This window comes from Rattus rattus, chromosome 8, assembly GCF_011064425.1.
Source record: "Rattus rattus isolate New Zealand chromosome 8, Rrattus_CSIRO_v1, whole genome shotgun sequence".
NCBI lineage: Eukaryota > Metazoa > Chordata > Mammalia > Rodentia > Muridae > Rattus > Rattus rattus.
The window spans coordinates 39,193,801-39,433,664 of NC_046161.1; the positions used below are offsets into that span (position 1 = coordinate 39,193,801).

Sequence of the window (239,864 nt, forward strand, 5' to 3'; positions counted from 1 at the left end):
GGGTCCCAGGGTCCTTGGCTCCTGTTTCAGCCACCATCCACAGTCACATCAATGTCTGGAACCTTCTAGGACAGCAAGATCTTGACCTATCTGTATAGCCTCTCTCTAGCTGTGTGATTCCCCAAGTGTCTGGGTTCCTTCTGCAGGACATTGGAAGTATGGACGCGGACAGAGAGCATCTACCACAGCCTGACCAAGGGTGTAGGGGCAGTCATGTTTGGACTGTGAGTCAGGAACAAGAATCCAGGGCTCCTCATCCTCTCCCTAGCTGCTCTGCTCTATTGAGACCCCCTCAGCTGACACACCTACCTCCATCTGTCCAGGGAGTTCCAACACTCTTCTCCCGTTGTAAGACCTAAAGTTAACTTGTAAGCCCAAGGACCAGGTAACTTCCTGGAATGCTGGGAGCTGTAGTTCTTAATCACAACACCATATGGGAAGATACAGTGGCCATCGGGGTTTGTCCTTAAGAAGCCCTACAATCCTGTCTCATTACCGTTTGCTGGGAATTCCAGAGGGCGGTCCTGGTCAGTATTTAATTAAAGCTTACTTCAAATTTGTCTCAAAATTGTGGAAATGGTTTTTCTTTTGTGAATCTCAGGATTAACACCTCCCTCTAACCAGGCGCCCTGAATTAAGGGCCCATGGGTGCATGGGTCCAGATAAGATGTCTGAGGGCCCACCTTGGGGAGAATAAGCCCCTCTCTGTTCAGGGTGGGCACGTTGGATACTCAGCTTCTGGCTGGGGTAGGGTCTAAGACTTAATTTAGCTAGTTTCCCCCAGACCTGGGAGGTGGCTTTGAGCTGGCCTAGAATTGGATCTAAACAAATTCATTTACTCATAGAAGTCAGCAGTGGACGATGTCATCTGTCAGGGACATCCCTGTCCAGGGCCTTCTTCCTCAGGGGAGGCTGTATCAATCTCCGAGCAGCACATTCAGGGCGGTGGCGGCCCCCAGTGGACACTATTGGGCATTGCAGAGGCTGGAGCTGCAGGCCAGCTCAGCTCTCCATGGCCCCTGGGATGGTGGTGAGCCTAGAGGCAGTGCCCAACCTACAATCCATCTTTTGTATGTGTGTGTTAGTGCGTGCGTGCATGTGTGAGCACGTGTGTGTGTGTATGTGTATGTGTGTATGTGTGTGTGTGCATGTGTGTGTGAATGTGTGTGTGTGAATGTGTGTGTGCATGTGCGTGTGTGTGTGCGTGTGTGTGTGAATGTATGTGTGTGAATGTGTGTGTGCGTGTGTGTGCGTGTGTGTGTGTGTGTGTGTACATGTGTGTGAATGTGTGTGTGCATGTGCGTGTGTGCGTGTGTGCGTGTACATGTGTGTGAATGTGTGTGTGCATGTGCGTGTGTGCGTGCGTGTGTATATTGATTATAAACAATGGTGGTTTCATTATGACATTATCAAACATGATTTAATATAGTTTTATCATATCTACCTCTGTTCCCTTACTCTGTACACCTTCTATAGCCCTTTGATCCCCTTCCTTTTCCAAACTAGTCTCTCTCTTCCTTCCCTGTCTCCATTTTGGATGGCCGAATGAGTTTCATTAAGGTTGCTCCGATAGGAGGTCATTTACAGGAGCATGGGCACTTTACCAGGGCTACACTACTGTCTCACTCCCCCGGCAACCATTCACTGCTATAAACCCTCGGGGAAGTCTGGAGCCTGCGTGTCCCTCCTCCATGTCAGGATGACGACAGGCCCATTCTTGTCCAGGTCGTGCGCTGTGAGTTCAAGAGTCCAGCAGCGACATCGTAGCTGGAAGATAACATTTGACAATAGTTCACCCCACCATCTGCCCTTACATTCTGCTCTCTCTTCCCAGCTGCTCCTCAAGCTTTAGCGCACTGGTGACACAGATGTCCCACTTAGGCTGAGTGCTCTCGGGATAAATAAATGGTCATTTATTCCCCCACTTTAACCATTCCGAGTCTGTAGTTAGCATAAGCTTCTCTAGGCTGACTGGTGGCACTCATCTCTAATCCCATCACCTGGGTGGCAGAGACAGGTAGAGCTCTTGAGTTTAAAGCTAGCCTAGTCTACACAGCAAGCTTCAGGCCAGCCAAACAAACAGAAGCTTTTCTGACAGAGCACATCGAGAGACAAGCATAGTTATTTCAAGGGCAATTTTTTGACCATATCATGTCCATTTAGCGAAGCAACTCTAACTCCTGAACCAGGGCCTATCACTTCCCTGGCCCAGGGATTTTTTTTTCTTCTTTTTTTCGGAGCTGGGGACCGAACCCAGGGCCTTGCTCTTGCTAGGCAAGTGCTCTACCACTGAGCTAAATCCCCAACCCCTAGCCCAGGGATTTGGACCAGGTTTAAGTGTCAGACATGAATTCCTTCCTGGGTCATAGGCCTCAGGTCTAATCAGAAAGCCATTGGTTGGTTACCCTATGGCATATTAGCCACTATTTTACCAGTGGGTATATCTGACTTGGCTGATGTAGCACTCAAAGTCCACAGCCGAGTTATACCACACGCAATCTACATAGCACCTTCCCAAACTATGAAGTCTGGCCAGCAAGGAGAAAGTTCCCAGACCAATTTGTTGAGGGGAGGAGAGCCCACTCTTATACAGTCATTCCCATTGCCCTCAGTATGACATCATAACAATGTTTGATATTGGAGTGCTCGGCCCACCACAGGTGGCACCATTCCCTGGGCTGGTGATTCTGAACAATGTAAGAAAGCTTAGGGTGAAACTGTGAGCTAGCCAGCAAGCCTCTTCTACATAGTGACTTTAAGGCCAGCCTAAGCCACGTAAGACTCAGTCTCAAAAAGCAAAATACCACTACAATAACAATAACAACAACAACAACAATAAAAATCAAAGGTGGAAGATGATTTAAGCAATGAGCATTCGGGGCTGGAGAGATGGCTCAGTGGTTAAGAGCACTAATTGCTCTTCCAGAGGTCCTGAGTTCAATTCCCAGCAACCACATGGTGGTTCACAACCATCTGTAATGGGATCCGATGCCCTCTTCTGGTGTGTCTGAAGACAGTGACAGTGTATTCACATATATGTATAATATATAGACAAAAAAAGAAAGAATGCACTAGAGGATTGCTCAGGGCACTGGAGGTGAGCTCTTGGAAGAGACTAGAATACCAGTCTCAGTGCTGCTCTGATGCCGGGCTTAAGATGTAAGCACTTTATTCCATCCATGCTCCTGCCAGCACGTCACCGTCACCAGAGGCCCCAAGTAATAGGATCACTCAATCTTGAACCCTCACCATTGGACCCAATGAATAGGTCAGTCCAGAACCACAAACCAAACATAAACCTTTTCTCTTTATAAGTTAATTAATTACCTCAAGGATTTCATTAGAGTAATTCGAAATGATTAATATAATACTGTTATATTCTACTATTAATCTAGTTGATATCTAATATACAAACCCTGTCTGAGTCATGCTTGCCAACGGTATCTTGTGCTCCCAGGCATCAAGTACTCATGGCCTGGAGACTACTTATACAGGTATGGGTAATTATTTATATGATGTCACTGTATTACATCCAATAATGTCTCTTTCAACTAATGACCCTTACAGCGTGCTATTAAGAAACCACAATAAAGTTTCCTGCTAGACTTTCCTCAGGGCGAACGCAGACCAAAAACAAATGAAACAGAATTCTGCTCAGAGTCCACTAGGTGGCTCTCTCTTCCAGCCCTCCAGGGCCTGCTTCCCACCCCGACCCCAACCCACCCCCACCCCTCTCCTGGGAACTTTCTCTTTTCTGCCTTCAGTTCTTGCTGACTAACAAGGTTCATGCTCACAGTCCCTGAAGTACCATACATTACGTCCCCTATAAACAGGAAATGAAATAGTCAAAACCCCAAATCAGTAGAGATCTTAAAATAGATGACGATAAGTTCGTTCCACCGAGCAAAGCTTCCAGTAGCGCTCTGGGGTAGCACCCTTGCTGGTCAAGTGTTGGTTATGTGTGGAATTAAAGGTCCGTTGAGTGCCCAGTGTGGTGACAAAGTGCTGGCCTAAACTCACATCTGCTTGCCTCTCCTTCCAGAGTGCCAGGATCCAATACACGGATCATGAAGTGTTTATACCAGCACACTCGGCTACAGGAAGTGTTTATAAGAACAGCTAAGAACTGGTTTGCAGCCTGAAGCCTCTGCCTCAGCTTCGTTGGTCCTTCCGTTCAGTTTTCTTCTTTCCTTTTCTTTGAGACAAGGTCTCCTGTAGCCTTTGTTTGTTTGTTTGTTTGTTTTTCGGAGATGGGGACCGAACCCAGGGCCTTGCGCTTGCTAGGTAAGCGCTCTACCACTGAGCTAAATCCCCAACCCCTGTTTGTTTGTTTGTTTGTTTGTTCTTTTTTTTTCTCCTGTAGCCTTTAACAAGCATGTGTGGGTTTGGAGAAGGAGAGAGCCACGCTCCAAACCCAAAGCCAGCTTTAATTTTTAATTAAAGTTTAATTGAATTGGGTCCACGTAGAGAACATTTGCCAGTTACGTCTGTAGAGGGCAGCAGAGACAAGCTGGAGGTGGGTGACACCAGTCTGCCAATTTACCTTTTTCTTAGGACGCGTTCTCTTGATCCAGCCTCTTTCCTCTGATGTTACACTTGTCCAGTGGTCGGTCTCCAGATTCCTTGGTTGGATGCTCTTATTCTCCTGGAAAGATAAAAACAAAACCCTGACCCAACCCTAACTCCGGAGATTTCCTTTTTAAACAAGTTATATCTTTCCTAGGGCAAAATGGTTTGTTGTTGTTTGTAAACCATGAGTTAGCCAAATGCTGGAACCACTTGTTGGTCCCCACAGTTTAATAGGCACCATTTTGGGGGGAGTGGTGAGCAGTTTAGGGATGGGGATTATTGTAAAATAAATATTAATATTCTGTATATAATAACTAATGCTGGAAATTAACTGCAGTTACTCTTTAACCAGCCCTCTTCCAAATAAAAGCCACACAGAGACCTTTAAAACTTATAATAAGCTTTAAAATGCTGGAGCTCGGCGGGTATCGACCCTCTGAGCTATTTTGTCTGCTTCCGTGCCACGTGTTCAGTTTATGCTCCTTCTACTTGATCAGGTCAGCCCCTCATGACAGTCCATACTACCCCATGGAAACTTCCTTCTTCCTCTTCTCCTAGCCCTCTCTCTTGTCCTTACCTGAGACCCCAAGACTGGGGACGGAAGCTCCGCCCACCTCTCTTCTGCCCAGCAACAGGCTGCGTCAGCAACTTTTATGAACCAATCAGGGCTAATTGGGGGTAGGGGCAAGATTTGAACAACAAAAGCTGATGTACAGAGAATTCCCTTCTCTTGGGGCAACCAGATCTTGGGGCATAGAATTTAGCATTTGAATATATAGCAGCACCAGACCAACCCCCAACAGATCATAGACAACTGAAGTATTTCCTCACTGTGGGAAGGCACAGACCCCTTTGCTCCCACATCCCGGTCGTGAAGGAATTCAGATAGGTACCAGGCAACCGTATTACCCATCCTTCCATAGCTAAGTCTGTGAAGGACTCTCCCTTTGAATAGTCTAATCCATCATTGTAAGGGGCATCCTTCTGACCATAAGGTGGTCGGCAATGACTGAGTATAAAGTTATTTACTCCTTGTAAAATGTCCAGATTTGTTTCTCAGAGAGAATATTTATTCTCCATATGTGGAAAGCGTTTGCAACAGAAGCCGTCAGGCAAATATTGATGGACTCCCTTTTGTTTTATGAAGAATACCTAGTCGCCAATAAATATGACTTCCACAATTAGGGTATTATCTGGATCAATATTGGTTAAGGCTGCATGCACTAATCTGAGCTTATTAGCTCTTTGTTCCTGTGCCCGTTGGAAATTAGCTGCCTTTCTAGAACCCTCTAGAGAGTTGTTTCTTTTTTTTAATAATTATCTGTAATTATGATATGTGCTTTTTCTAGTGTGCAAAAATGCCCATTAGGAGCTGAATCTGAGTTTTGTCCCTGGGTGGTGGGATCAAAGGCATGGGTCACCACCAACATGTTCACCGTAACTCTGGGAAACCACTGATTTACAGAGTTCCACCTCTCTCTCTGCTGGGATTAAAGGCATCAGCTACCATCTCCCTGCTCAAATATTTTATCTTAGATCCAAATCGCTGCAATTCCTAGAGAGTTAGAAAACAAGTTTGAACTACAGCTTTGCAGTTTGAATTTACTTAAAATGTTCTAATTCTTGGGCTGGGGAGATAGCTCACTGGTTAAGAGCACTGACTGCTCTTCCAGAGGTCCTGAGTTCAATTCCCAGCAACAAAATGGTGGCTCACAACCATTGGTAAAGGGATTTGTGGTCCTCTTCTGGTGTGTCTGAAATTCTATCGCAATGATTGTACAGGCACGTGACTATGTGAAAATTCACATAATGAAGACACACATTCACCAATGCATACATTACAGCTAAACTCCAAGTCCTTCTACTTCCTCAAATGACTCTTCTTCTTCTTCTCCTCATACTAATAGTAAGATTAAATGCCACATGTATAGCTAGGAAGGCACATTCTATCAGTTTTATCTGAGCTTTATTTGTGCCTCCCCCTCCCTACCTGGGTTTATTTTTCTGTAGTAATGGAATAACCAAAAATTAGAAAATCTTTGTCTAGGGTATAGACTAGTTTGATTCTGGGAAAAAACAAAAGACATAACTTCTAAAATGCAGTTTTTAGTAAAGTGTGGGATCTGATATGCACTATATGTAACAGGTGATTTCTATTCCTGATTACTTGTAGTTTAATAAATAGAAAGATAATTCTGAGACATCCAGAATAAGATCAGTGGTTTCTGTTAAGGCTTAGGTAAAAATGTTAAGGCCTAGGTAACAGTTACCTTGCTAGCCTGCTATTATAAGGAAACTTTCTTTTTTTTTTTTAAAGCTTTATTTATTATATGTAAATACACTGTAGCTGTTCAGACACACCAGAAGACAGCATTGGATCCTATTACAGATGGTTGTGAGCCACCATGTGGTTGCTGGGATTTGAACTCAAGACCTCTGGAAGAGCAGTCAGTGCTCTTAACCACTGAGCCATCTCTCCAGCCCATAAGGAAACTTTCTTTTCTTTTCTTTTTCTTTTTTTCGGAACTGGGGACCAAACCCAGGACCTTGTGCTTGCTAGGCAAGCGCTCTACCACTGAGCTAAATCCCCAACCCCATAAGGAAACTTTCTTAATGTTTCTGCTGTTACTAGGAAACTTTCTAATGCCAAGATTGATTACATATTCTGTTATGTTCTGTGCCCTTGGAAACTAATCACAAAAAAAGTCAATAGAACTGTTTTGTATAGTTACCCACAATAAGCTTGGACCCGAACCAATCACCTAACAGCACTTCCTGCACCTGTGTATAAGCTTTTATGGTATAAGCCACCCCTGAGATGGACCCCAACATAAGAGAGACACCTGCACCAATATAAGGAATTACTTGGAATAAGAATTCCATTTTGAGTAGTGGTCCAATAAAGTTTAAGTTCCCAAGATCTCCCTGGAAACTGACATCCTACTTGGCAGCAAGAGACATGTACATGGGTGCCTGACATCCTAGTTGATGAGTTAAAACATGAATGTTAGACAAAGTCCTGTCCTTTTGACAAGTTAGAACATGAATATTAGACAAGGCAAGTCACCTGCCACAGTTGATCACCCGAACCAATGGGAACAGGATATGATACAACAAAGACATGTTCCTAAGGAAGTCCTCCATTCTTAAATCCTGATTGGTAAAATAACTTGGCACAGACGTTTGTGAATTTTGGACTTAAAAACTCTTGTAGGATCTTAACTCAGGGTTATGGTTCAGTTCCTGAATCTGTACCGTGGCCTTGGTTGGCCAGTCCTGGGGCATGTGCTCAATAAACTATCCCTGTCTGACTGTCCGTGTCGGTGTCCATGTGGTTTGTGAGACAATCCTTGGACCCCAGCAGTTTCAATATGTAAGTCAACTCTTTCTGCATATTGAGAGTCAGTAACTATACTAAGAGGTTCAGGAAAATCTATTAATACCATAGGAATGGCACACAGCTCTGATTTTTTTTAACTAAATTATCAGGACTCTGAGTTACCATGCTTATTTTTCCTGACTTATAACCTGCCTTTCCTGATTTATTTGCATCAGTGTAGAATGTAGGGGCTCCAGAAATTAGCGTCACTTTTACCATATGAGGGAGAATCCAATTAGTTCTTTTTATAAACTGAAATCTCTTGCTTTGGGGATATTTGTTGTTAATCCCTCCCCGCCAAAAAATACTGCAAGCTCTTTGCCAGTGTTCATTTTCTTTCCATAATGAGGCAATTTCAGCATTGATAAAAGGCACCACAAGGGTTGGGGATTTAGCTCAGTGGTAGAGCGCTTGTCTAGCAGGCGCAAGGCCCTGGGTTCTGTCCCCAGCTCGAAAAAAAAAAAAAAAAAAAAGAGCAAGGGCTGGAGGGATGGCTCAGTGGTTAAGAGCATTGACTGCTCTTCCAGAGGTCCTGAGTTCAATTCCCAGCAACCACATGGTGGCTCACAACCATCTGTAATGGGATCCAATGCCCTCTTCCGGTGTGTCTGAAGACAGCGACAGTGTACTCATACAAATACAATAAATAAATCTGGGGTTGGGGATTTAGCTCAGTGGTAGAGCGCTTGCCTAGGAAGCGCAAGGCCCTAGGTTTGGTCCCCAGCTCCGAAAAAAAGAACCAAAAAAATAAATAAATAAATAAATAAATCTTATAAAAAAAAAAAAAAGGCACCACAATCTCAGCTGGATCTATCCCAACTAGTTGACAAAGTCTTATTTTTCCTTTCAGAGTCAATTTACAAACATAGGACTTTAATTTTTTAACTCTGTTTGTGTGACTAAAAATATCCATCCTGGGCTGGAGAGATGGCTCAGTGGTTAAGAGCACTGACTGCTATTCCAGAGGTACTGAGTTCAATTCCCAGCAATCACATGGTGGCTCACAACCATCTGTAATGGGATCCGATGCCCTCTTCTGGTGTGTCTGAAGACAGTGACAGTGTACTCACATACATAAAGTAAATAAATTTTAAAAAAAAAATCCATCCTAAGATATCTTCTCTCTGTGTAAGAATAGGGAGAATGAGTAGAGGACAAAATAACTAAAATACAATCCAGCTTTGGATCCAGTCAGTCCACATGTGCATCCTGTAATCTCTTTTCCACCAGAGTCAATTCTCTCTCAGCTTAAGCTGATAATTTTCTTGGACTATTTAAATCCTTATCACCTTGTAAGGTTTGAAATAAATTACTTAGCTCTTAAGTAGTTAATCCAATTATGGACCATAGCCAGTTAATAGCTCCTGGCAATTTTTTTAAAAATCATTAAGAGTTTGTAATTGATCTTTCCTGATTTGTACTTTCTGAACTTTACTTCTGTAAACCTATCTTATTTTCAGAATCTCCTCTTTGTATTTTTTCAGGAGCATTTGTAATCCCCAGTAAGGCGAAAATTGTCTCTACTTCATCAAACATTTTTTCCTAAGGTATCTGCATCTGGATCAGCCAGTAAGCTATCATCCATAGGTAAATTTTAGATTGAGGAAACTGTTTACAAATTATTTCTAATGGCTGTTGTACAAAATATTGGCACAAGTAGGGCTGTTTTATATTCTTGAGGCAAGGGGTTGGGGATTTAGCTCAGTGGTAGAGTGCTTGCCTAGCATGCGCAAGGCCCTGGGTTCGGTCCCCAGCTCCGAAAAAAAGAAAAAAGAAAAAAAGGAGAAGAAAAAGAAAAAAAATATTCTTGAGGCAAGACTTTCCAATAATACCTCTTTACTGGACAACTAGTATTATAAGTAGGTACTGAGAAATCAACCCTTTCCCTACAATGCTCATGCAAAGGAATTGTGGGAAAAAAACCAATCTTTTAAAATCAATTAATGTCATTAGCCATAACTTAGGTAACAAAGAAGGCAATGAAATTCCAGGCTGTAACGAGCCCATTGGCCGAGTCATCTTATTTATAGCTCTTAAATCCCATTAATGTTGGGGTCCAGGAGTCACCCCCAAGCCCCACGAACACAAATCACAGCCAGAGAGGATGGTTTATTGAATGTACACAGTAATACTGATTGATTAGGGCTACAGTTCAGAATTTGGAGGCTGAGCCACAATGACAAACATCTTACTCTGTCATTTTATAAAGGCTAAAACCACAAAAAGCACAGTGAGCTCAAATTTAGGTGCAGGACATGGTGCCCAGTGGTCAGGTTAGACATAACTGTTCATATTGACCTTTAATTTGATGAGTCCTATGTAAAGCTTTGTGGAATTTCCTAGGATTAACAACCTCAGAACATAACAGAACATAACAGAGTAGGTGGTCAGCATGGCCCTGCTCTGAGTCAAGTTCTTTTTCTGTGTCAGTGACTGGCAGGTGTATCATAGCAACAATATGAAACAGCTGGAGCAGCTATGGAACAAAATGGCTACAGATATGCTGGGGGAAGGGCAGATCTCAACATGTCCCCTCTTTGAGTAGCTTCAGTGAGTCAAATCATTGACTCAAATTTTTCTCTGAGGCCCGGGTCCTGTGGATATTGTCTGATGACCCATTGCGTGTCCAGGTCCTGATGCTTTCAGGGGACAAACTTCAGATGACAGTAATGAGTCCAGGATTGGATTCCACCTATTTTCATGGCCATCATGAAGTGGGGTCCTTTTCAATGTAGGCCATGGGTGTTTCTTTTTGACTTAGCCTTTCAGCCTGTTAGGTAGGACAATGGCTGTCATATTTTTCTTCTGTAACTGCTTCCAGCTGACATTAGGAAGTTGTAATGGGGGCCCAGGAAGGCTGAAATGCTAAGTCAAAGGCTGGGTAATGGGGCATTTATCAGATGCATCTGATTAGCTGACCCAGCTGACAGACAGAGAGCAATCACATTGGCTGGACTGGTTAACATCAGCTTCCAGTCAGAGTTCAGTGTTCCACAGGTGATCCCTGGACGGAGTTGTCAGCCAGGTGAAAATCAGCTGAGACAAATGTAGACTGAGGGCAGAAGTTAAAATTGTCTAGTAATTGGGGAAGGTAAGCAATCCCAAGACCAACGGGGAAAATCCCATTTTCAAGTGCAGGAGTAAGTACTTGTCTGGAGACCATTTGATCTGGGGCAGGTGGATCCAAATCTTATGATTTTTTTTTTTCTTTTTGATTCCTTGAAGCTTATGTGAACTTTAGTTTACATAACTACACACATCAGGATTTACCATTGTACTGAAATCCATATTTTAGGGAAAGTAGTTAACAGGTGTCTGTAAGACAACAGGGGTAGACCCATGCCTTTTTGAGACCTAGCAAAAGCTGTAGGTTTGGGTTAAAAGGCACAGAACATTCTTTCCTTAGTCCGGAGGATTGGATACACAGATTGAACAGAGGTGTTTTTAGCATGAGAAGTTCCCTTAAGTTTGTATTCAGAAGACAACTAAAGGGAGTTTAAAATCTTGAGCTTGTGACTGAATCATAAGCAGCCAGTGCTCTATAGCTTATAAAAACTCCAATAATCAATGTTAAAATTCTGAAATTTGGACTGGAGAGATGGCTCAGCGGTTAAGAGCACTGACTCTTCCAGAGGTCCTGAGTTCCTAGCAACCACATGGTGGCTCACAACCATCTGTAATGGGATCTGATGCCCTCTTCTGGTGTGTCTGAAGACAGCTACAGTGTGCTCACATTAATAAACCTTTAAAAAAAATTCTGAAATTTGAAATCTTGGTGTAATAATAGCAATGAAGGATATATAAAATCATTTTCTTGTACCTCTACAACTTGCATTTATTTACTTTAAAAACACCTTCTTAGACCCTCAATCTTAAACACCTTCTTGACTCCTCAACATTTTTTTTTTTTTTTTTTTTGGAGCTGGGGACCGACCCCAGGGCCTTTCGCTTTCTAGGCAAGCCCTCTACCACTGAGCTAAATCCCCAACCCCGACTCCTCAACATTTTAACTTACATTTACTCACGCTTACATGTGCTAAGGCTGAGCTATACCACAACTAGAAACAGGTTTTTCAAATACCCTGCTACAGCTGCCAGCCCAGCCCTAGAGGAAAGGACACCCCAATCCCTGAGCTCAGAAGTCACAGCTGCCAGTAAACTCTTCCTGGGCCTGTGCCCTCCTCCCTGTGACTGTTTAGACCATAGACCTGAACGGACTATATTGTGTCCTTGCTGCAGCCTCCCAAGAGCTCTGTGGCTCTGTCCAACACCCCTTCCCTCCTCACCCCTCCCCTGCCAACGCTCAGAGGCACAAGCTTCTGAAAGCCTAAGCTGATGCTTCAGGCCACTGCTTTCGTTGGTTCTTTTTAGGGAACTGAATTCCTCTGTGTCTTGGTAAAACCTTTCCATCCATCCATCTATCCATCTATCCACCTATCCATCTATTCATCTATCCATCTATCCATCTATCCACCTATCCATCTATCCATCTATCCACCTATCCATTTGTCCACCTATCCATCTATCCATCCATCCATCTATCCATCTATCTAATCTATCTATCTATCTATCTATCTATCTATCTATCTATCTATCTATAGATCGATCTATCTATCAATCATCTATCCATCTATCTTATCTATTTGTCTGCCATCTATCTATCTTATCTATCTATCTATCTCTCTATCTATCTAGTTTTATGTGTATTGGTACTTGCCTGCATGTATATCTGTGTGAGGGAGTCAGATCCCCTGGAACTGGAGTTACAAACAGTTGTGAGCTGCCATGTAGGTGCTGGGAATTGAACCAGGGTTCTCTGGAAAAGCAGCTAATATTCTTAACCTCTGAGTTATTTCTCCAGCTCCTTGGCAAAACCTTTTCACTGACTGGTGACAACACACCTCTCCGGCTTGTCACACAACCACCTCTGCACCAAGTCTCCATATGGCACATGTGATGGAATGGCCTCCTGACTGTATTCCTGAAGATTCAGTGCAGATATCATCTTATGGCGGGGCTTCCTGACCCATTCCCTGAGAGACTGTCTTGTGTCCTTACAGGGTCTCCTGTAGATAACAGCGAGTTTGACATTACAATGGAGAAGACTTGAGTCATTCTGTTTAAAATGAGAAAAGAAACTGTCTCTTCTAGCATTAGTGACTTGGTTTCTAACTCCTACTTGGGTGACTTCCATTGTGGTCCTGGCCCTTCGGTGTCCACCCGTATGACTCTGAGGAAAGTCCCTGAGCGTGTAACAAGTTAGAATTGAGAAATAGAAGAAAATGGCTGACGGGGTAGTGGCCATTGTGGCTGGAGGGCTGAAGTGGTGAGCACTTCCACGAGAAGCTGAAACACACATCCCACCTCAGTGGCCACACCTCACAGCCTGGACTTTGGCTGACCTGGGTAGGCAAGTGAAGCAGGCCATGCTCAGCAAGCCAGAGGTGACAGGGCTCACTCAGTTCCAGACACCGTGTCCAGGATGACCTGGGAGCTGCACCTGCTGCTTCTGCTGGGGCTGGGACTTAGCTCCCAGGAGGCCCTGCCACCACCCTGTGAGAGGTAGGGGTATGGAGAAGCTGGGTGTAGGGAGGAAGACAAGGGTGGAAGGCTGGGATGAGAGCTCAGCCTCTGAGGGCCAGCCTCTCAGAGGATCAAGAAGGAAGAAGCCAAGCTTGTGGGGTAGGAGGATTAAAACCAGACACCAAACTCACTGTGGTGGAGCAAGAACCTATATCTGACTCCAGAGCTGTTGGCCAAGGCCCACCCTCCGTGCTGCTGGCCAGAGCTCACCAGCCAAGCTGCTCCTTGGACCAAGCAGGGCTATTCTCTTCACTGTTCCAGCAAACTTTGCCTAACCTGGGGTGAGGGGAGTCTAGATCCTGTCAAGAGCTTATGGGATTCAGCCTACCCTGCTGCTCTTTTTGTGTCCCAGGGCAAGCCAATCCTTTCTCCTGAGCATCAGCTTCTATCAGCAAATACAAAGATGGGGTGCCACGGTGCCTCCTAGATATGGAGCTGTCATTCTCTCCTCCACATGACCTTGTGGAGCCCTCCCTCTCCACATCACCAGCTATTGCAAGAAGGGTAAAAAAACAGGGCCTAGGATCGTGAAGAGCAAAGAGAAGGGGAACTGAGTAAGCAAGGAGTAAGCAGAAGGGGGAGTCTCAGAGGAGGCAACGGGCCAATAGAATGTGGAAGGAGCCATCTTTGAACAGAGGGGAGGCAGAGAGTCTGCAGGGCAAAGGCTCTGAGGTGTCCTCCAAGGGTCACAAAGTCCCACGTGCCCTGGACAGAAGTAGAACGAGGCTATGAGGTGGAGATGGCTTTAAGGAAAGGGAGACCAAGACCTCTGTTGACAGGACGGGGTGGGGAGGCAGGGCTGGGGTGTCGATAGGGATGCATTTTGAAGACTGAGCTGTGAATATTCATTGATGCCCAGTTGTGCAGTGTGAAGGAAGGATCTAGAACGATCACCAGGACTTGTTTGTTCAGCAGTAGGCAGGACTTAGCAGCTCTTCGATTTTGTGTCCTGTTGGGCCATTTGCACGGTGCTAGCATGAGCGCTGCTGCTTGGTCTACTTGGACAGTCACATGTGTGCTTGCGGATGAAAGCCACTGAAGGTACAGGTGTATAGGGCAGAGCCCAGGAAAGAAGAAACTCAACCTTCCAGCAATCTTCTCGCAGAGGACGTGCACGCAAAGTAGCAACAACCAGGAAGCACCCCTGAGTCCTCACGTTGAGTTTCTTGTGAACCCTTCACAGCGAGCCCTGTAGGTTTCCAAAGATTAAACTGATATTGTGTGGCCTGATGTCCCCATCGTAAATGACAGCCTAAGCTAGGCAGCGAGCTCCAAGTCCTACGTAAACACTCATCAGGTGCATATTCTGATGTCTTAGCCTGTCCTCTCGGGTGGCTCTGGGACTCTGGCGACGAGGAGGTGGGAACATGGCCCCCTGGGCATCGGTACTTTTCTGCCGAGTAATGAAGACTCTGAATGGCCTTCCTCTTAGGTTCCTGGCAAGTTATCTCTCAGCCCTTGGGATTTCTCGTGGGATAAGATTGCCTTTGTTGCTTAGCATGGGCCTTCATGGCTTATGAAGATAAGGTGGTTTGTGACATTGTCCCCAGAGGCTTCTAGCATGACTCAGGATGGGGGCAGGCACTCCAGAAACACAAGAAGGTGTTTAGGAACTTGGACCTTTGGGCCACAAGATATCATTTGACCTTCAGGAAAAGGAAGGTTCTTGCACATTGCATTCCATCACATGACCAGTGACTCGGCTGACTGGGCTCTTTGTAATGAGACCCTGACCAAAACTCTAAACTCCAATCACTGGTGAAGCTTTCTGGTTGGAGACACAGCAGTGGGTTGGTTCCCCAGTAAGAAACATCACCGTGATCAGGAGTCTCCCTACTCTACCCATGTGTGTCTATATTTGGCTCATCCTTATTTGCTCTCCATGAGAAAAATACAATCAGTTGGGCTTAGTGGCACATGGCTTTAATGCCTCATGAGGCAGAGGGAGACCAATCTCTGAGTCTGAGACCAGGCTGGTCTACAGAGCAAATTCTAGGACAGCCAACCTGTCATGAGAAGCAAAAACAAGAGAAAAATACAGCCATGGTAGTGATTTCCTGGGTTCTGGGTTCTAGCAAATTATGGAATCTGAGGGGATAGTGGGAACCCCTATGTTTATACACAGTTAATCAGAATTGCAGGTGGAATGAGGACCCCGCCCCCCTAAACTCATGGTTGTTCTCTTCATTATGGAAGGGCTATTCCCTTAACCTGTGTGTGGAATCTGCGTGTCTCCAGGTGGCTTGTCCCAGAGTTAAATTGCAGAGAGTTTAGTGTGTGTTTTAGGAGGATGGCATTAACCCCTGAGGGGACTATTTAGACAAAGGAAGGACAACAGATCAGGTGATAAGGAAGTTTTCATTCCTGGGTGACCACAGGTCTCCCGGGTAACCACTTTGGTACTAAGAACACTTGTGCGAGTCTGGGCACACACACACCTTTAATCCCAGCACTCAGGAGGCAGAGGCAGGAGGATCTCTGTCAGTTCCAGGCCAGCCTGGTCTACAAAGAGAGTTCAAGGACAGCTAGAGCTACACAGAGAGGCCCATTCTGGACAACAGCAACAACAACAACAAAAACCCAAACCAACAAGAAACCAAACAAACAGAATGGTTCTGCTGTGGTAAGTTGATGGTGGGCTTTCGAGATGACAAATCTAATTCCTAGGGAACCGACTCCCTGATACTCAAGGCAAGGGACCTCAGTAAGGAACAGGCAGGTGCTGGAGAGACGGCTCGGTGTTTAAGAATACATGCCTCTTCTGGAGGATAGGAGTTCGGTTCCCAGCACCCACACCTAGCAGCTCACATCTGACTATAATAACCTCAGCCCCAAGCGGTCCAACATCCAACACCCTCTCTGTGTCCTTGGGTAGCTTCACTCAGACACTCCCATATGAACATGAACTCCCTCTCTCGCACATGCTCGCTCTCTCTCGCTCTCTCTCTCTCTCTCTAAAAAAAAAAAAAAAAAAAAAGCTTTAAAAATATATACAAGTGGGACATGAGGGTGTAGCTTGTTTGTAGAATCCCTCCCCTAGCATGAGTAAAGTCCTAGGTTTGATCCTAGCTCTGCATAAGCAAGGCCTGGTGGCTCCTACTTCTAGTCCCAGCACTTGGGAGGTGGAGGCAGGAGAATTACAAATTCAGTGAGCCTGTAGGTGGTCCTCAGCTACATAGCAAGTTGGAGGCTACCTTGAGCTATGTGAGACCCTGTGTCAAAAACTAAACTATTAACCGAGGAGATGGCTCCGTTGGTCTCAGTGGGGAGTCCAGGCTAATTCCTGCCTCTCCATCCTCCTCCCTCACCCACCGGAGTATGGGATTATAGGCACACCCACAGGTACTGTTTACCATCTGTAGCAGCAGCCTTTGAACACCTTCCCCCCTCCCCCATAATTGCTGGTACTTTGAACTAGAGAATTACAAGCTGGCGAGGTAATCAGTAGCTATTAGATATTGGTTGAAATTTCCCCTAAAAGTAAAGGCCGTGAAATATTGTTGACACATGAAAGACTAGGGCGTTCTGGTCAATGCTGAAATAAAGCTCTCAGAAAGAGGCCTGTGCCCCGCGGACGCTCTCAAGGAGCCCACAGTGTGTTTTATGAGTGTCTATTCCAAGGTGAACATGTAGCATGCTTGTTTTGCTTGAAGGAAACATGAAACCAACTCCTTGGGCTGAATGAAGACTCTGCCACTGAGTTAGGGTTTCACCAATTCTTGAGTCTGGGCTAACGGCGTGGATCATAATGGTCTGGCAGAAAGATAATGGAAAATCGTTGCCTTTAAGGTTCTGAGGCTGTAGTTCCCTTGGTAGAATACGTGCCTAGCACTGTCTAAACGGAGCAGCGTGGTCCATTCCTACAATCCCAGCATGCAGTGGGTAGGAGCGGGAGGACTAGTTCAGGGCCGCTCTAGAATAAGACCCTGAATGAGGACAGAGGAGGAGGAGCAGGCATTTGTCCCGTGCAGCAGGGAACAGTAAGAGAGAAAGACGTGAAGAGCTGCCTCTCACACCTTCGCTCCGGTGTGCCAGCATTCAGTCAGCTTACAGGACTGTCTGTAAGTACAGACCTCTGCTTCTCTGGTGGCTTAGAGACCTGATGTGGGAGAGACCAGCCTGACCCGCCAGGTCTTCCTGTGGGGGAGGGGACATTACAGATGCTGTTTTCTTGTCACCTGAGCTTGCTCTCTCTTCCCTGATGCCAAGGTGCCAGGGTGGCTCCCAAGCAAGGAAAGGAAGCTGTGCCTTATCAAGAAGAAATCCCATGAGGTTTGCAACCAGCTACTCCGAACTGTGAACAGCCCAGAGACCCTCAGCTTTATAACTGGCATTAGAGTGAGGGTGGTTTTATTAGATAATTTGCATCACAGTTATTCTGGCTTGGACCCAGGTTTGTTTTTAATTAATTCACTCTGGGTTTTTGTTTGTTTGTTTTGATACAGTGCCTCTCTATGCAACCCTAGCTGTCCAGGAAGTCACCACGCTGGCCTCAAACTCACCACAATCCTCCCAAGCACTAGGATTAAAAGATATTTGCCAGGACTGGAGGGGTGGCTCAGTGGTTATGAGTACTGGCTGCTATTCCAGAGGGCCTAAATTCAATTCCCAGCAAGACATGGTGGCTCATAACCATCTGTCAATGACATCTGGTGCCCTCTTCTGGCCTGCAGGCATACATTTAGGCAGAATGCTGTACACATAATAAATAAACAAATCTTTTAAAAAAAAATGGAAGAAGACGACATTCGCCGGCATGCCTGGGCCACACTTGCATTTATTTTAGGCTTAGCAGTGTTTTGCCTGCACATTAAATATGTCACATGCATGCATTGCCCATGGAGGCCAGAAGAGGGCAGCAGATACCGTGAAACCGCAGTCAGAGATGGTTGAGAGCCACCACGTGGGCACTTGGAACAGAACCCAGGTCCTCTGCAAGAACAGCAAATGCTCTTAACTGATCAGCCGACTCTCCAGCCCAGCTGACCAAGGCTCTTCTAACAGCGGCATCCCACACCTGAACATTTCCACTCATCATAGAACTTACATAAAAGCCACAGTGCTGCACAGTTGGTGTATGGCAGTATTTGAAGGCATTGATAAAGACTAGTGATGGATTTAAAGAAATGATCACTCTTACTTAATAACCTCTATGGGCGTGTTTTGCCGTAACTTGATCCATCTCCTTGGTCCGTCATTGTGCCGTAGACAAGCGTGGTAGGACTACTGAGTTCAGAAAGGACTACAGTTCTCAGGCCAATCCGTTCTGTTGGCACTGTCCAGAGGATACCCTTGCTCAAGCTCCCAGCACCAGCATCTTCAAATGAGCCATTACACTAAGTAGTTAAAGCTTACCAGTGGTGCCCGCACGCCCCACATCACGGTGGTGTCCGGCTTCCTCACAGAAGAGTCTGCTAAAATTACAGAGAAATGTTCTGTGCCTTATCTATTACCAAATATGGTGTGCAGACATCGCTGCCTGGTGAGAGGGAGGGAGGGGCTTTGATTGTTTTCTGGGTTCCATGTGTTGGTTAGGAACAAAGTCGGTCACCCGGTCTCAGTTCAAAAGCTCGGACCGAAGAGGGTCCCCATAGTACATCGTTGTGTTGCAGAACTCAGATCTTCTTCTTCTTCTTTTTCTTTCTTTCTTTCTTTTTTTTTTCTTTTTTTCCGGAGCTGGGGACCGAACCCAGGGCCTTTTGCTTGCTAGGCAAGCGCTCTACCACTGAGCTAAATCCCCAAGCCCTCAGGTCTTCTTAAAGGGATGACTCGAGTGGTCTTCAGCAGAGCACCTAACCATCCTTCCTGGTGTCCCAAGGGGTGTGTCTTCTGACCATTGCACCGAGGGAAGCCAGAGTGGATCAGTACCCATTGTAAGCCTGCAGGAAATATGGCAGAAGGTGGGAGATTATCCCTTAAGCCCTGGCAGCTGGGGTGGAGGGTGTTGCCCATAACTACTTTGGCCTCAATATGCACTAAATAATCAGGAGGCCCTCCCCGGGCTGGGCCCTGGCATTATCTGGCAGTATTCATCGACTTGACCTGCCCTTCCTCTTCCCTTTTCCAACCTTTGTTCCCCTCCTGGGAGAGATCTGCTTGCTCTAATTAATAAATCTTTATCTCTGAGTGCTTCTCCTCATTAAAAGTAAGTTCCGGCTGAGCTCCGTGTGGTGTGTTTGTAAAACTCACCACTCAGGAGGCTGCTAGATCTAGGGGATCTAGAGTTTAAAACCAGCCTGAGCTTACCCAAATTAACAAACCATGGCAAAAAAAAAAAAAAAAAAGGACAGAACAAAACAAAGGCAGAGGCCAGGAGGTCTTTGTGAGTTCAAGGCCAGCCTAGTTTACACAGTGAGACCCCATCTTAGAAGTAAACAGGGGTTGGGGATTTAGCTCAGTGGTAGAGCACTTACCTAGGAACCGCAAGGCCCTGGGTTCGGTCCCCAGCTCCGAAAAAAAAAAAAAAAAAAAAAAAAGAAGTAAACAAGCAACGTAATGAATGAGGAACTACAGAGGTGGCTCCTCAGGTAAGAGCCCTTCCAGAGAACCTGGGTTCAGTTCCCACTATGTCCACTTAATGTGATGCCACTTGGACCCCTGGTGGCCTCTGAGACTGTATTCTTTCCCACAACCTTCCCTCTTCTTTCTTTCCTTTTTTAATTAAAAAGTGTATGGTATTTGATCTGCACGTACATCTGTCTACTACTTGTATGCCTAGGACCCACAGAGGCCAGAAGAGGCATTGGGTAACTAGAACAGGGCTTACAGACCGTTGTGAGCAGCCTTGTGGGCACTGGCCATTGAACTTAGGTCCTCTGGAGCAGCAAGCGGTCTTAATCCTCACTGTTTCTCCAGCCTGTGCTTTATTCTTTTGAAGGAAGTGAGCCCGCTAATCTTGCTTGTTTGTTTCTTGAATTTGATGTACCCTTAAGACAGCCTTGGCCTGAGATTCTTTTTTTTTTTTTTTTTTTTTTTTTTTTTTTTGGTTCTTTTTTTGGAGCTGGGGACCAAACCCAGGGCCTTGCGCTTCCTAGGCAAGCGCTCTACCACTGAGCTAAATCCCCAACCCCTCCTTTTCTTTTTTTGAGACAGGGGCTCCTCTGTAGCTGTGGCTATCCTGGAACTCGATATATTCCAGGCTGGTCTCTAACTCACAGGGATCTGACTGCCCCCAACGCCGGAGTCCTGATAGTTTAAGGTCATGTTCTACCACACCCAGCTTGGGAAGCCTTACTAAGACATTTCCAAAGGCAGGCTTAGAGGTGGTGCATGGCTTTAATCCCAGGACTCTGGGGACAGAGAGAAGTGGATCTCTGAGTTAGAGGTTAGCCTGGTTTACATATCGAGTTCCAGGATAGCCAGGGCTACATGATAGAGATATCCTATATCATCGTCATCATTATCATCATCATCATCACCACCACCACCACCACCACCACCACCACCACCAACAACAACAACAACAACAACTACTACTACTTCTGATCACCACCATTCGGACTGTCTCTACAGCCAGATCTACTGCCATGGGGAGCTCCTGCGCCAAGTTCAGATGGCCCAGCTCTACCAAGATGACAAGCAGTTTGTGGATATGTCACTGGCCACATCTCCAGGTAAAGCCACCTTGGCTTGTCCTCAGTCTTCTACCAGGCAGGTGAGGGACGAAGCATAGGCTTCCCTGACCAGGGTGAGTCTCACTGTACCCACTGACCCTCAATGTCACCTGCTCTCCAGACGAGGTCCTGCAGAAGTTCAGTGAGCTGGCTGTGGCCCACAACCACAGCATCCCTAGGGAAGAGCTTCAGAAATTTGTCCAGAGTTACTTCCGGCCCGTGGGGCAGGAGCTGCAGCCCTGGACACCTGATGACTGGAAGGACAGGTACTGCTCTGGAGGGAAGACAGGACAGGACCCCCATGTGGGGCTGCCCCCATGAACCCTGAGGGACCGTCTCTCGTAGCCCTCAGTTCCTGCAGAAGATCTCAGATGCGAGGCTGCGTGTCTGGGCCGAGGAGCTACACAAGATCTGGAAAAAGCTGGGAAAGAAGGTAGCAGTGGCCCAGGCCTGCTTTATGGCCCAGATGACTGCTGCAGGGATGGATGGGACAGAACCCCGCTTGTTGGCACCACAGTGCCCAGGAGCACAGATATTTCCTAAGAACACACCTCTGAGCTCTAAACAAAAGCCTTCTAGGATGCTCTTCTGACTTCAGAAGGGAAGATCTGCTTCGAACCCCTCACATCCGCCCATGCTAACCAAGCTTGTCCTGCTGCCCCAGGGCTAGCCAGTGCTGCCTCCTGCAGCCAAGAGGGCGTAGCAGGGGAGTATGTCCTGTGCCTCTCTCCCTTCCTGAGCTTCTGTGCCAGGCTCAGTCCCAGGGACAGTCACTTTGGCTGCATGTGGCTAGCCTGTGTTCAGCCCAGTGCTGAGGAACTCTCTTCCTGCCTGGCAATCTTCCCAAAGGCTGCCCGGGACCAGCCACTCCAGTAGGCACATGCCTGATCCCCATCCCGCTGCTGCTTGCTTACAATGATTGAGGAAGGCTAAGCTCCCCACTAACACACTTAGAACTGGCAGGAACAGGTTGCAGAAGGACTCAAGGGAAGGGCCCCATGCCAGTCCTCACTGCTCCCAATCTCAACTGCTCCTGGGGGGAAGGCAGTGGGTTTCATCATCCTGGGGAGGGGACCCGGGAGAGTGTGCTCCACCTTCTGAGTTTGGTTTCAAGTGGCATGGGGGGCAGGGAGGGTGGTTGGAGGGATTAAGGGAGACCTCAAATATAGCGTTAGCCTCATCCGGTCACAACAATGGATATTGCCTGTGCCTAATGCCATGCCAAGTGGCCAGAGCTTCAGCACACCACCAGGGACCCCAGAGGCTGGCATGTGGAGAGGGAGGATTCTAAGACTCCCAGAATCTGGCCTTGACTACGTAGCGAAACAAAAGGAATGAGAGATGTAGCCTCCCTAGAGGGTCGTCAGGCCCTCTGCCCCCATCCTTTGCAACCTCCACCCTCATGGCTGATGCTATAGGGCCGTCTCCCCTGATTCCAGATGAAAGCAGAAGTCCTCAGCCACCCCGAGAGGTCCTCCCTGATCTATTCAGAGCACCCCTTCATTGTGCCCGGAGGGCGCTTTGTCGAATTCTACTACTGGTGAGTGCCCAAGTACAGAAGTCTAAAGGGCTCATGGAGGTTGGCAGAGTGTGGCGAACCCAGGGCCAGCACCCTCCAACATGGGAGTACGGGGCAGAGGGTGCGAGCTGGCTGATGAGTGCTGGCTCCTTCTCAGGGACTCATACTGGGTGATGGAAGGCTTGCTTCTCTCTGAGATGGCCTCAACGGTGAAGGGTATGCTGCAGAACTTTCTGGATCTGGTGAAGACGTAAGAAGGGATCTTGGGTCGGGAGCTGGGCTTGCCTTAGCCTTGCTGTTGGGCCAGGAGGTATCTAAGCAGAGTCCCTCTTGGCAGCTACGGACATATCCCCAATGGCGGACGCGTGTATTACCTGCAACGCAGCCACCCCCCACTCCTGACTCTCATGATGGAGCGATACGTGGCCCACACCAACGATGTCGCCTTCCTTCGGTGGGTGCCCTGCTAGTGCTGGGGGCGTCCCAGGGCCCAGGGTAATGGCTTCTTCATACCTGAGCTGAGGTGTTGCCTGCTCCAACCCAGGGAGAACATTGGGACTCTAGCCTTGGAACTGGATTTCTGGACTGTGAACAGGACTGTCTCCGTGGGCTCAGGAGGGCAAAGCTATATCTTGAATCGTTACTATGTCCCTTATGGGGGACCCAGGTGAGAAACTGGCCTGCTGCTGTCAGCTCACTCTGCTATGAGCATCACTGCAACCTCGAGCTGGAGGGGCGGCTTTGCTTATTAGACGGGGACCCTGCGAGCCTTAGGCCCTCTCGTGCTGTGCGTGTCGAGGTGGCAGGGTAGCTGGGTCAAGATGACCTAGATTTCTGGTTGGCAGAGGGGCTCAGCACCTCCTCATGTGAGGCTGTTTGTCCTTCTCTTGGCTAGGCCAGAGTCCTACAGCAAAGATGCGGAATTGGCAAAAACGGTGCCAGAAGGTAAGCAGGAGGGGGAAGGACTGCCGGGTGGGCACCACATGTGGGGCAACATGAAGACATCTAAAGCCAGGGACCCAAGGGCAGTCAGTGCTCAGTGCTCTGCCTGGCGAGAAGGGGAGGGGGCGTTGAGCCTCTGCAAGTGTCCGGCTTTGATCTGTGGCTGCTTGGTCCTGTAGTACTGTTCTGTCCTCACAGGGGACCGAGAGACTCTGTGGGCTGAGCTCAAGGCTGGGGCTGAGTCTGGCTGGGACTTCTCTTCACGATGGCTTGTTGGAGGCCCAGACCCTGGTTTGCTTAGCAGCATCCGAACCAGCAAAATGGTACCTGCTGACCTGAACGCGTTCCTGTGCCAAGCAGAGGAACTGATGAGTAACTTCTACTCCAGACTCGGTGAGCATCCCCTGACAGGAGCCAGGCCAGTGTGGGCTCCTGCACCAGCCTTGGCCATGGAACTGGGAGTAGGTCTCCTCAGACAGTTCAAGCCTTCACTCCTATGGAGGGAGGGAGGGAGGGAGGGAGAGAGAGAGAGAGAGAGAACCTCACACTTATGTCCACATTGCTGTCCTTCTGTTCTGTGAAGATTTCTAGGGCCTGTGAGGGGCACCTTGGTGCATACATCAGATCTCTCTCCATTCCCCAAAGTTCTCCTTAGAGCAAGAGTCCTCAGAATGATGGACCTGGGAGACAGACTAGCAAGTCCCAGGGAGGAGGGCAGGGCTATTAGTTCAAGGAGTCATGAATTCTAGTGGGTGCTTAGGAAACATGATCCTTCCATGATCCTTCGGATTCTTAGCCTGTATGGGCACCACATGTGGGGCACCGTAAAGACATCTAAAGCCAGGGGCCCAAGGGCAGTCAGTGCCCAGGGCTCTGCCTGGTGAGTCTAAAGGCAGTACCACACAGGGAATGACACTGAGGCCATAAGGTACAGGAACCTGCGGGCCCAGCGCTTGGCCGCCATGGAGGCCATCCTGTGGGACGAGCAGAAGGGTGCCTGGTTCGACTACGACTTGGAAAAAAGGAAGAAGAACCTGGAGTTTTATCCCTCCAACCTCACCCCACTCTGGGCTGGCTGCTTCTCACACCCTAGTGTGGCTGACAGGGCTCTGAAGTACTTGGAGGTGAGGGGACAGTGGGTGAGCCTGGCATCCTGGAGGCAGGACCCTCCCTTCCCTGCAAGTCTCACTGAGGCCACTGGGAGTGGCTGTGAGCAGGGTGAGAAGGGTCAGATCTGGGGCCCAGCGGCCTTGGCTCCTGCCTCAGCCATCATCCAGTCACATCAATGTCTGGAACCTTCTAGGACAACAAGATCTTGACCTACCAGTATGGGATCCCAACCTCTCTTCGTAACACAGGCCAGCAGTGGGACTTCCCCAATGCCTGGGCCCCACTGCAGGACCTGGTCATCAGAGGTATGAAAGGGGTCAGTTGATATACCCATTCTACTTGTCTGGGCTGCCCACCCTCCTCTCCTTCACTCTAACCCCAGGCCCTGGATGAAGAGCATGTTTCCACAGGTCCAGGAAGGAAATCTGAGGGCATAGATTTCCTTCCTGCCTTGGGGAACATAAGGCCAAATCTTCTTTTCTGTAAGGATGCGGTCTCTGAATACTCAGGCTTTATCTGGGGTGGGGTCTAGGTTTGGCCAAGTCACCTTCCCCCCGGACTCAGGAGGTGGCTTTCCAGCTGGCCCAGAATTGGATCAAAACCAACTTCAAAGTCTACTCCCAAAAGTCAGCCATGTATGAGAAGGTGAGCTGACTGGAGTATGAGTCTGTCATTGGGTTCTCAGTCCATGGTTGAAGTAGGGACTGTCAGGCTTTGCCATGTCTGAGATAGAACAAGCCAGTACCGTGTGACCCCTGGTGGCCATTCTTGGGCACTGCAGGGGTCTGAGCAGCAGCTTGGTGCTTCCTTCAGTGGCTGTTTGTTACTCTGTAGCTAGAGTGGTCTGGCTTCGGGTAGTAGCCACCTCTATAACTCATGTGTTTTGTCCCTAGTATGACATCAGCAATGGTGGACATCCAGGTGGAGGAGGGGAGTATGAAGTTCAGGTGAGCAAGCTAGGGTGAGCTGATTCAGTTACAGGCAACTCCTGGGATCTGCTGAACATATCCGTGCCCTTTCGGTCTGAGAGGCCCAGCAAGTGGGCCTATGGGAGAGATTCTGAATGGTAATACTGGTGCCAGAAACCCCAGGAAGAGGGGGTCCCCCAAACTTGAGGGCCTCAGTGATCTGGCCCTACTGTCCTGGCCTCTCTCTCTCTCTCAGGAAGGATTTGGCTGGACAAACGGATTGGCCCTGATGCTTCTGGACCGCTATGGTGACCAGCTGACTTCTGGGACCCAGTTAGCTTCCCTGGGACCCCACTGCCTAGTGACTGCCCTTCTTCTCAGTCTTCTGCTGCAGTGACAAGGACAAGAATGGACTCACTGCCTGTGCTTTCTCCACTAGCCCCAGCTCATGGTTCATTAAACCCCTGCTTCCCCCCTGCGCTCCCCCCTGCCCCCGCACCCCCCTCCCCCCCCCCCCTGCTCACAGTGTACTGAGCCAAGAAGTGACCAAGAGGTCAAGACTGTAATTTTCACTAGGGAAGAAACTGAATCCCATCGGGTACCACATACAGCCGACTTCCACACTCTCACGTACATAGTCAAAATGCTTTTATTGTTCTGCTGAAATGCTTACAAATACTGCAAAACACCCAGCCAGGCCCAGCAACCAAGGGCCCAGTGCTGGGGAGGGCAGGGAAGGTGGCTTAGTGTTAAGGCGCAAGGCTGAGGCCAGCCAACTGGAGGCTTGATCCTCCGTCCTTCTTTCCCGTCACCTTTGGGAAACTGAAGGGAGGTTACCACAGCTCAGGGCCTCTGCTTCTGCCCGCCCTGCCCCCAACTCAGGCTTCTTTCCAGACACTCTGAGCTACCACCCTCGTTCCTTATTGGGAACTAGTCCTGTCAGAATGGGAGGGCAGACCTCTTAGCTTCCTCTCCCCTCAGTGATGCTGCTCTCTGGTCTTGGATCTCTGGACATCATCCCTTCTGGCTCTAAGCAAGGCACAGTAAAAGGGAGAGGGCTGGGCTGGGGGCTGGAGACACACTGCAGCCGGGAGGAACTCTATCTCCTCCTACCATGTGACAGGCCCCCAGGCCTGGGTTGGAGAGATGGTGGCATGTACCCTCATGTGGCCCACAGCCGAAGCAGTGGGCAGAGCCACAGAGTGGCCATGGCAATTAGTATGTAACCATGGTGAGGAAGCAGTCACCATGGAGACAAGGATGATGGGCTTGTAACATGATGACGGGGCTGGACCTCGAGAATGATACTTGAGGTCTCTGGTCCTTGAGCTAAGTAGTGAAAAGTGGGAGGTGGGAGGAGAAAGAGGCAGACCGGGGGCAGGAAGTGCAGGCCTGAGCCGCTCCCCTGTTCTACACGTGGCTCTGCTCAGGACCCCCCAGACCCCTGCAGAGGGGATGAGATGAGAAAGGGGATCTTTGGCAGATTCTGGTACCATAATTTGTCCTTTACAGAGAGAAAGCAAGCTGGGCTAAGTGGGTACCAGGACAGAGCTGAGAGTCACAGCTCAGCCATGCCTCTTCAGCCTGCCGGACCCAGGAGGGAATCCTGCACTTCTGGACTCCCAGGAGGCGACAAGGCCTCTCCCTCTTCCTTTCCTCTCTGCTGGCTCTTTAGGGACCGGAGCCTGATTCCCAAGCACCAAACTCCTCATAGAACAATTTCGTTTTCTTGCACAAAAGCCCTGGGGTACTCAACTACATCCTGACCCTTTGCGGCCCGTGCCCAGTGTGCCGCTGTCTCCAGGGACAAGCAGAGCAGCAAGTGGCAGGGCATGGCATCCTGGGGCTGACCTGGGGGACCCAGGAGGTGCCTGGTAGTTAGTTCATGAATTGAGTGTAGCCCTCAGCTCCCGTGACGATGACATCCATCCAGATGCGCATGGCCTCTGCAGATGGGGCCACCATGTAGTACAGCCGGTCATGGGTCTTCACACAGAAGGTGAGGGCCGGATTCGGACTCTGGAAGGCAAGACAGGAAGTGCTAAGATGGGACTCCATGCCTAGAACATTTTGTTCACCTGCCTGGTCTGACTTTCTCCTCAAAGTCTTCAGGAAGTCCGGTTTTTAAGGCTGAGTCTCAAACAGGCCAAACCCCAGTCCCCAAGGGCCCCTATGTTTGCATTCTAACACACGGCCGTACTAAGTTCTCTAAACTCTCATGTCGAATGACTCCAACAGAGGCATACCATTCAGTTCCAAAGTTAATACAAGAGACTCTGTCACATGGGTTGTCCCAATGAGAACCAGATTCTCCTTGAAGCCAAGAAGGGACAGGAGAAGGCTTTAAGTAGGATGGTGGCCCAGACCAGAGGGGCAGAGGTCAGGGTTAGATGAGGTCTGAAGGCTGGCAAGAGAGGGCAACTTGCATAAGACTAGCTGGCTCAGCGTCCAAGGTCTCCTTTTTTTTTTTTTTTTTTTTTTTGGTTTTTTTTTTCGGAGTGGGGGACCGAACCCAGGGCCTTGCACTTCCTAGGCAAGCGCTCTACCACTGAGCTAAATCCCCAACCCCCAAGGTCTCCTTTTATCAATTCCCCCCCCCGATCTAGTGCCTGCCCTTCCCTCCACCTGCCCCTGTAGCTCCCATCTGTACTATCCATGCCCTCGGGGCTACACCAGCTGCCCTGGCCAGAGAGGAAGGCAACAAGTGGGCTTCAATCCACAGAGCTCCTTGTCCCTCTACTCGCTGGCCTGGAACAAGTTAGAGGGGTGGAGGGAGTCAGAGGTGAGGGGCCGAAGGGCACGGGGACTGTTAATATGAGCAGTTCTGGTTATGTGGGGTTGGGGGTACCTCAGTCACCATGGTGAAGTGGAAAAACCTTTTCTGGGAGGGAGAGAGGAAGAGAGGAGGAGACAACTGGTAAAGAGAGAGAGCAGGAAGCGGAGCAGAGCCTGGGTGGGGGACAGGCTCGAAGCCTCTGTGCCCAGAGCAACACCACGACACCCCTGCCTGCTGGCTATTCCTGCAGCCACACTCTGGTCCTCCCTGCCTCACCTTGGCTGCGCTGCGCAGGTGGTCATAGTACACTTCCTCGATGGCCTGGAAGTAGATGACCCCCTTCAGCTTCGTCTCGTGTTTGTCTGCAAAGGAAGGAGGGCTGGGCTGAGCGGGACACAGCACCAAGTGTCCTGAGCCTGAGCTCACATCCCCAGCTGGGGAATGACTCATGGTCTTGGCCTCTAGGAGTCCGAAACAGAGCCTAAAGGGGGACCCTAAAGGCAGGGATGACGTGAATCAGAACTCTGTTGAGATGCCGTCTACCATACGACCAAGTTGCTAGGACTATGGCGGCTAGAAGCAAACCTGGTGAAGCTCGTATGGATAACCTGACCACATCGATTAGAATAGGCGCCTGGCATCCTAGCACTTTGCAGAGGCTGAGGCAGGATGGTTTTGAGCTCCCGGCTAGCCTAACTGACATAATACATATCTCTAAATTAATTACACTTTAACATAAACACAAGTAATAAATAGATCGGAAAGACTGTGATCTCAGCGCTCAGGAGGCAGAGGCAGGTGAGACTGAGGCTAGCCTGGTCTACCTAGTAAGTTCCAGGCCAGACAGAACTACCTAATACAACCCTGTGTCAAGAAACAAGCAAACGACATGCTCAGGCATGAGGATCTGAGTGCAGGTTGAGTGCAGGCTGCAGTCGTCTTCAGGCCTGGGGCACACCTGTTACCCAGGGCTGTGACAGAGAGATGGGAAGTGCTGGCTTACCAGCAGCCAATCCAGCCCCGGGTTCAATGAGAGACGCTATCTCAAGGGAATACGGTAGGGAGTGATACCCTCCTACGCCTCTTCAGTGTGCGTGGATGGGTGTGCACATCCTCACACATCTGCATATATACCACATACAAATTCTACATCACCTTACATAAGAGCAGCAACGTAATGATCCACCACGTAGTACATACACTCTTACTGACTCACCTCCACTTGAGGGACGGTTAGTGTGCTAACAGAGAGCTGTGGCGACTATCGTAAATCTGTTATTTTATGAAGTCACACACACACACACACACACACACATGCACACACATAGACACAATTATCCCTTTAAATTATTTTGTAGTTAAAAACAAAATACAAACATGACGTTTCACACCTGCAATCCCAGAACTTGGGATGTAGAGGCGGGAAGATCAGAAGTTCAAGGGTTATTATTGCTATAGCAAATTCAAAGCCAACCTGGGCTACGGGAGAGTCTCTGTCAGAAAGGAAAACCTGAGCTCAGTGGTAGAGCACGAAGCTGTAGGTCTGACACACCCCCAGGGGGCGGGGCTGAGGAGGATGGAAGTACACTGGGCCTTACTGGGTTCTTCAGGCCATTCTGTTCCCTTCATGTGAACAGCATGGAGCATACATACAGCATACAACACTCATGGAGCACACACACAGCATACAACACTCACGGAGCATACAACATTCATGGAGCACACATACAGCATACAACACTCACGGAGCATACAACATTCAAGGTCAGGGGAGGGGAGGGGAAAAGGGGAACCACGGGAGCAGAGGTGACCACTGGGTGTGGAGGAAGGGAAGCAGGTGACTGCAAACGCTGATCAAACGGTACAACTGCCACCCTCAGCCACCTGCCTGAGTCCTCCAGGAGACAGATGCCAATCGCTGAATTCAGACGTGACAGCTATTAGCAACCTCTTCCTATGGGTCCTTCCCCACACCCCAGGTTATTTCAGGCCCAATTCCCTGCTCTCTCCTCCTAGAGTTCCTGCCTCAGCCTGCAGCCCTGCCGCTCACCTGACCAGGAATTGAGGGATAAGCTTTGAAGGCTGCAGTGCACAACCTTCTCTGATGGTTCCTCTTTGGGGAACCAGCTGTCTCCGTGTCTTGGCACCAACACACCCTCCCCCACCTTTGTCTCAGTCTCCTCCACACTGAATTAGGTGGAGTCTCTCGAGCTTCTCACTGTCCCCTTAGGAACCCCACTCTTCATACCCCAGGACTATCTCCTCCTGTCCATACGCACGGCAAACTCCTCGCCAACCTTCAGAACCCCCTGCAGACCATCACGACAGACATCACGAATCTCAGCACAGAGCTCACAACACTGAACCTGGGTCTCTGTTATCCACACCTATATCCTCCTCCAATGTCAACAGCTATGTGCCGGGCACACAGCAGGTACTCGATCGTGGCGGGATGACCGAGTCTGAGGAACCCAGAAAGGAATCAGACGCTCTCGTGCTAGAAAGCTACAACACGGTGAGGAGGTTCAGGCACACAGCCTAGTCACTCGCCAGCGTGGCTTGGAGCTCAGGAGTACTCTGCCACGTCTGAGGGAGGGGAGAGGTGTGAAAAGCAAGAGCCCATTCAGAGCATCCAGCAGAGTCTGGCACAGAACTCAGCATCTGTCACTACAGCATTACTCTCCGGGCTGATGTCACACAGCAAGATAGGGATGACTGCTGGAGTGTTGAGGAGGGTGGGAGCCGTTCCAAGCAAGGCGAGCGCCTGAAGGGTTTACCAGTGCTAATCTAATGTGATTCCTTGTTGCAGAAAGGAGGAGGTTGTGGGTCCAGCAGGCAGGCCACACCCAGGACCTGGTGTAGCTCTAAATCCATCTCAACGTTTCCTCCTGGCCGTCCTCCAGTCATATTGCGCCCCGCCCCTCCGCCCCCTTTTTTTCCCTGAAATAGTAACAGGGAAACAGTAACCTGCCCACACTCTGTCCCGCCCACCTATCCTTGGTCTTGTGCAATCTGGCTTCAGCCTGCTTGCATGGTGGAAAACCTTCTCTCCACAAATCTCAGACCCGGTGTCAAATGACCTTTGGTGAATAAGGTTCCTTCTTGGCCTTCTGGTAATATCTATCATTGCTGGTGACACCTTGGGCTTACAAATATCTGTTCCCTTGGCTGGCTTCCTTCTGTTTCCGCTGCCCGTCTAAACGTGGTCTCCTTTGTTTCACAGACTTGAACCAAGATCGCATTTGCCAAGTGCCAGCCCAGCACCTGGCACACAGAGCCAGCTTCCTACTTCCTGCCCTTCTGCCTCTGCTGGCTTCTCTTCCTGCCTCTTCTCCACAAGTGGCTGCCCCTCCCCTCTGCTCTGCCTGTGTTGCTGTGAGACCACGGGCAAACGCTTTCTGAGGCTTGTTTTTCTCATACATAAAGCAGGTGTAAATATAGTGCCTTTGGAAAAATGAGATGAGCTGTTGCAACCATACAAGGAGTCTGATGAACAGGACCTGAATTTGCCGTGACTTATGCCAAGGGTCTGCCTCACAGCCTAACGTCTCAGCCCCAATGAAACGTGTCTGAGGTGGAGCTCTGCTTCTCAGGCCAACAACTTCCCTCTATTGTCTCAGCCTAGCTACACTCAGGCTTCTCCACATTCAGGACCCACGGTGACCGGGGAAGGCTTCTTAAACAGGTGTAGCTGAGAGGGGCAAGCAAGGCCCTGGGCCTGGGCATTCACCCCTTTCCCGCCTCCTGGTAGGTAGGACTGCTTTCCCCAGCTTTGCTGGTGGTGGGGCTGAGTGACTGGTAGGCAGGTGTGGCCCACATTACTTCCCAGCGAGGCTCTCAGTGTTAAGGCAAAGCTCCTCAAAACTCTCTTGGCTCTGCCAGTATGCCCAGTAACGTTCTAGAAAGGCACGCTGTGCTGCAAAGACAACCGGCCCACAATGCACAGCGAATTCATGCTGTGCATATGGAGGACGGCTGCTCACTGTGCAGCTGAGTCTCTGCTGACTAGAGGGCCGCAGAGAAGCTCATACTCTAATGGGACAGTTCGAAGGTATTCCGGGACAGGAGTCTATGCCAGGGACTGTGTGAGGAAAAGGGAGAGCATGGTGAGTAAGGTTCCTGGTTCCTAGAGTGTCCCGAGAGTCCTTGGAACTGCTGAAGTGATCTGAGTATTCCTCTGTCAGCAAACTCACTCACTGTATTTACTTCAACACCCTGCTTGGCATCTAACTTCCTGACTGTATGCAGCAAGGGAGTCATTGTCACTGGAGCCTAAAATAGGGACTGGAGTTTATTAGATGCTCAACACCACCACATAATGAAGGAAGGAAGGAAGGAAGGAAGGAAGGAAGGAAGGAAGGAAGGAAGGAAGGAAGGAAGGAAGGACAAACGTGAAGCAGGTATACTCTGTACATTTTCAGGGATGGGAAGTCAAGGCCCATTAGATCCTCTGACCCTCTACTTGGAAGCTCGGCCTCCTTCTAGCAGACCAGACAGCCCAACCATTGAAGTCCAGGGGCCCCCTCCCTGACTGGCCCAAGGGCAGTTTGTGGGAACTCACCCACGTAGTAGGAAAGGGTGCGCTTCAGCCGGTCAAAGACAAACCAGCGCTTCTTCCACGATTTAATCTTGCCACCCATCTTGATTAAGTAGCCACGGCAGACCTGGTGGGGAGCAACAGCGAAGAAGTATGCCAACATGGAGCCCAAGCCTTCCTCTCCAAACAGCTCCTTTAGTCTTCGTTGGCCATCGCCTGTGTCTGCATTTCCAGAGGCTAGCCCCAGCTAGCCTTCAAGGTACTGGGACAGTGCTGACAACGCGGGGACAGACTGAGGCCAAATCCCAAGGCCCCCAGAGGTGCTTCTGAATGTGATCTGACTATGAGTAAAGTCCCTCCTCTCCCTTGGCCACGTAGGTCTGGTACCTTGCTGCTAAGCACCACATGTAGGCAGGTGTCCACCCCATGGCCTGACGACTCTATGTGGGTCTTCAAATCAAAGTCCTCCTTCCGGTTGGGAAGATAACGTGTCAGAGGTCGAGCCTGGGGGGAAAGTGCAGGGACAGCAGAGTTATTTCTCTTTTCTCCTCCTTCCCTTGTTCTTGTTCAGTCCTGACCCTCCCACGACTTCACATCATCCCGCTCTTGGCTCCTGCGGTGTTCACTGGTTTCACAGGACTGGTGACCAGAGTGGAGACCCAGCACTCCTGACTCTCCTAGGCCCAGGCAAGATGCTGTCATCTCCTGACTCAGTTCTTCCACTTATAACCATGACACAGCCATTGTTGTCTTCTTGTTTCCCCTGACGGAACTGACAAGAGGCCACATAGGAACAGGTTCCGAGAAAAAATGAGACCCCCGGAAGAGACCTGCACTAAGGGGTGGGATCCAGCTCAGCGGGCGAGCACCTCCCAGGCCCTCTCAAGGCCTTGTATCAAAAGACCAGAGCTGGCAGGATGGTTCAGTGGGTACAGAAGCCTGCTGCCAAGCCGGATGACCTGAACTTGATTCCTATGACCCATATGATAGGAGACCATCTGACAAGTCCTCTGACCTCTTGCCAACCCCGTCCCCTCATATACACTAAACACATAATATAATTAATAGAGATAGGGGTCAGGGGAACCTCTTCTTAGAGATCTGCTCAGTGACTATTGGTCATACTCTTCTAGAAGTTTCCTGCTATAAACTACACAAATGCTAAGGTCCACTCCGCCTCTGGTACTAATGAGAATTCTCCATTAACTGAAAGTAGTTTTCTACTCTTGCTTTCCAAGAAAGACCTTAAAATGTCACATACTCTTGCAATGTCACAAATTACTTAAACACAAAATGTACACCTTGCCAAGAGGTGCAAAGACGGCTTGACGCTGCTCCCTCTCATACCAGGCCCTAGTCTCAACGGTGGAGGCCGGAGAAGGGAGTCTGGGGGGTGTCAGAAGCTGGGACAGCCAAGAGAACCAGGCCTCTCTGATAAAGATCAGACCACGGAGGTAAAACTCTAGAGGGATTTTTTAAAGTTTATTTTGTCTGCATTAGTGTGCACCTGCTGTACGTGTGTATAGCACACTGGGGTGTGCCCACAGAGGCCAGAAGGGGCACTAGGATCCCCCAGAGCTAGAGCTACAGATGGTTGTGAGCCACTGTATGATTTTCTGGGAACCAAATTTAGGTCCTCCACAAAAATAGTCAATGTGTTTAACAGCCGAGCCATTTCTCCAGCACCACTGGTACTGTCTTTTCTTTCTATCTGTGTTCTTGTTTTCTGAGGCAGGGTCTCACCATGTAGCTCTGGCTGTCCTGTAACTCACTGTGCAAACCAGGATGGCTTTGAACTCATAGCGATCCACCTGTCTCTGTTTACAGAGTGCTAGGATTAAAGGCATTTACCACCCTGCCTAGGTTCTGGTGACTATTATTTATCAAAGGCTAGTATGAGGTCCTGTCCCTTATGGTTTGTGTTGTAGCAGAAAATGAGAGAACAGGAGATCCTGGAAGACCTCAGCCTGGGAAGGACTATGGAGACCTAAAAGAAGTGGCCTGGCTGAGTTCTAGTTCTCAATCAGGGACCAGGCGCACGGGTGGATGTCCTTGGCCAGCTCCCTTTCTCAGACCCTCTGCTCATCCCCCAGGTAAGGCCTGTGTTTGAACAATGAGAGATTTCTCCTCAAGGAGAAGCCAGTGTCTCTCAGTGATATAAACCAAATGTTCAAGTGAGGCTGTCCACAGGAGATGGAGACCAAGGCCCAAGGGTCCTATGCGGTGAAGAGGGCTGGGACCCAGAGCAGCGCCACATGCAGGATGGGCAGTTGGTTCAAGGTACAGCATAGGCTCCCAAAGTCCGACAAGACCATGGCCTCTCCAAAGCAGCCATCTGGGATTGTAGCAATCGGCTTCTGCCAGTTCTAAAATTGTGTCCAAAGTCCCATGTCTCTATCTCCATATATACGTTTTTGTAGCGTTTGTCTAGATGTGATTTTCTTTAGACCATATATTATGATTCCATATGATTATGAGAGGTAGAGGCAGTCTGCAACAACTTCACACCCTACCCACCTCAAAAACACACACACACACACACACACACACACACACACACACACACACACACACACGCACACACACGCACACAAACACAGTCATGCATGCACACACTTCAACAAACCCCAGTGGGTCTATTTTTTTTTTGTGTGTGTGTGGCCAATGAGTCCCAAGTAGAATTCTGTCTGTGCTAAGCCACCGCCATCTTTTCTGGAGAACAGGCTCCACAGGGCAGCAGAGGGGCTTGGGACATCCCGCCTCCTTCATATCCCTCACCATCAAGCCAAGCACGGCCACATCTCACTCACCTGGGAGAACTGCTTCTCCCTCAGCTTGACTTCTTTCTCCACCAGCTGCTGCCTGCGGGCGCTCTCACTCTGCAGCCTCCGCTCCACTTGCTCCCGCCTCCGACGTTCCTCCTCCAGGGCCTGCCTCCGTAGCTCCATCTCCCGCTCCTGACCGTAAAGCCAGGGCTCAGTGCTCTCGAGCCTGGCCCGAGCTGCAGGGGCACCAACCCTGGACAATGGCCTGGCTGAGCAAGCCTAAGTCCTCAAAGGCTTGTCACCCTCTCCTGGGCTCTGTCACCAGTCTATGGGCTGCAACCCCACAAGCTCCCTTACACTTTCTCAGCCTCAGCTACTTCATTAGAAAAATGGGCTTCAACATGTCTGCTCTGGGAGATGGGTACAAGATCAAAGAATCCAGATATACCATCAGATCCCAGCACAAAAATAGCACGCAATAAAGTGGGTCTTGAACAACTTTCTTTTAGTGAGATAAGGTCTTATGTAGCTCTGGCTGACCTAAAACTATGTAGACCAGGCTGGCCTTGTACTCAAGAGATCTGCCCATCTCTCCCTCCCAAGTGCTGGAATTAACAGTGGACACTCCATCAAACACAGTTGTAACTTGAGAAGAAATTACTGTATTTCATTTATGTGTGTGTGTGTGTGTGTGTGTGTGTGTGTGTGTGTCCACCGAAGAGGCTGTCAGATCCCCTGGGACCTGGAGTTAATTGTGACACGGGTGCTAGGATGCTAACTGGGGTCTTCAGAAAGAGGAGCAAGGCCTCCTAACTGCTGAGCCGTCTCTCCAGCCCCAGGCCCTTATGACTTTATCTGAATTCCTAGAACAGGCACCATTTTGTCACCATTTTTGACAGCTGGTACGCACAGTCCTTTCCCAATCACTGACTTAATAAGGCTCTTTAGAACTCCGCATGTAACATTTACTGTTGAATTTCAAACTTAATGGGCAAACAATCACAGGGATTAATGCCACAACTGAACCTTGTGTGTCTTAATAGGGGCCTCGGCATTCGTTTGCTACAGCTTAAAACTTCGCACAGCGATGCCTGGGTTCTACTTACTGCTTCTCAAGCAGGAGACTGCCAGGGGTTTTACTGTTGTTTGGTTGTTAGTTTTGGTTTTGACGTAGAGTTTCTGTGTAGCCCTGGCCAGCCTCGGACTCACATGAGATCTGCCTACCTCTGCCTTCCAGCTGCTAGGATCAAAGGCCTCTGCAATCATACTTGGCAGATACAGATCTTTCTTTTCTAAAGGCATTGCTTGATCAGAAGTTTGAGGCCAGTGAGACCACTATTTCAGGAAGGAAGGGAGGGAGAGAAATGCAGGCTAGGACAGCTTTTACAAAACCCTTCTTTAACTTGCCACCCAGGCACTGATTTCCTCTGGCAGGCTGTGCCCAGGATAAACCTAGATCCCTTTGTTTAGCCCCGCCTACCCCCTGAAGTCCCCAGCCAACACCTCTCCCTTGGCTTAGATACCTTTTATCTATCTATTTTTTGTCTTCTACCTCAACTCTGACTTTCTGTTTTCCTAACTGTTCGGAAGGACAACGTCCCCCTACTTAGATTCCCACAAGGTCCACAGAGTGGGGCACAGAACTGGAGATCCCCTACAGAGACCTGTGGTTAAACAAGGCGACAACTGCCTTATGTTCCACAGGGTTGGGACGCTGCAACCTGCCCAAGCTTCCCAGGATGCATTTGAGAAATGCAAACTTTTCACTGCATAACTAATGCAAGTGGAAGGGCTCGGGGTAGAATATGGGCACGGGAAGGCGGAGGGCAGCTCCGTGCTCACCACCTGCTGCCTCCTGGCTCCAGTCAGCCTCACCCTGGACTCCATGAGCCGGCTCTTCTCCGCGTGAGCTTCCTTTAGCATCTTCTCCATTTCCTCTATCTTGCCCATGTCCAGACCACTAGCGCTAGGAGGGGAAGGGGAAGAGAGAGCGCGTCAGTCAGGTGGGCTCAGGTGTACCGGGCAGAAGCCGAGGGCTGGAGGTAGGAGGCACCTGGACATGTTGTCAGGGGAACAGGCGGAGTTGCCCCCTGTAGAGATGCTGGTCTCCATGCTGTCCGAACTCTCCAGGCTCAGGGTGTCGTAAGCGTGCTCGCCTTCCTCTCCACGCTCCCTGCCTGCTGGCAGGTGGTGCAGGATGGAATGGTGCATGAGTGTGGGGAAGCCAGAGGGGCCTGCTGGAAAGGGGGCTGCACCATGCAAGGCATCCCACTGGCACTGAGCCTCTGCCGCTGCTTTCTGCTTCAGCTCAGCCAGCCGTCGCCGTTGCTCCTCGATCACTTGGTGCCCTGCAGGAGGGGCGGCAGGAGTCACAGCGGGCTCCCAACTCACCAGGGAAGGGAACACTGGAGCATCACAGACAAGAGAGAGGGGGGCGAGCAGGAAGAGGCTAACACAGAGCAGCCCCTGCCCCCACAGCTTCCACATAGTTCCCACAGCTCCAGACCGTGGCCGTACCAACTGTGCAGTTGTGCGGGCCAGTGTCTGCAGTCAGACTTCAGGCCTCTTTCTGCATCCTGAGCACACACAGGGCACCAGAACTGCCCTAGCCGTGCCCAGGCAGCATGCCAGTCAGCTGTTGCAGCTCTCGGCTGAGGTCTGTACAGATGAGCAGGGCACATGCACCCACCATGTCTCCTGGGGAAGGAGGAAGGGAGCTGGTGGGAACCCTTGAACAGTGCAGAAGCGAATACAGCCCGAGCAGGAGGGATGGCAAGAAGACTGGGAGCACGGCTGAGGGCAACAGGGGAGGTGAGCTGGAGGTGAAGCCAGCCAGGTACCGCAGCCCAGCGAGGCCCAGGGCTATGCTGGCAGACAGCAGAGCCTGGGCAGAACACATCATGCTAATGTCAGGGCAGGGGCTGTCTGGCCAAAGCAAGGTCCTGAACCAGTGCTCTACCTGCTGGGTCTTCGGGTGGGAGGGGCTCGGCAGGAGGTAACTCGACTGGTGTGGGGAGCCCAGGGGAGAGGGTGCAGGAGAGAGACACAGAGGGGATAAGAGGAGAGAGAGGCATAGACATGGGCTTTCAAAACAACTGAAACACACAGCCACAGGACTCCTGTCTGAAGAGCCGGTGTTTCAGGAAACTGCTACTTGAGGTCAACATCACATCCACCCCTCTGTTTCCAAAGTCTACCCTACTTGGTCAACCAAAACTCTTCCCCTTATTGGATGGGTCCTCTAAGATGTCATAGGCCCTCAGACCCTTCATCCCATTCTGGGGTCTTCTGAAAAGCCCCAGGCAGATCTTTATGAGATCTAATCCTTTCTGCCCAGACCCCAGTGACAGAAAAGACATCCTGTGAGAGGGCCGAGCACACGTGAGGTGACAAAGGATCTGCCCGGGGAACGGAGGCAGGGACAAGCTGGCATTACGGCCACTTACCCTTTTGCTGTAGGGCCAGCTGGCGCTTGGTCTCAATGTCCTGCAGCGTGGCTGCCAGGTTGCGAGGGAGACTACTGGTGCCATTCTGGGCGAGCAGGGCACTCTGGGAGGGGATGTAAAAGCGCTGGTATTGGGGCTCAGCAGGCCCCAACCCCGCTCTTAGCCTCTGCCCAGCATGGTCGTCTCCATCCCCACCATCACCCACATCCCCAGACCTTTGGGGAAGGACTACGGCCCAGGGTAGCCACGCTGAGCTGTGAAGAAGAGGATGAGGAGCCTGAGGAGGAGGGGAGAGGGCCACTACGGGTCCTGGGCAGGGGGCTGGCCATGTCACCATCCATCTTGGAGCGGTAAACCTGGAGGAGAAAGATACTGCCTGGTGATTCTCCAGCTTCCCCACTGACTGCCACATCCCAGCACCGAACCCAGCTGTGATCCAAGGTACTGCCCTGGCACAGGGCCTGTGACCTTCTGTCTCTAGTCAACAGTAGGACTGAGCCTCCCGACCAAGTACTAGTGGCAGATGCTACTGGCCACTACCAAGCCTCCTTTCCAGGCCTTTGCTCCATGAGCCAGACTCCAGCCCAACCCTGGACCTGTAAACTGACCCATGCAAGAAGTGTCATCTGGGCTGAGCTGTGCAGGACGCTAAGTGAAGGCCAGGCTCCTACTCCTAGGTCTGCCATTAGCAGGCTGTGTGGCCTTGAGCCACACACCTCCCTACCCTGTACCTGGGCTTTCTCATCTGTAAAGCAAAGGGCAGAGCTAAAGCAGTGACTGCCAAACTCCCTCTCAGCGCCGACACACGGTGAATCTGCTCTTTGGAGTCAGGAGCTCCAAGACTTCAGTGCTTCTGCCTGAGCGGCGTGGGTAAAAGCACCCTCTGTGGTTTTTTGCCCCCCTCTGTGTCTTAGCCTTTGATCTATATACTGAGCGGTAACACCATCTACCTCAAAGTTCTGTGGAGGGGGTTCAACCCATCAGAACTTATCCAAGCCTCCATCCAGCAGAGGTGCCACATGTGTTCATGGATCAAAATCTTCCCAGAGAGACCACAGGATGTCAGCACACAGCCTCAGAGGTACAGTTCCTTCACTGAAGGCTGAATTTTGAAGGCCACATGATAGGCGCTATGGGATGTCAATCAAGCAAATTTGGAGGGAGAGTCTCACAGTCGGCACATTTGCTGGACTCGGGGATCATGGGTAACTCTCCAGGGTTGTCATTTGAGAGAACTTGTACTTTCTCCTCTGCCTCCAAGTTACTCTGGGAAGACCAGGAGAACAAAGTACCAAAAAAGCTTCCCCAGGTCACACCAGTCCTACTTGGAACAGATCCAAGGGCCTGTCAAGTCCCGGGTCTGAGTAGGCAACTCTGGAGAAAACTCCCTTCCATTGGTCAATCACTCCTGATCCCCTTGGACCTACGTGCTGCCCACAGTACTAGAATAGCAATATGGCTGCCCAAGAAAAGACCCTTGTTGTCCTCTCTGGGCCCCAAGGATCCTCCTTGCTCTGCCGAGCTGACCCCATGACCCCATTGTGCTGGAAGAATTGGCAGGAGTAGGAACAGGAGCTGAAGAAGTAGGGGTAAGGGTTACCTGCAGCTGACGAGAAGCTTTGGCAGGCAGAGGCGGGGGAGAGGAGCGAGGGGAGGCTGCAGCAAGGCCAGTCCCCAGCCCGGCCATCAACTCCTGGTACCACTGCTCTAAGTCTACAGCAGGGAGCAGCAGCTTCTCCATCTGGAGGGTCAGGGGGAAGGCAAGGAGGGAGAGGAAGGGCCAAGACAAGGAGGGGAGAGATTGGAAGAGGAGGAAGAAGGCAAGGAAGGGGAGGAAGGTAAAGGGAGGCCATATTGGGGAAATGGGAAGGAACGTTTGAAGGAGGGAGGAGGAGAGTATAAGGAGAAGGAAGAGAAAAACAGTGAGACGACTGGGCAGATCGTGCTGAGAGCAAAGAGAAACAGTCAGGGTGTGAGCTCCAGCGCACAGACTTGTGCTACGTCAGCAGCCGGGCAGCCAGCACCTGCAGGCATCAGGCACAGCCCTAGGCCCTCAACTGGCTTAGAATACGGGGGTCGGTCAGTGAGCAGGGCAACACACAGTCACAGCAGCCGTGGCACGGGGGTGGGAAGGACACACAGACCACCAACCTTAGACGAAGGCGTGATGGAAGCGAAGGAAGAGGGCAGCGTGGGAGGAAGACAGGTGATGGGAACGAGGTCCTGGGAGGCAGAAGCCCAGGAAGGCAGGCTTGGCGAAGGGCTTGGGGGCATAGGTGGGGCGCCCCAAATCACTTTTAGCTGCTCAAGAGTCACGTACTTGAGAGAAGGGCAGCCACAGGAGGGAATACAAGAGATTAATGGGAGTAGAACCCAAGAGATGGCCCTGACCGTGGGGGAGGGGAAGGGTAGGAGCACAGAGGGAGACCAGCCCTGGGAGAGAGCCAGCATCCTCTCAGCAAGATTCTCTCCCTGAAGATCAGGAGGCAGGGCCTGCCCCTCCCAGGCCATTAGGTGTTGAGAGCTCCCAAGGTCCCACGGAAGAAAGTGAATTGTGTTCAACCCTCAATGCCAAGTGAAGACCCTGTCTGCCCCTGGCCCCCACCCAGACTGAGAAGCAATGGAGGCCCTTGGGCATAGGTGGGTACGGTCTGTGGCTGGTACCTTGCTGTCAGGCAGGGACTGGGGGAGCCTGCCGGGGCAGGTAGCAGAAGCATAGGGGCCCAAGCAAGAGCACAGCTGGAGAGCCTCAGCCAGGCTCACATACTCCTAGGAGCCCAAGATGGGGACAGAAGAAATGAGTAGTTTCAACTGAGTAGTCAATACCCCACACTCCATGCCAAGCTAGACTTATCACTTCACGTTGCTGCAGAGGCCAGGATGAGCAGGGTGCTCAGTAGGGCTTGAAAGGGGCAGGCAGAACTGACAGTGGACAGCTCCACTCCACCTCAGCCTTGGAGGCTAGCATGGCATCTATCTGTGCATTGGCCCTGGGCTGAGGAAGCTCAGAGATGGCCTTCCAAAAGCACAGGGAAAAGCAGGACCCAGATCCTAGAACCCCATCTGCCTCTGTTGCACTGGGCATCCCCAGTTGGGCACACACATGCAGCACTAAGCGCTACTCCCACAGCAGTACTCAGATAGGGGAAAGGTCATCAGAAGGGAGCGGACATACCACTCCAGCCTGAACAAGACAAGCTTGGAGAAACAGGCCTGGCCTTAGCAGAGAGCAACTTCTGTGCCGGCATAAAAGTGGGCCCACTGTTCAGGGTAAGTATGTGGAAAGATGTCAGCCCACTTCACTGGAGGTTGGAACACAGGGACTATGACTCTCCATCACCTGTCCTGAGATTATCTGGGTGCTGGTCATCCTCATCTCCTTCACCAAAGGAAAAGTCCCTAGGCTGCCTATCCAAGGTGTCCAATCTAGCCCCAGAGTCACACGACCTTCTGGGGTCAAAGAAAAGGGAGATGGGCCAGAGAGTTCAGTGTGCTATGACCAGTCGAGAACGGCATGCAGATTACATGCAAATTAATAATATTATTTTGCATGGGCTGCCTAAGCCATGGATGACAGGGTGGCGCGCACGTGCCATACTCTCAAACTGCCAGCCAAAGAATGTGCCACATGCCCTTCAGCCCTCCCCGGGGAGAGCTAGCGGTAGGCAGACAGGCAGCAGGCAAAGCAGAGCAAGTCAGCTGGGGTTACCTCTTGTGCTTTGGGGCAGAGCTGAGTGGAAGCAGGAGGGGTTAAGGGAACAGAGGAGGCCCCAGCCTCGGAAGACCTTGGGGACTGGCCCAGAGCTTTGGTCTCCAGCCCTATCTCTGAGGCCTCAAGGATGAGTAGGTGACCCTACAAGAGGACACACGGTGAGAGGGAGTCTCATCCCTAACGCTCAACTCAACCACCCTATCCCAGACCTAAATTGCTTGGGCAGCAAGACAGAAGACAGGGGAAATAAAAGTCAGGAAACCAGGCACGACCTGACTGGACTTCCCACACCAGATGTAAAGGTCTGGGAAAGAACGATTCAACTCAAGGCGCACTTCCAAGCTGAAAGGCTAGCTTCAGACAGACCATCAGGAGCTCCAGGGTAAGTACTACATCAGGAGCCTCAGACCCCGGTATCCTAGGTAGGCTCCACCTAGTCCCGCACCTTCCTAAATTCTGAGCTCTCCCCCACAGGGCTCCTGGGCTTCTCAGCCACAAGGTGAGGTCCCAAAGCTAAGTAAGAGGCTGGTGACTGCTGAGGGCCTAAGGTCAGCCTCCGGGGCCATCTGCTTCAAATCTCTTCAGTTCAGGAGGTGCCCAGGAACTTCACCCAGAACTCAACCACCTAAGAAGAAGGTGGCACACCAAACCCTGGAGCCTTTCAGGATCCCCCCCTGAGCCTAAAGCTGGGGCTAACCCAGCCACATTACCTCTTTGAGGGTTGAGGTGGTCTTCGGAAAAGGCCTGCCACCCGTGAGTGAATGATATCTCCTCTCAAGCACAGTCAGCTTCTCCTTCTCCTGGAGCCCAGAATAGCAGGGATCAGAGACATGAGTCAGAGACACAGGAGGGAGGAACTCTGTGAGGACCCACACCTAATTCTTGTGCTGCAAACCCACCCCAACCCCCAGCACCTCAGGACCCCGTTACTACCTTTTGCAGTAGCTGCAGGACAGCATTCTTTTCCCGGGCCAGACGCTCTGACTCCTGTACTGCTTGGGCCCGGATCTGCCCAGCCTGACTGTCCAGTACAGCTAGGCGCTCCTGGGGAAACGGGATGCAATCAGACCCTGGAGGGACATAACTCAGCCCACAGCCTGACTGATTATCCTGTCCAGAGACCCAGGAAGCTGTGAAGGCAACTGCCACATTCTTCTGCTTGGCCTCAACTCATCCCAGGAGAATTCTGGCTAAGGAAGTCAATTTCTTCTCTTGTTTCTCCCTCCCTCTCCCAGCCAGTGGCCCTTGTATCTTGGCATGATGAAACCAATCCCCTGGTCTCTATTCCCTCACCCCAGAGCCAGTGGCATCAAAACCTGGTGACACTGAAGTTAGCCCTCCACCCATCCCCCACGGTCACTGCTGGAATCTACTTCCTGCCCCATTTACCATCTCCCTCACAATCTCTAGACTCATTCCACATTTCCGTGTCTTCCAAAAAACAACCTCCGAACTCTTGTCTGCTTACCTGAATTTCCTAATCACCCTGACAAGAACTCCATTATTACTTGAGTAATTTTGTTTGCTTGATTTTGGTTTTTCGGTCTTGCTATATCACCCAAACTGGCTTTAAAGTCACACTACAGTCCAGGCTTGCTTTAACACACTCTGCAGTCCAGGCTGGACTTAGCGGACTTTGAAGTGTAGGCAAGTCTTGAACTCACAGCAATCCTCTTGCCTCAGCCTCTTGAGTTCTGAACCATCATGCTAGTTTTCCTTTGGTTTTGAGACCAGGTCAACCAGGACTCATGCACCCCGGGCTGGGCTTAGCTCCTGGGCTCAGAACTCTTCTTGCCTCAGTCACCAGAGAAGCTGGGACGTATCCTTAGGGACAACACTGACTCTTCAGTAACTTTAAGAAAAACCTCAACGAGCTGGGAATGGAAAGATGGCTCAGGGGGTTCACTGATTGGTCTTTTGGAAGACTAGGGTTCATTCCCAGCACCCACATAGCAGCTTACAACTGCCTGTGAATTCCAGTCCCAGGGGACCCAATACGCTCATGGTGGTGTAGACACACATGCAGACGGAACACCCATTCAGATAAAACAAACAAGGTCGGGGAAGGGGGGAAGCAAACAAAACAAAACAAAAAAAAAATTGCAAGGCCGATCACCCCTTACCTCAGAGTCCTCACGAATTCCTTCCCCAGCATTTAAGGGCTCTGAGAACTGTGCCCTGCCTGCTTGTCCCTCCACACACCGAGCTCCACCATGCTCTACTCTAAACTGAACCACTGTAGACTTCTTAGTCTATCACCCTGTGAGGATGAAGGCCATCCCAGTCTCTCCCACTATTCCAAGGCTCCTCCTCCAAGGTCAGGCTGAAAGCCACCTCCCCTCCAAGGCCTTCCTTGGTTGCGATTCTATTTCCTTGCTCCTGCCTATGCATTCACATTAGTCGATGTCCATCTACTTCGTCATACTGTGATCTGGGACTGTGTCTCCAAATCAGCCCCCGCCCTCTCTGTAAGATCAGGGGCAGGGCAGTGTCATTTCTGTCTCCAGAACCCCAAGAGGGCTTAGTACAGTACCTGGCTCAACAACCAAGTGCTAAAAGAAGACAAAAATGTTTTGAGAGGAAAAGATGAGAGCTAGGCAAAACATGTTGACTTAATCTCAGGAGGTCTTCAACTATCACTTAGGAGCAGCACATGGAAGGGGGAGGCACGAAGAAGGGAGCTGTCCTAAACTTGGGAGTCAGCCCATGTTAAAAAAAAAACAAAAACAAAAAAACACCAAAACCCAGAAACAGTCGATAGGAATCCTCACAGCAACAGCCGAAGCTTACTTGGCACATAGGACTGGAAGTGCTGCTAAGTGTCTCATCTGTTACTTCATCTAACCTTATGCACCTGTTTTAGAGGGGAACCCTGTCCTGTTTAGAAGCTAAGATTTACTGGGTAGCGGTGGTAGACTTAGGACTAGAACCGGATCTGTAGGACGGCTTTCTCAACCGCAGTGGACAGACACTCCAGGAAGACAGACAGACCTTGAGGGGACTTCTGCAGATACAAGGGCTGGACAAAGCTCACCAGGAAAGAATGTCACACACACACACACACACACACACACACACACACACACACACAGACTGACACAGATACACAGACACACTCACACACGAGTCCCCGGACCCCCCATGACCTCCAGGGAACCGGCTGATGTGGGGCTACTGGCTGCATCCTCTCCAAGGGAAGAGGAAGAATAGTGAAGAAATGCTAACCCAGACTGCATGGGGCACGGCAGAAACGCCTTGGGCTTTGAAGCCTAGTGAGGCCTAACGGGCTTGGGTTCCCACCCTGACTCTGAAGCTTCTATGATAGAAGGCTCTGGGCAAACAGGCAGTTTCTGAGTCCTAGCTACTCACCTGTAAAGCCAGGCAATACCCTAAGACCAGCACAAGAAAACTCAAGGAATGGTCCTAGTAGGGCACTGCCACATGTGCCTGGGAAGGGGTAGTTTCTTCCTTTCCAAGGCCGTCTTCTATCAGGCAATGAGTGCATCTGAAACTCTATTTACTTACTTTTTTTTTTTTTTTTTTTTTTTGGAGCTGGGAACCGAACCCAGGGCCTTGCGCTTCCTAGGCAAGCACTCTACCACTGAGCTAAATCCCCAACCCCTCTATTTACTTACTTTACATGTATTTGTGTGCGTGAGGGTGTGTCCATGTGCCAGGCATACAGCCAGGGGACATCAGAAAAGGTGTTGGATCCCTGGAACTGGGGTTAGAGATGCTTGTGAACCACTAAGAGGTGATGGTGACCGAATGTGGATCCTTTGGGAAAGCTCACTACTGAGCCATCTCTCCGGTCCCCAAGGGTACTTTTTTTTTTCAATCGCACAACAGGGAGGGAAAAACAAGGGATCTGGATTTGTGACACTCAGTGACTCCCTTTTGCTGAATTCCAGGCTGGCCATCAAGTCCCCAAGTTCCATTTGAATCCCACTCCCCAGACTTCCGCTGTCCTTACCTTGCCCACCCACTCTAGCCAGGAAACACACATAGAATCTGGTATCACCTAAGCCACGCCCCTAACTCGTTCCTGCTTTTTCTAACACTGCCCCATCCTAGGTCACTGTCTCTGCCTGGAGTGGCTGTGATTACAACTTTAGCAAATCAGAGCTGGCCAGGGACGAAGCTCCACCTACTCTCTTTGCATAGTCTGAGTCCTTGCTGAGCCCAGGCCACCATCATACTCTATTCTGCCTTTCCACATTAATTTTACACCCATCCTATAGTTCTCATTTTTACTGACAGTCACTAAGTAACAGAGACACAAAAAGGTGTCTTTTGTGTCGGTCACTGAGTGTGACTCAACCCCAGGTCACTAGCCTCCATCCTGCACCGGGGCTATACAGGAGCGAGCAGTGCGCACCTTCCTCTTGCTCACGCTGCGCAGCAACTCAGCCTTGCTGCGAAGCAGCCCTTGGCCGGCCAGCTCCCGCTCCTCCTCCACGCGACTCTCCCGCTCCAGCTGCTGGAACTCCAGGTCCTCAAAGAGCTTTGTCTCAGTCTCTAGAGCGTCTGCCTCCTTCAACGACAGTGACATCGGGTTTGGGTGGGGGATGTTCTCAAAGCCACTCTGGGCCAGGAAAGCCAGGCCACAGAGCCCTGAGTTATGGGGGGGCTGGACCCGGGGAAATTGGGAAAGGAACCGGCCCCACCGCCCAACTCCCTCTACTATTTTGGCTGAGCCCTTTTCACAGGACATCGCGGTCTGGAGCGCTGATCCCCACCCAACCTTGCCGGTCCCCTTCCAAGCCACTGCACCGACACTGTTGTCCGGCAAGTACTGCAGGGGCCAGGCGGTCCTGTCCCACCGCTCTCCTATCTTCCGGGCGGTGGCCCACGGGGGCCGGGGGAGGGGGCTGGTGGAACTGACCCTTCTCAGCTGCTCCTGTAACTGTTCCCGCACTGACTCGGGGCAGTTATCGAGCTGCGTCTGGAGCTCGGCGTAGAGCGCCTGGCGGGCCTCCAGGTGCCTCCGTCCCGCGGCCAGCTCCGCCCTCTCCTGGTCGGCGGGAGGGGAGGGAGGCACAGGGGAGAGAGAACACACACTCCTCAACTCCGGCCCGGCGCGGGGGGCAGGGGCGAGCACAGGGGTACACCGGGAGTGGGGGGCAAGCAGCGAGACCGAAGAGAGCGGGAGAAGAAGCAGGGCACGTGGGGGACGAGAGGCAAGAAGCAGAGGTTTAAGATGGGACTCAGGCAGGGGACGGTGTAACAAAGGCAGAGGTGTGGGGGCAGGGTGGAAATGTTGGTCCCTTAAGAAATGTTTTGGAAGGTCCTAAGACAGGACCTTCCGCTTCCGCTCCAAACTAAAGTCAAAGCTGATGCAACCAGGCAAGTGCCGAACCTCGAGTTCCATCACTGTCCCGAGACCAAAATTTAACCCTGGGGAAAATGGGGGTGGTGGGAAGGATTAAGTCCAGGATTTGGGAGTAAACGAGGAGCTAAAGTTGTTAGAGTTACAACGGTGCAGCAAGGGGACCCCTGCCCAACCCCCATGGCCTCCCTCCCCTCCTGCCCAGGGTGGGGGGTGGGGTGCCAGCAAAGCAGGCTGAACTTCAGTAGGGATGAGGGTTGCAATTAGTTCGGCCCGTTGCCGTGGTAACAGGAGCCCCAGGAGTGGATACAAGGAGGAGGTGGATGGCTCTGTCTGGGGCGAGATGACACCTCTGAGGGCGGAAAAGGGGACGAGGGAGGAGTTGGTGAGTCACCCCTCCGAAGGACAGGCAGAGGAGAAACTGTGATTACTGATTCCAAAGCCAGAGTGGGGCCATGGGCTGGAAGTTGGGCGGGAAAGTCAAGAGAACCTTCCCAACACCACCATCAACATCAGCACCAACACCACTACCACGTTCACCATCACGCCTCAAATACCTGGACCGGAGGGAAGGCAAAGTCCAGGTGTGTGAGCAATCTCAGCTAGGTGAGGCTAGCCAAGCTGCTTGTGCTTGTGCTACCCTAAGGAATCTCCCCTATGCTGCACCCAGTTCACCTCCCCATTCTGGAGGGTACTGATCAAGCAGTCCTCAAGTCTAGACACTACTGCCTTTAAATTATCCCGTGTTCCAGGTGGCCTCCAGGAGTAGAGGGAGGGAAAGGAACATCTGAATTCAGGGAAGCAAGAATGGGTAGCCAGCCACTCAGAAAAGCCCTGTCCAAGCCTGTGCCCACATCTGGACCTCCTTATCACTCAGCTCCTGAGGGATAGGCAGGAGGGACAAACAGCTCACAGGGACCTCCAACCCCTGCCCTTCAGTAAGCACCCAACATTCTGGAGGCAAAGCCCAGACCTTTCCAGTAGGAGGTGCTGCTTGGGCAGAGCAGCTCTTTGATCATACACACCACGCACGCGCGCGCGCGCGCGCACACACACACACACACACACGCCCTCTTATACTCCTCCTGTCAGTGTTCCACTAAGCAAAATTCCGCTGTGCCTTCCTGCCAGCTCCCTTCTGATAACGGGGACCCATATCAAGAAAAGGAGGCAAATTAGGAGGGAGAGGCCAGGGGCGCAAAGGCACCCATGGAGTTAGTAAAGCTGGCGTAACTCAGCCCTGCCTGGGCAGCCTGGCAGTTAGGGGCATGCGAAGAGCCCAGGACAGTGATTAGAGGGGACGTTAGTGCAGGCCTGGTCGGCAAGCATAGGGTTAATCTGGCACAGAATCTGGGAGTGTGGTTTTGGGGGCCAGAGCCAAAGCTCCATTAAAAAAAGGGGGGGGGGACAAATTTATAAGATCCTCAAAATTGAGAAGAGGAAGATAACTCTCAAAAATAATTCAAAAGGGAAAATTAAACTTCTCAGAAAAATACTGTCAAATCCAGAAATAGATGAACCCTCTCCACTTCAGAGCTTTTGGCACGCCGTTGGGCATCTTGGACATGGCTGGCACAACCCCTGTGGGACGGAGCAGCCCCTGGAGACTGGCACTCAATCTGAAAGGGGGCAGGGGCAGGGCTGGGACCATCTGGGATGGGAGGTTGCAGAGCCTGATGATGGGAAACAGAGGCCTGTGGACCATCTCCCAAAGACCACATCCTAAGTACCTGAGGCATGCTTGAGGGAGGTTTCCCCAGGGTAGGCTCCAAACCCGAGCCATGCCCCCCCCCAGCAGCACCTAGTCCTTCAGGTTGTGCTCACTGCCCAAGAAAGGGCTTTGGCACTTCCTAGAAGAACCACACAGGCTCCAGAATGGCAGGCACCCAGGCAACCAGAGGTAGCACAGAGATCTAGACCCCAAACACCAGCCCAGCCCCTCGCAGTACCACCAGAGCTTGTATCTTCCACAGAGAACAAGGCCCCGTCCCTAGAGGGCTACAGAGACCACTCAGTATGCAGGACAGATGCTGGGGGACGAACATCCCCAGGGAAGGCATTTCTCTTTCTCTTCTGGGCCATTCATTGGTAGTCAGCTATGGGTTACCTTGTCCCTCTCCTTCTGGATGCCTGTCTCCAAGGCCACCAACTTCTCCTGCAGCTGGTCCATAGCTCTTTGTTCCTTCTGCAGCAATGCTCGCTCCGCCTCCCTCTCCCCCTGCAGCAGTGCTCTCTCCATTTCAGCCTAGACACAGACATCGGGATCTTCAAGTCAGGGAACTAAGGGTGGGGCCCCATCCCAGGGCCGCACTTCTCCCAGTCAGGTCACCTCTCGGGCTGCCTCCTGCAGCTGCTGTTCCAGCTCCTTCACTCGGACCTTCAGCTGCTCTACGCGCCCCAGAACCTGAGCCCGCTCCTCTTCCACAGCCAGCACCTCTCCTTGGAGCTTCGTGCTAGGAGCATCTTCGTGCTGCAGGGGAGGAGAGCACCATGGGAGAAGTCTAGAACCTTCCAGGATCGGACTAAGAGGGCGGATCACACGCTTCTCAGAAGCACTTGGAAGGCCACTTTCCTTCCAGTCAGGGAGCTCAGCTATAGGGAAAGGATTTGCCAGAGTGCCAGGCTTGGGTGGGGCCCAGAGGAAAAACAGGTCATAAAGCACATTTATAGCTTGGGAAAGTCATGGTCACCTCCTTTCCCTCCTTACACACACAGTTCTTCACTTCTGGTCTCACCCAAGCCTTGATCTCTTCACTACCGCCACACTGGCCCCGCCCCGGCCCCCTCACCTCCTGCTGGGTGCTCTCTGTGCTGCTGCACTCCTCTTTGAGATTCTCTTCATCAGAGCGCTCCATGCTCTCCCACAGGCGCTGGGAGGCACCTCCAGACTCCTCGCCACTCCTTCCAGACACTACTATGGCTCCTGCCAAGCCTCTTGAGGGCCTCCTGCCTGCCAAAGCCAGTGCTGCCGTGGCCTCTCCTATACTGGGCAGTTCCCCAGTCTCAGGTCCCCCGTCAGCTCGGCTGTACTCAGCACACAGGTTCAGGATGGTCTCCAGGCGCTGGCGTTCCTAGGGACAGTGAACGGGGCGGAATATGAGGAAGTCTGAGACCAGGTGTGGCTTAAGCCAGGGCGTGTTGAGCCCTAGAAACTCTAGGCTCAGCACCATGAGGATGACCCCAACCTTAAGAACTGTGGGGGACCAGGGAGTGGTACACAGCACTCTGGAGGCCGAGACCGGCAGATCTCAGAATCTGAGGCCAGCCTGGTCTAGAGTGAGACTCAGGCCACCCAGCCAAAGACTACACAGTGAGAACCCCTCTTAAAAGAAATATCTATAGGAGGCAGAGGGAAAGCAGGTTCCTCAAAAGTAGGCAAGAGAACGTGGCCATATGTCACCTGTCCATTGGCCAGCCCCTCCCATCTCCCTGTTTACTCTCCCTAGGATGAGGCTTCTTCATAGTCACACAGAGACACCCAAACACACGGGAACATGCAGCATAAGCAGCCGGAAGACCGTGATGAAGCCAGGAGGTGGTGGTGCCGCACACCTTTAATATCCCAGGAGATAGAGGTAGGGGGATTCACTGTGAGTTCAAGGCCAGCCTGGTCTACAGAGAGAGTTCCAGGACAGCCAAGGCTAGACGGGAAAACCAAAGTGACCGTAGTGAGACACAGCCATCGAGCGCTCATCTTAACACAGGTACATATACAGGTTCCGGCACAAGGGCACACTGAGACATTAGTTCTGTCACACAGGCACACGCAGACACTCCATATGCCCTGGGAGGTGCATCAGCATTAACAGACACACACTAAGACACCAGCCCCGACATGCATACACACAGAGATAAACACAGTCTGTATACGGCTGGGTGGGCACCTGCAGACAGCCAGGGCTGGAAGGTAGACCATGGGCCACAGGACCTGACAGTCCAGACAGACAGAAAAGGCAGAGAGGACACAGTCTTTCCAGTCCCACCTCAGCTCCAAGTCACTCAGGCTTCCACCCTTTGCTCCTTAAGGCAACGTAAGCTGGCCACCTGCGATCAAGGACTCTTGTGGCCTGCCATTCTATTTCTCACTATAAATCCTGACGCAGACATGGTCACCTCTCGGGTGCCTAGGACGTGAGGGAACTATGGCAGTCACGTTCCTGATCCCTAACCTGCTCATCCATTAGTAACACCCGAGCCTTGGCTTGCAAGCCCAGAGCCTTACAGTGCATTCTGGGGTCTCTGACCCCAAGTTTCTCTCACCATATTTGGCCTCACCTTCCCATCCCACAACACTTACCCAGCTTCCTTCCTGCTGCTTGCCCAGTTCTGTGGCAAAAAAATCCAGGAACCAAGCCTCAGCACCCAGGAGGTTGGGCCAATGCCTCACCTCCGCCCTAGGACCCAGATAAGCAGCCTGGCTGAGGTGGGAGGGGCAGGGTGCGGGCGGCCTCTGACTTAAAGTGGCAGGTGGGGCAGGTTGGGGCTGGCGGTGAGGTGTGTACCTGTGTGTGGGGATGGGGGTGGGGAGGCTGTACCCAGCACCTGACGATGCCAGGCACATCGGCCCTCCTGGGATGAGGAGCCCGGGTCACCAAAGCACAACAGGTGTAACAAAGGAAGACCAGGAGTCCTGACTCCCACGCCCTCACCCCAAGCTGACCAGTCTCTTCCCAGATTCTTCAGACAAACCTCAAACCAATTCCAGGGTACCTGTGTCTCAAAATACCCCGGGCTTCTGCTCTTGATGGGAGGAAGGGAAAATCCACGTTCTCGTGTGTGGGCTTTGAGCATGTACACAGCAGCCAATGCCCCTGGAGCTCCCTATGCTATTTGGGGGAATCCCAGCCCCCTCCCAGCTCAGATGCCACCACGACAACAGCTGCCCAGAGCCACACCCAGACTCGGCAGCACCCACATTTATGCACGCAGACACATACAATCACGGAGGCAGACCAGGGGGGCTGCCCACCCTGCTCTTCCCTTTTCCTTGGCACCACACTCTTAGAGGAGCCCTCTGAGCCACATAAGTGATTCACGCCCATTTGGAGATGCCAAAGAGAAGCAAGAAAGGGGGCCCAGAGTTGTCCTTAAGGGTAAGTCCGAGGTAAAGGTGTTTGCTGTGCGAACCTGATGACCTGAGTCTGATCCCTGAAACCCACGCAAGGGGAAAGAATAGGATGGCTCCATAAAAATTGTCCTCTGGTCTCCACACACTGATCACGGCATAGGCCTCCATCAACATACATGCACGCATGAGACACACACACACACACACACACACACACACACACACATGCACGATACACACACTCACACACGCGTGTGTGCATACACACTCTCAGGCACATGCACGCACACTCACACTCACTCACACTCAGGAAATAAAAGCTTTAATAGAAGGATGCCCCTAGCCCCAGCCCCTAGCCCCAGCCCAGGCAGTGATGCAGTCTCTACCCGGGAGGCAGTCAGAAGATCATGAACTCAAGCTCAACCTGGGCCACACAGCAAGCTCGCAGCCACACTGGGTTAGACAACCAAAAAAAAGAAAAAGAGGAGCAGGAGAGAAAAATAATTCTAGGGCTGGAGATACAGCTCGATGCTGGAGTGCTGTCCTGACATGCCAAAGGTCCTAGGTTCAAGGCCTGGCACCATAAAAATAAAAGGCCAAATAAATTAATGATCCTGTCTGAGTCTCAGCCTCAAAACTTGCTTTTCAAATGTAGGGATCCAAGATGTCGCCGTGAGCGTGGTGTGCTGTCCTGAAACACTGCGCTCGGGTAAAAACTATGAACCTAACTCACACAGCAAAACAAATGATCTGCCATAGAATAAATGCAAAGTTAGCAAGAACTGAAAACCAAGACTTGGGCTGGAGAGATGGCTCAGTGGTTAAGAGCACCGACTGCTCTTCCGGAGGTCCTGAGTTCAATTCTCAGCAACCACATGGTGGCTCACAACCATCTGTAATGGGATCTGATGCCCTCTTCTGGTGTGTCTGATGACAACTACAATGTACTCATATATAGTAAAGAAAGAAAGAAAGAAAGAAAACCAAGACATAGGGCTTGGAAGACAGCTCTGCTGGCAAAGCTCTCTAGGACCTGAGTTCGGTCCTTTGGCGAATCTAGTGCTGGGGGAGGCAGAGACAGAAGATCCCTGGGACTTGTTCAGCTAAACCAGTGTGTCTCAGGTTCAACGAGAGACTGTCTCAAAAGATGAAACCGAAGAGAAACCGAGGAAGCCACTATCCACTCATCTCTGGCCTCTGGTACCACTATCCACTCATCTCTGGCCTGCACAACAGACACATAGACACACACCTGCACATGCATGCACACACACATACAAAACTAAGTAAAAATGTAGAAAGCCTTAGCGTTCAAAGATGGTTCCTTCCCCTTCAGGGAACCAGGACCGTGAGATACAGGGCACTTAACCTGATGGCTCATCCCGAAGCAGCCCAGGCCCTGTACATGGCTCCTCCTGGTCTGCCAGCTGGCCTGCCTACACCCTGGCAGAGGCGCTGCCTTGGGCAGCGGCAGCCTCCCTGGCATTGGCTCACCAGCCTCTCCATCTCCTGCTCCCGGAGCCGCTCTTGGCGCTGCCGCCTGTGGTACTCCAGGAGATCGTCCTCATTGTCGCTGATCTCCGTGATGCTATTTTTCCTCTCCCTTGGGATGGGCACCCGCAAGTCCCCACTGGAAAGCTTCCTTTGAGCATGGGGGCTCTGGCGAGGTGAAGCTCCAGTAAGAGAGCCCAGACTGTAGGCTGGGCTTAGCCTGCCACTGAAGCTGCCCTTGCGAGGTGCCAGGGACTCCCCGAGTGTGGGCGAAGGACTCCGAGTCCTGCGGCCCCGTGCTCCTAGTGTCAGGGAGAAGTCCTCAGGTGAAGTCCCATGGGCTGCCCAGCGCCGGGGCCGGGGGCTCTCTGCCACTTCCCTGCTTAGTTTGGGATCTGGGGCAGTCCGGGCTGGCAGTGGGGACAGAGCCCTTCGAGATAGAGATGGACTCAACGGGGGCAGTTCCCGCATACTGTCCAGGCCCCGCCGGCCCAAGCGGGGACTCTCCGGTGGCTGGAGGGTACGAGTTGCTGACCCATCTGAAAATGTTCTGCCTACAAGCTGTCGAGAGGGGCTGGTTGTTAGTACCCGCTCTGTGCCTGGGGGCTCACGGAAAGGACTGGGAGGGCGGTCCTGGAGTGTGCCGATCTTGTTTCGGGGAGCAGGCACTGGAGACTGGAACTTAGGGCTGCCAGGAATACTGGTGGGTTGGCTGCGGGCACCGGAAGATGGATATTCACTCAGGCTGATAGCCACCACAGGCAGCTGCCCACCTAGCCTGGGACTCTCAGTGGTTCTGCGGGCCTCAGCCAAGACTGTAGCTGCAGGACTGTCAGTCAGAAGACCTCGGAGACCAGGGCTGGGAGGTCTCTCATGACCCCCTTTCCTGCCCAGCCGGGGACTCTCAGAGGAGCGAGAACCACTTGGGCGGGACTGTGGGGGTTGCAGAGCCAAATGGTAGCTGGAGGAACGGGCAGGCACCAGCGGGGGCACAGAAGGTCCTGGCTCCTGCCCACTGGGGGAGTGGCTAGCACAGCTTCCACTGCTGGCTGGTGAGGACAGTGGAGAGAAGGCCGGAGAGGTGTTCTCATAGCTGGAGCCCACAGACATGGCTCCTGGGCTGGTTGGAGGGGACAACAGGTAGCGTCCACCATTAGCCACTGGCGACAACGGGGATGTGGCTGCAGGCTTCTTGCCTGCAGCTCCGGGCTCCTCTAGCACCAACGAGTCCATGATTTCCTGCAGGTCCTTTTCAATGGAGCTCACCAGGGAACTGTGGCTGGCACAGGCTGCAGGTGCCCGGGTTGCGGGCTGTGCTGTGTGGTTCCCATTGACCAAGCTCTCTGATTCAGCTGAGGGGAAAGGCAAAGAAGACTCAAGGTCTGGTTTTCAGTTCTAGGAAGCCACACATGTGCACAAGCAAGAGCACCACCCAACCTCATCCTAGGGGCAGTGGGGCCGTGAGGGCTTTGGAGAAGGAGCCAGGAGATCGGAGTTCTGGTACCAACCCATTCTGCCACCGACCTGTTCTGCGGCTTAAGCCAAACTCTCTTGCCCAGAGTTCCCCTCCTATAAAGAGAAATGATAGGCAAGGCCTTCCTGGCTCTAACTCTGAATGACTCAGGACAGAGTCAGCAACAGTACCAGGTATTTAATTCTCTACGTCTAATTATTTCTAACTCGCTCCAACAATATGATCCTCCTCGCCTTGGTTTGGCCAACTTTCTGTGCCTCTCTTTTAGGAAGAGCAAGTACGCACGCTACAAAAGAGATGTGGACCTACTGTGGAGCTGGCCAGAAGTTCCAAGGCTTCTTAGTCTAAGAGGACACCAGGGCCTCTCAGTATAACAGTCAGGGGCTGGTGGGAGAGGGGCGTCCAGGGCTGGATGGGTGGTGAATGTAGTACCGGCTTATCCGATCCAATACACAAGAAGGATCTGCTAATGGCTTGTGCCTGGAAGCCTAGCTGGGGAGCCTCGAGGCACAGTTCAGTGTCTGCAATTATTCCATTAAGCCACACCAGCAAGAGCTGGCTTTTGCCTGGCCCTAGCCCTTGCCAACCATCCGGGAGTCCAGAACCCTCAGAACCAAACAGCCAAAAGAGTGACATGACCCAGACTGGGTTGGGGACAAAGTGAGTTCCCAGGGGACTGGAAGTCATAGATATGGCAAAGGAAGAAAAGAATGGGTTTGCAAGGCTGTGTTTTGGTCCTAGTCAGTGACCACTTGCCTTTCTTGAAGTCACCAGACTATGGGGGTCATGAATAACCATCCCATCAAGTGAACCTGACATACATGCTCACCCGCCAGAGAGCCAGCACTGGCCCTCTAGTCCCACAGCCATCGGAACGCCATGGCAGAGCCTCGGATGGCACACACAACTAGCTAGCTTCCCCATCTGCCCCCTTCCCCCTGGGCAGCCTACTGAGGGACCTGTGTTGATTCCTAGAACAATCGCCAATTCTCTTCTAGGGATCAATAATTCACACACAGGCTGCAGCTGGCTGCAGCTGCTCTCTGAGTCATCGGTCAGCGTGGCATGGCCTGAGAGTTGAGGAGTGCCTCTGGACATGATCACCAGCAGGTGGGACTCCCACCCCAGAAGCTACCAAGGGTTCATCATAATACACAGACCCCCCTCGAGTGAGGCACCCCTGAGATGACACGGTCCCATACAACGAGTGACATCTTCCGAGGCAGCAGGAGTTCCAGGCTAACAGAACCTTGTATGTGCCCTCGGGGCACATGACTTCCCAGTTTGAGCCAAGTAGCCATGCCTTGGACCGTTTCCAGTGGCCCTATGGCCTAGCATTCTCTACCAGCCCATGGCAGGTGGCAGTGAGCCCAGACCATCAGTAATGTCCTGCTCTAACACTCCAAGGGTGGTTGGAACAGGCAAGGACACATGTCCAAGGGGTGCCACTTACCCAGCCACCTGCCCCAGCTGGCTACTTACCAGAGCCAGGACTGTAGGTGGACCCTGGGGCCCGGCCCCCTGCTGGAATCATACTCTTCATCCACTTGGCTTCGGCTGGGTGGTTAAAGCGCAGGAAGGTGGACTGACCCAGACACAACATGCAGCCTGCAGAGAAAGCACTCACTTAGAAAGTGCAGGCAGGGACGAACAGTATCCACACAAGGCTCCTCTGGCCTGCTTCTCTTTGCAATGGAGTCCTGACATGGGTTCCACGGCACATGTCAGAATAGGAGAGATCACTAGCAGGTTAAGTTCCCCAAATGGAGTCCTCCTAGCTCTGAAATCTTCAGGTGGTGCCACTACGCCTCCAAGCTAGTTCTCTCACGAAAAACAGGACACTTAACACTACTAGATCTCCCAGGGTTAATAAGACTGCATATGTGAAAGTACTCCTGAAGTGGGAAAAATTCTTCAGAAAAAAAGAACGCTCGGGGCTAAAGTGATGATGGCTAGTGGGTGAGAAGACTTGCTGCTCTTGCAGAAGACTGGAACTTGGTTCCCAGGACCTACAAGATGGCTCGAAACCATCTGTACCTACAGTTCTGAGGCTGCCTGCTAATTTCTGCGTGCATCAGGCACTCGTGTGGTACCCTTATATACAGGCAAAACACTCATAAAACAAGCAAGCAAACAAAACACATAAAATACATACATTTTAAAAAGGAAAAATGAACATCCAACACAAATGTGTACCGGTGATTCGCCGAATTGCCTCTTGGGTAAAAGTGTTAGTTTTAGAGGTAGTTTAGAGGCAGCATCTTTCAGAGTCACACACACACACAAACACACACACACACACACACACACACACTGTAAGATACGGGGACAAGTAAAATGCCACAGATCAGTCAGGTGCACAAGTGGGGTTCAGCATGTACTCTGACCCCTTCCTATGGTAAGACTTCAGGAGGGCTACCATGCTCTCTGAGCATCTAGGGAGCAAAGCATCCCCCAGCTGTATTTTGCTCTCCGGTAGACTCTAGCCAGTTCTCTGTGACTGGGCCGAGCTTCAGCCAAGCACATTCCCAGGCAAGAGATACAAGCCCAGTCCTGCCCAGGAAGTACGAGTGCATAGAAAGAGGTGGGTATGTGGGAGCCAGAAAATGTAGCCAGGGGCTTGGGAGTGTGCACTGCAGCAGGTGTGCCCACAGGCGCCTAAGCCTGGCTGGCAGAGTTCCTCCTGGCCATGCCAGGTGTTCCAGGTTCCTACTGAAGATGCTCTGCTGAAAGGAGCCAGAGCCCCCCAGGGCTCTCTGCTACACAGCCTTCCAATTCGTCCATGCTCCTGGCCCCGACCTCTTGGCTACCCAATGTGCTGCTACATGGTGCCCCATGCTTCATGCCAGTCTGGGGTAAGACTGGCAGGAAGTCTACATTCCAGGACGTTGAGGCAGTTTCAGCCCAGGGAGGTTGCAAGGGCAAGGGGCATCCCAGGCCAAACAAGGGGGTACTCTGACAGGACCTCTACTGAGCTCAGAGGTCTGATCCTGGGACCCTAGACACTGAGAGGAGAGGCTGACACTCTAAGAAGCCCACCCATAGCAAAAAAAAAACTGTAGCGGTCGAAGCCACCCACTACTTTGGCACACCCACAGCCCTCCCAGGCAGACGGCACCAACAGTTCTAAAGGCTGATGGGTAGTTGAGAGTAACAGGGAAGGCCCTTTCCTGCCAAGCCACCAATCAGAGGAGCTAATCCCATAGTAATCATAACTAGGATAAATAATAGTCACCAGAGCCATCCACCTAATTACAACCACAGCTGTTCCAGAGAAAGCCAGTCACCCCCTCCCCTTTCGGACAAATATTTAATAGCCTAATTAATGATGAATTTGAGGGGTCTAGACAGATTCACTCAACTCTAGGGTGACAGGGGGCAAGGGCTGTGGCTCTCTGCACAGTCTAAGCTGGGCAGCAGGTGGGGAGGCTGGGTGGGATCCATCCAAGAAGTGCTGTCCAAGGAGGCTTTGGGTATCTAGGGACCCTCTTCCCTGGCACCTACAGCCTAGATACACTGCCCTGCCCTTCCCCCCTTCACACCCAGGGGGTGTGGCCATGTTGCTCTGGGCTATAAATAGTGGTGCCAGGCACTGGCGCTGTATTAATAGAGTGGGCAGGAGGGCAGCCGAACAGAGAGCAGACCAGCTCTGGCCCAAATTAACTTACTATTTGTACTCAGGGGCCCCAGGCGTTGCTCCGACTCTGGCACCTACTGCCCCCAAAGACCTGGCCAGCCCGTCTATGTTAGGAAGCCCCTACTCTGTTCACTCTGACCCCCCACGGAATCAATCCAGCCAGAGTCATAGTCCCCGCCTTGTCCTCTCTGCCCAGGAGGACTCAGGGTCCAGCTGTGTACAGGTGGGTGGAGGAACTGCACATCTGGAGGGAAAACACTGGGCAAAGGAGCGGGTGGATCCTGTTTGTGAGGGATGCAGAAGGGAAACACCCCACGCAGACTCACACACAGACACTCAGAAACCACACAGGCTCACGGCCATATGGGCAGACATGCTGCACACTCACGGAGACAGTCACTGCCCTCCTGGCCACACAAATAGAATGGACTGGCCAAAAGGAAGCTGGGTGAGGGGAGAATGTGAGAAAGAATCTAGGCTCTTCTCATCAGATTCCTGCTGGTGATAGCACAGGCTCCCTCAACCTATGCAGGACCCCTCTACAGGCTCCGGAGGCGGGTCCCAAGGAGCAGACTCCCCAAAGGTGGGGAAGATGGGGTCTGCACAGCCATTTAATAACTCAGACCACCACTCACAGACGTTCTGAGTACACAAATCATCAGATTAACAGCCTCAGGCTCCCACTGGGGGACGAGGACCCCATTCCTCTCGCTGCGCCCACCCGTCCTAGAACGCCCCTCCCAGCTGGAGCGTCTACGCCCGGTTGCCGGGAGCAGTGGCTGACCTGGCTGAGGACTCACCGCTGAACCCAGACCTCCGGACTGTTCTCTTCTACTAGCCCGGGCCCTGCAGGTCGCCCGCCCGCCCTGGGCCTTTGAGGGGGCGGGACGACCTCCCGCGCCGCCGGCTCCTGGCGCGGTTGCGAGCAGCCAGGGAGCGAGCAGCCGCCAATGCCCGGGGAGGGGCGGGCCGGCGACCAGTGGCGGGGGAAGGGAGCCAGAGAGGGAGGGACAAAGGCGAGGAGGAGGGGAAGAGGAAGTGATGGAGGAGAGGAGTGTGGAGCTGGATGGAGAGGGCGGGGTGGGAGGGAGGATGCCACCAGGCGGCGGGATGAAGAACCCGCGCTCGGGGCTGGAGGGATAGTGGGGCTGGCAGGAGAGGCTCCCAGGGAGATGACGTTAAAAGTTAAGGTGAGAGGTAAACAGAAGCCAGAAGATGGAGAACCAGAGGTCGGAGTGATACCAGGTTCTGTCTTACCTAAAGTTCTCTAGAGTAGGAAGCCAATGACTGAAGCCCATGGCTAGGGGCCAGTGTCATCTAAGGGCAGTCACACCTTCTGACCCAGTGGCCTTGGATTCTTATCCACTGAATGAGGAGGATGGCCTCAGTGACAGCAGAGGACATTCTATGACTCCATACATGATGGAGAAAACGTGGGATTCACCATGGGATCCAGCTAGGGTCACTAGGTTCAGCTATGACCCTCAGTCCAAAACTGTGACAAGGTCACCCTGGGCTGGGAGCTCAGGCCAAGGCAGTGTTCTGTGCAATGCAAGCAACACTGATCTCAGCTCCTGTCACCACCCTGACTGCCTTTTTCTTCCAGTCCCCACCCACCAGAGCTCACCGGCATTGACCCAGGCTGTATCAAGGCGCTGACCTCTCCTCCAGGTCAGCCCTTTCCCTTAGCCATAATCTCAAGTTATGGTAGCTGCAGCAAAAGGCTGTCCCTTATTAAGACCCTTTCTAGGGCTGGAAGGATGGCTAGGTGATTGGAGGCATGCGGAGGACCTGGGTTCAATGGACAGCACTCACACGGTCCTTTAGAACTGTTAACTCCAGTTCCACGGGGAGTCCACCCTCCTCTCTGGGCACTGTGTGGGCTTCTAGGCACACATGTGGTGTACAGACATAATTTTAAGCAAAACACCCCCTACACATAAAATTGTGTGTGTGTGTGTGTGTGTGTGTGTGTGTGTTTAAAGACCATTGCTATCTTGAGCGTTAGCTGGGGCCACAAAGAATTGCTTTTAACCTAGAGACCTGGCCCTGGACACCAGACCTCACATATAAACCACACACACACAGTCTCAAGCACACTGTTCCCAGCAGCCCCTGGGGGAACAGTCTGACTGTCATCTCTAATACAAAGCAACACTGCCCAGTCACAATGACACCACCTCAGCCAGGCGCACACTGATCCAGAGAAGCCCCCACATTATACACGCTCCATCACACAGAGTTATTGTCACATTTTCAAGTCCCCAGCCTTCAGCCCCCTCCTACTTACACACTTATTTGAGCAGAGCTAGTCTTCCAATCAGCCCCTGGGGGGAACTCTGAAATAAAAAGCCAGCTTCCTTAAAGAAATAAGAAGGGATTTTTTTTTCCATTCTCGCTGAATAGGTCACTGCTTCGCCCACTCGCTGGCATACTATACACGCCCACGTGCAAACATACACAAACACACACTCGCATGCACACAGGAAACCTATTTCCCTTCTGAAGAAAAAAGGAAGACCCATATAGGGTCAAATATAAAACAAGGGGAGGTGTTAAAAAGCCAAGACTCCCCAGGAAGAGTGATTCACCAGTCTGGAAAGTGTGACGGCCAGCTGGACAGACGCAGGCAGACGGGGAGAATACTGCCAGTGAGGAGCGGTGCAGGAGGCTGACACAAGGAAGCTGGGAGCTCCCTGCCTTCATTCCTCCTCTCCTTTCCTTGAGTTTCCCTAGTAAAGATCGTTATCAGTCCTAACAGAGAAAGCTCGGAGGCTTCCTGCCCAGTTCACAGAAGAAATAACATAGCCGGAGGGGAGGGGAAAGCCTGGTGTCCTGGATCTCGGGGGTGGCAGCTGGCACCCCAGGGATTCTGGCTATATGGCAGCTCCTTCCCACCAATGGGGGCTTCAGAAGTGAAGGACACTTAGGCAGCAGCATGTGGTAGGAGTTGATGGGGGACCTCCTGTCTAGACAGCCCAGGCCCTGAGCTGTGCGGCTCTCTCTCGGGAGTCTCTCTTCCTTAGTCCCCTCCCAGATCTTTCATGTGGTTTGGTACTGCGGTCCCAGGGTGGAGCAGCCTAGACCCCAGATTGAGATGCAGCCGCCCCGTTTATTTCCTTGGTCCCTGTCCCAGCTCCACCCTTTGTTCTGTAGAGAAGAGGGCAGCATGGGATGTGCCAAGATGCCTGGGTACAGGGGAGGCTCCCTCACATGTTCACTCCTCTGGGCTAAAGGTTGGCATCTGTGCTCTGGCCTCCTCTCCCTCCCCTAGCCCAAGCATACTCCTGACTGTAAGAGCCTGTCACTGCCACGAAGACTGTCATCATTCCAAGTTGCCTATGGCAGGGTATAGTGCCCAGAACGATGCTACTGATACCTGGCCCAGTCAAAGAAGGATCTTTGTTATCCCTCTCAAAGAGGATTTCCAATACAAGGCCAGAATAGACAATAAGACAAGAAAAATGTGCGTGCATGTTGCCCCTAAGGCCTGTGCTGCTTCACCACTGAGCTCCCCTTACAGCCCTATGTGAGCCTTCTGTACACACAGCATGCCACAGAGCTCTCATGCACACACAGGAATACACGCATAGACATTGTTGATGCCATCAGTAGATCTGAGTTTACCCACCACACATTTGAATCCACAGGTCTGTAAACAACAAGGAAAGGCACAAATAAACACCCAAACACACAGGCCCAGAGACACAAACATATCCGGAGACACATAAACACAGTCCGGTCACACAGACACACAGAGATAGCACATCACCCCCACACCACCCAGTATCCAAGGAAACGCACTCCTAAGAATGTCCGGACTGGGGCCAGGCAGGGCTGGGCTTGGTGCCTTGCTCCAGAGATGAGACAAGGAAACTCTCAGCTCCTGGAACCCAAGAGGGGGTGGGGGTTAGGAAGAACACCCATTCCTTTGTGCCTCCGCCTACCCTGCCAAGCTTCTGAAACAGGCGAGCCCAGACAAGAAGGCTGGGTGGAGGGTGGGATGGCGAAGGGAGTTTAGGGTCAGCAGAGTGTAGGAGGGCACATACTTGGCAAGATGGGCTTCTGGATCTGGAAATTGGACCACAGGAAATGTGTAAGTACTCTGCTGTGGCCTCAGACCCTCCCTCTTCTCAAGAGCTAAATGATGCCCTGGGAAACTGGACCACAGAGTTGATGCGTCTGGGCCTTTCCCTATCTGTAGAGGCCAAGAATGCTTTTACCCCCGAGAAATGATGGGACTGGGGAGATGAGGTAGGGACTGGGAGGTCTTGGAATTTGCCCAGCCTCTTTCTTTGCTGCTCTGTGACTCACTGAATCCTGGAGCAGATGCACTGTCTGACCCTAAACAGGACTGCCAGGGACCAGACAGCATCCCAGCCAAAGCCCTAGTTTGTGGGGACTCCCCTCATCCAGAGTCAGAGACCCCGAACTCCAGGAGCAGGAGGGTCTGCCCTTAGCTGCTGTGGGACCTCCCTGAAACATAGTAGCTCTGCTACACCCCAAGAGCACAAGAGAGGAGTTGTTCCTATGCCAGAGGTTAGGGAGTGTGGCTTAAGACCTGAGAGACAGTGGGGTGAGTGGGATCTCCCCTGCAATCCGGCTAGTGGGCTCACCGTGAGAGCCAGGCTCAGCTCAAACCTTCTATCCTATGTGAACCTGACTCCCAGAGAGTCACACCTGGCTGGATCCTCTCTTCTCAGTCCGATAATAAAAAGACCCACAAATAAACTAAGGATGCTTAGTGCCTGTTTCCAAGGTGAATACATCGAGCCCATTCAAAGTACCACCTAGCCAGCCCTTACCTGCCTGGTAACCATGGTAATTATGGGACTTTACACACCTGGGCCTCCCTTACCCAACAGAGCAGCCTGGTGTCTTAGGAAACAGGGGCAGCTAAACCCATGACCCTACCCTATATGCAGCAGGACAGGCATGCCCTCCGGGGACTTCATTCTCTAAGGCGACTCAACACGACGCCCTCCAGACATCACTGAACGCCTCAGCTCCTTTCTCTCTGTTGTTCCATGCTCTCCCCCTACAAACACTAAAAGCCATACTATACCCAGGACCCTCTGAAACTGAAGCCTCTTCTTCTCTATGTGATTGTGAAGAAAGAGTGTGGGGGTGGGGAGGTCTGGGAAAGTCTGGATACTGGAGGTGGGAGTGGGGCATTTTTAAGATGCTCTGACACCATCGACAAGGAACCTGAGGATGGCCAACCATCTCACTGACCTAGGAACCACCACGTCAGGCCTCCCCTGCACCTAACACGCACAGGCTATGAGACAGACAGACAGACAGACAGACAGACAGACAGACAGGCGCACGCGCAAACACACACACACACACACACACACACGCACGCACGCACGCACACACACACATCTTACCACCTTACCCTGAGTGAGCCGGGTGGGCTGCCGAACAGGGAGCCCATCAATAGTGCAGGCATTGCCACAAGGGTACAGGGTGAGAGTGCCCCTCAGATTCTCGATGTAGCAGTGTTCTGGAGCAAGGCCTGGACCTTGCAGTGAGATGTCCCTGGCTGCTGAACCAATCACTGTCCTCCCTGGAGACAGGAGACAAACTGAGTCAGAATGATCACCCAGGCTAAGAAGGTAAGGAGATGGAGAGAGGGGCCACTGTGGAAGTATATGCCTATCTCTTACTTATGCTGAGACCCTGCCCAGGTCTGGCTACCTTGAAGGTCAGCCAGTAAGGGGTAGAAACTCCTCTCAAGCAAGCAGAGAAAACTGTGTCTGAGTGGGATCCAGAGAGAGGCCACAGAACTCAAGACACCTTGGCAGCAGAGAGGGATCTCCCTCTGTCCCCCTAACTGCCTTCCTGTAGGCCCTCTTCTCTCTCCTACCCAATCCCTTCCTCTCTCTCCAGCGCAGCCTCTCCCCTCCATCCCTCCCCGGTAGAGCCCCTGGGACTGGCATTTGGAGAATGTGGGGAATGCAGTGTCACCCAGGCAACAGGTGCAGCCAGGAAGGCAGAAGCCATGCCAAGGCCTCGGGTTAGGATATATACCCATCTTTTCAAGTTCTACATAGTTCAGTTCCCCATGCCAGCCCTCATCCTGGAGCAGGAGCGGGGACTGGTGGGGGAGTGGGGCTGGCTCTTGATCCCACAGGCTGGTAAGAGCAGTGTGCTTTTTTCTTCCCCTCAGCTGTCCCCCTTGATTCTAAACTAATATTTATTTATTTACTCCAAACTGATCTTTAGTCAGTTCATCTGCCGAAAAGGGCAGGCGGTCGGGGAGGCAGGCACGAGGCGAGGCAAGCACTGCATAAGGCAGAAGGGCCCCCACAGGCACAGCCTTGAGGGCAGGAACCTTGTCCTGCCAGCCCTCAGCTTACCTTCCTCCAGCGGCAGTAGAGTGATTGCTGTGCTGAGCCTGCCGCTGCCCAGGCTCACCAGATGAGGTTTGTCTGTCTGCACCTTCAGTCCTTGACCCGTCTCAATCAGATCCAACGGCCCTTTCTGCAGGTAATGTGGACAGACGACAGACAGGAGGTAAGACTTTCAGACTCCAGGCCAGCACCCCACAGGCCCAGTCACACCAACAGCCCTTGGCCTTCGCCAAAGACTCTGCCGCCTGGAAGGCTCAGCATAAAAGAGCAATTACTACACTAAATTCCAACTACACCTGAACCTGGGCCCCTAGCTCATCCCACTGGATTTGTCTCCGGGGCTAGGCTCAAGTATCCTGTACCCCTTTTGTTTATGAAAACAGGAACAAGGAGGGAGTGCCATATCTACTAAGAGGAGCCCCCCCCCCCAACCAGCTCCTGGCTGGCTTGTAATGGCTACCCACCTGGCTGTGCTTCCTAAACTGAACTACAAGGGAGCAAGACGGCCTGAACTAGGAGGGTGATCCTGCTGGAGCATCTGGAAACCGATTTCAGACTTTCACAGAGGAGTTTCGGGCTGAACCAGTTAACCTGACTCAGACTGTGACTGAGCTGGTAACAGGCTTGTGACTAGGGACGGGCAACTGGCAGAATGCTGCTCCTACTCTCATCCTTGGACTTGAACAGCTGGCGAGTAAGAGAGCTAAACCCGCGGCTGGAGAGATGACTCAGTGGTGTGAGACAGTGTTCTGCTCTTGTGAGGGACCCAGGTTCAATTCCCAGCACCCACATCAGAAGGCTACCACTCCCTAGAACTCAAACCCCAGGGTTCTCTGAATCTGACCTCCTTGGGCACCTGCACTTCACATACATGTAAGCACATAAGCACATAGATTAACATAATTTAAAATGAAAATAAAACTCAGAAAGGAAAAGTTCTGAACCACCCTCACCAGGAGCCTTCTTACCCTGTGGTCCTGGTCCCACTCACCTGCACCACAGCCTGGGTCTTGCATCCAGGGCCTAGCTGGTTCCTATTAAGAGTAGCCATGGTCCTAGGGCTCCAGAGCTCCTGGGAACAATAAATACAGGTAAGTGGGAAGAGCCGATGAAGGAAAGAGGTAGGTGCTGTGGTGGGGCTCCCAGGGCAAACCCAGTGCAAGCTGCAACTGTCTCCATTACACATGTGGTGAAAAGGTGGGGAGAAGCTGAGGAGCTTGGGCAGGGGAGCAGGGGTGACCTGTCCATCCTCTCACTTAGCAGCACAAGATGCATCCCCCTGTCTTCCTCTCCTTCCCTACACCCCTAGCCATCTGGAGCCTTAAACGGAGCGGGCAGGGCTTACCAAGAGAAGCAGGAAGCCCCTCCAAGGACACAGATATCCAGAGACCAGGCAGGTGGGTGCAAGGGCTGATGTAACTGAACCCCTCCCCCAACCTTTCCTTTTTCCTCCTCTCCCTTTGTCTCTTTCCCCAAGGGTCTCAATAGGAAATGTTTTCTTAAAGGAGACAGAGAGGGGGAAACCCAGCCATTCCTGTCATGCCTGCTTGTCTCAGCTCCTGTAACTTTTTCTTTCCTTGAAAGCTACCTCACCTAATATAATGAGCTGTAAAACTTCTGTGCTTTGGAGTACGGAACTCTGCCGCTCTTCCGTGGTGCTGGAAGAACCAGAAGTTGATTCCTGAACCCGAACTTGCATCTCTGCCTATCTAGTATACCTGTTAGTTATATTTTTAACGGGTGCGAAGACCAAGCAGTTTACTAGGTCACACCCCATGGGGTACAACTCGCTCTGAAAATGGCAGCTATTACAAGCCGCGTAACCCTGATGTCTAAGCCACCGACCAGCACTACTCCCCACCCCTCGTTCTTAGGCTTGTGTGTTTTGGTCTCTGACCTTTGTGTAGGAACATGTTACCAACTCGTCAGGGTCCCTTCCCACTTTCTCTTCCAGCTGTCACACAAGTGACTCTCAAAGGAAGTAGAATGAGAGCCTGGATTCCAAGGACTGTCCCCTCCTGACCTCCAGGCCCTCCCTCAGCCATGGAGTTACTAAATGTATCTTTCCCACATCCACTTTTCTTCCTGGCTTGCCTGCCCATCATCCCTGTCACCCTTCCCACCCAAGTTGGCAGAAAAGAGGCAGGAACAGTGAGTGCCTGGGACCCACTCTGGACTGCCTGGGACCCACTCTGGACTGCCTGGGGGACCCACTCTGGACTGCCTGGGACCCACTCTGGACTGCCTGGGACCCACTCTGGACTGCCTGGGACCCACTCTGGACTGCCTGGGACCCACTCTGGACTGCCTGGGACCCACTCTGGACTGCCTGGGACCCACTCTGGACTGCCTGGGACCCACTCTGGACTGCCTGGGACCCACTCTGGACTGCCTGGGACCCACTCTGGACTGCCTGGGACCCACTCTGGACTGCCTGGGACCCACTCTGGACTGCCTGGGACCCACTCTGGACTGCCTGGAAAGAGGGAAGACTTAGGTCACTCACCCTCACCGGCCCCTCTCCAAAAGCACTAGCCACGAGAATGCTCCTAGAGACAGAGCTGTCTGCCTTTCCTTCTTTTAAGATTTATTTATTTTTATGTACACTGGTGTTCTGCCGGCATGGTCTGTGTGAGGGCACCAGATCCCCCGGAACTGGAGTTACAGACAGTTGTGAACCGCTGCCATGTGGGTGTTGGGAATTAAACCCAGGTCTCTTAGCCACTGAACCATCTCTCCAGCCCTGAGGTCTTTCTTATGCACAGGGAAGTCTCGCAGTATTTTTTTTTTTTTTTTTTAGGGAGGAAAGGCAAGGGAGTGGGTAGAATTAGGGGAATTATGTAAAAAAACCAGGAAAGAAATCAAAAACTATAAAGGTTCTTGGGTAGGAAGACTTTTAGATGAGGGTGCAAGACCCCTAAAATTTACCCTGACTTCATTAGCTGTATGATCTCATACAATGTATTTTACACACACACACACACACACACACACACACACACACTCGCACACGCATGCATGCACGCACACACATGTGCGCTTGTGCTTTTTCTGTTTTTGTTTTAGGCAAGATCTAGTATATCCCAGGCTGGCTGTAAAATGAAAAATGAAGGTGTGGTGGTCCATGCTTTTAATCCCAGCATGCAGGAGACAGAGGCAGGTGGATCTCTTGAGTCTGAGACCAGCTTGGTCCACACAGCAAATTCCAGGCCAGCTAAAGTTTCATTCCAGGGAGAATTTGTATAAGGGAGGTGGGAGGTGGTGGAGGAGACCTTGACTTTCTTTCTAATCTTCCTGATATACCTTGGGTGTATGACATCATGCCCTTTTTTATGTGGTACTAGGGATAGAATCCAGGGCTTTTGTTTTTGCTGTTTTTAGGCCACTCTACAACCACAGGACCCTAGGGTGGTTTTTGTTGTTTGTTTGTTGAGACAGAGTTTCAGTCTGTAGCTAATGCTGGTCTAGAACTTATACAGCCCAGGCTGGTCTGGAACTCCTGTTTTACCCTCCCGAATGCTGGGTTTACACAGGTCAAGTAAGCCACCATGCCCAGATTGGACAAGTCATTAAACTCACATTGTCAAGTCAATCTTCTATAAGAGCACAATAATAATAATAATTAAAGAAAAATTAGCCAGAACAGGGCTTGTCTAGAATAGTGCTTGTCCGAGGCTAGGCAGAGAACAGAAATAGACTGAATAGACACAAGATTTTTGAGCTGTGTGTAACAGAAATGTTCTTTTTTGGGGGGCTGTCATGTATGCACACATTTGCAGAGGCCAGTCAGGGTTATCTCATTAAACCTGAACGAGGCTGTTGGCCATCAAACCCCAGCAATCCTCTCGCCTCTTTCCCACCCCCCAGCTCTGGAAATATAGACACGGATGCTGGGGATTTGAACTCAGTTCCTCATGCTTGAGTAGTATCCATTTTTTATCTGCTAAGCCGTCTTCCCAGCCTGCAACAGGAATGTTCTATAATTAAGTTTCAATGGTAGCTACCCAGCTTTGTAAATGTTCTAAAAGTGACTGCATACTTAATTTGGGTTGATTTTATAATATACAGATTAATCCTTGAGAATCTGTGAAGAGAGACTGGGATTTAGAGAAATCACTCTTTGTCAAGACCACTTGCTGCTCTTTCAAAAGATCAGAATTCTGTTCCCAGTATCCACAGTGGCTCAGTCATTTGTTAAACCCTGTTTCAGGGATTTCTCAGCCTCTTCTGGACTTGGGCTCCAGACACAAACAGGGTGCACAAACATACATGCAAAGCAAAACACCACACACACGAAATACAAATTTAAAAAAATTAAATTAAAGTTTATCTGACGATCCTGGCGGGATACTAAATCACACTCCATGAGCCACAAAGCAATCTAAAAATAGCAGCTATGATTAGCCGTGGAAGGCACATGGGTCTCTGCCTCAGTTTCCCCATCTGCCATGCTGAAGTGTTTGTCACCGTCACTTGCGAAGCCCTTACTTATTTACAGTGAATAAATTCAAGTGGAGACAAAGACTGTGAAGGAACTAGGTTAGTGAGGAAATAAGAGTGACTCGAGGAGAGGGGAGACAGGAATAAGGAGGTGAAATGAGAGGCAGAGATAAGGAGAGAGGTGTAGAGAGAAGATAAGAAACCGCACAGCAATTGGAAGGTGCGAGGCTACGGCCTCAGCTCAGAAACCTAACCCAGAGCAGAGGAAAAGGACACCAAACCAACCTGACCTGGGCTCAGACGGTGCTTTGATAGAGGAAGCTCACGGTGGCCTAGGTGCCCTCTTCTCTGACCCCAATCCCATGTCCCTTGGAGGAGAAGCAGTGCTGTCCCCCACCCCCACCCCCAACCACTGGCTGGCTTGGCTTGCTATGGTCCCAGCGAGCTGCTACCTATATCCAAGGCTTTAATTACCTACTCGGCTATGCCCAGATGCCGGGGGGGGGGGGGGAAGCAAGCCCTCTGACACCCAGATGCAGATACCCAAGCACTTCCTAGCCAGCTAGGTGGTTCGGGGCCTGGCTGTGACTGTATTATCAACTTAGGGAAAGATGCCCTGGAGTACAAAGACCGAGACTTACACAGTTAGCCTTAGCCCCAAACCCAATGCTCCAACAGCAGACAACACCTGTCTTCGGGTCTTAGCACCTGAATAAAAGTGAAGGGAGTCCTGGGAAGAGCCAACCAGCCCTGGCACCAGCAAGCACTGAAGAAAGTCCCTGGGATCCCAACGGGCCCAAGTTTAAAGGTCCAAAGCCAGCCGTGGAGTTAAAAGTCAGGGCCCCCTCCCTCACCTGGGTCTCGCGAGACCAGCTGGTGGTTCTGCAGGGGGAATGCATAGCTGTAGGCTAAGGCCTTTCTGGTCACAATGACTTTCGTCTTCCCTGCTCACATCCGCCCTCGAGGAAGGGCCACCACCGGCAGAGGAAGGAGTCGGGACGGGAAGGAAACTGAGGCTGGGCGGGCAGAATGCCCAGGAGAGGCAGGGCGAGTATCCAAGGGCCGGGCGTGCAGAGAAGAAATTAGAAATAAGAAAAATAGGCAGAGAGAAAAGGAGGTCTGTAGAAAGGACGAGGCACAGGGGTAATAGAGTGTGAAATACCAAAAGCTGGCTAGGAGAGCCGGGTGTGGTGGTACAAGCCAGTAAACCCAATTCCCTGTGCTCCGGATGTGGTGACAGGATATCAGGCACTCAAGGCCAGCCTCGGCCTGGGTTTCCAGAGACCTTGTCTCAAAAAATAACAGCAGTGCTGGTGATGAGACAGTGAGCTAGAAGACTAGACTGTAGGAGAGGCCAGGGGATCCTCAGAAGCGTGCGCGGTGGTGATGGTTGTGGGGGGGGGGCACGACTTGGGATACAGTCCCCAAATATGAGAGGAAGAACCAGGCGCTTCAGAGCACCTCGGAGAGGGGGACCGAAGGGCAGCTAGGAAAAGAATCCCCAGAAGCGGGAGAAGAGTCTTGGGACAGTCCGGGGACAGAGAAAATAAGAACTGGGAAGAGTAGCTGGGGTGGAAGAGTTGTTGGGGTGGAGGAGTATTGGAGAGCGACGCTGAAAAGTGCATTTCTTGGAAACCCGCAGGGTTCTTGATCTCCGCACACCAGGGGCTTGGCCCTCCCCAGGCCACCGGGTGGGACAAGGCAGCAGTGTTGGGCCGCCTGCTGTGGCTGCCCCTCCCGTCCGGCCCCGGGGACAAGCGGCCTTTCTTCAGCAAGGCGGAGAGAAGAAGTCGCTTGTTTGCACGGCAGGGAAAGGGGGCGGCCTTGCAGCTGCAGGAAGGGGGCTGGCATGTGGAGGGAGGTGCATGCCTGCGGGGAGGTTGCGTGAGAGGAGCAGCCTTCCCGGGGGACCCGTCCCAGCGCGTGGAGTGCGTGGTGTGAAGCGTACTAAGTGTGTGAAGTCGAGGCACATGTGAAGGATTCACGTGTGCACCAGTGGTGTGACACTGGACTGTCCGTGTGACGTGTCCTGCGGGTGCGCGGAGGTGAGGCGTGGGATGCTGTGCGTGGGAGCTGTGCCGGACACCCGTGTTAGTGGCCGGTTTTGTTTGTGTGACCGCTGTGGGGTGAGCCCCAAGTGCGATGAGTCAGTCTCCGGGAGCCTCCGGGACCGCTGAGCTAACGGGCCCAGAATGCAGCCCCACCCCGGCTCACTGGGTCCCCCGCCGAGCCGTGCGGTCGTGGGCCAAGTCCCCGCTGGGCTGGCCTGGGCGGAAGCGTCCGCGGCGCCTGGGCAACCCTGCGCCCCGCGGCCCCACCCAGCCGCCTGCCCGCGCTTCCCCATCCCGGGGGAGCCGGATGACGAGGCTCGGCCTCTGTTGGGGAACTCCGCGCTGTATTTGGATCCAGACCGCGGAGGCGGAGCGAGAGCCTACGGCTCAGTCATCCCAGGTCGCCCGAAACCCTCCAAGATAACAGGGGTCCTGGAAGAGTGCCCAGGAGACCCTAGACGTGGAAACCCCAGGACTCCTCCCTGACTCTCTCGCGCCTGAGAGTTTGACTCCACATCTGTTTAAGTCCATCTAGGCAGCTGGAACTAGGACAAGAGCAGGGACGCCTAGGGGATCCCCCTTCCTGTGGTCCTGCTGATGTGGAGAGGAGCCATGTGGGGTGCTGTAGACAAGGTCCAGCGCGCGTACCCACCCGGAGACTGCGAGTGTGGGATACTGGCCGTCGGGGTGCCCACAGGAGACTCGAGATCCCGCAAGGCTCGGGAAGGGGGGGGGTCCCTCCGCATAATACCAGGGCCCCCTCTGGTGGTGGCGCTGGCAACGACTCAGGAGGGCAAAAGCAAGCGGTCCGCCGAGGGTGGCCCACAAAGCCCCTTCCGCTAACGCACTCACCTGGCATGGCCCCTTTTTTCCGCACCTTTCTACCCAGCTCTCTGGGCCAGACTACTCTCGTCTGGTCCCGGGGACCTTCCCTTCTGTAGACCCGGCCAAACGGCGAATGGAACCCCAAGGCATAGTGGGAGGGGCACGCTTACCTTGTGGGGAGTTGGAGGGATACCGGCCCCTTTGCCCAAGTGGGCCGCGGCAGCCTCAGGCTGGCGAGGACACAGTTGCTTTTCCCCTGGAGCCAGCTGAGTAGGAGGAGAGGGAGACTGTCCCGCCCCCCTTCCCTGAGTCTCCGCCCCCATCCCGTCCTGTCCGCCTGGCCAGCTAGAGAAGACGCCCTTGTGGTGCTGGAGCCCAAGGCCCCCACCCAGCCTTTCCCACAGCAGCACCTCCCCCGCTTGCACAGCGCCCGCTTTGTTCATCTGTACAGCTGGGCTTTCCACCACCACCACCACCACCACCAGGGCCACCACCATGCATACTCTCCTCCCGCCCTCTCCTTCCGACCCTCCTAGACCACCCTCCACTCTGGGCCTCGAAGCACTTCTTTATTTACCCTGCCCTACCCAAGATGCTTGACTCCCAATGAGCCCTAGCACAGTCCTACCACAGATGCTCAAGTTTCTTTTCAGAACATCTACTGAGGGCACCCAGCTCAGCCCCTACCCTTTGCTAGTCCAAGCCCCCACCATAGAGAGCTGTCGGTCGAGTTAATAATTGCACATCAGGCTTCAGAAAGGCCTGTTAAAAGTGTGGTGTAAGCCAGATGGTGGTGGCTTTTATCCCAGCATTCGGGAGGCAGAGGCAGGTGGATCTCCTCTGTGAGTTCGAGACGGGCTGGCCTCGGAATAAGTTCAAGGACAGCCAGGGCTACACAGAGAAACCCTGTCTCGAAAAACAAAAACAAAAGCAAGTGTACTGCAAACCTCAAGACCCAGGAAAGCCGAATGGAGTTCGCCCGCCCTCTTGTTTCTGTCCATTCACCTCCAATACAGACTTGTTGGGTTACAGCTGGAGCTGGAGGCAGAGTAGAGAGACAGGTTGGCTGAAGAGTGAGAGTTTGAGGAAGAAGAAAAGAGGGGGGCGGTCTATAAACCCAGCCTGGCAAAGTCACTCAGCAATTCAACCCCCACCCCGAAATCCAAGCTGACAGTGGAGCCGCACCTTGCAAAGCCTGCTTTTGCCCCAGGAGACCGCTGGGAGGCCTCACGGGAGCTGAACTCGACTAGACTGGGCCTCTTTAACCTGCACTAAAGGATTGGCAGACGTTCTTCCTCAGTGAAGCAAAGAGCCGGAAGCCCCCAAGTCCGGCCTAAATTCCAGATGGGATGGGTTAGGAAAAAATTTAAAATGAAAGTCCTCTTTGGAATGGACAAGCTCTGTTCTGTTCCAATGGCTTTTGTTCTGTGACCTCCTCAGTCTTTCCCAGGAGTGGCAGGAGACTGCACTGCAGGAATTTGGTCACTCATTGACAGAACTAGCATTAGTAGGGGGCACCCACTGCTGGCAATTAAACCGGAGACAGCCGAGCAGTGGACAAGAGGGAGGAGGAAAAAGGGTCCCACCTGCCACCTACTGTAGCCAATAGAGGTGCAACATACTCAGTGGTCACCAGAAAACCCAAGCTTTTTGCAGTCTCTTTCCACCTCTCTAAATATCATTGGAGGCTCAAGTGGCCAACCTTCCTGTGGCACTTATCAATCGCAACAGTGATTTTCATGCTGTCCTCGTATGTTCCTGAGCAAAAAGAGAAAACAATCCAAAATCATCTTGTTCTGTATGTGAAGAAGACCTAGCATTTGGAGAAGGGGCTCAGATTAGGGTATCTCAAACTCTCTCATCTTTTTCTTAACCTCCAGCTGCTGTTTATTGACTTGGTCAGGAGAACTGTCATACAATAATTAAACCTGCCAGAAGCAGATGATGCTGAGGCAGGGGGTTTAAAAAAGCAGCTAATTTTTCTCAGTGTCTCGCTGTCCAGCTGACCCTATGATCAAGGCTCTAAGAAATTTGTCCTATCTCCTGCTGTGTCCAGTCTCTGTGTTCCCACAGTTAGAGCACTCAGGGGACTAAAGACCTCCTGCCCCCACTCCTCCACCCTCATCCCACTGCACATCTGGAGCCCATCAAGAAGCTCAGGGCTCTCTCACAGTTATGCAAGAGGTCGAGCAGCTGGGAGCTCTGCGCAGAGCTGAAAAGGGGGAGGAAGAGAAGACAGCAGAGAACAACTTTCCAAGCATGCTTCAGACTTTCCGAAATGGAAGCAGGGGGAGAGGGCAGAGGCTGGGTGTGGAAGGAAGGGTGAGTTCTTCAAAGCCTTCTGCACTTAGCTGTGGCTGTCAAGAGTGGGTTTCCACACTCCTCCTGTCTTTTTGCCTTGGCGCATTTCCCATTCTGTCCCTCTTCTCAAATTGTGCTCCCTCTGACTCCAGAAGAGGGTGAACGTAACTCATTTGGCCAGAGGCCTCTGTAGTCTAACCCCTCTCCCAGAAAGGATCCCTCTTGTTGGGTAATAGTTTCCTCAAGATTGAAACATTTCTTCCTGCAGGGAAGTTCCTTAAGGAAGGTAAACAACTCAAAATAGCTTTAGGAAGTCCCTGAAACTGACCAGATTCTCTAGGCCCCTCCCTGCCACAGTAAGGAATAAAAGATAAGCAAGAGTGCTTCTCAGACAAGCTGAGCTTCAAACAAGACAGACCACAACAGCTGCCTGGAAGAGGTTTAAACCAATTGAATCATTTGGGAAAGTCGCTCTCCAGGCTGTTGAGCCGCTTGTAGGCTCTGTATTGTGCTGAGTTCTCCACTCTGTGAGCTCTCATGCTGGGGGTGGTGGTGATGCACCTATCTTTGAGTCATTTCTACTCCTTTAAGTAACCTATCACCCCATAAGTAACTACAATAAAAATAAAGTAACCCTAGTGAAATTCATTGGTTTACTAAGTTGGACTTTAGTGGTATACTGGTTGGCCCAGAGAGAGGCATAATTAGGAGGTGTGGTCTTGTTGGAGTAGGTGTGGCCTTGCTGGAAATGTGTCATTGTGAGGGTGGGCTTAGAGACCCTCCTCCTAGCAGCCTGGAAGTCCGTTTTGTCCTGACTGCCTTTGGATCAAGATGTATAACTCTTAGCTCTTTCTCCAGCATCATGTCTGCCTGGATGCTGCTGTGCTTTCTGCCATCGTGATAATGGACTGAACCTCTGAATATGTGAGCCAATCCCAGATAAATGTCCCTTTTAAGAGTTGCTTGGAGGGGTTGGGGATTTAGCTCAGTAGTAGAGCACTTGCCTAGCAAGCTCGAGGCCCTGGGTTCAGTCCCCAGCTCCGTAGGGGGGGGGGAAGAGGAGCTTGGGAGCTGGAGAGATGGCTCAGCGGTTAAGAGCACTCACTGCTCTTCCAGAGGTCCTGAGTTCAATTCCCAGCAACCACATGGTGGCTCACAACCATCTGTAATGAGATCTGATGCCCTCTCCTGGTGTGTCTGAAGACGGCTACAGAATACTCACATACATAAAATGGACAAATAAATCTTAAAAAAAAAAAAAAAAACTTAAAAAAAAAAAAAAGAGTTGCTTGGTCACAGTGTCTCTTCACAGCCACGGAACCTAAGACAGGTGGTATCTTTACTTTGGTTTGTTGTGGAGTAAGTAGACCTGTGTTGTGTCTTCCTAGGAAGTGACATACACCTCTGTGACCCCTTTAGGTCCTAAATACTACCATTGGTGTAGGCATGTAGGTGTGGTGTAGGTATGGTGGCATCAGTGATGCCAGCTACCACCTCGCTCCATCAAATTTGGTGGAAAGAGTGCTCAAACTTTACCTTAACAGAGGTAAAGCCACTATTTTATCAGTTGGAAAATGGGCACAATCCACATTTGTATGCAAACCTAATGCAATCAAGCGGTGTGAGAAATTTGGCCACGACTGCAGATGGGCTCTTCTGTGGCTCAGGACCTGACTGTGAGCAGGAGAACAAGCACTAAGGACTGGAGAGCGCAGCACATGTAGAGTGCATGCTGTTTGGTATGCAAGGTGTTGAATCTGATACCCAGCACTGCATGTACACTTAATTGGGAAATAAAAGCAGTTGTTTCTCTTTTTTTAAAAAGATTTATTTATTTTATGATACGAGTACACTGTAGCTGTCTTCATTCACACCAGATCCCGTTACAGATGGTTGTGAGCTACCACGTGGTTGCTGGGATTTGAACCCAGGACCTCTGGAAGAGCAGTCAGTGCTCTTAACCACTGAGTCATCGCTCCAGCTCCCCAGTTGTTTCTCTTGATGCCTTAGATTTGCAGGCCCACTCTTTCAGATAGTTCCTGTTCTGGTTTGTTAATAAACCTGATCAAACAGGGTTTAACCCAGATGTTTCCCAGAACTGGATTAAGATGTTTAGGAGCGGGGTTGGGGATTTAGCTCAGTGGTAGAGCGCTTGCCTAGGAAGCACAAGGATATGGGTTCGGTCCCCAGCTCCGAAAAAAAGAAAAAAAAAAAAAAAAAAGATGTTTAGGAGCTATGAGGCGTTTTCAACTATTTGACATTGTAACACAACTTGTCATCTATGAAGATCAAACTCAAGAATCAGGTAAATGGGTCTGGAGAGATGGGTCAGTGGTTAAGAGCACTGACTGCTCTTCCGGAGGTCCTGGGTTCAATTCCCAGCAACCACATGGTGGCTCACAACCATCTGTAATGAGATCTGATGCCCTCTTCTGGTGTCTGAGGACAACTACAGTGTGCTTATATACATCTTTTTTTTTTTTTTTTTTTTTTTTTTTTTTTTTTTCCGGAGCTGGGGACCGAACCCAGCTCTACCACTGAGCTAAATCCCCATCCCCTTATATACATCTTATATATGTAAAATAGAACTACGTAAATGAGTTAAAAGGGTATACTTGGGGGCTGTAGAGTTGGCTCAGTGGTTAAGACCACTGGCAGATGTTCTGGAGGACCTGGGTTTGACTCCCAGCATGTGGTTCACAATGGTCTCCAACTTTAGTCTCAAGGAATACAATGCCCTCCTCTGGCCTCTGCAAGTACCAGGACTCAAGTGGTGTACATACACACATGTAGGCAAAATACTCATACACTTACAATAATTTTTTTTTTTTTGGTTCTTTTTTTCGGAGCTGGGGACTGAACCCAGGGCCTTGCGCTTCCTAGGCAAGCGCTCTACCGCTGAGCTAAATCCCCAACCCCATAAAATAATTTTTAAAATTAAAGATGAGCTGGAGAGATGGCTCAACAGTTAAGAGCACTGACTGCCCTTCCAGAGGTCCTGGGTTCAATTCCCAGCAACCACATGGTGGCTCACAACCATCTGTAATGGGATCTGATGCCCTCTTCTGGTGTGTCTGAAGATAGGGACAGTGTATCCACATACATGATATACTTTAAAAAAGTATAAGACAAAAATTGTTTTTTATTATTTATTTTTTATTTATTTTTTTGAGACAGGGTTTTTCTGTATAGCCCTGGATGTCCTGGAACTTTCTTTGCAGATCTGACTAACCTTGAACCCACAAAGATACGCCTGCCTCTGGGATTAGAAGGATGCGCCACCAAACCTAATGACTGTAGCCCCTAGATGGAGGGCTTTTTCTTGTTTGTTTTTCAGGATGGAATTTCTCTGAGTTGCCCTGGCTGTCCTGAAAATCACTCTTCAGACCAGGCTGGCTTTGAACTTGGACATCTGCCTACCTCTACCTCCAGAGTGCTGCAATGAAAGCCATGAACCACCACTGAGCGGCCACCATAACCCAGGTTTTACAAGGGTGCTGGGATCAGGTTCTAATGTTGCATGGAAAGCACTTAGCCAACCGAGCTATCTGCAGTCCCCACTTCCTTTTAATTTCCATTTTATATTACTTTACTTAGATGGGGTTGGGTTGTATTTAGAACTCATGTAGAGTAGGCTGGACTCAAACTCATGGAGATGCACCTGTCTCTGCCTCCCAAGTGCTGAGACAAAAGGTAAGTATTACCACGTTCGACAAGGAGCCGTTTGAAGGAATAAGCAAATTTCTAAAGTGTCCTCCATACCCTCCTGGTTCATTTACTCATCACTGTCTGACAAGGGGAAGATTCCACCTGGCAAAAGCTTTAAGAAGCCTTAGTCCTACTAAAAACTATGCTGTCAGGATTGAGTGTATGTACTCAAATACACACAACAGGGGTACAATACCTGGGAAATGGGACAAGGCAATGAATACACTAGGATAGATTATTTTCTTTTAAAAAACCATATCATTAATCTTTAACTTTAGATCCTATTACAGTATCATGAATCACCAAGCAGACCTCAGTCAAAGTCCAGTAAACATCTCATTTTATAATACTCTTTTATTTGATTAAAGAATTTGCCTTCGTTGTGTACATTGGAATGTTATATTCCCTATGTATTTTACAGGGTTACAAAATGTCTCTCATTTTAAATATTACCCCAAAAGTAATTTCAGAAAAAAAGTCTTTGTGAAATTAAACTTGACTTTAAAAATCATAGGGACAAACAACTCTGAAATACAACTGGATTAATAAGATTTCTTGTCTACTTTACTACATGACAGACTTCTTATCCCAGTCCCCTTCCTCAGAAAACCTCATGTGAAAACCAAGCTAGCGATAAGGATTCTTCCCTGATGCAGTTTAGGGGAAAGGGAAAGGCTAGGAACTTCTTTGGCCAGCGTCCGAGCCACAGCCCTCTGCGGCTGCTCTGCTTCATGGATAGAATACTCTTGCCAGGGAAGGCCAGGTGTTTAGGGTGAGCGCTCTCTGCTCTGCAGCCACCTGAGAGAGTGGAGGCCATCTACTGTCATTTACTGCTTCCCACTGCTACTGCCTGCAGCCTTGCAGCAACTGGTCATCCGCTGATCATCCTCCCTACCCAGTGCAGTGCTTGGGGGGACTGGCTGATTCAGCCTCCATAGAAAAGGTAAAGGATCAAAATGAGCCGAGAAACTCCTACAATTATTACATGATGTCACCAAAAAGGCTGAGAAGAAAAAGGTTTTCAGAAACAAGGACGGAGAGGCAGGTGGGAAATGTCAGGTTAGATGGGGTATATTTGAGTAGCCCCTCACTGCACACCAATATAATCCCCTGCCTCTCAAAATGCTACCAAATGGTGGTGAGGATGGGGCCTTTTCATTCGGGCTAATGAGAAATGGCACAGACTCACTAGACTCAGTTCTGCTGGAAAGACTGATGAAGGGAAGAGCATCTGGGAAGGGGAAGGAGGTGGACACAAGGAATCCAAGTGGACTACGACACCCTGAGTGACAATGCTTCAACTCAATTGTCCCACAGCATGTAGAGAACTTTAAGTTTGGGTAGCATTAGCAGCAGACATGATTACATGTGGAAATGGATGTAGCCATCTTACTAGGCATCTTGAAAAGGTGTGTCCATATAAAAGCTGCTTCTCAGCGAGCTACCTTTAATATCGATAGGAATGGGATTCACAGTACTGCCTGCAACTGGAAGGGCACGGCTTACAAGGGAACAACTTCATAAAGAAATGGAGCAATGGATGGATATGGGAGAGAAAATAAGATAACCTTGTGTTTCAACTTTTAGACTCCACATCCCTCAAGCAGTTCACTGGCATTGTCTAATGTCAAGAATGGGTTAGATAACCTTCTTCTCAGAGTGCTGAAGACAATACCCACAGACAGGTGACCCCAGTGCGTGACTAAGTGCACTGAAAGAAAACAGAAAGCAAAGGAGTGTAAAAGACTCAAATCTATAGAGAAAATTTTGTAAAACAAAGTATGACATATACCTGTATTTAGGGCTTAAAATAAAGGGAGACTTAGGTGAAGGCAGAAGAGCTATTTACTGGGGCATTCCCTGGAGAGATGGCTTCCTGCTGGCCAGTAAGATCTGCCAAAGAAATCAGCAGCCTTTCCCTTTATGTCAGCGTCATGTCTTTGTCAAAATGTCTCTGTGACACCACAACACTGGGTGTGAGTTGAGGGTCCTTGCGCGCAGAGAACGTGCACTGTATCAGAAAAAAGGGGGGGAAGGGATCTCCAATGGCTTGTAAATTTGGAAAAACTCTTCAGCCACTTTTGGCTTCTTCTTTATTAATCTGAAATCCTTCCTTTTCAGCTTTCTCTTCTTGGTACTACAGGATTTCATATTTGTCCACTAAGAAAGTGGTCTCTGTGGAAAACCTAACAGGGCTGTTTCCATCTACCTGGGTCACTTTGGTAACCTAGGAAAACAAAGAGAGGGGAGGGCGAGAGGAAAACAACAGTTAGTCTCTGATATGTTAACTACATTTTCATTACAGATTTTATCACATTCTCTAAAATCAGGATCAAAAGTACCTTGGAAACACCAAAATGTACTCAGAGCTCATACTTGTTCCTTGTGGCATCATCTAATCTGTACTCTAGAGAAAACTGATTGCTACAGTAAGACAGACAGCAGCTGCCACAGGTAAAAGCCAGGATGAGTGGCAAGACTCAGCCTGCCCTATAAAATCCAGGAAAGCCAGACATTCTATAAGGATGATCAATTAACATTCTGGTCCTAAATAAGTCTGCTACCTCTCCTGCATTACTTATTAAATTCATCTCAGTCTCCTGTCCAAAACCATACTATGTTGCAAGACCTTCTTCTTTTTCTACAGTTTATGTGTATGGGTGTATGGGTGTTTTGCATTCATGTTTGTGCATCATTTTGTGTCTGGTGACAGCAAAAGCCAAAAGTAGGCATTGGATCAGCTAGGAGTGGAGTCACAGACACAGGAATCACACGTGGGCTGTCATAGAAGTACTAGAAGTCAAACCTGGTCCTCTGGAAGAGCAGCCAGTGCTCTTAACCACTGAACCATCTCTCCAGTCCCAGGATAGTGTTTCCTTCTTTTTTGTTTGTTTGCTTTTGTTTTTTGAGATAGGGTTTCTCCAAGGCTGTCCTAGAACTTGCTCTGTAGAGCAGGCTGGCCTCACACTCATAGAAATTGGCCTGCCTTTGCCTCCCAAGTGCTGGGATTAAAGGTGTGAGCAACTATGCCAGGCTCAGATCACATTTTTAAACAGAGCTTGAGGTATGCTAACTATTCACTGAGCCATCTTTCCAATTCTATGCAGCAATTTTGTGTCTAAAAAAACCCCCGAGGGCCAAGAGTATAACCCAATGGTAAAGCATTTGCCTAGCCTGCTGGGGCTCTGGGTTGGATTTTCTGCACTATTAAATACATAAAGTATTTTGATTTCCTGGATAAATGGTAAAGCGACAGCAAGGCAATGGATATGCAAATAGACTTTAAGATACATGAGGTTAGGGCTGGAGAGATGACTCAGTGGTTAAGAGCACTGATTGCTCTTCCAGAGGTCCTGAGTTCAAATCCCAGCAACACATGGTGGCTCACAACCATCTGTAATGGGATCTGACACCCTCTCCTGGTGTGTCTGAAGACAGCGACAGTGTACTTATATATAATAAATAAATCTTTAAGAAGATACATGAAGGGGCTGGGGATTTAGCTCAGTGGGAGAGCGCTTGCCTAGGAAGAGCAAGGCCCTGGGTTCAATCACCAGCTCCGAAAAAAAAAAAAAAAAAAAAAAAAAAAGAAGATACATGAGGTTAGAAGGCACTTAGTGTACATGAATCATGTACAATCAGTAAGTACTCTTATATGAAACATTTTATTTATCTAAACTTTATCCATAGAAGGAATCAGAGCAGCAGATGACTCAGTAGGTATGTGTGCTCACTCTGCTGCTGAGAAGAAAAGAGCTGACTCCACGAACCTGTCTTGACCTACACAAACGTGCTGGCACACACATGGTCCCACATATACACACAAAATAAATTTTTCCTTTCTAGATTTATTTTACTTTATGTGTGTGTATTTCTGTGCCTGGTGCCTGCAGAGGTCAGAAGAGAGCATTGGATCCACTGGACCTGGAGTTCTGGATGGCTGTAAACAACCATGTTGATGTTGGGACCCAAGCCAGGGCTCTCTACAAAGAACAGTAAGTGCTCTTTATCTACTGAACTTTCTGGTCCTTACAAACAGAAGATTAAAAATACAAAACAAAACAAAACAAAACAAAACAAAACAAAAAAGCCCAGAACTCTATGACTATGTCTCAGGAGGGACACCTGGTCTATATAGCAAGTTCTAGGCCAGCCAGGGCTACATAAGCAAACCCTGTTATAAAAAGGAGAAAAAAAAAAGACAAGTATGATGAGTCAGACTGGAGTCTGCAGAAGACTCTGGCTTTGATTTCTGCTTTAACATGAAGCTGTGCTACCTATCAGGCACTTGTCCTGCCTTTCCCATATCTGCCTTCTGTTATAACAGAGTACCTGTATGTTGCAGTAATTCTTTTTGGAGATGAAAGAAACTTGAACAGGGAAGAAGTCATTGGGCTGCCCAGGAATGCTGAACTCCAGGCTGCCACTCTTATTTTTGGCATCAATCACTGGCAGGCACCACTCCAAGGTATTTCTCCGACTGTCGTGTCGATATTCCCCATCGATCTCACCGATCACAGGTGCACCAACACCCGATCTGTCATGAGAAACATTCAGTCATTATAGATGTCTAGAGCTTAGAGAACTCCAATAAGGAAAACCAACCTCAAATCTGATTACATATTTCAAATTCTGCCTTAAATTTTCCAGAAATTAAGCTGCTGGGCAACTTCAAGAATAAAAGTCGTAACACCTTGACTAAGGATATCACTTAACTCTCTTTGTAGAGAAAGACAAATAGAACAGGCATTTAGGATATGGCTCTGGGAGCTGACTAGACCTAGGAGCTAGCGGGGAACTCAGAGTGAAGATAGCTATAAAAATATTTTCATTGTAAAAATCACTAATGGTTTGCTAGTTTAAAGTCATTTTTAAAACTTATAATTTAGGGTTGGGATTTGGCTCAGTGGTAGAGCGCTTGCCTAGGAAGCACAAGGCCCTGGGTTCGGTCCCCAGCTCTGAAAAAAAGAAGAAAAAAAAACAAAAAACAAAAAAAAAAAAACATAATTTATTGGTGTTTTGACTGTATATGTTAGTATGAGGGTGTTGTACTCCTTGAAACAGGAGTTACAAATAGTTATGAGCTGCCATGTGGTTGCTGGGAATTGAACCTGGTCCTCTGGAAGAACAGTCAGTGCGTTAACCACTGCGCCATCTCTCCAGCCCCCTGTTAAGAACTTTTTAACCATGAAACTCTTTAATAAATAACAATGAGAAATAAAGCAGTTTGGAACTGGGGAGACTTTATGCACCAAAAATAGAGGTAAACTCGTCTTTGAGAAGATTTGTTTCCAAAAAGAGTTCATAAGTTTCACACCTTACTGAAGCCAATGCTAGTGAGCTGATCTGATTATAATGTAGTGGATTTATTTGGTAAGTGAAAAGTGAAAGCATGACTACAAGGTGTGGGCAAAACAGACTGGAAAAAGAGGTGCACGGTTGTCTTTGGTCACAGAAGATCAGGGCTAGTTAGGATGTACTTTGCACTCCCACGAATGGCTGACAAGCAGTGTCACCTACTCCCACAGATTCTAAATTTACTCTCTTTTAGTTCACCAGTGACACTGAATGCTTACATTAGGGGCAGGGTAAATGAGGAAAACAAAGACTACTTTAAGGGCAGCAAAAAATTTTAACTCTTTCCTGTCAATTTTTCAGTGCTTGCCCCTTCTCCCTCCCCAGTTCTGACTGACTTTTAATCTGCTGTAGACACTGGGGTAGAATGTTTTTCAAAGATCTCTTCAGGTCACTGCAAAGTTGAACGAAGACACAGGAAACCACCACAGCCATAATTATAGAGTAGAGAGAAAAACCTAAAAACCATGGCATTCCAAAAATAGTCTAGTAAAATAAATCTCAACAAAGTCCACCATCAGCAGTGTCTAAGTCTCACCACTGTTCAAGGTAGCTATTTATTCTTCTGAAGGAACAACTGACTTGTAAAGACAGTCACCCTATTATTTCACTTTTTTCAAATTAGGGTCTTTTTATATATCACAGGCTTGAAATCAGAACTCTTCCGGAACTGTAGGTGTACTGGTTAATCCTATTAATGGGAATACTGGCATGGTGGTTTGAATAAATAATGGCCCCTCTAAGCCCATAGGGAGTGGCACTATTATGAGGTGTGGCCTTGTTGGAGGAGGTGTCACTGGGAAGATGGGCTTTGAGGTTTCAGGAGCTCAAGCCAGGCCAAGTGGCTTACTGTTCCTGCTGCCTGAGGATCTGAACGTAGAACTCTTAGTTACCTCTCCAGCACCATATCTGCTTGCTTACCGCTATACTTCCTGCCATGACAATAATGTACTGAACCTCTGAACTTGTAAGCCAGCTCCAATCAAATGCTTTCCTTTATAGAGGGCTAGAGAGATGGTTCAGAGGTTAAGAGCACTGACTGTTCTTCCAGAGGTCCTGAGTTCAATTCCCAGCAACCATATGGTGGTTCACAACCATCTATAATAAGATTTTGTGCCCTCTTCTAGCCTGGCATACATGCGGACGGAATGCTGTATACATAATAAACTTTTTAAAAATGCTTTTCTAAAAGTTGCCATGGTCATGGTATCTCTTAAGAGTAATAAGACAATGGGTAATATATTTTAAAAAGCAGAAATAAGGTCAGGCGGTGGTAGACCATGCCTTTAATCCCAGCATTTGGAAGGTAGAGGTAAATGGATCTCTATGAGTTTAAGGACAGCCTAGGCTACAGAGAGAGTTCCAGGACAGTCAAGGCTACACAGAGAAATCCTGTCTTTAAAAAAAAAAAAAAAAAAAAGAGAAAGGGAAAAAAGAAAAATGAAATGAAAAAAACCCCAGAAATATGCATGATTAAACTAGACTTGACCAAGATAAATCCCACAGTAATCAACAGATTAAATATTATTTTGTTGCAATAAAAGCTGAGGCACTTAACAATATGAATACTCTGTGGCTCACAATCGGCAACGGCAAAGCTGATGGTGAGGGTAAAGGTGAGGTAATGACAGTGTGCACTCTACTGGAGACATACATGATATTTCCTGAGGACCTTGAGACTATGCCAATGAAATACACGAGACATCACTGGAAAGAGAACGTGTGTGACAGGACAGGATCTCACTCCATAGCCTAGGCTTACCTGGAATTCAAACTCAGAGGATCCTTCTGCTTTGGTTACTCAAGTGCTGGCATTAGTGTGAAAGCTAGCACACCCAGCTTGGCATATGTTTCTCTTGCCTGTGCTGACAGGTTCCCAGGTATATACATGTCAACACTTACTGCACTGCATGCTTCATGTCACCCAGAGCTGAAAGCTTCCAGAACACTTAGTGAACCAATGTGGGCATACTGTATCCAAAACACTCCCACTTTCAGTGACAGAGAAGGGAAAATGTAGGCTGGCAGACTAAGCTTCTCTGAAATGTGCAAGAAGTGGAGTGTGACTGGAAATGGGTTCCTTTTCCTGGCTTTGGAGCCTACCTCAAGAAAACAGCTCTAGCACTACAATTAATTTGTCTTGGTTTCAAAGTAAATCCCACCCCTTTCAAAATGTACAGCTCACTTCAACATGGTGTTGAAGCCTTTAACCACCACATTAAGAGACAGGAAGGTGGATCTCAGAATTCAGACTTCATAGTAAGACTCTGTCTCAAAAAATTCATCCTAGTCACACCGAACAAAGTATATAGCTCCATGCACTCTGACAAATGCATGCTATCTGTGAGGTCTACCAACTCAAGTCATAGGACACTTTCACCACCCGGCCCCTTTCCCATACGTATTTTACTTTCTACCTCTTGATTTCTGTTAAAAGCAATTACCCTTTTAGAAAGCCCTATTTGTCTGCCTTCCTTTACAGTAGTCACGATCTCCACCCCACCTCCTTTCTCCCTCAAATCAGGGTCACACAAACCTCAAGATCAAAGCTCTGACACTCTTGTCTCTACCTTTCAAGGGCTAGGATTATAGGCCTGTGCCACCATACCAGACTTTACAACTGGTCGTTAACTTTTTTTTTTTTTTTTGGATCTTTTTTTCGGAGCTGGGGACCGAACCCAGGACCTTGTGCTTCCTAGGCAAGCGCTCTACCACTGAGCTAAATCCCCAACCCCCGTTAACTTATTTTTTAATCAACTAATTGTCTTTGTTTTTTGAAACTGGGTTTGTATAGCCCTGGAGCTTGTTCTGTAGACCACGCTGCCCTGGAAATCAAGAGCTCCTCTGCCTCCAAAGTGATGCCCAACTAGTTATTTATGAAGAAGCAGAATCAGTTAGGCCTAGTGCTTCAGACCTATAATCCCAGCTACTCTTGAGATTAAGAAAGAACACTCTGGGCCACTTTGTGAAACTCTGTCTCAAAACTGATAAAAAGAGGACTGGGAATATAGCTCAGTGGTAGAGCTCTTGCTGTGTTTAAGCCTCTAGATTTAAGCAGTATAACCACAGTGGGGAAGAAAATGAGCAAACATTTCAGAATGGATACTCAGTGAGGTACTGCCACCAAAATTCATCCCCAAACCCAGAATCAGCTCTACAAATCAACACAAGGATAATAAGGATTAAGAGAATTTCACTTACGGGAGTGGGATGGTGATGACCACATCATTGAGCTCTAAATTATCTTCCTGTAGTTCATATTCTATGTTGACATCACAGCCGTTTCCACTTTCAGAAGGCCAGCAATTAACTGAGAAAAAAAAAACAAGGCCATCACACCTCGGCTTTAGAAAAAGAGTAGAACTGTTTCTTGGCCTTGGGCTAAGATCAAGAGTATGGAAGAATAGAAAATGTTAAAATGGCAAATACAGCTGATCAACAACTGCAGATCTATAGCATCCTATGTACACCATACACTGGTGGCTCAAAGCCATCTGTGTTTTCAGCTCCAGGGGATCCGATGACTTCTTCTGGCCCTTACACCTATTCATAGGCAACATACACTCACTCAAAGACACATACACATAAATCTATTAAAACATTTAAATGGTTAATTCAAATATACAAAATATAGCATCAGTTCCACACTGCCAAAAAGAACTTGCTATGTCAATGAAGATAAGAGAAAACCCCTCACAGATACCTACTTGTCAAAGGAATAAAAGATTCCTCTGTTGTTTGTAGTCTCCACTTTAGCACCCCTACATCGCTGTTGACTGGAAATGACTTCTCTGGGTTTTTCAAGCCAATGAGAGACTCTGCAGTAAAAAGTTTTTTATCCACATTTGGATGGGTCTGGAACGAGAAGAGAAGGAAGCCTGAAGTTCAGAGTGACAAGTGAAGGAAGGGGCCAGCAAGATGGCTCAATAGGGAAAGGCTCTTGCTTCCTAGCAATAACCTGCGCTCAGTCTCTGGGACCTACAAAGAGGAAAAGAGAACCAACGCTTGAAAGTTATCCTCTGTCCTCTACTCATATGACATGGCACATGCATGCCCACACAGACACACACACACACACACATGGACACACACACATACACACATTCACACATAAGCACACAACACAGACACATGCAGAATAAATGAGTGAATATACTAAAAATAAAAATAAAGAGGCAGCTGAAAATGTAGCTTGGTTGGCAAAACACGTGCCTAGCGTATAAGGGGCTCTGGATTCAATTGCTTACACTCCTAGCACTCTCAAGTTGGGGGCAGGAGGAGCAGACAGTTCCACAGTGAGTCTGAGGCCAGCCTGACCTATGTGAGATCTTGTCTCAACGATTGCACATGCAAAAAGAAAGAAAAAAAGAAAAAAAGAAAAAAGAAGGAGGAGGAATAACAGGAAATAAATCCTTCTAGGCTTACAATGGTGAATAAATAGGATTCCTAATAAACTATAATTTTTAAAAAAAATTTGTGAGAAGAGTTTCCTTCTATAAAGACAAGATTTTAGACCATCTTTACAAAAGGCCAAGGCTATATAGTTGAGCCTAGCTGGAGCAAGAGCCTGTATTAAATTTGAAAGTACTGCAAAAATCTAATAGAAAATCCAGAGCAGAGACTATGCGGGTACTCAGCATGAAAAGCCCCTACATACCTGCAGCTGCACCCCTTTCTTATCTTCATTTTCTACATGAAGACGAATCCGGCCAAACTTGTCATCTGAGATCCTAAGCATGATCATGCCATGTAACTCCATATTCTGTAATCCTCCATCTCTCCCACAGGTCAGTGTGATCTTTTCTTCAATCTTCATATGCACACTATAAAGCAGACGTAAGTCAGTATGTCAGGAGAGTGGTAAGTAGGCTGGGGACGGAGTTAAGTTGGTAGTGTTTGTCTAGCATCATGAACCGAGTGATCCCCAGCGCCACATAAAACCAGGTATGATGGTACTGCTTTGGTACATGTACTTGAGCCAGGGTTGGGAAGAGAATCAGGAGTTCAGGCCACCTCTGGGTCACAGTGAGCTGAAGGTCATTCTGAGCACAAGAGACCCTATCCTTAAAAAGAACGAGAGCTCAGCTGACAGAACACTACCACTCATGCAGAAGACCCAGGTTTGGTTCCCAGCACCTCACATGGAGCAGCTTACAATCACCTGTAACTCTAGCTGCAGCCAAAGCCCTCTTCTGGAGTCCTTATGTACCTGCGCTCATGAGCTTATAACACTACCCTTCCCAAACACAAATTTATACATAATTTAGAAGATTAAAAATAAAATTTAAAAAGAAAGAAAAGAAACCAGAACTCAATGCTATTTTGGAGTTTAATAGTGATTAGCCTCAATTAAAGCTTTATACTCTTTTGGGGCCTACAAGATGGCTCAGTAGGTAAAAGCACAAAGCTTAATGATCTGAGTTCAATTTTTGAAACCCACAATGTTACAAAAGAACCAAATGCTGCCCGACTTCCATACCTATACTGTGGCATAAGTACACGTACACGTACACTCACACACACAAACAGATCAATTCATTGGGTGTTTTGTCTGTCTGTCTGTCTATCTGTACATACATATGTATGTGCACTACTAAGTGCATGTCTGATGCCTGAGGCAGTCAGAAGAGAGCAACAGATGCCCTGGAACTGGAATTAGGGATGGTTATAAACTCATCACTTAGCACTGGGAATCCAACCCGGATCCTCCACAAGAGCCACAAATGCTCCTAACTGGAGAGCCATTTCTTCAGCCCAACAAACAAGTTTGTTAAAAAACTTTATACTTTGTGGAGTTCATGGATTGTCACATGGCTGGCCATGGTGTTTACAGAGACTCTTTCCAGAATTTATCTTAAAAATAAATTCTTGTCTTCCAGGGACGGTGCTTAGAGGCACTTAGGAGGGTCCAGTATTTGACGTATGGTCGCAGGCTTTCCTACAATACAGCCTCTAACAAAACTAGGCTGTCTCAAACCCCTGGCAACACCTTTACACCAAGGCTGGGAAAGCACCTAAATCCGCATGTGGCATGTGCCCAGGCAGACTGCAAGGGGTTCGTGCTGTGAGACCCAAAGTCCTTATGAGATTGTCTAAGAGAAAGAAGCACGTCAGCAGGGCCTATGGTGGCTCCATGTGTGCCCAGTGTGTCCATGACAGGATCAAGAGGGCTTTCCTTATTGAGGAGCAGAAAACCGTTGTGAAAGTGTTGAAGGCACAAGCACAGAGTCAGAAAGCAAAACAAACGTAATTTTTTTAAGTAATAAAAATCAAGACTTGGTCTATGGAAAAAAGAAAAATTCTTAGGACTGGAGAGATGGCACTGACTATTCTTACAGAGGTCTTGAGTTCAATTCCTGGCAACTACATGGTGGCTCACAACCATCTGTAAAGAGATCTGATGCCCTCTTCTGGTGTGTCTGAAGACAGTAACAATGTACTTATATATAATAAATAAATAAATCTTTAACAACTACAAAAAGACGACTGTTAAAGATACAACTCACTTTGCTTGCAGGGCATAGGGAAATTAGTGGAACTGACCTGAAAACTTTTCTGTTGGCCAGCTTTCAGTACCATGCAGGCCACTAGGGAGAAAAGATAAATGGCCTTATCAAGTACTAGACCCTGAATGCTGTACTTCTGACCTGTCAGGTAAGATATGCCCAACAGTGCAACAGTGGTGTGTAGGTTATAGGAGGATAACAAACTGCTTTCTGGTTTGATCTGAGGCCTACATTTCACGAGGGAATTCATGCACAATACTGTAAACCTAGTCAAAGTCCATGGTTTGGGATGTCATAGGTCTTAGTTCTGGAAAACACACTACTGTTATTTTGCTAAATGGATATATCATTATACTCCTTCCTAATGCTTATGTTCGTACACAGATTAGTGTTGCCAACCTTGGCTAGAGAAGCCTCTCTCTGCAGTTGGCAACAATGCAGACTCCTAACTCCTCAAAGTGCTGAGAACAGCTTGTTGCATGCCCAGCCCTAAATCAGTCTTTGTCAGTGCTTTCTTCTCCAGGCTCAGGGAAGCTCACAGAAGAAGGGGTGCAACAGGGTTAAGAGCTAAAGGATAGGGAAGAGCACCATGAACTGCTGTCTTCTGGACATGACATGGCTGCTGTATTCACAAACTCATTGCAGCTATGGTTCTGGGGACAAGATCAAGTAACAAGATCATTAAACATTATATAACAAGCAACACTTATTGGATCCGGTGGCTTATAAAAAGAAAAGGAAAAAAAGGAAAAAATAAATAATCCCATTTGTTTCATTATCTGTACAATCATAGGCGTTCTTTAAGTATCATCTATACACACACATACTGACTTTTTTTCTCCTTTGAACTATTAAGAGGCAGGTTATGAACACCATAGCCCTTCTTCCCCTAAGTGCTTGCTTAGAATGCTTAAGAGTATTCTCTTATATAGCCATATTAATGCAATCATCAACTTCATGAATTTATACTGACTTATAACAGTACAGGATCCTATTCAGGGCAAAACAATGCATTTAGATGTCACATTGCTATGATTTCAAGTAAGTAAATCCTTGGGTTTTCTTTCTTTTTTTTTGGAGGGTAGGAGTTTTGTTTTGTTTTGTTTTGTTTTTTTTTTTGAGACAGGGTTTCTCTGTGTAGCCTTGGTTGTCCTGGAACTCACTCTGTAGACCAGATACAACTGCCTCTGCCTTCTGAGTGCTGGGGTTAAAGACCTGCACCAGTACCACCTGACTAGAGTTTTCTTCTTTTATGCCTCTAGGAATTGAACCCAGAGCCTTACCCAGGTTAGGCAAGTACTATGTTAGATTGCCCTGGTGCAGTTTGTATTTTGATGCTAATTCTGTTTCCTCAAGAGGGGCAGCCCTGACAAGGAGTGGATCACAGACTCAGGTGTTTTCATGTGAACCTTTCCCCCATTTTAACTGGTCAAATAAAGGCTAGAGCCTGTGATTGGGCAGTGTTAAAAAGAAAGTGGGGCTGGAGGTTTTAGAAAGGGAGAGAGAGGAAGGAGGAAAGATGAAGGAGATAGAGGAAGATGAAGAAGTGGAGGTGGAAGGAGGATAGAGCAGAACCACATGGCCTGGGGGAGCCACATGTAACAAGGCATCTCATAGCTGGGGACTGGAGTAGTGTAGTGGTATATCTCCCCAATCTCTACGTACAGATTACAAACATTACAACTGAGTTGTGTGTTCTTTGCATAGGCTTACTGAGGTTGGAGATTTATCACAACAAAGCACTATTTACTATTTACCCGTGATGGAAAAATGCAACTGGAAATCATGTCTAATTGTGGTGGTTTGAATGAGAATGGCCTTCAAAGTCCATTGACTATTTGGTTTTGGAATGTTTGGTTCTCAGCTGGTGGAATGTTTAGAAAGAATTCAGAGGTATAGCCTTGTTGGAGGTGTGACCTTTGTTGGAGGAGGTGTGTCACTGGGAGTTGGCTTTGAGGTTTCAGAAGCCCACTCTTTCTCTTTGCCTGCTGTCTAAGGACCAGACAACTCTCAACCACTGCTCTAGCAACCATGCCTGCCTGCCACAATGCTCCTGTCTATGATGATGATCATGTACTAACTTCATACTGTAAGAGATCTCACAATTAAATGCTTTTTTGTCTTGATCATGGTGGTTTCTTTTTAACAGCAATAGAACATAACTAAAATATCAGTATTATGTCTGCTTTGTATAAAGATTTTTAAGAAATAAGCCACAGGATTTTACTCCCTTCTATACTACAGATTATCCTATCCCCTCGGAAAAATGTCCAAAAAGTAGTAAATATTGGTTGTTTCTACCATATGAAACTTACATAGTTGAGAAGACTTCTATTCATTTTAAAAATAATTTTACTATTGAAATTAGAAAATATAACAATAAAAATTAATGCTACTGCTATGGTCAATTAGTAAGTATAATCTATACATATTCTGTAATAGAAATATATGCCTATATGCACGTGTGCCTATTGCCTGGTACACCACATGGTGCCTGCAGACACCAGAGAAGAGGGCACTGGATTCTCCAGATGGCTGTGATTTACCATGAGGGTGCTGGGAAACTTGGGTCCTCTAGAAGAGCAGTCAGTCAGTGCTCTTAACTGCTAAGCCATCTATCTTCCCAGCTCTAGAATTACTTTGAAGCTATGTAAACTACAGTGGCTACAAAAATATTTTGGGCTTTTTTTTTTTTTTTTTTTTTGCCAGCCTCTTAGTTCCTTCCAAAAACAAAGACACTAGACTCAAAAACACAAAAGTATGAATCTTAGTAATGTAGGACCCCACTTTATTTTTTATAAGAGTTCACTCTATGCTTGAGGTAACTTAATCACTTAGAAAAATCTTAAATTCTCATTTTTATGTGATGTTTATAAGTCTGAAGTCTCCACTGATCAAGAACACATTCTGCTCTCACAGAAGACCTGAGTTTAGCTCCCTGTACCCATGTGGAGTAAGCGCACAACAGCTTTTAACTCCAGTGCCAGGGGAATCCAATGCCCTCTTTCTGGCTTCTGTGGGCACCTGCACTTACACATGCACAAGACCCATAGTATCAACACATAAGTTAAAGAATAAATAAATAATCAATCTTTTTTTTTTAAGGCACGGGGGCTGGAGAGATGGCTCAGAGGTTAAGAGTACTGGCTGTTCTTCCGAAGGACCTGGGTTCAATTCCCAGCACTCATATGGTAGTTCACGACTGTCTGTAACTCCACTTCCAGGGGATCTGATGCCCTCACACAAACATACAATGCACTTAAAATACAAATAAAAAAAATTCTTTTAAAAAAAGGCCTGAAGCCTCAGCTTTTCTCAAAACAACCAAAATAGCACAAGTAATTTAATGAGCGATTTATCCAAGTGTAACTGTTCATTTCTAACAAAACAGAACACACATAAAACAGAACAGTCCACTTTTATGCACACCTGATAGTGGTATCCTCCCAGACTCATCTTTCAGTTGACCTCCAAACTACCAATAATTGTAGGTCTGGGATCAAGGGCAAGAAATTTGCATCTTGATTATATGAACTTGGTTAACCTATTGCTTAAAAATGCCACCGACCAATGTTTCAGCCTTGAGATAAAAGACAAATTAAATTATATTGGATTCAAATACATAAAATTTAGCATGTTAATTTGCTTTGAAGACCTTCACAAATTTTTATTTTATTTTTTTTCCTCCATCGTTATTAACTTGGGTATTTCTTATTTACATTTCAATTGTTATTCACTTTCCCGTTTCCAGGCCAACATCCCCTTTACCCCTCCCCCTTTCACAAATTTTAAAGATTGACTTTCCTTTATAGTTTTAATTAGAAAAAGACAGAATAAAATATGGGTTAACGTAGCTCTAGCCCTATGAGGGTTTTTTCTTTGACCTAGGCTTTCATATAACTGAGGCTGACCTTGAACTCCAGATCTTCCAGTCTCCAACTCACAAATGCTGGGATGTTCCACCAGGCCCTGCTCAAGGGACAAGCTACACAACAGGCATAAAGCTACTTTTCCTAAATTAGCCAATAAAGGGCAAGTTTTAAACTTCACAGGAAATAGATGCTCAAGTCTCCATTGATATTTAAAGTGGGGAAAAAACATATTATAAGTTAATATTTGGAATATGTGCTAAATAAAATTTTAATTCAGTAACAGTTAAAAGGCAGAAAAACATGGAGCTAGAATGTATGTAGCTCAGAGGTAAACAGCGTGCTCAGCATATGAAAGGTTCTGGGTTAGATCCCCAGCACAAAAATAAATAAGCAAGAACTGATAGAATTTAAAGACAACCTTAAGGGCTGGAGAGATAAGTGCATACACTGCTCTTTGAGAGATACCCATACAGGTAGCTCAAAACCACTTCCAGATATACATGTGACTCCACTCTACAACCCCTACCACTCCCAGATATACATGAACTAAAAATAATAAAAACACCCAGGTGTGGTAGCACATAACTTTAATTCCAGCATTTGAGAGGCAGAGGCAGGAGGATCTCTTGTGAATTTGAGGCCAGCCTGATATACACAGTTGAGTTCCAGGTGAGCCTGGGCTACACAGTGAAATCCTGTCTTAAAGAAAAACAGAACAACAACAATCTTTTTTAAAAGATGGTATTGTTTGTTCTTGAAGAAGTCACTGCTTACCTTTCCATATTAATGGGTGGAGCATGCACTTTGGCTGCTTCCGAGGTGCGCTTCCCCATATTAGAAGACATAATAGTTTCGCCTTCAGATTTCAGTTTGTCCACAAAGTTATCTACTTCCTTTCCTTTAGCTCCGAGTTTCAAAGCCTTGCTGGGGCCTGAAGGTCTAATTGGAAAAATTTAAAAAATACAAAATAAATATATGGTAAAAATACAAAAAGCCACAAACATTAATTAGTAGCCTCCTACCAACAAAGTTTTCTCTGAAGGAATGTGAAGATCTTAGGAGAAAACCTTTTTCATAGTGTTGGTGGACAACTACAACACTGATAGTGTAATATGAACTTGCATAAATTGATAAATACTATTAATACATAAGTATCAAGTACACAAATATGAAAGCTATAATTTTATAGTCATAAATGGTCTGATGAAAACACAGCATCTTCCATTTAGATAAATGTGACTATGCACAAAAAGCAAATTTTGCATATACTTTCAGCAGCCACAGATTCTTCTGAAACATTAAGAATATTCTGCGGTTAGTGAGATGGCTCAGAGGTCAAGAGCACTTGTTTGGTTCCAGGTTTGGTTCCCAGCACCAACATCAGGTGGCTCAGAATCATCTCTAATTCCAGTTTTGAATGTACTCTCCTGACCTCTATGGGATTCTAAGAGCATCTGCAGCTCTTTTTTTTTTTTTTAAAGATTTATTTATTTATTATATATAAGTACACTGTAGCTGTCTTCAGATACACCAGAAGAGGGCATCAGATCTCTTTACAGATGGTTGTGAGCCACCATGTGGTTGCTGGGAATTGAACTCAGGACCTCTGGAAGAGTAGTTGGGTGCTCTTAACCGCTGAGCCATCTCTCCAGCCCGCATCTGCAGCTCTTAAAGAGGACTTGTGTCCAGTTCCAGTACCCATGAGGTTGCTTACATATGTGTATTACTATGGTTCAAGGTGATCTGACACATTCCTCTGGCCTCTCAGATATCAGGCACAAATACACACACACACGGGCAGAGCAGTTCTACCCATAAAATAATAAATATTTAAAAAGAAAAATTCATATTCCTCAAACAAATCTCCCCCACTTCACCAATTAAGATAGCTGTCATAAGAAATGAAGAAATCATGGCATAATTTGTAGAACTCTCTTATAAAAGGAAAAATAACACAGATATCTCCTTTATTCCTATCTTTTATATATCCAAATTTAATATCACAGCTTACATCATTAAGTCCCTCATTATTTACTGCTAGCTTAGAAACCATGTGTCTCTCCCATGAAGCACACACATAGAGAACCTCCTTCTGCATCCTAGGGTGCTGGTAATGCATTAGACAATACCTGGCTGGTGCGGGTGCCACTTTTGGTTTATCAGTTTCAATGATAGTCTCTGTGATCATGGCTGCTGTGCTGCCTCCAGACACTGCAGAACTACCAAATCCCCCAAATCCTGGTGCTTTCTTTCCCTGTCTCTCCGCATCTCTCCGGGCCTGTTGTAATTCCTTTGCTTTACGCCGCATCTCAGCTTTAGCTTCACGTTCTTGAGTCTGTGGAGAGAGACATAATTGTTTGTAGCTTTCTGTACAGTCTACATTAGCCAAGTAAAACCAGGAAAGTCAGATTAATGAAAGCTAACAGAAAGACACTCGAATTGGCAGTCACTTACCTCTCTGACTGCTCTGAATACTTTCTCCTCATGAGAGTCCATTTCTGTGAAAGTTCTGATCTGTGCCAGGTTAACATTCTCCCGGTATCCCAGGGCAACAATTTCATCAAAAGCAAAAATCAAATCAAAACAGTGCTCAGATATTTCATTTTCTTCTAAGGCTCGGCAATATTCAGGGATCTAATTACAGACAGTAATAGACAACAGAGATTAGGAATTTCATAGCAGCTATGTTTCTAAGTCTTATCTTTTAAATATGAATTTCAAAAACAATGGATTTTAGCACTTGGGAGATGGAAGCTCAGTCACCTTTGGCTACATAGCAAGGTTAAGGCCAGCCTGGGTTATATGAAATCTTGTCTCAAAAAGATCCCAACTAATAAAACAATGGGGTTGGAGAGGTGGCTCAGTGGCTAACAACATAGACTGTTTTTCTAGAGGACTTGGGTTTAATTCCCACCACACCCACATACAACGGTGGGGGTCCAAACAAATATCAGAAACACAGACATACTAAATTTGTTAAGAACTGAGATTGAAAGAACAAGTCTGCACTCTCTTTGGGAATACTTCTAGCCTAGGAAGGAACCGAGCAAGTGTCTGCTGAATGAAGAGCTGGAGGGGATTAGGTGTAGCTCAGCAACAGAGCGCTTGCACAGAATGCGTAAGGCACTGCAAAACAAATTTTAAAAAAAGTAAGCAAGTAAGCAGGTAAGTATTAAAAAAATGAATTGCATGGGTAAGTTTTGAGATGTCTATGAGGGTTCACAAACTGATCATATCAACTATTTTAGAGTCAAACCTACTCTTGAGGGCTGGAGAGGTGACTCAGTAGTTAAGAGCACTGACTGTTCTTCCAGAGGTCCTGAGTTCAAATCCCAGTAACCACATGGTGGCTCACAACCATCTGTAATGAGATCTGATGCTCTCTTTTGGTGTCTGAAGACAGCTACAGTGTACTTATATATAACAAAATAAATATTTAAAAACAAAACAAAACAAAAACCCTACTCTCCATAAAAAACATAACAGTGTAATCCAGTATTATAGGTCTCTTACCACCCTTGAGAAGAGCCGTAGAGTCTCCAAATCTTCTAAGATATTGCTGTTTTTTGTAGTGATCAATACCATGTACAGTTTCTCCATAGGTTGGTAGACATATCTTACACTTTCTGTTTCAACAAAAGTATGTTGTTTTCCAGTGTTCATGAGTTTTGGGAAAGCTGCTAATAACCCCTCAATCCGAGTTCGGGTCATCTCCACAAACTGTCGAGAAACAATTGCCTTTCCCGCTTTCGTGCAGACCGCTGCCGCCAACAGCACCTGCCAGGAACGTAGACATAAATAAGTACTCCTTACTAATTTCTTACATTTGTTTCCTTAGCATCTCAGGAGAGCTTCCATACAATAGCACACTCAGTGACATTACATTGTCTTTCATACTATACTTCATTGTTAAGGTAGAAGGAAATAAAGCAATTACTCCATAATATACCATATATCTACATCTATCTATCTATCTATCTATCTATCTATCTATCTATCTATCTATCTATCTATCTATCTATGTGTGTGTGTTAAAAAAAACCTTTTGCCTAGAATATGCAAAGAGTGAGGTTCTACCACTAGAACTACACAAGCACGCAATGGAGTTATTTTTTCCAAAGTGTATACTTAAATTATTATTTATATTGGTTGATTGTGAGACCCTGTGGGAGTGCCCACGTGTGTGGAAGCCAGAGGTCAACTTGAGGGAGTTCTCTTCTACTATGGCGTCAAGAATTGAACTCAGGTTGTCAGGCAGGTGCAAGTATCTTCAGCAGCTGAGCCCCCAGCAACCTGTATACACACATTACCATCAATTAGTCCATTAGGACTCAGAGCTGGGTTGCACTCTGCTTTGACACAGCCATAGACAACAGAGCAAGCATCTTCTTTAAAAGGGGACAGAGGTTTCTATGTCAAAACATAAATCTGATGAGGCAGATAAAAAGGTTTTTAAGAGTTCTACCAGAGTATGGCAGCACTAGACTAATTCTACCACTCAGGATGCTAAGGCAGGAGGAGTATTAGAGCTTAGGGTGTGTGTGTGTGTGTGTGTGTGTGTGTGTGTGTGTGTGTGTGTGTGTGTGTCTGTGTGAGTGTACCTATCTCAAAAAAGAAAACAAGTAGAAAATAAGAAGCCCTCAGCTTCCTTTTTACTTTACTATAGTAGTTCAATAAGTCTGAGTAGATCTACCCTTTGATCAGCCTTGCCACCCAACTCACTCTTCTAGACACGCAAACGAGCTGTGAAGTGGAAACACTCAACTTTCTGATATCTTCCATTTATTTAACAAAACAAATGCAGGAGGAGGAAGAGGAGGAAGAGGGAGAAGGGGAGGAGGAGGAGGAATATCTTCAAATAACGAGAGTAGTAGAAAACTAAACAGCATGGTTTCGTTTCCTTTCTTTCTTTCCCTCCCTCCCTCCCCCTCCCTCCCTCCCCTCCCTCCCTCCCTCCCTCCCTCCCCTCCTTTCTTTCTTTCTTTCTTTTCTTTCTTTCTTTCTTTCTTTCTTTCTTTCTTTCTTTCTTTCTTTCTTTCTTTTTTTTTTGGAGAAAGGGTTTCTCTGTATAGCCCCAGCTGTCCTAGAACTCTAGACCATGCAGGCCTCAAATTCAGCAATCTTTCTACCTCCATCTCCCAAGTGTTAGGATTACTGGTTTAGGCAGTGGTCTAACAGCCTCTTCAGTATAGAGATCCAAATGTTCATAAGCACAAGCAACAACAACAAAAGACCGACACATCTGGCAAGACTCACTGTTAGAATGGAATCTCTTAAACAAACCCTACTTGTTAAATGTCTCAATTATATGGAAACCCGTCCATTACAGATGAAGAGCTTGAAAAATAAGTCAGTCAATTTGAATAAATATCCGCACAGTGGTGACACTCCCCTCTCCCAGTACTGGAGACTGAACCCAGGGCCTCTAGCATAATAGGCAGCATGTTATATAGCCCCAGCATTTTGTCTTTTCATCTTATTTTATGTTATTACAGGGTCTTTCTAAATTGCACAGGCTGCCTTCAAACCTATATGTTGTTTCTGCCTCAGCTTCCAAAGCAGTTGGATTACAGATGTGAATCCACTCAGTTTGAATGTTTTGTAACAGTACAAGAGGCCACAGCATCCAAAGAGAACACATGGTCCCAGCACCTGGGAGGTAAAGGAAGGAATAGAAACTCAAGGTCATCCTAAAGCTGGGCGTTAGTAGTATACATCTTTAATCCCAGCACTGGGGAGGCAGAAGCTGGTCGATATCTGTGAGTTTAAGGACAGCATTATCTATAGAGTGAGTTCTGACAGTCAGGGCTACACTGGGTAGGTAGGGGATAGAAGGGGAGAGGAAGGATGGATGGGATGGGAGGAGAGGGGAGAAGTTAGCTAGTTTAGAGTATCTGGGAGAGAATTACCACCATACTTGTTTTTAAGCAGCAGAATAAAACAATTCAAATAATCCAGGGGTGGTGATGCACATTTTTAGTCCCAGCACTCAGGAGACAAAGGCAGGTAGATAGATCTCTGAGTTCAAGGCTAGTCTGGTCCATATATCAGGTTCCAGGACAGCAGGGACTACCTAGATTCTGTCTATAACAAAGTGAAACAACCACACTGGTCTTAAAAATTTATATTGTAAAGTGTTTCATCTATACCCAGCACAAATTAGTTCCCTCTACCAAACAGATCTGTATTTTTTTTCTGATTTACTTTAAGTGAATATTGCACTTTTCTCATATGATCTCAAGTTCCACTTCCCAAATAAGAACCAAGTTTAGAAATGGCTAGATTTAAAGGAAATAAATTCTATCAACTCTATACTGAACATCCTTTATCCAGGGCTATGTACACGGTGCATCACCACTACATCTTCAGCCTTTGGTTCTGTTGTTCTGCTTTGCTTTTTTTGTGAGAGTTCTCCTTAAGTAGTTGAGATTGGCCTGTAACTTTCCATTCTCCTGCCTGTTCCCTGAATGCTGAGATCACCTTTATGTGCCACAATGTCAGGGCTACATGACTTATATGCCTATTATCACACTAGATGCTCTCTGATTATAAAGAAATAGAATTGGGTCTGGAGAGATGGCTCAGTGGTTAAGAGCACTAGCTACTATTCCAGACCACCAGGGTTTCATTCCTAGTATCCACATGGTAGTTCACAGCTCTCTGTAACTCCACATCTAGGTTTCCAATAACCCTCTTCTGGCTTTTCCTTCTTCTCACCTTTACAGGCACTAGTCATGCACATGATATAAACATACATGCAGTCAAAAGATCCATATGCATAACATAAATTTAAAAAGAAAAAAATTGACATTTTGTTTAAAAGCTGCCTAATTAGTAGATAAGACAAAAAAATAAGATATTGTAATATCTTATTTTAGAAACCTAAGAGAGTGGACAAAGGAGAAAAGATTACCTCTGAGAAAAGAAATAACATTTGATTAATCCAGGGACTGAATACATAAAGATAAAACAGCAGGGTATGGTAATGCCTGCCTTTAATTCCAGCACTCGGGAGGCAGAGACTGGTGGCTCAGTTTGAGGCCAGTCTGGTCTACACAGTGAGTTCCAGAACAGCCAGCGGTTATGTAGAGACCCTGTCCCAAAACAAACAACAACAACCAAAAAAAAAAAAAAAAAAAAAAAAATCAGGATAAAAATAATATCTCAAGTAGGAAAACTCTGAGACTCTATTTAGTCATTTCATTAACCAGATATAAGCAAATAAGATTCCCAAAGCAGGATCAAAGTTCCCTATACTAAATGTAGATAAACTTTAAAACACCTAGGACATAAGTCACAAGGTCCATATGCAACCTCCAGTCACTAATATAGCTAGAAAGATCATCTCTGAACAAGGATAAATTTATCCTCTGCAAAATTAATACTCATCTTCTTAAATGCCTCAACATAGTAATGCTTCCTTTCATATTCACATTCAATGAAGTTTAGCAACTACTAAAATAGAGAGTACGGGGTTGGGGATTTAGCTCAGTGGTAGAGCGCTTGCCTAGCAAGTGCAAGGCCCTGGGTTCGGTCCCCAGCTCCAAAAAAAAAAAGAAAAAAAAAAGTATATTGAAAGGTAAATTCTCCTACCATAACTTTCATTAGAGTCTCACTATGTAGCCCTGGCTGGGCAGAAACTCACTATGTAGACCAGGTAAACTCGTGGAGATCTGCCTAATAGAATTATAGGGATGCTACCATGACTAACAACAGTTCATCAGTTAAGAACACTTTCTGCTCTTGCAGAGAACCTGGGTTTGATCCCTAGCACTCACATAGAAATGTACAACCAAGTGTAACTCCAGATGCCCTTTCTGCCCTCCTTTCAGGTACCAGGCATGCATCTAATGCACATATATACACATTGGCAACACATAATAGTTTTTAAGAGTTAATTTTTAAAAATGAGTAACTATGACTCTCAAAAGTTTTTTTTGCCAGATAGTGCTGGCACATGCCTTTAATCCCAGCACTTGGGAAGCATAGGTAGGCAGATTTCTCTTGAGACCAGTTCAAGGCCAGCCTAGTCTACAGAGTGAATTCCAGGACAGCTAGGACTATTATACAGAGAAATCCTGTCTTAAAAAAAATTTTTTTATGTATTTTTTTCTATGTATTTTTTTTTCTTTTCTTTTTTTTCGGAACTGGGGACCGAACCCAGGGCCTTCTGAGCTAAATCCCCAACCCCTTTTCTATGTATTTTTATGTGAGTATATTGTAGCTGTCTTCAGACACACCAGAAGGCGGCATCTGATCCCATTACAGATATTCTGTGAGTCACTATGTGGTTGCTGGGAATTAAACTCAGGACCTCTAGAAGTGCAATCAGTCCTCTTAACCACTGTGCCACATCTCCAGCCCTTGAAATTTTATATTCTTTGAAGAAAACAGGTTCAGATCCCAGCACCCACTTGGCAGGCAGCTCACAACCATTTCTAACTCCAGTTCGACGTTACTCCCATATTCTCTTCTGGCTTCTGCAAGCACCAGGCACATATGTCATGGTACATATATATACATCCAGGCAAAACACTAATACACAGAAAATAAATCTTTAAAAAAGGACTGGAGAGTTTGCCTTGCTCTACTAAAGAAACAAATGTTATTTTAAAAGAGGGGGTGGGAGGGAGCAGGCTGGGAAAACGGCTAGCTCTCGATAAACATGAGGACCTGGATCTGAACCCTATCACCTACATAAAAAGCCAGACATGCAGTCATGGCTGCAAGTGCCTATAACCTCAGTATTGGAGGTCAGAGACAGGTAACTCCCGAGAGCTCACTGGCCAGCCAGCATAGCTCAAAAAGCAAGCTTCTGGTTCAATGTAGCAGAGAGCCAGAGAAGATGCCCAAACCTACACCACACGCCCACACCCCTGAACCCCACCACACACAATCCGTAAAGGTATTTGCCATCATAGTAAGTCTATTTACTATCTTCTTAATAAACAACAATGTTCTGTAGATAAGCAAATCTTAGAAATGGGTGGTATCACAGGACTGATTATCAAGCTTATTCAAACATAAGATTAGTTTTAAAAATGCTTGACAAATGTTAAGAAAATTAAGATTACAGAAAACTAAAGAAAAAGGACAAATCAGAAGACGCTTTTTAGCTAGTATGGCCAAGTCTGTCAGGAAACCAAGACAAGATGATGTGAGTTCCAGGCCCACCTGGACGAAATAGAGATCTTCTGGTTAAAGAAAAGGAGGTGATATTTTCTCTTGGATATTTTGCATTGACAATTCAGTAAAACCAAAGAAAATTTATTTTTCAAAACAATGTTTATGGACCTGTAACTTACTCTGAAATATATGTTAAAAAAGATAGATAGGGGCTGGAGAGATGGCTCAGTGGTTAAGAGCACTGACTGCTCTCCCAGAGGTCTGAGTTTAATTCCCAGCAACCACATGGTGGCTCACAACCATCTGTAATGGGATCTGGTGCCCTCTTCTGGTGTGTCTGAAGACAGTTACTGTGAACTCATAAATTGAATAAATCTTAAAAAAAAAAAAAAAAGATAGATAGGAATGGATGATTAGGTATGTGATAAAATAAAATAATTATAGTGAAATGTTAAGAGAAACTAGTTGGTAGTTACAGGACTGTTCCCTATAGGGTTGTTTGAAATTTTTTATCATTTTTTTTTTCTTTTCTTTTTTTTCAGAGCTGGGGGACCGAACCCAGGGCCTTGTGCTTGCTAGGCAAGTGCTCTACCACTGAGCTAAATCCCCAATCCTTGAAATTTTTTAAATATTGGAATATCTTGTATTAAAATGTTGAGGAAAAACTACTAGAAAATTTGATGCAACTTTATCCTACTTGATATAACTCTATGGTACAGTGATATTTCTGTAATTAAATAGGGCCCAAACACAGGCAGAAGTAATACCAAGCAAGTCTTTGACTTGACAGAGTAGAATATACTGAGATAATTGTTCTCCACAACACAGAAGTCTGTGGGTATCTGGATCATGATAATTCAGATATAGGACACAGCTATATGACTATGTATTCACATCAAAAGGACAAGCAAAAATATATGTATGCACAAATACAAAAGTATACCACATATGCACACACACATGTGTACGTATACACACATTACCATGGAACATCTAGAGCTTTACTGTTTCTCAATTATCCTTCATTTTGTTTTGAGATAGGGTTTCTGTGTAGCCCTGGCTATCCTGGAATTCAATCTGTAGACCAAGGTGGCCTTGAACTCAAATATCTGCCTGCCACTGCCTCTCTAGTGCTGGGATTAAATACATCTACCACCATGTCTGGCACATTCCTCAATTATCAACCAATTTAAAATATTAAAAGTTCCAAGAACATTCTAACAAGCAAGATTTTGGTGAAGATTATCTGAATTTTTGTTTCCATAAGGTTCTAATGCTAATATTAAAATTACACACTCTAAACTATGAACACTCCCTAAAATGTAAGAGTAGTGTACACACCTTTAATTCCAGTGATAGGAAGGCAGAGGTTAGCCTGGTCAATATAGTGAGTTTCAGGACAGCCAGGTCAGCACAGTGAGAAACCTTTTCTCTAGAAACTAAAATAATGGGGGCTGGAGAGATGGCTCAGCAGTTAAGAGTATTTCTTGTTCTTGCATAGGACCTAGAATCACTGCACCACTGGGAGGCTGACAAGTGTCCATAACTCCAGTTCTAGGGGGTCCAATATCATCTTCAGGTGTTGTACAGACACACAAGTAGGCAAAACAATTCATATACATGAAAAATCTTAAAATAGAAAAGAAAAAATCCATACAACCATAACAACAACAACAAAATCAACCTGTGGATTTGGGGCTCAGAGTTGGTATATGAAGTTTTGGAAATTTTATGTCTAATACCAAATTTTGGGAGGCAAATCTACTTGATGTAATTTATACACCTGGGGCTGGAAAAGAAACTTTCAGTGGTTTAAACACCAAACATGAATCTCTCCTCTAATCAAGTTTTTCTCAAAAGAGTTGTTGGTAGAACTTACTAGGACAAGTACCAAATGAGTCACGTTACTTACGTATGCTTTCAAAGCACCTTAAAAAAATTCAAGAGATAAATTACTAGATCGACGGAAAACGGAGAATCTCTTCTTTTTCACGAATATTCAGATTTTAGTTGATAAAGGAGGATCTGGTAGAGTCAATTCTGCTTTCTCCCATTCTCACCTACAATAATTTCCCTATTTGTTCCTCTCTGTAACAGACGAGTACATAAAGAAAAAGGCTCCGATGGCACCTAGCGAGTCCCCAAGCACAGCCCACCTCTCCTACTCCACACAACACCTGTGATTACAATATGCCGTACTCATGTCACTCCACCTAAACAGTAGGTTCCTTAAAGACAGAACCCCTGTGTTGTCGCTCGGTTTCTCTCTGTTCTATGTACACTCTGCACCAGCTCTCTGCCAAAGACACATGTACGCGTTACCCTAGTACAGGCTAGCTACAGGGACACCGGGGTCCTACAAACGGGCGTCTGAAGCTACTATTTCCGTAATGCCTCTACTTCCCCCTTTCAATTAAGAAAAACAAGAAGAAAAGAGCTTTGAGATGACGTGGTGACAGGAGGACGAGAAGCTGCGGACAGGCCCAGTCTTGCGGACCCGGGGCTGGCAAGGAACCGGCGGGATGTGAGGGCGGAAGGCCCACGCGACAACCACCACCCTGGGTAGGTCAGAGTGGCTGGAGGACGTGGCGGCGCTGCCGGCGGAGACTGGGTGGGCGCGGCAGCTCGCTCTGGTACTCCGGGAGGCCGCGCCAAGCCCGGGCCGACAGCGGGGCTCCGGGCGCGGCTACTACGGTCCCGGCTCAGCGGGCGAGGACATGGCGAACGAACCCGGCTCGGCGCTTACCATGGTGAGGCCGCAGGTGGGGCGCGCCGCGCTCTGGCTCTGGAAGAGCTCGGGCTACCGCCCAGAGAAGCGGAGCTCTGGCCGCTCCGGACCTGCTGCCCCTGACAGGAGCCTCCTCCGCTTCGCCTCTTGCCAAGATGGCGGCCCCAAGCCACGTCTCCAACCGGAAACGGCGCGGGTCAAAGGGCGGGGGGCGGGGCCGACAGGCGCTCCTGGGTGCCAGTAAACTCAGTCCTCCGTTAGCCAAGGATTTGCTGGGAGTTTGGGTAGAATTGTGGCGCATCGTCCTTCTGTCCTTTCTTTTTCTTCGCCTGCGTTTATTTGTTGCTTTTTCTTAAAGTTCATAAAACCACTCAATGGAATATGTAAAATAATCTGTGAACATGAGGAACTAGTATCTAGAATAATTAACGTCTAGAACTCTGTAATAAAACCGGCATGGTGTCCCTTCACCTGTAATCCCAGGTAAGTAGGAGGTTGAAGAAGAAGATCAAAAATTGTCCAGCCGGGCACAAACCTTTAATCCCAGCACTCGGGAGTCAGAGGCAGTCCGATCTCTATAAATTTGAAGCCAACCTGGGCTACGGAGCAAGTGCGGGAGAGCCACAGCTACACAGAGAAACCCTGTCTTGAAAAACAATGCAATAGTAAGATAAATAGATAGATAGATAGATAGGGAATAAAATACTGACACATGGTACAACATGGATTAAAAAAAAAAAAAGCGGGTTGGGGATTTTAGCTCAGTGGTAGAGCGCTTGCCTAGGAAGCGCAAGGCCCTGGGTTAGGTCCCAGCTCAGATAAAAAGAACCAAAAGAAAAAAAAAAAAAAAGCCAGATGCAAAGGACACTATTTGTATGCAAAATCCAAACCAGGGCTATCCATGAAAATAGCAGATAAGTGATTTATTGGAGTCTTTGAAGACTAGAAAGTGACTGCTAGTTCATGAGAAACTTATGTTTGAAGTTGAGTGTTATGGAATTACCCAGAGGTAAATATCCTAAAAGCCACTGAACTGTATGTTTATCTTAAATATATGATTAATTTATTTTTAAATCGTGTGTGTGTGTGTGTGTGTATATGTGTGTGTTCAGGTATGTGCCTATGCATGCAGGTGCACCTGATATGGGTGCTGGGAATCGAACTGGGGTCCTCTGAAAAAGCAACAAATTCTGCTGAGCCACCTCTCCAGTCCTGAACTATATACTTCAAAAGGGTGGGTTTTTTTGTTTTGTTTTAGGGCCCTGGCTTAGCAGTTAAAATCCTATATTGCTCTTGCAGAACACCAATCTTGCAGATTTGGTTTTCCCCTGCTTCAAAAATGAAAGAAGAGAAATGTATGTTCACAAGTATCCTTGGTAAGGAGAGCCTTAGAGGCCATATAAGGTAAGTTAAAACAAACCAGGAATCAGACCTGTGCTTAAGGCCTGAGTCATTAGTTAAGTCACTGCATGTCTCTAAGTCTCAGTTATTATTCTTTAAAGAATAATTTATTTTATGTATATGAGCACACTGTAGCTGTCTTCAGAGACACCAGAAGAGGGCATCGGATCCCATTACAGATGGTTGTGAGCCACGATGTGGTTGCTGGGATTTGAACTCAGGACCTCTGGAAGAGTAGCCAGTGCTCTTAACCATTGAGCACCTCACCAGCCCCCAGTTATCATTCTTTAAACTGGTGGTAACACATACTTCATAAGTTTATGAAGTTAGATAATATAAAATAAATTAGACTGGGGCTGGGGGTTGGGGATTTAGCTCAGTGGTAGAGTGCTTGCCTAGCAAGCGCAAGGCCCTGGGTTCGGTCCCCAGCTCTGGAAAAAAAAAGAAAAAAGAAAAAAAAAATTAGACTGGGACTGGAGTGATGGCTCAGCGGTTAAAAACACTGACTGCTCGGGGTTGGGGATTTAGCTCAGTGGTAGAGTGCTTGCCTAGCAAGCGCAAGGGCCTGGGTTCGGTCCCCAGCTCCGAAAAAAAGAAAAGGGAAAAAGAAAAAAAAAAAACAAAAAACAAAAAACACTGACTGCTCTTTCAGAAGTCCTGAGTTCGATTCCCAGCTCACAACCATCTGTAATTGGATCTGATGCCCTCTTCTGGTGTGTCTGAAAATAGCTACAATGTACTCATAAATGAAATAAATCGATAAATCTTAAAAACTAATTAGACAGGTGTTTTGTAAGCCCAGGCACCAGTGAGAACGGACCAAAGAGTTTCAGGGCAGCTCCAGTATATTCCAGAGTCAAGCCTGAGCTCCAGGCATGCCTGAAGATGCCCCCTTCTCTGACATCCTGAGTGTCTGTCCACACATTGCATGCATGGTGCCCACACATCAGATACTATTGTTCATGCAACTTCCCGAGTTTCCGAGACCATTTAACCTAGCTTGAATGCACAATGACTGCTCTGTTTTTAATGACACAGAACATTTGAGCATTGTATTTCTCGCATCCCTTCTTGTGAGCACTAGGCTTTTTCCAATCTTAGATTTTTTGCTTTGAAATTTTGCTTTTGTATGGACACTCAGCAGAAAAGTACTTCTTGCCAGTTATCTATTAACACAAACCTTTGATTTGTAGTTTTAAGGATTAACCCTCAAAGTTCTCTTCATAACTGCCTTGACGTTTGGGGTTCTGTTCTGTTAATTTTCTTTTGCTTTTTTGTGTTTTTTGTTTGTTTTTACTTTTGCATTTAAGACCATTAAATTTGATTTTGTTTTGCTCAAAAAAAACCAAAAAAAACAAAAAAAAAACAAAAAAAAAAACTAATTAGACTATATAAGCTAAGTGTTCCACCTCAGTAATTGCTCAACAATATATACTTGTTATTATGGACATCACAGAAATAAAACAAAAAAACAAATAAAACAAAAAAAAAGCAATTGCACTAAAAACATATTTTTAAGACACCTTCTTCTTGATTATGAGGGTTCCAGGCTTGTAGATAGGATATAAACATACATGCAGGTAAAACGCCCATACATGTAAAAGTAAATACATATTTCTAGAGGTTTATTTATTCTATGTATGTGAGTAAACTTTCGCTGTCTTCAGACAGGTCAGAAGAGGTCATCAGATCTCCATTACAGATGGTTGTGAGCCACCATGGGGTTGCTGGGAATTGAACTTAGGACCTCTGGAAGAGCGGATTCTTAACTGCTGGGCCATCTCTCCAGCCTTATATTTTTTTTAAGAATTAGAAAAACACTCACTAACAGAAAATAAAAGTAAATATTTAAAAATTTTAAAGAAGAAAGAATGGGCTGGAGAGACAGCTCAGTGATTAAGAGCATTGGCTGCTCTCCCAGAGCACCTAGGTTCAATTTCCTTCCAACATCCACATGGCAGCTCACATCTGTCTGTGACTCCTGTCCCAGGGAGTCTGACTCCCTCATGTAGACATATATGCAAGCAGAACACCAATGTACATAAAATAAAAATAAAATTAAGAAAAAGAAGAATTATGTTCTGGTGTTCTGTTGCATAGAAAAGTTGACTATTAAAAACATAATACAGTTTAGTATATATTTATTTTAAAAAAATCTAGAAGGAAAAACCCTGATTTTTTTTTCCCCACAACGTAATGAGAACTGTTGGTGGCACACATGTGGAACAGCAGCACTTGAGAGGCAGAAACAGGCTGCTATGAGTTTGAGGCCAAGTCCATATAGTGAGATGTATGTGTGTCAAGTAAGAAAAAAAAAAAAGTGAGGGGCTGGAGGGATGACTCAGCAGTCAGCAGTTAAGCGCACTGACTGCTCTTCCAGAGGTCCTGAGTTCAGTTCCCAGCAACCACAAGGTGGCTCACAACCATCTGTAAAGGAATCTGATGCCCTCTTCTGGTGTCTGAAGATGTACATGCACAGAGCACTCATACATTGTTTAAGGGGGAAAAAAGTTGAGGATCTAGAAATGCTAGGGTTTGAATACTTCGTAATGTACATATGTATAGAAACAACACAAAATGCCCCATAAATCTGTGCAATTTTTAGGTATCAATTTTTTTTAAGTTTTTTTTTTTTTTAATTTATTTCATATATGTGGGTACACGGTTGCTGTCTTCAGACACACCAGAAGAGGGCATGAGATTCCATTGCAGATGGTTGTGAGCCACCATGTGGTTGCTGGGAATTGAACTCAGGAAGAGCAGTTGGTGCTCTTAACCGTTGAGCCATCTTTCCAGCCTTCGATTTTCTTTTTTAAAAGAAGTATGTCTTAGTCTCTCATTTTTCTTTTGCAAGAGTTGGGATTACAGCTCTGAACATTGTTTTCTTTTGTGTGTGTGTGGTGGGGGCGGGGAGGTTTGGGGCCCCAGACAGGGTTTCTCTGTGTATAGCCATGGCTTTCCTGAAACTCGGATTGTAGATGAGACTGGCCTAGAACTCAGAGATCCATCTGCCTCTCCCTCCTCTGTGCTGGGATCAAAGGCGTTCGACACCAGGCCTGGCTGCACTGTGCTTCTTTTTTTTTAAAGATTTATTCATTTATTATATATAAGTACACTGTAGCTGTCTTCAGACACACCAGAAGAGGGCATCGGATCCCATTACAGACGGTTGTGAGCCACCATGTGGTTGCTGGGAATTGAACTCAGGACCTCTGGAAGAGCAGTCGGGTGCTCTTAACCATTGAGCCATCTCTCCAGCCCTCACTGTGCTTCTTTTTAAGGTAGCTTTTGTGGTGAATTTCTCTGACTCATGTACATTTCTCTAACCTTGATTGCCAAAATTAATTACACCAGTAGTTTTATTTATTCATTATGTTTTCCTCAATCACTTATTCCTTGATTTGTCCAATGGGTATTCTGTTATCCTGAGTTTCATCAGTACTCAATCCAGAACCCTGTGCATGCTGTGTAAGTGCTGTACCACAGAGGTACACCTCCTCGCCCTTACCAGTGAGAGCTTCTTGTTATTGCTTTATTATTTTAAAAACTATTTTATGTGTATGAGTGTTTGGCCTGCATATATGCAAGTGTCTGTGCCCTTGGAGGCCAGAAGAAGGCATTTAGATCTTCCTGGGTCTGGAAGTGCTGGGACTAGAACCTGGGTCCTCTGGAAGAGCAGTCAGTGCTTTTAACCACTGAGCCATCACAAAATTTGATTAAAAAAACAAAAATAAAAACACTTTATTTCATGAAGGAAAAGTGCATATGCTGTGTGTGTGTGTGTGTGTATACGTGAGTTGGTTCTTTCCGCTTCTACATGGATTCTGATGTTTGAATTGTGTTCGTCAGGTCATCCTGTGCCTTCCGATAGCAGGTACCTTTACCTGCCAAGCCAAACCATCTCATCAGCCCTTATTGTGATCTTTAGTCCAGAGGCTGTGTCTAATTTTACTATTTGATCCTATTTTACTTTTTGAGAAAGAGGGTCTCACATGACCCAGACTGGTCTTGTACTCCTGATTCTCCTGCTTCCACCCTTCCAAGAGTTGGGATTATAGACCTGCACACCATGCCTGGCTTCCAGTGAAGATTTTCAAAGTACTATTTATGCAATCTACTGGTACTAGGAAGAATTTTAACAGACTCCATAAAGTTGCCCTCTGGCCTGTACACACACATAGGGCATATGTGCTTTCCTACATGAAATAATGTGGTTTTATTTTCTTCAGTTTTTTGTTGTTTTGAAACTGGACCCCAGTAGCCCAGGCTGGCCTCAAATTTACAAAGTTACTGACCTAGAACTTCTAATCCTCCTGCCTCCACCTCCAAAGAGCTAGGAATTACAGTTATGCACCAACTTGCCTGGCACATAGTTTTCTTTAGCAAGTAAAAATACAGGACATAGTTAAATCCTAATCTCAGATGAAGAAAAAGTATGCTCGTGTGACATCGTTCACCATGAGGAAAAGGGCTATCGTGTCATAGAGATGCTACGAAAGGGCTTTTAAACATGATTAGACTTTTCCCCGAAGAGTGTCTAAATTGTGGTTAGGCCCATCTAGGAGAAACTGCCAAATGAGCCTTGTCTTTGAGATGACAGTTTCCAGTTGGAGAAAAGAAATCCACTAGCCTGGTCTCCCACCTTTGGCCACTAGATGTCACAACCGACTCAGCTGCGGAAACCATAGACAAGCACGCGGCTTGGCCGCCTAGTGCGCCCGGCCGCTCTATCCCAGCGCCGCGTCTCTGCTTCCGCCACCACCGGCGAAGGGAGTAGGGGGCGGGGCCGTAGGTCTCGCGATCATTCCTCTTGGCTCTCGCTTTGTTTTGTTTTATTTATCTTTTTGCCTAACGACTGACAACTGGCGGCTTGCTGAGCTTAGGGATCCTTGAAGTGGCCGGGCCTGAGAGTGAGACCCCAGTCCTAGGCTGGGGTTCTTTCCAAATAGAGGAAACGGATCCCGAAGGGCTACAGGTAACTGATGCTCCTGCAAGCGCACTCCCGACTGCCGTTCTTTGCTTTCTGCGCCCCACCAACTGCCCTAGATCCTCGACTCTCCCGAGAACCCAGTGGGATCCTATCGTCAAAACGGGTGGAAGTAGAGGTGATAGATACTTTAGGGATTAGTGGATGGGACCGAGACCGAATATACCTTCTCTGAGGACCATCCTTCCCCTTCTTGGGTCAGACGTGATCCTCGGGCTGAACTGTTTATACTCTAGAATTTCAACAGCCTTGTCCCATCTCTATACCCTCCACCCTGTGACAGAAGCCTTAACGCTGTGGGAAAACTGAGCAAACCTGACACGGCCGCAGTCTACCTCTGCATACTCTGCTTCCCTCGACTGCATCTTATGTGTAGTTTTGGGTTGCTGCTGGAAAGGGTTGGATATCATTTTCTTCCGCACCTCTCTCGGCACTCAGCCAAGTGCTGGCTAAAAAAGAGTTGAAGCTGATTATCGGTTTACTCTTGGGTCAGAAAACTTTCCTTTGGGGAAACTTGGGTGGGGGGTGAATGCATTTCTGCGTGGAGTGCTGGATGCCTATCCCATGGTAGGAGCTATGTAATCGTATCATCTTCTGCTTAGACCAAAATTGTTGAGAACCAGACATATGATGAGCGTCTAGAGATTAACGACTCGGAAGAGGTTGCCAGTATTAGCACTCCAACCCCAGGACATCAAGGTAAGAGAAGCTGAAAGACAAAAAGGGAAGTGGCTTTCAAAACAGTGGCGCGGATAGGATTCGGGTTGTATTCAGCAAGCTCTTAAGATTATGTCAGCAAGTATTAACCTCTTGCGTTAGCTTGCGGCTAATTTTGTTTCTCACTAGTTGAGGGAGAAATCAGTTCATCAGACTTTGGGATCTTCTTTGAGTGCAAACTTATCCCCTATCACTGTTAACTTCATGTTACTGCTCTGTATAGATTCTGGCACAGGTTGACTGTGTTTTGTTTTTTGATTATTTTTTAAATGTTTTTGTGTTTGAATGTTATTTGCCTGCATGTTTTCTCTGTGAACCACTTGCCTGCCTGGTGCCCTCAGAGTCCAGAAGAGGATGTCAGATCTCCTTGAACTGGGGTTACAAATGGGTTACGAGCTGCTACGTGGTTGCTGAGGATTGAACCCTGGGACCTCTGGAGGATCAACCAGTGCTTTTAATCATTGAGCCATTGCACCAGCCTAGCTCACTGGTTTTGTTTTTAACAATTCATTAAAAAGCTTACTTGTGGACTGGATTGATGGTTCAATGATTAAGAGCACTGACTGCTCTTCCAGAGGTCCTGAGTTCAATTCCCAGCAACCACATGATGGCTCACAACCATCTGTAATGAGGTCTGATGCCCTGTGAAGACGGCTACAGTGTACTTATATAATAAATATAAATAAATCTTTTTAAAAAAATAAAGCTTACTTGCCCTTTACCTGCCACCCAACCATGATTGCAACAGTTCTATCAAAAGGCTTAACACCATTTATTTATCACCTAACCTTTTTTCATTTTGCTTTTGTTTTTCGAGACAGGTGTAGTCCTGGTTGCCCTGTAATTCACTCTGGACAAGGCTGGTCTCCAACTCATATCTGCCTGCCCCTGCCTCCCCATTACTGAGAATAAAGTCGTCTGTCAGTGCTCCCAGCTCAACTAACACTTTTGAATGCTTGCTATGTGCCATGTTAGCACTGGGTGATACAACGGCGAACAAAAGACACATCCCTGCCGGCCTGACACTTGTAATCTTAGAAGAAAGATGCCGGTGGATAAATAGTCATCATGACAGTGTCACGTGTGCAGTAATGAACGCAAATGGTTACTGCTGCGAAACATAAAACTGGTGGGTGGGGATGGACTGGTGGCCAGGGAAGACTCTAGAGAAAAGACAAGTGCATGGGGAGAGGGGAGTGTGTTGGGGTCTGATCAGAAGAGAGGTGAGAGGCATAACAGACAATGCAGAACTCCAGAGGCTGTGGCTACCACATGTAGAATGTATTGGAGAGTGCACAGGTGACAGTGAGGCAGTGAGTGGAGTACTGTGGCAGTGGCTGGGTTGCGATGGTAATGGTTTGGACTGCAGCATGAGTAGAGACACGACACAGATACAATACAGCTTACAGAATCATTAAGGCTTGCTCATGCATTAGATTTCAGTCCTGAGTTGAGGATCACACTCATTTTTGTTTACTGTGGTCAGATATACATGGTATAGAATGCTAGGTTAGCCACCTCAAGTGTAAAGTTAAATGGCTTTGGGTACACTTAGGTTTCGTGGTGACTGTCACCACTATCTTAGTTATTTTTCTATTGCTGTGATAAGACACCATGGCCAAGGCAACTTAGAGAAGAAAGTTTATTGGGGCTTACAGTTTCAGGGGATTAGAGCCTATGATGGTGAGAAAAGTCATGGCAGCAGGAGTGGCTGAGAGTTTGTTTCTTTAGACACAACCATGAGGCATAGAGAGCTAAACGGGAATGGCATAGGCTTTTGAAACCTCCAAGCCCATCTCCAGTGACATCATCTGCATAGGACCACACTTCCTTCCTAATCTCTGTCTATCAAACAGCTCTATCACCTGCTGACCAAACATTCAAACATACGAGCCTCTGGGGGCTGTTCTCATTGAAGACTCTACTAGACCAGCCTCGTCATTAAATAGTGACAGCTGCCAGGCATGGTGGCCCATGACTTTAGTTCCAGCCCTTGGGAGACAGAGGCAGGTGGATCTCAATGAATTTGAAGCCAACCTGATCTATGTAGTAAGGTCCAGGACAGACAGGGCTACATAGTGAGACCCCGCTTCAGAAACAAACAAAAGATTTCTTGATTCCTTTCTCCCTCCCAGTCCCTGCTAACCACTAATTTGCTCCTATGAAGTTGCCTATTAGTGGTGTTTCCTAGGTAAAATCATAATGACCTTTTGTGGCTGGCTCATATCATATATACATGTTTCAAGGTTTGCTTATGCTATAACATGTATCAATTTTTCAATTTCGTGGCTAATAATAGGCTATAGTATGGATACACAATGAGAGGTTTTAAAACCTCTCATCTAATAGACACTGGTGCTGTTTTTGCCTGTGGCAATCAAGAACAATGCTGCCATGTCTGATGGTGTACAGTGTCTGTCTGGATTCTCACTTTTAGTACTTTTGAATACATACTTTATTTCCCAAAATTACAGAATGCTTCATGACTCTCCATGTCATCCTTGCACAGGCTGTGTTAATCTCTGCGTTATTCCAGATTTTAGTGTATGTGCTGTGGAAGCGAGCACATTGAGTAATAGTGAGCCACTAGGTTTTCTTTACTCCAACATAGGGTTTTATTTGCTTATTTGAAAATGGGGTTTTATCCTGTGGCGCCTGAACTAACTGGAACTCACCATGTAGCTCAGGCTGGCCTTGAATTTGCGGTACTCTCCTTGCCTCAGTTTCCTGAGTGCTGTCCAGGGACTTAGTGAATTTATGCTCTTGTCAGCTGTGGACTTGTTTCATCTGGGTAATTTAATAAGTCAAAAATGTTTAGTTTGCATCTAACGTTTTCACACGGTAGGCAGGCGCTCTACCACTGAGCTAAATCCCCAACCCTGGCTCATGCTGGCTAATCTTAACATCTGGTTATGCTTTCGATTTCAGAATGTTGTTATTCCTACACATTCTCTTTGCTCTTATGCCCTGATTCAAATCCAGATTCACAGCCAGCTGCTATTTGCCAGGCTCTAAGCCACTTTCTTCCAGGTAGGCTTTGTCACTCAGTCCTGTCCCTGACCCCTTTTAGAGGAGGAAATGCTGACACTCAGAGAGGGTAAGTCACCTCATGCAGGTGATGGAGTTGACCCCAAGCCCTCTGCCCATTAGCCCAGCAGCTGTTCCTTCTCTATTCACACATGCCATTTTACCCCTGATTCAATTCTATCTCTGTTCATAGTTGCGCTAATAGGTAAGTGTAGTATCTAGTCTGGATACTACAGAGGAGTGTTTATAACAACTTCTTGATTGACATAGCTATGACGAGAATTCCATATCCTAGCTTTCCTCTAATGTTTTATTTACTTTATTTTGAGACAGGGTCTTACCATGTAGCCCTAGTCTTGAGTTCACAGGTCCGTCTGCCTCTGCCTCCCTAGTGCTAGGACTAAAACATGCCAACACACCCAGCTTGCTTTGTATGTGTGTGGCGTGTGTGGTAAAAATCATCTGTAACCTCGTGTTTTTCCACCTGTCCACTTTGTTCCCAGAAATAACAACTTTGAGATTTCTATATAAAGAAATGCTTGGGCCAGTGACTTTAGCTCTGTCCCTGACTAGCTCATATCTTAATTACCTGTTTATTTTATTCTAAGTCATGCCATATGACTGGTTATCTGATCCTCAGTTTCATACAACTGCCTTGTGTTTCTGGGGTAAAATCTTCTGCACCTGACTATTTTCCCAGAATTCCTCTATCTCTGCCAGATGTCTCCCCTTCTAATCTTGCCTCAGTTCATTGGCTAAGGCTTCAAAAATAAAAATTGACAGGTAAATGTCTACACATTGCACAAAAGATTTCCAAAAATTTCCTTCACATGTGTGTCTCTGTGAGTTTGAGGCCAACCTGGACTACACAGTGAATTCCAAGATAGCCAGGGCTATACAGGGAAACCCTGGGGGGGGGTGGAAGGAAAACCAAAAACAAATATGTAAATTAAATTTAAAAAATGTAAACTTTTGGTTTTTTTACACAATAATTTAAACATTAACTAATGAAAAAATTCTTCCTCTAAGGCCCTCCTTTTTCTGCCGCTCTTCCCAGCAAGGTGATGGCTGATAACAGCAGTGATGAGTACGAGGAGGACAACAAGGTGCGTGCGCTGGGCCCTTGCTTCCCTTGGGATTCGGGCTCTGGTGTGGTCAGTGTGAGATGGCCCTGAGTCCGTCTAGTGCCTGAGGACCGCTGAGCTCCTGAGGGAACTCAAGAGTAGAGTCCTGGGCTGGAGAGATGGCTCAGCGGTTAAGAGCACCCGACTATTGTTCCAGAGGTCCTGAGTTCAATTCCCAGCAACCACATGGTGGCTCACAACCATCTGTAAAGAGATCTGATGCCCTCTTCTGGTGTGTCTGAAGACAGCGACAGTGTACTTATATATAATAAATGAATAAATCTTTAAAAAAAAAAAGAGTAGAGTCCTGAGATGTCGGCTCGTCAGGAATGAAGCTCAGGAATGAAGCCCGCTGTGATAATCTGCTGTCAGGTGCTAGCTAGCATGTCACCTAGTGTCTCACATTTCCTGGGGCGCCCATCCTGACACACGGTCTTTACAGCTGGCTTTCGTGAGGAGCGCCATCTAAGATGCGGCACTGGGTTTAGACTTTATTGGTTATAAGAATCAGCTAGGATATTATATTGCTCTTTAAATTAAGATTCCTTGGGCTAAGAGCACTGATTGCTCTTCTGGGTTCAATTCCCAGCCCATAAATGGCAGCTCACATGGAAACTCTGGTTGCAAGGAATCTAATGCTGTCTCTGGCCTCTCTGGGCACCAGACACCAAGGCTGTGCACTGACACACATGCAGGCAAAACACCCATACACATACAATAAAATAGTAAAAATCAAAATATAGATTCTTAATTCCCTCCCAGAGTCTCAAAGGTCCTGTCTCAGAACTTAGTTTTGATAAGCAGGAAATTTGGAAAAATTCATATACTAAGCAAGTTTTTAGAATTATTAGCCTAGGCATGGTTTTATACCCAGCACTTGTGATACCAATATTTTATGACACCAGTGTCTTTCTTTTTGTTTTCTATATGTATATGTGTATTTTCAAAACAGGATTTCTTTGTGTAGTAACCCTGGCTGTCCTGGAACTCACTTTGTGGACCAAGTTGCCTTGAATTCACAGACATCCACCTGCCTCTGCCTCCCAAGTGCTGGGGTTAAAGGTGAGTACCACCACCGCCTAGCTCAACAGCCAATATTTTGTTTTTGAGACAGGTCTCTGTAAAACCCGAGCAGACCAACTCACTATGTAGACAAGACTAGCCTCAAACTAACTTGGAGAAATCTATTCCATCTGCCTCTGCCTCCTGAGTGCTAAGATTAAAGTCATGTACCACCGTGCCAGTCTGACAGTCAGAATTTGCCTTTTGCCAATGCTGTCTGGGCTGGATGGCTCAGTATGTAAGGTGCTCACCACCAAGTTTGATACCTGAATTGGATCTTTGTGACTCACATCCTAGAAGTAGAGTTGCAGCAAGCTGTTTTCTGTCTTCCATGCATACACTGTGGCATGTGCATACCTTCTCCACATATATAAATAAATAAAAATATGATTAAAATCTGCTTCCTATGTGAGCAAGGTAAGTCCTTATCAGTTATACCAGTATACCAATAAAGTGTACGAAATAAATTCTACATTTGTTATTTAGAAATAGCATAGATATTAGAAGTCATAATATACTTTTATCTAATATTAGAGGAAAACCAGGTGACCAAAACCAGGTCTTTGGCGTGAGGTCGGGAGAGCTCATGTCACTAAGACTGGCTTTAAATTCCTAATCTTCCTACCTCATCCTCCAGAGTTCAGGGATTACTGGTATGGGCTGCCATTTTATGTGGCAGTTGGAATTGAACCCAGGGCTTCATCCATGGAAGCCCTCAGAAACAGATCTTTTATTTGCACTTGTTTTTTTTTTTTATTTTTTTTATTTTGGTTTTGATTTGTTTTTTTTAAATAGATTTATTTATTTTATGTGTATGAGTATACACACTGTCACTGTCTTCAGACACACCAGAAGAGGGCTTCAGTTTCCATTATAGATGGTTGTAAACTTCCATGTGCTTGCTGGGAATTGAATTCTGGACCTCTGGAAGAACAGCCAGTGCTCTTAACTGCTAAGCTATCCCTCTAGCCCCTGAAAGCTACTTTAAAAGGAGGCCAGTTGACCATCTGTCAGGTCCTAAGGGAGGGCACACTACAGGCTACGACCACAGAGGCAAAGCTATAGACCTTGTTTCAACTGTCTCTGTAAGTGCAGACACAGCCAGGCCTTCTCTCACAAACCTGAGAGGATAGAATGGAGCATGGCCAGCCAGAAACTCAAACTTAGGCTATAATGTGAAGAACAAAGGGGCCTCTTATTCTGAATTAGAATGTATAGTCACTATGCTTAATTCACAGAGAAGGGGACTGTGGACAAACCAGACACACCATGAAGGGGGCATCACAAAGCAAACATGATTGATTATGGACTATATTCTGCTGATATTTTTCAGCCCCTTACTTTGATCATTCTTGCAAATTAGATACTAGGTTTCTCTGCGGTCTTTCAGTACTATGAGCCTATAAAGTTTGTCTTCCCAGCTTCATCTTTCCTTACTCCCCAAATAATCTTGAGTTGTTACCCTTTTCCAAAATTTATTTAATATTTAATTTTTAAAATTATGTGTGTGTATCTTTGCATGTGAGAGCAGGTGCCCATGGAGGCCAGAAGAGATCCGACCCCCTGGAGCTGGAGTCTAGGAGGGGAGCCTGTCAGCTGCCTTAGGAGGCTTTGAGGAGCCAGATTCCAGTCCTCTGCAAGAGCAGCTTGTGCTCTCAGCCACTGCGCTATCTCCCCAGCCCTCTATGACTTATTTTATCCTTACTTATATATAGATGGGGCCTGTGGCTATGTGAATGTGAGTGCAGGTGCCCTCCGAGTCCAGAGGACCCCTGGAATTGGAGGGCCAGGCAGTTGGGAGTCTCTGGACTTGGAAGCTGCGAATGGATATTGGTTGCTCCTAACTGAGGAGCCATTTCTCAGCCCCACCACCCTTTTCTACATTTTAGAGAGTGAGGCTTCTGTAACTGCTTCCCCTCCCCTTCCCTGCCCAGGAGAAGAAGAAGCCCTCACAGCTGACCCCTCAGCAAGGCTTCAGTGAGAATGATGACGACGATGACGATGACTCCTCTGAGACCGACTCTGATGACGATGACGATGACGAGGAGCATGGAGCACCCCTGGAAGGGTAGGAAGGACCCTGTGCCAAGGGGACGTCCTTCAGGATGGCACTAGAAGGGACGTATCTGAGTAGATCATAGCATCCTTTGATGCCCTCTACTTAGGATTTTCCTCCTCTCTCAGGAGTCCAGCACTAGTTTTCATTTTTCTCTGGCTCCACTGCCTGTCTGTCCTGCGATGTCATTTAAACTATCTGAAACATTTGTGGGCTCAGCAAACACGCTGGGTTAACCTAAAACCTAAGCATCGCTCCTGCCTTTCAGGGAGCCCCAGTGTGGGAAAGATGAAGTGTACTTGCACACATGCCAAAGCATTTCTATGTAGTGGGGAAACCGCGTGCATACAAGCATTTCCGTTTTAGGCTGAGGTCCTTCCTGGACAGGAGAGAGGAGCTTCAGGCCTCACATTGAGGCAGGGTTCTTGGGTGACGCTAAGAAAACAACAGTAACAACAACAACAACAGCAACAAAAACCACATCTTACTCTGTTGCAGCCCCATTGTCACAGTGAGTCCTAATTCACTCCTATAGGTTATAATCAACATGTGTTCTGAAGACCATCCATTTACAGTGGGGGATAGAGCTCAGTGGTAGTGATGATGGACATGGTGACACAGACCTGTAATCCCAACATTCAGGAGGCTGAAACCTGAGTGTTACAGGCCTGTGGCCAGCATGAGCTGAATACGACCCTGTCTCAAAAAAACCCAAGGCTTGGGTCAGATGGCTTAAAGGGTGAAGGCATCTGCCTCACGTCTGAGGGACCCATGTGGTGGAAGGAGAGAACCAGTTCCCTCAAGTTGTCTCTGACCTGTGTACGCATATCTATTCTCTCATACACTGAGTGTTCCTCACCTCCCTGTGCATGCACTGTTATGTGCACTTACACACACGTGTACATACATGACATTCATTTACCACACATGCGCACAGACATACTCAAAGGTTTTTAAAAGTTGTGGAGCCTGGAGAGATGGTTCAGCAGTTAAGAGCACTGGTTGTTCTTACCGAAGACCTGGGTTCAATTCCCAGCACCCATCTGTCTGCTCACAATTGTCTGTCACTCCAATCCCAGGGGATCTGACACATTCTTCGGGCTTCCTTGGGTACAAGGTACAGATGTAATGCAGAGTCATACTTGTAGGCAAAACACCCATACACATTTTTAAAATAAGCATGGGTTTCCTGCAACTTTCTCCTTTTGTGTGAGAGATATTTCACAGCCAACTACAATCAGTGTCGAAACTGCCTTGTAGGCCACCAGAACATAGGATGTAGCAGGGGAAAGGTAGGCTTGAGGTCATATCCCTATTGGTCAAATCACACACAGGCTGGCCAGGCCTGCTGCCTATGCTCCCCAAGGGCCACTCTGATCTGCATGCCTCCTTCCCAGGGCCTATGATCCTGCAGACTATGAGCATCTGCCAGTCTCGGCTGAGATCAAGGAGCTCTTTGAGTACATTAGCCGGTAAGCATGAGAGCCGTCTGAACACACCTCGCCTGCCTTGCGTGAGCCTTTGCACTCTCTAGTCTGAAGCAGCACCAAGCTCCTTTGGGGCTTTTTAACCCAGTCAAGTGACATTTTCTGACTGCTTCCTTCTTCCCTCAACTGTCCCTTGCAGGTACACACCTCAGTTGATTGATCTGGACCACAAACTGAAACCTTTCATTCCTGATTTTATCCCAGCTGTTGGGGATATTGATGCATTTTTAAAGGTACAGATGGTGCATCCTAAAAACGAGTCCCCTGGGGTTTGTCCCAGCTCCTCTATTCTGAAAGTTCCTCTAGTTTCTCTGACTGCCTTAGTAGTGCTCATTGCATTGGAGTTCTTAACCTTGCCGCCTCCTCCAGATTCCACTCACTGTGTTAGGTGATACAGTATTCTGTGTTTCTCTCCTAACAAACCATGAATTTGTGTGCTCCATATGTCATGTGAGCTCATCCTCAATAGCACTTAGTCTAGTAGAATAGTCACGCATGCTTTTCACTGTTAGCGTCCTACTGGAAATTCCCTACTGGAAATAATTGCCAGCAGCTGACAGGACACAGAGCCATGGCTGTGCTGTGGCTCTCACATTCCCTCTCACTGATCCTAACCTTCTCTGAACCAGGTGCCGCGTCCTGATGGAAAGCCTGACCACCTGGGCCTCTTGGTGTTAGATGAACCGTCTACCAAGCAGTCGGACCCTACCGTGCTTTCCCTGTGGTTAACAGAGAATTCCAAGCAGCATAACATTACGGTGAGCCGCTGCTCCAGAGCAGGGCCTCGATCCGAGGCTCCACTGCTCTGTTCAGTTGATCATTGCCTGTTAAAGGGGGTGTGGCTTCAGACCAGCCCGGGTTTTTAGTGATGGCTTTATTGAGATGCAGTTTACATACTGTGTATATAGGTGTTTTTGCTTGCATGCCTGTGCATCTCAGGGATGCAGCACCCATGGGAGCCAAAAGGGAGCTGCCATGATGGTGCTAGGAACCTGGGTCCTCTAAAAGAGCAGCCAGTGCTCTTAACCTCTAAGCCATCTCTCCAGGCACGAGTCACCCTTTTAAATTAGAGAATTCACCGGCTTTTGGTACACTCATGGAGCTGTGTGCTTACCTCTACAGTTAGTATGGTAGCCAGAGTCAAAGCCATACTTTTCCATGCTAGGTCGATTCCCTAGCGCTGAGCTGAGCCTTCATCACAACTTACAAAGCCTCATCACTCCAGAAAGAAGCCCTAGAGATGGTGTCCTCTCCTCAGCGACCTTCATTCCCCCTCATAACTAAGTGATAATCTATTTCTGTACAAACCACAGTGCATTTGGCCCCATCAGTTGTTCCCACTTTTGTTAATGATGTCACTAGAGCATTCAAGTCCAAGTCAGTGTGGCGTCTGTGTCATTTCTCTTGGATGTGTGTGGAGGGGAGGATCCCATTGCCATTCAGTACTCTGGTCAGCATTTTGAAGAACTGCCAAAATGTTTTTTGAATTGGTAGCAGTTCCCCAGCAATGAGTGAGAATATAAACTTCTCTTAAATCCTTGCCTACACTGTGACTGGCCTTTTAAATTCTGGGCATCTAGAACAGATAGGAAATGGCATTTCACTGTGGTTGGCCTCCCAGTTACCATGCACATCCTTCCCAGGCCTACACCAGGTTTTTATGTTTTCTTTCTTTTTGAGACAAGATCTCAGATAGCTCAGGTTAGCCTTAAACTCTTGATCTTCCTGCTTCTACCTCCTAAGTGCTGGGATTGTAGGTGGCAGGTGCATATCACTATGCCCAGTTAACACCTCCCTCCCTCCTTCCTTCCTTCCTTCCCTCCTTTCTTTCCTTCCTTCCTTCCCTCCTTTCCTTCTTTTTCTTTTCTTTTTTCTAGCTTTTTGAGATAAGGTCTGTCTATGTAGCCTTGGTTTCCCTGGAACTCACTATATACCAGGGTGACCTCACACTCACTGACTCCACCTACCTCTGCCTTCAAAGTGCTGGGAAAGTCCAGCAAACAGCACTTTTCCGGTTAGTTGTTTTAAATTACTGTCCTGGTATGTTTTCTGTTGCCATGACAAACATCATGACCAAAATAACTTGGGGAGGAAAGGGTTTGTTTGACTTGCACATCCCACATCACTGAAGTCCATTTCCTGAAGGAAGGCAGGTCAGGAATTGAAGCAGAACCATGGAGGAGTGCTGCCTGCTGGCTCCTCTTCCTGTCTTATCCTTGGACACCAAGACCACCTGCTAAGGGCTGGCACAGCCCACAGTGGACTAGGGCTTCAATCATCAACCCAGAAAATGCCCCACAAACCTGCCCACAGGGCAGTTTAATGAGGCCAGTTCCTCAGCTGCAGCCCCCTCTTCCCAGATGACGTCAGCTGTGTCAACCTGACATAAAACAGTAACCCACACACACAAACCCCGAACAACCAACAGTTATTATGGGTTGATTTGCATTTCATTGTAATGTGTCTAATCATGGTTCTCCTTATTTTTCTAGCAACATATGAAAGTAAAGAGCCTAGAGGATGCAGAAAAGAATCCCAAAGCCATTGACACCTGGATTGAGAGCATCTCTGAGTTACACCGTTCCAAGCCCCCTGCGACTGTGCACTACACCAGGTGACAATAACTACAGGTCACTATGTAGTCTTGGCTGACCTCCTGCTTCTCTGCCTCCTGCATGACAATACCTGGCAGAGACATGGCTTCACCACTGTAATTTATAGTAAGTGTCACCATTTGTGACCCTTTGCTCCTGAGGAAAGGTCAAAATCTGGGGATAAACTGGATCAACCCAAGGTCCTTAAAAAAAATGAACATTTACACTGTACTTCATGTAAAGTAGGAAAGTTGGCAGCCGCTGGCAGATGGCAGGGGCAAACATGAGAGTTCTCTGCTTCAAACCATGCCTGGTAAACTTAGTTTCCGGTCAGGGTGTTCCTGAAACCCTGGTGCTCTGGACTGAGTGCCTGGTTTAGAGGTGGCTAATGTCATTGTTCCATGATTGCACTTCATATTCTCCTCTCCGCTTTTAGGCCCATGCCCGACATTGACACTCTGATGCAGGAGTGGTCCCCTGAGTTTGAAGAGCTCCTGGGAAAGGTGAGGGAAGGAGTGGGAGGAAATATGGCACTGTCCAGGCCCAGTGTTCCTCTCTTCCTGTGTTTTCACTCTGACCTTTAATGGAACTGGAACCCGTGATAGCTATATGTGTATCAGAAAGCTTGGTCACTTTGCCAACTGAACATCCTTACGTAACCAGCACATTAGATTGGTAAACAGCACACTGCCAGCCTTCCAGAAATCTTCTCTCCCCTCCCAAAGTCACCATTGTCCTGTTTTTATAATTTCTCTAAATCTAAACAGCTCTTCCCCCTGCCCATCCCCAGTAGTGGAGATTGAACCTAGGACCTCACACATGGTAGGCAAGTGCTCTACCACTGAGCTGGTCAGAGTTTCAGCCCTCGAAGCACACTCTGTGTCCTCCTCTTCTCTGCGTGATGGGAGATTCATCTACCTTGTTCTATGTCTTGTTTATCCATTTTCATAAATGGACTGTATACCATCCTTTAATTTGTGTGTAGGTGACATGATCTGCGATGAACATTTGTGTAGTTTCCAGTTCTCATGTATTTCAATAATGCTCCCGGGACGTGGTATGGAGCAGGCATGTTTGATAAGCATGTACACCCGTGTCACTGGGATGTGGTACGGAGCAGGCATGTTGATAAGCATGTACACCCGTGTCACTGCTTTAGATGCTACTTTGTCTAGAGGTGATGTTTATTTTCATCTAAGAAATTGATGTCTCAGTTTTTATTGCCAAGATATTTAAATTTTACCCATTCATCTATCTATTATTTTTGTCTGCCCGTCTATCTATCTTTTTGTCCAACAACCATCTATTTCCTGGAGAGCAGTCCAAGGGCTTCCTGCATATTAGGCAGGTGCTTTACCAGCTGAGCTTCCCTCCATAGTGAGAGAAAAGTGTTGAGACCATTGTTTGTTTTTGTTTCAGAGAGAAGCTCTCACTGAGTATCCTAAACTAGAACTCTCTGTATAGCCCAAGTTGGCCTCCAACTCATGGCAATCCTCCTGCTTCAGCCTCTGAGTGCTGGGATTACAGGTTGAGCCTCCACACCCAAGCAAACCCAGAATTTTCCTCCTCCTTTTCGGTACCATTCAAACCGACAGCTTCCATCATGGCCTGTCCACACGTTCTTACCTGCTGACCCTTCCCCAGGCCCCCCTCACTGCCTCCCTGTTTGTAGCCTGTGCCCCAGGGAACTCCCTTGCACTTTCATATGGTGGCTACTGCCATCTCTCCCACTCTCCCCTAAGTCTCCTTTCCCACTTCTTACCCCACAGGCAGACATGAACAGCTGGAGACCGCATGTGCTGATCGTATTGCTGTTTGTCCCTCTGGTTTTGTGTGAATTTAATTCCATCTTCATGGCTAAGTGAAATTCTGCTGTCTATAGGTGTCCATTTCATTATCCATTCGTCTGTTGATGGACATGTAGACCGTGTCCTTTCCTTGCTCTGTGAGGAGACATGGATGAGTGAGTCTGCAGCAGACATGCATCCTTTGTGCATGTGCCCAGGAGGGGCAGGGCTGAGTCATGTTCGGACATTCTAGTTGTAGGTTTCTGAGGAGTGTTCATGTAGATTCCCAGTGTGGCAGTTAGCAGTTTACGTTCTCAGCCGTGAATAAGGTTCCTCTTTCCCTCATCCCTGCCAGTGGTTGTTGTCATCTGTTTCCTTGAACACTAGCCGCTTGGACTTGTGTGAGATAGAAGCAAAGTAGTTTTCCTTTGCTTTCTTTAGCCATTGAGGAGATGAATTTGGGCTGATTTTTGTGCAGAGTGAGAAGTGTGGACCTAATGTCACTACAAGTGGATTTGGTTTTGTCAGTACTAGTCACTTCACAGGTTCCTTGCCTGTGTGCACTTCCTGTACCTTTTGGTCTACACTGTTTTATTGGCATACTGTGCTAGTGTTGTTACTGTGGCTCTGTGGTATAGTTTGAGGTAAGGTAATGTGACACCTCTGACTGTGCTCTTTTCCTTAGGACTACCTTGACTACTTTGACTCTCTGGTCTTTATATTCTCATATGAACTTTAGAAATGTCTGTCCTGGTTGTGTGAAGAATGCTACTGGAATTTTGATGGGGATTGCATTGCATCTGTATACTATGTCCAGTAGTGTGGCCATTTCCACAGTATTAATTGTAATTGTGGGGCGAGTGCAGACACGCCATGGTGTACATATGGAGGTCAAAGGAAACTTTGTGGGCTGGAGAGATGGCTCAGCGGTTGAGAGCACTGACTGCTCTTCCAGAGGTCCTGAGTTCAATTCCCAGCAACCACATGGTGGCTCACAACCATCTGTAATGGGATCTGATGCCCTCTTCTGGTGTGTCTGCAGACAGTACAGTTACTTATATGCATAAAATAAATAAATAAACCTTTAAAAAAAAAAAAAAAAAAAGGAAACTTTGTGGAGTTGGTCTCTCCTTCCACCTCTGGGATTGAACTCAGGCTATAAGACTTGCAAGACAGATGTTTTACTCACTGGTAGCAGTATATATTTTTAATGGTTAAGCCATCTTTCCAGTCCCTTTGTTTGTTTGTTTGTTTGTTTGTTTGTTTGTTTGTGACAGACTCTCAATGTAGCCCCAGATGGTCTGAAACTTACTATGTAGACCAGGCTATCCTGGAACTCATAGAGATCTATCTAACCTGAGTGCTGGGATTCAAGGGCCTATATTGAGCCTTTTGACGGTGGATCATCCTATGTTCCCACCAGGTGAGTCTGCCCACTGTCGAGATCGATTGCAGCCTGGCTGAGTACATTGACATGATCTGTGGTAAGCTTCTCCCCCATCCTCTCCAGCCCTGCCTCTGGCAGCTGTGTTCTAGGCCTTTGGAAGGGTTTCCTGCTCCGTGCACTGTAGTGTCTTGATTTACAGTCTTCACTGGAAGCCAGCTGTGCTCTTTACAGCCTCTAGGGTGGCATTGGGACTGAGCATCAAACCCCCAAATAACATGTCCCACTTGGGAGGGGACTGGCATCCTAAACGGAGGGGCCCCAGTGTCAGAGCGTGTTGGTTCCCATCCCTGCACACGCTTGTGTGTTACAGCCATCCTGGACATTCCTTTCTACAAGAGCCGGATTCAGTCCCTCCACCTGCTCTTTTCCCTCTACTCAGAATTCAAGAATTCCCAGGTGAGACAAGCAGCGGCTTCCCCGAAGCTGTCCAGGGCCCTGCTGGGGTTGTTCTCATCTGGGCACTGTTACCCTTCCCTTCCCATGATTAAGTGAGCAGCAGAGAAGGCTGGGGTGGGGAAGTGAGGGAAGAAGATGGAGCTCAGTGAGGATCCGCTCAGTCAAGCAGCTTTGCTTTGAAGGAGAAGGGCACATGGCTGTTTCTTTCAAAGGTGAAACTAATGTATGAATTTGGAAGCAAACCTAGGAGAAAGATGAAATGGTTGTTTTGTTTTGAGACATGTCTCACTCTGGCCCAGATTGACCTCGAACTCATGGTGTAGCCCAAGCTAGCTTTAGATTCACAGTGATCCTTCTGCCTCAACCTCTCAACTGCTGTGGTGACAAGCCTGTGCCAACATGCTCAGTTTAGCTTAAAGGGGTTTTAAAGTGGTCGTCTCTGTTAAAATGAGCACTCAGCATATTGCAAACATGTTCTCTCTCCTTTCTTGCAGCATTTTAAAGCTCTTGCTGAAGGCAAGAAAACATTCACTCCTCCCTCCAACTCTGCCTCCCAGGCTGGAGATGCGGAGACACTGAGTTTCATCTGAGCCTCCTCTTGGGGATGTGCTTCAAAGTCAGGTGAACATGGTCTCTGTTGGCAGCTTAACATCTCCCTGCTCCACAGTTGGGCCCTGGCCACACCAGTCCTGCTGCCTTGTCTTTGAGAGCAGGGCACACCTGGGCTACACCTGCCTCCCTTTGCCTTTCCCGAGGAAGGATGTGTCCACACTGCTGTGGGCAGCTGAGTTGGAAGAACTGGGACTCTGAGAGCCTCAGAACTTCCAGAGACACACAGACTGTTCTGTCAGGTTATGATGGAATATATATTGGTTTTCACCCATGGCTCCTGGCTCATTACTCTCCCATTGCCCTGATGATTTCTAGAGTGAGTAGGATTGGTTGGGGCCTCACATCAAGCCTGCCTCTGCCTCTGAGAAGCATGTCCTTCTGTCTCTGACCATCTGCCCTCCTTTGACCTCCCTTTCTCCCCAAATAGCCCACAACCCCGAATCTCTTCCCCAAGGCAATCATGGACATCTGCTCTTAACAGTCTTACATTCTTTTACTTGTGTTGGAGTTGTGAGACATCATCTCATGTAGCCCAGCTTGGTTTTGAACTGTCTGTGAAGGCTGGTCTTGAAGACCTGGTCTTCAGGCCTCCACCTCTACCTCCCAGGCACTAGGCCTACCGGCGTATTCAGCCAAACCCTTCTTATTCTTAAAGCCTTCGACCTACTTGGATAGTAGACCAAGACCCTCATTTAGATGGGGGCTTGCTCCTTACTAGCAAGGAAGCAATACTGAGTAGTTTCCAGGCCTCCCTGAGCTTCCCACCCAATCCATGGCATTAGGTCAGAGCACTTTTGCCTAGTCACATGCCAGCATAGTGGTTCAGGTTTCAACTGTTCCTTGTGTGATGTCTCCATGGAAACTTAAAAGGTCAGATAGTCAGATGCAGAGAGGTTCCCAAAGATGTCATGCATCTTCTTACCCACTTTGTGAATTTTAAAATAACCTTATTTTAGACTGGGTCTCTGTACAGCCCAGACTGGTCTGCAATTCACTGTGAAGCTCAGGCTAGCATGAGCTCATTATCCTCTTCCTTTGCCTCCTGGATGCTGGGGTTACACCACCAGCCTGAGCCTCCATGCCCACTCTTCTCCTCTTCACCTGCATCCTTTGAACATCTTTTCTGAGAAATTGGGAAAAGTGTTTCTCCGGTTCCGTGATATGTTGAATCTGAGGAGCAGGTTGTGGGAACTCCTAACTTGCATGGCTGTGGTAGTGTTTGGAGGCGCTGCGTAAGTGGGGTAGAAGTGCAGGACAGATTCAGGAAATATTTCGGAGTGTTATCAACAGGTCTCCAGCCAGGAAACCTGAAACCATTTTAGGTTTTTGGTTTTTTTAAGATTTATATATGAGTGCACTGTCTTCAGACACACCAGAAGAGGGCATCAGATCCCATTACCAATGGTTGTGAGCCACCATGTGAACTCAGGACCTCTGGAAGAGCAGCCAGTGCTCTTAACCACTAAGCCATCTCTCCAGCCCCATTCTAGATGTTTTTAACAAAGGACATTAACACAACAGTATACAAAAGTATGGGGAAGGAGCTGGCAAGATGGCATAGCAGGCAAAGGTGCTTACCACACAGCCTGACCACCTGAGTCCAGTCCCTGGAACTCACGTTGGGGAAGGAGAGAACCACCAACACTTGTCTTCTGTAAACCACATGCACTTGCATGAACGCACGCACGCACGTATGCACGCACACGCATGCACACATGCACACACTGGTGTATGGCAGTTTAAAGGTTAGTATCTAGGAGGTGGCTGTGGCCCAGTGCTGAGAGCAAAAGAGGGTTGCAGAGCCTCACCCCCCACTGCAGGGACTTCGATCAAGGTTGTGGCTTCCTCTCCCACCTCCTCACCTCCCATGACAGACAAATGCAGGCTGAGAATTGGAATCCAGCAGCACGAGAATGAGGGATTTTCCTTTGTCTATGTGGAAGTTCTGACCCTGCCCTTGGAATTTTTATGGGGACCTCACTGAACAGGCTTAATTGACTCCAGGACAAATATGGAGAAATAAGACCAGCCCCAAAGAGTGTGCTCTATCACTAAGATGCTGGGGAGGGAAACCCAGCAAGATTTTTGATCCTTCAGTATTCCCTCCTCTCCGAGAGACATGCTAATAGACGTAGAACCAAGAATGAGATATTTTGGGCTTAAACAACCGAATGAGTAATGGAACCATGTACTAACCAGGAGAAAGTGGGGCCACAGTGGATTGGAGGAAAGGCTCCACTGTCAGCCAGACCAACACACACAGACTCATGTCTTCAAACTCAAACCAGCGGTGATCACATCAGCCCTGAGGCTGTGTTGCTGCCTCATTCTGACACTAGGCCAGGGGCTCTGCTTTCTTACCATTAGTGTTAGAATTTGCCTCATGAGGAGTGGAAGGATGCTGTGATAGCTCAGATGCTCCATTAGGTTTCCAGGGAGCAGCTACAGCTTACAGCTTAGCTACAGCTCTTATGGCCATTAATGGTCCACATTAGACTAACATCCTGCTGCTCCTGGTGGGTAACCAGGTGCTTGCTGTGTAATTGAAAACTCATCCAAGGACTGAAGAGATGGCTCAGAGATTAAGAGCACTGACTGCTCTTCTGGAGGAGCTGAGTTCAATTCCCAGCAACCACATGGTGGCTCACAACCATCTGTAAAGAGATCTGATGCCCTCTTCTGGTGTGTCTGAAGACAGCGACAGTGTACCCACATACATGAAATAAATAATCTTTAAAAACGAAAGAAAACTCAGTTAATACAGAGAAGACTGGCTACACAAGGATGTTGTGACATGGAAATTCCTGAAGAGATCCATAAATTTTTTTTCTGTATTGGACATTATCCCTTGCTACTTTGTGGCTAAATCTGCGGAAAAAGTCCAAAAAAAAAAAAAAAAAAAAGAAAGAAAAGAAAAAAAGGCTACCGTTTATGCACTGGCAGAGCACATGTGGCAACCAGGCCCCATAGAGGAAGTGGGGTTCATTTTAAAAGACACTTGGAAAACACAGGGCGGTAGTACATGGCTAAATCCCAGCACTTGAGAAGTGGAGGCAGGAGGATCAGAAGATCACATTGTCTCTGTCCAATACTGAATTCAAGGCTAGCCTAGACTACATGAGTCTCAAAAAGCAAACACAAGTAAAACTTGAAGAAATGAACAAACACTTTTTTGGTCAAAGGAATTTACTGTGTGTGCAGCACAGTACTCACCGGTAACACGAGAAAAATTACCAAACAAGATATGAAGAAAGGAAAATAGACTCCATACTCTGCTGCTTGCCATTTTCATGTTGCTTTTTTAAAAGTATTCTTAGCTCTTTAGAGCTGTGTGGGCTCCTGCTCCCTCTGTTCCCCTAAAGCTTCTGGTGCTGTTGGGTTCTATACCCACTGTGATCATCCCCAGAAGAATAGGATGGGGCAGCCAGGTTTGGTCAGGAATGTGGCTGCATGGTGGGAAGAGACATGCAGAGAGGAAACCACCAACCCTGAGTGCTCAGAACACTCACAGTGAATTGCTGAAGGCCAAACATGGGGAACCCAAGAAGGCCCTGGGCCCTCCTCGCTCCTGGAGAATGTGCTTAATATGAGGACACTGTACAAAATGATACATTGCCACATGCTGTCTTGGGAGCCAGCCCTCCTGTCACCTCTTCTTGTTCATCTTGTGCTAACACCAAAGGCTGGCACCCATGGGCCCCAGCCAATGGAGGTCTAATACTCAGTGAAGAAGGTCTAGGGTATGACCTATGATGACCAAGAGGAAGTGGGGACAGAAGGGTAGAAAGATATGTTGCAGCAAAAGGGACGAATTTGTGCTTGGCCAGGTCCCTGGGTGAGGGGCTGGTTCCTGAGCAAAGGGCAATTTGGTTCTATACAATAGCAGGGGCTATGTTTTCCCTGAGGGAACAAGGCTGCATAGCAAAGGAAGGCTGTCATCTGAGTTGTGCGGGGACCCTCCTGTCCCCTGCATAGGCATCTCTCTGCACACAAGGTGCAATGGATACTGGCATGGGACGTATAATAAATAGGCCCGTCTTTTAGGTGTCGGGTGACATCTAAAAACACCTGGCCAGAGTTCCGTCTGCCTGGACCAGGTTATCACATGCAGGGCCCCAAACTGAGTGAGTGCAAGGGGCTTAGTTCTGACCCGTGGCCTTGCCAAGGGTACCCATGCCTTGCAGGTTAGAGTGCAATGACATACACATGCATGACCCACAGGTATCCTTGCCAGGCAGGCCAGATGGCAGTGACATGGTTTCTTCATGGTCACAACAGGGCCAGGCAGAGGGAAGCTTGAAGAAGATGCTGGGGTGGTCACTCTGGGGAGTCCACAGGCCACCTGGGCCGTCTGCCTCACTCTCAAGCTCAGAGCCAAATCTCATCACTGCTTACGCTGGACACACGGTAGATGTAGCCCAACATTGGGAGACGGATGAAGCCTGTGGGTCAGAGATGCCAGGGGATTAGCAACCCTCATTCTCTGGAGCTTGGGGAAGCCCTTTCTGCTGCCAGCATTCAGGAGCACGGGGATGGAGAGAGGAGGTGGAGGGAACAAGAGGTCTCTGCTCAGTACCTCGGCTGGTGAGGAGGCCACCAGGCTCTGCTTCTAGAAGCTCTGGACGGCTGCTATGCTGAGCCATTGGCCGCTCTGTTGCTTTCCCTGCGGGTGTCAAAGGGAGTGGTGCACAGGACAAGGTTTTGCCTAATGGGACATGTCCCCCAAGAAACAGGGTGTCTCTGGGCCCGGCGTACCTCTGAGATCCGGAGTGAGGTCATTGAGCTGAAGGTTGGATGGGAGGGACATGTTCTCCCGGGGCAGGCGCACATTATTCAGTTTCAGGTTATTGGAGTCACTACAGGATGGACAAAAGCTAAGATAGACCCTGGTACCAGCAGATATGTAGCCTGCTTTGAGGCTCAATCCAGGCAACCTAGAAATCCCAGGTTGCCAACTGCCCTTTACTTTAAAATCCAGTGGCTTGTATTTTAGATTAGCCCATCTGCCCAGCCCCAGGAAGTGTTACCTAGATATCAGAGAAGGACGCCGGGAGGGGCCTGAGGACAAAGAAACCATGTCACAGAGTCAGTGTGACCTCCCATCCTGGGCTCTGCCCCCTGCCCTTTCAGACTGACTCAAGACCCCTGAGCCAAGAGTCTATCAAATGCCCATTCCTGGCCCTGGGACCAGAGATCCCTTTCTGGTGCCTCCTCCTGCAAGGCATGCAGCATCCATCTCTGCCTCCTGCAAGGCATGCAGTCTCACCCACAGTCTCCCCCTGCAAGTGCTCTGCCCACTCTGCCTGCTGCTCACCCTCCGACTTCACTGTTCCTCTTCCCCACCCCTGGCCTCCACTGCCTCTGGCCCTACCTTTTGTTTTCTTCTCTTTCCTGCAGACCAGGCAGGCCACCAAGGTACTGAACCCCACTAGAGTGCCCAAGGCAAGTCCTCCAGCCACAACGATGCCCAGCAGTGGCACTTCTATCCGTGTGGCCAGGAGCCCTGAAGATTGTCCACTTGTTAGTTTCCACACGAGCAGCACCCCACCCTGACATGCCACAAATCCAACTACTCTCATTCACGGGATCTACCCACAGGGCAACAAGCCTTCCCTTCCCATTCCAGGACCCCCGCGCCTACCTGAGGGTTTGTCACACTGGTTGCTCACCTGGAGCTGGAAGTGAGGCGCTGGTGACACCCACATCGTTGGTGGCCACCACCGAGAGGTTGTGTGCCAGGCTTCGGAGCTGCAGCTGCACAGTGTGGTTGGTGAGCCAGGGATAGTTCTGGGCATCCAGCACCAGGAAGTCAGAGGCATTGACAGTCACTGGCCCATCCTGGTCAATCCATGTGACATTGGCAGGTGGGTTGGCCCGTACCAGGGCAAACAGGACAACCAGAAGGCCTGGGCCCTGAGCTTCCTGGTACTTGGCTCCAACCTGGGCAATCTCTGGTTTGACTAGAGCAGAGCAAAGAATAGTCTGCTTTCATTACAGCCTCCTACGCTGACCCTTTCTTCCCACATATGGATGGGAGCAAGGGCCTGGACCTCTCCTCAGAAAGAACATCAAGGAACAGACAGCAGGGTCTGCTGGTACAGTATCAATTCACAGTGAGGAAGTGTAGACAGCCATGGGCTGGTGAGATGGCTCAGCAGTTAAGAACACTGGCTGCTCCTGAGTTCAATTCCTGAATTAAACTGACTGGTCCTGAGTTCAATTCCCAGCCACCACATGGTGGCTCATGACCATCTATAAAGAGTTCTGATGCCCTCTTCTGGCAGGCAGGTGTACATGCAGACGGAGCACACCTACATTCAAAAAATAAATAAAAATACAAAATATAAGTTTAAAAACAAGACTTTGCTGGGCAGTGGTGGTGCACACCTTTAATCCCAGCACTCAAGAGGCACAGGCATGAGGACCACTGTGAGTTCAAGGTCTACAAAGCTTCCGGGTCTACAAAAGTTCCAGGACAGCCAGGGCAGTTAATAGAGAAACCCTGTCTTGAAAAACCAGAAAAAGAAAAAGAAAAAAGAATAGTCACAGGATGTGGCTCAGTGGAAGCAGAGGCAGGGGGATTTCCAGTTTGGGGCCACTCTTAGATACGTAATAAGGCTGTCTTAAAATTTAAAAACCTGGGCTGGGGATATAGCTCATAGCTCAGATGGTAGAGTGCTTGCCTATCATGTGCAAGGTCCTGGGTTTGGTCCTCATATGGCATAACCCTATGATCTCTGCATTAGGGAGGTAGAAGCAAGAAGATTAGAAGTTCAAAGTAACCTTTAAAAAAAATTTCTTTATTTCATGTATGAGTACATTGTAGCTGTCTTCAGACACACCAGAAGAAGGCATCAGATCTCATTACAGATGAGTGTGAACCACCATGTGGTTGCTGGGAATTGAACTCAGGACCTCTGGAGGAGCAGTCAGTGCTCTTAACCACGGAGCCATCTCTCCAGCCCTCAAAGTCACCCTTGAAAAAAGTCTGAAAGGGTCTAGATTTGTATCCTGGACCTAGTTCTTAATTGTGTATGACACTGGGCAGACTGCTTAACCTGTTTGCGTCTCAGTTTCTCATTTGTAAAGTAGGGATGAAAATGGAAATTCCCTCATAAAGTGTTTATGAGTGTCCTGTCAAAGTTAAATGTGTCACACATACGAGTAACCTCAGCACTCAGGAGGCTGAGGCAGGAGATTCACAAGTTTGAGGCCAACCTAGGTGATGTAGTAAGACTGTCTCAAAACAGAAGATATAAAACCCAAAAAAAGTTCTGCTTGGGGTCCAGGAATGCCTCTCCTCTGCCCACCTCAGGGATACTTACATTGCACATTGAGAATGACAGAGGCATTGGCTGGCCGGCCACTCCCTGGGTCCTGCAGGGAGCAGTTAAGCTCATGTTGGGAGCGCTGGGCAGTGACAGTGAAAGTGCTGGTACCTCCAGAGAAGGCGTCCCCGCCCACACTCAGGAGTCGCGAGGTGGTAGCCTCCTGTAGCTGTCCATCCAGGTACCAGGCTAATCGGGGAGTGGCAGAACCCCCTGCAACCCGACAGGTGAAAGCATGGTGCTCATTCTCCCTAAGTGCTCTCTCAGCCCAGGTCTGACCATCAATTTGTGGCGCCAGCTCTCCTTGACCTGGAACACAGCAGGCAGCCTCTGGGAGGGGCTTGGAGAGACCAGGGTGAGGTCCAGTTACAGAAAGGCAGCAGGCCAAGAGACAGGGCAGCTGGTTTCTCCCACCAGGACTTATGGTAGGGAAATGGGGATAGGAGAACCCAGCCCTGGAGCCTGGAGTAGGGATTTTGAGAGGAGATGCAAGCAAGGAGGGCAAAGAAGGGCTCTGGACCCTTAAATGTTTAGTCAAAGGATGAACAGGGGTGTACCTGAACTTAAGAGGGCAGGCAGGAGCAGCAGAGTATGCCGGAGCGTAGCTTGGCTTAGAGGCAACTCCATGGTGATCAGGGACTGGCCTCCAGGCTGCTGAGAGAAGGGTACCAACCATGTAGGCCTAGCAATTCCTGCAGTAATTTACCGTGCACTGATGTAGACTGGTCCACAGTGGCCAGGACACGGGCACAAATAGGCACAATCAGAAAGACCCAAAGGAAGAGACCTATGGGCACACTACGACACTGTGTGGGCACAGAGGCCAGCACTGACAGTAGATGACCACAGGCAGGCAGCAGGCAGGCAGGCAGGCAGGCAGGCAGGCAGACAGACAAGACAGACAGACAAGACAGACAGACAGACAGAAGACAGACAAACAGGCGCGAGCGCGGGCCGTTCCCTTTCCCCTTCCCCCCAGAGGATCGTCCTTCTCTTGACCCGGTTCACTTCTTGCTGGCCTTGGCTCTCCCTCCCATATCTCGCCGTGCACCCCTTTTCCAATCTCAGCTGTTCAACATGGAATTGGGCCTAGCAAGAGAGCGTCGCGGACCCGGGGGTCATTGGAGCATCCAGCTTTCGAGGCAGCTCACCTGGCTCCCTCCTGGAGCAGAGCCCCAGCAATTGCTCAAGTCGCTGAGCGCCGCAGTACGCTGCAAGGGCGGGGCCCGCGCCAGGCAGGACCAATCGCTGGCCGAACAAGCGCAGGTATCCGCTCCAGCCCCGCCCTGTCCCTCCCACGCTACGGTCCCTACTGTGAGACTGGTAAGTAAGCAGGCGGACACAGAGCAGATGCAGTCAGAGAGTCCCGCAAGTTTTATTGGGTTCTGGTTGGGTCAGGGTCCCCCCTTCATCATCTAGCGAGCCGCGTTCAGCGCCCGTTGCTGGGCGCGCGCAGCTGCCCCATCATGTCGGCCAGCATGCGATTGCACAGCGCGGCGTACGGATTGAGCAGCACCAACTGGCGCCGTGCGAACGAGCTGCCCAGTCTCGCCGCCTGCTCGAAGTCTCTGCGGGCATCGTCGTCCCGACCCTGAAATCGTGCCAGCAGCCCGCGCTGCACGAAGCTCTGGCGGGCGGCGCGACCCCGGCCGCCGCTCAACGTCACCGCGCGCTCCAAGTCCTCTAGGGCGCCTGAGGGCCGACCGGGAGAGAGCGCGGGTCAGCTGGGTGTGGGCAACCGAGCCCCAGCCCACCTGCCGAGCAGCCCATCCCCGCCTTTCAGAACCCGCCTTCGTGCGGCAGATTTTTAAACAACCAGGGATTATTTCTGACACTGAGATGAAGGGTTGCTTGAACAGGCTTGGGGGCCGCCCAAGGGCAGAACTGAGATCAAAGTCCATGGCTCTTGTTCCCAAACCTGAATGTTGTCTAGAGGATTTGGTTATTGTGTTACTGGATCTGCCAACCGCCAAATAGCTGTGGCTCACACAAGTGAAGCCTAGCACCTACTGTGTGCTTGGTGCTCCACTCTGAATCCTAGAGTTAAAAAAAATATACCATTAGCTACACAACTGTTTCCTGCTACAGGCACTCTCCTCTTTGCCAATGCGGGCTATGAAAGCCGCGTTTTCCTCATTTTCTTCTTCATTATCTCCACGGTCTTCGTTCCTCTGTATCTTATTTCATTGGCAGGAGGTCATGGAGCCGGAGCTGGCTGCACTGTTTTATTTTTGTGATTCTCAGAGGAACGTACTTGAGTCTCAGAACTCATCCTGGAACCTCAGGCAGCCAGCTTAAGGTTTCTGTTAAGTTCACCAGCTGCTTTCTTTGGACCCTGCTTCAGTTCATATTCTCTGGTCTCCTAAAGGGGCTGCCAGGGCCCCTGCATTGCTCAGCACCATCGTGGGGAAAGGCTGAGCTTTCCTTGGTGGTTCTAGTTCAGGAAACACAGTAGTGCTATGCTCCCTACCGTCCATACTGCAGACGGGACAGCTCTGGGAGCAGCTCAGTTTCCCGCTTCACAGCGAGTCTGCGGAAATCCAAGCCTTTCCGAGTGGTGTTACCTCTGCGTCTTTGGGCTTTCCATCTGTAGGTTGTCCCCAACAACCTCTGGCAGACAAGCCTCCAAAAAGAGTTCTTGGGCTACCTCCTACTGTTGTTAGGATGGAGTCCAAATCCTCTAGTTTAGGTTGTAGGAACACCCCACCAACTAGTCATATCTAGGACCCGTTTCACTATCAGGCCTCTGCTTCGGCCTGGGCTCCAACTCCTATGACTGTACCCTCTATCCTACGATTCCATTCTAGCCACAGAAACCGAATACATCAGATTTGATCCAGTTACCTTCCCTGCCCAGGCCAAATCCCCAAGTGGCAACCACTGACACATCTGACACTTGTCGTTTGTCACCCCTGGGTTTCCGTCCACCTTCGAAAGGCTCATCTTTCCACCCTTCCACAGTGACTGCTCCCTCCAGCCTGGAGATCTGAAGCTTCCCAGGCTCGTGCATTCTTTCTAGGTCCCTAGAGGCTGTATCGACTCCTTGCTCAGCTTTCAGAACTTGCCCTTCAGGAACACGTCCCTGAGCTGCCTCCTCTCACATCTGGCTACTGTCACCTAATTATGAGCTCTCTGGAGGACAGCTTCATGGGATCTAGAGCCCCACCACCTGTGTTCATAGTGTAGCTCAGCCACTTCTTGTGTGGAGGATAATGAGGGAGCTACTCAACCTCTGTACGGTTCCTTTTCTTCATCTCCAAAACAGAATGACAATATATACACTTGCGAGGGGGGTGGGGTCATGAGGATTGTTACTACAGCCTAGTTGAGTGCACAACTGCTATATAAATGTTTTATTCTCATGCCCTCCACGTCAAGCCTACCGCTGCCTAGAAGGCTCTTATTAAATGTTCCCTTAAATCCACGAGCAGAATGCAGACTCTTGATTCTCATATAGTCTCATGAAGCTAGCAGAACCCCTACTGTCTTGGATTTTATAGGTAAGAACATGGGTGTCAGGGAGTTTAGTGTCTGTTCCTCAGCTCTCCACCCACAGCCAACTCATCTCAGCCCTTCATGGGAGGGTGTCCTTTCTGTGGAGTATCTCTGGTGTCTTCCCCTTACCTGCTACATCCCCCTGGAGCCGCCTCACTTGGGCACGGTTGTTGTACGCAGAGGCTCTCTCAGGTAGCAGGCTAATGGCTTTGCCAAACCTCTCCAGGGCTGTGTGGAGGTCCCCAGCTTCTGCTGCCCTCACTCCCTGCAACTCCAGGGCCTTGGATTGCTCCAACTGTGCTTGAGGGAAAACTCCATCTGCACCAGGGAGGAAACAAGGTGGGGAACACGTGCATGGTACGGGAGAAAATGGAAACCCACTTTGGGCTTTGGCTTTATGACACCTGAATGAGCTGACTGGGTGTGGGTCATAGTGAGGTAACTTTCAGAGTCGGGGATAATAGCTGAGGTCAGTAAAACTGGGAACTAACATGGCTAAGAGACCTGAGAAAGGAGCACTGGGCGGTTCTCCTTGGCCAAGAGAAGTTCAGCGACTTGTACACTGGTGACTTGCTCTGGACCTCAGCCCCAGGGTGTCGAGCTTAGATCTGAACCTTTTCCTTTTGCTTTCTGGCTTCTCCTCATTTTGCTTTACACACACTCTGACACAAAGGCCACCCCAGATCATGAAAATTACTCCAGATCCATTTTTCGATTTTCACTCTAAAGCTTTGGTAAGGTTCAGGCTTCACTCTTGCAGAAGCAAAGCTCCAACCATCTTCATTATCAGGCAACGACTATGCTGTCCCCCTAGCTAGCTCAGTGTCTAGCTTATAATAGTGCGCAACAAATGAAACTCTGCCTGCTATGCCAGGATCCATCCTTGCTGTGGAGAGGGTGGGTGTGACATCCTGTCAAAGATTTCAGTGTCTGACTTAAGCCAGCACAGATAAGCTTGGATCACGGAAGATCTTAGTGGTAGACTTAGAGGTATGGGACTGAATGACAGAAACTCTGGCTTCCCTTTGGCAGATCCACTCCTGCCAACACCTGACCCACACACTGAAATTCAGAGGACCTCTCAGACTTCAGTCTCTGAAATAACCTGTAAAGATAGAATGAGGGGTCCGGCTTCACCATGTCCCGTAGGAATTATCAGAGACCTGCCAGGTAGCCTACAGAGGGGTAGACGCCAACGTCAAGGACTTACCTTCATCTCCCTCCTCTGTTTCTTCCAGGTGCAATCCAACAACATCTCCAAAGGGGGTATTAGGGTTGAGGATGGCCTGCAGCACTGCCTGATCATTTGGAGTCCCCATGATGCTTAGCTCCAAAGTCCCAACCAGTAACTCAGTGGGTAGATGGAGGAAGATGGTGGGGACAGGGTAGAGCCTCCAGCTGGCAGATGCTATGAATGGAGGAGGTTCTGTTCCGGCCCGCCTCAAGTACAGAGTGGTGCCTTCCAATCTGGTTCAGCAGACAGGGTTGATGACCTGGCTGGCTGGTTTTCAGTATTTCCCAACTGAACCCTCACCACTCCCGCACCCCACCCCCCATGGAATTAACAAACCCTGTTTCAGCTTTAAGGTGGAGCAGAGAGGGAAGGTACCCATATGCTTTCATTTTATTATAGTCTGTTTGAAAACCACTACGTTGTAACCTTCTATTAAATGAGATAGGCACATAGTAACACAGCCCTTCTATCCAGGATAGAAGCTGGGGTGCTGGACAACCGTCACCGCTTACTGAAGGAGGACACTCCAGACAAAGGAGTTGGCTGAGCGAGTCCATCTTACAGAAGGGAGCTGGGAAGGCACTAGGTAACCCATTCACAAGCCCCTCCCTCTCCACCCCACCCCCAAGGCCAAAAGGAAGCTCGGCAGAGCACAGCAATAAACTTGACATGTTTATTAATTAAACTATCACTTAAATAAAAAAAAGTGCATAGAAAATAAACATGTTTAAAAACTCCTTTTTTGTTTTTACAATTATGTACACTTTTTACTTTTACATTCAGTCTTTCGTAGAGAGCTTTCAGCATTATTTTTTTTTTGAACTATTAAAGTATTTTCCTTCATCCCTGTCTCAGGGAGTTAACACTGATGGACTTTAGACATATTTTCCTTCCCCCCCACCCCATTTTGTCTCTAACCAGAAGCTTGGAAGAACACAAGGAAAAAAAGGAAGCAGAACAAAACAAAAAAAAAAAAAAAAAAAAAACCCCAGAAGATCCATTGTACATGACACAGCTGTAGAGAAATGTCTTATTCTAGAAATGAAGCTTGTCACTGTTCAGCTCGTGAAACAATTACTCAACTACCTGTATTTGCTAAGGAGACCGTTAAAGTTCAAGAAAACAAAAAACAAAACAAAACAAAACAAAAAAAACCACAAGTCTATTTTTTTTTCTTGGTTGAAAGACAGAACTAGTGTACCTCGGAACAAGATACCAGAAAGCACAGAACACAATTTCCCCCTAAATGCAGGTGGTGACCCCAACATTCATAACCAAAAGTAGAGAGGAGTACAGGTACCGACTGGCAACATTCACAGGCAGGAAGAACCCAGGTGACACCAGCTCTGCTCTGCGTGGGCGCCTGGTATCCAAGTGCGGTGCCAGCGTCACCGGAGCCTGACACTTCCCTGCCTTGACTAGCGACTGTCACACGATCCTTATCTATAGTGTTAAGAGAAGTAAAAGCCGTGGACTGAACTAGGCTTCATTACAATGGTGCATTCCTATATTAGTTCCTATATATATATATATTTATATTTATTTGAAAACCAAAACAAACAAACAAACGAAAAGGTCCGCACGTTTTCAGAGTGTGAGACTTGACTGGTGTTCATGATTCGGCACAAAACTATCTGCTTAGTAACTTTGTATTGCTTTAAAACGAAGGAAAGGAAACGTAAAATTACACCCAGCCCTTTGCAATGACCCGCTTTTCCTTAAAAAACAACAACAACAATAACAACAACAACAACAACAAAAAACAACTTGGTTTCTATGAAAAAGAATCCCAAATCCAATAAAAGTTAACATCTGAGGCTGTGACCTCTAGTATTTTCAGGTATTTGATTGAGCGTCAGTCCTTTAGAAAGATACATTCATTAAGAGATTTTTTTTTGTATGTGTGTTGTATATTTTTTTAAAGTTATTTTTAGTTTTTTTTTTCTTTTTTTTTTTTTTTTTTTTTTTTCTAAATCGAGGTTGCTGCACGGTGCCTATTGGATTGGCCGGGGGATGACAGAGGTGAGCTGGGTCCTGGCAAAGGAGTTTGGGTTGAAAACCTAAGAAGTGCCAGGGTTTCCTCCTTAATTGCGATTGGTTTAAAAACAGGGAGGGGTTGTGCTGGACATAGTGGGCAGCAATGAAGGAGCCCAGGGACCAAGTTCCGACCAAAGGGTCAGTGCCATGCAGCTATTCTGGTTACACAGTTGTCGTTGGCCACCAGGAAATGCAGCCACAACAGGTTCTAGCAGCAAAGCCGAGGTGAGCCGGCTCTCCAAGAACCTATGAGGTCCGCAGCTGTCACTCCTGGGGCTGTGGGTTGCCCCTTGGGGGATTCTTGGGAATGACCCAGCGCAAAGTCCTCAACCTGCACTTCTGTGCAGAGGTTCTCCTGGTCACTTTCAAAACAAAGCAGATGTGTTTTGGAGACAGCTGTGCCTTCTGTTTTGTTGCCTTCTCTCCCGCTTGTGGGGATACTCTGGCTTATCCCCCAAGTTGCTGGCAGGTATGCTGAATTTTGGCAATGGACTCAAGGCTGAGCTGAAAGAGGAATTTCTCATCTCTGTGGTTGACAGTGGGTGGGCGGGCAAGGCAAACCAGCTGGAGGAGGAGGAAAGGTGGGTTCCCCCCATCCTCAGGGATTGGGGTTGTAGAAAGAGGATGAGGAGGGGGCTCACAGTACAGCATGGCCTAGCAGGGCAGTAACTAGGTCTGTTAGCTGAGTTCCCCCCACCCTCTGACTGGCCTTTGGGTCTCTCTCAAGATGAACGCATGACCCATCAGTGCATTAATCAATTCAGTAACAAATGCAGCTTACATTTTTTTTTTCATAAAAAAAAATAGGAATACAAGGATTTACAAAAAAACCTCACACAGTGCAATAAGAAAGGAAACCAGACACTAGTGGAACCCCTTGGGCCACAGCATCTTGTTCATGGGCAAAAGGAGGGTGGGAGGTGAGGTCTGGGTAGAGTGCTTTTCCCCAGTCCCCTGCTGGCACTTCTCCATGATGACAAGGGACTCTGCCATCCTGGCCACAGTGCTGGGCTTCCCACAGTGGAAACAGTGACGATGTTCCAGCAAAGCCACCAGACAAAGTTCTTAAGGTCACGGAAGGAAAGGGAGCCCAGAATGGAAGGCACAGCAGAGCCACGAGTCCTGGCAGAGTTCTGGGCTGCATCATATTGCTTTGCTGACTTCCATAAGAGAAAGGGTGCCCTGCCCTCCACCTGGACTACGCTACCCTGAAACCTTGTGGCAGGCGCAGAGATCTGCTTGATCGTGAGTGGTCATACTGTGCTTCAGGTTCAACAGGCTGCCCCCGAGAGGGCAGGAGGCGGTCAGTGGGTTCTTTGTAGGTACAAGGACTTGGTGGGCAGAGAAGGAAAGGAGATGGTTGGTCTGTGAGGCAGATAGAGATGGCAAGGGTCAAGTTGCAGCTTCTTGGTTGCTAACTCAGAAAGAGAAAGGGGAGCGAATGGAGCCTGCTGCTCGCGCTCTGGAGCCGACCCAGAGGGAGAGGGGCAATGCAGCAAAGAGGAGGAACTGGTGGGCCAGGGTTCTGTACCCTCATCCCTTGGCCATGGAGGGCAGTGGCCTAGTGGAGCGGGTGACCTTCCTTCTCAATTACTATAAAGAGCAGACCCAAGGAACATTTATGTCAATGGGCACAAACGAGCTACACATGGAACAACAAAAAGTACACTTTCCAGGGGGAAGCTGGGCAGGAAAAACCAGACTTTGTGTGGACAGCTGAATATTTTCTCTAACTTCATCCTATGAAAATAAAAAGTCATTAAAAACCGATCTTCTTTTAAATTAGGATAATACCACGGTTTAAAAAATAGCCTTGTCATAAGTGCTTCTCCCTATGAAGTGCTTCGCATAGAAAAATATACAAAATATATTTACATTTATAAAACCTTAAATAGTAAACTGTAAACAGAACAGAGGAAAATCCAATGACTTAATTTAACAGGCTCAAGACATTGTCTTGGGGGAAGAAAGAAACATTTGCTGCTGGTTATCCACATCCTAAGGAGTAATCAGGGCAGTAGTGTCATTAACTTTGCTCAGCCACGGGCTGCACACAGGTGGCAGAGGTCCCTCAGCACGTGTGTCGGGTCCCCCAAGTTTGGGGCCTTGAAATCTGATTAGTGTTCTTTCAGTTGGACACTGACCTTTTAGAAATTCATCTTCCTATGTCTTCAGAAGGGGAAAGGAAGTAAGCTTGGCCTAGGAAGGGCCAGCGTTTATCCTGGCTACTGTACTCTGGCTGTTGTATCCTATTTAAATATTCTTTAGCCTCTTGTTAAAAAAAAACCTTGCTACATATGTCTCTTTAAAACTCTCAATGGAGCTTTATGAGATCTCCAATCTCCGTCTGGCTATGGCCAATGGCTCCTGCCCACTTCCCCACCTGGAGGGCTTACAGGTGAGGGGACTCTCTGTAGGCACTTCCTGTACCGAGTAGGAGTGTCCTCGAGCAGGGAGGTGAGCTCCCGCTACCCAGAAAGAAGAATGGGAAAGCAGCAGATGAAGGATGGAGGAGGGGAGAAGGGAGTAAAGAGAAGGGATGGAGAGGAAGCCGCTCCTATCATCAAGAAAGGTCACTGGCTACGGTAAGGCTCACAGGGTAACGCTCCCACTTATAGCCACAGGCTCAATGTTTGGTAATTAATTGGCACAACCCCAAGACAGCCTTTGACACCAGAGGTGCTAGGAAACCTGTCTCCCAACCAAAGCGAACTCTTAAGTGGGCAGATAGTAGGGAAAACCACCAGGCCATCTGTCTGTTCAACAGATGGCCACAGGCCTGGCCTAACTGGCAAACTACCAGGGATCCCACCAACCCTGTATCTGGGGTCTTGTCCGACCCGTCGCTCTTAGGGCTTGGGAGAGGGCTAAGATGAGGGTGACAAACTGCTCTCTGAGGACACGCTCAGACCCCATCGCCCACTGTAAGGAACCCTCTGCATGCTCCCTGCAGGCAAATCTCCCGGACCCAGTTTCCCAGGTCTTTCGACAATCAGAGAGGCCCCGGGAGAAAGCCATCTGGGGACTTTTCTCTTTGAGACCCTTCTCTCTCCAAGACTATGATCACATGATGTGCATGTGGACACTAGGGTGCTCAGCCAGAGGACCCTCGACTGCCCGCTCAATCCTTGGAGCTCTGGAGTGCTGGGATGTCCTTCAGCATGGCTTTAGGTGGCCCGGGGTCCTGGTACTCCATCACAGGAAGATGAGCAGCTTTAGTTCAGGAACTTCCGGCATTTTTTGGCGCCACAGTTGCAGGGTAGCTTGTTGCTGGCGTCCTCAATAGGGAACTTATAGTCATAGGTGAGCTCCTCCCCCCGGTAGATCTTACGCATAGCGAAGATGACAATGTGCTTCTGCCCATCAATATTGATGACCCGGGAGTAGCAGTTAGGCTCACAAGAGTGATTGATGAAGCGTGCCGCATTTCCATGCATGGTGGCATCCACTACCTCCGAGTCATCAATTCGGAACATGTAGCAACCAATGCCCTACGCACAAAGGGAAAGGAACCGTTTTATTTATTTATGATTTTATTGACTCAAACCTAAGGTCTTACAACTGCTAAGCAGGCAAGCAGTCTACCACTGTCTGTCTATGGCCAATGGCTCCTGCCCACTTCCCTGCCCTAAACTTAGGCTTTTTTTCAAGTGCTGTGGGATGTGGGTGGAGGTAAGAGGATAACTTTTGGGAGTCAGATCTCCCCTTCTACCACATGGGTTCTGGGGACATAATTCAGCTCGCCAGGCTTGACAGCAGGGGCTGAGCACTGAGCCATCTTAGGGTTCGTCATAGGATTTCCCCATGTAGCCTAGATCGGCCTTGAACCTGAGGCCTCCCATGCTAGCTTCGGTGTTGATCATACCTGGCTGAACTTGCTATCACTCAGGTTTAAAGACATTTGCTGTGCTGCCCTGATTTTACCTGTAGCCACACAGGAGCCAAGTTTCTCCTACAATTTACACACGTCTCGCAGTACCTATTTTTTTTTTTTAAACATGCTTTTTTGAAGGAGTTTCTAGATTATAGGCAATAGACCAGAGAAAAACTGTAGCCATGTAGTTTTGATCTTGGGATCCACAGACCAATCATCAAAGAACAGTTCTATTTATTAATCCTCAGAAGAGGTCAGAACACTTATGGGCTCATCACAAAATATGCACAATGTTTTAAAAAGGTTTTGTGGGCTCAGCTCCGCCTCCAAACAACAGGAGCCCAGCAACAGCGACAACAAAAGCAGCGACCTCCCTCTGGGGTGAGAGTGTGTCATTCTTTTGGGATCCAAGGATCACGCTAAGGTTTGATGGCCCCTACCTACAGCAGCAGAAGGACCCAGGGAGTAAGCTGCAGCACGCACCTTGCTGTCGTAGTACTTCTCACGCTTGTCCGTCTGGATGGAGCGGATGACGTTGCCGGCGTACTCAATCACCATCTCTCCTGCATCAATGTTTCTCTTACAGAAAAGACCCCGACCGTGGATGGGAGACCTAGGTCATGGAGACCGGAAAAAATAGGCACAAATTTCCTTTAAAAAAGTTTTTAGGGGGACTGGAGAGATGGCTCAGCGGTTAAGAGCACCCGACTGCTCTTCCAGAGGACCTGAGTTCAAGTCCCAGCAACCACATGGTGGCTCACAACCATCTGTAAAGAGATCCGATGCCCTCTTCTGGTGTGTCTGAAGACAGCTACAGTGTACTTATGTATAATAAATGAATAAATCTTTAAAAAAAAAGTTTTTAATTTACCTTTTCTGTGCATGGGTGTTTTGCCTGCATATGTACATGTCTGCTGCCTGTGGCGGTCAGAAGGAGCTGTAGTTACAGACAGCAGCCAGCAACTGCTGGAAACCAGACTTAGGGCCTCTGCAGGGGCAGGGAGTGTTTCTAATGGTCAAGCCATCTCTCCAGACAGCAAAACACAAACTTTCCAAATTAATTAATTGTGTGAATATGCGAAGAAAGTGTGGCCCTACCTCACTTGTGTGAACTGTACTGACAGATTACTAAACACTTAAGGACCACTCCACCAAGCACTGCAGGAGTGTGGTGTGCCCTGCAATAAATCTACAGAAACCTCAACCGAAGGACAGATGTCATTCTAGCATTTGGTCCACTTTATTTGGAAAAATGTTAGTTTTCTGAAACTCTACAACCACAGCCTTACCTGTAGACACCAACCGCCTCCTTAGACGTCTTTTTTAAGTGCCGGAACCGCATGGGCATCGGGAGATCCATGCTTGTGGCCCTCCTGAGGGAGAGGAATGGCGTTATGAACTCTGTTCTGAGGAGTGGGCTGAGGGTGAGCCCACTTGCTCACTTTCTGCTAAGAGTGACTCAGACTCTCTCCCTGCCTCCTGAGACCTCACTGCACCTTAATTCACGGTGGCTTTCTCGAGACAAGGTCTTTGTGACCCAGGCTAACCTGGAACTTGAGGCAACACACTCCTGCCTCAGCCTCTCGAGTGCTGGGGCCACAGGCACGTGCCCACGCTCAGTAGTTCCTCATTAGTCCGCACAGCCCTTTAGCACAGTGGTGCCTGGTGTCACATGAACAGTTACTAGGATAGATTACTGATAAAGAAAATGTGCACCCTGCAATTATTCAAATGTCTTCTATTTCATATTTTTGTTACCAGCTAGCTACTGCTACCTCAGTGTAAACTGTGACTCAGTCTTCCAAATGTCACCAGGAAACTGCCACCCCACGACTGGCCTCGCACACTTCTGTTTGTTAGTTTTCTTTGAGACAGGGTCTTATGTAACCCGGGCGGGCTTTTAACTTAAGCTGGGAATGTCGTAGCTGGGTTGATCTTAAACCTGAGACACTCTTGCTTCTAAATCCTGAGTGCTGGGATTATAGGTGTGTACCACCATGCCCAGCTGAAGAGTGGAGTTCCGATGACTATTAACAAATCACAAATACTAATGACTGTCCCTCATCACAGCCTGCTAGGAGGAGCAGCAGTCTACTGTACATTGCGTTAAACTCGTGTTCAACGCAAGAGCTGCAGGATCCTGAGGTGTCAGATGACTGGGCACGCCCACGTACCGTGCGGACTTCAGCTGCACCTCTTCCTCTTCCTCGTCATTAGGGTTGTACTCAGGGGGCTGTCGATGTTTAGAAGCCAGGAAGTTAAACATGTCAAATGCTGACTTCCTGGAGCCAAAAGATTAAGGTTTGTTTTTAGAGAAACTTTCTAATAAAGGAGTCAAGATGGTGCCGTTGCTACCAAAGATCTCAGAAGGCAAGTGGGACAAGAGCTGTCATTAGATAACAAAGCCAGGACCTCAAACGCTTATCAGACAAACAGAACTTGCCTCAGGTGGACTTCAGCCCTGGCTGAGCCGTGAGGGTTCAAGGGGGGTTCATTGGCCTCTTCTGGTTTGTGGAAACGGAATTTGTAATTCCGACAGTGCTTGGCACCAGACAGCTGCTCAATCAGAAACACCACCGCATCGTGGAGAATCCCCAGCATCCTCAAACCGTTCACACCTACGGATTGAAAGGCACCAGGGTGGTAAGCGGTGTAGCCAACAGGAAGCTGTGCAGCATTAACAAACGGCTGTGTTAGCAAGTAGCAGCCGGAGGCAGCCCAGGGGTCAGGGACATCAGACATTTAGAATTAGCCTTAGAATGCTAGTGAGCCATCTGTCAGTGTGATGAACGGCTATCATAAATTGCTCTCACCAAGCTCTGGCCCAACTCCTGTGTGCTGAATGTAGAGAGGTGCCACATGCCACCTCACCTCATGCTCACAATGGCCACCCAACGTAGGAATCACAAGGGTTGTTTTATCTTTGGGAAAGTTGAACATCAGCCTTGTATATACTAGGTCAGCACTCTGAGAACTCAACACACCTCATCTTCACAATGGTATAAGCATTCCGCTTTTCTCTTTATTTTATGGTGAGAACTTTGGTTTCTTAAAAAACCCAGTTATGTGAGTATGTTTTTGTTTCAACCCCAGGTGTGGGTTCACAGCTACTAATATGGCTGTCTTATGCTCTAGGAGGGGCATGGTTGTTGTCATGCAGATTGCTTATGTTTGGAATTCTGGGGACTCTGGGGAGGAGATAAAAGCCAGAGCCCCAAGAGAGGTGGGAGGTCTCAGAAGATGAGAGGGGCAGATGCCGCTTCCCCTGCTGCTCCCGCTGCCCCTGCTGCCCCCGGTTGCTGCTGTTACAGACGTCAGTGTTCATGAGCAAAGAGAGAAGAAGGAATTGGAGCTTTCCTGACAACGTATATTGGACTTGCCTCAAGGAACTCATTGTCCCTAATCAGCAGGAAGAGCTTAAACAGGTCTACACCTCCTTACCCCTCTAACCTTCTTTCTCTTCTACCTGGTGTCAGGGGATTGGGAGGGATTAGGGTGGAATAGGGTTAGAAGGAAGGTAGATGCATAAAAACCCAGTAAAATAGTAAAAACCAATATGCCAGCACATTGTATAAATGTTCTGGCATGGATAGCTAAAAGGCATTTTAAAGAAACAAGACACTGTAATCGAGGTTCTGTAATCACTGTCAAGGTTCTTTCTGCAGTAGCAAACACTCACGGTGTACACATCTTTATTAAGTATACAGTATTTTAACAACAATATTATTTCTCAGGGCCTCTAAAAATGGCTGGATGGAGTACTTGCCTAGTATGGTCTGACATCTTAGTACTTAGATCCCCAGTACTGCAAAAAGATTCTGGCACTATTATTATTAGATAGGGGATGAAGTGTTTATTGTGAATGAGCTCTCTATGCCAACAAAGATGAAGTTCTCCTGTCTGTGGCACATTTAGAAATAAAACCCTACTGATGAGGCGTTAGGGACTGAACTCAAGCCTTGAGGGAGTTGAGCGTAACCACTGAGCCCCACGTCCTAGGGTAGAAAGGACTCTAAAAGCACGGAGTGAAAGAAGACAGTCACAGATTACGATTCCCTCGTGTGAACAGCCAGACTAGGCAGATCCACAGGCGCCATGGTGAGGAATGAGCTAAGGTCGTAAGATAGTAACGCAGACCTGCAGAGACACTGCAAGCCACTGAACTGTATGCAAATGGGTAAGCTGGATGGTGTACGAGTTACATCCTAAGGTCCTGAACTATCTGTTGAAATAGTTTTTAAGTAGTTGAAGATTCAATTCTGTGGCTTACACTAACAAGACGCCAGAATATTAGGAGGTTGTGGCAAGATGACAGCAGCAGCAGCCATTACCTGCGAATGAGAGTTGCTTCAGGCGGGCGTTTGACCGTGCTTCCTGGACTTTATCTGTCAGTGACTTCCAGGCATCTGAAAGGAAAGAGAAGAACAGTGTAGGCAGAAGAGAATTTGTACCATCGTGTCTCACTGGCATCAGCGTGCAGTCCCTGGTGTGGAGAATCACCCTGCGGCTGACGTCGGTGCCCTGCTATCCTCAGTCAGTTCGGTATGTGAGGAGCGACCAGGTACACCACGGGCCAGAGCAGCCAGAGTCTCATACCGCCTGAATCCCCAGAGTATCCACGTCTCTTGATGTATCACCATTCCTAACCTTAAAGTTAATTTCTTTAAAAGGTTAGCAAGGATAAGTGTGGTGGTGTCTGCCTTCAATCTCATCTCTAGAAGCAGAAGCCCATGGATCCCAGTGAGTTTGAGGTCAGTCTGATCTAGAGTGAGTTCTAACAAAAGGACAGGGATCATTTTATATGTAAATATATGAATGAATGAATGAACGAATGAATGAATGAGACAAGGTTTCATATTGTAGCCCAGGCTAGCTGGGAATTCACTACATTGCCCAAATTGGCCTTGACTGTGTGGCAATCTTCCTGGTTCTGCTTCCAGAGTGGTGGGGTTGCAGGGACGCTCCAGCACACCGAGTTCACTTTCAGCCTCGTTAAATCTTCATACATGTTCACCTGTGTATTTTTTTTTTTAGGACTCACACTTCCTTTTTGGGGGGTGGAGGGACAGGGTTTTGAGAGAGACAGGAGAGCCCTGCTTCTCCTGGAATTTTCTATAAACCAAGCTGGTCTCAAACTCACAGAGATCTGTCTTGCCACTGTTCCCTAAGTGCTGGGAATTAAAGGCATGTGCCACCACCACCCAGCTTAAGGACTCATACTTTCAAATCCTTTCTTACTTATTTAATTAGAAAATTCTTACTGTGCTGCCTAGGGTGGTCTAGATTGGACTCTTGGGTTCAAGTAGCCCTCTGCCTCTCGATCTGTAGCGACTGGGATTAGAAGCCTGCATGGCCACATCCAGGCCCGAGTCCCTTTGTCTGTTCTCTCTTTACTTATACCCACGTAGTCACCAAGTCCTTACTTCCTTTCTTTTCCCATGTGGTCTTTATTACCTGGCATTTCTGCAATAGCAATATTCAAGAATTCCACGCCTCCCAGTAGCTCTCAGTCTCCTCCAAGGTGTTGGGGATCAAACCTAAGGCTCTTTACATGCTAGATAAGAACTTTCACACTCATCTGCACCCCAGCCATGTTTATTTAATTTTTAAAAAGTTGTATCAGACCTGGTTTCGGCCTGTCTTGTAAGGAGCTGGCACACACACGGAGCTTCCTGAATTATGTCACAGGCCTCAGCGGTTGTCACTATGGACTCTCTTGCCAGCTTGTGCCTAACTCACCTTCCAGTTTCCCTTTCACTGTTCAAAGTCATTTTCCATCCAATATTACTGAAAACCAGAGTTTTTCTAACTTTGTTACATTCTCTTTGTGCAAAGCTCCCTGCATGCCTCTTTGGCTAACCCAAATTCCAGATCCACCTTTCAATGGCTCTGTTGTTTGGTCCTCTTCCCAGGTTTTGGACAGCCCCAACTCACCCAGTGATCTTTCATTTCTTTCAACTTTCCTAGTACTTACTGCCTAGGAGGCCGTCACTAAAACCACAGCCTTTACTGAGAGCTCGGGGCTAAATGGCTGAGACCGGATCATAACATTTGTAAAGAGCCTCCCTGCTGCAGCAGGCAGAACAGGAGGAGCTGGTAGCCATGAAGGAGAGAGCCACAGAGAGGAGACAGCACTGCAGGAGGTGTGGAGAAGAGCAGCTCTCAGTACCCTCAAGAATAATCGTGGTTCTTCAACAAGGGAAGCTCCCCTGAGCAGAGGGGCACCAGCAGCAGGCCTGATGAGAGGCTGACCCAACGAGCCACTCACCTTCGATACTTTCCGCACAGATCTGAAAGCCGTCATCACTCGAAATCTCAAAAACCAGTCCTTTCTTGGGCTTCCTCTCAGTAATGCTTTCCTTTCTCTTTTGTTCTTGCTGGAGCCAAAGCATCAGAGGAGAGCTGAAACTGCTCTCTTCTTCTTCCATTGCTTTCGGTTCTATGACGGAAAAAAGTGTCTGCTAAAGCCAGAGTGCTCCCAGTGCTATGTGCAGAATGGTCTGCACCAGCGGTTCCTAACAGACGACCCTTTCACAGGGCTTGCCCAAGACCACTGGGAAACACAGGTATTTGCATTACTATTAATGACACTAGCAAAATTACAGTTACAAAGTAACAACAAGAATCATTTTATGGTTTTGGGGGGGGGTCACCACAGCATGAAGGTCACAGCACCAGGGAGGTTGAGAACCACTTCCTCTACATGCATTTTTGGGGACATGCTGTATCTAGTGCTATCACCATTCACCAGTAAGAGCGCCGAGGCTCAAGAACTTGCCCTGGGTACTAAAATGGTGTGTGTGTGTGTGTGTGTGTGTGTGTGTGTGTGTGTGTGTGTGTGTGTGTGTGTGTGTGTGTGTGTGTATGCACACATATGGTGGTATATTTAATAGATTTCTTTTTTGCAGCAGAGCTTCTGGTATGACAATGTGATCTTCCTTTTTCATACATAACTGCTGTCAATAGGATCAAGGTCAGGCCAAAGCAAACACAAATCCCCCTTCCTATGTGTGGAGCATGGTATTCCCAGACAGTCTTCTAGAACTTCACCCATATCATCTCATGGCACCCTAACCACCACCGAGGTAGGTGTCATTATTGACTCTTTTGGTCTGTAGCCCAGCATGGCCGAGGAGCTTGCTGTGTTGGCTATGCTGTCTGTCTCTGCCTCCCAAGTACTGAGGCTACACCAAGCCTAGCTGGGCTCCTTTTTAAAGGTAAGAGAACGGAGCCAGGTGTGGTGATGCCTGCCCATAACCCTACTGTTTTGAGGCTGAGGGAGGATGGTCAATGCTAGCCTGGGCTACCCTAAAGCACTAGGTCAATGAAGACAACACAACTGAAGACGCCGGGACCCTCCAACCTCACATCGCAGCTTAGCTCTTGAGACCTTAGCTGTTTCCCTCCCAGCGAGACTATCAGGAGACAATGCATCGATTCTCTTGTATTTTAGGCTGTGACATAGCACAGGCTGCCCTCGAGCCTACTGTGCAGCTCAGTCTGGCCTTGAACTCCCAGTTCTGTCTCATCTTTCCACATGCTGGGTTACACGAGTGTGCCGCCATGCCCAGCACATGATTTTTACACAGTTCTTCTAGCTTTAGAGCTCTGCACTCTAACCGTAGTCAACCACATACCTGCGTTTTCTTGCTCATTTGCTGGATTCTGTGTTGCCTGGATCTCTGGGAGAGCAGCCGCAGGTCTGAATGAAAAGAAAACCAGACATGAGAGACAAGGCCAGCTGGCTTTCAACTCAAAGATAAAAACAACCGTTTACAATCTGCCACATACTCCATCAGTTATTTAAAACAACTACCAAGAAAATGTGCATAAAGAGCTTTAAAATTTGTATTTATTATTGGGGTGTGTGTGCATGCCCGGGTGTCCCTCCCACTGAGATTCGGGAATCAGATTTAGGCCAGCTGGTCAGCTTTAAGATGTTGAGTGTGCGTGGGTGGACTGTGACTGTGTGGTGCTCACAGACGCCGGAGATGCATGGTATCCAAGCCCGGGTGCTCTGTCAGGGCATCCTTACCTACGCCTTATCTCTCCGGCCCTAAGACCATGCTTTACGAAATTTCTCCCCAAATGGTGCCAAAAAGTATCTGACTTTGAGACTGTGGACTGTATCTCTGAAATTCTTCTCATGATCTTACAGTAGGAAAAATACAAAGCCACCTCTCAGGACAGTGATACAGAATTTAAGTTGACTGAAAACACAGCTAAGCTGCATGAGCCGGTGGTACCATCTACTTTCACCTTTTCTGATTTAATAACTCCTGAAACAGCCCAAGTACACTTGGAACACAGCACGCACGCACGCACGCACGCACGCACGCACGCCCCGGAAGAGGTATATAAAAATAAGCACGGGCAAAAACATGAACGGGAATTACAGCAGGCATCCATGTAATGTAAGAGTACACACACGTTTACGAAGAGTGCACACACATAGAGATATCTGCAGAGTAAAACCAAACCAGGGGGCTGGAGAGATGCTCCGGTGGTTAAGAGTATTGGCTGCTCTTCCAGAGGGCCAGGGTTCAAGTTCCAGCACCCACAGGGGAGCTCACAACTGTGTGTATCTCCTGTTCCAGGGGATCTGACACCCTCACAGAGACATGCATGCCGGTGAGACACCAAAGTACATAAGAATAATAAAAACCAAAGCAACAAAGCCCTACCCAACCATCACCAAAGCCACGCCTAGGGACGGACTGAGAAGTGGGGAGCAGGGCAAACAGGAACCAATAGAAATTATTTAAATAATCCTAGCTTAGAAAAAGAAAAAAATGGGGGGAGGGTAAGGTGGGCCAGCAAGATGGCTCAGAGTAAAATGACTCGCTGTGCGAGCCTGGCCGCCTGAGTTTGATCTTTAGAGCCTATATCAAGGCAGGAGGAGAGAAAGGATGGCACAAAATTGTTCTCTGACCTCTCTACATGTATGCTATACAAGTGCACACATACACACACATAAATAATAAATATAAATTTATTCTACCTCGTTTTTGTTTTATAAGCCTGTCTGTATTTAGTTCCTAAACTACTTAGTTTTATCAAAACAAAAAGATTTTTTTTTTTTTTTTTTTTTTTTTGGGGGGGTGGGGGTGGTGGTGGTGGTGGTGGGTGGACCGGTGGGCGTGTCTCAGTATGTGGCTTTTATTGCTTCACACTCAGAGGTTAGCCTACATTTCCCCAGTTCTGGGATTAAAGACATCTATCCATACCAAGTGATGCCTATCAAGAACGCTCTTGACAACAAAACAGAACCAGTGCAAGTCAGGAGGGAGCCTGTTTTACATGTGGTAAACAGTCATCTGCAGCTCACCCTGCAGGCTGCCCACACTCCTTCTGTGATGGCTGTTCCACTCCAGCTGCATCCTGCTGCTCCCTGTCCGCCCTAGGAGTCCTACAAGAAAGAATTGATCTTTTCAAGCAACTGTCAGCAAATATGCATTGGGCACATAAAATTCATAAGCCTGCAACAGTAACCATGGTCACAAAAGCTGGTAAGAGGGCAGAAGGGGAAGGGAAATGTCCTCTATTCTTTTTATGTTATACTTCCAATGAGGTTGTTAAAACACAGAGGGCTCCATGAGACTTAGGAGCCCTTGTTCGTCTGACAAGACTATCATTCCCTCACATCCCCGCAAACCTCGGCAGAACAGAAAGAGACCCAATGTGAGCACTGTGTCTGAAATAAATCAAAGTAAAGGACAATCAATGCTGCAGTCCCCAGTCAAACCATGCACTGAGAAGCTGGTCTTTGCTCTCTGATCACTACCAAAAGCCTAAGTGCTGAAAACTCTTGCTCGAGTACCATGTCAGTGCCTTGCAGCCGACTCACACCCAGGGCACACAAGTCCACAGCTGCGGAATTAAGTTGCACATCACTTACCGCTTAACTGAGGGCTGGGGCGCTGGGTTGGCTTCTCGGTGTGGAATGTGTGCTTCAGAACTGGTCCGCAAATGGGAAACTTTGTGCTTCTTACCACTCCCCTTGTCTAGGGGCAGCTGAATCCGTTTGACTTTTGGTTTTGGTTTAGTGGGACCTGGCACTGAGGAACTTCCTGACTGCTGTCCAGAGGATGGGGAACTCCCTGGAGAGGTGGAGCTGGCTTGCTTAGCTGAGGGCAAAGTCTTGTTCTGCTCTAGCCTCACACCGTTAGGAGCTTCTGCTGTCTGGGTGAAGTTGGATGGCTGGGTCCCCGGAGCAGAATCAGGATCCCGATCCCGCTGCAAAGACAGGGTACCAGTTTTGCCAGCTAGGAGCTGGTTTACTCGCTGTAGCTTATAGTGTTCTTCAGCCTCCCCGGGAGGGGATGCAGCTGTCATGCCTGCAGTCTGAGAAGAGGGGAGCACGCAGATACTAGATGCTGCTGTCATTGCAGCAGCAGAGGGAGTCTGTGAGGTCCCCAGCTGGGGGAACATTCCTGAACTTTGTGGTAAAGCCACAGGCTGGTCCTGAATGCCCAGGCTCTGGTGGCTGGCTTTGATTAGAAGATGACTTATTGAGCCAATATCTGGGGTCCCAAGCAACCTCTGGTTGGCTAAGGTGACATGTCCTGGAACTGATGTGCTACTTGTAGGGGTTGTTGTAGTTTGCATGGACACCACATTCAGGACGGACGAACCGGATGCCAAGGCAGACACAGGCCCAGACGTGAGGTGGCTAGTATCTTGGCTTATCGTTGATGAGCCCGCCCCTGTGGCAGTGGTTCCACCCACACTCTGTGGGGGTAACAGGGGTGCCTGTTCAAAATACATGATGCCAGATTTAGATCGTTTAATGATGTTGGGGACAGTTCGGTGAGATGAAGGGTTAAGTGACCCCAAGTCTAACAGACTGGGGTGGTTTGAAAGCTGGGAGGGTGTGAAGTTAATCAGTGTCATGTTAGAAACCACATCAGAAGGGGCAATATTTGAAGGGGCACTAGAGGGAGCAAGTTTTTTATTCTTTCGAGTGTGCAGACGAGATATGGGTCTTTTCTTGAGTCCAGAGGATGGAGTGGTCACTGTAGTAGTAAGGTCTGTCCTCTGGTTGGCTTCTGAACCCAAAAGCTGGGGATCTGGAGGAGGCTGAACCCCAATAAGTAGGCCTGAAGGAGGACTGCTGATGTTGGGTGGGAAACTACTTTGAGCAGCTGCAGGGAAGGAATGTAAGTGCTGGTGATGAGGCATGGAGAGCAGTCCTTTGCTAGCAGGAGGGAACAGAGACTGAGAAGGTGGCAAGCTTGGATTTAGTCCTGTGGTTAGGGTGAGCCCACTTCCCATGGGCCCCAATACCGAGGTATTTGTCTCCATCACATTGGGTGTAGAACTAACAGGAGAGGTCAACTGGATTTTTTGGGTCACTCCGTTTGGAAGAGTCTGAGAACATAAAGTGGCTGCATGTTCTGATTAACAACAATAAGTTTCTCAGTGGCTGGTTTCAGGTGGGGTGGAGTGGTCTGGACAGCTGCATTAGAGATCTGAGATGGGCCGGGGCTATCAGTAGAATTGGGCACATACTTCTGGTTCTGGATGGGAACAGTGGGGGAAACAGGTACCTGAAGGCCAGGAGTGCTACTGTTTCTAGTTAAATCCTGGTTGTTGCCATGACCTTGTTCCACTGATCCACAGGGAGGGCTGGAGATATGGTCAGCATCCATGTGTCCTTGGATGAAGTGGTCAGGAGTCATGTGGCCTTCGGGAGCAGGGTCTACTCCCGGACTCAGCAGGGCTGGGTCGCCCTCGGTAGAGGCGACTGACTTTTCTGTGATGGTCACTCGCTTCTCCCCTGAATCTGAGATTACGGCCAGTCTACTGGGATTCTGGCTGGGGACGGTGGGACTGCGGGTGGTCAGGACAGAGAGGTCAGACGGCAGCTCAAGAGGCAGCTCAAACTGCTCCTCTGCTGAGATGGAGGAGGAGACACTACTGTCCACAGGCTCTGTTGCTGGCAGCTGCTGAGAGAACACTTCAAAAAGACCCATATCCTTTTCCCGATTACTGTCGAGACCCAGTCCTTCACCAAGAGTCAAGAGCTCAGAGGAAGAGGACTCCGGGCTCTCACCCAGAGCCTGCATAGACGGAGTATTCTTTAGTACAAAGTCCATGATGTCTGAAGGCAGGATGTTTCCACAGTCGTCGCTGTTGTTATTGTCAGAGTCTGACTTCAGGAGCTCGGTGTTGTAGGTGTCCAGTAAGTTTTTGTCTGAGGGGGTACTTGTGTGGACCCTGCGGCTCGACTCCAGGGAGCTGAGCTGAGCTTCCAGGGAATCCTGGCCCTGCGCTTTCACTCTGCTCACAGAGTGGCAGTTATCCAGCTTTGGCTCGTTTTTGTGGCCAACAGCACTCTTAATGACATGCTCTTTCTCGCCAGCATCTTCGGGCCGATCAATCTTTAAGTTTTCGGTTCCATTTTCTTTCCCATTTCTCTTTGGAATCTGGCTGCTTTTCCTGCTTGTGGCAGTGACACTGGTGTCACTCTCTGTCCCGTCATCCACACCATCCAACTGTGAAATTTTTGGAAGATCGCATTGTTCCTCCTCCCGAAATAAATTATGGGATGCCAGACGCTCGTCCCCACCAGAAGAAATCACTGTCCTGGTGAAGTTGTAATAGTATAAGTCGTCTTCATCCGAAGTGCTCAAGTCATCGGCCCCGTCTACCTGGCCTTCTGCTGATCTCTTTCCTCGCTTCTTCCCAGTGGAACTGCTGTAGAATGGAATGTCTTCTTCACCGTAAGACCTGACTCCATAGAGTGGGGTGAGCCCAAAGAACATGTTAGACCGCGCACGCGCGCTGCGGCGGGGGTACCGCCTTTTGAAAGAGCCATCCTCCTGAGGCTTGGGGCCATCTGGAATCATCAGGTTTCTGTCCTGTTCTGGAAGATTCTGATAGTTGTTGCTTTGAGGATCTTGGGATGAGGTATTGTTGGGGCTTGGTTGAACCCCTGGGCCAGCTCCCGGACTTCTGGAAGCTGAGGCTGGCTCTGCTGGACACGCTGACTCCATGTGTGCAGGGGAACCAGGGCCGCTTTCTTTCTGGGTGTTTTTGGACTGATTCTCACTTTCCATTTTCAGAGGTGTCACTTTGACCGAGCACTTCCGGGGTGCCTGTAACTCCTTGGAAGATCCTTCCACTTGTGTGGATTGACCTTTAGGGACTCCTGAAAGAGGAAGGACTTTATCCCCAGTCTTATCAGATGAAACATTATTACATGGCCGTTGCCCAAGAAACCCAGGAGTCAACACCTCATCAGCAAACTCTGGCTTTAGGTTTCCTTCCTCACCAGTTGTCACCTGACCAGGTTCCAAAAAGGATTTACTGGAATGCTTTTCTTTGCAAGTCTCTTTAGAAGACTTTTTCCCTTTCTGTCTCCTATCTCTGGAACTAGACCCTACATGTTCATGCAGAATGGATGGCCTGTGGCCCACACCAGGGAGCTTCAAGGTTTTGATTTCGCCATCTTCATTTGGAGAGGGTTTTACTGACTGGGTAGAATCCATGTGCTGGTCTCTGTCACTTCTTTGTCCCCTTAAGTGGAGCTGTGGGTAGGAGACTGTTTCTTTAGAAAATGGCACTGTAGAGGCTTCGGCAAAAGTGCCAATTTTGCTAACGTTTAGTTCCCCAGGAGCTGCATTAAGAACCTGTGGTGCCAGTTTAGGAATTCCAGAGTAAGCTGTGTTATGTGCAGATCCATCTGTGCTCTTGGAACTTGGAGTTCTGTTTTTCTCTCCCTTTAATGAGGAGCCTTTGGGTGCCAAGTCTGAAGCACTAGACCGCTTCACATCTGAGGATGACGACCCGTCCAGATGACTAGTTTTGGAGCCTCCAGTGACCACTGTCCTCTGTGAGCCTGAAGAGACGGGAGTGCTGTGCCCTAGATTAGCACTTGAATTCAGCGGCCCTGCACGATCCGTTGCTTTGGCACTGGACTCGGGATCTGTAGCAGTCCCAAGGCCGGGGACTGAGGAAACACTACTCCTGGAGTAAACACTCCCAGTTCTCACTGGAGACATTATCCGGAGCTTGGACCGCAGTGGTGACAAGGAAGAAGTACTGTGACGCCTAGAGCCAATGCTCCGAAGACCAGAGGACAGTAGAGGGTCACCGACTGTGACAATTTCGTGAGTGGTTGGGGTAGGACTTCCTGAACAAGGGAGAAAAAAGAAGACCAATCAAGGACAGAACAAATGTGCCAAGTCACTAGTTCAACCATTTGGATATACCTGTTATAGGTAACTTTTTGGTTAGTCAAAGTCACAAAGTTAAGGTTGCCCAAGAGAGTGGTCAGTGAGTCAAAGAAGTCCTTTACCTGCAGAAGGCAATGGGCGGCAGCCAGGGGACCTCTGTGTAGGGGAGTAGCTGGGTGTTCGAATCCTAGGGACCTTTGAGATGACATGGCAATAGCAGGAGCTTGAGGCCTGTGAGCGAGGCCGGTCTGGTGATGGAGGACTGAGAATTGCAGCTGTGCTCTGACTGTCCTTACATGAAGCTTCTATGATAAATGAAAACGTGTAACTAAAAGAGCTCAGTCAAAGTAGCTAACAAATGAATCAATAGAAAGCCAGCTCGCTATCGGGGCTCGCAGGCTGCGATGGGCTAACGGCCTCAAATCTGAGTTCAGTCCCTGCAACCCATGGTGAATGGAGAGAACCGAGTCCCACAAGTTGTCTTCAGCCACATCTCATGCACATCACACACACATACACACGCACACACATGCACACACACACAGAGTGCTATTAGATAAACGTCTAACTGGAAACAAATGAGGTATCCCGAATTAAATGACTTTGCCATTTTTCAATCCCAGTGCATAGTCACAAACTTAAATTCAAGTCCAACTTGGATTGGGACTAACCTATAAATGATGATGGGCTATGGGCAATGGTCCTATTGTCATCGTGCTCAACCGTGCTATTGATATCTGGCTCTACGACAGGTGGCCGGCACTCCATGATCTTGCATGTGTACACGCAGCGCTTGCGGGCATCTGTGGTGCTCCAGTATACCCGAGAACACCTAGCAAATGGGAAGAAAAAAACCCACAACAGACGATATACGCACAACCTATCATTTCCCAAATTTCTCCCCATCATGGGTTCTCTGGTCTCCTCAACTCAGAGAATATAGCTTTATTTCTTAGGTTCTTGGTAGAGATTGTTCAAATGTGGTGGTTTTTTAACTTTGTGAAGTCCCTGATGTTTCTTATGCTCTCAGAAAGTTGTATGACTTTAAACAATACCAGAAATAGTAAAATGTTCTAAACCACTGAAAAAGACAACTAGTAACTATAACATCACTGCCTTCCATGAAGGATCAACGCCTTACAGTGCACTGAACTTGAGACTCTAAAAACAGCTCAAACACAAGGCACTCCATTGTCAGTAAAGTCCTACAAAACAAGGGAAATACAACTGCTTCATGTCTGTACGGAGAACTATCAGGCAAACACAAGTGGTAAGAGAGCTGGAATTTAGAACTGCAGTATGCATTCCAAAATGAGGTTCTGAAGAGGGAGATGTACAAGGCTCTCCGTGTGGTTCTAGCTGGCCTGAAACTTAGAGAGACCCACCTGCCTCTGCTTCCCTCCCAAGTGCTTGTGGATTTGATCTTACATTGTCGGCTTGTCAAGTACTTCAACAATTTAATTCACACAACAGGTTATAAATTGTTTGCTTTGAGATGGGGTCTCTCACTATGTAGCCAGACTACATTTACAGTCTTTTAGCCAAGCAGAGTAATGCAAGCCTATAATCCCAGCACTCATGAGGCCGAGGCCCGGGACCGTGAGTGTTGGACAGCCTGAGACTAACAATGAGAACTGGCTGGTGGTGGTTTACTATGGTTAACCGCAGCTACCCAGTACCCTCCACATTTAACAACCCACGCTGTTGGAGCAGTGCTGCAGGGCTGCCGTGCCCTCTTTACTGGACTTACTGGTATCCAATAGGAAAGAGTTTATCCTCACAGTCAGAGAGGTCATTCAGAATCCCCAAACAGTCGATCGTCATTGAGCCTAAGCAAGGAAAGGAGAAGGGGTGAGAAGAAAGGACGAGGAGAAAACTTTCTAACCGAGGGAGGGCCAGAAAAGCACAAATGGTAACCTAGCCTTGCCATCCCTGACAGCCCGTACCTATCATCACGTGGACGCTTTCTGGTTCCAAGCCGTTGAGGAACTTCCTGCGCAAGCTGATTCCTTCGAAGTCTACAAACACTCTTCTGAAGACTTCAAATCCATTCTCAGGGACCACCTTAAATGAGAGCCAAGGTTGCCATCAGTGACTGTCCCTTTACACTTTCAGATCCCAACCTCTGGAGGCAAATCTTAAAATCGCCCTTCTGTTTTATCACCACCCTTTGCTTCTCAAAACAGGAGATGATGTCTTCAGACATCTTTTTTTTTTCTTTTTTTTGGAGCTGGGGACCGAACCCAGGGCCTTGCGCTTGCCAGGCAAGCGCTCTACCACTGAGCTAAATCCCCAACCCCGTATTCAGACATCTTAAAGAGACAAAACTGCATTTGCCATCTTGCTATTTTCAGTATTTCCTCCTACATTCCTAGAGATTTCCAAGGGTGAGGAGGAATCCTCAATGCTTATTGCTAAGCGGAAAGGTTACGAACTGCAAGACTGCAACCACAAGAAACTTGAAGTAGAAGCTGATTAGATGAAAGGTAAAAGTACTTGTAGATATTAGCAAAAAAAATAATAATAATAAAATAAAATTTAAAAAATCAGTGGGTTTTAGGGGGAAAAGCAGAAAAAAAGAGCCAGAAAACAGAATTCTTAGGACAATGAAAATACTAATTTGAACTAGTGATGTATACACAGTATCAGACATTTGTCTAAGCCCACCCTTTGGCTAATTTTACTGCGAGCTTAAGTCTGCTCTGAGATAATAAAGCCTGTTATAAACAATTTCAACAGAAGCAACCAAACAGCTGAGCTCACCTCGCCTTTGATCAAATCCCGATGCCGCTGACAGTACACTTTTTTATCGTCCAGAAAGACACAGTTCTTGGCACGGGAACACATGAAATGGTAGTTGCTGGTGCAGGATGTGAGGCAGCAACCCACGGTGGCTCCTGGCTTCTGGCAGAATTCACATCTCTGCAAGGGCAGAAGAAACAGCCCTGCTTAGACTGGCAGGCACTTTGACACGCGTCACCTCTATAGGCTCTCCCTTTCTGAGCATCCGGTGCTCACTCTTTACTGCTAGCCTGCTGAGTTACAGGGAAAGGGTACAAACACACTTGGAAACTAGATAATTTAAACACTGCAACTGGATTTAAACTTTGGACTGAAACAAACTTTTCCCATAACGCACGGCCGATTTACTAGACATGAAACTATGAAGAACAATGTCAAAAAAAGCACATCCTTGCAAGAAAGCTGTTACGTCCCAAAACAACTCAGTCTGACTAAAATTTTACTAGAAACTAGTTGTCTCAGGGTTACTATTGCTGTGATGAAAACATTGTGACCAGAAGCAACTTGGGGAGGAAAGGGTTATTTCATTCACACTTCCATGGAACAGTTCATGATCCAAAGCAAGGAAGGGCAGGAACTCTGACAGGACAGATTCTGATGCCCAGGCCATGGAGGGCGCTGCTTACTCACCCTGCTTGCTTGCCCCCCCCCTTTTTTAGACAAGGTTCTCCGTGTAGCCTTGGATGCCCTGAAATTCATTCTGTAGACCAGGCTGGCCTTGAACTCAAGAGATCCACTTGCCTCTGCCTCCTGAGTGCTGAGATTAAAGTGTGTGCCACCACCTCACCCAGCCCTCATCTTGCTTTCTTACAGACCCAGGACCACAAGCTTGGGCTACTCTATTGGCTACATCCCTTCTGGTGACTCCTTAGGGTCAGTCAAACTCCAACTTTGAGACATCACCCCTTCGATAACGCTGTGATACTGTGACTGCTCTGGGCTGCTACAACATCTCTCTCTCTCTCTCTCTCTCTCTCTCTCTCTCTCTCTCTCTCTTCCTTGTCATGTATGCTCATAGGGTTTACTCTCTGACCTTCGGAATGCTGATTTAACTTGGCCTCTGGGCTAATTCTGTCGCATTAAGCTGATGCTTTTTTCCTTCTTCAGAGGATCAGGCCTACAGCACACACCACTACTTACCAGCCCCGACAGTGCTGCCAAAAGCCTCAAAAACCAGGGCACAGAAAGAGACTAAAACCACTAGGGGGTTTCCTTCATAACTGCGCACAGTAAGTTCTTACCAGCTGCTTGCCCCTAATCACAGCCATATGCACGTTCTTTAGTGAGCCGTCATCATCTTCAAACACCTCTGCTGACCACAAAGCACAGTTCACATGCGTCCACTCATTTTGGCCAATGTACAGCAGACGGCCAGCATCCTAAAGAACAGAACCAAAGGACTTCATGTTAGTTTGACCTCAGACAAGATACCTCGAAAAAAAAACTATAATTCTTTAGAGATTAGATCATAATCCAGTTTTCATTCTTTCTTCTACATTCTTTCTCGAAATTTCTCCATAAATGGAAATATTTTATAATTCTATTGAAAACAAAACAAAACAAAACAAAAAACAGTATATGGTAAGTTTACATAAATATACATACTTCTTTAAAACCATATTTAAGATTCAATTCTCCCAGACCGTACTAAATAAAACCTTTCCCCAGAGTGCAGGTGGACCGAAACAGGTCTTTATGCACTCAGATACTCTAATACCTACCCACGTTCCCCCCAAACGATGCATTTTAAGCTCCCACTGTAAAGCCATTAAATAAAAACTTCACATATATTTTTATCATTTAATCCTTATAACCATGCTAGGTTAAACCTATCTCCTTGTGGGAATGGAGACATGGGCCAGAAGTTAAGAGTATTTCCTAGGTGGGCAGTGCACACCTTTAATCCCAGCACTAAGAAGACAGAGGCAGAGACAGGCAGAGCTCTGAGTTTGACGCCAGCCTGGTCTACAGAATGAGCTCCAGGACAGCCAAGTCTACACAGAGAAACCCTGTCTCAAATCCCCAGCTTTCCCCCAGGGAAAAATCAACTTATGAACCAGGTATAGTGGCTCATACCTGTAGGGAGGCAGAGGCAGGTGGAGCTCTGTGGGTTCAAGGCCAGCCTGGTCTACAGATTGAATTCTAGGACAGCCAGAGCTACACAGAGAAACACTGACTCAAAAAAATAAAAGCAAGGGGTTGGGGATTTAGCTCAGTGGTAGAGCGCTTGCCTAGGAAGCGCAAGGCCCTGGGTTCGGTCCCCAGCTCCGAAAAAAAAAAAAAAAAATAAAAGCAAATAAACAAATGATGCCTCGGATCATCTTCACTTTAAGCATGGAACTGAGGGCTGCTGAGGTTAAGCTCTTGCTAAGGTTAGCAGGCAGGAAGATACACAACGCCCTCGGGCAGTCTGTCAGAACTGGAGCTGGTAACTATTCTGCTACTTACATTAAACAGAGGCTATGGTGTATACAACTTATGTCTGATGAAGACTTCAAGTATGTTTGACAATTACTTATCAGTAATTTCATTTATGGCAGATCACTTTTCAAATCAACTAATCACTTATTTAAGACTCTATAGAGCCATTACTGGAGTGACGGCTCAGTGGTTAAGAGCACTTGATGCCTTGCAAAGAACCTGGGTTGGGTTCCCAGGGCTCACGAGCATCCATAACTCCTGTTCTGGAGGATCCCACGTCCTCTTCTGACCTCCACATGTAGTACACACGCAGGTAAAACATTCATACACATTAAAAACCCTACAATTTAAAGAAATCTCTAAAGCCAATCACAGAGCCAGTTGTCTATATTCCTAGCTACTAAGTGGGGCTGAGGCAGGAGGATCAAAAGTTCTTGGCCAGCCTGGGCGACATGGTAAGACCCTGTCTCAAAATGAAAACAAAACCAAAAATAATCCTAGGTGCCACAAACTCATTAAAATCATCAGGTACCGGGGTTGGGGATTTAGCTCAGTGGTAGAGCGCTTGCCTAGGAAGCGCAAGGCCCTGGGTTCGGTCCCCAGCTCCGAAAAAAAGAACCAAAAAAAAAAAAAATCATCAGGTACCGACACCAAGGACAGATGGTCACACGACGTCCTTATTAACCCGGACCGCACACCCCAAAGTACTTACGTTAGCACTGTCATCACCATACATCAGACACAGCGCACACTGTCGGTTGTCATCTATGCCTGGGGGTGGATGCAGTTCTGGACTGTCTTCTCGACTCCTGTCAGTACCTTCGGATCCCAAAGATATGTGGTTAAAACTGGCAGCACTACGGTTCTCTAGGGAGAACTCAGCTTGAGCAGAGCCTAACACAGACCCCTCAAAGGTGTTACAGCCATGGTGTCTGGAACTGTCCGATCAAGTATGTTAAATTTAGACTCAGTGGGCCGGTCATTTGCATCTAGGTACGTAACGACTGTTTGGATGACTTACTCAAGATTGGGGGTGTAGGAGGATGGAGCGGCGTGGGCGAGTCCGGCTCTCCGGGTCCTTTGGGTTTGGGAGCTGGAATGATTTTCTTCATTAGAGGAGGCTGCTCGGTGTGGCTGCTCTCCTCTCGCTCCTGCCACTGAGCATAGTTATGGTCAAGTGAAGGTGGTAGCACTGCGTTGGGTAACATCCCACTGCTGGAAACAATCAGCCGACAGGTACTTACTGAGTGCCTGCGACCCGGCCTGCGGCAGCTGTCCCCGCCAGCCGCTGTCCCTGCCAGCCGCAGGCATCGGGCGCACCCACGACAAGGCCTCCAACGCACCCAGGACACGCCAGCAGTGCCTCGAGCGCACCCACGCCACGCCACGCACAGAACGTAAAACTGCCTCACTGTACGTAACACCTTAAACACTTCAATTCTGTCTGGGACAGGCTCTCACAATGCAGCCCAGGCTGGCCCTGAATTCCTCATCCTCCTGCTTTAGTCTTCCACCTGCAGGGAGTACAGGTGGACACTAGCACGCTTTAAGGTAACAGCCTTAACATGTGACTCTTCGGGCTGGGGATGGCTCTCAGTGGCAGAATACGTGAGGTCCTGGGTTCTCTTCCCAGGACCTCGGTAGGGGAAAAACTGCATGCATAACTTTCGATTAAACAGAAACAATGATTAACTCTACAAAAAAAAAAAAAAAATCAAACTAGGTTACGGGGATAAAATTTAAGGGGTACATATTGAGAATAAAAGCAGGAGGAGGCAGAGGTTGCGGTAAGCGCCCCATTACGCTGCGGCCACAATGGTGTTGCTCTAGCACACGCTGCCCACGGGCCACATGTCAAATTAGGATTTCAACGAGATAACAAAATACAAAAAAGCCCCAGCCTACGACAAACACGAATGTTATGTGTCATTTCCAAACACAGCACAGAACAGGCAGGCCAGCCGGTTGGTTTTAATACTAAAATCCACAAATTTAATCTACAAACGTGAGGTGTCCGCTTCTCACTGGCTGCCCTCACTTACTTGTTTGATACTTTATTTGGCTCCCAAAATCTGGACTTTTTGACACTGAACCACGGAAAAACACGCTCCATTTGCTAGAAGAAAACAAAGAGAATGAGAATGAGAAAGTTCCTGTAGATCCCAAATAAAACCAACTACACACCAGTGTCTCAGGCAATGTGAGGAGGACCTCAGGCCAAGGCAAATCCATTTATGCTGGTAACCGTACCAACTTCCAACCTCCTCCCAAAGGATTAGAGGGGAAAAAAAAACCCAAGAAGCTTTCGACATAGCATAAAGCAGGAAACAGAAGAGAAGGTATTCATGGGGCAATTACACACGGTGTGCATCAAAACCATGAATTATTAATCTCATTCACCCGAATAAAGAAAGACTTGACCATGCTGTTGGCTTTTTTTATCTCTGGCTGCCCTCCATCGGAATTAATGGCTGCCTGAATGATCTTCACAATATCGTCGCTGAACTCCAACTGTATACAAAAATAAAACATCAATAATTCACAACACAGTAAGCACTACGTTCTCAAAACCACCTCTCCTCCTCCCTCTACCATCGCCCAGCACAGACACCCAACAGGAAACCCACAGCCTATTTTAATACAGTGTAATTACTCCCTGAGCCCTTTAGGATTCGGTTCACAATTGAGGCAATCACGAGATGCCAGGCTAAGAAGGCAAACAAACCGTCTCTGTCATGGTAAGCGCCCAAAACAAGCTCGCAGTTTGTATATTTGTACTCGAATGAAGAAGCAACAGTAAATAAGGATGACAGAGCAAATGAGCCCTCCCTATGCAACCTTAAAATCATAAACTTCACGGTCTCTATCTACAAATGGATAAATGAGAATGCAATAGTCAGATATAAGCTTAAAGGGGAGACATACTAACTTCACATTAGCATTTTCCTTAAGTAGTTTGGTGCTTCCTCGTAACATTAAAATAATTTAAGTAATTCAGATGAAAGCCAACTGAAATAATTATTTTAGGTACCATCATATCAACACCCTTCTGAGACATACGGCTGAAATAACTCCAATTCTGGGGACCCTGAAGCGACGTGACACCTCTAAATACAGTATGAATCACTCTGGTATTTACTTATACCCAGCTATACTTTCAAAAAACCAAGGAAGCGGAAACAAAACACTTGAAAATTGGTCATGTGCTCCTGACGTACCACAGATACATAGTTGCCCTGGTCCATTTTCTTCTTGACTCCCTCGAGGTCTAACGGCTGCTGTTCATCCTGTTTGCTGACCTCAGTAAGGACAGGAGGATCTGGCCCTTCTGGGGAGCTCCGGGAAGGTATGCTCTCCTCGGTCTCAGGGTTTAAGTCTGGAGGCTTGGCAGCCTGTTGCCAGGAAAGAGGGTTCTGTCACCACACCCCGAGAAAGAAGCACCTGTGCACATCCTATTAAAACTAGTAAGGTGGCACCGGGAACAACACAGAACATGAAAACGCCAGACAGTTCCTAAATTGGAGCTAAAAAAAAACAAAACAGGTGCTAAAGACGGACCTGTTTTCTAACAGCGGAATAAAACCAGGCCAAAAACTGTGTCCGATACTTTGAACAGACAGCCAAATAGTTTCCTACACCAGAAATGGGAAGAGACATGGCTTAACGGGTAACAGTGTGGTGTGCCATCAACACACATATATACACACACACACACACACACACACTCACACACGAGTGATAAGAAAGTCGGGGCTTTACAACGAAAGATAAAGCAGCACCAGGTCCTGTGCTAAGGTGACACACTCGCTCTTCCAGCAGGCTTAGTTAGTTATAAAGACCACTCTGTAAATTGCTACAGACAACAGGGATTTTTATGCTGCTTGCCAAAGTTGCCTTTGGGCTCAAGCCTCCTCAGCCCTTGCTGGAGAGGCAGGGTTTTTTTTTTTTTTTTTTTTTTTTTTAAAAAGGCAACCAACATCAGGTTGCTCCCCTGAAGAAGCCCGTCACTGAATCCCCATCAATGTCTGCACACGAGGCTCAAACTTCCTTTTCGTCTTTCTTTTTTTCGGAGCTGGGGACCGAACCCAGGGCCTTGCGCTTGCTAGGCAAGTGCTCTACCACTGAGCTAAATCCCCAACCCCTCGTCTTTCTTTTGAGATGGGAAAATTACTATGTAAACCTCAAACTCACAGCCACTGCCTCTGCCTCTGCCTCCCGAGTGCTGGAATGATAGGCGGATTCCACCACACCCAGACCAAACACCACCCATTTGGCTCGGTGTCCGGGAAGGGTGGACAGGGTATAGACCCCCTAGAACTGAGGTTACAGAGAGCTGTGAGCTGGGAATCAAACCTGGGTCCTCTGCAAAAGCAGGGCGTGTTCTTAAACACAGAGCAAGCCCTCTAACCCCAAGGTCCTATTCTTCGCTCTAAAAAACTTCCTAATGTTATGACAGAGAGAAGAAACAATAAAAAGTAAACAAAGAATGAAGCTAAGAGAAGCGGGCAGCAAAACCAGCCTTATTTCATCACCCACCCAAGATCACACCTCAAACCAGACGGAACCTCTGCCCACCTGGCGGTACCGCAGCAAGTGACTGGTAGTCCGGGAATTCAACAGGGCTGTGAGAACCTGCTTGAGGGATGCCTGCAGCTCCTTCTCCAGGGCCAGTCTCCACTCTGCAGGGTGCCGCTCAGTGCAGTTCACACACGTGTAAGCCACGCTTTCCGGCAGGTTAGACAGAATCTCATACATCTCGTCTAGGAAAACAAACCCAGAATGTTGAGGGCCTTTGCCGGGCAGGGGAGAGAAAGAGCGACTATCCCGCTGCCCCACAGAGCTACATGCGAGGGTCTGAGCTAAGCTGGTAGTATGACAGCAGTGGTTCTTAACTTCCTAATGCTGCCACCCTTTAAGACAGTTCCTTATGTTGTTCCACAACGTTACTTTCCTCCCTACTTCATAATTGAATTTTTGTTACTGTTTTGACCCCCCAAAGGGGTTGTGACCCCACAGGTTGAGAACCGTATCTTATAGGATATGCACACTCTGACCCCGAAAGGGGACATTATTAATATAAACTCATGACTAGATAGCAAGCAACAGGTTTGGAGCACCATCAGGGTTTGGCGCCCAGAAAGATATCTGCTGAGGAGAAATGAGCACACATGATCCACTGATGCTGTCACGGTTCATCCTCATTATCAACTTGATAGGATTCGGGCTCACACAGAAGATACACCTGGCTGTATCTGTGAAGGGGTTTCCAGAGAGGCTTAATGGGGGGGACCCACCCACAATGTGGGTGGCATACGGTCCTATGGGCTAAGGTCCCAAACTGAATGAAAAAGGAAAAGAAGAAAACCAGCTGACACCACAGGCCAAGATCACAATGCTCTCCTACCACGATGGACTGTATTCCTCTGAACTGTGAGCAAAATAAAGCCTTCCCTCCTTGCCCTGGCCTCTCATCAGATCACAGCAGTAAGAAAGAAGCTGGTGTAGCTGCTCACTCTGGAGGCCCAAAACTAAACTACGAAGAACCCAATGACACCCCAGTGTTAGGTCCCTCAGTGGCTGTATCTGCAGCACTAGAAAGAAACTAAAAACAACAAAAGACTCCAACCTTCTGTACCTGAGAGACTCTCGCACTTGGAGTGGACCCACCGATCGCATTTCCCACACTGCATCATCTTGCTCTCGTAGTCATCGTCATCGTAGCATTTGTCACAGAGAGGGCAGAAGTTCCCTGAAAGTCAAAGTTGCAGCCTGCTGTGGACCACACCAACGCTCTCACAGCCTTTGGCTTCTGTGTGTCAACCTAATCTAAAGCTCTCTGTCTTCTGAGTCACTAGTGAACACTAGGAGAGGGCCGTAGGGTGGTCACCCACTAGGGTATTGAGAGAACTGTGGGCTGCAGACACACAGTCTCTTGAGACACATCTGTAAGGGCGGCAAGGTAGATTTTAATAACAAAAAAATGGAGGCATCTGTAACTCCAATCTATGAGGCAGAGACAGGAGGACTAAGGACTAAGAGTTTAAGGACGGCCTCAGCACACAGGGATGTGGTGGGAATCAGAAGGAACAACATATCTTTTAAACACAGTGTTTCGGCTTTTAAAGAGCTGACAATACAGGAGTAAGAAACGGTAAATTTTTTCCTTGTCAGGTCTCAAAGAAACCCAGGACAAGGTCCATGCAGTTCCTTTGGCTCCTCTATGCCATCCTCACCTGCCCTCCTGTACCCCAAACTTCTCTGCCACAGGGGCCTGCTTTCACTGCCCTCCCTCAGCCTCTCACTCCTGTTTCAGCCACTGAGCTCTCGGCCTTCCACCCTTGGCCTCTGCCCTCTTTCCTCTCTCCCCTCTTTCCTCTCTCCCCTCTTCCTCTCTCGCTCCCTAACATCCCAACCTCATGGCCCAGTATGTGCTCCTCCTCTGGCTGTTCCCTCTCATATCTACATAAGCCTGCTCCCCAACCTTACCTCAGAGCAGTCCTCACTTTCATTCACTGCTATTCGTCTTAGAACTCAGACCAGTACTTTCTAAGACTCATGTCTAGGTACAGCCTTACAGACAGGCCCGACTGACCCGTGACCCCCACATTATTCACTGTTTAATAAACATCCTCAGGAGGTAAGGCTTATCTCCTGTGGGGCGTGGCCCACACCTGCAGTCCACGCACTGAGGAGGGGGAGGCAGTGTGGACCACACTGCAGGACCGACAGGAGCGTGTCAGCATCACTGTAAGCTGCTGAGTGCACGGCTGCGGTTTTAGCAGTTTATCTTTCTGCAGTGCTAAGGACTGAGCCCCGGGCCTTGCAATCTCTGGGCAGGAACTGAACTGAGCTACCTCTCCGGCTTTTTCCCCCTTCACTTTTTATTGAGACGGTCCTGCTAAGTTCCCCTCTGCACCTAGCATGCTAGGGTTATGGGCCTGTGTTAGGGTCAGACTGGTGTGATTGCTGAAATAAAATGCTTACACACCACCTGAACTCATTCTGAAGTCAAATGTGTATTTACCACATTTGGGGCCTACTGTTTCAGAACAGTAGTTTCGAAGTAACGATACTCCCCATAATTCTTCCTATATCAATTAGAGAAATGGTTCAAGCTGCTGTCTATGTGAATAAAAAACAAGAGGCACTGGGAGGTGGCTGTGCCTCTAATCCCTGCACTTGGGAGGCTGACACATGTGAGCTCAGTGACTTCAAGTTCAATCTGGTCTACATAGCGAGTTCTCGGACAACCAGGGTTTACGGACCCAGTCTCAAACAAAACTAGTAACAACAAAACAAACAAAAAATAAAAGCAGGAACAGAACATGTGCCTAGCCTGTCTAAGACACAGTGAGGAGGGTCCCACATCCTTCCACTAAGTCCCCACAAACACTAAACCGGACCAGTCACTCACTCAGCACTAGGTACCTTTAGCAAAGAGTTTGGCACAATCATGGCACAGTGAAAAATCGTGAGACCACTGTGCGTCCCACCCTTTGCCTGGAGTCGTGGATCCACAGCTCTTGCAGCGGACACACTTGGTGCAGATCTGGAAAGGAATAAAAGGCACTCAGTAGGAATCTGTTGGGCTAGTTAGTATCTTCTGTGATTTACGAAGACTGGAAAGGCAATTATTCCTAGGTCTGACTTCTTCACCGAGAAGAAGCAGCTGTTCCGTGGCAGGCTAAGGAGGGGTAACCTGCTACAAGCCACCAGCCTCACCCAGCCACCACTATGCTTGTGGAAGTAGCACGGTGTGTGTACCCACCCACACTTTCTTTTTCTTCGTGGGCTTGGTGGGGTAGTTTGGTCCCAGGCACTCGGGGTGATAGCTGTTTCGGCACTTGTTACATTCCAGCAGCTGCTGCAGGGGGACAACAGCGAGAGAACAGATGACACCAGCGTCCCCACTGAGACACTCCAGCGAACACACAGAGCCACTCAGTAATAAGTGATACTTATAAGTAATAAGTAATAATTTATCACACAGACTTTACTTATTTTGGGGTTTTATTTCCTGAAGTCATTTTCTTCTATTTCCCAAAAATTAAAAGAAAAATCAAGAAATCATCTTCTGTCAGAAAACTGTCAGTAGACAGTATGCATTGACACAAAATACGGGTACAGAAGGCGAGGATGGACACAGGGAGGCTCCATGCTGCCAAGACTAGGTCTACCTTTGTAGCCTGATGCTGTCTTCCACAGACATGGCAGAACTTGCAGCGGCGACAACACCAGTTTTCCAGCTGGTCCTCCAGAGGGCGCTCATTCTCCTCTAAGCAAAACTTGTGGAAGGGTTCACAACACACTTGGCAATACACAAACTGTAGCAGGAAGAGAACAAAGCGTGTAGCCAGGGTGCACGGAGAAATAACAACCTCAGTGTATTTACATTCTGTGGGTCCCAGGCATCCACTGGCGATAAGCCAGTGCACCAAAATGTGAATCTTGCAGTCTTCCAGGATGCACATGAAGAAAACAGCACAATGACCTCCCTCGTTCAGTGATACAAATTCTGTCTCGTAGCTGACACTATTAGAAGTATAACCGGCCAGGGTGGTGCACACCCTTGATCCCGGCAGTAGAGAGAGGCAAGTGGTACTCTGTGAATTTGAGGCCAGCCTGGTGTACAAAGTAAGTTCCTGGCTCAAAAAACCATTGTTTAAGATTCCTTTTGAGATATATATAAAACAATACATGAAGTAAAGTAAATTTTATTTTTATGCTTCCCTCAAATATCTCTTTAAGTATAGGTCTATGCAAATATCCTAAAGCTTGAAAAGAAAGAAAGAAAGAAAAAAAATACCTAAAATATTTCTGGTCTCAAGTATTTAAATAAGAAGATGTACTTGACCTGTACTTAATTTGACATATGGAATTAAGCAGTCACTTAGCAACACAAGAGATTCAGGCAGCCAAAATGATAAAATGATAAAAACAATGTAAGATTTAACAGGGCGTGGTGTACACCCCTCTAATTCCAGCACTTAGGAGGCTAAGGAATGAGGTGAGAGTTTGAAGTTTGAGACTGGCCTGGGCTACACAGAAGGCCCTGCCTCGAAAGGTGGAATAGAATGTGCTAAATGCAGGAAGAGAGACGCCAAGAGGTACAGACAAACTGTACACAGGGGAGCTGGGTGGGAGGAGGCAGGAGGGCTTTACTGCGTGCGTGTTTTGATTCTTACAGACACTGTGAGGATGACCCACACTTCCCAGCCATCATTAAAAAGTACATTTTATATTGGCAGAGGATTGTTAAAAATACAACAGCCAGTACCGCTCTTCCCAAGGACCTAAGGGTAATGCCTTGCACCCAGGTGGTTCCAATTCTTGAAAATCCTGGGCCTCCGAGGGCGCTGCACTCACAGGGACATGCTCCCATACAGAGATACATATGATTAAAAATATTAAAAGGAGGACTGGAGAGATGGCTCAGAGGTTAAGAGCACTGACTGTTCTTCCAGAGGTCCTGTGTTCAAATCCCAGTAACCACATGGTGGCTCACAACCATCTGTAATGAGATCTGATCCCCTCTTCTGGTGTGTCTGAAGACAGCGATGGTGGACTCACATAAATAAATCTTAAAAAAATAATAAAGGTAATATTAAAAAAAAATCTAACAACCCTCAACTTTCTTCTGAGCAAACAAAAGCCCTGTTTTTATTACAGGGACAAGCGGTTAGACTTCAGGAAGGCCTGCAAGTAGGTGTGAGCAATGCACCAGTGTTAGCTTCCTAATCTTGATAAGGATACAGTGGTCACACACGCGTGTCCTCGACTCAGGAAATGCACCCTGTCACAGAGGCAGAGCGTCATCTGCTTGCTACTTGCTCACAGTCTTTAGAGAACAGAATATATAACTTATGTGTGTATACATTTCATTTCTTATTTTACACTTGATCTTAGCTGGAAGACTGAGAATCATTTTGTATTTTTTGGAAAATTCATATAAGCAGAAACAGAAAAAGGAACTCTGTTCACATCTGGAGAGTCTAGAAGAAGGCACGAGGTTTTTGTGTTTTCCTACAAGCCTGCCCTAAAATACGTTACCATAAAAAAATGTAATGGAAAATCCCTCAAGCAGTGGTTGTAATCTGTAGTAGTACAGTGCAGGCTGTGCACTGCTGCTCACTCATTCTTTTTTAATCTCTGGCCCCTAATTCTTTCTTTTCTCTTAGTCGGGGTCTTACCACATGGCTAGGCTGAAGTTCACAGAGACCCCGCTGCCTCTCTGCGTCCTGAGTGCGGAGAGAAGAGCGGCATTTTTGGTTTTTTGTTTTGTTTTGTTTTTTTTTTCAGAGCTGGGGACCGAACCCAGGGCCTTGTGCTTCCTAGGCAAGCGCTCTACCACTGAGCCAAATCCCCAACCCCAAGAGCGGCATTTTTATGCTGGCTCCTCCACTCCATTTTATTTTTATTTTATTTTATGGTTTTTCAAGACAGTGTTTCTCTGTGCAGTCCTGGAAGTCATTTTCTAGACCAGGCTGGCCCCAAACTCACAGATATCCACCTGACTCTATCTGAGTGGTGGATTAAGGGTGATGCCAGCACATGTGGGACCTGGACCAGTGCTTGGTCACTGGGGGGCTAATGACCGCCCTACCATATGGACTACACTCTTATTTGTCCTTTTGACTTATCGATCTCTATTTTGCCCATTTTCTGCTGTGTATTTTTCTACCTCTTAATAATTGCCAAGAGTTTTTCACATTCATAGCATTCAATATAAAAACCAACGGCAACCTTTTTTTGTTCTAAGAGAAAAGTAAGAACTCCATAATAAAGACTAAATTAAAGACTAAATTTACTACTAGATTTCTAAAAATTAAAAAAAATGCCCAGTAGCTGTCCCAGGCAAGGAGACAAGACCTGCTAACTACTAAGAGAGGAATACAGGAATACAGCCCACCGTAAGAGGAGACAGCAAGGCGCCTTACCTCTACATGCCCACTACTGGCACAGAGAAAGCACACTACTCTGGGTGTTATGGGAACAGAGGTCAGGATCCCTAAGCCTCCCATCTCCCACACATTTTCTGCTTCACAGTCTTCCTGTGGGGAGAGAGACATGAAGATCACTTATGAAAGCTTCGCAGTGTCGAAACAAGGACAAAAAGCATAAACACAGAGGGCCGCCCGCAATGGAGACGCCAAGAGCGTTTCACTGCTCTAAAGCACCCTAAACTTAGACGGTAACTATTGGAAGCCACTATGGGAGCAATGCTACTAAAACAGCTGCAAAGATACACCAGGTCTGCATGTACTAAGCTTTGCTGGCTCGGTAACACGAGTTTGAAATAATCCTCTTCCCGGAGGCTGCTCAGAAGCCTGTGCTTTTCAACCAGCCTGCAAACTGGCCTCAGGCTGACTAGGCTTCTGTGTACCTGAACCAGCCTGTCAGCTGTAGTTCTTACTCATTCCTCTAGTGGGCGCTGTTTCCCCATCAACGCACACCTTTTTTTCAAAAGGTCATGCTGCTCAATCAAGGCATGATCTCTAAACACTTTTACCTTAAAGTCCACCCTGATCCTGTGGACTCCATCTGCTGGGATTTTCTGCTTGGAACTGATGCCATTCAAGAGTGGGTTGAGGATGTTCAAAGTGCCTGCATTCTCTTGCTTACTTACTGGAGGTGGCTTCTCCTGAGACGGAAGAGGAATGCAGAAAACAGTGAGTTGCCCTCACTTGCAACAAGCGAGAATACAAATGCCCACCCTCGGATATGACACATTTTCCAGAAGTATCCTATAGAAGAGAAGGGGAGCTAGGTGTGATGGCTCGCACTGGATGTTGAAGTAGGAGGACTGTTGGAAGTTCAAGGCCAGCTTGAAGTAGAGTGCGATCCTGTCTCAAGACAGAGGAAGGATAATCTGTCTCCATCCATAACAGAAACAGTGTGCACAGGTATGGGTTGCTTTTATAGACAGTGTTATTAGCAGATAGATAGATAGATAGATAGATAGATAGATAGATAGATAGATAGATAGATAGAAAGAAAACATGCCAAATGGCTATTAGAACAAGCTGCTGCTAGACTATAGCATGCACAGCCACAATGAAGTGGGGGAAATCAACAAAGCAAAGAGACCAGAAAAACAAAACACCAACCAATCAAAGGGGGCGAAAGCTACACCTTAACTGTGGGAGATCCCACTGCCATGTCCAGAGAAGCAGGGGACAATCTCATTCAGCCAAGAAAATGTCCAGGTCAAGGCTTCCCCACAGAATTGATCAGATGCAGCCTTAAAGAAGTGCAGAAGTCTGCTGTCCGCTTACCTTGTCCTTTGGTTTTTGTTTTACAGGGATACTTGGGCGGGGGGCCACTTTTTTCTGCTTGCTTTGCTCTGGCCCTAAAGGGTTCAAAACAGATTTTGGTCAGATGCCAGCAACGACTACTTTCAGACGGACTGGCCTGTGGAGAGGCCCATGCAAACAATCTTCTAGACTTCAAGGTGACACAACCAATCTGGTTTTCTGTTTTGCCTCTGTTCGGCACTCACCTGATTCTGGGGGTGGAGGCTGCTTCTTCTTGGGCTCACTTGGAATGGCCTTGGGAGCTTCTTTTTTCTGCAGTGCTGTGCTTGGAGGCTGAGGGGGGACGACTGCTGCTGGCTGGGAGACTTGCTTGCTGGACTTCCGGGATGCTGGAGTGCTGGCCTGTTTGGGTTCAGGTGCAGGTGCAGGTGCAGGTGCAGGTGCAGGTGCAGGTGCAGGTGCAGGTGCAGGCGCAGGCGCAGGAGCAGGGGCAGGGGCAGGGGCACCCCCTTCTTCAGTCTTTTCTTCCACAGGCTTTCGGGGTGGAGGCTCGCTGCTGCTCTTCTTTGGGGCAGGCTCCTCCCGCACTGGCGGGGCAGCCTTCTGAGCAGACTCCAAGGAGCTCTTCACAACAGTGCTCTCTTTGCTCTCTTTCTTCTCAGTGGCCTTAGACTTTTTCTCTTTCTTTTTCACAGCTAGGAGAACAAAACAAGAGCATCTATCCGTAAACGAGAAAAGTTTCCGTGGGAATAAAGTACAAGGCCTCTGTAAGAGTCTCGTTCTCAGTCTCCTGCAGCCAAAGCAGGTACTCAGAGTCTCCACAGAGTTGAGGCCATGTTGATCAGGTAATACAGGGAAAGATTACGGTTCTAGCAAATGAGCAGAGCTCTGATTTTTACAGGAACTTTAAACAAGTGTCTTAATTATGAAAGATTCCAAACGTACCCCAAAATAAAGAGCCAAGTGAACCCCAAGTGCCTATCATCCAGATCCAACCACCAACTACCCAGGAGAGAGCAGAACTTCAAAAGAAAAACAAAACAAAAACAAAAGCCTAGTACTCTCTTTGCACTGAACAAACACAGCCATATGACATTAAAGCACGGGGCATGACGGGAAGACTCTCTCACACCACTACCTTTAGTCTGCTTCTGAAGGTAGGCTTTGGAAGGCATCCACTGCAGATTCTGACATTTTCTCATCCTAGGGTAACAGAGGAGAAAGCGTAAGACAAACTGAATTTAAAAGAGAAGAAATAAACTCTTCCTTGCTTGTCTGCAGAAAAGAGTGAGCTGCCCAGGGTCATTTGACAGAACAAGGACTTCTTAGGATTCAGTTTAATTTGAACCTTTAAAATCCTTGGGTCGACAATTTTACCTACCTTTAGGATCTAAAAGGACCAAATGTCATATCATCTTTGAAATGGTACTCAAATTTCTTGTAATTTAATATGGACTTGTACCCCACAGAGACTACCGCTCCCCTCTCCTCTCCCTGCCTGCCTTCTGTCCTTCCTGCTTTGAGACAGTGTCCCTTACAGCCCAGGTTACACTACAGTAGAGGGATGGTCCTGAACTCTTGACTCCCCTGCCTGTCTCTCAAGTGCTGGCTTCAGAGTGGACACCAGACATGATGATCAGTATTTCTTACAGTCAGATAATTACTGCTCTCTTATGAGACTTACTATTCATGTCCACACAGCAGGAACAAAAACTCACCAAGCCCTTTGCTCCTAGACAATTACAGGTGTACTTCATGACTGATAGGTTTCACCCCATGGTTTAAATTTAGCAAAATTTAAACTTAATTTGATTCAAACTGCACTAAATCCATGCTCATCACTCCACAAATGAATATATTCCAGGCCCCAAACATTCTATTTTTGGAACTGGGGAGTGAACATCTCACATGTTTAAGGCACAAAGTCCGCTGTGAGCTACATGCATTGCTCGTGTCCAATCCACTGTCACCTCAAAATGCAGTTCAGGCACCTTTTTACATTATTCAATTTAAACTTCTTGACATTGAAGTACCCAAACAAAATTCTTACTTAAGTCCAGAAACCAAAACATAGAACTTTGTTTCTTTGAGATAGTCTCAGTACATAACCCAGGTTAATCTTGAACTCATAGGGGTCTTCCCTCCCCCTCCCCGGTGCTGGGCTTACAGGCATGAGCCACCACACCGGTTTTAGGACAGCGTCCTGTCTCCTAGAGACTGCATCCCTGAGCGAGCGACTGAGCGACTCTGTATCACATTAATCACGTTAATGTCATTCATTCGGTGAGCATCTCTTGTGCCAGGCACTTTGTGGGAAACCCAGTTGCCAGAATTACTGTTTACGCAATTCTCCTAGTACATTTTAAACAAAACATCCCAAAAGGCAGAAAGTGTGCCCCCAAACTGACTGAAGAGGCAGTCTGTACCGAAGCCTCCAGATGCTGGGCTGAGAGAAAGTGCATGGCAGAGCCCTGGACGAGCACTTGTGTAGGTTCAAGCCCCAGCACTGATGCCACACCCGCAAGAGAACCTGGACGAATGGAAATTCTCTGCAAGAGTCAGAAGGTCAAGCCTGCATGGACGAAAGGCGCCACACTACAGGTTTTAAGAAGAGACTACCCAAAGCGATGCTAATACAGTCGTCACTGCGCACATGCAGCTATTAAGTTAAAACAATTAAAACTTAAAATTATTTTAAGAATACAGCCCTCCAGTCACACTAACCTCTTGTCAGGTCCTCAGCGGGCACGTGGCGCTACTGCGTGCCATACTGAAGTAGCCAGAGGGGAGGTTTTCATTACCCAGACTGTCCTAGGTGGCATGGCTGCAGGACACTTAGCTCAGACCCCATCACATCACCAAATGGAGCTCTGCCTCCAACTAACCTAGAGGCCCGGCAGGTCGGCGCGAGCACACCAGGCTGTCACCCTGTGTGACAAACCGTGAGGTCACTGCCTCAGAGGAAGACTCACTCACTTGCAGCATTGCTTCTTTATGTTGCGGCCACCGAACTTGGGCTTGTCCAAGCAATTAGTACAGATGCCACAGTCCTCAGGCACCTGGCAGCCAGGGCACTGTCCACACCGCCTCGACCGCCGCCCCTTCTTCACCGGAGGCTCCTGCGGCGCCTTGTTTCTGGTGACAGGCTTAATCGGTTTGATGGGTGGAGCAAGGGGTTCAGCATCTTCTGAGCCAGCAATTGATGACTTGTCTGTCAAGAAAAATGGAGCTTTAGCTCCAAGGGGATTTCTAATACCTTCCTGAGAAACCCTCACAGTGCCTTTGTATCATTAGGTACATTAAACCTCATCTGAAGGGCTAGTCAAAATAGAAGAATTTACAACAGTTCCATACCCAGAACTCAGAGGTGGTCAAAACAATGATCAAAATGCTTTTAAACACCTTCTTCACCTTATCGCTCGATGGAAACAAAAATCTGAATGCTGAAAACAAAACACCCCGACTGCAAATGAAAACAAGCCGGGCCTCCGAGAACTCTCTCTAGATGACTGTCAGGAGAAGGCACTGGCCTTTCAGGGTCAGATGGCAGTCATGAGTACAAGCCTAGCCTGGTGGTTGTTTTGTTTTTGTCAACTTGACATAAGCTACCGTTATCTGGGAAGAGGAGCTTCATTGAGAACAAGCCTCTGCCTGTAGACATGCCTGAAGGACAGTTTTCTGAGAGGCGACTGATGGCTGGTGCCCTCCCTGGGCAGGTGGTCCTGAGTTCTATAAGAAAGGGAGGCTAACAAGCCATGAGGATTGAGTCAGTAAGCAGTGGTCCTCCAGGCTCTTGCTTCAGCTCCTGCCTCCAGGCTCCTGCCCTGAGCTCTGCAGTGGCTTCCCTCAGTGATTCAGTGGGACCCGAGAGCTGTAGGATGAAATAAACCCTTTCCTCCCCAGTTGCTTCTGACCATGGTATTCTGTTCAGAGAAGCAGTTGAAGGCCTAATTAATAGAGTCCTTCACAGATCTCTGATTCCAGGAAGTGTTAATGAGCAAGGGTCTAACTTCTGTGTTCGGAACACTTCTATATAACGAGGTCACACTCAGCACAGCTGCCCCCAGGCAGGTTCTTAGTGTCGCCTTAGCAGGCGAGCTGGGAGAGTACCTGTGCTTTGGGCTGGTCAGTCTGTTTGAGGCTCTTACTCCTCTCTACCTTGCAGAGCTGGGTTTTGGCCTTTTTTAGGAGGCTGGCAACCCTCTTGTCAGTCATTGGTAGCTTGTCTGCCTGAGCCAACATGGAGCCTATGGAGTTTTGTTTTTGAGAGAAGAGACACCTCTGACAGCCTGGTCAAACCTTTCTTCTACTACACAGCCGTCTAGGAAGGCTTTGCCCAGTCTTCCTTCTTCCCTTTCAGGAGTTAAACTTGTATCTGCATCTGATGCTAACCAGTCTTCCCTGGGTACCTTCCTTTTCTCTCTGAGGCACTTCCTCTAACTAAGTCCTCACCTATTTGATACCCTCCGGCTACCTGGTTTGGGTTTGTTCAGTTTTAATCCAGTCTAATGAACTACAAGGAACCTACTGGCATCTGCAGAACGAAAGCAAATAAATGCAGCTCCAAGGTCAACTTCCCTGACTTACCATCATTCCCCATGGAAGACAAAATTTTTTCTCGTTCTTCCCACGGTAAGGCACTCAAGGTGGGCATGTCGTCAGGAAACACAGCTCGCTTGCGGCCAAGGGCAACAGCAGCTCTTCTGCAGACATGTTTGATCCGGGGTCCTCGCACAGAGGTTTCTGAAGAATCACTTTCTTGACCCTGAGTGTGAAATAAGTCACAAATAAACCATGCATGTTGCAACTATGACTGAAGGAGGCCAAAGTATACCTGACCAACTTAGTATGATCTATCATCAGAGCGGACAGCCGGTAAGCCAATATGCAAATCAGCTACCTCTCCACCCTACCTACACTGTCCCCTCTGGGTTACATTAAAACATAGTTTTCTTTCTTTCTAAGATTTATTTATTTAATGTATGTGAGTCCACTGTAGCTCTCTTCAGACACACCAGAAGAGGGCATCGGATCTCATTACAGATGGTTGTGAGCCACCGTGTGGTTGCTGGGAATTGAACTCAGGACCTCTGGAAGAGCAGTCAGTGCTCTTAACCACTGGGCCATCTCTCCAGCCCCTGGAACATAGTTTTCTACTTCTTAAAATGCTACAGGTCCTTGAAGGACCATGCACATACCACCCATCTCTAGCTCCTGTAATCAATGCAGCTCAAACACTTAGCCTAACCCAAACCTGCCCCAAGAAGGGGCTCCATGGACTTGGTTTTAACAGGCGAGCTGGGAGAGTACCTGTGCTTTGGGCTGGTCAGTCTGTTTGAGACTCTTACTCTTCTCTATCTTGCAGAGCTGGGCTTTGGCCTTTTTTAGGAGGCTGGCAACCCTCTTGTCAGTCATTGGAAGCTTGTCTGCCTGAGCCAACATGGAGCCTATGGAGGAAGTGGAATGTTTAACAGTGCTAGGTGAAGGAGTGGAAAGGCAGAGGGTTTTCTCCTTCTCCAGGGATGGGGCAGTTGGGCCGAGATCCAAGTTGTTTTTTTCCAGATTTCCTCTCCCTTTCTTTATAAGAATTTTGGCTTTGACAGCTGTTGTGTCCCCAAGAGTCACAGGAGCAATATCAGCCCCAGAATCAAGTGATGAAGACTTCTTCCGCCCTGTTGCTTTTTTGGCAGAAGATGAAGTGCCAACATCTTCTCCAGCAACCTTCTCTTTGGAAACCCGACCCACAGGATACAAAGCAGAGCTACTCTGAATGTCTGAGCCCTTTTTCCTTTTCTCTTTCCTTGACTCCCGCTTATTCTCCTTCTCTCTCTCCCGGTCTCTCTCTCTACTCTTGTCCTTCTCCACGCTCTTGTCAGCATCGCGATCTTTGGACAGCTCCTCCGGGGCTGTGTCTTTCTTTCTCCCCTTCTCGGTCTGAGAGCCTGGGGTGAACCACGGGAAGAGAGCAGGGCTGTTTGATGAAAACGGCTCTGCCGGAGCGCTAGTCTGCTTCCTTGCTCTCTGACTTTTCTCTGTCGATTCCCCAGACTGAGTTAGGGAGTGAGAAGGAAAAGTAAAAGTTGGGTTTAAGGCACTAGCGGCAAGAGGACTAACGGGAATGCTTAATGAGGAGGAGACAGAAGACGGGGGAGTGAGAGGTGACAGCTCAGAGGTGCTAAGCCTTCCGCTTCTTGTCCTCATGGAGTGAGAAGGTGATCTTGGTTCAGACCGAATCGGACTAAACACTTTCCTTTTCCTTTTTCTATTAGATACTCCCGAAGAGGACGCTCCAGAAGAAGTTCGATTACTAGGCAAGGTCACAGACTCAAATATTCTAGAGTGTGCCTCACTTGGAGTAAATCTGGGAGCTCTCAGAATGGGGCTCCTCTTATGAATATCAAACCTTGTTCCAGAATGGAGTGGTGAGAACAACCGGGCCGAAGCTGCAGAACCAGATGCAGAAAAACCAGAAGCGAAGCCGACATCCTCGGGAGTCAGTGGAGGGGGTCGGAAGTTATCAAATATTGGTTTGCGAATCAGACCTTCTTTGGCATACTTTGCTGAGGAAAAGTACTGTGGCTCTGACCTCGAATGCTTTAAAGAAGTCCACCTAAATGTTGGCTCCCGCAAAATAGATTTCCGCTTCCCTTGCATGGGAGCAGCAGAAGCAGGCAGGAATGGTGATGCTAAGGGGATGGTGGGAGGCATGAGCCAAGGCGTGTGGTCAGAGATGCCGGAGGCTGGCTGCAGTGGAGGGGGAGGAGTAAGCAGAGGTGGAGGTGGCGAGGAGGAGGTCTGCTGCTGTGGGGCACTTTGTAGAGTTGGTAATTTTTTAGTTGTTCTAGATCCAAAGCTTCTCTCAGACATCGAATACCGCCTGCCTCTCCTGTCATTACTTTCATTTTCTGGGGACTGGGAAATAGGCAGTGGGGTATGAACTTCGGGGGTATTACTCCGCTCCTCGGGAAGTGCCTGGATCTCTTCGGAGGCCTGGGAATCTGAGGTGGTATCGATACTGGGACTGCTAGATCGGGAGGAGTCTGAAGACATCTGAGAGGAGTGCTGGGAAGCTGCACTGGACTTTTCGGAAGATCCGCAGGATGTGGCGCTGAACCTACTGTTGGGTGTAGATTCTAGTCGTGCAATTTTAATTGGAGGGTCATAATCCTCATCCTCTATGAACCGTCGGGGAGTCTTGATGATCCTCGAGGAGATGGCGCTGACCACAGGCATGATGAACTGCCGGATATTCTTGACCTGTGTCTTCACCTTCCTTCCCTGCAGCTGCGCTGCCTCCTTCTCGATTTTCTTCTGCGCCCCCTTCTTGGCCCTCTGCAGGAGCTGCTTAGCAATTGTGGCATCTGTCCTTTTAGAGGAAGGAATAATCCTGACCGGCTTAATCCTTCGAGGGCTTTGTCTGACAACTGTCTTATCTTCCTTTGTGAGTGGGGGTGTTCCTTCCTTGTCTTTCCGGACCTTCTGAGGCTTTTCCAGTTCAGAATTAATGAGAAGGCCTGAAGGGGTCTTTATCCTTTCCGTGGATGGAGGCCTTCCTCGCCGTCTTACAATCTGTACCCCCTTCCTTCCTATCTGGAGCTTCCCTGTCTTAAACTTAGACTTGAGAGGAGACAGTTTACCTGCTCTTAACTTTTTAATCTTTGTGGCTTGCTGGAGCATAGCAGAAGGGGCCCGTTTAACCTTTTTCAGGCTGTCCTCTTTGCTTCCTTGTGTTAACTCTGCAATGTCCTTTCCATGTGTGATTTTGATCTTCACCCCAGGGAAGGTGGGAGGTCTTCCTCTCTTCTTTTCTATGCTCTTAGAATCCTTCTTCTTGATTTTATCTGTAGATTTGGTCTCTGATTTATTTAGAGGGGAAAACACAGATGGGTCTGAGAGGATAGCTGGATTTCGGTCAGAGCCACTTCTAGGTCTCCCGCGAGGTTTTCGAGGACTAGCTTTAACTGTGTGTGGAAATTAAACAATGAAGAGCATACATTTAGCCGTGTAGTTCAGGTCTTAGGTAAGCCGAATATAATTTAGCACAGGCCACTGTGTAGCGAGCTCACTGGGGCTACTGAGTCAATGCTACATCTTAACTGTGCTTAACTTCTTCTCACCAAATATCACCTCAAAGAAATTAAGTCAATAACACAATAACACTAACACCCCCACCTGAAAAGAAAACATCTAATTACTTTTTTGATGTAAAAAAATCAAAATAAGGTTTTCAACTGAAGTGATCTAGAAAACAGAAATTCTGGCTCCTCAGATGAGCAAGTTTTTAAGCCTTTCCTAAAATTAAAAGAATAAATAAAATAACTGTTTAAAAAAACAAAAAACAAAAAAACAAAAAAAAAAAAAAAAAAAAAATCAGCTCACGAAGAGAGAGAGTCAAGAACATGTTTCAAAAGCTGAGAGTGGTAGCGATCAGGTAGCCGAGAGACAGAGGGCTAGGTCTAAGGTCAGCCTTGAACTGCACAGAAAGACCTGTCTCAAAACAAAGCAAAGCATCACACACCAAACACAACAACACACACACACACACACACACACACACACACACACCCACACACACCCTCAGCTCAACCCGATGACAATGGACATTCCAACTTTGCAATCTGTAACTGTGACTTTGAATAAATCTGAACATCAGTTTTCACGTGAGCAGACTCCTTCCCGGCAGCTCGGTGGCCTGCATTTCCAATCTGTTCTGGTAGAGTAAACTAAGGAAGGAGCACTTCAGAGACAAACGCCTACTCCGGAGACACTGGCTCAGTCGCCGGTGTGTAGCACGAGAGTGAGTCAAGACCGTGGCTGTGTGACGAGCTCCTGAGTCTACTGTCCCCAGGGCTTCTTCAACTGCTTAGTCCCAAGTCACAAAACGATCTAGCCTCAGTTGATGGGAAGGTCAAATCGACAATCGATTCAGACAGATCATTGTCATTTCAGATAAAAGGAAACACTAGATGTGATGGGGCACACCTGTACACCAAACACTAAGGAGGCAGAGGCAGGAGACTACCCGAAAGTTTAAGGTCATCCTGATCTGCCTATGGAGTTCCATATTGAGATCTTCTTAGAAATAGGATTTTCCAAAATTATAAAGATGGTCAGCCTGCTACTATGAAGACAGTTAAGGAGCAATACTGCCCTAACACCTAACACAGCTTGTACTGAAAATGCACTAAGGACTGCCTCTGCCTCTGCCTCTGGCTCTGGCTCTGCCTCTGGCTCTGGTGGCCAGGTTCACACGTGCAAAGCAAGGAAAGACAGACACCTCAAGTTCAAGGTTAGTCGGGGCTACACAGTGAGCTCATGCCAACCTGGGCAAAAAAAAAAAAAAAAAGCCCATGGTTTGTTTGTTTGTTTGAATTCTTTCTTGGTTTCTAAGTGTTATAAAATACGACTCTCTTCTGAGACCAAAGTCTCCCTTACTAGACATTAAAAGAGACTTCAGACACTATGAATATTTGTGCTATGGAGTTGATTTCCAACAAAACAGAAATCAACCAGGTCTAATGGTTGAACTTTCCAATAGAAACACAAATGCATTCCCCACCAAGCAACATAGGAGACTTCCCTTAACAGATTAAGAGTTTACAAACCAATCCTCAATATATACTGATTATAACCAAAGTGCTGGACTATAAGGCAGTAGATAGTGGTTCATAAACATATCCAGATGCTTTAAAATAACAAGAACATTCGAGGTAAACTGATGCCAAGAAAAACCTCACTTGGAAACCACTGTGAATTAGCAAAGACTACAGACTTGACTCCTTAACCCTGTGGGGCATTTCATGGGGCTGCCCAGACGACTTCAGCAATTCTGAAAACCACTTCTATATTACTTTTTAAAAGAAGCTTTCACAGACAAGTAGAAAAAGCAGAGCAGAGAGGGTCTTTACTCAGCTGGCTAACTTCTTACTCTCAAGACACACTCGCTCATGTCAGCGTCCTCGTTTTTGTCAACTGTAAGCGAAGAGTTAGAGTAAGCATCCCTAAGTCCCTTTCCTGTGCAAAGACGTAAGATTCCATCGCCTCTGAAAGAGACCACTGCTACTGTCCAAATAACAGGGCCGACAATACTGGTCCCAGTAACTAGGTATCAATATCATCAATGAATGGGCAAACAAAAGTTGCCACCTTGGGTGTTTAATTAGTTTACTATATCGTATTTAATGACTCCTAACTGAGAGCCAAATGTCAGCAACCATCACAGATTAAATAGAGTAAAAACACCTAACAATATTACTCGTCTGTTTATCCGCAAAACCAAAACCATACAAGTTGGGATACTGACAAGATGAGGAGTGGACTTCCCATCAGAAGAACCTCAAGTCTTCCCTCCAACTCAATTATCCAACCTAATGAAGGTGATGTCTGCTGGCTATCTTAGGAAAGAAACTGCTTGTAGGTCTAGAATTTTGTTGAGAACATTGATAAATAGTGCTAATAACTGGAAGCATCCACGTAATTTTCAGTTTCTTTATTTTAGTACAGCCTTTTAAGGGTTAGGTCAAATGGTATCGTATAGAGCCAACACGTTTCTGGTTCTTTGACAATAGTACACTATATTTCATCTACAAAAATCCAAGAGCCAACCCCGCCCCCACCTCCTGCTGCCCCACAAACATAAATGCTACCGTAGAATAGAACATGATAAGCTTAACCAAGTTTCCCAAAATCGTTCTGTGGAAACCTACTTCCCATGCCCAAGTATTACCCAGAAAAACACAGAGAGGAATTTACAAGCACAGGCAGCAGGAACCAGTCCGTCCAGTCTAGCTCACACCTTGTTTCCTAGCCTGGACTGCAGTCATCCTTCCTCGCAACAAGAAGCCACACTCTCCTCACAGACAGAAGGCAGATCTGCGACACATGCTTCATTGGCCATACCTGAAGGAGACCTGGTGGGGCTTCGCACTCTGACTTCTTCATCTGAGCCAAAACCTAAGAACTGCTCATCCTACAACAAAGGAAAATAATTTTAAAATCAGAAACAAAAACGTAAGGGTGAATAAATCCCAGGGGAAAGGCCTAGATGAAACGAGTGCATTGGGAAACTGGTCTGTGCGTCCTAATCAATATCCGGACAGTCTATAAAGCCATGGGCCCAGCCACGGAGCTCATTACACATAGTAATAATTACGCAGTGTGGTCACTCAACAGTGCATTGAAAGCTCATCTCTGGTGAGCATTAATGAAGGGATGGTTCTGAAGTTCAAACTACAGATACAGGCCCAAACCTTTAAAAGGTAATGTTAATACTGATGAGCAAATCAATGTAAAAATACACAGCCACGAATAAAACAAGTATTATAGCTACAGACATATAGGGAACAGCAGGAACCATATGGTGATCTCTTTTCATTTTATGGTACCACCTTAAAATGCCCTGCGGTAAGATCCCTAATGGTTGGCAGCAGTGATAGTGACAGGAATCGTAAACTGACCAAACACAGTGACGGGGAAACCTCTTATTCCCAATTCTGCTTAGGAAAGGTAAAAGTAAAAACTCTCCTTACCTCTAACTTTTAACCCACCGTAAAGATACTAAGAATCTTTCAGTCTATTTTGGACGAGTTCTCAAGAAAAAGTCTACAGATATGCATACTGATTGGCATGAATTTACTGAATCAGAAAAAGTTCTTTCTAGAAAGGGAAAGAGGGGAGGGGAAAGGAGAGGGAGGGGAAGGGGTGCAGGAGAAGGAATATTTCAGATTCTACAAACAAAACCCACACAAACAAACAACACTATGCTGAAGTCTGGTAAATCCCCAACTGTGTCCCAACATTTAACGTCTGCAGAGTTTCCTCCTGTGGACAGCACCAGCAGATGACCAGGGTGCATTCCCACTGAAGAGCTCTTCCTCAGTTTAAAACTAGAGCCAGGCATTAATGAGGTCCTTAACCACTTATCAAGCAAATGAAACATTTTAGACACGGCAGCAGTTCATCTCTTAAACGCAAAGGCTTTAGGCAGCATTTTTTTTTCCTCCAAGACTAAGGTGGACAGATGCCTCAGTCGTTAGGAGCACTGGTCGATCTTCTGGAGGACCTGGGTTTGATTCATAGCACCCACACGACGGCAACTCAGAACCACCTGAAACTCTAGTTCCCAGGGATCTGATGCCCTCTTCAGCCTCTGAGAGCACCAGAGCAATACACACTACACAAACGTAAGTGAAGGCAACATAAGGCAAAATATCTATACACACAAAATAAAATAAGTATTTAAGAGGAAGATGAAGATGGTCGGCGGTGCCACATGCCTTTAATCCCAGCACTTGGGAGGCAGCGGCAGCTGCCTTGTGAGTTCAAGGCCAGCCTGATCTACATCGAGTTCCAGAACAGACAGAGCTACACAGAGAAACCCAGTCTCCAGAAAGGAAGAAAAGAAAGATGATATTCTCTTCAGAAAATATATTTTTTAAAAAGTATTATAATTCCAAAAATGTATTCAATCTAAAGAACATATATTAGAGTCTTTTTTTTTAAGTTTCTTTTGTCACTAGGTTAAAAGTAGTTTTTAAAATTCTCTTAGTTTAAAATAAACTTTTATTGTGAACATTTGTAACAAAACAAAACAAACAAACAAAAACCCTCTATGCCTTTCTCTTAAAATAACAGAAGCCAAATAGGGCTGGAGACGGCTCCAGTGTTAACAGCACTTGCTCTCGCAGGGGACTGGGTTCCGGTTGGATTCCCAGCACCCACATGATGATTCGCAACCACACATAACTCTAGTTCCAGAGGATCCGATACTCTCCAGGAAGCCGCATGCACAGACACGCATGAAGGCTAAACATCCACACACGAAATAATAAAAATACGTTTTGAAGAAGCCAAATACATTTCTGTGGATCTTCAGACTGGATGGCTCAGTATCAAAAAAGTTATCAACATCACTCAGGCCCAATCAACCCAAAACCTCTCCTTTTAGGAAGAAGGGACACCAGGGTCTCAGTGTCATAACCCAGGCTAGTCGTCTCAAAGGTGCTCACCCTCTGCCCCCAGCCCAGAATGAACTGCAAGCATGCACCATCAAGCCCATCCTTGTCCATTTTTGTTTGTTTTTGAAGACAGGTTTCTCTGTGTAGCCCTGGCTGTCCGGGAACTCACCCTGTAGACCAGGGATTTAGTTACTTTATATTTTGGTGTTGGGGACTGAATCCCGGGCCTTTGGCAAGAAGTCTACAGCTTAGCTCAGAAGTAAAAACAATTAAAGAGTGGTTTAGGAGAAACAAACAAACACTATAGGTAAATTATTTCAAACAAGGGGGGGACTAACTTTTAAAAAAATCACAAAATCTTGGACGTTTTAGAGGGGATCAGACCAGGTTTGTTGGGCTGAGACATCAGAAAGTCTGTCTTTGGGACTCAGCTCTGCTAGTCTCAGGTATGTGAGCTTAGACGAGTCACTTTCTCCCTCTGCTTCTTTCTTTCTTGAGCACTGAGAAAAGGGAAGCAAACCATTTCTATAAAATGACTTAGAAGACTAAAAGGCAACGTGCATATTCCTATTACTTTTATTAGGGCTGTAGTTGAAGAACAAAGGTCCAGCTGAATGACTGGCACAGGATCATGCCATAACAGGTAACAATCAAGGAACCTATGTTTAAAGTGGGCACAGCTATCATGCCTGTAACCACTTCAATACCACAACAATCGAATTAAACCTATTAGTAACCCAAGGGTTCAAATAAAGCACCCACGGAACAAAACTCTCTATTCTACAACTCAAGTCACAAAATGCCCCATTTTCAGATCCTTCAAGCCAGCCTGCTCTTGGTCTACATCATGCTCACGCAACAACCTGCCGATCCGTGTATTCCACAGTATCTGGAAAGTGCCAGGCGCACCCCAGCAGGCCCTGCCGCCAACTGCATGGGTCTTATGCTCCAAGCTCAGTGCAAGCAACTAAACTCTACAGGAGCAGGTGAGGTATTTACTCGTTTGAAAAGACACGAGATGAACGCCATTGTGCTCACTGTCGGCAGCCACGTGGGTCGCCATCTGTACTGCAAACGTTCACAAAGACTAACTGTACAACCTAACTGGAAAGTCCTATAGGACAGGAAGAGCACCACTGAGCTGTCAGGCAGTCATTCGACTGTCAACACTTAAAGTTTTCCCAAGTACTTTCTAAACTGATCAAAAACATTTGCTTTCCTTCTGGTCTCAGAATAAGATTTGAACAAGAAAAAAACAAAAACAAAAACAAAAACAAAAACATGCAGTCAAGAGGACTGGGCTACTGGCATGATGGCACACGACCTTAGTCCCAGCACTTGGGAGGCTGAGGCAGAGGTTGAAGCCAGCCTAGTTTACATAGTGAGTCCAGGACACCCAGTAATACATAGTGAGGACCCTTTCCTCTAAAGGCTGTATTTCAACCCAAGAGCTGGTTTTTGTTTGTTTGCTTGTTTGGGTTGGGTTTTTCTGTTTTGTTTTGTTTTTTTGCATTTGAAATATAGACTGATTTCTTGACGATGCTTTAAAGTAAAACCTCACTCTTCAAAGACCCAGACAACCTTGTGAAAGCAAAAGCTGTCATTGTTATGTCAGAGTCTTCCCACTATGAACTCCGAATTCTATGCTAAGATTACTAAGTAAACACGTTTTTAAAATGAACCAAAAACTTAAGGGAAGCAAAGCTGAAAATGCCCTAAGAAAGACACCGCCGAGCAGGAGACCAGCAGAGACTGCTACAGAAAGTCTTCACGGCTGCACACCACATTCCCATCCTAACCGGCTTCTCATCCGGTTGCACTGCTCACCTCGGAGCGGGAGACGCATATACTGCACATAGCCAAGGGGTCCTAGGGCCACTTAGGACACATAATTTTCTTTTTCTATTTCTTTGATGTTTTGTTTTGACACTCTTGACCAGGCTGGTCTCAAACTCAGGAGTTCCTCCTGCCTCTGCTTCCCGAGTTCTGCGGGTAAAGGTGTGTGCCACCATACTTGGCCCAACACACACACCTTTCCCTTCATCAGGGCCTTATCTGAGGAGCACAGCATTCCTAGACAAAGTATAGGCAAGAGCTGGCACACCTGTCCCTCACAGTCAGTGATGCTCTTGGAGGCTGGGCTGCTAAGAGTTCAACACTTTTCTTAGCTCCAAGGTCAAAAAAACCCTCTAGTCAAGTTGAGCTCTATAAATACTGCTAAGTCATATTTAGTGTCTGGTGAATTATGGTAAAGTAAGCTATCCTATGTCACCCCCTAAGTGAAATATAATTGTAAAAATAATTAATGTAGAATTCACTACTCCTAGCCATAGCTATGGGTCATCTAACTATGAACTTCCAAGCACACTTTTACTATGAAACTCCCTGGATCATAAATATTTTATGTGTTTTATTTGCTGTGTATGGTGGCAAATGTCTTTAATCCCAGCACCCAAGATGCAGAAATAAATGAATTTCTATGTGTTTGAGGGCAGTCAGGACTACATAGTAAGGCCCTATCTTTGGAAAAAGAAAAAGAAAATCTACATAGTGAGAGTGCATTTCAAAAAGATTGGTTTATTTTTGTAGTGGTATTTATGAAGTAGTAAGAATACACTTCCCACAAGAGAACTCAGCCCAAAACAATATTACAGCTAATAATGTCACATATAAAAGCTAGTAAAGGCATTTAGAAAAGTACATGAATATCTGTGCTTAACGGAATTATGTAAGACTAGAGCAACTTTTCAAAGTGGTATTTCATCTACAGATCCTTTTAAAACCATTTACGCACATGTCCCAGCCAGAGCTATATTCCAGATGAAAAGTTGGAAAACACACAATTCTTGCTTCCAAGTAGTACCTAAGGCAAGGATGAGCAGGTGCAACCTCAGTTTTCCTCCCAAAGACAAAAGTTTTGTTAACACGAGAACAAAATATGACTTAACTCATAGCCCAGAGTAAAAAATATGCTTATATCTGGGAACAGCTCATTCTCCCTCTTAAACATTAGAATCTGCAGGGTAAGAAATACTCAGCAGATTTCAAAATTCTCCCTAAGCATTGCCGACCCTCCTTACAACACAGCCTCTCCACGGGGCTGGAGCCTGGAGACCTGATCCTTTACAGCCATGGGCATGGCACAGTTCCTAAGCATGGGAACAGCCGTATGAAATATTGTTTGGACGATTAATAATTTCCTTTCCGGGGTTGGGGATTTAGCTCAGTGGTAGAGCGCTTGCCTAGCAAACGCAAGGCCCTGGGTTCGGTCCCCAGCTCCGAAAAAAAGAAAAAAAAATAATAATAATTTCCTTTCCCTATATCCAATTAAAGTGATTTTCTGTGTCTTTCTTAATGTTTCCCAATATACCAGAGTCTGGGGGGAGGGGGGAACCACCTACTTAGAATCCTTAACTTCTCAAGCTAAGGTGGAATGCCGCCAAAGTCACACTGAAAACATTTCTACTGTGGTGGGACGGAGCACGGCAGGGAGAGTAACTGCCTAGCGGCATGACCCGCAGCGCTGCGTTAGGACCAGGCGTGACTACACACTTCTGTATCTCGTCCCACTTCGAAGTGGGGCAGGAGGAGCCCCACTCCACGTATGACACTCAGTCCCTAACAAAAGCAACAGCACAACTCATAATACCAGAACTATGATACCAACCTCGACGGTCTTCCTAATACGTAAACCGTCATCACCAACCACCACAACACATCTCCGTCGGCCCTGACCTGAGACGGACAACCATGACTCACTCTCTGCTCCTGCTTGTTCCTGGGCACCTTACTTTATTAAGTAAGCGCTGTGCAACCCACCCATGCCCTTCAGTGACTGTTTCTCAGCATCTGTATCTAAAGTATCTGGAAACTCAAGTTCCTCCAATTACAAAATTAACTTTACGGAACCATTGAGCGAGCGAGAGAGATCAATGAATATAGTATCAAAATCACTCCTCGGAGCTGGAGAAATGGCTTGGAGGCTAAAAGCATGCAAGGGTCTTCCAGGGGACCCGAGTTCAATTCCCAGGTTCACATCCAGGCAGTTCACACTTGCCTGTGAACTCCGGCTTCGGGGAGCTCGAGGCCACAAGGCGTCCGTGGGCTCTCGAACTCACATGCACGCAACTGAAAACTAAACACGTAAATGAGAATCGTTCCTGAGGGGCTGGAGAGACGGCTCAGCGGTTAAGAATGACTGTGCTCTTCCAGAAGACCAGAGTTCAGTTCCTAGCACCCACATCAGGCAGTTCACAACTACCTGTAATAATCTTTAAAAAAAAAATCACCCTGACAAACTCTTTTTTGTGAGGTAGTTTTTTCCAGGCGCCTAAGCTGGCATCGTTATACATGGTTCAATCTGAAGAGGAGGCCACAAGAGATCAAAGAGCCTAAAGTGCCCAGGAGGCAGGCTGTATACCCTGGCAGCTACGCTTTAAAAAGAGTAACGCCTCCCCTGTGGGAATTTATTCCTGTTAGCTATCACTTCTGTTGGCACGATTCCCTCTGAGTCTCTTGCTACTTGCTATAAAACACCAAGGTTTTGTGTTGTATTTTAAAGACTCACGCTCATAATTACTAGTGCTTAATTAGATGGGAATTTTTCTTTTCCCTAGACGGGGCCTTTGCTATGAAACCCAGATTGGCCTCAAACTCATGATCCCTCTGCCTGAGCTTCCGGTGTGCTAGGATTACAGGTGTGGGCCACCGCGACTGCTTAGCCGAAGGGATTTCTTTTTTAATGTGTTTACTGGGGGTGATGAGCTGGCTTAACTGGTAAAGGTATTTATGGCCAAGTTCGATGGCCTCCCTTTGATCCCCAGGACTCACGGTAAAACGAGAGAGCTGACCTGAAGGTTGTCCCCCGATCCCTGTATGTGTACATACGATACAAGACATCACACACATATAAGGTATCACACACATTCACACAGTAACTTTTTTTTTTTTTAAAGAATCCTTAGGGGCCAGGGGCTGAAGACAGTATAAGACAGTATAGCTCAGTGGTAGAGCACATGTTTGGCATATACCATGTTCTGGGTTTAATCCCCCAACATAAACAAATGAAATAACATATACATGGAACGCACAGGGACCGAGTTAGGCCATAACGAGATATCGGTTTACAGCTATTAGAGAGGCCAGTATGACTGCAAGTGTTGGTGAGGAGGGAAGAAAACTGAGACTCTGTGCAGAGAAGGTGGAGTGTAAACCAGAATAGCTATTTTAAAAAAAAAATAGTACGGCTGTGCTTCAGAAAACCGGAGAACGATCCGTGAAACCCTCCCGTCCTAAATGGACTGCACAGAGAAGGAAGCAGGTTGATGTGCTAAACAAGTCTGTGCACCTCAGGCCCACGTCCGCTCTCGCCTCATTAGCGTATGATTAGGGAAAACAGGGCTGGTATCTACTGTCTGCCTTTAAAAGGTAGGAAATTTGGCCATTCTCGGCGACACTGCACACGGTAAGCCAGACACTGAAATTTAAGCAGTCTGACCACTCGCTCACACGTGGCGTCTAAAGGGGGAACAGGAAAGTGATCCGAAGAGAAGGAGGTGGGGGGAGGCTGCCCAAGAGACAGCCACGATTTCAGCTCTACTGGGGGATGAGTTTTAGTGATGACCTACAGTGCGGAAGGGTGGCTGCAGTGATAACAGAGGATGTATTTAAACACTGCCAAAAAGAGGCCGAAGCGGGCTGGAGAGATGGTGCAGGAGCAAGGAGAGAATTGGCTGCTCTTGAATAGGACCCAAGTTCAATTCTCAGCACCCACATGGCAGCTCAGAGCCACTCGTTTTAGAGGATCTAACACCGGTCCTAGTCACACGTGTGGTTCACATGCATGCATGTAGGCAAAACACCCGTACACATGAGAGAGAAGTAAGGGGGGCTGGAGAGGTGGCTCAGTGGTTAAGAGCACTGACTGCTCTTCCAGAGTTCAATTCCCAGCAAACACATGGTGGTTCACCACCATCTGTAATGAGATCTGATGCCCTCTTCTGGGGTGTTTGAAGACAGCTACAATGTACTTATATATAATAAATAAATAAATCTTTAAAAAAAAAAGAAAGAGAAGTAAAATTCAAACATAAGAACTGCTTAAAAATCGCTTCTTGGCCTTTTGGCTAAGATCAAGTGTAGTATCTGTTCTTATCAGTTTAATATCTGATACGTCTTCTATCCGAGGACAATATATTAAATGGATTTTTGGAACTAGGAGTTGGAATAGGAGCTTGCTCCGTCCACTCCACGCATCGACCTGGTATTGCAGTACCTCCAGGAATGGTGCACCCCCTCGGGGGATTAAAAAAAAAAAAGAACTGCTTAAAAAAACATAGTTTTTAACAGTGACACCATAAAGACTGAGATGCTAATGAATGCATTACTCAGCCTGATGAACTCTTCCACATGCACACCTGTAATCCCAGTGACAGGGAAGCAGATCTCTGGGGCTCACAGGCCAGCCAGTCTGGCCCAGTTGATAAGCTTCAGACCAACGAGAGAAGCGTCTCAAAGGAAGTATATGATGTTTATGATGACGACACTGGGAGGTGTGCGTTTCGGGGGGCTGAGACAGAATGTAGTAGGGTGCTTAGTAGCACAAATAAGGCACAAGGTCTTGGATTCAATTTCCAGAATTTCAAAGAAAGCAATGTTTTGGGTTTTTTGGTTTTTTTTTTAAATCTTAAAAAAAAAAAGCACAGGGATGTTTGGTGTGAGGACCCATGTTTGCCTGTACTCAGAAGGCAGAGGGTCACTGAAAGTTCAAGTCAGTCTGGTGTACACAGTGGAACTACATCTAACACCCCACCCTCCAAACAGACAGACAGACAGACAGACAAAGAAATGCAGGTTGGGAGACAAACTAAACCAATTCATTCTATGACAACATGAGTGTGTGGCTGCAGAGATGGCTCAGAGGTTGCATTTGCTGCTCTTGCAGAGGACTGGGGGTTCAGCTCCCAGTGCCCACATGAAGACTTAAACTGTCTGTAACTCCAGTTGTAGGGGATCCAACACCCTCTTCTGATCACACACACACACACACACACACACACACACACACACACACACAATCTCTATATAGGTAAAGGGATGAGCAGAGATAGAAGACATCTTCAAGCAGGGTGTGGTATGGTGGTACAGGTTTAAAAGCCCAGCTTTCGGCCTCTGCAACTCTGCAGTGAGACCCTGCAGAAAGAGGGAGGAGGGGATATCTAAGTACAGTAACAGGATGCAATGCACAGGAGACTCTGGGAGGACCGAATGTGGCAGCACTGCATGAAGTCATCCAGCCAGGTAAGACAAACGGTCAGGAAAGCCACTGCACGCACTCGGATGAGACTCGCTCACCTTTGGATGATGATAAAGCTCTCGGGTGAGACCAAGTGCTTTGCTGGTCCAGCAAATATCAACCAAAGCACGGAGGCAAAGAGAGTGTGAAGGTGGGGAGGTGGGAAGCAGATCACAGTGTCTGACAGGACTTCAAGTGTCTAGCACACGTGATCGCATCTTAAAGGCTCTGCAGGTCGGAGTTTCTCCAGGCAGGGCGGCACACACCTGAAATCCCAGCACTCTGTAATCTCAACATTTTGGAAAGAACTCAAGAGTATGAGGCCTGCTTGAACTACCCAAGGAAACCTGGATTGTTTTTTCCTTCCTGTAACTGTCTACAACTAAATATTAAAACATCACTGAAAAAAGCCTTATCCATATCCCTGTGTTTAAACAAACCAACAGGGAAAAAAAAGTCTTTCTATCATTTAAGCTCATAGCCTGTGAATGACATTTGAGCTGCGTGTGCATGGAAAACATATTCACCCTCCCACTATGTAAACTGCATAGCAATCTTTAGACTGTGGTGGTTTAAACAAGAATGGCCCCCACATGCTCGCACACTTGAATGCTGAGCCATCAGGAAGCGGCACGACTTGAGAAGGATTAGAAGGATGAGGAGGTGTGGCCTTGTTGAAGGTGCGTCACTAGGGGCAAGCTTTGAGGATTCAAAGGCCCACGCCAGGCTGTCTTTTTCTTTCTTGGCAATCAGATCCGGCTGCAGCTCTCACTACTGCTCCAGTGCCACGAGTGCCGACATCCTCCTACCACGCCCCTCACCGTAGTAATGGACCAAGCCTCTGAAACTGTAAACAAGCCCCCAGTTAAATGCTTTCTTTTTTAAGCGCTGCCTTGGCAATGGTGTCTCTTCACAACAGCAGAGTGACTAAGACAGAGACACAGTGGTAAGTAAGCTGCCCACCTTCCGATAAGCTAGACAAAGTCCCTGCACCTGTCCATTCTATCTTACATTATTATTCTATTTATTTAACCTGTTTTTTCCCTTTTATTTCATGTAGCCCAGGCTAGGATTCTGGGTGTGTATAATATTATATACTCTGACATTGCTTACAGAGCCAGTGACTACAGTGGCAGAGGGTTGGGAAAAATTGACAGAGTCCACAAATATTTTATAGCATTCTTATTTTATTTTAAATTTTTTTATGTATGTGTCTGAGGGGTACCCACAGAGGCAAGATGAGGGCATCAGATCCCCTAGAGCTGGAGTTGTAGGTGGTTGTGAGTCATCAGACATGGGTGCTAGGATCAGAACTCATGAGCAGCATGTGCTCTTAACCACCAAATCTTTCCAACCTGACCTTCGGTTTTGATATGGGGGTTGTTAATGGGGGAGAAAGGACTGCAGGTGCCTGGCTCGGGCTGATTGGTTTGTGGGGATAGTTACTAAAATTGGGAGTACAGAACAAAGAATGACTTTCCGGAATAGGAGGCAGAACACCTCGGACATTTGAGTTAGTAATGTTTTTCCATGTCTACTGGAAACAATGGCCCGGAGAAAACATATCTGAGTCGACGAATATGGAAGTATTAGATCGACTTACCAGGGAAAGAACATAAAGGAAAAAAGGAAGGTTGGTAAACAGAATGCCAAGGAAATGGGTACACCAAGCTTTGCGTGGCAACAGGGGAAACCGAGGACATGGGACACTCGGGGAAAGCACCTGTCAAGGAGCGGTCTGGTCAGCCAAGACTCACGTTGTACAGCGGGAGAGCAAGGCTGATGTCTATGTAGTATGCAGGCAGGAGGAATGGGGCTGGAGGCTGCAGCTCACTGAGATTGCTTGCTTAGCATGCTGGAAGCTCGGTGTGATTCCCCAGCAACACACATACACAGTGGGAAAACAGAAATGAATGAAGATTACTTCTGAAAATCTCGGTTACGTGAGGAAAGGCCAGTAAGGAACGGGGAAGGAAAGGGACATCATGGGATGCAATTTTTGAGGTCAACTGTGTTTGTTCACCAATAGAGAGCATAACGGAAGAAATAACTGAAAAAATCGTAAAAAGCAGAGGTAATGAGTGGGAAAGGGATGAGGTGGGGGTGGGGCAGGTGCTTTGGGGAGGCAATGACACGGAGGGGCTGTCTTGGGAGGAGAGGAAGGATGAGCATGGACTTGGTTGCAAAAGGTTACAGGTCAGAGCAGAGGCTAGAAAGCCCTCGGAAACACAGGCATGGGTAACTGACTGCACCACGAGAAACGACATGTTTCTTCAGATTGTCAGGGAGGTTCACAACCACTACGTTTTTAAAAGTTTGGCCCTGGCAGGACACAGTGGCATGTGACTGGAAGAAGCATGCTTGACTACATATCGAGTTCAAGAACACCCAGCCCTGAAGGAAACACATTATGAAACGGTAACAGGCCGCAGCACAGAATTAAGGGAGAAAGAGAACACCAAGTGCAGGAATGAACAGAAGCTGGTCGGTTAGACAGAAGCCTCCCCGGCAGGACAGAGAGAAAAGACAAACACCCATCCGCACAAGACAGGAGTGAAAACAAGACAGCAACGATGCTCCACAGTGAACTACAGCAGGAAGGAGACTAAGAAAGGAGAGCGGCCGGCAGCCATGACTCGAATGTGACCAGCGGGCATTCACTCAGAAAGTGGCCCCTGAGGGCTGCCAGGCACTGTCTAACCCTGAAGACACACAGGCGCTGCTGCAGTTTGCTTCTCTTTGCTCTGATAAAACAACTTGGGGAAGAAAGAGTTCATTTGGTTTACAGGTTACAGTCCTCCATCAAGAGAAGCTGAGACGGGAACTGACGCAGAGACCGTGGCGGCATGCTTCTCACTGACTTACTCAGTACCTTTCCTATATACAGTCCAAACCCATCCACCTAGGCTAACAGTGCCCACAGTGGTCCAGGCCCTCCGACATCATTTAGCAATTACAGGCCATGCCTACAGGCCAATCTGATGGAGGCACTTCCGCAAATGAGGTTTTCTTTTTCCAGGTTACTAGTTTGTGTCACGTTGACAAATACTAACTAGTACTGATGGGAAATGCCCTAGTTTGCTTCCTATTGCTGTAATAAACACCTAAACCAAGAGCAACTTGGAGAGGAAAAAGTTTATTTGGCTTACAATGCCCTCCATGAGGGCTAAAGTTCAAATCCTGGACACCCACATAAAAGCCCAGTGTGGCAGTATGTATCTATAACCTCAGTGGGAGTAGAGACAGGCAGATCCCAGGGGTTTGCTGTCCAGTCAGGCTAGAGAAAAAGCAAATTCTGGGTTCCATGCAAGTCCCTGTATTAAAAAAAAAAAAAAAAAAACATGGTAGTGGGCTGGAGAGGTAGCTCAGAGGTTAAGAGAACTGACTGCTCTTCCAGAGGTCCAAGTTCAATTCCACAAGTTCAATTCCAAGTTCAAGCCACATGGTAGATTACAATCATTTGTAATCAGATCCGATGCTGTGTTTGGTGTGTCTGAAGACAGCGACAGTGTACTCACATACATAAAATAAATAAACAATTCTTAAAAAAACAAAACAAACTCTGGTGGAGAATAGTAGAGGAAATACCACAGTTGACCTTTAGCTCCCATAGAGTTGACCTTTAGCCCCCAAAGTTGAACCTTAGCCCCCACACAGTTGACCCCTAGCCTCCACAGTTGACCCTTAGCACCCCCACAGTTGACTCCTAGCCCCCACAGTTGACCCCTAACCCCACAGTTGACCCCTAACCCTTCCCAGTTGACCCCCTAGTATCCACAGTTGACCCTACCCCCTACAGTTGACCCCCCAGTATCCACAGTTGACCCTAGCCCCTACACAGTTGACCCCCCAGTATCCACAGTTGACCCCTAGCCACACAGTTGATTCCTAGCTCCCACACAGTTGACCCCTAGCCTCCACAATTGACCCTTAGCACCCCAACAGTTGACTCCTAGCCCCCACACAGTTGACCCCAGCCTCCACAGTTGACTCTTAGCACCCCTATAGTTGACTCCTAACCTCCACACAGTTGACGCCTAGCCCCACACAGTTGACCCCTAGCACCACACAGTTGACTCCTAGCCCCACACAGTTGACCCCTAGTAGCCACAGCTGACCCTCAGCCCCCACATGTACATACAAGCATACATGCACACACATAATACAAATATACAAAAGAAAAAAGTTGTATTAAATATTTTGAGGTTTGTTTTTTTGAGTCAGGATCTCAATACTAAGTCCAGGCAATCCCCCGGTCTCATGTGGCTTTTTTGTTCTGTTGAGAGAAGTCTTACTTTGCAGCCCCATGCTGACTATGTAGCCCAAGCTGGTCTCAAACTCACAATAATCTTCCTGTCTCAGCCTCCTGAGTGCTGGAATTACAGGTGTGAACCACCAGTAAATAAACTTTTACTGTTTATGCATTGTCTGCTGTTTGTCTACTACAAACAGAGCATCTGGCATTCGCTGAGACAAATGTGCTGAATGGGCCTAAATGAGGAAAAGCTAGACACAAAGGCCTTGATGGCACAGACAGATCAACAGGTGCCAAAGTCTAGAGACGAGCAGCAAACACAGCGTGGCATCCAGAGGCAGAAAGAATGAGAGGAGGTGAAGAAAAGCACGCTGGGCCAGAGGCCATGTGCCCACCTCTGGCCACAGTTGGAGAATTTCAGTTCATTCTATCCATGCAGACACTGCAGGTTTAACGTGAAGTAACATATTTGATACTGGAATCCATAAATCCACAATTGCTGTGTGAAGATCAAACTCGGGTGAGGGAAGAGTAGCAGTGAGGAGATGAGAAAAGGTGGTCCAGGTGAGAAGATACAAGGAAGGTCTGGGGTCTGGCGAGAGAAGCTGGGAGTTGGGATATGTTTTGGACGTAGTATAGAGAATTTACTGAACTTAGGTTCGGGACAAGAACGAAGAGAAATAAAGTACACCTCTTAAGGAGTTTTAGACCTGAGCAGATGACTATGTGAAGACTCAACCCAAAACAGAATGGAAATAGCAAAGACTGGGGGGAGGGAGGGGAGAACTTGCGGGAGATGCTTGGTGTGAAATCCCTACTGGATTTCAGATGCCTAACTACTTCCTCGCCTGAAGGCCAGGAGCAGTGGCACCTTACAGAGGGTCATGGAGATTATATTTGAAAACAAAGGTGAGGGGTCACAATATAGCCTGGCCCACAATAAACACTCAGTAAATGTTAGCCAAGTTATTATTATTAACTAAATAAAAATGTCAAATATGCACTTGGTTATAAAATTGGGAACTCCACAAAGTAGCCAATATTGAAGACTAAATTTTTTCAAAAGATTTATTTATTTTATGCATATTTTATTTATTATTTTATGTACACACACTGTCACTGTTTTCAGACACACCAGAAGAGGGCATCTGATCCCATTACGGATGGTTGTGAGCCACCATGTGGTTGCTGGGAATTGAACTCAGGACCTCTGGAAGAGCAGTCAGTGCTCTTAACCGCTGAGCCATCTCTCCAGTCCTAAATTTTATGCAGTAGTCCTCAGCATACAGAGGAGACATGGGGAGAGAAGGCAGCACAAGGTGGGCTCCTGGGTGCTTCACAGCCAGCAGACTCAGTGCGGACAGAGCCATGCTGAACACTGAGAATTAGCAGCTGATGCGCAGTGTCAGAGCCCAGGGAAAAGTGAAGGGGTAGCTCAAACACTGCGGGCGGAAGGGTTTAATCAGACAAGCACTGAGACTCATCTATTCACAGACCCTGGGGGACCTTGAGAAAGGCTGGGTCTTGGGGATAAAACCCAACTGCAGTCGTTGACGGGGCCTGAGGAAGCGGCAGCTGGGCAGCTACAGCACCTTAGAGTTCTGTTGTAAAAGGGACGAAAACATGGTGGTACCAGGAGGAGGACACGGCAGAGGGTGGTGTCAAAGGAGGGCTGCATTCAGACGGATGGTTTCACACTGCTGCGGGTTGAGAAACTGCCTGTGTGAGCGAGGGGCTGACGAGGAGCAACACTGAGTAGAGGAGAAGAGCCAGATTCCAGTGCTCAAGGGGAAAATGGCTCTACCCAGGAAGGAGGACTTTGTTAGAGAACGTGGAGCATGCGTATTGCCAACTTCCCTTACACTGAAAAGGGAATCAAATGCTTTGAGGATAGTTTTTAGGTTTCTCTATTTTTATGCCCAGTATAACAGTCAAATAAACTCAGAAACTGTTGTAATCCCAGTAAGTTGGAAGGCTGAAGCAGGAAGACAGGCAGGCCTAGGCAATCCAGGAACTCTGCCTCAGAGTGTGGGGTACATACAGCTAACCATGGAAGCAGGAGGACCAAGAAGAGTTCACTCTCCCGGTGCAGAGGTGCACGTCTTCAACCCCAGCACTCAGGAGGCATGGGCTAGGTGGGCCTACACAGAGTTCTGGGCCAGTCGGGGGTTACATGAGACTCTGTCTTTAAAACAAGAAAAACAAAACAAAACTAACAAACAAAATGGTTCAAAATAAAAAACAAATCAATAATTCAGTAGTTGAGTGTTTATCCAACTTGTATAAAACCCTGGGATCCTCAAATCCCCAAGCCATCAGTAAGTGACAAGTGCCAGAGTTTCAGCACTTGACAAGCTCCTCCCCCTTGGAGCTTATTATTGAAGTTCTTTACTGAAAACTCAGCTTAAAATATAACATGAATGCAAGAACTGAAGTAATTATAGCACTCTGCAAGATACTTTGGGAATTGACAATCTGAAGACTGAAGCTCTTAAAACCCATGTTAACAGAACTGTCCTTGGGAATAATTCCGTTACTAGTTTTCATAACGAGAGCCTTGCTTTCAAAAGAGAGAAGAAAAAAAAAGAAAGAAAAGAAATGTATATTCTCTGTGATGGCAGGTGCATCCAGGGGACAGTTGGCTGTCTGAATGCACCAGAGGGAGGAATGGACTGAAGCTCTTTTACATACGATCTCTGACTGCTGTTGGAAAAAAAAAACATTAACAGGGAAAGGTCACCCAGGATTAAAGGGTGCAAAGACTGTAACACACTGTTCTTCAGTAACAATAGGAGGCCACACTTTCAATATACAGAAAGGAACTCTAGCTTTCAAGCTTTTAATTCAGTTCTACCTAGCAACTGTCACCCCAGAGCCACAAACGCTATACAACCTTAACGGGAGGAGACAGTGCTCTTCAAACCCACTCCACGTCAGCAAGAGCAAGAAGCGAAGATGCCCAAGAGAGGCAAGCAAATGAGCCAGGTGAACTCTACCCATTCTGCTTCAGAAAGAGGAAGTCATAAAATAGCTCGTCTGTCTTTAAAAACAAAACAGTAGGATGCAAGCAGCAGCTAGACGGTCGGCCATTCAGATTCTTGGCTATGGCCCAAATTACTTTACAGAATCATTAAAAACAAGTAATCAAGGCTGAGCATGGGGCACGAGCCTGTAACCCCAGCACCTGAAGGCAGAGGCAAGGGAATCAGGAGTTCAAGGCCATCCTCAGTTACACAGCTAGTTCAAGGCTACGTGAGACCCTATCTCAGGAAAACAAGGAAATCGAGTACAAGTCCAGCCTCCCCAGTTTCCAAGTCTCAACTGGCTTATCCACTTAGTAAAGAAAAATAAATGAGCCCACGTAACAGGCACATTGCAGAAAATTGTCAAGAATCACAACCACGGGACTTAGTGTTCTCTCTCAGGGAACCAGATCTGTAGGCTGGACTATTAAACAAGCCCTAACTGCATGGTAAGGGGATTTGGCCCCTTACCACCTTGAAGCAGTTACCTTCATTTATGTCCCAATTCAAGTTTAGGTTTTTTTTTTCACCCCTCCCTTCCTCCCTCCTTCCTTCTTTTCTTTTTTCCTTCTGAGATAAAGGTCTTGGGATGTAGTCCTGGCTGGCCTGCTACTCTCTAAGTAGCAATTCTCTTGACTCACCCTCCCCAGTGCTGGGGCTGCAGGCGGAGCTGCTTGGCCCTCAGCTGCATGCTTTCACTGTAAGAGTTCAGTTCTCTCCTGGTTTGTTCTCATCAAGATGCAAAGTCAAGTTTCATCTTTCCTTTTAGGATTATGGGCTACTGAATGACCAATAGCAACTTGGGTATCACTGAGAAAGCCACAACTTCCTTCCCTCTAAAACAAACAGGGCCATCTCACCGCAAAGGCAATGTGAAGAGTAGCATGAACATCCCGTTTAGGAAGGCAACAGGGCTACCAAGGCCTCTATCAGTTCATTACCTTTTAGGACGTAATGGTCAAATAATATAGTTGGAGAACTCATGTTGTACTGATATTTGGAAGCTTGCTATGAAGTTCTGAGAAACCCATATTGGATGGCATTTACTACTTTTTAAAGAAAGTCCCTGGTATCTTAAAAATTGCTCTGGTACTGAATGGAGTCTCTCAAGAAGAATGCAATTGGGATGTATTGTGAATTTAAAAAAAAAAAAAAGATTATGAAGGAGGAGGAGGAAGAAAGAAAGGAAGGGAGGGAGGGAAGGAGGGAGGGAGGGAGGGAGGGAGGGAGGGAATAGACCAAGGGGTATTTCATGCCTTTGATCCTAGTACTTGGGAGGCAGAGGCAAGGAGATCTCTGTGAACACATGGCAGTCTGGTCTCAAAAACCAAACCAAACCAAGAAGAACAGAGAAAGTAAGAGGGAATTCCGTGTTTCTGTCTTCTCCCCTCTGCGAGTGCGGACCAGCATGGTTAGCAATTTACAAATGACTTCTGAGTTTGTTCTTCTCTCTAATGGCAGCAACCACACACCCAGGGAGTGGCCTGCCCTTGCTTTGGTGCCGCTCACAGGATTCCTGCTGCTTCTATAAACTGTACAAGCATAACTGGTTGAAGGGACTTGGTGAAACTTACAGAGAATAAATCAGTAGAAATTTACTGAAAAGAAAAAGGCATCGATACTCAATCCCCAGTACTAAATTAACAAATTCTAACAGTTTAACAGTGCAAGGGAGGCCTGGTGGTGGGAAGACGCCTGGTGTGAGTATGAATTCCGCCCAGAGTTTTAGTAATCTAGATGAATAATCCCAATTCACAGTTCTCAGTCTGACTGTACAGGAAATGTTTCTGTAACCCAACATATCTAAAAAGGTTTCATTCTGAGTGCTGCAAGCCCTCCACATGCTCAAAAGCCAAGGGTCACAAGAAGCAAAGTGATGTTAGACTGGAAGCAACTTGCAAGCATTGCTCCTTATGCAGGGGCTTCTGGAGCAGAAGACAGGCATAACCTCTCCAGGCAATTTCTTCATTCCTGTGTGAGGACCACGTCTACTTACTCCTGGCTCTTTTTGATGTCTAAGATTTGTCTTTTAGCTTCACTTTAAAAAGTTTTTATTCTCCTATAAAACCACTACAAAAACCATTATTCCATAAAGACATTTCTCTGGAAGCTTACTACAAAAATTAATTATCGTCATAAATTGACAATCCAAATCAAATACTCCTTGAAAAGCCGGTGAGGCCCTGGGATCCCTTGAGGAATATTAAAGTATATAAAACCCGATCCATGTCCTCAAGGAGCCGTATTTATTGATTCACAGGAAGGGGAGTAGAGAGAGAGGTCACTTTATACATATGTAGGCAGAACTGTATTTTTAAAATCTACCTCCAGAGAGGATTATTTTGATAACCTTTTTCCATCACTATGACAACCATCATTGGCAGCATGTTCTTTTTTCAACACCACCCACCCCCAATCAATTTAAACCTATTTTCTCTTATCCCAGTATCAGTGGAGCTAGTAGTCTTTGAAGAATTATAATTTATCTCTTAACCCTCCACTTGATTAGCCTTTCCTTACTGACTTCCAATTATGTCATCAGACTTTGAGTCTCCTCACAACCATCTCCAAGGTCTCCTCATCCTTTTACAGCTGAGGAACCTAGAAATGGAAACAATGTTCAAGCAAGGGGATGACCAGTGCCAAATGCTATCTAAATAAAAGATAGCGCCAACTAATCAGAAAACCCAACATCACTTCCAAACCCCTGCCTTGGAGTGCCTTTAAAACTAAGTCCTGCATGGGAGGCAGAGGCAGATGGGTCTCTGAACCCTCTCTCAAACAGTAACTAATAACGATTCATTAGCGAGTCCTGTGATGGTTCGTATGCTTCCCTCTGCCCTACTTGTGTGTACGCACACATATGTGGGGTGTGCACGCATGCATATACAGAGGACCAGGGGAGGACCCTTCGCTCTGCGTTATCACCTTGCACAGGGTCTCTCTCTGTACCTGGCTGGCTGGCCAGTGAGCTCCCAGGATTCACCTGTCCCTGCCCAGCCCAGTACTGGAGTTCCAGGCACACTCAGCCACTCCTGGCTCTTACATGGTGCTGAGCATCCAAACTCAGGACCTCACCCTTGTGTAGCAAACGCTCTTACCCATGGAGCTGTCTCCCCAGCCTATTATCATCATTTAAAAAAAAAGTCAGAATCATCTAGTTGCACACATTCTCCTAGTTCAGTAAATCCTGCAAAGTGTTCCTAAAAGTTCAATAAATACTCACTGGTCCACTTCACACAAAAAGTTACCACTGTAAAACAAGCAACGACTTAGAAACCAGCCGAGTCTTGAAAGGTAGTCGTAAATTATTGGGGCAAAGAGAGAAGAATTCACCAGCATCTATAATAAAAGGGAGCCTGGGCTAAGTAAGCTCTTTGAGGGTCAGGCACACAGTTCTTTAAAAGAAGACACTGAATTTCAACTCAGTAGCAGCATCTGTGAATGTTCCATGAGAGGGTTGCCATCCAGAGGTCTGCGCTGAGCCAGAGTTGAGTAAGTCAGAGACAGGTAAAGAAGTGAAGGTCTTGCAAGTGGCACCAAGGCAGGGCATAAAGACCAGACAGAACACGAACGGTACCCCCTGTGTGAAGTACATATATATAGCAAAGAAGTGAGAACGTGTACTAAGCAGATAAGGTATAGACATGCAAGCCAGGTGAACTACGAGGGGCCGAGGACGTAAAAGCGCCTGTTTGAGATGTCAAAGGCTTTAGAAAAACAGTAACAGAGTCCTATCTCCATCCAAGGAAAACACTGGCCATACTGTGTGCAATGAAAAGGCAGGGTGGCTAATTAGAACACCATAATGGTCCTCAGTAACAGACATAAGCTGGACCCTCAGGACTGAAGGGCAGGGCCAGACTGAGGAGACACTACGACCGCATAATGGACAGGACTCAGACACGCAGTGGGTGGGGGTGGGAAGAGAAAGGACTTTCACCCAGTGAGGAGTGGAGAGTGAACTCAGAGGTAGAGACACATCAGGGTTTGAATCTTAGGTCTGCCACCTCCTAGGTACATGACCTAAGGAAAACCATCGCCCGGACTGCAAAGCATGGCACCTGTGTGTTAGTGAGCATTTCCTTTTAAAACTTGGGTTCTATTTATTTTGTATGTGCGCGTGAACCTGTGTACATAAGTACAGGTGTGCGCGTACCATGGCGTATGTATGAAGAAGGTCAGAAGACAGCCTGCAGAAGTTGGTTCCTTCCGTGCACCATGTGCCTTGTAGGAATCAAACTCAGGTCATCAAGTTCAGTGTCTAACACCTTTGATCTACAGAGCCACCTCATTGGCCCCGAACGTGTTCTCACTTAAGAGAGGTACTGCCGGGCTGGAAAGATTAAAGATGGCTCAGTGGTTAAGAGCACTTGCTGCTCTTGCAGAGGATCTGAGTCTCTTCCCAGCACCAGCATGTTGCTAACTCCACATACTTCCTAACTCCAGCTCCAGGGCACCCCACCCACTCTTTTGGAAGGTACTGCAATGTACCCAGTGACCATACATACATGGAGGCAAAATATTCATACAAATAAAAAACCTTTTTTGATTTATTTTATATATAAATGTTTTGCCTGTATGTATGTACATAAGTACATATGCATGATCGAGCACCAGGCACATGTCTGATGCCTGACGAAGTTAGAAGAGGGTTCAGGTCCCATGGAACTGGAGTTGTGTATAAATGGTTGTGAAGCACCATGTGTGTACCTGGAATAGAACCCACATTTTCTACAAGAGCAGTAAGTCTCTAGTCCCGAAGTAAGAATAGTTCTAATAAAAGAGAGAGAAAGTTACTACAGAACTGTATATTTTCTTTTTTGTTTGTTTCAAGACAGGGTTTCTCTGTGTAGCTCTGGCTGTCCTGGAACTTGCTCTGTACACCAGGCTGGCCTTGAACTCACAGAGACCTGCCTGCCTCTGCCTCCCAAATGCTGGGGTTAAAGGGGTGCCAACACCGTCATCTGGCTTCTACTAATTATTTTAAAACTTTAACTAGATTTTTTACTGTTTGAAGTTATTATTTCTATTTCTCGAAAGCTTCAGTCCCCAGAACTTGTAACTTACAATTCAGCATCAATTCTATAATTAAACTGTTAATTGCACTGATATCTCTAGATCAAACAAGATGGATTCTGTCGATTGAAACTTGAGGATAAGTGTAAATAGTTATCAATTACAGACCAAAGGATCAGAACCAGGGAGGCAAAAGAGCAAGAAAGAAAAGAAACCTTTGCTTTTAGTTTTGGTTAAGCAACCATCACATGATTACATTAATAAAAAGATGAAGAGCATCAGCCATAGCCAGGCGCGGTGGTGCACACCTTTAGTTCCAGCACTTAGGAAGCAAAGGCAGACGGAACTCTGTGAGGCCAGCCTGGTCTACACAGTGAGTTCCAAGACAGCCTGGTCTACAGAGAGACAAGAAAATTAGTCATAAGGATCAAGGACAGCAACTCCTATGCAGCTGCCTGGGCCCGATGGTTCCACAACTAGAGCCAACCTTCCTTGTTCTCTTTCTCCCTCTCTGGGTCTCATCTCTGATTATGTTTTCCTTGGCTATCAACGAGACCTACTGTTACCAAGATGGGTCGTTGTCCTGTGGTTTGGTTCTACTTAGCTTACAGGTAACCTGAAACCCAAAGTAAAATCAGTAACATTCTGAAGTCAGGACACACAGGGCACTTGTCATGTCAGGGCTGGGGTCGACCACAGCACTCAAGATAGGTTTGTATGCGCGCGCGCGCACACACACACACACACACACACACACACACACACACAGACCACAGAGTAATAAAACAATCCAGTTATGATGAAAAGATCACAGCCGTCCTGTTGGTTCAATTTCTCATTCTAATAATAACTAGGGTTCCCTATGTGCTAAGCAAAGTGCTAAGTGCTTTGCATGCATGGTCTTAATTAAGTCTCACAATAAACACTCTTATGAAGCATGATTACCTCTGATTTGCAAATGAAGAAACTAAGTCATGAAGGAGTTAAACTCTACAAGGTCATTCAGCTAATACAGGGCTAAATTAAGATTTGAACCCAGGTCGTGTAAACCCGGGGCCCTGTTTTATCAACCCCCTAATCATTGTGCTCTATTATCTCACACTACTGTAGATTAGACTCTGAGATTTGCCATCCCCTTTGTAAAGGCATTTATATATGCACAAATAAAAACCTCCAGTCAGAGAGATTACAAAAGGATTTCCTCATTAACCAAGCTTAAAGAGATGTTATCCTCGAGATTTTACTGCTTATAATTACTGCTTATAATCTAGGGACAGTACTGCGTTTGATCTAAAAATTAGTCTGTTCTGATGCATGGACAAAAGCTAACATCAGGCACCTTATCAATATCTATTGCTCTAGGAGTGAGGTGTTTGTTATGAACGTGTGATTAACTTCTCGAGTTTTTAGAAGCAAGTCCAGAAGCGAGCCCAAAGAAAACATTCCCTCCAAAACCACTCCTCACAACTCATGTTCTCTCCCGTTTGCAGACAGAGCCACGGTTACTCTGCGGCAGTCAAATGAGAACGAGACTGTGCTGTTGCAGTGTATGGACAGTGAGGGGCAGAGCTCTCGGGCAGTACAGATGTTAGAAAAGGTTCACGGTGCTCCAACATCTCAACAGAACACAAAACCAGAAATGCATGAAAACAGATAAAATATAGGAGAGAAATTCCAACTCTGAAACAAACAGCAGGGAACTAAGCCCCACCCACTGGTACCTCATACAGTCTTGCCGCAGCAAGAATTAGAGGTAATACATCTGGGGAAATCCCTCCGGTCTCTTTGTCAAATAGAAAAACAACTACTCATTTCAATGAAGGGGGAATTTTCATGCGCTGTGCAGAAAACTGCCAACTAACTATTACATTGATACCACTGTTAAACTAAAATCTAATAGGGTGCTATAGTCTAAATTTAAAAAGTTAAACCAAGCCTGGCCTCCAGGAAGCGGAGTACTAACCCTACAGGGGAACTTGTCTCCAAGTCTACAACTGCCAAGTCAGGTCTTTAAAAGCAAACTTTAGGTAATGGCTTCAGCCTCATGGTGGCCTTCCCAGGAGGTGTGTAACCTGACAAGGTAAAAAACTCATTGAAATATTTAACAGTGGTGGTATGGATTTCTTTGGATAGGTCAAGAAAAGCAACTCATTTCTCTTAAAACATAAAGAACCATTTTATGGGAAGTCATTCATTCTCTCAGTTCTAGTGTCTGAGTCTTTCCTCAGGGCCTTCTGAGAGACCTTACTGAAGGGGAAAACGAAAGGCTAACAAAGGGCCCCCTTTCTCTCCCTATTCCCAGTACCTCATCAACCTCAGCCACAGGGCCAGTAGCATCCACACTGTCATAAATGCCAGCAATTAGAGAATTAGGCCATAAAACCACCCACTCAGGTATAAGGGCACAGGCCTGAAGCTTATTTAAAGCATGCCATAAAAGAGCCCTCATGTGAGTCCTCTCTCAGGCTTCACCACTAAGAAAGGACAGTAACAGCAACAACAAAATGGCCCTCTCTGTACCCTTGCAGTGATGTGTGCAGTGAGGTGTTCAGCAATGGGCCCAGGTGAAGGCTTAAGATCCCTTTGTGACTCTCCACAAAGATTTCCCATGTCCTCTAGCGCACCACATGAGATCTGTGAACGGGCGGGCTACACTTTGAGCACCAGTATAGTAGAAACCAAAGCTGAGTTATCTTTTACAGAAATTACTCCATCTTATTCTGAAAACTCTTCTGGAAGTTCAGCTAGTTCCTGACCTCAAGAAATACTGGCACCTACAATTAGCAAGCAATTTTAGTGGAAAAAAAAATAGTTCAGGGTCCATAAGCTGGATCACAGCGGGTAAAGGCATTTGTGCCAAATCTGACAAACTGAGTTTGATCCCTGGGCCCCACATGATGAAAGGAATCAAGTTCTACAAGCTATCCTCTGACCTCCTTATAAATGCTAAAACATGTATACACGTACATTCGTATGGGCTCTCGCGTGCATATACAATAAATATAATTTTAAAAAAGCTAGTTCTGGCTCGGTGGCTTAGCTGGTTAAAGCGCCTGTCTAGTAAAAAAGCTAACTCCAATACCAAAGCTATTTCATTCAATCTGTTTCCAAAACCTGGTACAATTTGGGGGTCAATCAATAATTTCATTTTATTATTTAACCTTACAACCTAGCAGCCCACAAAAATCATAGGTCTCTGATTTAATCCATGATCAAACTTAATTTCTCAGGTTTCATGAGCCCATCTTGATGAGGCAGACCGGAGCAAGCACTTTATGCCAGCGAACTCTTTAGCATCCACTTCCTACTTGTGCCTAGAGGGTTAAGAATCTGGTTGAAGTGTAGGTGCATCGTGCCAGACTCATTAGTAATTTAACCTGTCTTAATCCCAGAAAATGACATGCAAAGAGTCCATCACAGCAATCCTCAGGGAGGTTCCTACTACTACAGTGACAGCCACAAAGCTCCCCCTTCCCCAAAACCCAGGCCACCAGGCTCTCTCCACCTTGGTAGAAGAATGGAGACAAGATATTCACAAAAGGCCCGATTGAAGGCCTTCAGTTAAGTGCTAGAAGGGAGGTGAAGCTCTGTGCCAGCAGTAGAGGAATGTGGGCAGGCACAAAGAGATCTTAATTAGGAGACCTACAATTAAAACACAGTGAGTCTCCAAAAGAGACAGAGGCGTTGCAGTCTGTCACGCCTCCGAGCAGGCGAGAGCACTGCTGCCACCCCCTCTAGCCAGAGTAAGGGAGGCAACTGGCTGTCACGGGCTGCACAGCTGCTCGCTGGAAGGACAGCTCCAAGGTGAGCAGAGATGAGAAATGTGGCCCAAATGGGAGCATTTTCTCCTAACTTCAAATCAGAAGGGAGCTCACTGTTGTGAACCATTTCCTCCAGGAGCATGTGCCTTGAGATGCTTAATTGGGAAAGAAGGGTGGAGACATAGTACACTGCTGGGGGGGGCAGAGAGAGAGAGAGAGAGAGAGAGAGAGAGAGAGAGAGAGAGAGAGAGAGAGCGCACTAGCTTAAGACGGAATTCTTAATATCCACTTCAGAACTTTCTAACAACTAACTCAAAGGAGATATTATTGTTCTGGATTTATAGATACTCTGATGAGCTGGAGTCCTTTTTTCATTTAAAAGCTTATACACTTAAAAATGTATATACCATCCAGACCAAAAATAGTTTCCGTTTAGGAAAGAAAATTCCAGCCATGAAAACAAATCCAGCCAAACAAGGAGATAACACCGGGGTTCTACAGGTACTCAGCATTTTATTTCAGAGCTGATCTCCAAGTCAGACACAGTGGTGTCTGTCGTCCGAGTAACTTCAGAGGCAAAGGCAGGACCGCTTGAGCCTAGAGTTCAAGGTCACCATGAGCAACATAGCTACAGCCTAACACGATGACTCTCCATGTCTGTTGTCAATGTCAGCAAAACACATTTCCATACACTGATAACTTTCCCCTAATAATAATGATCGTGAGATGGGCGAGCGTGCAGTCTGATACTAAAAGGCACCAAAGAATCTCACTTACTCTGGTTCTTGAAATAAACTCAGAATAAGAAATTCTGGTCAGGGTGTGGGGACGCATGCCCGTGATGTCACTCGGGGGATGCCAAGGCAGGAAGACTGACACATCCAAGACTAGTCTGGTCTTCGTAGGGCATTCCACAACAACCAAGGACTACAGGGCAAGAACGGGACTTGATGATGATGACGACGACCACAAGAAAGAAGAGGAAGAGGACAAAGAACAAGAACAAGAAGAAGGAGAGTAAAATAATGGAATAGAAAGGTTTGTGAGCAGAAAATGGAACAGAAAGAGTTGTGAGTACAATAAATTTATAGATCAGAAGTTTAGGGTAAAAGTGGACTTCCCAGTTGGACATGGTGGCACAATGCCTTTGATCCAAGCACTCAGGAAATGCCGAATGTCAGATCTCCACAAACTCAAGGCCAGCCTAGTCTACACTGTAAGACCCTAACTCAGAAACAAGCAAATAAGACATAAGAACTGCTCAGTGTGTCCTAACAGACAGTGGTTGGGTGGCAGGGGCTGGAGTGAGTAAGAAAAAAAAAAAATCACAGACCCTCCCCAGTTGCCTTCCAGCTAGAACCACCCTCTTTTCTAAGCCCAATTTAAAAGCCTGCCCCAGACCACAGGGATGTCACTGAGACTTTGAATGAATACAAATATGCACCAATGTTGTAATTCAGTCTTAATATCACATATAATTAAAGTGTGCAGCGTTGGGATCAAGAGAAAACCGCCGTTAACGTGAGGAGAGGTGATAGGAAAGGCACATGAAATCAATGAGGATTGCTGGCTGCTAAAAGATTTCTGAAGCGTTATGTCAAGGTAGCACAGACTCTAGTCAACAGAAGATGCTGCCTGGATGTGTTTATTCAGATGGACCTGAGACAGCTGCTGCTGACACCTTGAAGATTATGGAAAGGAAGCACAGGACTCAGACCTTGTGATATCCTACAGGTAAGGCTTCAGGTCCACTTCCTAACACACCCAGGACACCAAACATCTATGTATTTTGGGAAAAAAAAAAAACAAAAAAACAAAAAACCCTCATCATAACAGAATGGAGTCCCAAGGACTCACATGTTGTTGTTACCAGAGGGATTTCTATCCAAGGAGAGCAAAGAGCCAATGGCAACGGAGGACAGGTCTCCTGTGGACAACTCGGTTCCTACAGGGGGATCTGGAAGTGCCATCACACGGCTTTAGAACCTCGCTTTGATTACGTGCAACTCCAAGTCATCATTCACATAGAGTAAACCGCAATTCAAAGAGGTCAGAATCCATCTGGGTCCCTTAACCATTTCAAGAGGCCAGAGGAGACTTCCTAAGAAGCGTGAATAAGTTCTAAGAGGCAACCTTTAGGATCCTGTAAGCGTATCGGCCTGCAGAAAGCCCCGTGGAACTCTATCGCCAATGTGTAAGACTATGTCACGGAATGTTCGGCTTCTCTGCTGAAAGCCACCCTGGTTCACCATGAATAACACGTAACTCTCAGCCTGTGCTAGACAGCCTCAAGCTACCATCTAGAAAGCTTACCGACAGCTCATTCAAGCCCAGGTTGGGAGAAAAATAGTAGCACTGGAATCTGACGAAAGGAGTCAATCACTCTCCTCACAAGGCACAAATTTTAAAGAGAACACCTCCCTGTTATATTCCATCTCATTGGCAGTAGCTGAAACTCCTCAACGAGCTTTACACCACAATTACCAGTAAGGCGAAATAAAGAGCTAGCTCACAGCCCTCTCGTGACACGGACAGGTAAGGCACTGCTGGTACCTGACTAAAACTTTACTGATACTTGGTCAAAGACCACAGATAGATAGAATCCCAGACATTAGGTCCCTGAATCCAGGTGTCTCTCTCTCTCTCTCTCTCTCTCTCTCTCTCTCTCTCTCTCTCTAACCAGTCTCTGGAAAAGTTAATGACTGGAAGCCGCTGACTTTGCTTTTGAATGTGTGATGAGAACATTTAGAACTTGAACACATGGTCCTTCAATACAAGATGCACAAGCATGCCAAGCGACAGAACGCGCCGGCTCAGGGATCCCCTTAAAGCAGACCAACTTCCCCTAATAGACTTTCTTATTTTACTCAAGCGTACACAGGACTAGAATTCTACATATAACCAGTCTAGTCTCAATTCCGAAAATAGGCAGCTGAATGATATGTCAATGTAAGGTGGTGTTTGGTTTTGCTGCTGTACCTTAAAAAAAAAAAAAAGGGCAAAAATCAACTCACAGGTAAGCACCAACTCCATGCAAGTAACCTGAACTTCGGCTCAGCCTTTTTGTCATATATGAGGCCTTGGGTTCTCCAACTACCTGGGATCTGTGTCATTAGCTCAAAGAATACAGAATTGGCCTTTCAAAATAGTAATAATAATAATAATCTACGGCAACCAATAAATACTCGCAAACAACCCTGTTTACTGAAGCTGCCTTCTGAAGGCTGGGAAAAGGGGGTGGAGACAGAGCAAGGGAGGCAGGGAAAGAGGATGCTGCAGCTACATAGCAAGGAACACGCCCCCATCATGTCCTCCTTGCTGTCAGAGGCGGTTGTTGTCAGCCTCCTGAGCCCGCTGCCTTAGAAACAATTTTTAAAAGGAGGCTGGAAAACTAAAAACTTGGGGAAGGTGGGGGGTGGGGGAAGACCAGCTCCTTGAAAGGAGAGGCAGGGAGCCCTAGGATCTCCTCCCTCCAGAAGCCTTTGCTAAATCTAAAGGGGTGCGGGACATAATGCGCCACAAGGGGTTTGCCCAGGATATTTTGTGTGCCCCAACGGCAGTGCACGCAGGAAACGGCTGGTTGCTATCTTTCCCTTTCTGTTTCAATCAACAGCACTCCAGAGCAGCAAACCCCTACACTACTCCCCCCACCCCCCTTCACTTCAGCCCCTGGCAGCTGCTCTTCCTCCCCCTAGAATCCCCCAGCACATTCTCTCCCCCTCCTTCCCCTGCGATTCAAACTGCCCTTTCTGCATCCAATGGAAAACAAATGCGCATCGCCACTGACTGAACCTGAACTCAACTTCCTTCCCAGGGCAACTTTCCTTTTCACTGAAAAAGGCAGAATACCGCTTATCAAAGCATCCCGGTTCTCAACTGTTCACCTCACCCACCTCGAGTCTCCCACAAGGAATCGCAGATAACCTTACCTCCTCCTTCTAAAGACTAACTTGGCTTCATAATCTTCCTCTTTCTCCCAACCCAAAGCAGTAACAACCGCCGCCACCACACTAAGGTAAAACTGTCCTTTTTTATCTACGCTCATCCCAACCCGGCTTTCCTCCACCCCCTTCCAAGACCCAGGATTGGCCTAGGAAAAGGTGGATCAATAATGAAATGACTAGAAAAAAAGAGAAGGGCGGGAGGGAGCCAGGGCCAGAGGCTGCAAGCTCTCAGGCGCAGTGGGTGGGGTAAGAGAGCAGCTGCTTCCCTTGGGAGGATGCAGTCCTAGTTCCCCCACAAACATCACCCCTCACCGGGGCCCCCTTTCTCAAGAGCTGGAGGGAAACCCTGCTCCTCTCAAGGAGAATGCTAGAAAGTAGCTCTGCTCCAAGCCTAGGGGGACACTGGGCCATTTTCCCTCTAACACACCTCTGGTCCTTCGTCTAAAGGAGGGAAAGGGGTGGAGTTGGAGGTAAATCCCTGACACCAGCAGCCTAGGAAACGCAGTCCTGGAAGATGGGGAAAGAGACTAACGCGGGGGAAGAGCGCTGTTATCTTCACAGGAGAGATGAGAACAGACAAGGTAGAGAGGAAAGGTTTCCCCGAGGGGGAGGGCGGAACGAGGAGGCCCGGTGTGCAGGAGGTGGGAGTGGGCTGGTAGTAGAGGTGAGACAAGGGGGAGTGACTGGCAAGGTGAAGACCTGGCTGGGGATGGAGGGAGGGTTGGTCAGGTTTTCCGAAGCAAGGTGCAGGAAGGGACCTGGATTTCCCACGGACCAGGATAAGAACGTGGCCCGGGATGAAGCCACCACCCGAGAGATGTCCAAGGGGAAGACTGCCCTAGGAGTAACACATCTGCCCAGGGAAGGAGGCGGAGATGTGGCGGGATCAGGTCTCTGGCAGAGGGAGGGAGGAATCTGGCTCGGATGAGGTAATCTGTGAAAGGGAGGAGGGGTTCAGTCCCGGGATGGGAAACCCCCGCAAGGGGGTCTGTGCCAAGGGATTTGGGGAAGGGTCCAGGGAAAGAAGGCGGGACGGGGGCTAAACGCCCTCAACCAGAAGGGTCTGAACCTTCGGGTAAGGGCGCCTGGGGGTCTGCAGCCCATAAGGGGGGTCCTAAGATGGGAGGGCCATTTGCCCCGCGTTAGGGACCCCAGGATGTTTCCAGAATTGGGATGCTCCTGAAACCTGCATGGGGGAGGGGAGGGGTTCCTCAGAGGGTCGAGACCCCGGACCTGGGGGTTCCTCGCCCCCTTACCTCTCCGCTGCCGCCTCCCCCGCCGCTCTCCCCAAACACTGCCCGGAACCGGCGCAGGTTGGTGCCGATGGCGGCCGAGACCTGCAGCGCCGCGTCGAAGCCCGGGCCCACCCGGAGCAGGGCCGGCCCTGAGGAGGCTGAGGACGATGACGAAGACGAAGACGAGGGCGGACGACGAAGAGGCTGCTGAGGCGGCGGCCGCTCCCCTGGAACCCCAGCCCCGCTGCTTCCCGCCGCCGCCGCCGCCGCCACCGCCGGGGGGGGGGCGCCCTGGGCCGCCACCGCCGGCCGGGGGGCCGGGGAAGCAGCAAGGCCGGGACGCGTTGCCGCGGGGCGCCCCCTAGGCCCCGGCGCCCCCCGCCGCCGCCGCCCCCGGTGGTCCCGGGTCGGGCGGGGAAGCGCCACCGACAGCTGTGCGCCATGTTCGCCCCGTAAGTGAAGCAGCGAGAGGGAGAGGCGACAACACAGGGGGGCGGGGAGGCGGAGGGGGGGGAGCGGCGGGCCCCGGAACCTGCCTAACCCGCCTGGCGCCGCCCCGCTGCCCGTACCCCGCGGCCTGCTATGCCGAGCGCCGGGTGGCGCTCGCCTGCCCTGCAATCTGCATATGGGCTCCTGGCCTCCGCCTCCGCCGCCCGGAGGCCACTGCTCTATGCCGAGCCCCGGGCCCGGCTCCTCCCGCCCGGCAACCTGGATAAGTGCATGCCCCGCCCTCCGGGAGCGGCAGCGCCAGGGAAGATGAGGGGGGGAAGGAAGCCCTGGAGCCCGGAGCGGAGGCGGGTTCCGGGGAGAGGGGGGAGGGGGCGAGGGCAGCAGGAGGATGGAGGCGGAGGGAGCGGGTGGCCCGCAGCCGAGAGAGCCGAGAGGCCGATTACACACGTTCCCGGGACGCGCAGGGACTTGAGCGGCCCAAGAGAACCGCTTCCAGTGCGGCGCGGCTGCTGGGGTCCCCGGAGGAGCGAGCCTTCTCCTCTGCCTTGGAGAGCGGCGGGCTTAGCCCTTATGGAACGCTTCTAGAATCCAGAAAGCTCCATTGTACTCCATGCAAAACCAAAGCGTCGCCCAATTGATTCTATGCAAAATGGCAAGGCTCTCGGTGAACGCGCCTTAAAAAATAAAATCCAATAAAAGAAGAGCCCCTCCCATCTTCATGCTTGGAGCTCTTTCCAAAATGCACACAACCGAACGGTCGGCCTCCGCCACCTCCTCGGTCCACTGTGCGCTGAAGGGAGGTGAGGGGCTTCTAGCTTTCGTGCCCTTCTCCGAAGTTGGTGTGTGTTTTCCCAGCCCAGGCGTTGGAGCCACAGCGTGCGCTGCGCGAACGACCTGACATTACAACGGAGCTGAAACTGGGTGGCTAACGGACAGGGCCTGGAGGGAAGAGGCGGGCAAAGGCGCCCCGCCCCTTCTTCCTCCGCTTCCAGCCTGCCGCTGCATGCAAAGCAGACCCTAATGTATGCACGCGGTGGGAGGGGGCTCGCCAGCACATTTCTCATGATGGGGGGGGGGGATGAAGCTCGGCTTTGGGCATTATGATACACTGGGTGGAAGGGGCCCGCCGCCGGCGAGCTCTGCACGCAGGGTTAGCAAGTCGAGGGGGAGGGAAGAGGGATAGAGCAGTGGCGGGGGATTGGGGGGGGGTGATGGTGGGGTGAATATCCACGGGGTTTACTTTATTGCGGGAAATAGAAGAGGGCGCCTCCAGCAAGGCGTTAGAAGCCTGAGGGGATGGAAAAGCGAAGGAGGGAGGGAGAGATTGCTGCCCGAAGAATTTGTCTTGGCTGAGGCTTAGGGATCGATACACTGCCTGCAGACCCGGAGCAGCCTCCATCTCCACCCAACCCCCAGCCGAGATGGAGTTCGCAGGAAGGTCACGCAGCGGTCCTGGTCTCCCGCACCCGTACCGGGCGCTGCTCTAACTAGGACCTCCCCCGGTGGCAGATTTGGGAGCGACGGGGTGGGTCGTAGTAAGGCAGGTAGCAACTAGTTCCAGCCCACTGGAGGGTGTGCTGCACGCCTCCAGAGGTCCACGGCCTCCTGGTGCTGAAAAATCTACGTCCTTCTAACCAAGAGACGCCTGTGCCTGGCGAGAGAATGGGGGGCGAGGGGGTGAAGAAAGGAACAGAGAAAGGGAGGAGACAGTCAAGCACCAACTCCCCAAACTCGTCCGGGATCGATCATCGTTCCAACCACGCAGGATGGGGCCCAGATGGTTTGCAAAACGCACATTCACACTACGCACACACAACCAGATTCCGTTGTTGCTTCTGGTGGTTTACTAGGTGCCGAGAGGGTGGGAGCTGGGAAAGGATATTAAACAGCAGCCCCAAGACTCTGCTTAGGACATAACACACCCCATTGTGGACTATTTCTCTATTGCAATGTATTTAGCGTTAGGCTCTGGGGTTTTTTCCTTCAGTATAGCTGCTCTGATCAGTTACAGATTGATGACCACGTGGATTCCCTCAAGCATCCTGATTTGTTCCCTCTCTCACTCTCTCTCGTTTATTTTTCTTTTGTATTTGCCGCCCCCCTTCTTTAATATGCATAACGGCCTTCAGAGGTAGTAGGCAGGGGACTGAGTGGCAGGCTTTATATAACTGTGTCAACAGGATTTCTTCCCGCCCTCCACCTTTGAGAAAACAAACCCACTAGATTCTGTGTAACCCCCTCCCTACAAGCACACTTGATTTAGCACAGGTGGGAGGTCTGCAGGGTGGGTGGCAGCGGCAAGAATGGAGAATATTTGCAGGTTGTGAAGACACGAGCCTGGGGAGAACTTGAAAAATTATCTAGTTGGTCTCTCTCAGGCTGATGCAAAGCGACCTAGTATATAGATCGAAATTTGGTTTATGGCTGGATGTTTTAGAGCAGAAATAACTAGTTCTTATGGAGTACTTTCTATGAACCCAGATGTTTTCCGTGCATTCAGTTCTTACTAATCATAGATGATAATCCATATTTTACAGGTGGGGAAACCGAGTCATAGATAATGTCCTGGGCCACATACATAGGGATAGGTCCAAAACTTAGTGGGGTCTAACACCAATATCCAATAAGACGATCTTGGCAGAAGGACATTGAATGGTAGAGCATTTGCCTAGCATTTGGCAAGAAAGCCCTGGGTTCGATCCTGAGGACAAACAACGTACACCCGGGGGCCGGGAGGGGCACTCAGAGAGAGCCTTTTTTACCTTTCTCATGTTACCTTAAAGTGCATGTGCTTTATTTTTGGTTGTAAATTTTAACTCGCATCTCTTGAATATCTACATGTCAGATGGCTGGTTTTTTTTAATAGTTACTTTTGAGATATGGTCTTACCTATTTGAGACTGATCTTGAACTTACGTAGGCAAAGATGACACTGGACTTTCTGCCGCTGGACTGCTTGGCATACGGGTGTGTCCCACCATGCCTGTTTTTATGTGCTGCTGAGAATCAAGCCCAGGGCTTTGTGAATGCTAGGTGGCAAGCACTCTATCTGCATCCCCATCCCATGCCCTATTTTTTTTTTTTAATTTTCTTTTTTTCGGAGCTGGGGACCGAACCCAGGGCCTTGTGCTTTCTAGGCAAGCGCTCTACCGCTGAGCTAAATCCCCAACCCCCTATTTTTTTTTTAATAATACTATTCTTTGTGTTTATTTGTGTGTCCTTGTTTGTATGGACAACACAAGGTGACCACAGAGGGTAAGAGAAGACATCAGAACCTCTGGAACTGGAGTGGCAGGCAGTTGGGCGCCACCTGATATAGGTGGGAAACAAACCTAAGTGAGGTGTAAGAGCAGCACCCACCCTTAGCTGCTGAGCTATCTCTCCAGCCCCCCTAACATACACACTCCATTTTTTTTTTTTGAGATAGAGTCTAACTTGTCTAGATCTCAGACATGCAAACCAACCTCGCCTCAAACTTGAAAGGTCCTCCTGCTTCTGTCTCTGAGTACTGGAATCACAGGCGTGTCTGGCTTCATGTCGTTAAAGTGTTAATGAAATTTAAAACCCTCTGCATTGGTTCTGAGCTATCGCATTGCTGACATCAATTTCTGTCTTCCCTTCGTGGTAGCAAATGTTACAGTAAATGCTTCCAAAGATCACCTCTACCTAACAAGTGAGCTCACAGAGAACTTTGTCCATAAACATAAGACTGTCAAGTCTTATATGACATACCAGTGCTCACACTTAATAAACTGGGAAATTGTTTTTATTACTCTTGGGGATGTCTGAAAACATGCAATTTTAAAACATGCAGTGGAAATGCACTTGGCTTTCAGTACACTGAATGGCCTGCTACTCTTCCTCCTTCTCTTCCTCCTCTTCCTCCTCCTCCTCCTCATCATCTCTCTTTATTCTTACTTTATATGAATGGGTGTTCTGCCTGTGTGCATGTCTATGCAACACCTACAAGTAGTAGCATGGAGGCCAGAAGAAGACGCAGAATTCCCCCTAGACTGGAGTTATAAATGGTTGTGAGTTTCCATGTGGGTGCTGGGAATCGAACCTGGGTCCTCCGGAAGAGCAGCCAGTGCTGTTAACCACTGAGCCATCATCTCATCAAAACAAAACAAAGCCGTGTTTCACTGTGTAGCCCAAGCTCTCCTGGAACTCACTCTGTAGCCCAGACTCTGACCTCAGACTTGGAGCAATCCTCTTGCCTGTCAAATGCTAATATAATAGGTATGAGCCGCACAATAGCATGGTGCACGACCTTGGACACCACTTTGCACCTGTGTGATATGCCATTAGTGTGAAACCCCAGAAGTGCAGTTGCTGAACTCCAAGTATGGACATTTGTGATTTGGACGGGTATTACCAAATTGTCCCCAGTAAAGATTGCCTAGTACTTAGTATTCCCATCAGCAGTGCTGAAGAGGGCCTCTTTCTCTGTAACTTTTCTGAAAGTTTTTTCTCAACCTTCTTGATCTTTGCCAACCTAATAAAAATACACATATTTACATTTTTTCCAAATGAGAGAAGGAAACTTTCAGGAAGGAAACTCGAAATTTTGCCCATTTCTGCGAACTCATAAATTACTTTGGCTTTAAAGCTGGCTGGAGGTTGGTTCACAGGTTAAGAGCAATTGTTGCTTTTGCAGAGGACCTGGGCTCAAGTCTCAGCATCCATATGATTGCTCACAAACTCCCTAACTCCAGCTCCAGGAGATCCAGTGCCCCATGTGACCTCCATGGACAGCAGATGTGTGAGTGAGAATAGTCATATATGCAAATACTCGCACATAAAATGAATAAACCTAAATTGTTTTCAAAGGGACTCCTAGGCATTGACTGTCTTTTTCTCTACCCTGAGGGCTCCTTACTATAAATCAGTATCATGGTGTGACTAACAGGGGTTCAGAGTCACAAGCCTAGGTTTGATTTGCAGGGACATAGCCGTATTTGCCTCATTTGCAAAAATAAGAATATTAATAGCAACTTCACAAGATTACTATGAAGATTAAATTATATAGTTTAAGTATCTTCTTTTTCATTCAAATGGAAACAACACCCCTCTCCCAACACACACACACACACACACACACACACACACACACACAATTGCTTTGTTGGTTTACTCATTAATGGTAAGGATAGAACCTACCCAGATTTCTTCTTTTTTTCTCTGTTTTGAGACAGGGTTTCATATAACCCAGGCTGACCTCAAACTTGCTATGTGGCTTATATTGACCTTGAACTCTTGATCCTTCTGCTTCAGCCTTCCCAGTGTTTCACCCAGTTTTTCCTCACTATTGGTAAAGACAGTACTCTCACTTTCCATTCTCCAAAAGAACTTTGAGTGGGCGTAGTGCATTAGTACAGTAGACCCACAGGTCTTTGAACTAAAACAAGAAGCTGGCTGAGCCATTTAAATATCCTGCACAGGGTCATCACAGAACAGGGAACTGCTCAAAGTCTCTGGTGTTGCTTTCTTCTGAAAAGAAAGGCCAACTCTGTAACTCCTAAATAAATAAAGGTGCCCTTCTATTGCAGAGGTGACAGTTCATCCTGGGCCTATGGTGCACACCTGTAATCCCAGCGCTAGAGAGGTAGAGGCTGTGGATGGATGGAGAATGTGAAGCCAGCCTGGCCTGCACATTGAGTTCAAGGGTAGCCTCCTGAGCTTAAAAAATAAGAAAAAAGAGGAGGAGGGGGGAGGGGAAGGGGGAGTGGGAGGAGGAAGAAAAGAAGGAGGAAGTAATGGTTGTAGTCCCTGTGTCCATTGAGTTCTCATTTATGAACTTGAAAAAGAACTTGGCCTAGCTATTTATGACTGAAAGGGTTTTACTGAGTACAGCAGAGATAGGAGCGGCTTTGTGCCGTACATTTGGTGTAAGTCAGCTCAAAGTCAAGGTCTAACTGATTTGGGAGACAAAACCCTCTAAAGTCAGGACAGGTATTAATCCTACTTCCATCTGCTATGTCAAACAGTCTATAAACCCAGTTAATGTCTCCCAAGTATATAGTTCTTCCCAGCGGCATCCATAGGTTTGGGGACTCACTCTAAAGGACTTTAACATGTTGTCTTGCCTGATTAGGTGTTTTTTTTTTTTTTATATGAATACACTGTCACTATCTTCAGACACACCAGAAGAAGGCATCGTATCTCATTACAGATGGTTGTGAGCCACCATGTGGTTGCTGGGAATTGAACTCGAGACTTCTGGAGGAACAGTCAGTGCTCTTAACCGCTGAGCCATCATCTCTCCAGCCCCCTGATTAGGTGTTTTTAAAACATCTATTTATTTATTTATTTTGTGCGCACACATGGGAATGGCTTGGCACATGCCGTGCCATGTGTATGGACATCAGAGGATGGCTTGTAGGAGCTGATTTTCTCCTTCTACTACATGTGTTCCAGGGATTGAACGCAAGTAGTCAGGCTTGGGTTGGAAGCACGTGCATTTACCCACCAAACTGTCCTGACAGTCCGAGGAGATGGTGGCATCAGAGGATCTGGGCAATCACATGTGCTAGTCTGGCAGGTTCAAACTTTCTCCATTTGACATTTATACCAGTGATCAAAGTTCGTATTTTCAAGGAGAGAAAAGTAGTGAGGATCTATTATTTGATTATGACTGTTTTACTGTGGAAAAGCTCCATGGAAATTCTGTACTTGAGTGATTTCTTTCTCTCTCTTTCCAGATGTCCCTAAGTCGCAGTCGTAGTGACTTTTGATTGGCCCAGGTATGGCCTGCTGCACAAGCTAACCCAAAGTGTAGGGTTGCGGGTCCCTCGTCCAAACACAGGAGAGAGAGAAATGGACCACTCAAGTATAGAAAGGCTAGAGGAAAATGCAGGAGAAGACATAGGAGGAACTGAGAACAAGTCTAGAGGTGGAAAGTGTTCAAAAGATAGTGGGGGGGGGGCAAGTGAGATGGCTCCTGAGGCAAAACCGCTTGCTGTCAAGCCTGATCCTCTGAGTTCAATCTCCAGGATCCACATAGGTGGAGACGAGAATCAGCTCACCCAAGTTACCCTCTGATCTCTACACCTGTGTACACACCTGCACATACATTTAAGCTATAATCATAAGATGCTGGAGAGATGGCTCAGAGGTTAAGAGCACTTACAGTTCTTACAGAGGAGTTAGGAGTTAGGAGCCATCATCTCTCCAGCCCCCTGGAGTTAGGAGTTCTAGTCCACACGGTAGCTCACAAAGGTTTCTCAGTCCCAGGGGTCCTGACGCCCTCTCCTGATCTCCTAGAGCACCAGGCAGGCACATGGTACACACATATACGTTCAGGAAAAATACTCATACACATAAAATAAAAAGAAATATTTTGATGTAATAAGAATACGGGAGAAACAAGGGCTCGTTGTGGAGTTCAACACACAGCCATTGTACCACGAAGCTAGTCATGAGTATGCATGTGTTCCAGAACAGACACAGGTGATGTCTGCAGGAGGAGCTGCAAAGAATGTCAAGGCTCAAGGCAGACTTTTGGTTAAAAGGGCAGGAAGGAGCAAAAGGAGGCATCTTTTTCAGGAGGTACACCTGTAAAAGGAAAGAAAGGGGCTTTAGTGGGAGCTCCCCAACACATGGCTAACGTACGTGAGTCCATTTTAGCCCACACCATTGTGGGCATCGGATCCCATTACAGATGGTTGTGAGCCACCATGCGGTTGCTGGGAGTTGAACTCAGGACCTCTGGAAGAGCAGTTGGTGCTCTTGACCGCTGAATCCAGCACTCTGCATTGTTTTGAGACAGAGTTTCATACAGCCCTGCTTAGCCTTGAACACTCCATGTAACTGAGGCTGACACTGAACTCCTGGTCCTCGTGGTCCCTGCCCAGCGCTGGAATTGTAAGCATACCCGACCATGCCTGGGTTATGTAATTTGGGAGATGGAAGCCACTGTGTCCTGGGCCTCCCGTGTGAGAGGAACGCTCTACCAACAGAGCTACATCCCTAGCCCTGGAGATTATTTTGTTTTTGTTGTTGTTTTTAAATTGTATGCGTGTACAGATGTATAAGAGTTCAGGAACACACTGCCGTATCACATATGGGAAGTCAGAAAGATGACACGTCTGGCAATCAGTTCTTGCTTCTTTCTACCACGGGAAACTCTGGGGAGTTGTCAGTCTTGTTTGACAAGCGGTTTTACCTACGGAGACATCTTGCTCGCCCTCAAGAGTTTATTTGAATCTTTATTTTATTATTTTAGACTTACTTTATGTGGATGCCTGTTTTGCCTGCACATACAGACATGCGTCATGTGGACTCCCGTTACCTGAGAAATTCAGAAGAGGACTTTGGATCCCCTGGGACTGGAGCTAAGGATGGCTGTGAGCTGCCCTGTAGGTGCTGGGATCAACACAGGAAGTGCTCTTAGCCACTGGGCCATCTCTCCAACAGAGTTTATTTTTAAGCTAATGTTTGGTTACTATAACCTTGTACTCAGATGTACAAGGTAAAGATTTATAATATTGTTAAAAGGGCATACATTTAGAAGGTTTATATACTCCTGCTCTCCCTCTAAGACCACATGCCCACGTGTAAATATGCAGGCATATATGTATATATGTAAATATGTATGAATGTGCACTTGTTTGTAATAGTTTTCTTGAGACAAGGTCTCAATGTAGAACAGGCTGTCACCTAACTCACAGAGATCTGCCTGCCTTTGTCTCCAGAGCGCCGGGCATATGTGTCTTTTAAACGGATATGAGGCTAGCACACAAACTTCTTCACTTGGTCCTTTAATCTCATGCAACTCCCAGAGGCCCTTATCTTCCTAACCTTATCTCCTGCCTCTCCAGAGCTCTACCTTCTGTCGCAACGTCCGACCTCCTTGTAGTTCCGAGAGGCACACTTAGACCTTAAGGCTTCTGCACTTGCTATTCTCTCTGTCTGGAGTGTTCTTCCAGCAGAAATCCTCTTGTCTCACTGTCACACTTCCGCTGTATCTCTGCTGGATGTCCCCTGCTCAGTGCACACTATTACCTTTCATGACCCCATATACTGCTTCTTCCCCGCCCGCTTCCATTTAGCGCTGGAGATTGGCAAGCTCTCCCTCTGAGCTTCGTCCCCTGCCCTTCTGCATTTTCCCGTCTCTCTTTCTCTTTAACATAGCTGAGTATCTAGGTGTTTTGCCTGCAAGTATTTTCCTGGTGCCTATAGAGGCCAGGAGAGGGCTGGAATTATAGAGGGGTGTGAGCCAGCATGTGGCGGCTTGGAATCAAACCCAGGTCCTCTGGTAGAGCAAGCAGCCAGGGTTCTTAGCTGCTTAGCTGTCTCTCCAGTCTCCATACTCCTCCTCTTTCTTATAAGGTTTATGTAGCCCAGGCTAGCCTCCGACTCACTATGTTTTGGAGGATGATCCTGAACTTTCTGATCTTCCCACCTCCAGCCCTTCCCTAATGCTCTCATCATCATACTGCCTTATTTCTAGAAGGCGAGTCTCCCAGAATTCACATTCCCCTGTCGCAGGCCCTCTCCCTCTCCATCCCCTTCAAGGTCTCTCTCTACTCACCACTAAGTCAGAGATATCTCCTTTTCCTAAGTGTGTCTCCATCCATCTCTTCCTTACACGGGAACCCCTCCACCCCTGGTTTTACTCAGTGCTGGGGGTCCCACTCAGGGCCTTATGCGTGCTACACAAGCCCTCTGCCAACAGACCCTTCTGCTGATTTTTTCCCACAGCACTTATTACCATTGTTTATTTTAAACTTTTTATTACACTTCTTAAATTGATGAGCTTATGCAGATGTCAGAGGACAACTTTCAGGAGTCGGTTATCCCTTCCTATTATGTGGGTCCCAGGGATCAAACTGGCTGTCAGGCTTGGCAGCAGAGGATACAACAGGGACATGACCCTCAATAGATGTTTAGTAAAATATGAAAAATCACAGAGAGATGCATCATAACACAGTGGTTATAACTACATGCTGCTGCACTTGGGAGGCAGAGTCAGGCAGATCTGAGTTCAAGGCCGACCTGGTCTACAGAATGAGGTCCAGGTTAGCCAGGGCTACACAGGGAAACCATGTCTTGGGAAAAAATAAAAATAAAAACAAAACAAAAAGTAATAAATAAAATATAAATAAATCTTTAAAAACAAACAAACAAAAACAACCCAGTACATGCTCAAATTGCCTGGGTTCAAACCTGTTTCGTTTTATTTTTCCTGTTTGAGACAGGGACTCCTTATATACCCCAGGCTAGCTTAAAACTCAAGCTCCTTCTGCCTCAGACTCCAAGGGCTGGGAATACAAATGCCACCATGGCTTGCTAGCAGGTCTTAATTTCTTAGCAGATGCATACACTTGGGAAGCTGAGCTGGTGTCCTTTGCTAAGCCTCTGTTCTTGTGAGAATTAATATATGGATTTATATAACATGTTCATAGTAATAACTGTCATAAGAAATGTCGGGACTCTTTGATGTATATTTTTTCGTAGGGTTCTGGGCTTTGTTGGGTTTTGTTTGTTTGTTTTAAAGAGCCAGGGCCTTGGGCACACTAGGCAATAAACAGCTTTAGCGCTGACCCTTCCCCAGCTCTGTTGGTAGGTTTTATAAAACTATTTAGTTAAACATGATGGCAGACAACTATAACCTAGCATTGAGGATGCTGAGGCAGGAGGACGAAAAGTTTGAGGATAGCCGAGGAAACACCAAGTTCTAGGCCAGCCTGGTGGGCTACCACACTCAGTCTTGGAACAAATAAAAAAAAATCAATTCTCACAAGGCAACCTAGCAGCTTGGTCATGGGAGTCTCTGCTGAGCTGACTCTTCTCCATCGTCTAGGTAGTTCTTCCTGGTCCCTTTCTCTGTCCTTCACTCTCAGACACAGGTGGCTCTGGGTGTTTGTCATTTTTCACATTCTCTTCTGGTGACCTCACCGTTTTAACTACTAGCCAGGCTCAGGAGATCAGTAACTGTCATCACGAACAGCGCCTTTCTCTAGAGCCTCGGCCTCTGGCGTCCAAATGCTTTAAGCATTTCCATTCTAATTACTTGTTAGGTCGGATGACTCATCGGAGTGGGTTCCTCAGGGGCAGGAATAGCTTCTCGGTTATCTTTATCTCTGCTCCTCCAGGCAAGGTGTTCTAGGAAGGTCTGCTTCCTCAGTGTTCACAGTCTACTGGAGGGAGGCAAGCAGTGAGTGGACAGGGCAGCAGCTGCCGAGGAGGGCTGTGTTAGTGAGATGAAGACACTGGAGAGCTGGCAGAAGCTAAGGTGCCATAGTCATTGGAGAGGACGGCCAGGCTTTGGGCAAAGGGAGGACAAGTCAAACCATGCTCTAAGAGAAGAGGATTCCAACATAAACCAGAACGTGCGAGCCCCAAGGTGTGGTGTGTGGTGTGGAGAGAGGCCATATGGCTGGATATAGTGAGATGAGTGACAGGATTAACGATGAGTGAGGGAGAGATGGGTGCTGATGGCTTCAGATTTTTACAGGGGCATGGAGCTGAGAAGCCGTTGGAAGGTTTCGAGGAGAAGGTTGATCAGCTGTGACTCATCATGGGAAGGATCATTCTGGCTGCTGTCAAGAACAGACAAAAGAAGGGCTGGAGAAGCACTCTGTTGGTCAGGTGCTTCTCTAGCACACGTGAAGCCTTGGGTTCAGTCTCCAGCACTGAGATAAACTGGGCATGGTGGTACAAGCCAGTGGTCTCAGAGTTTAGTAAGTAGAGGTAGGGGGGTGGCTCTAACTTAGAAGCCAGCCTGACTGCTGTGTGACAGAACCTCTCCTGGGGAGACTCGCATCTACTCACCCCACATAGGGAGCCCACAACAGACCTAAGTACAGATATCACCAAAGTCAACTTTTCAAACCAGTGAGTTTTATTCGGATTACTTACAGGAGCAGAAATGGCTACGAATTTGTTGTATTAAATATTTAATCTCAGACGGGAGGGTTTCTACTCCACCTTTGATCATTTAGTCCCCAGATAAAAGACACACAACTTTTATATTTATAATAAGCCTTAATCAGCACTAAAGCTGTGCAGACATCTACCCACTGTGTGATTATGTCTCCTTCCCTATCAATAACCCTGAGTTATAACTTGATACATTCCATCTGGGAGGCTCTTAACTCCGATTGGCCAGCCATGCTTTCATAGCTCACCTACCCCATGGCATCTCTCCTCTATCACCTTCCCAGAACCCAAACTTCACCTACCTCTCTTCTGCCAGCTGTAGGCTGTAGGCATCTTTATTCACCAATCAGGAATAACTTAAGGGACAAGGTTACACAGCATCACTTGTATATGTGCAGATTCTTTAGTCACTGAGGGCAACCAGGTCTGAGGGGCGGGGGCAGCATTTGGCATTACAATACATGGCAAAAGACCAAACCTCAACAGACAGTTGCATCACCAAAGCAGCATGGGTGACAGCTATCAAAAGCTGGGAGCCTGGAGTACACCCACAGCCTACAGGCAGCTCATCAGGTTAGAGGATGTTCTTTCTTGGTACCTCTCTTGGTCTTCACCTCTTCCAGGCAGCTCAGCTGGTCGCTGCTTCTCCCGAGTAGTTGGTCTGGTCTTAGAGTCTTCTTTGCAGCTCAGTTTATCTGAGAGACTTCCTCGAAGCTCAGTTTCATGTCAGACAGACTCAGCTTTTAGAGCTTACTCTGGCAGGACCAGACCTAGAGAATCTGGTCGGTTTCAGGGACTTCCTGAAGCTATTTTAAGTTGTTTACCTTCCTGCATGATGAGCTTCCCTGTAGGATGCAATGTTTCAATCTCAGAGAAAACTGTTAACCAGCACTATTCTGCATGATCAGTTTCAGGTGGTCTTATATACTAAGACCCTGTCTCCAAGAACACTCCAAAAAAGTAAAGGTGCAGGGAAAGCACTTGTCACATAAGCTACAAGAACCTGTGTTTGATTTCTAGAGCTTGGGAAAGGGGCTAGGTTACATGCTCTAGATCCTAGCACCAGGGAGTGGAAATAAGCAGATACTTGGGGTTCGCTGGCTGCACAGCCTAATCTAATTGTCAAGTTCTGGGTGAGTGAAACCTATGGGGTGAGGTTGGGGGTGGTGGGATGGGAGTGTAGATGGTACCTAAGAAAGGGCTCCTGATTGCCCTCTGCCTCCCACATGCCTGTGCAGGCACGCATACACCTGCATCCACGTGCAAACAAATAGGCACACATGCAACACGCTAATGCTTAAAACAATAGAGAGAATCAAGAGAGTGGGTTGTGTGTGGCCTAGTGGTAGAGTATTTGCCTAACGTGTGTCAGGCCCTGGGTATGACTTCTGACATCTCCAAGAACACTAAAGACCACACAAAACCACAGAGCGAAACAAAAACACAAAAACAGTTCTCCATCCCTGTTTTGTTCATTTTAAATTAATTAATTTATCCCCGTGTGTTCATGCCACCATGTGCTTGAGGAGGTCAGAGGACAACTTTGAGGACTCAGTCCTCTTTGGCCACCACATGAGTCCCAAGGTTTAAATTCCAGGTCATCAGGCAAAGCATCGAGCACCTGTAACTCCGAGCTATCTCTCCAGCGCCAGACGCAGGACGCTAGAGTAAGTCTTGCTGAAGTACTAAGGGTAAGGAGTGAGAGGGAAAGTGGAAGCAGAGAGAGACGGACGGGACACAAAATGAGTGAGTGTGGGCCACAGGGATGGCTCAGTGAGCACTTGCTGCTCCTGCAGAGATCTGAGCTCAGTTCCCAGCAAGGCTGCTCACAACTGTCTGTAACTCGAGGTTCCGGGGATCTGATTCTCTCTTCTGGCCTTCTTGGGCAACAGGCATCCATATGGTGTACACACATACATACAGGCAAAACACTTCTCCACATAAAAAAATAAATTCTAGGGTTCAAGCATCTTTAAAATGTGAATAAATTGATATGTGTGTGTATGTGTGTGTGTGTGTGTGTGTGTGTGTGTGTGTGTGTGTGTGTGTGTGAGAGAGAGAGAGAGAGAGAGAGAGAGAGAGAGAGAGAGGTTGATTGATTACCAGTTTGCCTAGATCAGAAAACAGGAACACAGGTAAAAGGAAAATATTAACAGACTTATGATATTTTTATACACTATCATATACTAGCAGGGAGAAAAGACAGGCCAGTAGTAGGAGAATGAAGAGAATGTTTTTAATTTTTTTTAAACAGAAATTTAAAGACAAGAGAGTTGAGCCTGTCTCCTAACTTCAGCAGGAAAACGGAAGGAAAGGCAAAGAGCAGGCAAAGACCATGAGGACACATCTGTGCTCCCAGCACTGGGAAGACAGGCAGGAGGGTCAGGAATTTGAGAGCAGGGTAGGTTACATAATGAGTTGCTAGCTTGAGCTTCAGAGCAAGACTCTGTCTCAAAATCAAAGAAAACAAACCAAAAACAAAAAGAAAGATGAAGACGCGGTCAAGTTCCTGGAAACAGTGGGCTGTAATTCACAGCCTCTGCCCTCTCACAGCCTTCCAAATACTCCCCAAGCCACAGCCACTGCCACCTCTGCTGAGACTGTGCCCGACAGACACCAGCGTTTTCCTTTCTATTGTGTTATTGTATTTACTTTGGTCCTTAGAGACGGGGTCTCAGAGCCTTGGCTGACCTGGCACTTGCTATGTAGCCAAGAATGTCCTTGGGTTCACCATCTCTTTGTCTCAGCTTCCCAAGATCACAGATGTAACCTACCATGGCCGGCTCAAACAGTAGTGGTTTTCTTTTCTTTATTTTTAATGACATTTTTATTGTGGTTGGTGTGTGTTTGCCTGCACGTATTGGTCAGAGGACAACTTGTGGGAATTGATCCTCCTACCATATGGGGATCAGACTCAGCTGTCACTTCCCTGGCCATCTGAAATCCTTGCACTAGCCTCCTTGCACCTCTGAGTGGTGATTGCTCAGCATGTTCTTAGACTGCTTCTGTCTTCATTGTCTTGTTCACTTACTCTAATCCCAGATGCTTCCTACTGCCAGGAAGGCTTTAGGTGCTGGGGATAGAGCAATGAACAAACCCTGTACTCACTTGGCTTGGGATTTCTTCCTAAGCAGTCCCACCCAAATGACATACCAGCACTAAACACCATTCTGGGTTTCAGACACACCTACCCAATACTTTGTGGAGCACCTTCTCTAGTATGTCCCTAAACTGAATGCCTCTTTGCTCTGGTTTGTCTCTGGTATTCCTTCTCCTAAGCACCCAGCCATGTTCTACCATCCATCATCCTCCACCGTGTTCCTCAGTATTGTGCTCTGACATTGAGCTTCCCAAGATGGGGAAATCTGACTGCGCTTCTTTACTATCGGGGGCTGGAGAGATGGCTCGGCGGTTGAGAGCACTGACTGCTCTTCCAGAGGTCCTGAGTTCAAATCCCAGCAACCACGTGGTGGCTCACAACCATCTGTAATGGGATCTGATGCCCTCTTCTGGTGAATCTCAAAACAGCTACACTGTACTCATATAAATGAAAAATTAATAATAATAATAATAAAAACCCACTTTACTATCCTTAGCATCTTCAAGATGCTTCATCGTTTAATGTAAGTTTCCTTTGCCCTTTGTCTCCAGGACACAGCCATCCCTGTGGCCCTCCCTGCCTTGCTGGTCAGATTCTCCCATCGGAACCTGCTTCGGTGCCCGCCCCTGCTGCCTAATGTGTTCGTTTCCCCTTCTCATCCCCTTGACTGACTTCTAGCTCATCGTTCACACCCCAGCCTTCCTCAGCCTCTCACGGGTGCTCACCCCTCACATGCAACGCAGACGTCTGCTGGCGATCCCCTCAGCCTGGCTCGCACTTGCTTATTTTACTAGCTCTTCCACTGGACTGTAAGCCCTGTAGAGATAGGAAACATGGAGCTGTGTCGTGCGAAAAGAAAGAAGTTAGCCTTCCCTTGACCGAGACGGAAGAAGCCCTTGAGTTTACTAACACATGTACAGTCAAGGCATTCGCGCCTGCTTTGCGACATCTAACCATTGCTGTGCCTCCACCCCAGCGGAATAGAAGCCTGGACTCAGGGCTGCACAGAGTACAGTGTTAGACATTGTTGAGCTATCACTGGGAGACATAGCTCAGTAGCAGAGCACTTGACAGGAGAGCGTGAGGCCCTAGGTTCAGTCGCTGGCGGAGGGAAAACAGTCTGGCACCAGCCAGGGAGCATGCTTTTCCTTTATTTTTTAAATTTATTTTGGTTCATTGACACTGAATCTCACACTGTAGGTTTCCCTGGCTGTCTTAGAATGCACTCTGTAGCCCAGACTGACCTTAAACTCATAGCAATCCTCCTGCCTTAGCCCCGAGTACTAAGATTACAGGCACGCACCTCATGCCATGCTAGGTGGTAGGTCTTGTAAAACTTCAAAACGAAGGCTGGCAAGATGTCTCAGTAGGAAAGGCGTTTGCCATGCAGCACTAAGTAAACTACGGAGTCTCAGCCCCAGAACACACGGTAGAGTTAGAGAATCGACGTCTGAAAGCTGTTCTCTGCCCCACCCCACGTCAAGGTGTATGTGCACCCCATTCCCAACAACAACAATAAATACATTTTAAAAATCCTCAAGAAGAGGCTGTGGAGATGGCTCAGGGGCTAGGAGCACTTGCTGAGCAAGCATGAGGGTCTGCGTTAGAATCCCCAGCATCTGTATTAAAGCTGGGCGTGGCTACACGTAGGCCTGAAAACCTAGCCCCAGTGCGGGGCTGAAACACCTGCACCACTAGGGCTTGCTGGCTGCTAGGCTAGCTCCAGACTCAATGAGAAAGCAAGATAGCTAGTGTTCTTCTCTGGCCTTTGTGTTCACACTGCACACACCTGCCACACATGTCTCTCTCTCTCTCTCTCTCTCTCTCTCTCTCTCTCTCTCTCTCTCTCTCTCTCCCTCTGTCTGTCTGTCTGTCTGTCTCTCTCTCTCTCCCTCTGTCTCCATCTCTCTCCCTCTGTCTCCATCTCTCTCTCCCTCTGTCTCCATCTCTCTCTCTCTCTCTCTCTCTCTCTCTCTCTCTCTCTCTCTCTCTCTCTCTCTCCAGAATCTCAAGCAATTATCCTAATATATAAATATATAGCAGGCATATATAATTCTGCTGATCATTAAGTAAGTGGACAAGAGAAATGGTGGATGACTAGAAAGAGAGAATGCATGGCCAGACAATGCAGAGACTTAAGTGGAAATGTAGAAGGATGGTTTTGGAATCTATTTCCTAAGTGAAGAAGAAAGGAGGAGGGGCTGGAGGGAGGGTGTGGCAGGCGCCAATCCACTCCAGGTTGGGGGAGGAAACTGGGGACACTGTGCTGAAAATTTCTCTTTGTCCAGCAGTGGGTGAGCTGTTTCTTTTCTTCTTTCTGGCCAGGCAGGAGGGCAGGATGGTGCTCTCCTGTAATCCTGGCACTTAGAAGTGGAAGCAGGGTAGGGAGGCTAAGGCCAGGCTTGACTACATAGTAAGTTCTAGGTCAGGCTGAGTTACACAAAACCCTGCTCAGTAACTAAATAAACAGGGGCTGGAGAAATGGCTTGGAGACTGAGAGCACTGACTGCTCTTCCTGAACTTGGGTTCGATTCCTAGCACCCACATGGCAGCTCACAACTGTCTGTAACTTCAGTTCCAGGGAATCCAAACCTTAGAAGGCACTGGGCACACACATGGTACACAGGCATACATGTAAGCAAAATGTCCACACACATACAATAAAAATAAATAACCAAATACAATTCTTCAGGGTTGGAGATTTAGCTCAGTGGTAGAGCGCTTGCCTAGCAAGCACAAGGCCCTGGGTTCGGTCCTTAGCTCTGGAAAAAAAAAACAAAAAACAAAAACAAACAAAAAAATACAACTCTTCATTCTATTCTTTAATTTGGTAATGACCTCTGACCTCTGTGCCCACACGTGCCCACACTTGAATACACACACATACACACACACCCCACACACAATTAAATAAGTATCTTAAAAATACTTATTTAATTGTGTGGACTGAGGAGATGTCACAGGATAGGGCTTTGAGTGCTTTCAGTAGGTAGCAGGGAGCTCACTGACCGTTATTTATTTTTAAATATTTATTTTATTTATGTGAGTACACTGTAGCTGTCTTCAGACACACCAGAAGAGAGCATCAGATCTCATTACAGATGGTTGTGAGCCACCATGTGGTTGCTGGGAATTGAACTCAGAACCTCTGGAGGAGCAGTCAGTGCTCTTAACCACTGAGCCATCTCTCCAGACCCTGACCGTTATTTAAATCTGACTTTAAATCTTCTCACCTGGAAATTGCTCCATTCCAAAGCAATGCACATTTTTTTTTCTTTTTCTTTTTTTCGGAGCTGGGGATCGAACCCAGGACCTTGAGCTTTCTAGGCAAGCGCTCTACCACTGAGCTAAATCCCCAACCCCAGCAATGCACATTTTTATCTTCCCTGCTCATTCTTCCTTCGTATTGTCACTGCTGTGGTTCCAGGAATGAAAACATTCTGTTTGCAAGAAATTACCTTGAAAAAAGTTCACTTATCCTTACCAAGTAATGT

General features: G+C 47.6%; 7 protein-coding genes, 1 long non-coding RNA gene, 3 other non-coding genes and 1 pseudogene across 30 annotated transcripts; 6 read left to right on the plus strand and 6 right to left on the minus strand.

Annotated features, from left to right (window-relative positions):
* Positions 1 to 13,413: 13,413 nt before the first annotated feature.
* On the plus strand, positions 13,414 to 26,252 carry Treh (trehalase). 2 transcript variants are annotated; one of them, XM_032911575.1, is made up of 15 exons: positions 13,414 to 13,510; positions 21,044 to 21,144; positions 21,266 to 21,410; positions 21,490 to 21,577; positions 22,584 to 22,684; positions 22,821 to 22,913; positions 23,001 to 23,117; positions 23,208 to 23,330; positions 23,559 to 23,608; positions 23,804 to 23,998; positions 24,512 to 24,729; positions 24,909 to 25,020; positions 25,248 to 25,360; positions 25,609 to 25,662; positions 25,880 to 26,252. In XM_032911575.1, the coding sequence occupies exons 1-15, from the start codon at positions 13,431 to 13,433 to the stop codon at positions 26,018 to 26,020; spliced, it is 1,731 nt and encodes a 576-aa protein (XP_032767466.1). In that variant the 5' UTR covers positions 13,414 to 13,430; the 3' UTR covers positions 26,021 to 26,252. The 2 variants fall into 2 exon arrangements, with proteins under 2 accessions (XP_032767466.1, XP_032767468.1); XM_032911577.1 differs by lacking the exon at positions 22,584 to 22,684 and having other exon boundaries at positions 13,431 to 13,510; positions 21,048 to 21,144; positions 25,880 to 26,020.
* Positions 26,253 to 26,254: 2 nt separating this feature from the next.
* Positions 26,255 to 73,783, minus strand: Phldb1 (pleckstrin homology like domain family B member 1). 16 transcript variants are annotated; one of them, XM_032911562.1, is made up of 27 exons: positions 73,704 to 73,783; positions 67,209 to 67,289; positions 66,224 to 66,347; positions 65,260 to 65,430; positions 57,704 to 57,829; positions 54,751 to 56,099; positions 50,978 to 51,259; positions 50,518 to 50,658; positions 50,296 to 50,433; positions 47,745 to 47,873; positions 47,238 to 47,393; positions 43,793 to 43,903; positions 43,570 to 43,659; positions 42,857 to 43,000; positions 41,299 to 41,466; positions 40,748 to 40,888; positions 39,363 to 39,503; positions 39,148 to 39,250; positions 38,661 to 38,705; positions 37,755 to 38,049; positions 37,577 to 37,667; positions 35,747 to 35,893; positions 33,324 to 33,440; positions 32,961 to 33,063; positions 28,676 to 28,761; positions 28,472 to 28,504; positions 26,255 to 27,642 (listed from the first exon to the last, which is right to left on the minus strand). In XM_032911562.1, the coding sequence occupies exons 2-27, from the start codon at positions 67,266 to 67,268 to the stop codon at positions 27,502 to 27,504; spliced, it is 4,632 nt and encodes a 1,543-aa protein (XP_032767453.1). In that variant the 5' UTR covers positions 67,269 to 67,289; positions 73,704 to 73,783; the 3' UTR covers positions 26,255 to 27,501. The 16 variants fall into 16 exon arrangements, 15 of the variants coding, with proteins under 15 accessions (XP_032767453.1, XP_032767450.1, XP_032767456.1 ...); XM_032911559.1 differs by having other exon boundaries at positions 37,544 to 37,667; XM_032911565.1 differs by lacking the exon at positions 47,745 to 47,873 and having other exon boundaries at positions 37,544 to 37,667.
* A 6,095-nt stretch (positions 73,784 to 79,878) lies between these two features.
* Arcn1 (archain 1) lies at positions 79,879 to 107,305 on the minus strand. Its single transcript, XM_032911382.1, has 10 exons — positions 107,148 to 107,305; positions 98,789 to 99,052; positions 97,730 to 97,909; positions 97,405 to 97,610; positions 96,050 to 96,214; positions 89,555 to 89,720; positions 88,605 to 88,752; positions 88,099 to 88,207; positions 83,875 to 84,079; positions 79,879 to 81,769 (listed from the first exon to the last, which is right to left on the minus strand). The coding sequence occupies exons 1-10, from the start codon at positions 107,148 to 107,150 to the stop codon at positions 81,680 to 81,682; spliced, it is 1,536 nt and encodes a 511-aa protein (XP_032767273.1). The 5' UTR covers positions 107,151 to 107,305; the 3' UTR covers positions 79,879 to 81,679.
* On the plus strand, positions 89,847 to 91,147 carry LOC116907134 (annotated as a pseudogene).
* A 73-nt stretch (positions 107,306 to 107,378) lies between the features above and the next one.
* Positions 107,379 to 130,099, plus strand: Ift46 (intraflagellar transport 46). Of its 3 annotated transcripts, XM_032911385.1 has the most exons (13): positions 107,379 to 107,612; positions 108,429 to 108,533; positions 114,120 to 114,216; positions 118,291 to 118,367; positions 121,382 to 121,515; positions 122,901 to 122,975; positions 123,130 to 123,223; positions 123,620 to 123,748; positions 125,483 to 125,604; positions 126,021 to 126,087; positions 128,795 to 128,855; positions 129,129 to 129,214; positions 129,709 to 130,099. In XM_032911385.1, the coding sequence occupies exons 4-13, from the start codon at positions 118,326 to 118,328 to the stop codon at positions 129,802 to 129,804; spliced, it is 906 nt and encodes a 301-aa protein (XP_032767276.1). In that variant the 5' UTR covers positions 107,379 to 107,612; positions 108,429 to 108,533; positions 114,120 to 114,216; positions 118,291 to 118,325; the 3' UTR covers positions 129,805 to 130,099. The 3 variants fall into 3 exon arrangements, with proteins under 3 accessions (XP_032767276.1, XP_032767275.1, XP_032767274.1); XM_032911384.1 differs by lacking the exons at positions 107,379 to 107,612; positions 108,429 to 108,533 and adding an exon at positions 113,291 to 113,505; XM_032911383.1 differs by lacking the exons at positions 107,379 to 107,612; positions 108,429 to 108,533 and adding an exon at positions 113,546 to 113,635.
* Positions 116,699 to 116,801, minus strand: LOC116908337. Its single transcript, XR_004388890.1, has one exon. It is a non-coding gene; the product is annotated as a U6 spliceosomal RNA (small nuclear RNA).
* Positions 130,100 to 133,794: 3,695 nt separating the features above from the next.
* Positions 133,795 to 138,393, minus strand: Tmem25 (transmembrane protein 25). 2 transcript variants are annotated; one of them, XM_032911386.1, is made up of 9 exons: positions 138,306 to 138,393; positions 137,712 to 137,808; positions 137,152 to 137,463; positions 135,496 to 135,786; positions 135,198 to 135,329; positions 134,854 to 134,884; positions 134,582 to 134,682; positions 134,403 to 134,489; positions 133,795 to 134,268 (listed from the first exon to the last, which is right to left on the minus strand). In XM_032911386.1, the coding sequence occupies exons 2-9, from the start codon at positions 137,779 to 137,781 to the stop codon at positions 134,195 to 134,197; spliced, it is 1,098 nt and encodes a 365-aa protein (XP_032767277.1). In that variant the 5' UTR covers positions 137,782 to 137,808; positions 138,306 to 138,393; the 3' UTR covers positions 133,795 to 134,194. The 2 variants fall into 2 exon arrangements, with proteins under 2 accessions (XP_032767277.1, XP_032767278.1); XM_032911387.1 differs by having other exon boundaries at positions 137,712 to 137,805; positions 138,306 to 138,373.
* Positions 138,394 to 138,510: 117 nt separating this feature from the next.
* On the minus strand, positions 138,511 to 142,378 carry Ttc36 (tetratricopeptide repeat domain 36). The gene is made up of 3 exons (XM_032910282.1): positions 141,860 to 142,378; positions 140,779 to 140,967; positions 138,511 to 138,846 (listed from the first exon to the last, which is right to left on the minus strand). Exons 1-3 carry the CDS (start codon positions 141,966 to 141,968, stop codon positions 138,584 to 138,586), a joined length of 561 nt encoding a protein of 186 aa, XP_032766173.1. The 5' UTR covers positions 141,969 to 142,378; the 3' UTR covers positions 138,511 to 138,583.
* Positions 142,379 to 142,542: 164 nt separating this feature from the next.
* On the minus strand, positions 142,543 to 222,325 carry Kmt2a (lysine methyltransferase 2A). The gene is given in 41 exon segments (XM_032910990.1): positions 142,543 to 147,411; positions 148,278 to 148,407; positions 149,084 to 149,167; positions 149,969 to 150,076; positions 150,238 to 150,412; positions 152,126 to 152,200; positions 154,063 to 154,233; positions 155,432 to 155,496; positions 157,123 to 157,203; positions 157,693 to 159,169; positions 159,172 to 161,931; positions 162,097 to 162,279; positions 162,646 to 162,806; positions 163,725 to 163,803; positions 163,921 to 164,038; positions 164,738 to 164,896; positions 166,018 to 166,155; positions 167,910 to 168,016; positions 168,219 to 168,412; positions 169,240 to 169,313; positions 169,598 to 169,708; positions 170,416 to 170,589; positions 171,773 to 171,957; positions 172,824 to 172,946; positions 174,626 to 174,746; positions 174,966 to 175,061; positions 175,375 to 175,521; positions 178,135 to 178,248; positions 178,707 to 178,838; positions 179,473 to 179,546; positions 179,697 to 180,146; positions 180,590 to 180,654; positions 182,428 to 182,662; positions 184,039 to 184,216; positions 184,762 to 187,412; positions 190,351 to 190,420; positions 220,960 to 221,124; positions 221,126 to 221,166; positions 221,169 to 221,221; positions 221,223 to 221,261; positions 221,263 to 222,325. Coding segments are annotated over 41 exon segments (11,958 nt in total). The 5' UTR covers positions 221,382 to 222,325; the 3' UTR covers positions 142,543 to 147,135.
* LOC116908437 lies at positions 198,513 to 198,703 on the plus strand. The gene has a single exon (XR_004388965.1). It is a non-coding gene; the product is annotated as a U2 spliceosomal RNA (small nuclear RNA).
* Positions 219,526 to 220,547, plus strand: LOC116907814. The gene is made up of 3 exons (XR_004388848.1): positions 219,526 to 219,774; positions 220,151 to 220,284; positions 220,482 to 220,547. It is a non-coding gene; the product is annotated as an uncharacterized LOC116907814 (long non-coding RNA).
* A 14,886-nt stretch (positions 222,326 to 237,211) lies between the features above and the next one.
* On the plus strand, positions 237,212 to 237,335 carry LOC116908429. Its single transcript, XR_004388960.1, has one exon. It is a non-coding gene; the product is annotated as a U6atac minor spliceosomal RNA (small nuclear RNA).
* The last annotated feature ends 2,529 nt before the right edge of the window (positions 237,336 to 239,864 follow it).

Coding starts and splice junctions, on each gene's coding strand:
- Arcn1 (XM_032911382.1), bottom strand. Junction 97,611..97,729: donor TATTCAGAGCAGTCAGAGAG/GTAAGTGACTGC, acceptor CTCTCTCCACAG/ACTCAAGAACGTGAAGCTAA. Junction 84,080..88,098: donor GTCATCACCATCCCACTCCC/GTAAGTGAAATT, acceptor TTCTCATGACAG/ATCGGGTGTTGGTGCACCTG.
- Tmem25 (XM_032911386.1), bottom strand. CDS start 137,781: ATGGAGTTGCCTCTAAGCCAAGCTACGCTCCGGCATACTCTGCTGCTC. Junction 134,683..134,853: donor CGTCCTTCTCTGATATCTAG/GTAACACTTCCT, acceptor TCCATCCTGTAG/TGACTCCAATAACCTGAAAC. Junction 134,490..134,581: donor CCTCACTCCGGATCTCAGAG/GTACGCCGGGCC, acceptor TGACACCCGCAG/GGAAAGCAACAGAGCGGCCA.
- Treh (XM_032911575.1), top strand. CDS start 13,431: ATGACCTGGGAGCTGCACCTGCTGCTTCTGCTGGGGCTGGGACTTAGC. Junction 22,685..22,820: donor TTTGTCGAATTCTACTACTG/GTGAGTGCCCAA, acceptor GCTCCTTCTCAG/GGACTCATACTGGGTGATGG. Junction 23,999..24,511: donor TAACTTCTACTCCAGACTCG/GTGAGCATCCCC, acceptor AGTACCACACAG/GGAATGACACTGAGGCCATA.
- Ttc36 (XM_032910282.1), bottom strand. CDS start 141,968: ATGGGGACTCCAAATGATCAGGCAGTGCTGCAGGCCATCCTCAACCCT. Junction 140,968..141,859: donor AACAGAGGAGGGAGATGAAG/GTAAGTCCTTGA, acceptor TCCCTGGTGCAG/ATGGAGTTTTCCCTCAAGCA. Junction 138,847..140,778: donor GCTCCAGGGGGATGTAGCAG/GTAAGGGGAAGA, acceptor GTCGGCCCTCAG/GCGCCCTAGAGGACTTGGAG.
- Phldb1 (XM_032911559.1), bottom strand. CDS start 67,268: ATGGCTACTCTTAATAGGAACCAGCTAGGCCCTGGATGCAAGACCCAG. Junction 66,348..67,208: donor AGACCCAGGCTGTGGTGCAG/GTGAGTGGGACC, acceptor CATTACCTGCAG/AAAGGGCCGTTGGATCTGAT. Junction 38,706..39,147: donor GCTGGCCCTACAGCAAAAGG/GTAAGTGGCCGT, acceptor TCCCCACACCAG/TCGAGTTACCTCCTGCCGAG.
- Ift46 (XM_032911385.1), top strand. CDS start 118,326: ATGGCTGATAACAGCAGTGATGAGTACGAGGAGGACAACAAG. Junction 121,516..122,900: donor CATGGAGCACCCCTGGAAGG/GTAGGAAGGACC, acceptor CCTCCTTCCCAG/GGCCTATGATCCTGCAGACT. Junction 122,976..123,129: donor CTCTTTGAGTACATTAGCCG/GTAAGCATGAGA, acceptor TGTCCCTTGCAG/GTACACACCTCAGTTGATTG.